The 288,358-nt window shown below is 33.9% G+C and overlaps 3 protein-coding genes and 1 long non-coding RNA gene across 6 annotated transcripts; 2 read left to right on the top strand and 2 right to left on the bottom strand.

Moving 5' to 3' along the window:
• Nucleotides 1-110,814: 110,814 nt before the first annotated feature.
• Nucleotides 110,815-192,727, bottom strand: LOC129803483 (uncharacterized). 2 transcript variants are annotated; one of them, XR_008751864.1, is made up of 3 exons: nt 192,707-192,727; nt 111,532-114,395; nt 110,815-111,456 (listed from the first exon to the last, which is right to left on the bottom strand). It is a non-coding gene; the product is annotated as an uncharacterized LOC129803483 (long non-coding RNA). The 2 variants fall into 2 exon arrangements; XR_008751865.1 differs by having other exon boundaries at nt 111,545-114,395.
• Nucleotides 130,082-134,897, top strand: LOC129803482 (hexokinase-2-like). The gene is made up of 3 exons (XM_055850076.1): nt 130,082-130,301; nt 130,448-130,601; nt 133,535-134,897. Exons 1-3 carry the CDS (start codon nt 130,239-130,241, stop codon nt 134,716-134,718), a joined length of 1,401 nt encoding a protein of 466 aa, XP_055706051.1. The 5' UTR covers nt 130,082-130,238; the 3' UTR covers nt 134,719-134,897.
• On the bottom strand, nt 152,417-158,003 carry LOC129803480 (uncharacterized). The gene is made up of 2 exons (XM_055850073.1): nt 157,485-158,003; nt 152,417-155,102 (listed from the first exon to the last, which is right to left on the bottom strand). The coding sequence occupies exons 1-2, from the start codon at nt 157,957-157,959 to the stop codon at nt 152,626-152,628; spliced, it is 2,952 nt and encodes a 983-aa protein (XP_055706048.1). The 5' UTR covers nt 157,960-158,003; the 3' UTR covers nt 152,417-152,625.
• LOC129803481 (leucine-rich repeat and immunoglobulin-like domain containing-NOGO receptor-interacting protein 4) lies at nt 170,573-256,427 on the top strand. Of its 2 annotated transcripts, XM_055850075.1 has the most exons (3): nt 170,573-170,919; nt 171,013-171,453; nt 253,718-256,427. In XM_055850075.1, coding segments are annotated over exons 2-3 (1,599 nt in total). In that variant the 5' UTR covers nt 170,573-170,919; nt 171,013-171,451; the 3' UTR covers nt 255,315-256,427. The 2 variants fall into 2 exon arrangements, with proteins under 2 accessions (XP_055706050.1, XP_055706049.1); XM_055850074.1 differs by having other exon boundaries at nt 170,573-171,453.
• The last annotated feature ends 31,931 nt before the right edge of the window (nt 256,428-288,358 follow it).

Below are 288,358 nucleotides of genomic sequence, written 5' to 3'. Positions count from 1 at the left end.
ATTTAAATGCAATATAGGTTTCCAAAATAGGTTTAAATTTTTGAAGACACGATTTTCGGACAAACTTTAATCGAAACCTAATAAAAATCTGTGTGCCATAGATCTAATCTTAGATGTGCTCATAGCCCGAGTTTGATTTTCTAAAAGTTTAGTCGAGATTTTCCACCTGATAGCGAAATAGAGCCCGGCTGATGGATTCCCTTCCCTGTTCACGGGAAATTCATATTTTCCGCCTCTCGCTTCAAGCAAAGCCTTTTACTGGTGGTATAGTTCTGTTGCCCGCCGTGTGGGGGACACTGTCAGTCAGTGGGTAACATGGGCTGGAAGTGTTCGGATTGGGGCACAGAGCTGGGTCGCTGCGGGACAATTGGCCGCGATAAAGCCTTGCTTTCTCTGTGGAATCTTTCAGGGGAAAAGCCCGACAACAAAAATGTCTCGGTTAAAAGGCAAACACTAGCTTTCTATTTGCACAAAATATTGTTGATGTTCGAAAAAATCGAACAAAATTTCCGATTTTTATATTAAAACTTCGCAAAAGCATAGGAGAATTATTAAATTAGAGAATTATAAAATACCACAAGAAGCAACTCTTAAAGTGATTACTCAGTGATTATGAAAGAATTTATTTATCAAATAAAATATTATGAAGCCTTTCTGGTTTAATTTACTCTACACAAAATAGAGATTTATACATTTTGTAGAGCGTTTCCCCATTTTCCCTCTAAGTTTGTATTTTTCTATTTAGGTCAGCCCCATCTGGGCTTACAATTTTGACAATCAATACTTCGAAATTCTAACAGAACGTACTACAGCCACTATGCGACCGTAACAAGAATTAAAATTTCCGAAATTTCCTTGTCTTTGCGCTTTGGAAACCGATCGTCAATTGTCTTTTCCCTTGGGAAAACTTCGGCTTATTCGCATTTGGAATCCGTTCATTAATTCATTGAGACCCCTATCAAAAATTGTATAGTGATCAAAATTGTGATTTGTTCCATTTTCATTTCATTTAATTTCAAATTTTTAATATAACTGTTAGCTTGGTGGAATATTCAGGCTTGGATTTTGCCATTTCTATCTCTCATATTCTTATCAGTGTACTTATGCTTCATTTGAAAGTATAACTGCAGCAGATTATAAGGGGGATAAGGGCTAATATGAATGTATATTTGGAGATTGGTTTATGGTGCTTTATTAGATTAGTGTTACTATGTTATTAGGTTGCATTAGTGCTCTCGAATGTAAATCAGTAATGAAAGCTAATTGAAGAGAACTTTTGCTTACAAATATTGTACTGATGTACATCTTTGCTATACTTTGTAAACAATATACGATAGACAAATGCTTCGAGGGTGAAAAAATACTCTTTTCTCTGAACTTTTCTCTGGAAGAGTTGTTAATTTCATCTAGTTACTTCACTGCAGAAAATATTTTATTCATTGTGAAAATAGTACCATATAACATTGATTAAAATTATCTTGTTAAAATTAATTTATACAAAAACAAGTTTCTGTAAGTTCATTATGAAAACTTATTGTCGCTTGTAGTACTAATTAAAATTGAAAGGAGGTTTTCGCTTAATAGGGTTGTTGCTGTGGGACACATAATATCAAGCAAAATTCTAAGAAGAGGATGGTGTTTGTTTAAATTTCAGACTTAATATATTATTCTCCCTACTTTATTCAACTTGTTTCATTTTCTTTAATTTTTTAAGTGCGCTATACAAGGGGCTTTCACAACTATTTCCATAAACTCAAAAGATTTTACTTTAGTGATTGGACTGAAATTTACACCACGATAATCAATAAAAAAAGGAATTTAAAGTTTTTTTCGAGTAAAAAATAATTTTAAAAAAATTGTAAACTGAATAATGTTATTGATATTAGTTAGATATAGATATAGAACCAATATGCACTGTAAAACTTTAAACAACTATCAAAAGCCTTATGAAGCGGCACATAATTGCCTAAGAGTTAGCTTATATTACGAAAAAACATAAAATTACAACAAAACAAATGGCACTTGGGCAAATTCAGCAAGCTAAATGATTTTACTATTTAAAATTTAAATGATTTTATTACAAAATGATTTTTTTTTGTAGCAGAAAAAACAGAAATTTTAGTTGAGTAAATTTTAGATTTTCAACAGAAAAACAAACAACTTTGCTCTTCACTTAAATACCTATTTTAAATATTGATTTTTTGAATTTGGTTTAAATAGAATTTGAATATTGATTGATTGAATAAAAAAGCGGATTTTACATAGGAAAACAATTTTTCCTATGATTTTTTAAAAATTTTTTTCGACTTTTGGCACAACTTTTCAGCCACTTTTTAACATGTTTTGTACTATAAAATCTATCAAAATCAATATTTCTAAAATAATAATAATAATAATATAATAATGCTGGCATAACACTCCATGAAGGAACAATGCCTTCCCGCAAGGGGATTTCTAGACATGCATTATTATTTTTCTTGTACGGGATGAGGTTGTCAGTCCCATGCCCGTGTAATCAAGTACAGTGAAGCTCACTGGATGCAATCCAAACACCTTTAACGCCAGAAAAATTCCTGGTGGCCTAAAGGGGATTCGAACCCGGGACACTTGCATCATAGAACGAGTGCTCTACCACTTGACCCATTGAGTGCCCATATTTCTAAAACCCTCATGGTAGGCACGAGCCAACTATGTATAGAAGAACAATGCAAAGTTTCAGAAAAATCGGTTCAGGCGTTTTCGAAATATCTTGACAGCCGATTTTGAAAATGATGTTTTGAGAAAACGCGTTTAAAGTTTTACAACAATATGTGCGCGTGGGCGGAATGCATAACTAAAACTGCTCTACCTCCGAGAGTTTTACTCCGATTGACGTGTGTTTTTCAGAAAATGTTCTTTACTTATTTTCCTATTTAACCCATTCCTTACCATGGTATTATACATCATACGCAAATTGAGTGATTTTAGATGATTTATTTCTGGAAAATTTTTAACCGGATTGCTGTCGGGAATGGATTTCTAGTAACTTCAGTTCTTCAATTATTTGGGAAAAATAGTCCGACAGAGATGAAAATGCATTTTGTTGTTCTTTTCTCGTTTCGCGGAAGGTCATGCAAAATTTTAGCTCAAAATGGTGAACGGAAAATACGACATCCCGTCGAATTTGTTGAAATTGGTCTCTTTCCTCTTTCCTCTTTCCTGATTTGAATTCTAGTTGCCAATTTTTTTTCTTGGATCGTTACTCTATCTAAATCAATAGAGATTGTAAATAATTAATGTACAGAATTTAAATTCAGTGACCGTTTAGACGTGTGTTTCACAGGGGCTCCTCGTGCTCCCATAATAAGTAATTTTTTTTTCTTTTCAAAAAATTCATCTATTAATCTGCAGGAAACTAATCCCAAAATATGAACAATCTATCTCAAGTATTTCTGGTACATTGACTGAATGGGTTAATAAGCAAATAAAAAATAGATTTTTGAAGCCTTCAAACCCGCTTACCCTCTTAAGGAAAAGAACAGTATAATCCCTGGACTTTTTCATTCCCAACATGTTCTGAATGTTCCCATGTTTATGTTCCCATGTTCTCAACATATCACGACGTTTTAGACAATTTCTGAGAAATTACGTCACGCTGTTTGTCCGATTGGTCATCCGTCTGTCTGTCCTTATATATTATCACACCTACATACTAAACGGTTAGAAATGGAGACATATGACCTTTGAATACCCCCCTCCCCTATAAGGCCAAGAAAGCTTTAGAGAACGTATCTCTCATTCGAATCGGTTCATGTTAGAAAGATCTTAGAATTTCTGACAAGCCTGAACCCAATCGGTTAAAACCGGCTATAATGCTCTAAATCGATAAGCAATTTTTATCACAATATCAATTGTATTCCTTTGCGAATTCCGAATTTTCGAATGATTTATTAATTGGACCAAATCGGTTGTGAATCGGTAAATGATGAAGTTCTTTTGAGATAGCATAGAAGTCACCAGTTGGAGCATATTCTGTAAACCCTAGAACGCTTTACCACCCCTTCTCTAAACGTATTTCAACTGTCGATCCTGTGTTTTTTGTGTAATTTATGAAATGTGATTAGGAAAGAAAGGGTTGAAAATTTTAATTTAATGAAATTTTGTCTATCTAAAAAATATAGTAAATACATTACCATCTAAATTATATTTGGAAGTAATATTAACAACTCTATACTTTCAGAATTTAATTCCACGGGGCACGGGATTAACAATCCCATGCCGAACTCCCCATACGGAAAGGTCTATCTATCGAGAGGACCTATCTATCTAGGTCCTCTATCGAATTTTGTGCAGCATCCAAATATCAGACAATTATTTCACTCTTTTTAAAATTTGAATTTGAATATTTGGTCAGTACTGTATCTATGAAAGAAATATTTATAAATGAATATGTGACTTTACATCCGATATTGCAACATACTACAATGATATAACATGAATCACAGAGACTACAAGCACTGGTTCCCTAACCACTTGGCGCGGAAATTTAAATTTGTCGACACTGAAGACAGGGAGAGTTCTATGTGGACAAGTGACCCACTTTTGGGGCTATATGGAGTGAATGAAAAAAACATGTAGCAAAGGCTGAGGGTGGTTTGTTATTTTCACAAAACTATAAATTAGCTGGTGAGAAATCCCCGAGGAAATTGAGTTGGAAAATTTATAGACTTGTCTACCATGGAGGCCACCGTTGAGGGAGCTTTGTTTGAGTTTTAGTTTATAAATATAAATTGGTTGTATGCGTTGGATAATTGAGAAGATGCCAGCTGCGTGCCGATGCGTCGATCAGGAGCGATCAACTGCACTCATGGATATTGCCTCATTGATCGTAATTTACATGCAGAAACACGTGTTAACTGTCACCGGTAAGATTATTGCCTCACAAATTATCTCACCTACATTCCTGCTCTTCTTCTATCTCTCCCTAAGATTCCCAGTGAAAGTGATGCTGCTGAATGATCGCTATGAATCTAAATGTGACACTCTGCTCCCTCTGCTCCATACAGAAGATCTTTTGTGAGCTTCATTGCACCATATTACCTAATTTCTTTCAGCGGAAACATCTGCCTCATAAACCCCCAAATTTTCGCGAAAATTTCCCTTCACAATGGCCAATCATGGGTTTCCAGGTGCACTTCTTTTTCGTATTGGAGAGACAGTTTCGAAATCATGGAGCCGCGTGTTTGTCTCGGCAATTTGGCGGAGAATTCCATCCGGCAGGGTATCGAGGAGGAAACAGCTCGCCACGCAATGTTATTTTTACACAAGATACTCCGCGGGCAAAGATTTACGTGCCATTTTCATTGCCTGACATTGGCGGGCAGGTGCTGTTGTCGCTGGTAAATTTCTTATGTTCGCCCAACAAGAACAATCAACGTGAATGGCGAGCAAAAGGTCGTGTCGCTTCACTGAGCTACCATCGGAAGGGTAAAATTTTAAACATGAAAAAAAAACATTTTTCAATAGATGTGCTTTCTTATTGATTTTATCAAATTCATAAGAGCCCTAGTCAAACCGAAAATAAAAATACATATAGGCTCGAAGAAATACCTATTTGGCAGGAAAGACGTATTAGCAATTTCGTCAAAATATTGAAATTTATTAAATGTATCTAATAGAATACAAGTATATTTTTTGATTAATCTACATTTTTCTATAAATGAAAATATTCAAAAGACAAATCGTAAATCCCGGAGGGTGGCAATAGGTCATGATTTCAGTTCTTAAAGTCCCAATAAGAATTCCTTCCATCCTATAAACAGAGCAAACAGAGCGTATTTCGGACATCTCGAAATATTGTCTGATTACAATGACGCCGGGTATTACAGTAATAAATTCTTTAAAAATATGGAATTGTTTTCGAATATTGATTGAACAGAGCTTTCTTCTATTTTATTTAGAATACCGTAGATAAGGATGGCTTTATCATCTGGGAGTGATTTTGCCCCCATTCTATTCATAAACTTTTGCTATAATTCTAGCACTTTGGTGGTCTTCTCCGATAAGGCAAGATAAATAGGGTCGATATTACTTACCATCCTTATTTTTCTCTGTTACTCATACTATTTTCGTATAAAATCTCATATGCTAAATTTACACAATGAACTAAATTTAGAAAAACAAGTCTTGTGTCAAATTGGGTATTTAACTTTTCGAAAACAATGTAGGGGACAATACTCTCCATTAGAATGTTCATGCCTTCGACTAATGTCAATTTTCTTTTATTCTTTATTTTTGATAAAATTATAATTATTGCACTGAGAGAAATCCGAAAAAGTTAAAATAACATTCCGGAAATGTTAATTTTACCCTGCAGTATTGATCCGAAATCGGTGTAAATATTATGCTTTTTAGGTGTATTTGGGGTTAAAGTTACCCTTCTTACATGTTGATTTTACCCTTAAAATGTGTAAAATTAACATTAAAAAATGTTGATATATTTTTATACCTAAAAAGTGTTAAATTTATGAGGAAAAAAGTTAATTGCACCCCCTTTTTTTCCTCAGTGTGATAATTATGTGTTAGTCTATAAGGAAAAATCAAAGAATGTCACAATTTCCGAAGGAAGAGTACTTTCCCCTATAGACTTCGATGCATCTTATTACTTTTTCAAAATTGTTTAACGTCTAATTTTAACATTACAGCTAATTACTGATCATATTTTGCTCAATAGCAAAAGATGAATCCGGAGTTTTTTAATTACTCAATTATACTTTACCTACACTGAAAAGTTAAAATAACATTCATGAAATGTTAATTTTACCCTGCAGTATTGATCCGAAATCGGTGTAAATATTATGCTTTTTAGGTGTATTAGGGGTTAAAGTCACCCTTTTTCATGTTATTTTTGTCCTTAAAAAGGTGTAAAATTAACATTAAAAAATGTTGTATATTTTTACACCTAAAAAGTGTTAAAGTTATGAGGAAAAAATGTTAATCGCACCCCTGTTTTTTTCTCAGTATAGGATATTGAATTGATTTAGTTCATAATGGAGTTAACCGCTAAGATTCACGAATATTTAAAAAAAAAATTATTTCTCTGGTTTTTTCCAAATATTCATACATTAGATGTAGAGCTTTATTTAGAGTTTAAATACGTTTGAAATTGATACTCTCGATCATCCATAGCAGATGGCAAAAATTTCCAAAGGCTCTTCTATCTTTTGGAGTTTTATTTCACATAAATACAACAAAAAAACTACTTTTCAAAATTTAAAAACCGTGTAACTTCATAATTAGACAAAAAATCAGTTGCGCTATTTTTCACCAAGAATGTATTAAATTTTGGTGACGTTTCTATATGAATTACATTTGTTTCATTATGCCGCTGGCACACCTTTTCAATTGAGTGAAATTCAATCGATTGAAATTTTACCTCTCACTCTTTCAAACTGAAATCAGATATAGTTGTCTCTTTCTGCCAAATGAAATTTAAAATTGAAATTGAAATTTCAATTTCCATTTGAAAAAAAAGAGACAGCTATATCTGATTTCAGTTTGAAAGAGTAAGAGGTAAAATTTCAATCGATTGAATTTCATTAAATTGAAAAGGTGTGCCAGCGCCATTAGAATTTTTTTTTGAAATAGGGGAAAGTGGGGCACCTTTGAATTGACGAGACTTTGAAATTGGGTTTTTCTCTTATTTTTAAATGAAACTGGGCCTTATCATAATATAATTTAGCTCCACAAACCAATTTGCGAAGTTAAATTACATTATGGTTAGACTCAGTTTTATTTAAACAAACATGGGAGAAAAATCCAAATTCAATACTGCCCCAATTCAAAGATCCCCCACCTCCTGCTAGGCAATTTCAAAAGCATAAAAATTAAAAATTTTCATATTTTGGTTTTAAATTTAATACCTTCCGACAGTTTATAGTGCAGACGTCTGCTGGAAGAAACTTTCATTACAGTGCACTCATTTTATCTGTTCTGCTGCTTCCCAATCTCTTCGGTGCCACACCGTCCAATGTTTTGGGCTTCATTAAAATTTGTGCTGATGATTTTAAAGGTAGTGAAGAAGAACCTAAACAATTTGTGTTTACAGCACAATATTTGTTGTATTTTGAGAGACGATATCTTACGCTTTTTGGATTTTCTGGGGCTGCACAGGAGGGACCTTGGTCACCCTCCTTCCCACCAACCATGAGACGCAGTCTTTATTATTCAGCTCAGGACGTGCATATGAAGCGTGGCCGTCGAATTCTCACCGAAAATTACCAAGCAATAGAGTGAAATGGGGAGAAAAAAGATGGGCAAAGAGAAGGTGAATGTGAAACAATTTATTTTGTTCACCTGATATTGAACGATAAATTACGTGAAAAAAAATGTGTGTGTTATATGCTGAGGAAGAACGAATAATATCGGCCTGTGCATGTTCTCCTACGAGTTGGGATTTCATCTATGATGGAGGCACCGAAGAGAGCAATAATTTATATAATCCATAAAACTGGATCTTCCTCTGCATATTCACAGAAAAAAAGCATTATTATTTATTGTGTCGTGTAATACCAATAAATAATAATGAGGCTCGGTTCTTTTTCCTTTTAAAACCATCCACCTTCAATCGTGAGCACCCTTTTGGCGCTTTTTCCCGCGCTCGAAAATGCAATAAAAGTGACTTTCTTTTGCTCAAAAAAAAAAAAAAACAAAAAAATACAAAACTCCTCCATGTCGATTTTTATTGTTGATGGGTGAAAAAGAGATGGTAAAATATTAATGGAATTTTTCGTAGATGTCTAATTGTGGGGTTTCCATTGAGAAAATATCCACCTGTATAACGTAAGTCTTTATTCATATCTCTCTCCATTTCATCTTGCTTCTTCCTTCTTTTGGGATAAAAATGCAAGATTGAAGGGGATTTCATGAGAAGCCCCTCATTATATTGAGATCGACGAAATGATCTCTTGGCCTTCGATAGATCACAAAAATCGACATTAAGAAAAAATTCACCTGCTCCTTCGCCCATAATTACAACCGTCTCGAGAGGTTCTCTTTCACGGCGGGTATTTTCTTTTTTTTTTGTACCTCTTCTCTCCTCGATCATCAAGCTCTCTTCAGAAATTGGACTTCTCGAAATAACATTCCCTCGAAAACAATTAAATTCCACACACCAACACTATCATTTTGATATTAGACGATCACTCTAAGTTGAGGATCACTCTTCAGACTGCAGATTCATTTCTACACTCATATAAATTTTCCCACAAAGATCAAATATTTAAATCATAATCTTACTGACTTAGTTGTGAGAAAGAATCTCTACAACCGTTAGAACCAATCTTGGAAATTAGACAGAAAACGGAATGACTTTTATTCAAAATTTTGCAAATTTGATCAGGAATTTGGTAGTAAAAATAATTTTCTACACTAAAACATTGACAATAAGCATTTTTAACGAAATTTTAAATTATTTCAACAGATATTTAAGGAATCAGTTAAATCTAACTAATGTATGTTTTTAATTTGGTTCTAAACCAAAGTTGTTAATTTATATTAGATATAGAGTTTAGATTCAGTTGTTGAAGTTATTGTAGTTCTCAAGAATCAAGAATAAGCAATTGCAGTGATTTTCCCGATTTTCCAAAACGTGGCATGATCAATTATCTTTAATATACCTATACTATCCTAAGTAAAAATGTTCATAAAAATATCAACTTATTCGTGACTTTACATTACCGATCATAACGTTTAAACTAAAAAAGAAACAAAAGGACAATGGGCAAAACGATACAACCTTTCGCCACGAATGAGACCTATACCATTGAATAGGTATTGGCAAAGGTAACAACTTTTGTTCCGGGACCAACCACAAAAGTATGTAGAAAAAGCACTAAAGCATAAAACATATGTATAAGAATTGTAATGATTTTTTTTGCAAAACTCCTTTTTTATAATAATCAGACTAGAGGTTTAGCCCAGTTCCCAAGGGTCTCAAAACCTTAAACAGCAACCGATTTTACTGATTTTTCAAAATTTAATAGGTCATTTGCCCTTAATAACCCAACCCTAAGTCAACATTTTCCAAAAGATTTTGACTAATAAGATATTAGAGAAGTTAAGCCATATGGCTAAGCCTTAGGTCTGAAGTCCGTATAACAGTTAATCTTATATGGATCGTTTCTCAAAATAATTTGTAATGAAGGACTCAAAGAAAATTGTCCTAGAACAAACTATATCTTTATCTCTTCATTTTCCTTGAAATTTTCGAGATCTTCCTTACAAATCTTTTACCACATTTCAAATTCATAAAAAAAGGATTGCATCTAGGGAAATGTTTCTTCAGTAATATTCTTCTTGAAAAAAGAGTGAAAAGCTCTAAAGATCGCAAGGTCCTAAAAGATACCGTTATTTAAATAATATGAGTAATAAATTCAGAGAAAAAATGTTTTAATTAAATATACTCAGAACCTTTTGTTAAAGTTATTTAGTAACGGCATCTTTTACAACCCTATGAACTTCAGCAATCCTAGCTCCTTTTTAAGTAGAACATTTCTCTAAAGACGACAAAAGGATCCAATCAAGACAATACTTTTAACGGAATTATAGAATATTCGAAGAATATTTTAGGAAAATCTGGATAGATTTTCCATAACCATAACCATATCCAAATGGATATGATTTCTTTCAGAAAAATGTGTCTTTAGTTCAGTTCTCCATTAGGAAACGTTCTTTGGCGCCAACAACTTACGATATGCCGGTATTTAAAAAAAACCAAGTTTCATAAAAATAGTTCTACCCATTTCTAAAAATATCTGAAAAAGTTGACGTGATGGACCATAAGTTTCTTCGGGTGATATGTTCAAGATACACCAAGGACTCCGAAAAAACCGGTGATTTGCCATTAAACGAAAAAAGTTTTCGTTTTGTTGCCCTGTAATATGCGATGGCTTTAAAACAAGATTAGCTTGTATAGGAACTACTAGATGGAGTAATCAGAGAGAAAATCTGAAAATATTTATTTAAAGCTTAAGTCATTTATCGGCTTAAGGTCGGTAAACCGTTTTCGAGTAATAAATTGTCAAAGTTGCGAATTGTCAGAAGGATATCGTTAATTTCTCAAGGAAGTACAGTCCTTTTTGACTCGGGTCCCGGTAATTTTTAAGTCATACAGCAATACCTAAAAAATGAGCCTAGTCCGATCTCTGGCGAAGGGTTGGACCAGCTCCAGCTCCCATACATTTCTGCCCATTGTCCTTTAATCAAAGAATTATCAACATTCAAAAGGATTTCTGCTTTTTAGTTTTATTTCCTATTCTAAAAAAATAAGCTTATTGGGAAAAACTTAAACTTAACTAGCGGAATCAACAGGAAACATATCATGAGTTAGACCAGCAATTGTTGTAACTTCCTCATCGCCTTATTAGCATTTTTTCTAACAATATTGAACTACACGTTATACAAGAACTGCTGAAGTTACGACAATTGATGATCCAACTGACGCTATACGAGCGCGATAAACTAGAAATCAAATCTAAGAATGAAAAATTCATAAAATCCAAGAGAAGCTCGGAGAACCTACGATACCTCGAGATTCCAAGAGCAACACTGCGAATCTATGGATTTTTGATCTAATCTATGGATCTATGTTCTAATTTACAAGATCAAAAGGTATTAAGATTTTCAACATAGGTGATTTCAGCAAACGATAATATTGGAAATTTAGTATCAATTTGCAAATTCAATTGTACTCAATTTTCTGATGACTAAGAAATGATTTACATTTCGTTTTTAAACGGGTTAAACCGGTAACCCCAAAATAACCGAGCTTCATCATCCAAAATTAACATAATGTGATCATTATGATTCCGATCTTAAATCATCTTTATCGATAATTTTTTATGCTAAATTTACGAGAAATTAATCAACTTTATGAGGAGATTCCAAAAAATTTAGAAAATCTTCTTATAAAAACCATAGGAATTAATGAATACGTTAAGATTAGACATGTCATGTGTAATATCTATCATTTTAATTTAAAAACACTTATAATAATCCTAAAAATTATATTTTTAGGTTTGAGAGTGATATTTCTATAAAAAGAAAAACTCCAGAAGAATTTTCCTGAGTGTATCTTGAAGATGACTTCCAAAGTGGAGGATCACTTTAAATGATCGTGCTTTTGTGAATGTAAATACAAAATAAAGTCCCATGTGACGTCAATTCGCGTGATCATGACTCAGAATGTTTCAATGGAAACAATACACGGTCGAGTCTTTTTCTCATAAAAATTCTTAAACAAACTTTTGTACATAATTTACAAGATTTCATCAATAAAATCAACGCTTTGTACCTTCACAATCCGTTGGAGGTTTTGTCTCTTTTGTCGCTTGACGATGATTTTTGTCTTTTTGATCAGAGACATGAAATAAAATTAAAAATTATGAGAAAAGAATCGTATATCTTGATCGTAAAAATTAAATTGGACGCCAATGAGAGATCCCAGGAATCAAATTTATTAATTAATTAATTGTTCGATCGTGATCATGAGAGATTTCTGCTGAGATCTCCAAGACAGAGTGCTCTCGTGTGGATACCTCAACTCCACGAATTATATCTGTTTCTTTAAGAATTTTATGATACTCTTGTAATTGATGCTCTCATAGTTTCACTCCTCTTGGCCACCAAACTATTTTCTGTAGAATCATTCCACGATATAGCTATGATGGAGGCATCACCTGCTGAATTATGACAACACTAATAATAATTCTTTTTTTTTCTTCTACCTCTTCGTCTTTTACCTCACCTTCAAAGAATATTATTTTTGTCCAGTCACAGCTAGAGATGAAATGCATTGAGACAGAACGACAAAAGTCCATGTTGCTTTGAAGTCAATTTCCTCCTTGTCTTTTCGTTAAGTTGAAACATACTCCATGGAAAAAAAAGAACTATCGAGAATGGTGTATCATGAAATTCTTCATCAAAGTGGAATAGAATATTTTATTTTTTCTTTTCCACTTCACTCTCTCTGAATATTCCCTCTCTCATTTTATTTGAATTTATGTTTCTATTATCTACGGAGATTCCCCTCCTTCATACTCCCTGAGTCGGTTAAATTTGCCGAGGAAGAGTCCAAAGTTATGAAACATTGTATAGGGTTCTTATTCCCCGCTAAACTTTAATGGCTAAATTAAACTAATTAGAGTTTAACATGGTATAAGATACAAAAGCCACTACAATTTTCTACCATGAGAAGCTCATTGACGGAGATTCCTATAACAGAAATGATTGAGAGACAAAGGAAGTTTCAAGAAGAAAGGTAGGGAAATCAAGGTACAATTTGCCAAAGACAGTAGCGGTTTGCTTTTAAGAGAACGCATTGTATAGAAATGTTACAGCACATTGGTTGTAGAGATTGAAAACTCTAAAAAAGGTTTGGAATTTTTAATTGAACTAAGCTGTTTTACATACGAATCAAGTTTTCAATTTCAAATTACTGATATATAACATACTTTTCATTAAACCAAAACCAAGTCTGCAAATCTGCAAATTATATATTGATTGTAAATATTAATCCATATCTCTTTTTGCTCTCTAATTATTCACTACTGTTATTATATTTATTCTCAAATTGACTAAATTGAATATCTTCTGAACTGCGATTTTGTTTAGAATAATATATAGTAAGGCCATGTAACTCCGACGATTGCAAAACTCGGATGCCGCGACCGATTTAACTCGGATACATCCACTTAAAATATAATTTATATTTTTATTTCTGTAATTAATTACTGAAGTATCATAATATAACTATTCTACTTTAAGAAAAACCAAAAATTATATTTTTATCGGTTTAATAAGTGGGTAAGAGAAATATCTTTTAAGCTCGGGTCAGCTGGGTTGTGTACTAAAAATTTAATTTCTGAGAAAATTTGGCTGTTGACAGCTCGTCGCTGGAAAAAGTTTAGTGTTTTTTCTATATAATAAAACATTATTTGCAATCAAAATTATCAATAAAAGTTAGTGTAGTTATTGATCTACAAGGTGAGTAAGAGTTTATTGATAATATATTAATAATTCATACAGAAATAAGTGATTTTTGTGAATGTTTACATTTCGATGCATGTCGGACGCGGTGAAAGTCAATGTTTTGGTTCAGAATTTGCATTGTTCAGGACTCTTTTTCTGTTTCAGATGCCAAAGGGAACAAAAGAAAAGACCTATAAGGACAAGCCCGACTCTAAGGAAGGTATTAGGAATGCCTTGCAGTGTGTACGAGATGGTTCTACCATAGCATATGCATCCAAAACATTTAATGTCCCAAGAACAACACTGCACAACAAATTGACTGGCAGATACCCGGAAGAGTGCCCCAATGGCAGGACAAACGACGCTTACAAAAGAACAAGAAGAAGAGCTTGTCAAATGGATCCTGGGATGTGCGGATAGCTGGCATCCCATCGGGAAGGAACAAGTTCTGGACAGCGTTAAACTCATCTGTGAGGTCTACAGAATTCCAAACCATTTTACAGCTGGAAGACCCGGAGACGTTTAGTTCAGGAATTTTCTTAAGCGTCATCCAGAGCTCAGCATGCGCAAGCCAAAATCCTTCTCATTGGAAAGAGCTACTGTTACTGCTGAAGACCTCACGGAATGGTTTCAGAATTGTCTTGGATATTTCACAGAACACAACCTTCTGAGCATTTCACCAGACCGTGTTTTTAATTGCGACGAAAGTGCCTTCTTTTTGACACCGGAAGATGGAAATGTCCTGTCCAGGAGAGGTTCACGTGTAGTTCCATCTCTTAAAAATTCAGGACCGAAGCAATGTATCACAGTACTCTTCATGGTGTCAGCTACTGGCGAACTTGCTCCTCCAATGGCTGTTCATAAAACTGACATTACTCCAAAAATTGCCATTCACAACGCAGAAGGATGGAAAATGGGAACGTCACCACAGAGTAGCTGGATGGATGGGCCACTTTTCTATGCTGGTCTTTATTTCCCGAAAATTGTTTTCCAACATTCAGAGGAGTCCATTATCAATAACCAGCACGATCAGGCCACCGACAATAATCCTTCAAATGATCCAGTCATCCCTGGAAACCAACTCTCTGCAACTTCTGAGACTCAACCGATCTTCGACACACTAAAACAATGCTATTTCTGGCCAGGAGAAATTCCAAAACGTCGTCAGAAGAAGAGGGTCAAAGCCAGCAATGTCAAACACCAGTATATTGTATCTTCCGAGGAAATTATCGCGGAACAGGAGGAAAAATTGAGGCAGGATTTACAAAAAAAGAAAGAAATTGCTGAACGGAAGTTGACCAGAGAGAGGAACAAAAAAATAAGGGCAGAAGAAAAGGAGATAAAACTAAAGGAGAAAAACATGGTAAAGGAAAAGGCTCAAATGCCAATTGAAGCTGAAAAGAAAAAACGTGGGAGGAAGTCAGCCAAGAAAACCGAGGAAAAATCAAAGAATTGAGTGCAATCTTAAAATAAATAAAAATATATATAATTAAATAATAAATTAATGAAATGAATTGATGGAATAAAACTCTAAAAAAATGTTTTTGAAATAATATCTTCTCATTTTTATGCATTAAACTTTTCCTTAAAATGAGCATCCGAGTTTGATCGAATTCAACGGAGTTACATAAAAGCGTCGCAGTAACATTCTTGCGCATATATTAATATTATCTTAATTTTATTAATTTTCATCAATATTATTGCTAAAATTCTATTTCTATTATGATTCTAAATTAAACAAAGAATAATTCTATTGATTTGGAATGGCGAAAAAAATATTTCATCAGTCCAAAAACAAGCATTAAAGTCGCATTCTATGAAAAGTATCCGGATTACCTCTCTTTACTATAGGGTCGGAGGAACGTCTGTTTGACAGGGAACCCCTATTGACACTTTTGTCAAAATGTTGAAAAATATTTAATGTATCTATTAAAATATAAGTAATAAAACTTTTTTTCTGTAATATACCTTTTACTATAAACAGAGATGTTCAAATTTCATATCCCAAATGGTACATAGTAGAGTGTCAATAGGTGCTGACACGAGTTCTTAAAGTGTCAATAGACGTTCCTTTCACCCTAATTCAGTTAATTAAAAACCTATACAAAATTAACGTGATTAATTAACTAATGGAGCACTAGAACACACAATTCGTATTTTTTACTGCTCGAACTCAAAGAGAGAGCAGTTATATAACCGATTTTTTTTTCAACTTGTCACCGTCCTAGAGCTTAAACGGTAAGAGAAATCAACTTCCGGTCTTTGGTGACCCCCAATAAAAAAAACGATATCTCTAGACACTTTTTTTCTTTTCCCCCCACCCCCCTCTAGCCCTCCAAAACCATATTTTTTTGGTTTTTCTCGAAATCAATTCCTCCGATGTCTTTTATTTTCAGATATGTTTTAGAGGTGGTCCAAACGGACATTTCGTTCAAACATACCTATGACCTAAAAAAATCGCCATCTTGAATTTTTGAAGGAAAAAGTTCTTCTCACTTTGATGGTCTATTGTTCAACTGTTTTCCTTAAATTTGGATTTTTTGAAAATGTCTTGAAATTTCCAACCTCACTACACCGGTCGCAAACGGTAATAAATCGGTTAAGTACCTGTAAATGACCAATTTTTTTTAATTATACTTTTACTATCCGTAAACTTTTTACCCATCTAGATGCGAAATGGTAAGAGATACGAACTACGGATCTTCGGAGGACCCCCCTGTAAGTCGACCCAGGGAACATTATTATGATTTTTATGTCCCCCTACCTCCTACAATTCAATACAAACAGGCGAACATTTCGTCCAAACATACCTATGACCTAAAATAATCGCATCTTGAATTTTCGAAAATCAAAGTTTAACTGGTCTTGAAATCAGTATAATAAATCGGTTAAATATCCATGAGTGCCTTATCTTTCTCTTGGTTACATGTTTTTATTTTTACCATATCATTTACCAAGCAAAGATTTTACATGCTCAGCATAGGATTTTTAAGATTTGAAACCCCTATATCTTTGGGATTAATTAACTTTCCAGTATAATATTTACAGGGAAGGTAGAATATGTCAAGAAGTACCCGAAAAGCAAAAAAAAATCGACTTATTCGACTTATATTCTGACAAGTCGATATTCTTGTAACTCATGCTAGAACATATTAAAATCATCATTTATTTACCAATTTTTGTTTTGAATTGTGATTTATGAAACAATTTGATCTCTAGTCGATCAGAAAGCACCAAAATATCATGCGAAAACTATTTCACGGAGAGCTCCATCGCATGAGTTCGAGCATTCTGCAAAGCTTCGACGCTTTGGCATCTCTTTTATTCTTAAACAAAAATAAGTAAATCGAAATGAAGAAAAAAATTGGCAAAATAGGTGTTCATTTCACCTGCAACTATCTTAGATATTAATTATATAAATTAAGTCTAATTTTATTAAGATTTAGGTTGTTTTACTAGCTGCATCATAATATTTACTGAACAAATTAAATTTTTTATTGATCTATCCTAATTTTTTCTGATCGTTTGTATTTTTTAACAAATCTTCTATAAAAAACGTAGAATTGCAAATATTACGATTTAAAAAAAATGTTTTAAAGAAATATTGTCTTCACTTGCTCATTACAGAATTTATAGGTATAACCTACTAAATAGGTATGTTTCGAAATGATTGTGCCGAAAATAAAAATTCACTTCAATAAAATAAGTTCCACGTTTTTTTAGAATGACTGAAATGTGGCCGTTTTAAATCAGAAACAAATTAAAAGAAGGATGTTTAACTATCGCAAGGTTAGTAAGCTTCACTTAGTAGCTTAGAATAATCTCATACCTACAAAATTTACTTTTAACATTATTATAAACAGTTATTCTTAATTTATTCTTAAGCTTTTCATATCGTTTTTGTATATTTATTTAAACAATTGCAGTTTTTACATTTTTTGCAGTTTCTGGTTTATTAAAAAATTGCAATAGTAATAGGGGAAAGTACTCTCCCTTCCAACGTTCATGCCTTCGAATAATGTGAATTTTCCTTTAGTTTTTCTAAGAGACTTACACATTTGTATTAAATATTAGTTCGCTTTTCATCAATTGTTGATAATTCCGTGATAATTTAGTGTAAATCTCTTACGAAAAACAAAAGAATTTCACATTATTCCAAGCATTCAAAAGCATGAACGTTCGAAGGGAGAGCATATTCCCCTACATCATTTACATAAAAGATGTCACATTTTTCTAAAATTTATAATTTTTATTAAAGGTAATTCATTGAAGTACAAATTGAAGTAGAATATTCAACATAAGTTAGGAATAAACTCCAATCGAACGTTTAATTAAAGTATCTTACTTTACAGTTTTGAAACCCTATAATTTTCTTTTATCACTTTTTTGTAGGGTAAATTTTATTATTTTCAAGTCACTTCTACAAAAAATCTAAAGAAACATATGTCCATGCAAAACTTTACAATAAATATAGTGAATTTTATAAAAACCTTTAAAATCATTATCCATAAATGTGATCTCAACTATCAACTTAACGACAAGTCATTGTTTTACAATGAAATATATACCAAAAAGTCAATGAAAAATTTTAAACAGAATATTTGCGTTCACGAATTCAAATTAGTTTAATCATTTACACTTCAACACACTTGATATACGGTTTAAATACGAAAATTTGCAAAATGCATAACCTTTTCGACTAACAAGAAGAACTTTGGCGACTATAAAAAAAACCATATGGAAATTACTTTCTGATGCAAAACGAGGAAAATTCTCTTTCAGCTGCATTAAAATGTAAGTTGCAGAGGAAAATTACATTGAAAGTATACCATCGACAACATTATGTATTACAAAGTTAAACTGAGGGGGAGAATATAAATTTTATACGACTCTTTGCTACAAAGTACCATAAAGACACGAATGCGCATTTTTTTCCTCTATATACCAACCAAAAGTTCAATAAGGGGAAAGGGGTTCACTTTCACGCAGAGTCAGCTGCAAATGTCTCTGATAATCAAAAATACCATAAAAATTTATTTGTTGCTCCTCCAGAACGATGGTGAAGAGTGATCTGGAATTTCTGGGTGTCCCCTCCTGTCAAAAAAGAACTTCAGTCCCTGGTGCGTTCTCCCTCGAAAGATATTTCATAAATTTTATTTTTATTGAAAGCGAGACTTCTTTTGTGCCTGTAAAAAATATCATTCTAATTAGTTACTTTGCATAATTTATGAGTAATTTATTCTCTGAATCCATTTTCTTCTCACTCGTTTCTACTATTCATTCTATTTTTTGACAATGTATTAACACCACAAAACACCAAAAGAAAAGTGTCTCGTAATGTTTCCTCGAAATCATCGATTTAGCATTTTCGCTTCTTGTGCTTCCAGCAAAATTGGATACAAAATCACGAAAAGGTGAAATTTGTTCAGGAAATACCAATAAACTGTGTGAACACTCCATTTCATTATTGATCTTGTGGTCAAGAGACCTCACCCAGAAATATCTCAAAGAAATCGAGGATCTTTGTTCCATCGAAGATGAGTCAATACATCTTGTTGTTTGCAGAGAAATCGCGGAAATATTTCTACTGTTGCATATTGCAGTATGTATGTCTATAAGAACAAGGGAATATACTTAAATACACAATTAAACGCATTTATCTGACTACTCTAAGTATAATATTCTTAGTTAAATCCAGTAAAACTTTATTTACAATATTATGTATTTAAACCCTAGAGAATAAAGTTAATAAAATGTTTTTTAAAGAAAGATTCATTTTTAAAACTCTTTTTTTATTTATTTAACAAAATGTATTACAAGTATTTAAAAGATATTAATTTAAATTTAAGAAATGCAATTATATTTCGTTAAGTGTTCGTTAGTCAGACGGAAGTAAAACGAATTAGCTCATTTTCCAATTCCGAAACAGACTCAATTAAAATATAACATATGTTTCTACTGAGGGTAGGCAGGTGTACTACTTACGGTTCACCCTTCTGCAGATCAACAGATCGCAACCGATCACTGATTGATCGGCGCCGAGCAGCCAATTTGCCACTGAAGATTCACGTAATTTTCTTAAAAATCTGACTCAATGAGAATACGAAAAGTAATTAGGGGAAAGGCTCATAATTTTGTCCAGTTTCTTATTTTGGACACTTTGAGGATAAAATTGGACACTAAAAACAAATTGATTTAAATGCTGAATTTTTATTCCAATATTTGATGAATAATGAATTTTATCTAAATATTTGTTCTTTTTACAAGATTTTAACACTAAATACGTTAAATTTTGAATATGATTTAAGTTGAAATTGCTTTGTTGAAAATTCAGTGTGAGCAATTGCTTACGAGAAAAAAAATGTTTCTTCGCTTCTTTTGAGTGATAATATTGAATATTCATCGAATATTGTGTTGATTCACGTTAGTAGTGATTTGTACATTTGACCTGAAGTGAGATTTGCCTTGTGAATTAGATTTTTCGTGTGAAAAATGGTAAATTTTTTAAAACATTAACACAGTGAGGTGATACTCCTTATTTTGGACAGATGTTTTTCTCACGAAATTTCGTGAAGTTTTAGCTTTTATTATGACTAGGTTGGACAAATGCCTGGAGAAACAAATGAGAATCATCTCTACGAATGAGATGGAGCGAGAAATGCCTTGAAATACCCCCGAAAAGGCCAGGGAATGAGCGAATTCGTACGTACTTGAAGTACCGAAATCAACTCACTTTAATGAATGATATGGAAAGTTTCCGGGCCTCTTGTGACATTCCACATTTCCCTTACATGAACAGGAAGAGGGCTTGGTAAGATTGGTTCATGAAATGAAGTACAATGGGCTTCCTGTTGAGGCGGATTAGTTGTCCAAATTTACAGCCAAGTTGTCCAAATTAATAACCAAGTTGTCCAAAATAAGAGTCAAATTTACCTCTATATATCAATTCATTTTTAAACGTAATAAAACTAATTTTAGTAAAAATAAGATGATAAATAGCTTGCCAAGTTTCTAAACAACGTTTCTGAGAAGAGAGTAACAAAAAAAGTAAATTAGTATTGAAAATATCGCACTTCAAACTTGGAACATCGATGCTTATAAGCAGACTGTCCCAAATTATAAGCCCTTACCCTATTACATTCATATATATTTTGAAATGCGATTTAAATTAGTGTTAAACATAAAATGAAGACTTAGTTATAATTTATAATTGATAAGCAGAGGTCAAAAGATTCCAAGTCATCAGAATTTTTTTGAAAATTTTTGTTCATCAAAGCTATTTCTTCTTTAGTAACGTAGGAATAAAAAAAATAGAGTGTAATGCTCTTCGATGTAACATATCAAACAGGATGAATCCTGTTTAGAAATGATCACATGTTGGAACAGATAATTTTATAGGTTTTATTAATTGAAAATGTTTATATAAACTACTCTGGTAGTATAAGTTAATTTAAAACAAGCCTAGAGGAAACTGGGGCAATAGTAAACGTGAGGTAGCGAGCCTCAGTGGATCAGTTGGTAGACTAGTGTCTCTATAACTGTGAGGTCTCGGGTTCCAAACTCGGCAGCTGCAGATTTTTCAACAGCCGTATCGAATTAGTCCAGTGAATGCTTGAAAACTTAATGCCTAACTAATAATGTCCGGCATAAAGAGATCTGTCGATACAAATACACATTCACTGCAATTGATCCAACCAAGGCTGCTCTACCATAATATAGAAACGGCACTGTGTGTGTACCTCTGGCACACAGATGCCGAGATATAAACCTGGCGGACCGCCTTGGGGGTTAAGATAGAATGGAGTAATGGGGAGTGCATAATTGACCCAAATAAGTGACCTTGATGCAACGGAACCAATAAAGGTTTAATCCGACCTAAAGAAACATCTTAATCTTAAACATGAGGTAGTTATAATTGATTCTGATTTTTAGGATTACATGGACCTTTGACCATTGTTTCTTTAGTGGACACATTTTTAAGGGTAAAATTAACATGGAAAAGGGTAACTTTAACCCCTAATACATCTCAAAAGCATAATATTTACACCGATTTCGGATTAATACTGCAGGGTAAAATAAACATTTCAGGGATGTTATTTTAACTTTTACGGATATCTCTCAGGGAGACCGGAACAGAATCAACCAGAATTTGTTTGTGTAAAATTAATGAATTTTTCAATCAATAGGAAAAGGGTGTAGATGATCGCTCTCAATAAATAGTGGTTCGCTCAATTTTCCTTCTAAGAAAGACTTATAACACACCACAGTATAATTCTCTTAAATAAATTCTGCCTCGATCACCAAAACAAATAATTACAAAATAAAAAAAAAAAACAAAAAAAAAATGAAATCATTTATGTGCTACAACACTCCAACCGTTAGTTATTTACCAAAGACAAAAAACTAATAAAATTATATTACATGAAAATTCAGCACCTGGAAATTTCATGCGCATAATTACAATTTCAATATCATTTTCTCTACATTTGCTTTTCCGTAACATATGACTAAGTAATACTGATTTTTAATTCAAATTTTAAAATGCACCATAATGTGTTAAATTTTTTATTGCGAAAATAGATTATCTAAATAAAATAATATAAAATATTTTTAAAAAAAATAGTTGACTTTTAGTTATTTAAATCTGTATAATCCTATCTTATGTCAATAAATCGGAATCATTGAGCAATCAGATCAGAATTTTTATAAGAAATCCAAAAAGAACAAAATTTATAAGTTAGGTATTCAAACTGATAAAAATTGATATAGGTCAAAATTTGGAATTGCGGACGACATGAAATTTTGTAAAAAAAGCAATTTAAAGCTCTGACAAGCTTCAAATTTTAAAAGTTTTATTTTAAATTAAACAAAATCGATCAGAATTTCCTCAAATTAAAAATTAAATCATATGTACTTACTTTATTTTAGATAGCTCATAATTTCCTAAATCTCTTTTATCAAGAACTTTAAAGATCTAAAAATTTATTATTTGCCTTCCAACTATTGACTTACCAAATTTTTATTTTTTTTTTGTCTGGTAATATCTTTTAGATCAGGAAAATTTCATGGAATCTAAATTCTCGTTCGTTTCTTTCCCAAAGTTTTACATATATAATAATCCACTCTCTCGCTTTCAACTGATTTTTTGGACATCATAATTCGATTTAGTTCAATTCAGTTTTAGTGCTAAAGAGTGGAATAGACTTATGGAAAACGTATGAGAAAGAAAGGAATGTGAATTTTGATTTCATGAAATTTTCCTAATCCAAAAAGTGTGTCGAGTGCAATATGTTTTCCAAGTTTCACGAAAATTTCATGTAATATTTCACAGACATTATGAAAATGTTAAAATCTGAAGAAGAGGTACATTATTCGCATTGTCGATGATCAATCTAGCCAAAGCTGAGTCACGATTTTTCCTACAAGCACCGGCAGCTTCTTGTTGCATCCTCTCCTGTGGCTCTGAAGGAGGAAAAAAAGCTAATTCCGAGCCACCGTGAATAATTCGCAATTCAAGATTCCCTCTTCGTTCCATTTCAATGGGTCCTCGTTGTATCTTCTTCCACCAACGACCATCCACTGTTTCGGTATATCCGCAAGGTGCGCCGGTTGGTGTTGTGGTTCTTGGAGGTGGGATGGGAGCCAGAGTGTCCCAGAGGTGCACGATTCAAGAGAGAGGGTGAATGTACACTAGTCATGTCACCTCTGGAGGACCTCGAGCACTTGCATTTCATTACAATGTGGATGCACTTTGCGCGAGAAAATGCATTTATGCATTCTGGCTCATTTGTAATCAGGTGTGACCTCCGGGAGTTGCGATGGTGGCCACCGATGGATCTCTTTCTTCTGCCACTTTTATCTCTTCTCGCGAATCTGCACATAGAGAATATGCTTCTCCCCCAAACACAGCATATTCTAATAGCTTGTCGTCGACCGTGTTTCTTGGTATTTCTTTCGCGAAAAAAAAAGACAAAACTCACCATCCAACTCCATTGCCCTTCCGCGCTTTTTCGCTTACATTCTGAATCTGTGAGACTCATGCTTCTTTTTTCCACCAAATGCATTTTTCCCTCAACACTCTCTGCACATATTGCGGGCAAAAAGAGTCAAGAAGAGAGATTGTGTGAAAAAAAACCCACCTTGGGAAGCTCAAGCAGCAAAAGAACATCTCTGAGCCAGCGGATTCCTATTCTATCATCTAACTTGTCGAATAATCCAATGAAGCTCTTAAGATCCCATCAATTGATATGGCGAGTGAGACAGTAAAATTCCTCCCAAAAGCATTTAACTCCTTGGTGGATTTCGAGATCTTATGGACAGTCAAAGACACATGAAATGGGTGAGAATGGAGATTTTCAATTAAATATACAAATACAATTAGCTCGAATGGGTCTTTTCGATCAATCAATCAACAGTGACATCGGTCATCGTTTTATTGGTGGCTCTGGAAGTGCCTTTCGATTCATTGGACACTTGTTTAGTTCTTTGCTGGATCAATCACTGGATTCTTAACTCTTTTTATTAACGAGGAATTTATTAAAATTTTCATTTTACTTCAATGTTCTACCTGAAATTTTCAAACATTTTAAATAACGTCTGATTTTTACAGAATTTATAAATATTCGGTTGAACTAGAAACATAGGGGAAACTGGGGCACCACCAAACACAGGGTAGCTCCAAACACTAATTTTTATTTCTTAACTACTTGGACTATCTCAACCATTTCTTCCGTAGATAAGCATCCCTAGTGCCTATAAATTCCTATAGGTCTTGTCCTTAGAAGTCGAATATCTGATTAAAAAATCGGAGTGTTTGGTGCTACCGCATGTTTGGTGATGCCCCAGTTTCCTCTAAGTAAGATTTTTTTTTACATATACTTAGAAGAATTACGAAATTCATCATTTAATTTTCTTTATCATTTAATATTCATTAAAATAAGGGAAGAGCACCAGCGATCGGCAGTATTCCTCGGATCGTCAGGTTAATTCCGTATCGTTGCTCCAAATAAAATTAATCTTTAAAAATTATTAGCAACTTTGTACCATTTAACTCTCCCTAAGAATGCACTGCATTAACTCAAATTAATTTTAAAATACCAACTTTCAGTGAGTCAAAGACACTCGCACTTACGGTTCCAATAAGTAGTGTAGGGGAAACTGGGGCACCACCAAGCACGGGGTACCACCAAACACTAATTTTTATTTCCAAACTACTTGGACTATCTCGACCATCTCGACTATTCCTTCAGTGGACAAGCATTCCTATAGTGCCTATAAATTCCTATTCGTCTTATCCTCTGATATCCAATATCTGATTAAAAATTTGCAGTGTTTGGTGGTACCCCGTGTTTGGTGTTGCCCCTTTTTTCCCCTACTAAAACAAAAAAAAATCTGAAGACAAAAATTTAAAAATTTCTTTATCTGTGTGATTATTACTAAAAGTCAAGATTTTATAAAATTAAGATTGAGATATAAGAGATTTTTTTATTTGGTTAGTTAGGGTGGTGTCACCACTTCTCGCCAGTGATCCACTCCTCGCCACCTATAGTTAAATTGAAGAAAAATCATATAATACGAGTAATAAAAAGGACATCAAGAAGAAAAAGCAACGCTGAATATTTTTTTAATAATATTTTCCAAAATAATTGAGTTTGGGCCTTTTCAAGTAGGTGGCGAGAAGTGGTTATTTTTGAATTTTTAATAAAAATATATTTTTAAGTAATCCACCGTTAAATTGAGGGACTATTAGTCTGATATATCTATAGACAACATATCTAAGTGACTTTGTGTCAAATTTAAGTTACTTTGTAACAAGGGTTTAAAAATTATAATTAAATTAATTTCGGTTTTTCCTAAAAGTGGCGATAAGTGGTTACTCCACCCTAGACATGTTTTATTTAGTTTTATAATGGTTTAAGAATTAAAGCAACTATATAAATCTTTCACTCGAAAATTTCATATTTCGTCTCCTTTTATTTGGTACAACACATTTTTAATTAGAGTTTTCTGCATTTCTGAAAAAATCTATGAAATTAATGATTCTCAAAAGATAGACGTAACATAAAGAAACATTTGCGAAAATACTGTGGATGATTAAGTAAATAAGTTCTTCAAATCTTTAGTTATCTAATTTGTTTTTTTAAGCTTTCAGAGATGCTTTTCATCTTTCATTTTCAATTACTTTTGCAAAAAAATTATCGTAACTCGTAACTACTCATTTTCTGAGCATTACAACCTCAGATTTTGTGGTCTGAGGTGAAATTCGATCCCATCAACTAAACTTTGCATGGGGATATCTCCGATGATTCCCAGTGATAAGGTAGTCAAGTCACCTTAAGGTGAAAAGCCTTTTTCTGATTTTGCGCAGAGCTTTCGATTCTGATGAGGATCTACTTCAGTGGCTGGAAGGGCATTAAAGTTATTTAATCGGAAGGAATTATTTTCAAATTACTTTCAATAACCTTAATGCACTCCAGATCCCCATCAATATCGAAAGCTCTGGGCAACACCGAAAAGGTGTTTTTATCTGTAAATCACTGAAGATATAGCTCTAAGATGAATTGCGCCAGTTCATAATTGTGAGAAGTTTTGTACGTATCGATTTGCTTCTAATAGATTACAAATATGATAATCGTTAAAAATCGAATTTTCCGTCCATTCAGCCGTCATATCGGCCATTTTTAGGTAGTACAATTTTTCATTGCTCAAACTCGTGTTCATACAACACAAAAATTTTGAACTTATTACCGGGCTAGAGGATAAACGTTAAGAAACATCGACTTTCGGTTTTCGGTAACCTTCATAAATCGGTACTTCCTTGAGACATGTTTATTTGCTTTTATTCCCACTCCCCCTCCTATATCATCAAAATCATATTTTTGGGTTTTTTGATTTTCGAAACTTGTCCATACATATTTCGAGTCGAAATTCAAATCATTTTAGTAGATGGTTTAATTTTTTGATCAGATTTGGTGAAATTTGAATTTATTTATTTATTTTGATAATGAATCGATGTAATTTTTTATATTCAAATATTTCCTTTTATTTATTTAATCGTATATGTATTGGTCGGGGGCTGGTAATCCAGTATTCGGTGAACTTTAAATACGATCTTTCTTAATTATTCATCATGACAAGTGACTAATTGACTAATATTATTTCACAAGCAAAATATTTAATGGTTTTAATGCGACTTTGAGGTAAAAGTTCAAAGTATTCGAAAATGCACACTTCCTTACTAACTTTACTACCTTCCAATTTTTGGAATGGGTTTTTTTTGTAATTTATGTAGGACATGAAACTTGAAGTAACCTGTTATGAAAACGAAAGAAGTGAAAAGATAATTCACATAGAACATGATCTCGTCTATTCAAGCATTCCAAAAAACCCAAGACTATTTGCTATTACAGGCTTGCTTCAGCGGGGACTGCCTCACGCTTTCGGGATCGCTTATTCTATTGGGTGGATTTAGACGACCGTGCGATACCCTGAGTACTTATGTGCCTAGATTATGGATTCTGCAATTCATAGCTTTTGGATTCAATTGTCCCAGATTAACTAATTAGCTTTTTTGTGTTTTTCCTATTTCTTTCACATAATTTTAACTTGTAATAAAAGTGTGTAATTTCTATGACTTCTACACATAGGCTCATGTCCGTTTAGCATAGAGCTCATTTGAGCAAGTCATCCTACTCACGCAATGCTTGGATGCGCGGAAATCTGGAGAGCAGCAGTGGACTGTTTCGCTTTTTATTTTAAAATAGTTAAAGTATGTAATTTTGTAACGAATGTCTAAGCATAAAAAAGCAAATTTTCTGCAACGGCTTATATAACCTGTGAAGGAGGATTTCCACCGTTTGTCTCATGGAGGTTGATCACCAACGCTAAGACGGCGGTGGACACAATAGAAGGAAAATAATTCACTGTTTGTGTAATGTTGTTTCGCTTTTAAAGCATTTATCGATGAATTAATATCTATATATCTATCTATAATTTTTTATGATTTCTGGTACTAAATGCGATCTTGGGACGTACAATATTGTATGGATCCTTATGAAAATTATTTAGTTTTATACGTAATTGAAGTTACAGGGGCACAACTCGACTCACTATTTTAATTTTTTTCGGTTGTTTCTTTTACTATGCTTTTACTTATTTTTTCTGTTACTGGATGTTATTCTTACATCATCACACCTATTACTTTTTTGCATGAAAAGTAAACTATAAACTTATATTGGGAATTACAATGCTGTTGCTAAAACAGCTCAATGAGAAAGTACTTCGCCATATAAACAATATCAGGTTACCAGATTTTTGTGAACATAAGAACCCGTGCATGAAAAATTGATAGAAATCTTTATTTAATCCTCGCGGCTAATCCTCAGATTTGTACAGGTGCTAATATAATGGTGCGGTACGAAATGTATTATGTTTGAATTTTAAAGCTGAAATAAAAGAAATTACCTAACATAATCTGTGGAATCTACGTTTTAGAGGGGCCATTGATGGCTGGGTCTTTGTGCTTCTAATCCTCATCGAGTGAGAATTCCAGTTGCCGTCTGAACTGAGTGTCCCAGCAAAACATTTAAATTTTTATCGACTGGGACACTATCGCGTCAATCGATTTTTGATGGTTCCTTCTTAATGAATGATTGTCATCTGCGACATGTTTTCGATATTAAATTGTTTCTCGCATTGGAAAATAGACGACTGTCTATTAACATCCACTTTTAGAAGCCTCTTGGCTTCAACAATTTCTTGTTCTTTGTTTTTCTTGCTTCTTTTTTTGGATACTTTTTCAGATGGACTAGAGGCACAGTACGAGAGAAAAATGAGCAGATTCCGAAGAGTCGTATCAATTTTCACGTTGTCTTGTACAATAATTCTCTGGGTTCATTCCAAACATGACCATTGAAATTTCTCTGAATGTAGCAACATGAGGAGAAAATATTCTAATGCTGTGTAACTCTTTCGATGAGTGCAAGTCCCTGGGCAGTATCTCTTGCACTTCCGTCTCGTAGGGAGTCTTGGATGGCGCCGCCAGCAGTCATCTTCTGCACTTGCCACAATTAAGAAAATTATTGACAACGGCAGATGGTTGCATCGAAAGTCTTTCAACTCCGTACGAGTGCAAAAGTTGCACAACCACATGGGCAATTGAGATTCCATCATCGACTCAAGTGATTCCCTCCCCATCTCAGCGTCCTAATCACTTCTCGAGAGCCACATTAAAATCCATCGACACTCTTATACTAACTTTAAGGCAAATTAACCGCGCAAGAGTATCTTCCCCATATCCTCCTCTTCTTGCCACTTTTTCTCTTTCTTTGCGGCTGGCCTTTGCCGATGGGACATAGATTAAAAGTCGAAGAAAGGAATCCCTCCTCAATTGCCCGATAAAGTAGCTCATTGACATTTTTTTTGTCCAAGTGGAAAGTGTCCCATTCATTTTCATTATCATGGACCATAGAGACGAAGAAGAGAAAATTATCTCAATTGGTGAGCCCCAAATTTTGCCGCCAAAAGACAGCCACATTCAATTATCACCCTTTATTTATTGCAATTATTTCCGCCACAAGTGATTTTTGCAGAATATCTCTCTTAAGCTGTCCAGATGACTTTGGATGATTGCAAATAAAGTAGGTCGATGGAGATTGGTGCAGAAATTAAAATTCTCAATTAGGTAATTGTTTTGCTTTTAATTATGCAACATTAAATGGGTTTTAAAAATTCTGATTGAACGCTAGTAGAGTGTACTGTACACTGTATACTCTGAAACAGTGAATGAAGTACGCACAATCAGTTTTTTATTCACTTTTGTAAATGTTTTATTAAGCAGAAGGTTGTTCTATCTATTTTTAAACTATTCAATTTAAAATTTTTTATTCAAGTCACAATAGGAGAACAATATCAAATTTCGGCCGGCTTGCAATTTCGGTCACTTCTATTCTTCCTTAAATTTCCTTGTAATTTTAGTTTTTGCATGCTGTAAAGATTATACAATGTAAAAAAAAACAAAAAAAATGTTGTTTAGATGAACGAAATCAAACGGAAGGGAAGAACAAGAAGCTATGAGAATCAAAGTGGCCGAAATATTACCCAAAGCTATGTCTATAGTTTTATTCATTTTAAAATTTATTAAAAATGATTTTAAAGCAAACAAAGATGATAAATTATCTACCAGGTTCCAAACTTCTGAAGAAGAAATAACAAAAACTCAATTTATCGTCAAAAATTTCCGTACAGCCGCTTCAATCTTTTGTACCGGTCGGGACTCGAACTCGCAACTGTGACAGTTGAGTCAGGAATCGCACAGCCCTAGCATGAGCCAACAGTCGAGTAAATGTTACGTCAACTTTCATTTAGCATATCTAATCTATACAAAATTTTATTTGGATCTTACAAGAATTTTGAATTTCGTAATGTAAAATAACGTAAAGTTACATTACTGTAGGGGGAAGTTGGGAAGTGGGGTATCTTTGAAATTGGAATTTTTCATCTATTTTTAAATAAAATTGAGCCTTATCGTGATGTAATTTAGCTGCACAAACATATTGAGAAGCCAAATTATATCACGATAAAGCTCAATTTTATTTAAAAATAGGTGAAAAATCTCAATTTCAAAAGTGCCCCACCTTCAAAGGTGCCCCATCTTCAAAGGTGCCCCGCTTCCCCCTATCGGTCTCAATCTGTAATAAATCGGTAAAGAACTAGCAATTAACTTTTAATTCTGAACAAAATTTGTAAAATGTTTAAGGAAAAATTTAGATCCCTCCGAACAAAGAAATTAAGGCTCGGACAAACCTAACAATTAAATTAAATAGTATTGACATGTGCTAGAATTGCATAATACCCAAATTTTTGCCAGATTATCTAAGTCCATACTTCTAAATAGATTTGTCCAGAACTTTCTGTTATCCGGAATTCCAGATTTTACCCTATTCGATATTGAGAGTGTTTTTTTTAAATAATATTTGTGTAAACTACCAATCCGGATTCTTAGGTTGGAAGGATTAATAGGGAATGAGCCAGAATGAGCTTTCTTAAGCAACTAGCCGCCACACCTTCTAGCATCCACCCAGACTTCCCCGAGAGACCCAAACCCACACGTATTTCTTCCCTGACTTTTCTATGCCGGACTGACTCTCTCAGCTCTCCAAATTATAGGTACAGTGTACAGTGATAAAGACCCTGACCGTGGTGTCACATATAAGATCAATATTAATATTAAGAAAAGCCGAAGAGAGAGGTATATAGTATTCAAAATTTCAAATAGAATATCACGTATGTTAGAAAGAGTATACTCTAGTGGAGTAATACGATAAGTAAGATCATTGGCTTTGGAACTAAATAGTCCGGTAAAGACTCAGTTTTTTTTATTGTATCCTTTATGGAGCTGCGATCGCTTTTACTGCAGGCACATTCTTTACCCCTTCCATTAAACGATATTTACGAATGCAAATTAAAGTGAGTTGCTTCGGCAAACGAAGTGTCAGGAAGGGGTAAAAAAATGTGTCTGCAGAAAAAGCGATCGCAGCGCCATAAAGGATACAATAAAGAAAACCGAGTCTTTACGGGACTATTTAGAACCAAAGACAATGGTAAGATATTACTGTTCGTATTAATTACTTTCTTAATCGTATTACAGGCCATTTGAGCAATTTTCCATATTAATCTTCTTATACGCGACATGATCATGAAGGAAACGACACCGCAACGGCTTAGAAACGGTTCAGGAACAGATTTAAATAGTTTATAATAGCCAGGATTTTTTTAAACGTATACAATTCTTTTGGAATTAGGTTTAGGGGAAAGCGCGCTACCTTCGGACGATTTATGCTTCGCACAAATCATTTTTTTTTCAATGTGTTGTAAATGAATTTGGCCTATTGTAATATTATATTTTAATAGCTAATCCAATGCGTTAAATTTTCAAAAAAGAGCAATGGGTGAAATCGATAAGGAACATAGAGAAAAAATTTAATTGTCCGAAGCTTGAGTCGTCCGAAGGTAGCACGCTTTCCCCTACATTTGAATCAATGTACTTCAGAAGAATTAGTTATTTTGAGCCGAATCGTTTTTTTTCTATTTTAAATATTCAAAACTGTTTTTAGTAAATTTCTTAACTTACAAAAAATTTCAAAAATTACCCATACTTATTAAAATACCCAGCGAGCACAATTAGCTAAAAAAGGCTCAGCATTTTTTTGCTGAAAACGCTGCATTTTTTAGCTAACTGTGCTCGCTGTGTAGGTCTACTTATTTTGAAATTTATTAGAAACTGATCACTTTTTTAAAAAGAAAAGTTCCTGAAGAAGTCAAAACTTGGTGTTATGTTTTTTTATACAAAGATTTGGACAATAGGATAAAAGATGACGAGAAATACCTCCCATTGATTGAGTCATTGTTCCCGAAGATTGTTATAGTGATCGCCAAAGGGATGGTCAAGATGAATTGAGAAATAAATTCCCACCACTAACTGCCATTGTACAAGAACCTATAAAAGATAATATTTCTAACTATTTCTGATGTGGAAAAAATGGTTTTATGACATTAAAACCATAGGGGAAAAGAGAGAGATTCCTATCTCAATCCACAAATCGGCAGCTGCACACCTTTTTTTTTCCTCAACTGATCATCCCAGAACAAGAAATATTTATCTAAAGTCCAAAATCACTGGTATCTTCCTCATGTTCCCTGGGTTAAAATTAAGAGAGGTTGTTGCTGGAGACAAGTTGTGTTGTGACAAATTCCTCAAGTTCCAATTTAATCCCTCGCTTCATGAAATTCCATGACTGAACATAGTCGAGAGAGTATAAATCCGACACAAATCGACAAATCCATTCCATTGTGGTTTGTAATTGGAACGCAATTGTAAATGGGAATTCATTGGAAATGGATTTGACACCTTTAGCAGACGTCTTCTTTTGCTTCTTATACGGTGCAAAATACCCAGCATAAGACTTTGCCTCAAGATCATCCGCTTCGTTTGACTTGCTAAATACTATAACCACTTCCATGGAATTGGTATCTCACTAACTCACCCCGCTATTATAATCCAATTAACTTATTTACTGGAAAAAAAGTCTTTGGCATGATGGCGGTGCCTAGAATTGAGACCCGCATTGTGGTCCAATTGGATGAAAGTGGGAGACGTGGAAATAAAATGGTAGTATATTTTCATCAGTGTGTCATGTCAGAGGAGTCACAGATTGTCCAAGTATGTTCTAATCACCATGAAGTACCATTTCTTTTCGATATATCCATGGCTGGCGGCTTCTTCCCTTCGCGTTTAGTTTGAAGTCGTATATCCCAAGCAAAATAATATTTGTGATTGTACAGAAGATAGTATCGTGCCCGTTACGCACTGGCAAACCTCAACATCTCGACTAATTGCCCTCATCCATTCATTCATTCCAAGGCGCAAGAACCACTCAGCGTCTTGCAGCCACGAGGTCATCAACATTGCCCCAACAATGTACCAGAAGAAATGCCTCAAGATCTTGCGGACAGAGCTAGGGATAGCACATTTTCTAGATAATCCTTTTCTTTTAAATCATAACCTTAACTTTATTTAGTTTTACATAGGCAAACTTAATTTATTTTTAACAAATGAACGCCTAAAATCGTAAAATTTGGTATAAACCTTAATTATTTTAAGAACAATCTCAAATACTTAAAGTTTTATTACGCATTTTTTCAATAATATTTTCTTGTATATTCTATTGAAACGTGTTCGTAAATTCAACAGATAACAATAATTATATTGTTATCTTAAATTACTTTTGCAGTATATATAACTTAATTTTTTTTTCGAGCTAACAAAAAATTATTCAATTTAAACTATTAAACTTATAAAAAGACAATATAATCGACAATATTTAAATTATAATATATTTTCAGAAATTTTCATATACAAATTAAAAAAAAATCAACCATTATTGGAATTTTTGGAAGTTTGAGAATTGATATTTCTGGAAATCTAATTTTTAATAAAGCTTGCTTTTCGGTAGACAAAATTACTCAGAGTAGATAAGATAAATCTAGAAAAAACTAAATATTTCTTATAGGCTGATGAGTTAAATTGGTCTTGAACGAAGAATTTTACATTTCATTATGAACAAAATTAATTCAAAAAGAGAAACGAGAAGTCATCTCGCTCACTCTCACAGACTATTCCAAAAACATGTTTACAATACAAAAGTTATTGTGTGTTTGTCATAATATCCTGTAAAAATCTAAATTTAATTTTTTTTTAAATCCTTCGTTCAAGTATTAGTACTAAAAGTACTAGTACTAACTTTTAGTACTAGTTCAAGTACTTTTTTTCAGAAAGGTCTCTGAAAATCAGGTCATAACGGCTTACTTACTTACTTAACCTGCGCTACTTGCAATTGCTGGTCTTGGCCTGACTCAGGACCCGTAGTCACTCAATCCTGTTACGCGCTACTGTTCTCCAGTTGCGCACCCCTACTGACCTGACGTCCTGGTCCACGCCGTTGGTCCATCGCAGGCTGGGTCAGCCTCGTTTCTTCGAAGCAGAATCCGCCCCTAAAGACTTTCCTCATAATCGTTATAACGGTCATAACCGCTGAATTTTTAAAATTTTTGACCGAGTAGTTTGGTACATTTCAGAACGGGTTTTAGCATATTCAACCTATAAAGACAATATTTACTTCCCAAATTATTTTTCTCTTTGTTATTAATATTTACCTCCCTTATTTTATCCAGAATAACATTTTTACCGAAAATTATTAAAAAAAGCATATTATTCTACATAAAATAGCAAAGAATATAAAGAAGTTAAAATGATACGATGTGGGTATTTCGGAACAAGGCGTATTCGTACACACCCAATCCAACACTTCGACGGTTCCATTGCATACTTTTCTAATTCAGAATGACAACTTTTTAGGAGAATCACTTTAAGTTGGCGATTTCGAATGCTGCCCGTATATTTTTTTCGAAAAAGTTGAATATCTCTTTGCCCGAACGTCGAATGACCACCAAATTTTCAGCAGTTGTAGATCTTGGTTCCAGGAACAACATATTCATAGGAGTGGAGGCAACCAAAATCCCGAACGCCACAATCTCGAAAGGGCCAAAATCCCGAAAGCCAAAATCCCGAATGTTTAAAATCCTGAAAGGAATGAAATTATATGGAGGATAATGTGTAGAATAATATTTCAAGACACAGAAAATTTACCTTTGTGCAATCGTGGGAGTAGCTATGATTCTTTTAAGAATTCGGACTTTCGGCTTTCGAGATTTTGCCTTTTAGTATTTTGGCTTTCGGGATTTTCGCTTACGGGATTTTGGCTTTCGGAATTTTAATCGGGTCCCCTCGGAGTAATATAATTCTAAAGCCATTTCGAGTTCTATATAATTCTAATTATAATATATAATTCTAAAGCCATGTTGGAGAATCCAATACAGCATATTTTACTGGATACTTGCCACGTGGTTTGGTGAAAATCCTATTATTTTACACATTGAATTCTATTACTGCTTCTCTCAAAAAATTCCAGCCCGGAGTACTTCCAGATCCAGAGCTTTCTTAAAATAATCCAGAGAGTATGGTTTGCCTTTTAAAGGCTTTCTTGACATCGAAATTTTAAGAAAAACAAAAAATAATGTAAAGATCTTTTGTATTCCAAAACCCACTCTATTCTTTATTTTTGTAAATATGTGTTTTTGAATGAAAAGCAAACAAATTTCATTGAAACTGATTACTGACCTTCAAATACAAGGTCTAACCTTCACTCTTTTATCAGAAACATTTCAATTTTTTGTTAATCTGGTTTATTAAGAACTATATAAGTCACAAAATTTTTAAAATAAATAGAAAACAAATATTTATATGATTTTAAGCGACATATTTATAATGCGTTCTGAAATAACCCACATTAGATTCTGAAATGAAAGACTCTTTCCGAAATGTACCGCACTACCCTATAGTTTAAGTTTCGTACTTTTGTATGCTTAAAGAGCTTGAATTAAAGAATTAAAGAATTAAAGAATTTTCTCTCTCTCTCTCTCTCTATCTATCTATCTAATTAAAGAATTTATGTATTATTTCAATGAAAAATCTCTATTCGTTTTCGTAACCAATGTATAAATCCCTTAACTTGTAGGTAACGTCAGTGAAAACAGTATCATAATTTTTCACTAAACTAGGCTCGACCAAGGATTAACCTGGTGGGCTCTGGTGGCAAAACTAAAACTCATAATTGTGATAATCAAATCAGGGGTTCGAGTGAGTACTAAGTATTATCCTGAACTTTAGCAAAATATCGACGGTGTAAGAAAATAATTTTATAATTTCACTTGGAATTTTACTTGGTTAAGGACAAATTTATTATTGTAAGTTTTTTCACGATTTCAACCAATGATTTTAATAAGATAGTATGCTACACAATCAAGCCCTTTGTTACTCACCCTCGATATATTAATCATAAATGTAGACTCCTGATATAATCTCCGATCTATAGAGATTCCCAACTCTGATCGCGAAGACACTGGGGAAAAAATCAGCCCGGAGAATCTCCCTCGGACGAAACTTTTCCACCAGTCATCGTCCCAAATAGAAATCTCGTTTCCAAATGACGCATATCCGACGATGTCTAAATTGAATCATAACAGAAAAATAATAATATTTTCATTGAGAGTCACTAAAATCCCTTCAGTAAATTCACCCTGGCCTTTGTTGGTAGTTTCTTCTGGGATGAAATAGAACAGTGTACAAAGAGCCATCTACCTGGGGACGAGATTTTGTATTTTAATCTCTTTGTTGTGTGAGATGCCTATTTATTGGATGACTTCGTGGAATTCATGGTTTGGCACAGTGAAAGGCCAAAAATTGCCGAATAGGATAGGAATGAAGGAAGAAGGGAAGGCCTGATTGAAGAAAACCCCTAAATCACCAACAATGAGGTTCTGAGGACAAAAAGTTTGAATCCATGGAATGGTTTATTTTCTAATCAGCTTGTGGCGAATTATTTACGGGTAAAAAAAGTCGACAAGGAAGGGTTTATTTCACTGTAAATTGAAGCTCGGCATTAAATCAAATTGCCATCGGAAGCTACTCTTCAGCAAAAAGGCCAGGCGGTGACATTTTGCCCAGGTCCTAGAATGTCTCACAATCTTTGCTTTGGCAGCCTCTGTACCTTTCCATTTACCATTGAAGGTATGCCTCGACGATGTTTGGTGAAAGACTGAAAAAACCCTTTGGTGTCTTGTTGGAAAAAAAATACCATGCATTTTTCGGGCCAGACCAACCAAAGTGAAAGAACCATTGGACTAAAAGAAGAATATAACGAGCTGCGCGCGCGGTTCAACATCAAATAAATTTCTCTGAGCCATTGTACAAATTCCCCAAAACGAAAATAATGATTTGTTTTTCGTGTTGAATTAATGCTTCTGGTGGAGTTATTGTGTGAAGTTGAGAATGGAGTTTCTCCTCCTTTTTGGCGACTGACAGACACGCTGTTGGACTTCTCTTGAATTTATTAAAATGTGTTGATTTTGGATGTATTTCTGGTCACTTTTAATAAACACTCTTTCAGTAGTCTTTCTTAGGTTAAGTATGTTAAAACTAGCCTAGATTATAATTTAGATAAACCACAAATTCTAATATATCAAAAATATTTAAATAAACTCGAACAGACAAACAGAATGATCGTTAAAGTCACAGCAAACCATATTAAAGTACGATGGCATTGAATAAATGAGCAGTAAAAAGTTAAAATTGATCAGTAACAAAAAAATTTGAAACAGTGATATTATCGTCCAAATTTTGGCAAAGGGAAAATAAAGGGCTTTTCACTCTATATGGAACTATTTTAAATGTTTAATATATAAATTAGACCCATTCTTGTAAAGATTTAAGTTTTTTATTGACCATAATTAGATATTTTACTGCTCTTTTTTAATTTTTTACTGCCCATTTAGAATTTTTTACTGCTCGTTTGTTTTTTGCCAAGTACGATTATGGATAATCTTATTTAAGGCGTCATATGTATGTCCAATTCTTTTTTGATCATATTTGACCATTTATGATATAGGAAGTTTAGTATTCTTACTCCAAATATAGTGACTCTTATTATATTGACGATTTCAGAGATTTCTTTTACAAACTTGAAAAGAGCAAACAAATATACACTTTACCTTAAATCACTTTATGCTACATTATATCCGGTCGCTTTTAAAAAGTTAGCAAGTACGATTCCTATGAATAAAAAGTAATATACAGTGGCGACAAGATAAATAGCACAGTTTCGGACACTGTAATGTATGGCTTATTTTTCGAAAAATTGTGCTTTTAAATTATGAAACTAATAATAATAATAAATGAACTTGTAAATAATTACATTTTGAATATGAAGAAAAAACCTGAAAGTTCTATCAAAAAATTTAGTACGATCAAAAAATTCTTGAAATGGCACAAGAGGACAATATAAATAGTACACTCTCTAAGAAGTGATAGTTTTCGGCTTCTACAGCCGAACCATTATTTTTTTTATTTTATAAAATTTTATAAAATAATAAAAACTTACGAATTCTATTTGAAAATTAAATTTGGATTCATTAGTACTTAGTTAAGTAACTTTTGGAAAAAATGAGCACTTGACAACGAAGGATCATTAAAGAAATCAGGATTTGACATTATTCTAATGTATAATTATATTTCATATAGTGTGGATTTGTCTTGTGGTGAATCTTTTAATTTAAATTCAACAAGACTGAGGGTCTTAGACCGTCCTGACCATTCCAGAAGGTCAATTTTGTTCAAACTAAACCACTTTTAAAAACTCTTGGCAGTGTGTTTGGGATCATTAGCTTAGTTAAAACTTAAAAACCAAAAGCAAATTGTTTTCGATGTTGAAGTACATATCTTGCCCAAAGATATTCTTGTAAACAAATTAGTTTATATTGCCTGATATTTCATATACAGACCATAACACCACTTCGCAAAATGTAACCCCATATTATAAAATTACCACCGCTAAGTTTTACGTTCTTAGTCATCAAGGACAAAATTCTTGACTTTTGGGGCATCTAATATTTTGTTAAGTCATATCCAGTGATATAATTCAGGAATACATCTATTCAAAGAATATTATTCCAGAATTACAGGTCTCTAAGCATATACTTTTTAACAAAAATCAAACATCAGGTATGGTTTCGTTTGAACACTAACTCTTTACGTCTGGCAACACTTCTAAACCGGGTATTTTTAGATAATTGGCTTTCAGTAATGCTCACATCAGCTACTTTATCAAATTTTGTTCAATTTGTTCCTTTATTTTCGGCACGGCGGAAAATAAATTCATTTTTAATATAAAAACAATGAATGGCAAAATCATCTCTAAAAATCGTAATTCTTTCTCGAAATTTTGGAGTTTTTACGTGATTTGTAAGTTTGAGCATAAAAAATTATAAAATTGATGGTTATCTTCCTTGAACAATATAATTTACAAAAAAATTCTTAGTTATCCTAAACTCTTTTACGTAAAGCCTGGAGATCTGTACCAAAGGCTTTGGTTACATGATTTTTCAGTTCTCATAACTTTATTTTACGAAAATTTTTGGCATTATGCCTATAAATGATCAACAATACAGAAATATAATGAATTTTAAAATATAAGTAAATTTCAGGTAATATTTTCAGAGAAAATGAAAGTGTGCTATTTAAATTGGCCGCACGAATTATACCTATACTCATTAAATAACAAAAACAGATGGTTTTAACACATAATATTAAAGAATTATCATTTTTATTTATAAAGGGCATTATATTTTCTAAAAAAAAATAAAGCATTATTAGGTATAAAGATTGATATTGTATCATAAAACATAAAAATACGGATAATCGCTCAAGTGTGCTATTTATCTTGTCGCCACTGTAGGAACTTACTAAGGCAAATATTCCAGATGAAACCATTGAACAACTAATTAATGATACCCCCGCCCTTGAATGAAAAAACTTACGCACACTTATTTGGTTTTCTAAAAAAAAACTCCATTCTGACTACCCGAAAATCAACCACAAAGTTGGGGCATCATAAATAAATCATGATAGGAAAAACACCTCGGTGATTCTCCCCCATGATGTCCCTTTTTTGCTTTACCTAAATCTCCTTTCTCCATGTAATGTATTCAAGAAGGTTTGGGTGCCTTCACAAAGCCCCAATGTATCCTCTCAAAATCATTTGACTTAGATCAAGGTTTTTAGGGGGTATGATTGACATAGAATCAATCTCAAGACCGTGTTTCGCTTGTTTGCCTTTGACCATTAATTTATTTTGGGTGATTTTTCAAAGTCTTCTCCCATCATTGTAAAGTCCAAGGACTACCATCATCAAACCCCTGCCACCTGGCCCTAATGGGGATTTAGTGGAATATCAAATAGAGATGATTGTGAATAATTCAGTGTTTTTTCTTTGCTGAATTTTAATGCGACAACTGTTTGGAATTTTATCATATTTCATGAATTATCAATCTATTACCATCGGCTTTAGGGAGGTGGCTTTTATAAAGTTTTTAATGGAACAAAGAACCTGATCTGAATATAGAATCCAATGGTATTTTGAGATATCCTATTTCATCAGCATCAAGTAAATTAGGAATGACCTAAAATCTAAATTGGGTTTCAAAGCTTCGCTTTAAACAATAGATTTTTCACTTAATCGTTTGAAATATTTTTACAAATAAATCTGTCTTATAATAAATATCTGGTATTTATATATGATTTTGATAAAAATTGGTAGTAAAATCGAGATTTTTTAGATGAATTTTACGCATTATTATGCATATATTCAACAAAAAAAATTTGACGTCAAATATGCAATAAAAATACTTTTTCATGGAGCATAGTTTCATGGTGATTAAATTTTGCAATTATACTAAAACTAAAAATTCATTGCACAAAAAATGTACCATTTTTGCACAACGGGAAATAATTTCGAAAGTAATTTCCCTGATTTTTAATTAACTTTTACCAAAACTCTTACATTAATTTTGCTATAACTTCAAATAGATTGCAGTGACATCCATATCGCAAAAAGATTATTGCACTCAGTTATACTCAAAAAAATTGGAATGAGACTTTTAAACTTGTATTCTGACTATTTAGTTTAATTAATTAAGGAATGAAAAAAAAATTTCGCTCGTTGGCATATCACAGAAAGAATTACTACAGCGGATGTAAATGTATACTTATTAGAGGGAGAGACATTTTATGAAAAAATGCCTTCATTATCTAATAATGTCTTTTTTTCATTTTTTAGGGATAGATAAGTCAAATTTTCATAAATATTTTTTTCTCAAAGTTCTCATGATTTTTCTTTTGTTACAAAAAAAAACCCCAAGATTAATAAAATTATCACAGAAAAAAATAACAATAAAAATCAATAAAATACGTAACAAAATAAAATAAAATTTTCAGGTCAATTTTGTTTTATGAGATTTTTTATTATTCTTACGGGATTAGATATTTTATGAGGTTTGCAAGTTTTATGATCTATTCAGAAGAAAATTATATCAATTCAAATATTTGTATTTAACTAAGATTGGACAAAAAAATTCTTTACAATTACCTTTTACTATCTGGACATCTCGAGTATATTTTTTTTAAACCTATTAGCTCTTTGGACAGGAATTTATTCAGTCATTATAAATTTTCAAGTTTTCAGTATTATTTCAGATTTTTAACAAATCGTATCTTTCATGTCATTCACATAATTAGAATATACATACAATAATTTTTTCCAAAAACTCCAAAATTTCACAGTTTTAGGATATATTTTAAAAACACATTATAATCATTATGAATTTTTATTTAAAATTGAAAAAGAAACAAAGCTTTTCCCTAAAATTGTGCTTTACAAGATTTTTTTCAATCTCCTAAAATTTTTTTCATTCACTTTTATTTTGCAAAATATATTTCAAATTGGCAAATACAAGTGTTATGGTACAATGAGATTTAATATTGTTTCCAAAGGTTTCCAACTTCTGAACAGCAAGCAGAAGATAAATAATTTGAAAATTACTTGCCATTCGGTACTATCCAAATCCGAGTGAGATTTTTGTTAAGGATATTCTTTTTCTCGAGATGTATTATGATCAACCATTTGCCCTTGCGATATACTTTTATCTCACAAGACAGAACACTTCACGGATTTGCCTTTGCCACTTTTCCACGATGCGTAGGATTTAGGATGCGTAGTGTATTGGTTTATTACCGAAAAGAGCAAAGGAAAGTTCATCAAATCTTTGAAAAAGTAATGAGAGAATATTAATAATAAAAGGAGAGCAAGGATGGAACCTCCACGCGTATTTAGGGCTTTTTCGGAACTAAATCGGTGCTCCTGGACAGTCCCCGGGGACTGACTGATCCTTCCACCACTAGTCTTAAATTGAGTGTCGAAAAACACGCAAATACCTCAACCACAAAGCCTCGACACGATTAATAATAATAATAGTAAAAGAATAAAATAATATTAATAATACTTCTAATTATTCATAGTCATTAATACACTAATGGGGTTGTAAATAAAATAGTGTCGTACGTGACTTTGACATATTAGACTTGAAATAGTCCTGCCGTAGAAGGAATATTGAAGAAACCACTACTTATTTGAAGAAAACACATCCCTTTCTATTAATTGAAAAATTTATCAGCCTGTACAAACATTTTTCTTGCAAATTATACGTAATGAAAAATTTCATTTGCTGGCTTATTGTGCTCCGATCTCAACTACCGTTTTGTTATGAGTTAAGGGTCATACGGGCTTCAGACTTAAGGCTTTAGCTATAAGGTTTAAATTTACTTTAAGATTAAATTATTAAGGATTAATAATCTGTTAGTTTCTGAAAAACCAATAAAAATTGTTGCTATTTAGAATTTTGAGGCTTTGGACTGGGCTGAACCTCTAGTCTGAATGCTGCTTTATTTTACCCCTTCTTAAGTGCTTGAATTAAAGAAAAGCTTACGAATAGTGTAAGGGATAAAGACACCCACATCACGTTAAGTTGAATAATTTGGTGGAAACAAAAGAATTTCGCGAGAGAACAAAATGAGAATGAATTTTGCGCTACACTGACAAAAAATGTAGTAAAATAGTTTGTAAATGTTTGTGAATTCCTGTACGGAACTTATTAAATGCGCGTAAATCGTTTAACCTATAAAAAAGTTTCTAAAAGTCTGTTCTTTTTCATCTTTTTCATACACATAAGCACTTACCGAGCATGTTTTGTTCTTTTACAAATATTTGTTCGCGCGTTTTTGTTTGACAAACAAATGACAAAATATTACGAACATTTTTTGTGTGTTTCTGAACACTTACGAACAAATGTTTGTAAAAGAGCAAAAAATGCCCGTCAAGTGCTCATGTTACGAAGAAAGTTTATGAAAACGTACAAACATTTACAATTTATTTAGTGGATTACACGATTTATGAACCGTTTGTAAGTCCCCAGTAAGAATTTATAAACATTTCCGAACAATTTGATAAAATATTTTATCTGTGTACTTGAATTTACAATAAGTTTGAATGTTCTACTGTGTAATTTTGTATTTGCTTTGATGTGGAGACATATAATTTGTTTATTAGTTTAATATTTTATTTTTACCAAATCGACGGTTAACCCTTCAAGGACGAGTGGGACACTGGTGTCCTAAAAACAAAAATAATTTTTTTTTTGATTATTTGAAGGAGAAGGTAACGTTTGATAGTCAAAAAATTTCTTTCGTTTTTGGGATACCAGTGTACCGCTCGCCCTTAAAAGGTTAATTGTATCGATTGTATCTCACTAGTGCTTTATCATATGGTTCTTCTTCCATATAACATATAAAAAAAAAGGTTTGTTAAAGTAAGATTTTACATGCCTTGAGCAAATTTTTAAAAGAACCAGTTGGTAGTTTTACAAATCTTTTCTTTTAAAGCGCTTTTCGAATGAGTGTAAAAGGAACAAAGTTAAAAGGTATGGTTCTAAAAGAATCACTAGGGGAAAGTGCTCTCCCTTCGAACGTTCATGCCTTCGAATAATGTGAATTTCTTTTTTTTTTCGTAAAAAATTTACACTAAATTATCACGGAATTATCAACAATTGATGATATGCCAATTAATATTGAATAGAAATGTGTAAGTCTCTTAGAAAAACTAAAAAAAATACACATTATTCGAAGGCATGAACGTTCGAAGGGATAGTACTCTCCCCTACTAAAAATATTTCTTAATTTAAAAGACTTATGAAGGGGTAACCCAAAACTTGGTATGTCTTTCCGCTTGGCCTTTATGGCAGTTATTGATAGAAGGAAATTGAACAAACAGCAGGTCATAAAAAAACTTCAAATTCTAGCATTTCAAAATTTTGCCAAAATCAGATCTCTTGGGTGAAATCGATATGTATTATTACACACATTATTTCGCTTTTCCCTTAAGTTTGATCAGGATTTTGATTTTCTTCTACAATACTCTAATTCGAATTACATATCGTGCCTTTTGAATCAGAAAATGTCTTATCTGCTGCGTATTTTCATAGAATTTTATAATATTTGCTGATAAATATGACAAATATATCAATTTCACATAACTGTGAATATTTTCCACAATCCGCCAAGATTCAGGCATTGTTAGAGAATCAATCTGCGAGATGGATGAAATTGTAAAGCACCAAGGAAGCATGCGAGATGCTGTGAAAATAAGCGAGAAATCAAATATTATGCATGCAATTGGGACCTTACATATATGCAGCATGATGGAATGCTGCAGCACGAAGAATTAATATAGGGCGTGATAGGATGCAATGTTGAGCAGAAACAACCCTCCGACAGCGTGTTTGTTACACCAGAGTGCACCTCAATGCAAGAACTTTCCTCGGCATCCAACACAAAATTGTTCATTGTCGATTATGGGGCTTTTTGCACAAGAACTTCTCCTCTAACATAAAATCACCAATAACTTTGTATGTCTGTGTAAGGATTATGGGCGATGCTGAGATGCACTGAAGCGAATTAATTTTTATTTTGTATTTATTACCATGGGATTTGGATTTGAAAGTGCATGTGGTGAGGCACAAATCCTCTTTGCAAGCATAAGAGTATATACTCTTGAGACAAAAAAAAGGTCCTAGAGAGTTTTTATCGTATTTGGACCAAGGAGTACCGAGAAAGACAGAGAGAGCGAGTTTGTCGGAATAGGGCGCCTTATGATGACCTCCAATGGGAATGAAAATCTCAAGTGCTTTCGTCTCGACAATTCCAAAGATTGAAATTGCACAATCTTGACGAATTGATCTGGAAAGTGCGAGAATAATACCCCAGCGAATGTAAACAGATGAAGATATCTTGGTTCTCTTATCCTTTTGTGCTGCCACTTTGGGAAAATGGAAAAGATGGGCGAGGTTTTTTTTTCTGTTGTTGGGAGGAAGAGGATGGCTTCTTGGAGCAAGACTATTCAAAGGCTTCCGCCTCTATTGTGACTCACTGAAATGGAAATTTATGGGAAAATCTTCTGTGGTTTTTAATAAGATTCCCATTGATATGGACCCATCTTCAAAATCCTTCACACTGAGTCTGTCTTTTCTCAAATCTCACCTCTGGAAATGGTATATCTTCTTGTCCCACAAGAACAAATAAGTACAATTGTGTGTGTCTCTCGGCAGAAAAAAAAGAAGAGTTTTGTGGCCAATCTTTTGTTGATCCACAAGGCAGAACAATGTCCATTTGTTTGGGTCCGAATTTGCAACAATATACCTTTTTTCGCAGTGCCACTAGACAACAAATGTTACCGAAGCATGGAATTCGTTTGCAATTAGTTGACCATTTTCTGACCAGTAGTGCGGTAGTGAAAAAAATATATAAGAAAGGCTCATAGGGTGAGAGGAGGCTCTTGAGGATATTTTTCGCATCTGTCTCACCAGTGCAATTTATTATTCTCCGTTGTTAGGGACACCTTTTTCTTTGTCTTCTGCCACCACGGAGGCGACCTTACTGGGCTTTTCCTCAAAATTCTGTCGCATCTTTTGCTGGGATTTTTTCCACCCTAAGAAGCCACTCAAAAACAACAGGATCAAGAGAATTCCTAGCTGGAGGCCTCTTAAACTAGAAGGAAGATTCTTCCTTTTTACTATAGCCCACACCCTCGACCATGGCAAATGACCCAAGCCTGTGTAATTACCGGTTCAAGAACGCCCAAATTGCATCTTTTACGAGAATTCATATAGCCCAGGTCACAACAAATAAAATGTTAGAGCAAAAAGGAGAAAGTTGTCCTTGTCATCTTCCTCGTAGGTAAATAAGAAACAGCTAGGAAAACAAGAATATATTTCCTTCATATAACTATTTTATAGATCATCCTGAGAATTTTTATATCTCTCATTTATTTCTACTTGGACAACTTCGTCACTCCTCTTGGCCAGGGACAATAGAAGTACTCTTGGTAAGAAAAGGGATGCCTTTCATGTAAGAACTTCAACAATAAATCCCAATATTTGACCATTGAAGGACTCCAATGTGGAATTGAACAGTGGGGACTGCAATAGAAAGGAAATAATTGTTGAATTGAGATTAAATTAATAGGAAAGAAGAAGCTCTTTTGCCCATTCAATTCAATTGTTGAATTTATATTGGGTATAATATGATTTATCAGACAACTTCTCAATGCATTTCTCTGGCAGTTTGTTGGCCAAAAGGGCTCTTTTGTCAAATTCTCCAACAATCCAATAAAGGAGAAATTTATGGCGATTTTTCTCTTGAGTTCTCCAATAAAGCATACTTCAGAAAGATATTCAAAAACATCCCAAAAGTTAGGATTATCTATCTTTGGATCAGACGTTGTAATATAATTTAATTGAAAACTAAAGTTTTTGAAAAGCGAAAAACAAATGAGGACAAAAAAACTTAAATTTGACCTGTAAAATACTAAATTTTGGTCAGTAAAAACCTAAAAACCTTAACAAATAAATGGGTTAAATTTATTTAATTAGGATCTAAGATTGTCGAAGATGTCGAATAATTTCCTAAATAAAAACCGTCTCAATTGGTAATTTGAAAGTGATGATATTTATCAATCCCGCACAAAATAATGATCCTCATAAAGTACAAAAACATAGTTTAGTCGACCACTCAAGAAGGTCCATATCCAGGACCTAAAGTTCTGGACAAGATTGAAAAAATGTTTTTCTTTGTGAGGAAACTTGAATTCCACTGGTCATTGTCGGGGAGTCCACTATACTTTCCATACCGCAGAATTAAACTTAAGTCAAATTATGTAGTGCAAAATTTTTTATAAAATTAAGAATTTTAGTTTACTTCATAAACATTGGCATCAATTCTGAGACCAAGATCAAGATCAAAATTTCAAGATGTCAAGTATTCCCAAGATCAAGATTTCATATTCTGCCACGAATAATATATGGAACTTAAATTGTATTAGCTAAGAACCAAGATTTTAAGATTTTCTACACTTAACGAAACGTCACTTCAGACAAATTTGCCGAATTTTTTGAAATTTCGCCATATAAATTAGAAAAATTAATTGTAAGTTGTATTAAATAATATAGGACCGAGAGGTTCTTGGAATTATTTCAAGAAAATAAGAAATTTAACGTCTTGAAATCTTTAAATTATTGGTTTCAGAATTGCAAATCTTGATATCCACACGGTTTGGGTCTTAGATTAAATGATTCCAAGACATTTGACAGATTAAACATCTTGTTCTTGATTTTTTTGATTTCAGAATAGCAAAATCTTGAAATTTTCTTGATCTTGAATTTGGTCTCAGAATTGAGGCCATTATTAGGATTGTTACCGTGCTATCACACAAGGATTTTCAATTTGAAAATTCAATTTAATTTTCAGATGAATTTTTCCTATGCGTTATTTTGCATTAAAAATCATTTTAATGGATAGATTTTCGCTTATTTATTGATATAAACTAATAATTGGCCCGCTAAAATATATTTGAACATGCTAAAATAGCATAAATGTGGTTGCTCAATTAAATTTGAATTCAGCAAATTAAAATGTTAAAATTGCTCATTGATTTCAATTTTATTGCAGTTAAACAAGTAGCTTTTTTAATCAAATTATTCTGTGGCCAAAAAAATAAAAAAAGTACAGTTAATAGTGATAAACTTGTGAGCAAGTGAAGCTACAGTATCGGGAGTAATTTGTTTAGTTCCTCCAAAGCAACTCGAAGGAAATTGTTGTGTCAAGAAATCGCAGTTGGGATGATTTCATACAGATTTTCAACAAGACTGTATGAGAGTCTCTTCATGAGCGCCATTGTCTACAACCCTTTCTTCTGGCTTTGGGGATCCTTCTGCATAACAGATAAGTGACTTATAAGACATTTTAAGTACTAACACTTTTTTTCCGGAGTCATTCACAATCAAAAATATCGCGGCACTATTTAAAATTGAGCAAATTTCTTGCAAAATGTGTCCCGGCTGTGAGAATTTTTAAGTAAATTCTAGAAATTTTATAATGCTCAATTGCCTCAATTGAATATAAAACTAAATTGAGAAAATCCTAGTGTGATAGCACCGTTAAAGGATTAAATATTACTATATGGCATTTTACTTTCTGTGCAAATTTTTATTGAAAAATCGCATGTGTAGAATAATTTAATTTGTGATTTTAAAAATTGATGAGTTTTTAATAAAGTGTAACATAATGCCTTTGGCGTCTACACATTAGTAGATTTTTTTTTAAAAATGCCTTTTTAAAGAAAATTTCTCCTATCCTTGTAGGCAGATACGTCCGAATTTAAAAAAAAGGCATTTTTTAAAAAAATTTCTACTAGTGTGTAGACGCCATTAGTTTCAAAATAGTTTTAATTCTTTTTCTTTTTCCCAGGTTTTGTAGAAATATTTTTTTATCGTTTAAAAGTTGTGTAATAACCAATTTTCTTCTCAGTGATATTAATAAAGTAGAGTAGACTGAGCCGAGGATGGCACAACGTCTCGATAAATATCAATTTCTAAGAAGGCAAGGGGTCACTGAAAACCGACAGTCAATATTTCCTACCGTTTTGCCTCAATGCCGATAATAGACCAGACGAAAAATGGTTATTGCTGTATCTTTGAGTTTAAGCAAGGAAACACATTGAGGTTTTAAATACTAAAGATAATATCAAATATCTAATATTATAATATTATATTATTATAATATTTATTTTAAGACAAAATAGTATTGTATGAGGAAGTGGGGCATATCTGAATTAGAGTAACCTTTGAAATCGGACTTTTTCCCTTATTGTTAAAATGATTTAAGACTTATTATAATGTCATGTAGCTTCACAATTGATTTGTCGAACTAAATTATATCACGATAAGGTCCAGTTCCATTTAAAATAAGAGAAAAAACCCAATATTAAACTTGCCTCAATTCAAAGATGCCCCACTTCACCGTGATATTATCTTGCAAAGGAAAAAGTACTCTCCTTTTGAACGTTCAGGCCTTTGAGTAATGTGAATTTTCTTTTATTTTCCCTAAGTGACTTACACATTTGTATTAAATATTACTATATTGAAAACTAAAGTAAATTCACATTATTCGAAGGCATGAACATTCGAAGGGAGAGTACTATCCCCTATATATCTTAATAATTAAATAAAAAGTATTATGAAAATATCTTGGTTGTGAAGTAATATGCAAAATAAGAACACAATCAAATAACAGTAATTTTGTAAATAATCTTTAAACTGAATTTCTACTTGAAATCTAATGTTAAAAAAAAATAAATATTTGAAAAATAAAAATGTTTCAGTTCAATTTCAACTTGAAAAACAAAATGTTGAGTTACGCTTTTTAGGTTCTATCAAAATGCTGTAAATACCGACCCCCGCAACCCTTAATTTGAATAAATTGAATCCAACTAAAAATTGGCCTTTTGCCCACTCCAAAGTTTGACGATCGAAAACAAATTACCACCTGCAGATGGAATCCACTTGGTGTGATCGTTTCCAAGCAAAAATTGCTTTGGGAATTTGGAGCAGAATCCTCCAGGGTATCCATGACGAAGAACGTCACCAAATGTAATTCATATATCCTGCCAATTGGGATGATTCCACATCTATTTCATATCAGAAATTTTGCGAAGTGACGAAACGGCAGCAAAAGGTGGGAAAAACACGATAATTGAATGCTCAGTTGAGTTGTGGAGTTTCAGATGAATTCATCTAGCCCATGTCATGGCCAAAGAAGTGATGGAGGGGTCTGTTAGCGACATTTTCCAGACTTTTAGACGCTAAAAAAATAGGTGAGCAATGAACTCCAACAAAGAGTGGCTTGGAGAGGAGTCTTCTACTGCAGTTTTACTCTGCTGTCTGCAGTCAGAAGGAAAAGTGTCCTAAGGAGGTGAAATTTGCGGAAAATAATGTGTGTCAGTGACAAGTTGTTTGTGCCTTGCAACAAGACTCTCTGAGAGTGGAAATATGTCCAAGTGAACGTGACCTGGTGATTTTGCAAAGTATATACCAACAATTTCAGCCAAATAGTTCTTGGAGGGTTGAAAACAACCCCCCCAAAGGCATGTCACATTTGTTCCTTTTGTTTCGTCAAACACGGAAAGCATTTTAGTGAATTTTTCAATTTGCATTGGAAAGCCCCAAGAACATATACCACAACAAATGTGACATGGAACAAACGATACACCCTCCCCAAAACTGCGTCCCATAAACCTAATGTACATAAGAGGAAAACCACCCTTCGGAGCAAAAATGCTAAAATCTACATGTTTGGTAGAAATTTCACTCTATCACCTCTGGCAATTTTCTCTTTTATGGCTGTAAAACAGAAAATCAACAGTGTGAGATTCAATAAAAGTGAAACCCATCAATTTCATGAAGGGAAAACGAAAGAAAACTGATAAATTTTGCCCTAGTATTCACCTTTCGGCAAAAAATAGTTCTTGACTTTTCTAGCTGTTCTCTTAGTGCTACCGGATACAGAGATAACATCTATCAAGAGAACAGTCATAAAAATCAAGTAAGTTCAATAACATTCAGGCCAAGTATCGGACAATTTTCTTAGAAGTCTTGTTCTCGAATCTGAAAAATGTAAAGCAGTATAAGGGAAGTATTTTTTATGACTTAAAATACACTGAGTTTCCGGTTTCCTATCTTAAACATTCGATTAATTTGTTATTGCGAGTTTTGCAAATTTTCACTCAGTGTTTTCTACTCGAATTTCTATATAGGGTGAAAGGTACACCTATTGACACTTTAACCCTTTAACGACGAGACAGTTTTCGCTGACCGAAAATCAACTATAAAAATGAAACCGATAAACAAAACTTGTAAACCGTCTTACATCTAACCTTCGAAAAGCCAACAGAATCTGATTTGGTGTATTTTTTGTCTCTATGAACAATAGGAACAAAACTAGCTAAAAAATTTAAGTAATTTTTCTGACGATACCAATGATAGACAATGTTCACTCTAAAGAGAAATATTATGTTTGAGTATTGTAGTTTTTTGTTCTAAAACGGTTTTGATTAAAAACAATTGGAAGTATAAAAAATAATTAAAATCAATTTTCAATATGAGAATTTAAAAATTCGCCACTTTTTAGCTTGAAAATTTACTATATAGCAAATAGTTGGAGACTTGCAAAAAATATCCTAGATTCCTTCAACCTTCTACTTTGCTATTACGTACAAACTTAAAAAAAATAACTTCAGGTTTTCAAGAAAAATTATTTTCTTAATGGGACACCGGTGTTCCTATCGTCCTTAAAGGGTTAAGAACTCGTGTCAGGACTTATTGACACCCTACTCTGTACCATTTGGAATACAAAATTCGAACACTGATCCTTATCGAAAAACGCAGATTAATGGAAAAACGTTATATTATAGTTACATTTTATTGGATGGATTAAATAAATTTCAAAATTTTGACAAAAGTGTCAATATAGGTTCCCTGTCGAAGAAATGTTCCTTCGACTGCTATAACTGCTCCATTATACAGCACAGAAAATTGAAAAATGTTTTAGATAAAACAGTGTAATTAAGTTATCGTCCATCAGCGTCTAAGTGTTTTGCTTATTCCAGATTAATTTTTTCTTGCTGTTCACATACCAACTCATTTAGGATAAAATTTCTTTTAATTACAAGTTAATTATTGGAATATGATTCGTTTATCCGTTTCTAATTATAATTATTATTAATTGAATTTTTTCCAAGCACTATAAGGTACGGATCGTTTTTAGCAAGTCATCGATCTAATCGTATTACGGTTTGGTACGACTTTGGAGAGAATTTCTGTTTTTCCTTACTAAATTGGTAACCCTCTATCAGGTAAGACCGTCTCAAGATGGTTTTTACAAAAATCACATTTACTGCGATTACAACATTTTTAATTATTTAAAAGTGCTATAGTGTCCTCAATAATAGTCTTACTAACATCTTTTGAAAGTTTGAACTCATTTTGATTCCTCGTTTAGTTGCTATCCCAGTTTTGTGTAACACTTCAAAGAAAGAGCAACAAAAAAAAGATTTGTGCAAAAAAATCATTTCCAATTTCAAAAAAAATACCGATTCGAAGTTATATGACCAAAATAAATTTATTTTTACTGAGAGATAATATCGATCTACTTTGTGTATTTTATTTAGAAAATTTGAATAAAGTAAAAACGTGAATTTTGGAAGCAAAAAGAGTTCCAAAAAATTTTTAAGTTTTTTTCATCTAGCACCTAAACTTAAAAAAATAAAGAAGAATTGATAGTTTTCTCGAATTTATTGGATCATAACTATCCCAGATAACATTTTCTTACAACTTTTTTTCGCATGTTAGAAAATACTGTTAGAGGGTTATTATTTAACTATAAAGCTTTTTTGGCTTTTTAGAGCCACATAATACTTAATCCGAAATATCTGCATAGATATGCTACATACATATAGTAGACTCTCTCTCAATCGGGAATATGGGGCAAAATGTCATCCAAATTATCGATAGATTTAGGCGTCAAAGTCATTGTAAAATCCACAAAAAGCGCTCGATTATAAAAAAAAATCATGATAAAATAAGAGGGACTAGGGTAAAGTGGTACAAGTTGGACAGTGGTACAAGTTGGACAATTGGTAAAATTTGGACAAGGCTTCTTGTCTTGATAAATTTAGTGCTTCATTTTTATTTGTATATTTTTAATGATTTAGTTTTATAATTTGGTTCCTTGTGCTTAAAAACAAATTTTGTACTGTATTTATCAAGAAATAAGACATGTCTAACTTGTACCGGCGAATTGTCCAACTTGTAACACTAATTCCAAATTATATCACTTTACCCTAGAGCGAATTTGAACAAATTTGCTTCATAATTAAATGTAAAAATTGTCAACAAAATTTTTCGCCCGATTGAAAAAGAGTCTATTGGGGGAGAGTCTACTGTACTTCCTAGGCAAAACTATCAGATGAATGTTGAAAATTCACTGATTTCCCATAGACGACAAATCTGTTCCTTTATCGGCTTATTTCTCTACATCAAACAGTGATTGAGAATTTTAATTACCTTATCCTATCAAATTGACAATCATTTGTTTCAAGAAAATCACGTCAAATATTTCTGAGATTGCTCTTCGATACGATGATAAAAAGTCTTGTGGCGGAAAAGTGCTGAAAAAATGTCAAAGACGGGAAAATACCGAATACCACACAAGCAATATTTGATTTGATTGCTGAATTCCTGTCTTTTTGTCCAGAATGTCGAATCCATCTGTGATCATGCCGATGGAAGAATATTCCTACGGATGCAAAGCGGAAATTCCTGGGAATCACCTTGAAATTCCTTAGTATTGTCAATCAGGGGAGTGACTTTTTTTGGGGGGAGAGTGATCACTTCAATCTGTCCTAATTTGCTGACAAGTCAACAAATATTTGTTGTGGAAGTGAAGGGGATCCCATCAAATTCACCCTGTCCAATAAATTGCACCCTGAAAAATAATCCAGGGCTAATTGCATGTTGAAGGCAAATTCCATCAGATTCCAATCAATTTTGCCATCGACTTCTTGTCCATCTGTCCTGGTGGAGACAATTGAAAATCGCGTCACAGCAGATGACTATCGCTTCATGTGTCGAATGGCGCAATGAAAAGAAGTCAAGAATGATCGGCAAATCGCTCTTTAATGTTTAACGATTGTAATACTCCATCCATGACGTTGTTTTATATATCTTATACACAAAGAACACCATCATCCAGATCACGAAATATCGATATTGTAATCGATGTGGATGAGGGGCATGGATTGAAGAAAAATACCCAAGAAACATTTTCTTCACTCTTAGAAAAAATTAGTTCGTACAAGCTCATATGCAGTTATTAGAACTATAAAATATAGTAAATATAGACCCAACTATATATTTAGTTTGGGTAACTAAATGATATAGTTGACCACAGTTAGTTAAAGTATTCTTTTCATTTAGTTATCACAACTAAATCAAAATAGTAATGGGTACTATAACATATTAGTTCCAATTACTAAATAAATGAGGTTGATACCCATCTTATTGGCTGTAATAACTATATCATATTAGGTGTGGTTACTATATAGCATTCATTGTGATGCATATTTCTTATTAGTTGCTTAAAATTCGAAAGAGCTTCAACGCATTACTAAAATAAATAAAAACCACTCTTTACCATTAGAAAAGTAGGGCATTGAATAAATGAGCAGTAAAAAGTTAAAATTGATCAGTAACAAAAAAATTTGAAACAGTGAAATTATCGTCCAAATTTTGGCAAAGGAAAAATAAAGGGCTTTTCATTCTATCTGCAACAATTTTAAATGTTAAATATATAAATTAGGCCCATTTTTGTAAAGATTTAAGTTTTTTACTGACCATAATCAGATATTTTACTGCTCATTTTTAATTTTTTACTGCCCATTTAGAATTTTTTACTGCTCGTTTGTTTTTTGCCGAAAAGTAGTCATAACTTTATGAAAATATAGGCCCATCTATTTACATTGGTTGTGAGAACTAAAAGGAATTAGTGACCAATATTAGTTGGGATAATGATTTCATTTAATTAACACAAGCAAATATAATTGTATGAAAGCATTATGAAATAATTGCCGCAACTTATCCACGTAAATATTGTCTTATATTCTCACTACTAATAAATTTATTATGAGTATAATGTTTTAAGAATATAAGAACTATTTTAAATAGATTTGATAATAATCGCCCGAACAACTAATTTTCATTAGTAATCACGTCTAAACTTTTCTAAGAGTGTTCTTTCGATTAAATCGTTCACTTTGACGCTTATCTCAAGTTTTTAAGTCAAATATAAATGTCTGATTCATTTGCTCTGAAAGAGATCTTTAATTTTAAACTAGGTGGAAATGTATCAAACTTCACAATAACAAACCTTATAAGTTTACGTGTGTTTAAAATTTTCTTTAATTTTATAGCTGGATAGAAAAATCTTCTAAACCTACAAAAATTATTTTTAAAAAAACTTTATTAGGTAATATCAAAATTTATTAAAGACTATTAGACTTTAATTCAGTAAAGGAAATATGATGCCCTAGTCATACTCACTACTAAATCCGAGAGAAGGCTAACGTAATTATATTCAAAATATTGATTGAACTAAATTGAAATCAGTGTCCCACTGAATAAACCGATTCTCGGCTTATATTAATATAATTACATTAAGCCGTCCCTCAGTTTCAGTCGTAAGTACTTCTTATGCATTATATTTCAACTTTAACATGAATCTTTAGGCATTACTTAACTCAGATTTGAGGTGTACTTAACTTGTACTTAAAGGGTGTTGCCACTTACAAAGAATTCAGAGACTTCTATAGGGGAAAACTCGCTACCTCCGAACGATTCAAGCTTCGAACAATCCATTTTTTTTTCAATATATTTTTAATAAATATTACCTATTTTAATATTGTATTTTAATAAATAGTCCCATGCCTCAAATTTAATGAAAAAGAGCTATGATAAATCAATTACAAATAGAAAAAAACGAGTTTCCCGAAGTTTGGATCGTCCGAAAGTAGTGCCATTTCCCCTATGCATTTCTGACAAAAACTGGCGACCTTATAAATTTGACAGATTTTTAATTTGGCCTCTCTTACAGAAAAATTAAAGGTTCTACAAATTTTTCGAAAACATATTCCATTGTCTCAAAGAATCTGTATTTTGCGAGCCATTTGGTATAAGGTAATTGTAACATTTTTGTCTCTGGAATAAAAATATTATCAAGTAAATTATTATATATTTTAATTAAAAATTGTTTTAATATATAAATATAATATATTTTAATGAGAAATGAGATAAATCTTTTACCAGAAGCTCTTTTTGGTATGAAAAGTCATCGCTTTGGTCACTGGTCATTGATTTAGAAGAGACTGAAAAGGCAAACTGGGGACAAAGCATACATAAGTAGAGCAACTGCCACTTTCCAATGCAAATTTCCACACAGAAAAAAATATTTAGTAAAAATGTTCGTAAACGTTTGTGAATTCCTATGCGGGAGTTACAAAATGCTCGTAAATCGTATAACCCACAAACAAGTTCGTAAAATTTTGTTCTTTTTCACAAACATTGTTCGTAACATGATCATTTGACGAGCATTTTTTGTACTTTTACAAACATTTGTTCGTAAATGTTCGTAAACACACAAACAATTTTCGTAAAATTTTGTCATTTGTTTGTAAATGCTTGTTTTCCTGTCGAACATTTACGAACAAATGACAAAAATTTACGAACATTTTTTGTGTGTTTACGAACATTTACGAACAAATGTTTGTAAAAGTACAAAAAATGTTCGTCAAATGAGCATGTTACGAACAATGTTTGTGAAAAAGTACAAACTTTTACGAACTTGTTTGTGGGTTATACGATTCACGAGCATTTCGTAACTCCCCCATAGGAATTCACAAACATTTACGAACATTTTTACAAAATATTTTTTTTCTGTGCATGGTAAACATTTTTAATATCAGCCTATTTTATATTTTATCGATGAACATAGTCACTAACTGCCACCATCATTAAGACGACGGCGGTGGATGCAAATTGGTCCTTAATTTAATCTATAAAATTCGTTTGCTATTTAATTACATTAAAATTATTTTCAGATTTTCCAAAAATACCGTTAGAAGTTCATTTGTCTTTTCTCATCTAATACGACAGATTTTTCATCTCTTGTGCTTCTTGGGTGGGAAGATATTTCTCGGCGAGTCAGAGAGAAATACCGCAGATTGATAGATTTTTTTGGTCCATCATATTGATTGTTTTGCCATCCAATTAAGCCTGGAAAGAAGTTAAACTTTTCGATGCAGAAAAATCTCCTATCACCTTGACCATCGGCTCCCCAGAAGCACAAATCACCTCCCAAAATTGCCTCCTCGTAATTTGACAGTGATTCATTGATGTATGGACAAAAGACACTCAAAAAAATTAATATCACTTTAATTGCATGTATACACGAGAAAACAAACAATATATTGGAATCCCAAAGAATGGCATTTAGGGGTCAAAATGTCAGAATTTCACCTCCAAAGTGAATCACGAAGTGGCATCTATTCACCTACAAATAATATTGAATTCTCTTTGGTGTGCGCCTCGCTTGTTTCCCATCGACATGAATTCAAAACTGACCGAATATTGATTGGGGAATCAGCAAAATTTCTGTTGAGTAACTTTCAACGGATATTTTAGACACAGATATATGATTAAAAAAAATCTAACACATTCTAACTCTCAATTTTGACGTTCTGAGCATTTTTTAGGCATTTTCTAGCTATATGGTCGCTTTGAATAGTTGTGAGGGAAAATTTGTGAGGGAAAAAATCTGAAATGTCATGCTTCTCATTCGGACGTCAATTTCGTGCTTTATTCTTGTGGGATCAGAAAGTACGAATCTCTCTATTGGTCACTGGGCAATTGAAGTGTATCACATTCTATAGCGATATTTATTAATCCATCAATCGGACAGATGTGTACTTGAACGTCACTGCCGCTTGCACAATAAAGTAATTCTTACAGTCAGAGGAATTAAAGAATTGTTCTTTCACAAAATATACAGTATGATGCAAAAATTGTAGCAAACGTTGGATAAGAATAATTAAAACATAATCAAAAATTATAAACTTTTCACTAATGAAATGATGATTTATATTGGATAATGGAGTAATTTCACAAAAATATTTTGGACTGAACTTTGCTGCTATTGCGGAGCAGGCGACCTATTCGACACTTGTTAATCCAGTCTAAGATCAACCTTATGTATCCTCAAGCTTTATTTAATCACTTCCGATAAAAATCATAACTCATAACCCAAAATAATGCTTTTCAAGAGTGCAATTGTATGCAAATGATCTTTTTTTTCTAAATTTAGTCCTGTAAGGACGAGTATGATATCGGTGTCCCAAAAACCAAAACCATTCTTTTGGCTATAGAAAGATTTTTATTTTTGGGACAGCAGTGTCTCATTCGTCCTTAACTCTTTCGCGTCACACTTTTATTCAGCAGATGAATTCATGTAAAATTGAGTTTTTCCTAATGCTTTATGATCATATATAATAGTTCAGAGAGGAAAAAAATTTCCATTGCGTGAAAACTCGGAAAAACCCCGGGTCATATTTGACCCTATTGCCCTCAAGGGAAGTGTACATACCATTTTCAAAATCTATATCACGGGCTTTTTAGGAGTTTTTTTGCTTGAAGTTATTAATTTGGCCAAAACCATGGCAAACTGGATTGTTTTGATGAACACTGTACTCCTGGTGTTCAAGGAATCTTCCTGGTAAACCCTTGAACAGTCACTATCACAATATTTTGAGTTGTATTTGGCAAAAATAAACTTATCCACATATTTATTCACACACAATACAATTGCACAATATGAGACGCTTGCAGAATACTCTAAAATATTGCAAAATATGTTATAATTCATCAGATATAAGATGAAATGTCCAGGAGCAAGATGTCCCACCTGCATTTCATAAAGAAAAACAATGTCCCAACTACATTTCGCTATAGGTTTGGGACGAAAACACTGTTACCCTTGCCGACAATAGGGTCACATATGACCCGGAAAATTCTACACACTTTTCTGGAAAATTGAGAGTAGTTTATTATATCAAAATATGCAATATACAATCTTTGGATAATCTATTTTGTGTTTCTAAAGAAATTTTTGCTGAAAAAAATAAATTAATATAAAAAATTTTGAAAAAGAAAAGTCATTTCACAAAGTTCGAAATTAGTGAAATTTTATCTCAAATATTTTCTTTTTTTCTTCTATTATGATGTCGTGCACAAACCGGTAGATTTCAATTAATGTAAATAGTCAAAAAAAATTGTTTTTCCCCGGGTCATATATGACCCTAATGACGCGAAAGAGTTGAAAGGTTAAACGTTAAAGCGTTACGCGTGGGTAACGAAGACCAAAAAAAAATAGCCTATTTTCTTTATATTTTTTCAACATAATAAATATTTTGTTTTAATTCAAGCTTTTAAGCTCATTAAAGTACAAAATTTAAATAATTAATGGTTAAAGATACACTGCAGTGATTCACCAAATATAAGGTTCGATATGCGGATACTTTGAAAATTTTAACAACTCAATTCCTTTGCAAAAGTCAACATTTAAGCCATTACTTCAGAAGAGAAAACCCTAAAAAGATTAACTAGAAACCTCTCTAAAGATCGAAAATATTTACGTTCAAGATACTATAGGGTAAGTGTGCCAAATTTCGGCATAGTTGCATGCAAGCGCCAAAGTCTCAAGTTTGAAATGTAATATATTTAATGGAAATTGATTTTTTTCATTACTTGTTTTTAAGGAGTGTTGCTTAGAACCTTGTTGACAGTTTATCGTCTTTATTTACTCCAAAATCATTCTTAATACATTTTAAAATGAATAAAAATGTTGACATAGCTTTGGTGCCCCATTTCGGCCACCTTCATTCTCATAGTTCCTTGCCCTTCAGGAATTCTTCCAATGCCTTTTCACGTCATCTCGTTTGTTGAAGCTACATTTTTTGTTATTTTTTGCATTGTATAATCTCTAGAGTATGTAAATACTAGAAATTCATGGAAATTTGAGGAACACAAAAGGTGGCCGGAATTGCAGACTGACCGGATTTGGCACACTTACCCTATCATCGGTAGGAATGGAACTAATTTCGTGGGCCACAATTGTGCAGTCAATATCGGTACAGTAAGGTTCGGAATATAGTGGCATAGATTGGAGAGGCTATATGACCTATCGTGACAAATGCCCCTACCTCAGATATAATATACTAAAATTTCAACGATAACGGTTAATTAAAACCGAAAATATAGTCCAATCAAGTTATTTTCATTTTTAGCTCGGAACAGGATGGAGAGATAGGAAAATGCGACTCGTCGTTAGAAAGATCTGGACTTCAGCTAGAACATACTCAAATTTCAAAAAAGTTAAATGAATGTTTCGACATATTCGACACCGAATTTTCGAAAATCAATTTTTCAGTTGTGATTATGAGAAATTATGAAATTATGTTAAAATTGAATTGCCATACTGCTGATTAGATTAGCTTAACAATATTGCACTCACTTTTTAACTGGCCTAGACCCAATGAATTGTAAAACATATTGTAAAACTGAAACATACAACCAATGAAAGGACATTTCCACCGTTTAGTCCTGGAGGTTGGAATCAACGCTAAGACGGCAGTGGACGCTTGGGGGGGAGGGCTGGGAAAGGTCAGGAATCAGATGAAATAAATTCAAATTCAATTTTTCTATTTCAGTACCCCTATGATGGTTTTATAAAATTGGTATGTTTGAAAGAGTTTCAGCTTTTCATAAGGCCATTCCAAATTACCATTCAGAATAAATTTCGGACATTTATAACCGAAGCTAGAGCCATTTTAAGATTCATTTTTTATTTGAATATTCAATACCGAAAACAGAAAAACTTGGAATTTTTCTTTTTTTTTACTAGATTTAATTGATTTTCAGCGCAATATCACCGTTTTTTGGCCGACGTCATTGGGGTTAACAAATTATCTTTCAATAATAATTAAACATTTTTGCATGAAAGTGTAAAGTGTAATGCGGTATATGTGGGCTACAGTCGTGGAATGAGTTGTGTGTGGTCTGACATAGAATTTTGGTCAATTTACTCAGTCTTTATCTTGTACTATGGGAACAAAGTGAAAGATTTCACCCAAAAGGGATTCTTGTCTGGTGTAATCTCTAAGCTAGGGCAACATAGAAGAGATGAGAAATAAAATTCACCCTTAGAGACCGTATTCTCCGATATAATCCGACAATGTCAGAATGATCGACAAAAGGATCTTGTAGTTGTTATTCACAATAAATCATTTTCACAATTCTTCGTCTTTCGGGAAGTCATTCCAGTATCACAATTGACTGGTCGCAGATTGTTTGAGCTCATCTATACCCTTTTGCCATATACTTTCCTCCCCAGATGGTCCATCCCAAATGTCTGCTGGAGAATGGTATATGGTTGTGGGAATGAGGGTGGATATGACAACATGAAGAAGTGTAGTTGATGGTCACGACGGACAAGAGCCAAGGCAATCCCAAAAATGAAAATGATAAGGAGGAAAGACTGACAAGGATTTCCAGCTATGTACGAGAAAACGATGATGAGGCACTAATTTTATTGAATTTCCCTTTTGGCATCAAACCACCAAAAATGTCTGATACACATTCCGGAGCAGAAAATCTTACATCTGCCCATCATTGACTCCTTTTCATCCACCTTCGTCTGCTCCTCATGGTGTACGGGCTACAAAGCCATTCGGACTTGACACATCGTCAGATCTCTCGGTCTTTTCTTTCCTGGACTCCACATCACGATATAGTCTCGATGATGAATTCACCAAAAAGGCAGAACAATAGAATCTCTTCAATCTCACTCATCATTCTTTTAGGTTCTTTTCACTCTTCTCGCTCTCTATGGATAAATTTGTAATCTTTTCCACGCTCAATTGTAACAATTCCGTGGTTGTTTTCTTTTGCTTTGAAAGAGCCTACGGAACAGATTTTTCAGAGGTAGACAAATGAGTTATTTAAATGTATCAATAATGCAATATATTTGCATGTGCATTAACGGTTAAATAAAAAAAGTTAATCACGTAGTTTCCAACTCTTACTGTACAGCTAGTCCTAGATGGCGCCTCGACAAATGATCGTCAGGCATTACATATTCAACTTCAAGTGTTTGAACTTGGTTAGTCAGTCCCCCTTTTTTTGGAGATTCCTCTTGGCCAAAATGAGCTTGATGATGGAAGTGGCGTGACGAACAATAAAACCTCAAACTATACGTGTATGAATTCTTGTTGCCGAAAATGTCTTGTTTTCAACGTGATGAAAAAGAGAGGAGAATCTATGAACGCAACTCGTTAGGAGCCATCAACACGGGTCCATTGGAATTAACATGTTACTCTTTAACGTCTTTATGGGGCGCGCAGATTTCATTAAACCAGAATAATGATTTCCATCGCAGCCAATTTAGATACAATTATTGATTAATCGATGTCCAATCAATACAAATACCACGAGAGTCATTAAATAAAATCACTTTTGTACATTGGAGCATTTTTTATCGACCTCCCCATACCTTCCCATGGCATTTCTCCCATCTTGTCTTTCATCTTACACCGATTAATTGCTCACCATGTGTTGTCTCGACTGTTGGATAAGAATTCTTCAAGATTTTTCACCGTCCAATTTGTTGATCGTATAAGAAATTGTCTCACGAATTGCGTCTGAATTTTAAATCAACGCTTCGTAAGAATTTCCACTAGATTTTAAATATATTACAAATGGATGGCAAATGAGAGCAATTTGTCAGATTTACAAGGTGAATAAATTCACGTGAAATTTCCCATTTTTGACCACTATGTGGTAATCCGACCACCGACAAATATATTTTCCTGCGGGGGTATGCAAATGCATGGAGAAAGTCATATTAAGGTTTGATTTATCGAGAAATGATATTCCAATAAATATTTTCATTCTCAAACAGAGTTGATATTTTTTTTGACAATAGAATATGGCATTGGAATAGAACTTTCTCGGCTTCAAACCTTCCTTAAGTCTAGATTTAATCGGATATATAGATACGTAACTAAATGAGGTAGAATTTATGTATCAATGGACATAAATTTCTCTAGTGTGTAGAGGCCATTACTGACCATTTTTTACTGCTAGAATTCACAGAGTAGCAGTTATTATAATTCGCTCCTTTTCAATTTGTCATCGTCCTGGAGTCAAAATGGTAAAAGATATCAATTTCCGGTGTTAGGTAACTCCTAATAAAAAACTATATCTCCGGACCTTTGCTTTCTTTTCCCCCAACCCCCTACAAAACCATTTTTCGATTCATTTTGAAAACGGTTCCTCTGAATTCTTTTATTTTTGTATATTTTGTGGAAATCGTCCAGGTGAAAATTTTATCCGAACATATCAATAACCTAAAAAAAAATCACCATCTTGGATTTCTGATGATCAAAGTTTAACTAGTCCAGAGGGCCTACATTTTAACAGAATTTTCTAAATTTAGATTTTTTGGAAAGGTCTTGAAATTAGTAATAAATAGGTTAAATATCCGACAATGACTTATCATTCTCGTGTTTACATTTTTTATTTGTCAGTATATGCTTGTAACTCATGTCAGAATATCCTAGAACGATTATTTCTTTACCAATTTTGATTTCGGAATGCTTTTGTGATATATGAATCAATTTAATCGCTAGTAGGGCTAGTAGACCAGTAAGTAGAAGAAGACCATGCGAAAAATTAATTCACTGAGAGCTCTATCTAGTAAGTTCGAACATTCCACAAAGCTGGGACGCTTTGCCATCTTTTCATTAACTTTTTTGACCATTCGACCAATGTGCTCTTACTTCTTTTGTACAATTGTACCAGTTTGTCATTTGGAAGGCCTCTGGAACTAAGTTAGATAGTCTATTAAATGCCATTCCCTATATGATTCCACCCTTATAAAATTATATAATTTTTAAATATTTTGTACTTTAATTTTGCAAAATCAAAGTATTTGATTAGTCTTTTATAATTTACTTCTAAAATATTGAAATACTCAAAGAAGAGAATATTACAGTGGGACCTCGATAGAGTCACTCTCCAATAGAGTCAACAGCTATATTTTTACTCTACAGACTCCAATAGAGTCAACTTGGACCCAAATTGACTCCGATAGAGTCAACTTTTCCATTTTTATTGAACTAATAATATTGTATGACTTTTTTGAAATTAAAATCAGTGTTTTGACTATCAATGTAACGTTTTTAACACAAGAAAAACAATAATATGATAAGTTTCGTATTTACCATGTAATCAATTATCGACAAAGTAATTTTCTTTTCGTGATTTTAAGCGTTTTGACCGATTGGAAATTCTCTTACCTTTTCTCCCTTGTCTTAAGATTTTTTGATTAAACCCTATGACGTATGACGTGTTTTCCTGTAATCACAAAAATCACAAAAAAGAACAATTTTGGTGATGAAAAGCAGGGGAAAGGGAGGAAATGCGGGTCATAATAATAATCTCCAGGTTGACTTATTAGAGGGTCATCTGAAGACTCCAAGTAGATATCGTCGGATGCGTCTACCTCTATCGTATCTGCATTTCTTTTGTGTAAACATTTCACGCAAGAGGGGACGTCTGTATTGTAGCTTGCACCAAATACAGATATAAAACAAATGCAGATACGACAGAGGTAGCCGCAACCGACGATATCTCTAACCATTTAGCGCCCATTTTTCAGAACAAGAAGAAAAATGACAAAAATTGGTTTTACTGTTCTTTTTGTGAAGTTTAGAGCCACAGTTATGTCATAACGAAAAGAACAACTAACAATTTCTTCTTTCATAGAATAAAAGTTTAAAATAAATTCCTATTAATAATGTTAATTGCATCAGAATTTTCAACAATTAAATATCTACCGGAGATCTTCTAAAAAAAAGTGAAAAAAGAAATTTCCAAGACATCATTTCCTTATTTTAATATCGTGAATGAATCTCAATATTATCACATGGATAGTAATTTTCACTTAAGATACTTACTAGTAATAAAAACATTCTGTAAAATCATTCCTTAATATCCAAGTATTGCCCAAACATGCGACTTTTTGGAAACAGAGTGTGCAGAATTTATGACTTAATTAAATAAAATATTCTACTATCGTGTTACATTTATCAATTATCTAGGACAAACATAAAATAATACCCCTTTCTATCAAAATTTCACATTTTAATTGATTTTTTTCGGACTCAGATAGAGTCACCGAATCAAATGAAGTCAACAGTCCTGAAGAAAATTTGTTAACTCTATCGAGGTCTCACTGTACTTTATTAAGGGTGGCATCAAATGGGGCTTGGCATTAAATGGGTAATCTACTCTATAGATGTAATAGAACTAACAGATTCGAATTAAAAACCTTGAATTCGAAGAAAAATCTGAGGACCTAAAGAAAAGTCCAAAATACGTCTTTTAGAGTGTGATCATTTTACCATTAATTTAACTCATTGAACGGTCATTTCGCACGTAGGGCAGACCGGGACAGAATTAGTCACCAAATGAAGTTTTTCATTGCATATAATTTGTATAAGAAAAATGTTTGTAACAGGCTGATAAATATTTCAATGAATAGGAGGGTATGTGTTTTCTTCGAATAAGTAGTAGTTTCTTCAATATTCCTTCGACGGCAGGGTATAACATTCCTATGCTTAATACTATGCGTGGCTAATTCTGCCCTGGCCTCCCCTATTGGCATAAGAGTGATGTTAAGATTTTGTAGAGTACTCCTTAAAAAATAGACTCTAATGAATAATTATAATTTTTGACTCACAAAATTCAAGTTTAGCTAAACATTTTTTTTTTTCATAATGGCTTATGGCACACCTTTTAGATCAGGAAAATTTCATAAAGTCAAAATTCACATCCCTTACTTTCTTTAAAGCTTTGCAAATATCTATCCTACTCTTTCGCACTGTTCTTCATCCTTTGAATGTCACACAAAATTAAATTTAGTTCAGTCGAATTTTGAGATTCAAAGATTGGGTTAGGCTTATGCAAATCTTTTAAGAGGGAAAGGAATGCGAATTTTGGTTTTATCAAATTATACCGAGCTAGAAGGTGTGCCAAATGCATAATAAATTTTAATTATTTACTACTAACTAGTCCTGAATTTTAACAGAGAATTTCTGAATCTAACTTTAGAGATTAGGATGAAAAGCTTAGTACAACTTTGAGTTATCAGAAGTTCAAAAATCACTTTCTTGATTTCTGAAAATTATCAACTCTGTTTTATCCTTGCAGAAGCAATATCGCTGCATAACTATTGAGATAAAATTTATGTAGCACATTTTGATATAATTCCAAAGACTGGGCGACGCTATTTCGTCAAATATTGAGGAAGAAATTCCCCTAGTTTGTCGATAAACCCACCAAATATCGCCGCAAGGTGAACTTCATCGGATGGAAAATGATTCTACCATGAAGATATACAGTATTTTCACACACCCCTCAATTTTCCATCCATGATCGAACACTGAATTTTTTCTCATCTTTTTTGGTAAAAATTTCCCGAAGTGGAGGTTTGTAATACCAGAATGAATTTATCACCCAATTCTGAAGTTTCTACGAGAAATTTTCGAAGATGTGGGATTGAGGGAAAAACCACCGAGTGCAATCTATATGCAGAATTTATTCTCCACCAAATATGTAGTTGGGAAAAGTGATGGAAGAACATAATCTTATATTTTTGGAGTCGGATGGCAACTCTAACAGTTTTCCATTGGAATCGATGCATAAATTTTCCACGCTTGTGGTATCGCGATAAATTTTGGTTTCTCAGCCACAACATTTCGATAGAGAGGGCGAGAATGCTTCCGGCAGAACAAGGGGGTGGTAACTGGCATTTGAGACTTCATCTATATGCACTCTGCGCTTTTCCATCCCACTTCGAGGGTTTGAAAGGAGGGAAAAATGAGGCTGAGGGCCCTCAAATAAATCGCAATGTCGCTACAACACATAAAGTAGCAATTTTCAATTTATTCCTCATAAATTTATGCATGTTCCCTTCTTTCACTTCAATTTCTGATATTGTTTGTATTTTAAGATGCAAGGAGTGGACTGCATGCAAAATGATGGCATGTCTACAACAACCCTTACTGGAAGAATCACGCAATTCTATTAGGAAAAGGGGTGTTAAAGAGTCCAAACTTTGCAGAATGCTCGAACTTGTATAACTATACATAAAACTCAGTATCGCTGTATTTAGTGAAATTAATTACGTTGCAGTACAATTTTGAAAAAGTTTACTGGCTCACAATTAATTTACCCCAATTTATAAATCACTTAAATGATTGCCCAAAGTAGCTATGATAGTAATACAATTGAACTTTGTGAACAAATTAATTATCGATACATAACCGGTTAATTACCGTTTCATTGATCACTTAACTACGTTCAGTCTGAGTAGATAGAATGGGTTCTGTGTTTATCCTCTGCATGGTAATGTATTCTGAGATCTAGTTGTGCGATCCTATCCCAGTGGAAGTTAAGTCTAAAGCGGTATTCAGATCAGAGACTTAGCTAAAGTTACCGAAGATATCAAAAATCTAAACAAAAACCAATTTTATTGGTTTTTAGAACGCAAAAAGTCCTTTGTCTTTATTGTGGGAAAAAACCAACGTGAAGTTGCAATCAACAATAGGGAAATCCGAAAGTCGTCGGGAAGACACAATTTTGATGTGTTTCCCTGATTTACAAGACTTGAGTGAATTGTTATAGGTTTGTAATTTATTTAAAGATTTGAATAAAAACGGCTCTTTCTTTCCTGGTCCAGCCACTAATGAAGGCTTGGAGACCGAGCCGAAAGCTCTGGATATAGTTTATGTGTTTCCCTAAGTGATTGTTTCTTCCTGACAACTTCCAAATCCTAATCCGGATTTCGTAAGTCCAATCCTAAATCAAAATTTTCTGAAAAATCTTAACTGTTAAAAAAATAGAGAAGCTAAGCCATTTGACTAAACCATAGATCTGAAACCCGTATATCAATAACAATATATAATAGCTTAAATGTAACTTTTTCAAATACCTGATGAAAACAGCAATTGATTCCCGAAACGTTACTAAAAAAATAAAACAAACAAAGAGGTTTGAATCTGTATCATCATTTAGACTTACAAGGGAAGGTCTCGGACCTTCGGACGAATTTCTTTATGAAACTTTGCATATTACCTAATTTGGGCACGACAAATACGATGGTGATAGTAAGAAACCTTGCAATTTGTTGTGTCACCCGTTACAGGGGGGGTGTTTGGGGGACAAAATTCACATTTTTGGCTGTAGGAGCCAGAGGGTTGAAGATAGCGACTTGGGGTCTTCGGGTGACCCCCCCATAAGTTGACCTGAGGAATCTAAATATAACCTTCGTTTTTCCCCCACCCCTCCCCTTTCCCTAAAAACACGTTTTTCTGTAATATCTCGAAAACTACTCTTCAGATAATTTTCATTGGCTGATATGTTTTAGACCTTGTCCAGACGGATATTTCGTCCATACATGCCAATGACCTTGAAAAATTCCTTCATGGTGTTTTTCAAGGTCAAATGTACTACGCTCAAAAAACTCACTTTTTTCTGACAATTTTATTAAAGCATAATTTTTTAAGAACCCTAATCGATTGCTTAATCAATATAAGCCAATTTAAGCCACTTTAATTCCATTGACACGCTTTTGACATTTATATATATTTCAAACCCAATTGTCATTTTAAAAATATTTTATTTGATTTGACACCTAATATTTGATTTTGACTGATTTCCTGAAGTAAGACATCATGGTAATGCAATTTTCATTAAAGTTGTGAAATTTATGAAATTTACAAGGAAATTTATGAAATTTTATGAAACTTATGAAAATTTACTTGATAATGTTTTAACGACTGCTGGTTAATCATTTTCAATTTATAGCATGGATTATCATTTGTAAATGAAACGAAATAAGCCATATTAGGAGAAAACCAAAATCTATTACGACAATAATATATTGAATTTCAAGTGTATAAAAAGATTTATATGTAATCAAGAACAAAAAATGCTAGTTTCTGGAAGGCATAATTTTCAAAACTGAATATTTTAAAATCACACTAAACATTTTTAAAAACTACGCAGAACCATCACAAAACGGTAAAAAGTATATTTAAAACAAGTGTAGTTCAAGTATAAAACGACTAACCCTGTCCTACAAATAGCTCAAGTATAAAATGGTTAAAGAAAACGCTACAAATACGCACAACTCAATCATAAAACGGTTCACTTTGTATCTAAAAACACGCACACCTTTATCATAAAACGGTTAAGATCGTTCTTAAAAACTAGCACAGCTTGAAACATAGACTGGTTAAGATTGTGCTTAAAAATCCGAAAAACTGAATCATAAAATGCTCAAGATTGCGCTCAAAACTACGCACAGCTCAATTATAAAACGGTAAGTGCGCTTAAAATCGCGCACATCTCAATCATAAAACGATAAATGCGCCTAAAATCACGCAAATTTCGATCGTGAAACGACAAATACGCTTAAAATCACACACTGCTCAATCATAAAATGGCAAATGCGTATGAAATCACACATTACTCAATCAAAAAACGGCAAATTCGCTTAAAATTACACAGTAAAAAAATAATTACTGCGATTATCGCGTGTAATGGGAGAGCATCGATAATTGTAGTAAATTTGCAACGATTATCGTAGTAAGCAAAGTTGAAAAGCAAACAAGTTGAATTTTCGAAGTTGAAAAGCAAAGTAAGTTGAATTTACGTTCAACAATTGTACTGGAATTACACAAAATATAAAAAGAACCCGTGTCTCCTGGGTAAGGAGGCCTGTGCATCAGGTTTGCACCCTGTTGTCACAGTAACCTGTCAGCAAAAAAACACAACAAAGAGCCTCGGATGTCGGACGGATTGCACCGGAAACGACCTACGCGAGACAATGGACAAGCTGTTACTTCAACCGCTGGTCCCGGGGTCGGAGGGCACCAGAGTAACGGAAGAGGCTCTGGAGTGACATCAGGTTTGACAAGCCTACCACGACGACAACGGCACTTCAGAATGGCTACATGGGCAAGCCATTGTGAGGAGACCTCGGCCTCGAGGCAGACCTAGGACAAGGTGGCTGAATCAAATTCAGAATCTTGCCTTGGAACGCCTCGGGATCGAACCCGAACATCTTCCTGAAGTGGCGGAGGACCGACAGGCGTGGGCTGCTAGATTGGATGTCATGGGCCCGCGACCCCAATAGGGATAAGCGGTTGAAAATGAATGAATGAATAAAAAGAAGAAGAATGAGTTCAAACGAAGTTAGTTGAAAGTTGAACTTTTTGCTGCGATAATCGATTGAAAAATTACTACGAAAATCGAATTGATTCTATTACACGCGATAATCGTAGCAATATTCAATCAGACGTTGAATGAAGTTTATGCCATTTTGTTGCTTCATTTTATTACTATTATAGTAATTATTACTATTATTTATTGCATTTGGGCCATTATCGAGGGTTGAATTTTACTAGTTCTGCAATTTAATTGATTCCTTTTCAATTGAAAGTTGATTTTTTCAATGGTTGTTATTCGAAATTTCAACCAGTTCAATTCAACTAATAGAATTCAACTAGCCAATTTCATCTCTTTTTTACTGTGCACGCATAACTCAATCATAAAACGGAAAATGTGCTTAAAATTATGCACAACTCAATCATAAAACATCTTAATCATAATACGATAAATGCGCCTAAAATCACGCAAATTTCGATCGTGAAACGGCAAATGCGCTTAAAATCACGCACAGGTCAATCATAAAACGGTAAATGCGCTCAAAATCACGCACATCCAAATCATAAAACGGTAAAAGTGTCTAAAATTAGGCACAGCTTAATCTTAAAATCGCAAATGCGCAAAAGCTCAAAAATAAAATGCTAAAGATTACGCTCAAAATCACGCACTGCTCAATCATAAAACTGTTAAACTTACGTTCAAAATCACGCACAGATTATTTAATAAACGGTCAAGATTGCGCTAACAATCACACACACATGAATCATGAAACGGTTAAGAATGCGCCTTATACTGCGCAATCTTTTATGATTAAGCTGTACGTGATTTTAAGCGCATTTACCGTTTTATGATTGACCTGCGCGTGATTTTAAGATTTACCGTTTTATGATTGAGCGGTGCGTAATTTTAAGCACATTTACCGTTTTATGATTGAGGTGTGCGTAATTTTAAGCACATTTACCGTTTCATTTTTGAGCTGTGCGTAATTTTAAGCGAAATCTTAACCGGTTTATAATTGAGCTGTGCGTGATTTTGAGCGCATTTACCGTTTTATGATTGAACTGTGTATGATTTTAAGCGCATTTGTCGTTTCACGATCGAACTTTGCGTGATTTTAGGCGCATTTATCGTTTTATGATTGAGATGTAGGGGAAACTGGGGTACCACCAAACACTTTTGAAAGATGCGATTTTGATTGAATTTCCTAAGAAAACTGTGAATTTTAGAAAAATGTTGCTTACCTCATGTTATAGTCTCAGGTATAGGCTGCATATTAATGTATGCAAGGATGATGTGAAGCACTTCAATTTTCCGTAAAAAGGAAAATTGTATCACCATGCATTTTTCGCTTTTTTCCAACCACCCGGGGTACCAATAAACACTTTCTGGGGCACCAAAAAATACCTCTTTTTCTCACCCATTGAAGTTATTTTGGGCATTCACCACAACTCTTAATTATAAAGAAGGTATTGAAAATGTAAATAATTTTCAAAAAAGCACTGCAAAATTTGGAATGAGTGACCAAAATAGCAAAAAACTAAAGCACTGCACACCGAACATATTTTTCTTTTCAATGGATTTTTCATTATTTTGACAACATTCGACTTCTGACTGGAAAGCAGCGCCACTAAATTCGTGGCAAACACTATACCTAAAGTTCAAATGTTGCGCGCTCTTCTGATTATTTGTAATGAAATCGAGAAATTATTCGTCAATCCTTGATTAAAATCATTTAAGAATCATTAAAATCATTTAATTCAAAATTGGGTTCTTGAAACTATATTTCTCCTGAGTTTTGAATGAAAATCCCATGAATGGATATAAATTTCAGAAATAGAACAAAGAGGGAGATGAAGAGTAAGAAAGATAAGAGGAAAAATTTTGCCATTCAAGCTACGCTCGCGACATCTGTAATTGTGAGAAATTTTCCTGTTTGTTGATGCCCCAAACTCTGTTTTGTGATGGATTTTATATTCTTTTAAAAAAATGTGAACATTAATTTCTTTAGTAGATACATGAATATTATCCCAAAACATGTAGGAAAGTACTGGTGTAGTGAAATTTGATGTAACTTATTTCAGTTTTATTTTCCAGGTAGATATATAAATGACTAAAATTATCAAAATCTCACAATTTTGCGAAAAAAGATTCTTATTTCTAAACTACTTGAATTATGTGGATCATTCTTTCTCTGGACAAGCATCCCTATAGTATCTATGATTTCACGTAAGTCTCATTCTCTGAAATCTTATACCAATTTAAAAAATCGCAGTGTTTGGTGGTACCCCTGTTTGATGGTGCCCCAGTTTCCCCTACGCAATTTTAAGCGCACTTACCGTTTTATAATTGAGCTGTGCGTAATTTTGAGCGCAATCTTGAGCATTTTATGATTCAGTTTTTCGGATTTTTAAGCACAATCTTAACCGGTCTATGTTTCAAGCTGTGCTAGTTTTTAAGAACGATCTTAACCGTTTTATGATAAAGGTGTGCGTGTTTTTAGATGCAAAGTGAACCGTTTTATGATTGAGTTGTGCGTATTTGTAGCGTTTTCTTTAACCATTTTATACTTGAGCTATTTGTAGGACAGGGTTAGTCGTTTTATACTTGAACTACACTTGTTTTAAATATACTTTTTACCGTTTTGTGATGGTTCTGCGTAGTTTTTAAAAATGTTTAGTGTGATTTTAAAATATTCAGTTTTGAAAATTATGCCTTCCAGAAACTAGCATTTTTTGTTCATGATTACATATAAATCTTTTTATACACTTGAAATTCAATATATTATTGTCGTAATAGATTTTGGTTTTCTCCTAATATGGCTTATTTCGTTTCATTTACAAATGATAATCCATGCTATAAATTGAAAATGATTAACCAGCAGTCGTTAAAACATTATCAAGTAAATTTTCATAAGTTTCATAAAATTTCATAAATTTCCTTGTAAATTTCATAAATTTCACAACTTTAATGAAAATTGCATTACCATGATGTCTTACTTCAGGAAATCAGTCAAAATCAAATATTAGGTGTCAAATCAAATAAAATATTTTTAAAATGACAATTGGGTTTGAAATATATATAAATGTCAAAAGCGTGTCAATGGAATTAAAGTGGCTTAAATTGGCTTATATTGATTAAGCAATCGATTAGGGTTCTTAAAAAATTATGCTTTAATAAAATTGTCAGAAAAAAGTGAGTTTTTTGAGCGTAGTACATTTGACCTTGAAAAACACCATGAAGGAATTTTTCAAGGTCATTGGCATGTATGGACGAAATATCCGTCTGGACAAGGTCTAAAACATATCAGCCAATGAAAATTATCTGAAGAGTAGTTTTCGAGATATTACAGAAAAACGTGTTTTTAGGGAAAGGGGAGGGGTGGGGGAAAAACGAAGGTTATATTTAGATTCCTCAGGTCAACTTATGGGGGGGTCACCCGAAGACCCCAAGTCGCTATCTTCAACCCTCTGGCTCCTACAGCCAAAAATGTGAATTTTGTCCCCCAAACACCCCCCCTGTAACGGGTGACACAACAAATTGCAAGGTTTCTTACTATCACCATCGTATTTGTCGTGCCCAAATTAGGTAATATGCAAAGTTTCATAAAGAAATTCGTCCGAAGGTCCGAGACCTTCCCTTGTTAGAGTTGAAATTCGATTAAAAGTGACTAGGGGTCCGAGATCCATCAAATGAGGCCAAACTTATCCCAATTTGTTTATAAATACACCATCTAATGCTCTGATAAAGCTATGATCGTTAGAACTGTAATTAGAGGATGAGGAAGTTCTAAATATCAAAGTAGGGTATTGTTAATTGTGTTTGAGTCAACTTACAGAGGAGGTCTTTCGAAAACTGCAAGACACTATCTCTAATCGTTTGGACTCTGGCTCTGGGGTAAAAGTGAACGAAGAGATAGATCAACAATACAACAAAACTTTAACTTTCAAAAGATTCTAAATATGCAGCATTAATAGTATAATGATAAATATCATTCCAAATTAGAAGATCCTTCATAAAAAATTGAATAATTTTTATTTTCATTTTTTTTAAATATTCATAATAATAATATTGTTTCAATTCTAGAAAAGAAATTTATGCAAAATTTCAATCTGATGTGACACAGGATAAAGGGAATGAAACAATAGACGAATAAACCTTCCTAGATTTTTATGTAAAAATTCTTTTTTTTTAATAAATTAATGTTATCTTTCATTTTAAACTAAATTACGAGGGCACGTAGACCTATTAAAAATGTATTTGCCAACTATATCTTAAATACAAGAATTACGGGGGTCCCGGGATAATTCATATCGGGATTATCCATATAATGGACTTATGCATCCGTATCTCATTGCGACCAACTAATTTGTGAAATCATCTTTTAAATGCCCCTGAATGTATACATTTTTTAGGCGGTAAACCTGAAATATGAACAGTTGGCCCTGACAATAGCCCGAGAAATTGGCGTCAACTAGTTTTTGCATATATTGTGGCGTTTCTGTAAGTTTTTCGAGAAAAAAAATCTCCTACGGGTATGCAAATTTTCTGTATACATAAAGCAATTTCACGCGGTTTTTCTCGTCCTGAAAATATGCATGAACCCGGGACCTCCTGTTTCAATATGTATGATACTGTTGTACTTTTTATATAACCCCTAATGACACATAAACACACTCTAAAGAAAATAATATGGTTTTTCGACAGAAAATAACTTTACACAGCATAAAATATAAAATCCGTTGACCAGATTCAAAAAACGTAAATGTCATTTTGTCCCCCCTTCGGTCGGATAACGAAGAGTTGAGTGTATGGCAATTCCATTTATCCAATCAAAGTTCGTGATATATGCAAGCGTTTTAGTCTCTTTTCAAGAAGGAAAATTTTAGGTATAAAGTTTATTTTTCAATAATTAATATCTAAATAAATAGTAGGTGAGATTGTTAAGAATCTCACCTAATATAAAGTGTTCAAAGGCAGAGTATGTGCGAATAGCTTGAAAGCTTTACCCTACATATTTCCAATTAAAGAAACCAGTAATGTTAGAAAAACTATTTCTAAATACAAATTATTATATTAATAAAAATTTCCTCTACAATACCAAATGACGAAAAAATCAATAAAGAGATTAAAATTAAAGTTTAAACCAATAAAGTGATACCAAACCAAATAAAAATGACAACATTTATATTTGAATGTAAGTTAAATTCATGAATGTGCAAAAATTTTGGCTATTTAATTAGATTATAGCTGAAAATAGGGATGTTTGCTCAATTTTCCGGGATAGTAAATTAAAATTCGAGAGCTAACAAAGCTGACTTATGAAAAAGGCAATTTCTCGGTATAAAATCATTATGAATAAATTTCCAATTTCACAAGTTTTGAGTTGTTTGATATTGCCAATTTTATTGATATGACCTTTCAGCGCAAATATCATGTTCACTGTGAGATATTTTGGAAGTCCAACACAACTGTAATACCATTAAATTTCATTGAAACTCTATCCAAAAACTTATGATTGAATTGATTAAAATCTGTATCCGTCAGTTTGGTAGTATTTAAAAAAAATAAAAAAATAAATTTCCCCGTTCTTTGAGCAAAACAGGGCAATACACTAATTGATAATGTCGTCGATTAAATCGGCAGCTGTCGCATTTGCATTTGGACAATTTTTCAAAAAATATCATTTACTTTAAGGGCAGAATCACATTGACAGTAAAATGCTCACCGTCACCGTCAAAACCCTCACCGTATTTTGTTGATTTACGCATTTTCATTGTAATTTTTACGCAAGTTCTCAATTACCGTGTTACATTATCTCATACTCGGTGGCATTAGGCGAAAATAATATAAGAAAATTGAAGAAATAACACGAAAATGCGATAAACGGTGAGCAAAAAAACTGTACGAAAAACTGTAGCAAAAAATCCTGCAGTTTTTTGTTTTGCTTACCGTTTATCGCATTTTCGCTTTATTTATACAATTTTCTTATACTATTTTTACCTAGTGCCACAGAGTATGAGACAAGGTACTATTGTAATGGAAAATTTGCGTAAGAATTGCAATGAAAATGCGTAAATCAACGAAATACGGTGAGGGCTTTGACGGTGACGGTGAGCATTTTACTGTCAATGTGATTCTGCGCTAAGTCAATAATTTTGTGCACAAATGTTAAGCACTAATTCAATTATGATTATTAATTAGATTTTACGTTAGTAGACATCATAGAAACATATTTCTTTTATTAATTTTTAAAAAATTGTTGTCAATTAATTCTCTAGGGCAAGTGTGCCAAATTTCGGCCAGCTTAATATTTCGGCCACTTTGAGTGTATTTTCGGCCAAGCAATTAAATGAATTACAATTATGGATTTAATCTTCGAATGCTCAATGAGTTCATTTTGCTTTTAAATATTTATTCATTTTAGGATGTATTAACACAAAAATTGGTAAATTTTAGATATATTTTGAATTTAAATTGTGTTGTAGAAACTCAGTGTGGAAAGAGCCTTACAAAAAATGTGACAGATCGATTGTGTTTCCAGCAGTCTTGAGATTTGTGGAGAAGTACAGAGGGTTTTCCTTCCGATGTTTTGTATTAAAATTGATTAGTTTTCATTAATGACTATTTCTGTTTAAGTTAATAGTGAATCATTCTTTAAATTTCGGGTAAAATTTCCCAGCTAGATCCTGTACTTTGCGTGAAAAAGTAGATACTTTGTGAGCGTCTCTCCGGTAAGGTAATGTTGCCTATTCCGGCAACATCTTTTGCTTTCCTAAATTTTTTATTTATTTTTCTCAATTTCTGAGTTCTACAATGCCCATAGAAAAAAGGCATCGCCTCTATGAAAAAGATGAAGTGGAATAGGCCTTGGAAGAGTTCAGGACGGGCAAACTGCTACGGGAATCTGCGTGTAAATTTGGGATGCCAAGGTAAACTCTTCAGGTCTACAGGGCAAATTACACGGAAGATCTCAGGGCTTGTCGGTCATATAAACGTATTAAAGTAAATATTTTTAAACTCGTTCCGTATGACGTTTTGAAATTTTCTATCTGTTGCGTTACAAAGTGGCCGGAATACTAACCAAAGCAATGTCAATATTTTATTAATTTTTCAATTTTAGGAACTGATTTAAAGAAAATAAAAATTATGAACTAGTTTTCAAGGTTCCATACAACCCTCTTGAAAAGGAAGTAACAAGAAATATCAATATGTATTAAAAATATTGCATTCCAAACTTAGGACTTCGGCGCTTATTTGCAACTATGCCGAAATTTGGCACACTTACCCTATGTTTTAGGGATTATCCAGGCGAACATATACGCCCATTACATTTCGTCCATATACGAAAATACCGTTGAATCATTCCTAATAACGCTTTTTCAAGGTAAAAGGTTAAAAAGACACTAGATGTCTTTTTAACATGTCTTTTTTGTCATGTTTGGGGTCGTTGGAAAGGTCTTGGAATTTCCGACAAAACTAAATCAGTTCCAATTGGTTTTGAATCGGTAATGAACCGGTTCATAACCGATAAATAATTTTTATCTGAAAATCAATTCTAATACTTTTAAAACTATTTTGGAGGATATTTTGAGAGATTTATAAATCTGTTCAAATCGATTGAGAACCGGTAAACGGTAAATGATGTGAAAGTACTTTTGCGGTATAGCATCTAAGTCACGAATTTGAGCATTTCGCAAAGCCTGGAACGCTTTTCCACCCCTTTATTTTGAATATTTTAAATTCATGGGGCGTGGTTTATTTTATTGACTATCCTCCACTAACTTTATTTGATCATAGCTTCTGCAGGAAGTCTGACCAAGTTATCAATAGGTGGGGATTTCTTATACTGATATCAAATGTATTCAAAGCTTAATAACTTATTTCAGTTTTGCATACGTCCGTAGCGGCTACCACCATATCAACGTTGATGACCAGCTTCCGGAGCCAAACAAAGGAAATGCTTCTTAACTGTATCTGTTCTTAACTGTGCATTGTATATAACTATACCATTGTATACAATGTATATTATAACAAATATAAGATATTTACCTCACATAGATTAACAAAACATAATACATTATGCATAAAAATATGCTATCTATGTAGAGTGTTCAAGCAATAAAATTCGCAAAACGGAACGCAAAGGCACAGGGGTTAAAATCCGAAATCAAATTTTTATACCAAATCAACAAAATCATTGATCTCGATTACTCTACATCTAGATTTTTTTTTATTTTATTTTTTTATCGCCATCCCTTTCGAAACTTTTGTGTGACAAATATTCAGCGGAAGACCGTGATTAAATGCAATTTGAAGAATATCTCTTGCTCATTGAGATTTTTATGTATGTCTTACTTGACAATAAATCGATTATAGATATATGGGGTACCATATAAGTCTCCGTCACGCCTCAAGGGATGTACAAAAAGTGGTGCAAGAGAGATGGTAGAGTTCCGATTCATCCTCAAATCGATTTTTCTGTCGATTCACTGTCCCTGGCGGCACAAGATAAGATGACTTTTTTGTGGCGAATTAATTTGGTGAGGAGAATTGATTTGTTCCGGACCGGTGTGCCTCTGTGCAATGGTATTTGCCTGGGCCCCTTTTGCTCTGTCTCTCTCTTCTCCTGATTTCAGTGATCAAAATATTGAATTTCACATTTCGACCAGGGACAATGTATCACCTCGGGCCAGTGGCTCATGGAGATGCAAAAGGGAATTGGGTGGGTTAAAAGAGACGATATTTTCTCTTGTGGTACTTGTACAAACTTCCGCAAATTGCTTGTAATTGAACATGAGTAGTTCATATACCACTGATACTTTTCCACCCCCTCACACACAAAACTCCCTCTTAAGGCATGGCAAACAACAAAGTTTGTCCAATGGGTAAGTGATATAGAATTTATCTCCATACCATTTATTACATTTTAGACCGAAGAGAACTGATTATCCATTGAAAAGTTTCATCTGTGCTGCTTCCTCTTCCATCCCTGGTGTAGCACATACATTGATCTGGCTCTGGGAAAGTTTGGTTTAGGATGGCTAAGAACACAGTTTCATCGTTTAATAACTCTAAATTGGTAACATTGTCCCTCCACAATTTCTCATTGAGGGCAAATTGAGTGTATTTTGGGCTAAAACTCGCACACGACACATTCAACCATTTTCTTAAGGTAATCGAGAAACGAAAGACATCCCCAAACTTGAGCACTTACCGTCCTCGCATTTACGTGGGAGCAATGGTATAAATTCTCATAAAACGTAAATTAAACATCACCATTTCACTTGCAGCTGTTTCTTCAACCCTAGCAAAACCCCTCCCATTCTCATGATAGGCATGTTTTAACTTATGGTAGGTGAGATTCCTGATGTTAGCAACGATATACGTGAGGTTTAAGTTATATATAATACTTTTAGGAATAAAATATAAATTAAATAAAGCTTTTTGAAGATCGTAATAGTCTGAAAGCCGTCGATTTAGTTGATGAAGAAGAACTTTAGTCTTAGCCGATCTGTTCCAACTTCATTGGGAAACATTTGACAGTCATAAGTCTCGAATATGCTACCCTATTCTTAGATGATAGGTCCCTTCAACCCGTTGCTCCTACATAAAGAACAAATACAGCAAGATAAGTCTAAAGTGATAAAATCAGGGGTGACGATAACTTCTTTTCGATAGTACCGACTGTAGATTCTGAAAAGTTTAAACGATAACTGTAATTTTTGTAGTTAATACAAATATTTATAAACAGTCACATTCTATTAAGAATGTCACAATAAGTGGCCTGACAATGCAATAAAAGTCATCATTCACTTAATCTAACAGATACAGATTTTTCGATACTATCGATTCGATAGTATAGAAAAGTTATCATTTCTCCACAGTTAATGCCCTGCGCACAATAACTTTTGTTTGTAAACATGTTTTCTAAATTTTCTATGAGAGTGAGCGAGATGACTAGATCGAGATTTCATTCACTCTCATTGAAATGTCAAAAACATGTTTACAAAACAAAAATTATTGTGCGTTGGGCATAACCCTTTCATTGTAGTACAAGTATCATCCGTATCATCAGTCCAGAAAATATGGTCTACTATACATATTGTATTTCAGTCCTTTCCTCACAAACAATATTACGAATTTAAAAAAAGAGAATTCCACTATATTTTATAAAAGTTAATATGGGATCTCACTTTATCAGAAGAAAGTCCTTTAAGTGGTCAAAAATGGGATTTAAGACTAGATTTTAACATGCATCTTGTTCGTCTCCAACCAGAAATTTCCCCTGAACTGCACAAGTGTCACACGTCTTTTTTGGTCGGTGATTAATGGGAGACTAATTGGTTTCTCGTCCTCTTCTTTGTTTTAACCCTCTCTCCTAAGTAGTAATCCTTAATGTCCTTTGGCAAGTCTGAGGTTTACAACATTGATCCCGTATTTAAACACCATGTTGATGAAAGCCTATTTCCGGATCGTAATTTAGGTATACTGATATGGGCATGGGTCTGACAATCTCATCCTGTACAAGAAAAAATGATACTGCATGTCTAAAAATCCCCTTGAGGGAAGGCCTTGTTCCTTCATGGAATGTTGTGCCAGCATTATTATTATTATTATTATTATTATTAATTTAGGTATACTGATATGGGCTCTACCAAGATATCGCCAAAGAAATATCCTTCAATAGAAATTCGATGAGCTGGACATCTGATTCGCAAGGAAGGACAACAGAACCTGAAAAATTCTTAAGGAAAGGCTCCGTGCTTCGAGTAACCGAAACCGACTCAGAGTTCGATAAAACGGACGACGTAGACCGGAACGCTAGCTTACTACATATGCAAGGCTGAAGAACAGTGAAATTTAACAAGTTGAAAGAGTTCAAATGGTGATGTATCCTAAAGTTCTGAATTTGGTCAAGATCACCAAATTGGATATATAGCCGGGTGAACAAGATATACTTGACTAGAGATATAGTTCTATCAACTTCTGAACTTTGAGTACTGAAAGAAAACTGCAACACAGTATTGAAAAAAATATCTGTTACGATATATTTTTCAATTAATAACTTAATTTATTAGGAGTTTATTGTTAAAAAATAAGGAAATAGATTTGGTTTTGGACAAAAAAAAATATTACTTCTACTGTGAACAAATCTGTAACTGTCGTTTCAGCGCTGATAATTTGACTACAATTGAAACTATTCAATTTGATGAGGTACGGTCCAATGTGGTGACCACTTGTGAAACTATTCAATTTCCGTACGTGAAAACGATCGTATATATCTGTTCAAATAAAATAAAACCTATTCCAAAGAAATCTTACAAATAAACCTTCAGAAGATCTGTAGATCTAAGAGATGAAAAACAATAAGAGTAAAATTTATGTGTTTTCAGAATAATTTTATATCACGATTTTTGGATAACACAGTTACTTTTTGGACCAAAATCAACAAGTTGATGTATTACCGTTTTCTTCTTAACAGTTGTCCTTCCTTAATGAAATGGTCACCCGACTTTTTTATGCTCGAACCGCCACGTTGTTTGTCCGTCCGACTGTTCGGCCGTTACCTAGAGTCCAAACAGTTAGAGATAGTACAGTGAGACTTTGAATATGTTATAGAGATTGTCCAGGCGGACATTTCGTCCATATATGAAAACATCTTTGAATCATTCCTAAATAACATGGTTTTTCAAAGTTATAGGTATAAAAAGGCTCTTAGAGATCATATTTCTCAACCGAATGTTACCATGTTTGAGCTTGTTGGAAAGGTCTTGGAATTCCTGATAAATCTGAATCGATCCCAATCGGTTATAGCCGGTAATGAACCAGTTATGAACAGATAAACAATTTTTGCGCGAAAATCAACTCCATTAACCGTAAGCCATTTTAGAGTATTTTTGAGTAATTCATTAATGATTTCAAATCGTTTAAGAACCGGTAAATGATGTGAAGTATTTTTAAGGTGTAATATCTAAATTATTGGTTCTAATGGAAAGTATGATGCCTTGCAATCTCTTTTATAATTATTTAGTTTTGTAATCTATAACAGCTTTTCGTGCTACTCTTTCATTCCAATGTCCTTCCGAAGATTTCCAATTTTGAGAAGAATGCAATAGATGAGATGTAACACTCAAGGAAATCCACCCGCATATTGTCATAAAAAACCCAGTCAAGTGCTTTTCTTCATCTTACCAACCAAGCATCACCATCCTCATACCCAGATAAGATGCACTAAGGGTGAAAACTTGCGCAAAAGTTTATTTATTATTCATTTCGTCCTCGAAAATATGAGTTTCCGGACAAATGGTGTCGATTCTAGCGAAAAAGCAAATGCACTCTCTCCTCAAGAGCTGAGTATACGTGATGTCCGAGTTATTCGACAAATCATTCTCCAATTCAATATGCTTTTGATGAGAATAGGGGAGATTGGGGAGGTATGGGACTGGGGTAGTATGGGACGAGGCGATTTTTTCATTAATTATTGAAATAAATGGGATTTAATCACTAGGGGAGACCGGGGTAGAATTAGCCACCAAATGAAATTTTTCATTGCGTATAATTTGTACAAAAAATGTTTGTATGAAGCTAACAAATATTTCAATGAGTAGGAAGGGAAGTATATATTTAGAATAAAGAGTGGTTTTCTCAATATTCCTTCGCAGGCAAACTATAAGATACCACTATCTAATACTATACGTGGCTAATTTTGCCCCGGTCCTCCCTACTCAATCGTAGGCAACAATAAAATGTACATTGAGTAAAAGAATGGATATCCTCCGTTCTATTGCTTAAATTCTTTGAATATTTTTTTTCAAATTGATGAAAATTGTACATTTTGGCGTCTAAGTTTTTCTTCTTTGTATTTTATATCAGCTATATATAATCAAAACTTTAATATCTCAGTAGAAAGCAGTGTAATCTGGGAACATATTTTTCTAAAAGTTTCCGTGATCATACACTCTTGTTTTTTACATAAAGGTTTTTAATACCGAAACGACATGCGGGGATGTTTGGGACACCTGAAAGGGAATGAATGGGACGTTGATTTTTGACAAGATTGTAAATGGTGCACAAATCGTTACTGTCAAAATTAAGAGTAGTTCCCAATTTCTACTGGAAATCTCCCTCTTGTGCAAACTTTAGCAGTTCAGCAGTTGCCTACAGAGACAAGTAATCCATCAATGTCTCTGGAATCAACATTTTTTTCTCCTGATGATATCCGACCTTTGTCCAATCCCGTTTAAAACTATTTTCTCGAAAATTTCTCGCGCAGTATCCTCTACAACTCTCACTAATTCCTCAGAAAGGGCAAGGCGAGAGCTCATCTAAATAAACAAGGAAAAACAGTTACCATGCAGTTGTCGTAAAAACAAACAGGAATCCCCCAATGAGTTCAAAACTAAAAGTGTCAAAAGAATCTACTCGCCTGAGGAATTTGATGATGATAATTTCAATATTCAGAATTAAAAAAGCAAAGAAAGCTAGGACAGTAAATAAGAAGAGAATACATTAAATAAGTGAATGACAAAAATGACTCTACTGTACAAATAAGATTGATATTAATTTTTAAGTGTGAATTAAATGATTAAACATTTTTATTTCTGTTAGAAATATTTTTATTCTAATATTTAAGATTAATTAACATGCTCCAATAATACAAATTATGCGAGAAAAAATGCGTCCCAAACATCCCCTTTTGCGTTCCATACTGCCCCATATCGGGGAGGTTTGGGACAAAGCGTCAAGTTAAATGTTTTATCTTCTATCGAGTCTTCTATCTTACTATTTTCTTATACTTACTATCTTCTATCTATCTATTTAAGTTCTATCGAGTACTTTTTATACAGTCAATACCCGTAAGTATCCTATAGACCGCATGAAATTGTAGTACATTATCGTGATTTTTTGGAATACTTGTCTCAAAGTCAAAACATGAAAAAGTGTCCCAAACCTCCCCAGTCTCCCCTACTCTCTCCTTACAACATTTGTACCCTAAAGATACTTCAATTCAAACTTCATGTTTTCCAGCGAACTTGCAAGATTGATTCTCATCAAAGAGATTTTATGGATAGCTCTTGCAAGTTTGCAAACTTACCAAGAATTTATATAATGAAAGAAAATAGTAAAAGACTGAAATTCACTTTTAAGCTGAATGTAAGAAAGTGTATACGAGGGAAGATTGGAAAAAAATACGTCAATTGCTCTAAGTACATGACCAAAAAATTTGTATTCAATAGATAGTACCTTATCCATTTCGTAAATTATCGCGAAAAGATTGGGTTTTAAATTTTTAAAGATCGGATAAGGTAAGTGAAAGATGTACCAACACTGAAGAAGTTTACCATTAGCAACTAATTTAATAATCATTATTACTTTGTATGCAATATAGGACACTAAGTTTATCGAATTTTATTGGTCTCTCACAACTCTTCCAAACCTTTCTGAAAGCATTTTGTTTGTAGGGTAACGCTTCTTCCATGGAATTGTACAATCTCTAGTAAATATTTACGGAATTTTAAGAAAGATACCAAGTGTCCCATATTTGGATGCTGCATTGGATTTGGCAGAGTTTTCCTATGCCATCAAGCTTATTGAAATTGGTTCAATTACTCCAATAAGAACGATTTATATGTTCCGTATGAGGGAACTTCGATCTCAATTTGAAGGATATTTTATATTTTCATTAGCACTATCCTAAATTAATTGAGTGGTATTTTTTTTTCAAAGTGGTCAGAAAATATTAAATTTTGTAAGTGGATAAATTTCAACTAAAATTGTAAAACTTTTATGAATAAAAGTAGTAAAATATTTTTGGCAAGGGTAAAAATTATAGGTCATAAAACATTTTCACACAGCAGGCAAAAATTTAAAGTGGTTTCTGGTCAATTTTACATAACCAAAAATTGACCATTTCGAATATTTTACTGGCCTAGAATGTTTATTTAAATTATTTACTTGAATTCTAATTATAATTGTCTCATGTTTCGAGTTGACCCACATTAGAAATTACCCCTACCATTAACTAAAACAAGCCTTTTTGTACTTTCAACTCTCTGTGAATTGCTGAACCACAATCAAATATAAATGGTTTGTATTGATTAGTGTGAGTTCTGTATTTAGGAATTGTTCAATTTAGTATTGTATGCATCTCTAAATAATCAGGGTAATTAGGTAAATGAAGCTCTCTCTCTGGTGTATAAATCAGTGGATTATGTTTGTATGTTCCTGAAAATTCTGATATTTGATTTTGAAACACAGCCTCATTGGACTTAATTTAATTGGCACCTAGGGGGTACAATGGTATATCAAAATAAATACAAAAATCCCATTTGAATCTCTATGCGGCATTTATTATTTAGTTGAGCACAGTTGGTGTATATTCTATTCTAGATAAATATGACAGAAAATAGTTACCCCATAAAGGGTGGGGTAACCACTTATCGCCATGTTTACGAAAAAGAGGAATTAATTTTATTATAAATTTTGAACTTTTATTGCAAGATAACTCAAATTTGACACAAAGTTACTTAGATGTATTGGCTCTAGATTCGTAAAAACAATAGTCCTAGAATTTAACGCTGGACTATTTGAAACCTGATTTTTATTAATAATGCAAAAATAACCACTTCGTCGCCACTTTTCACCACTTTTCGCCAGATTTGTAACCACTTCTCGCCATCCACCCACTTGAAAAGCTCCAAAATCGATTATTTTAGGCAATGTTATAAAACAAATATATTCAGCATTTTTTTTTACTTCATGACCACTTTAAACGATTTTCCTTCATTTTTATTTAAAAATTAAATTATAGATCTATTGTAGATAGTAAACAATGCAGATTTGACAACTGAGAATCTTCGAAGTGAAGTCAGCGTCGCCTATTAAAAATAGATGGCGACAGATGGTAAAATCAATTCCAGAATACAACCACTTTTCGCCATGACTCATTTTTATATAAAAATAATATAAAATGAAATATTAATTAACTAAATACAAATTTTATGTATTTCACAAGTGTAATTAAATATTAAATAGACAAATTATTTATCCAAGAAGATATTTTTTGCTTGATGAAAATTTGGTGACACTTAGTATATTTGGTAAAAAATATTGAATTCGATGCACTTGCTTCAAATATTACTCTAAAAAATGTTCAAAATCGTGAATCCAAAAAGAATAATTATTATTTTTTGACTCTATACGTAGCAGCAGTAAAAATACAAAGAACTTTGCGGTTCATTTATTTCACAAATCGCGAAAAATAGCGATTTCAATATGAGTGGTGAAAATTGGGGCAGTGGCGAGAAGTGGTGATTCCACCCTATTAACCTAAGTAGTGAGTTAGATATTTAACTTTTTTTTGGCATACCAAACCCCGCACTAATTAATACAGAGACCGAAAAAAAAATTGGGGAATGAGATCCAAGGGATTAATTCTAATTTATTTCGAGTGTCGATATAGGAATGTAGGGGTGGCCTTTTTTTGCACACCATGAGGGCATAAGAGATATCCAACAAAATTAATTTAAGTTCTTTTTCACCAGACAAAAATCCCTTAATGAGACACTCAAGAGGATGGCAAAACGACAGATGATGCTGGTGGAGCAATTCCCAACGAGAATGCTTAAAGAAGTTCCCTAAGAGTTTCCTTCTCTTCCACCTTATTAAACCACTATTAACACTTCAAGTTGTTTTCTTCCGTATTTATTTTTGCCTCCACGCCTTCCTTTCTCACCCATTTTTGTGGTAAATTATGCAACCCCTTAAGAACTCAATTAGTTATTCGAAACCCGTAAAAGACTCGCGCCTCTTTTGTTGTTTCTTCCCATTCATGGACTTTTTTCCGTTTTTCTACACCATCGCAGCTTCTTTACTGCTTAGTGCGTTTAATGAATAAAAATTTGTTCCGGAAATCAATTTACTATGCTTAGAATTCTCTTCTATTGCTGCTCCATCCTTGTTCCTTAACTCATTAGCAAGCCCTGATGAAGAGGTTCTCCTGAGTGAAGGAGTCTGAAAAAGAGCCATTACCTATTCCGATTCCATCGTCCATCTTTCATATCAAAATTGCCCTTGATTTTGAAATATGGTTAAAAAACGAACTTTAGTGAGAGCAATTGGATTTTAAAATACATAGATACATTTAAAATCAACCATTTGAAGGAATGAAAAAAAGGTTGTTATCAGGAAATAAATTATTCGAACTAACATCCATTACTAACTTATTTATTATTCTATATGCAATATGATGCCTTTGTAAACAATAAAATCAATTTATTTTTAATGCAAATAATCAATTCAGGGGATATTCAATTTCAAAATAATTCACTGGTTATTCAATTATATGTCACAATATGTTATGGTATTGAATCATAATAAAAATGCGTAAAAAGAATTGAGATGAAACAACTTTTTATTTTTATCTTTATTTGAATTGGTATGGGGGAAGGCTTTCAAGCTTCGCACACAATCTGGCTTTGAACACTTTATATATTTTTCCCATATTCCTTTAATGAATCAACCTATGGCAATATATTTTAACAGCTATAAGCAATACATTTCCTGAAAAAAAATCAAGTTTGATTCATTAAAGGAATACGAGTATGTGAAAAATATGCAGTGTTCGGAGCCAGAATACGTGCGAAGCCTTAAGTCTGTTCACTGTTCCTATTTTTCTTAATGGTTGATTTCAATTATTTATGATAATGCTTAAAATTTTGATATCAATTTACTTTTAAGCCCAGTAGAAGCCCTTTAGAACGTTCTTAAGAGGTTAATACTAGATGATTATTTTCAAAAGTAAAAATTTTTTGTCCTATCTTAAATATTCTACCAAAGTACAGTCTCAAATATGTTCAAAAACATTTGAAAATAGGTTTTTTTGCAATCCTTACCGAAAATTTTGAACAAACCAAAATTTGAATTTTTTTTACTTCATTCCAAGAACGAAACCACACATTTCCGGGTGACTTTGTCCCTCTGCTATTTGTAAACTTAATGGGTCTTTATCGATCGGACATGGTAGATTGACTCGGTGAAGATCATCCTCAAATGCAAGAATAAAATAAAAAACTTATTAAAAGCTTTGGGCAAGTTTACTATTTAAGGACAAAGTCACTCGCGTCTACGGTACATTTTTATTCTTAGTTGATTCTTTAAAGACGATGGTATCACCGGTAACCTAAAAAAATCTGACAGCCAGCTAAAGATGTTTTACTCTAAAAAATACAGATATTTTTCGGAATCTGAATTTTTTAAATGTTAAAAATGAAGTTTTTGTATCTTGATTTGCGGCTTATAATTTAGAAGTATGATATTACATTTTAGAAATGTCACTAAGGCTCATCTAATGCTTTATCAGCATATTGACAAAAATGTTAATTAGTTTGTCAGCAATCCAGATTGATGCATGTTTATTGTCTAAGTTTCGGCATCATAATAACCATTAATTAAGGGGTTACATGGGTCTCTCAGGTCAAAAAATAGGCCTTTTTTCTGATAATAATTTATTGTGTCGAAAATATTTCAGAAATTTCAAATTTTTGGAATATGAAAGAGTAACTTTAGAACACAATTTAAAAAAGAATTGAAAATTCGAGCGTTGGTAATTTATTTTCGGAACCATTCCTCAAAAAACAGACCTTGCGGTAGGCAGGATTTCTCCCAGTAGATTCATTTGAAATTAAAAAAGCCTAAATATACTCTGTTAGAGGATTAGTTGAACTCCTGGATGAACGAAGCATTTAAAAAAAAACAAAATCTAGATTTTTGGCAAAAGTATTTGTGGAAAAGTATCACTTTTACCCTATTTTTCAACACATTTTGTATTGTAAAAACGGTTCTGATTAAAGGAAGTGCAAATCCTTCGTTCAAACACTAGATAATACTTCTCAAAATATGTAAGCAAAATTTCAGAAAGATCGGTTCAGTAGACTCTGAGTAATCTTGACTACCGCATTGTAAAACGGTGTTTTGAGAAAAACGCGTTTAAAGTTTTACAACAATATGCGCGCGGGGGCGGAATGCATAACGTGCATAACTAAAACTGCTCTACCTCCGAGAGTTTTACTCCGATTGACTTAAATTGACTTGACGATAAAATTAAAAAAAAATGATTTTTTGACGTGAAAGACCCATGTAACCCCTTAAGGCCGGCTCAGACCTAAGGTTTAGCCCAGTTCCCGATGGTCCAGAAATTCTAAATAGCAACCAATTTTATTGGTGTTTTATTTTTTTAATTTAAAGGATCACTTGCCCATGTTGTTCAATCTTAAGTGATAATTTTCCAAAAAATCTTGATTGGTAAGTAATTAGAAAAGTTAAGCCTCATGGCTAAGCCTTAGGTCTGAAGCCCGTATAAAACGTGCTTTACAACATCAAAATGAAAAAAAAATACCTATTTGGCTCAACAAAAACGATAGTCACGGAAAAGGTTTTCAGTTTTAGGATAAAGTCTAACATCGTATTTCTTCTTTTCAAACGTATCACTTTCAAAGACCTTACACTTATGACAACGTCAATACATTAGAGATTAGAGTTAAATAAAATTTACTTCGTAAAGACCGTGAGGAATATAGTTTTTGTGACTTAGGATGTTACTGCTGCGAATAAATTGAGCCCCTAATACCCCTAAAATAATTTAAAATTTAAATTTAAATTATTTTTTAATTTTTTTAAACTTTTTTCACATATTTTACTTAATATCCTTGAATAATAATAATAATAATAATGCTGGCACGACATTCCATGAAGGAACAAGGCCTTCCCGCAAGGGGATTTCTAGACATGCATTATTATTTTTTCTTGTACGGGATGAGGTTGTCAGTCCCATGCCCGTGGAATCAAGTGCAGTGAAGCACACTGGATGCAATCCGAACACCTTTAACGCCAGAAAAATTCCTGGTAACCTAAAGGGGATTCGAACCCGGGACACTTGCATCATAGAGCGAGTGCTCTACCACTTGACCCATTGAGTGTCCAATATCCTTGAATGGCATCCTCCAATTTCAGACCTATATATATTACATAATCGAATATAGAAGGACATTTCAAGTTATTAGCTGATATTAAAATCTTACTTCGAGTAAACTGGGGTTAAATGATAACTTATTTTTGATAGTATGGACTGTGAATTCTGAAAAACGTAAACGATAGGTACACTTTTTGTAGCTTATATAGAGATTTATCAGCAGTCACATTCTTTTAAGTTTGTCCCAATAAATGGCCCAACAATGCGTAAAAAGTCAAAATTCACTTAATCTAACAGATATTGTTTTATAGATATTATCGATTCGATAGTATCAGAAAGTATCACTCCACCCCTGATATAGATGAGTTAATTTATTTTTACCGATTTTAATTTATTAGTATATTTTTCAGATTAAGTAGTGAAATTTTTAATTTTTTTGTTCAGATTTTTCATTCAAATCACGGTTATTTAATATAAAGCGAGTCGTCTATTACCTAACCCATTTATTAGATGAACAGTGCTTCACATGCCTCTAGTATTTAAAATCTTCAAGTTGGGAAATTTTAAATAACCTCACAGACATATTTATGTTTTTGTTTAATTTTAGCATGAGTTTTTTTTATATGTGAAAAAGGAAATTTTGCTTGTGAAGAACTTCCTTTGAAAGAAACCTCCGCATTTATATTTTCCAGCAAGAATGGAACTTGAGCTGAAAATTTCAGCTGGAAATTGTTGAGGAGTCTTTTTATGGCAACCGACAGTCTGTGTGTGTTGCCTCTCTTAGAGTTCTGTCGTTATTCAATTAAATTCACATATACTGTAAGGGTTAGTTAAAAAAAGGGGTAGTTTTTATGCTGCACAAGTGGGTGCTTCAATTCTCTTCTGCGTTCTCTGTATGAACTTCTTGCACGAAAGATCATGGAGAAAACGTACAGAAAATTCACTCTTGAGAAATGTTCATCAAAAGTATGTTTGATAATAAACGTTAGAGGGTTGATTTTGCCATTTTCACAATCCCAATAGAATTTTGTTATGTCAAAATATATTGCCTCTTCCTGCAGATCTTTTCTTTCAATTTGAAAAACATCCCAGAGGAATTTCACAAAAAGGAATTTTGCTGAGATATGCTTGTTATTCTCATTCTCATGTGTCTCAAAAGGAAATGCTAATTAATGTTCTAACGTTAGCCTTTTCAGTGATTTTTAATTAAACGTTGTTTTGTAGAAATATGGTGTTTATGAAAACAAAATAATTTATAAATTATTGAAATTTATGTTCAATTATTTTTTTCCACCCGCATTCCTTGACGCGATTTCTTCCGCTTCTATACCACAGACAAAAAATATGATTCTTCCCCATTTTAGTCTCCAAACGAGTGAAATCCCCAAAGAGCCAATTTATATGCAAATGAATTGGGATCGATTTTTTGTCATTGTCGTCGCACAATTTTCCACCCTGTATTTCCCGTTGGGAAAGTCAGAAGAATGGGTTCTCCATGCTTCTCAGGAGTGAGCTCCACATTTTTTTCCCATGGTTCATTCTCATCGTACTTTATTTCTCTGGTGTCACCCCAATTGTTGAGACTTTTCCCCTTCGACCATTCACACCAAGGGGGTAATAATTGGCGCAATTTGTACAAATAATGTCACTGCAGTTACTGCATTTCCCCGTTGAATTCATCAAAAAGTACAGGAATTTTTTCAATCACAATTAATCGTAATATTTTCATAGCAAAATTTTTATTTGAAATATTGGAATGTTTTTATCTTCTAAATTCCTACAAGAAAAATGGGAGACGAAGTAACGAACACTTTGTGAAACGCTCGGATTGATGATGATATCAATACTCAAAAAAAATTAAAATTAAATTGTATCAAAACTTGGTTTCCTAAAGGTCGAGAGACAAAAAACCACATTAAAAGTTGAACAAGAATTGCAGTAGAGTTCAGGTTTATTTTCTGCGATTTTTTTTATTACTTACTTTCATTTAGAACTGTGGGTATATCCCACTTCTGATTTTATATGAGGATCTAACAACGGCAAACTTGGTATTATCAGAACTGCTCAATTTTTTTGCGATTGCGATTCAAATTAATTGTCATGATTTGTATCTGTGAATCACTTAATACTTAAAATCGGATTTATTTATTGATAAGAATGTCGACTTAGGGGGAGGTGGGGCTACATTGAGCTGTGGCGCTACATTGTTATACGATTTTTTCTCATATTTCTAATGACAACTGAGTATTAAGATGAAATAATTTGGATACACAAAATAATTGTGGATCTAAATAAAATAATTGTAAGGCCCAGCTTCATTTAGAAGTAGGCGAAAAAGTCGTATAACAATCTAGCCCCACAGCTCAAAGTAGCCCCACCTCCCCCTATCCCGCAAAAATTGATTTAAATTTAAATTGTTTTTTAATGATAATAAAAAAATGCGATTCATTCATTTTTAGTTGTGAAAATCGTTATGCTTTGAATTAAATTGTACCTTTCTTTTGTAAGCCAAGTCTACTTTTTACTGCTCGAACTCAAAGAGAGAGCAGTTATATAATCGACTTTTTTTCAACTTCTCACTGTTCTGGAGCTTAAACGGTAAGAGATATCGACTTCCGATCTTCGATGACCCCTCCTCAAATGACATTATCTCGTATTCAACCTCTTTACTTTTCCCCCGTCCCCTTTCGTACGTTCCCTAACCCTCAAAAATAGGTCAAAAATGAGGTTTTTACAATTTTGCAAAAAATTGGCCCAAGCTTTTTCAATGATTTTTGGATATGTTTTAGAGCTGGTCCTGGCGAACATTTCGCCCAACATACCTATGACCGAAAAATTCGACATTTTGAATTATTATTGAAGGTCAAAGGTCAACCACTTTGGAAGGCTCATTTTTCAACCGATTTGGTTAAATTTGGATTTTTTGGAAAGGTACTGCAATGTCGAACTCGGCTGCATCGGTCTTCATCGGTAATGAACCGGTTAAATAGCGATTTTTGTATAATTTTATATCCCTAATAATTGATATTCCCTAAAAGTAAAGTTTTTTCGATTTTTATCAAAAATGGCCTAAGCTTTGTCAATGATTTTTGTATATGTTGTAGAGCTGGTCCAGGCGAATATTTCGCCCAAACATACCTATGACCGGAAAATTCGCCATTTTGAATTATTGAAGGTCGAAAGTCAAATACTTTGGAAGGCTCAATTTTCGATTTGGTTAAATTTGGATTTTTTAGAAAAGTATTGCAAATTAGAACCCGGCTGCATCGGTCTTCATCGGCAATGAATCGGTTAAGTACCGATTTTTTTTTATTTTGAAATGCTTTTGTGATTTATGAATCATTTTGATTTCTAGTAGATCAGTTATTCTAAAAGATTATGCAAAAAGCTAATTCACGGTGAGCTCTATCTCGTGAGTTCGAGCATTCCGCAAAGCTGGGACACTTTGCCATCTCTTTTTATCAATAAATAGAACAAATTTTAGATATGAAGTGTTCAGGTCAAAGACACAAATCACATTTTTTACTGTGAATCTAAGTGAAAATTTATTGTGTAATAGTGATACTAGGATTAAATAATCTTCGGATCGAATTACATCGATTAAGTTAAATTAGTACATAGTGAATGAATTTCTGTGTTTGACTTCGTATGTGTATTCTTTGTGATAATTCTTCTGGTGACACGTTCTAAAAGTGTTGGTCACCATTCTAGTAACCTAGTGCTATTCTCGAAAATTCGAATTTTCTCAGTAGGGGAAAGTGACCATGCTTGATACTGTAAAATGATGTCCAAGGTTTGTGATTATTTTCTGATTAACACACAAACCGAAGCGATTCTTCCACTATGACAAAAAATGTCTTACTTATTAGGCTCATAATCCAACCTCAAATAGTTCCTGGAAACCCTTAGATTTTCCTCAAGAAGAAAATGGAAATTCAGTGGCGATTTTTATACAAGTTGGGTCCGGGGCCTTCCTGTATAATAATTGATTCGACAATTCGGAGGCCCATTTTCACTGCAAAAAATTCACCGGATACAAAAAATTGCACATCAATATTTAGACGGAACTCTAATCTATCTGCTTAAATCGTTTATATGACTAGTTATTAGTTTTAAAATCACTTTTATGTAATTTTTCTAAGCCATGTTTTTATGACATTAGGGCGCTATTGAAAACCATTTTTTCACTTTGAGTCCATGAAAATGTCATTCTGCAACCTTAAAATTCAGGCAACAGGGTTGAAGATTATGTCAATTGTCGATAAAATTGGCGGATTGCAATATGTGTAATTATGAAAGAATCACATCTAATGATATAGTTGCCACATTAAAATTATCATTCATGGACCCTTCTTAGAATATAGGATGGACACAAGTAGAATTTATGAATTTGTTACCACCCACAAAAACAGTGTCCACCAAGTACAAATATTTTTACATAAATATTAGTACTGATGAACCCTCTATGTGCCTATGATACTAGTTTTCCTGTACAGCGACATTAATTAAGAAATACTTATGAAATATCATGTATCGAAATTACAGTTTTGGGCCTATTTTTGATTTTTGCTTCCTGAAACTAGGAAAAAAGAGCTAGGATCCTAATTTTTTTAGAAAATGTGAGGCTCAGCACCAGCTATTGAAATATATTGCGATGAGTCATAACTATTGATTAACATAGGAAAAAATTGTTATTATGAAGCTTGGATCGTATCAAGCATGGTTACTTTCCCCTACTTAAATGAAATATATATAAAAAAGGAAATTAATCTATGTACCTCGAACTGTACAGTGCTCTATAGGAAAATGTGGTACAATTCAAGAAAATGGTAGAGTCAACTCTTGTTTATCTTATAAAAGTGATATTATAGTAACCTTTTGAAGATTCCAAATTTAAAATTGCAATAGTTTTCCAGTAATTTCTAAGATTTAAGATCCACGATGGTTCTCACATTTCTAATTCCAGATCATTTAAATTTTTAAACCAAAATTATTTAACATTTAAGAGTGTGAAATAATTATTTTTCCCCAAAATGTTGTAAATATTTTAGAAACGAAACTTCTTTAATGAAAATTTAAAACAAAAAAGTTTCAGAGCGCATATTGATCGTAAATATAATTCCAATATTTTAACAATAATTTTTCAAATTTATTTCTGCCAAAAGATATATACTCCTTTACTGTCTTGAGGATTTTTGATTTTGGAATAAGTTTTCTTGAAGTTTTGTGGGAAATTTCGGCACTTTCAGAAAGAAGGTTAAATCTTGAGTCTGAAAATTGTCTAATGGATTATTTACGTAACGGAAATAAACCGGACTATATTCTACATCAGCGAACTTATGTTCGAATCTCCAAAGCAGTTTTGAAGGACTTTTACAGCCTCCAGGCCTTAACTTTAGGCGTATACTGGCTTAACTTTTCTAATTTCATATCTTGCAAGATTAAAAAAAAATTAACTTGGCGTGGGTGTTTAAAATTGGGTGATATGGTCCATAAGATTATGAAAATTATTAAAATTTCTTCTCATTAAGAATTTAGAGACTTTCGGAACCTCGTTTAAATCTTCAGTCTTAAACCCGTCTGAAACGCTCTTTTTCTCTTATTTATATACCAAACCTTTTCCAATTTTTCTACATTTAGCAAATTGATCCATTTGGGACTGACTCGTTAACTCAAAGACAAAAGTTACCCAAATGATTACTTTTCCACCCTCGAAGGACCAAAAGAGTGACAGAGATACTGAGAATAGAGGAGAAAAAATCTTCATGCTTGATTTATTATATCTCTCGTAAGGGGTTGGTTTCTTTGGGGAAAACCTCCCTCTGAGAAGTGTGTGAATTTTCCGTTTTCAATGGTATCAATTGCTATGCAGAATTCACCTCAAAGTTCATAAGATGAATATTAAAAACCCTGCAGGAAATAATTGTGCACCTGATTTCGGGTCTATAGAACAATCTTCTTTTGCAGTCTTTTGTCTTATGTAGAGTAAGAAAGGCAATGGAAGGTGCTAAAGAAGAAACATATGAGTGGGATTAATAGGGGATCTTAGTAGGATGATTTTTATTGTCACAGTCAGACACTTCGACCCTCCTAGGCATTTCATAACACACTCTCCACGTGCTGACATCCTGGCGTGTGCATCAATTGACGTCGTAAGGTGACCTCGATGGTACTTGTAGTCCACCCATCCATTAGTGAAGGTTCGTGCAAACAGGAGAAAATTGCCAGAGCATCCCATTTTGCCTTATGGAAAAATATTATTTATTTGTACCAATTTACTAGCCAAGCAGCAAATATACTCTCTGGAAAATGTGTGGAAATTATTTTTCTCACTTACCCCCATTTACGATTCTTTTTGCTCTATGGGAGGCTGTGAGTGGGTGTATATGGTATAATTCACTGTTCACTCAAGTACATGGCAAAGGATCATTATCGACCCATAAAGACAATTCCAACCCCTTTTAAAAACACATTACATCCATCGAGGGTGTCTCAGTCACTTTCAATGGTGAAAGCCATTCTTTTTTCACCCAATCCCCAGTGTTTTTTCCCATTTTCACCTCACCGCCCTTGTCTCACTGTTAAACACGAAGAAATATCGTTCCTTTTCTCACTTTTCTATTTATTTTTCAAACAATTCTTTCACCTTTGAACTACAACGGAGACATGATGGGAAAATGCTCTAATTCTCTTTCAAATGAATTAAGCTGTAAATAAGCTTTACACAAAGTTTTCCCAAGTAGCATTTTCAAATTATCATTTCCCATGATTACTTTCGTTTTTTAAAAAGGGTTTTTCTGTTTCTCAGAACGTTGGATTACGTAGTATGAAGAATAATATGCTAATAAGAAATATTACGAAATTAAATTTGCGCTAAAATTACTCTGAAATTACTCACATCTGGCTCAGGTTAACATGTCAAAATAAGTAATAATGTTACAGTACAATAGACTTGCAGTGAAACAAAACTAATTTCGTTAACATAAAGTTACAATGTTAAATGAATGAAAAATAAAATGCTATATAGCAGATTGGACAGTATGTTAAAAAAATGGTCAGTAAAAATACAGTGAATATAGTGATAAAAAATTAACAAAGGGAAAATTAAGAAACTAAAGACTATTTTAATTTTTTACCGGCCATTACTAATCATTTAGTGACCAAACTGAATGTTTTATTTACCACATTTGCTAATTTACTGACCAAAAATGGGTTTCAAAATTATGCGTCCTTTTAAATTGTTGTGAAACAACTTATTAATAAGATAAAGTGCCCTAGAGTCGACCGGTTCCTCTTCTCGACCGGTAGTCAATATTTGAATGTTTTATTGGTGAATTTCTGTAAAATTGTCATTGATTCGTATTTATTTATGAAATAATTGACCTATTTTAAAATAATAATTAACCTAAATTTAAATAAATTGTATAAATAACTCTACCGGTCGAATTGCGAAACCGGTCGACTTGAGGGCACTTTACCTTACTCCTGCTCTTGCTTCTAGGATATTTTAAGTTAGTTATTTTATTGGCATGGTACGGTCAGTTAGTTGTACTTGATGATGATTTAAAACACGGATTATGACCTATGTTTGGATTGTATGAAGTAAAAAGTGAATAAATCCAAACATAGGTCATAATCCGTGTTTTAAGTCATCATTTAGTTATTTTAGTTATTAAAGTCCTTAAGAACTTTTGCGCAAGGTTCTCCTGGTCATGTTAATGGCATTGAATAAATCTTTCTATTTTTTTACAATTTTATAAGTTCAAAAGCTAAATATGCCCTATAGAGAAAGTACTTCTTACTTAGCGAAATGTTACTGGTTAAGTTTCATTAGAAAGGTCTTAGAGCCCTTAAAAAAAACTTTAAATGCTTTCAAGTCAATTTATACTTGGAAATCACTTCCAAATGCTTATAATCATTTTAAAAAGTTGGTTACAACCTCTTCAAATATTTTAGTATTCATTAAATCAATGTTTATGCACATTGTTTTTACTGAAATATGCTAATTGTTTAGCCTTGTGCTAATTATGTTTAACCTTGTATGGTAGAAGAACATAGAACAAAACCTACAGCACTACAACGTGCCTTCTCAATAGTCATAATGGTAATATCTGAAATTTGTCTGGAGATCCGTGGTGCAATTGGTTAGAGCATTCGATTCTTGGGTGGTAAGACCCCCGGTTCGACTGTCACAGTTGTAAGTTCGAGTCCAACCTGGTGCAAATGATTAACGTGTCTGAAAGGACATAGGGGAAAGGACTCTCCTTTCGAACGTTCATGTCTTCGAATAATGTGAATTTTCTTTTAGTTTTCCTAAGATACTTACACATTTCTATCAAATATTTGTTGGCTTATCATCTATTGTTGATAATTCCGTAATAATTTAGTGTAAATCTCTTTCCAAAAACCAAACAAATTCACATTATTCGAAAGCATAAACATTCGAAAGGAGAGCACTTTCCCTTACTTCTCATACACAATGTAAACCGAATAATTTATTCTAAAGTGTGCAAACTGAATAATGTACAAAAATGGCAATAAAGTCCAGTACATCAAACAAAATAAAGTTTATCTCTTTCAATTCCTCTGCTCCTAATAACGATACACTCACTGTGGCAACTTTAAATTTTATTTCCCTTAACATCAAATTAGGGAATTTTCTCATTAACTCGGCGATAAAGAGTGTAAAGAACATATTCTATCAGTCGCATTCAGAGAAATCCCATTCGATTTTAAAATATTGATAGGGGAAAGGCTCATCATTTTGTCCAGTTTCTTATTTTGGACACTTTGAGGATAAAATTGGACACTAATAATAAATTGATTAAAATGATGGATTTTTATTCCAATATTTCATGAATAATGAATTCTATCTAAATATTTGTTCTTTTTGGAAGATTTAAACACTAAATACGTTAAATTTTGAATATGATTTGAGTTAAAATTGCTTTGTTGAAAATTCAGTGTAAGCAATTACTTACGAAAAATATGACAGATCTTCGTGTTTACTTCAATCTTATTTAGCTGTGGTGAAATACTAACATTGTTTCTTCGCTTTTTTCAAGTAATATTATTGAATATTCATTGAATATTGTGTTGTTTCAGGTTAGTAGTGATTTGTACATTTGACCTGAAGTGAAATTTGCCTTGTGAATTAGATTTTTCGTGTGAAAAATGGGAAATTTTTTAAGACATTTACCAGTGAGGTAATAGTTCTTATTTTGGACAGGTGTTTTTCTCACGAAATTTCGTGAAGTTTTAGCTTTTGTGATGACTAGGTTGGGCAAATGCCTGGAGAAACAAAGGAGCATCATCTCTACGAACAAGATGTAGCGAGAAATGCCTTGAAAGGCTCCCAGAAAGGCCAGGGAATGAGCGAATCCTCACGTACTTGGAGTACAAAAGTCAACTCACTTTAATGAATGATATAGAAAGTTTCCGAGCTTCTTGTGATATTCTACGTTTCCCTTACATAAACAGAAAGAGGACTTGGTAAGATTGGTTCATGAAATAAAGAACAATGGGCATCCTGTTGAGGCGGATTAGCTGTCCAAATTTACAGTCAAATTGTCCAAATTAATAACCAAGTTGTCCAAAATAAGAGCCAAATTCACCTCTACATATCAATTCATTTTTAAATGTATTAAAAAATAATTTTAGTAAAACCAAAGACAATAAACAGCTTTCCAAGTTTCTGAACAACCCTTGTGAAAAGTGAGTAACAAAAAAAGTCAATTAGTATTGAAAATATCGCACTGCAAACTTGGAACATCGATGCTTATAAGCAGACTGGACTAAATTATGAGCCTTTACCTTATACTCTTAATAAACAAATAATAAACTTTCAGACCTAAGGGATACTGGGGCACCACCGAACACGGGATAGCACCAAACACTGCGATTTTTTAACCAGATATTAGACTTTAGAGGACAGGACCTATAAGAATTTATAGGCACTACAGGGATGCTTGTCCACTGAAAGAATGATCAAGATTGTCCAAGTAGTTTAGAAATAAAAATTAGTGATCGGTGCTATGTTCAGTTGTACCCCAGTTTCGCCTACTTTCTAAAATTCTACTAGTTTTGTTTACCGTGCTATTTTTTTGTCTATTCAAATCTGGTTATTTTATCTCCTAAAAAAATTTAATATGATTTGTACTTCTGCAAACACAAATGAGTTATATTAACTAACTAATTCTTAAGCTTTGACGTCTAGTTTTGATCAAAATGCCTCAAGTTGACTAAAAAAGGAACTTTTTTCAAAATATCGCTTCATTTAAATTTTAAGTAAAAATTCTGAAACCTTTTTAAATATATACACTTTATCCTATTTCAATATTTTACATACCAAATAAAATGTGGTGCACTACTACACATTTTCCTTGTCGCTGACTTTAAAAGGTTGCAGCATTTAGCAGAAAAACTCCCACATCAGGAAAAAGCGAATGAAAAATGTCAAGAGATTTTTTTACAGTATTCGTCCAAGTTGCAGTTGGTATTTGAATATTTTATTGATCTCCATTCGATCGATGTGCAAAAGCATAAATTTCTCTGTATAGCAAATGAAGGGGATTGGAGTATCGTGGTTCAGGAGTAGAGTCCAGTGGCCCATTTCCGAGAATACCATAGAGTGAGCCCCGAGATTGGTCAAAGGCAAACCATGTGAGGAGAACAGTAAAAAGTAGTGAACTTCTTTTATTTATTGCACAACATGCCATTGAGAGATTTACGAAACGATAGAAAATGCTATTTCGTTCGACGGCCAATTTTTAATTTGGTATGCAAATGTCCTTCCGGAACGGATTTTCCATGCATCCAAACATCAAAGTTTCATTGAACAGAAAACTCTTGTGTTATTCACTCTGGGGCAAAATGGGTGGTATGTTCTGTCAGCTCAGCTTGGATGAGAGTTTGGAATATGCACAAAGTCTTGCATTTAGATTGGAAATTATACTCCCAACTCAATGGTCCATTCTTATAGATTTTTCCTTCTCTTTTGCAATTAACTGATTTTTCATTAGAGACGCAATATCTTTGACTGAAATTCTCACACCAATGTACTTCCACAGCTATGCACCACGAGCACGAGACAATTAGCAGGAGCATCCTAATGAGATGTAAACTCTGACTGTCTTATACCTCATCCATGCCTTCCACCTGAAGATAATTATCTTCAGCGGACTCCATATATTTTTGTTTGTTCCTCAACACTCCAATCTTCGTGTTTATTGGGCAGATAACACAAAAGTCTCAAGAGAATTTTAAAATGCAAACCATGTTCCCTGGGACATTTTTTCACCTCAATGTCTCAAGCTGGAAAATACCATGAGAGACATACCGGCATTACCTGAATAAATAAATGAGAAGCGTTTCTAAAGATTGTTTAAAAAAAAATTTGAAAAAAGTTAATTAAAAAAATAGTAATTAAAAGTTTCTGAAATCTTCTAACTATTAGTACTGTCCATTAAATTCCTAATTAAACCATAAAACTTAGACACTTAGAAATGCTTAAAACTTTTCATATATAGTTTTGAAAACAAATACATAATTTGAAAAATTTCAAATTTTAAAATAATTGCTAAACGATATTTAGTCAAATATAACATACATAATTTTAGGTGACACTCCTTTTACGAACTAACACAAAAGTTGACTATCTTAGTTTAACACTCAATACATATTAAGTATAGGAAATCAACTTATTGGAGCACATCGCCTAAAACCATCTACAAACATTGACAGAGCCATAAAATTTGAAATGTTGTTTAATGCTGACCATTTGGGCAACACTCAAACAGACAAAAACAATACGATTTTAGCACAATATAAAAGGCTTCCGATTAAAAGATTTCTCATTCTAGTGAAGATAGTGGAATATAGTGGAAACTTCTCCTGTTCAACATTCACCATGTTTGAAGTCTTCAGATTTCTTCAAGTTTTCGCCTTTGGACTTCTAATAATGCAGTCACTTGGACATCCCTTTGAGATGGTACAACAACATTGTGGAAAATCTAATTTTAGAAAACTCTGCATGGACCTAATTGGTCAACAAGTTTGTTGCGCACAACTTCAAAATATTTGCTGTGACACCACTAACCCAACGATGTTTGCACAATGTGCATATGATGGACAATGGTGCATCATTTAACAACTGGGCTTCTCAACGGGGTACAAAGTATAAAGAAGTCGGTAAGGACTTCAACTAAAATTGTCAAGTAAGTGAAAAAAGATCAAATAAAAACTGTGAAAATTAAAATAAAGGCTGATAATTGAATATAAAACAGTCTTTACTTCAAAGCCATTTAACTCAAAACAAGGTGCACATAATATTCTTGGAAGTGGTTTGTAGATATTGAAAATTATTCTTATAAATTCTGGATAAGACGGCGAAGTATCATGCGAAAAATGTGTACAAATAATTCCCGTATTATCTCGCCCTAGTTTAAAATTTGATACTTCACCTATGTTATCTTCAAACTCGTGATTCACAGCATTTTTTTTACTAAACTGACCTAGTTGATACTTGAGTATGACTAAAAAACCTTTTACAATGTAAATTTACATTTTGAGCTTAGATGTTGACAGCATTGAAATTTTCTGAGTAAAATTTTCCCAAGGTTTTACCAAGTGTTATCTAAATTTTTTAGAACTAATTAGTATTTCTTTAGAAGACGAATTTATAAAAGAATGAAGAAAATTCTTAAAAATTAAATTTTCCAAAGTTCAATTCTTCAAAAATATCTCTGCTAAAAGGTAAGTAGAACTCTAATTACAATTACACAACATATGGGTGAGGAAACTCAATCAGAATTTTAAATTTCCATACTGAGAAGTTGCGCAAGGTTATGAAAATTTATCGACTGCCACAACAAAATGCTGTCAAATAAGTCATTCACTGATTATGAAAGAATTTAGTAATCGAACAACAGTATCATGATCCTCTTTGCTTTGATTTTCGCCATGAAAAATTAAAACTTCACTCATATTGATACTCGAAACACTTCGAAATTCTAACAAGAAATACTTTCACTACCCAGACAAAACCGCGATGACTGTAAAATCAATTTTTAGCAAATTATCATATTTGTGAAATGAATGTCAAAATGCGTATCTAGAGTAATGGCCTAATCTGACGAGATAGAATTTCACCATGAACCATCGAAACCGAGATTATAAAGAACTTGATAAAGAATCTCATTTAAAACAATTTCTAAGACTCAGGCAGGGGCCCATCAAACCTAATAAAAAGTGAAGCTATTTTTCAATTCTCCTTGTAAAAATTTTGCATCTATTGCACTGCAATTAAAACAAATTTATTCGTAGTTCTTGTATAATTTTGGCGAACATTATGAAATATGTATTTTTAGATAGCGTTTAATGTACGATTTCGAAATAATATATTAGACTGATAAGTCAATTCTCTTTAGGAAAAAAACATGCCAATAGTCTTCAGTGCATCTACGTAAAAACGTATGGGAAAATGAAATGTCGAGAGGCCCCTGACTAAGGACTATGACTAGTAACACTTTAGCCGTACAATTAAATTGTCGCTGACCTTATATAAATTACTAGGTACTCAATTAATTTCTTAGGCATCAGATATAAGTGATGCTAACGACAAATATAGATTAATCAATTGTCAACAATAACCAATCCCAGTACAACTGGATATTGCAACTAAAAAAAATAGCATTTTATAAATTAGCAGTAAAACGTTAAAATTGAGCAGTAATAAAAAAATTGATACTTGACAATATCGTCTAGAAAAAAATAAGTGGATTTTCATTCTATCTGCAAATATTTTAGATGTTAATAAATTAGACCCATTTTATAAAAGATTTAAGTTTTATTGACCAAAATTAGATATTTCACTGCTCATTTAATTTTTGCAAAACAAAAAAACTAACAACTAAGATTTTGAGTTTTGTGCTAAATGAAACAGTATTTGCGAGGAATGGTACTTATACAGATTAACTTGAATAAAAAATAAAATACAGCATGTCATTATACAGCGAGCATCCACCACCGAGAACCATCTTAGAATATTATTTTAAACGCTACGGAAACGGTGAATTTAACGCAGAGGACAAAAAGACCAAAAACAATTGATGGTGCCGATCTGATAGCGTTACTGGATGAAAATCATAAGTATAGCTTCAGGGAGCATTAAATATGATTCACCAAAGTGTTTTCAAACATTTACATGCCATGAGGAAAATCCAATTTGAGGAAAATTGCAGCAGCTTCATGGTTTGACTGAAAGACAAATAAAAATTCAAAAATCGTCGGCTTTGCTTTTTCAATATGAAAGAAGAAGTTCCCAGGATCGAATTGATACATACTATTCAAAAGGGATATGACACAGGTATTTCAAATATGGTAGCTTTCCCCTATCGAAGCATCAAAATCGATAGTATGACCAAATATCTTTGGAAGGAGACCATACTGAGTGTTTTGTAGGAGCGACGAAGAAACATGTAATACAAGTTACTTAAACCAAGCGATACTATGAATAGGCATTACTATTGATCACTTTCGATCATGTATTGATCAAAGACCGGTCAAAATCTGTCAAAAGCTAAATTAAGATGTGCTATTAACCCACTATATTCTTCAGATTTAACTTCTTCCGATCACCAGTTGTTCTGGTTGATTTCACATGGCGTGCCTAAGCAGCGCTTTGGCAATTTTGAAAATGTGAAAAATTGGGTGCTTGAATAGTTTTGGTCCTAGGACATCTCGTTTTATCGTAGTTTCAATTGGTGGGTTTTTTCTCACTTGACTCATAAACCTTCCCTTGAAGTTCAATGAGGTTTTAGGATATTTCATCCAAGGAAGGCGGCACTAAAAATCTCGGGATATCTATGCATTGCCAGAGAAATAGTTAAAATTTTGGCCAAGTTTGAGCTCGATCGGACGATATGAAATTTTGTTAGGATTATAGTAGGTGAGATTATTAAGAATCTCACCTAATATGTATCTAGCATAGACCGATACTTAAAATAAACTAGTTTTTGTACTTCTATAGAAATTTTCCATGCTTCATTGACCAAAACCATCTAAAATATTAGTTGACTTGTGGCTTCTTGAGATTTAAAGTTCAACTAAATGTACAGTACAAATAAGCAGAAGAAATTAAACTTGGTTAATAAAAAATCAAATTTGTGAAATATTAAATTTAATATTTTAAAAGCAATAAAGCAGTGAGTGGTGTTTAAGAATGGTTTATATAGGCAATTCTCAAGCGACCGTAGGCGAGGACGAAGCGGCCCCGATGGTAGTCAAGCCAAGATTAACCGCTAGAAATGTTTCATTAGATCATATGCATTGTGATATCATCATAAGGGAATCATATAAACTGTTTTAATTCAACAAAACACTACATTTTGAGTAGTACATCGAACGTAAACGGTTAACCATAATTAGCTCCCGAAGGACAAAGACATGGCATACATACTAGGATGCAAATTAGGCAAAGGAGTGATTGAAAAATAGATTGCCTAACACAAGCCACAGAAAATCATACCTCAGATGTCATCCTTAACATTTAATTCAATTAAAAAGAATCAAAAAATTAAGGAACATAAAACATGAGAAGGGACAGTTTCTTCTAATTAAAAAAAAGGGGTGGAAAAGTGGGTGGAGTTCGCGGCTTTGCAAGCTGCTCGAACTCCCGAAAAGGAGCTCTGCCTTATATTCTATTTTCTCTTTTTCGCAAATTTTTCTGTGGCATATAAAATTATTGTCGATTAAATTTATCTATAAATCACCACAAAAACATCTTGAACTTGAAAATTTTTCAAGAAGAGAGTTTTAAAAAATAATTAACCTTTTAATTAATTAATTGAACAAATGTTTTTGTTAAAATGAAATTTAAAAAATAACTTAATTTGTTCATATTTATTTGAACAAATCGGGTGAAAATTAAGCTTTGACCTTGAATAATTCAAGATGGTGATTTTTCCGGTGATAGGTGTCTTAGGACAAAATGTTCAGCTAGCCTACCTCCAAGGCATATCCAAAAATGAAGGAAATCGTCAGGGCCAATTTTTTGCAAAGTTTGAAAAACCTCATTTTTGACCTATTTTTGGGGGATAGGGAATGCATGAAGGGGGAGGCGGAAAAACTAAAGAGGTTAGGTTCGAGATAACGTCATTTGAGGAGGGGTCATCGAAGACCGGAAGTTGATATCTCTTACCGTTTAGCAGCCAGGACGGAGAGATATTGAAAAAAAACTCGATTGTGAAAACTGCTCTCTCTTGGAGTTCGAGCAGTTAAAAGGCATTTAAATTAAAAAATTATCCAGATTTTAAGCAATAAATTCAAATATAAGAAAATTAACTCGTGTTTCATATTTTAAAATTAAATTTTATTAGTGTTGTTAAACTTTCCCATTTTTTAAAGAAAATAAACTCAAGAGTCACGAAGGAAAAGAAAAGGATGTATTTTGAGGAGAATTATTTGGTGGCTAAATATTGACAACATGCACGAGAATTTCCTGCAGGTTCACCTTTTGTGGCTTGAGGAGGAAGGTCAGGTAGGTTACGAAAAAAAATCTCCTCAGCTCTTTTGCAGCTGAAAAGAGGAATTACCAAGAGATGGTTATTTACATGTGTATCCATCGTCTTGTCCGTGACGGCGCCCGTGAGAAAGCACCTGCTCTTTTCATGCACACCTCAAGATGCATCTTCTCTATCCAATTATTCAGATCATAAGTGATACGGGCGAACCACACACACCTTCAAGACGCCTCAAGATGAGACACCAAATCCAGAATTATGGTTAGTGACCTGAAACTCTCAACCATCTTGAATATCAATGATTTAACCCAGCAAATGAGAATTTCTTGTCAATTTGTATTGGGATATTGGTGTATGCTGTTTGTGAAAAATTATTCTTTCATTTCTTCCATTTGCTAACCAGAAGAATATTTCATTTTAGTATCTTATCGCCTTAGACTTGAGCATAATTAATTGATCGTCTCAATTCACCAAATTGCCACTTTGTGTCCACCAGAATTTACAGCAGGAAAAAACGGAGAGACTTAACTACAAGAAACAGAGCACAGAACGAAGAATAAGTCCAAAAGCGAAAAAAGAATTTTTTGTCACTCTTCTCACGAATCTAATGACTTTTGGTGTCCGATTAATTGACGATTATTCTATTGAGAAGGCAAACGAATTAAGAAAAAAAATATCCCAGCAAAAAGTCATCCAAGAACACGAACAAGTGGAAGAAAATGATGAGAAAACGACGCTCTTTCATCTGGAGCCTCGCGATTGAGAACTAATTTGGGTAACAAACGATTAGTGGTGAAGATAAGAAAGAGACTCTAGTTAATAGAGACAATTAAAAAGCCATTAAAATGGTTCAGTTTGTGCTCAAGTTCTCAACGCAACGTCAGACAAATTCGTTTGCCTTTCCCTCCTTCAATTAATAATTACAGCACTGAGCACAACAACGGGTTAAGTAAATTCCTCAAATCCTTCAGTATTGTCTTTCGCCTGAAATTGGAGACCCAAGGTAAATTCTTCATGCTCCCTTGATTGGCATTTTACGCCATATCCGTTGCCGTGTTATTTTTTTTTCGGGAACTCTGAAAAGGGTCTGTTTGCTTGTTTAATACACTCCTAGAATTTCATTTAATATTGCAGAGTGTCATGTTCAATTGATGCTTGTGTAGAAAAATATTTATTCTACATTTTTTCCCGTGTCAAATCCACTAACAAAAGGCCCTAAATTTGAACTTCAAGAGCTCAGTGAGTCAATATAAGATGCTACATTAATTTTCTGCCATTGTTTGTTTGTACAACTCCCCGAAAAAAAAACTGAGAGTCCCAATTGATGGTTTTTTTTTCTCACTTGACTCATGAATCTTCCCTTGAAGTTCTATGAGGTTTTAGGATATTTCTTCCAAGGATGAGGGCACTAAAAATGTTGTCGTGTCTGATGTTTGAACAAATATCAAAAATGGCACTTAAGTCAGAAATGTAGTGAACTCACTTTAACACATCAAGTCTAGTAGATTTTTCTTAAGTGTCCCAATATTTCTGCACGAGGAAAAAAAACGTTTCCAGTTCTCGATCAAGGAAACAAAGTTTTAAATAACTATTCATCCTTTTGAGCAAATCCTGTTTTTGTTAAAATGGAATTAAAAAAATAACTTAATTTGTTTATATTATTTGAAAATAATTATTTAAACTTAGTTATTTAAAAAACGATTAATACTCTGACTCAAATCCAGAAAAATTGAAGATATCCAGATTGAATATAAAGTGTCTCTTAAACCTGAGGTTTAGTCGCTAACAAAAAGTAAAAGCAATAATTTAATCATTCGGATTGTTCGAAGTTCGGACCCTTAAGTCCCGGGTTTTGCTTTCGTTTAGATTATAACCTTGGGACGATCTTAAATCTTTATTCTGAAACCTGTCACGGTAAAATCTTTCACAAGTCAAATTCGTAAAAGTTTGATCGTTAAGAAAGATTACAGAAGTATATTTCCCAAAGAAAACCTTGTTACAATTTTACATTTGAAATAATTTGTTTAATTTTATATTTTCCTCTATATCAAAAATATTCGATTAAAATATGATGGCAATAAGGGAAATAAGCTATATGCAATCTACAAGATGATCAAATGGTTGTCTGAAAATTTTACTGAGCACGTGTCATAAACTACGAAAGCTATTTTAACCTTTTAAGGACGATTGGAACACCGGTGTCCCATAAAGAAAATAATTTTTCCTGACAACCTAAAGTTACTTTTTTCTAATGTTTGTACATAATAGTAAAGTAGAAGGTTTAAGGAATCTATAATAATTTTTGCAAGTCTCGCTGCTTGTTATGTTAGTAAATATTTAAGCTCAAAAAATGACAATTTTTCAAATTTTCAAATTCATAATTAATTTTATTTATTTATTTTTTAATTCTTTTAACAAGATCCTTTTGAAAATAAAAACTACAATACTCATTCATACTTAATATTGTTCATTAGAGCAGATATTATTGTTTATTGGTATCGTCAGAAAAATTACATTAATTTTTGGGCTGTTTTGGTCCCTATCGTTCATAGAGACAAAAATACACCGAATCAAACTTTGTTGGATTTTCCAAGGTTAGATATAAGATTTATCATTGGTTATGTTTACCAGTTTCATTTTACTGCTCGAACTTAAAGAGAGAGCAGTTACATAATGGTCTTTCGATATCGACTTCCAGTCTTCGATAACCCCCAATAAAAAAACAATATATCCCGATTTATTATTGATTTTCGATCTATAAAAAGTGTCTCGTCCTCAAAGGGTTGTCATGGCGTCTTAGTTAGAAATTGATTTAATTTTTCAAATACTGTACTTAGAACAAGCGTATACAATATTTTTGTTTGTCCCGTAACTCACTATTAAAATAAATTTTAATTTTTTCTCCTAAAGCGAAAGTACTTTTTCTTAGAAAGTTCATGCCTTCGAATAATGTAAATTTCTTTTATTATGCCTAAGACACAAGTAAGCCTCTTAAGCTAAATAAAAGAAATTCACATTATTCGAAAGCATGAACGTTCGAAGGGACCGTACTTTACCCTATTAAACAGAGACAGCAAAAAGTTCAAATATTTCCAGTTTCTACTTGGCTAACACATTAACTACTAATCAAGAACTTAATAATTTCTTAACTCAGGGACTTTATTTTGAAGAGTTGTAGAATATCCAACTACTTAACAATATATAGGGTAAAGTGATACAATTTGGGCATAGTGTTACAAGTTGGACAATTCGCCAGTACAAGTTGGACATGGCTTTTTCTTGATAAATACAGTACAAAATTTGTTTTTAAGCACAAGGAACCAAATTATAAACTAAAGCATTAAAAATATACAAATAAAAATGAAGTACTAAATTTATCAAGATAAAAGCCTTGTCCAAATTGTACCATTGTCCAACTTGTACCATTATTGTCCAACTTGTACCACTTTACCCTATATGATGAGACAAGCGTCTGCGCTTTGTGGCGAATAACGAGACTGAAATGTTATGACTTAGCCGTTATGCTAAGCACTTAATTAAGTTATTTGTAAAAGTCCTAAAATAATAGTTTATTAAGTGCATGAAAAGTATTTTCTCGCAATTAAATCAAAGAATTGAACTCCCTCTAATTACGTCAGCCACTGATGTGCCTTGAGCATAGATTGCACCCCCTGATACACCCAGATCGGACAAAGTACATCTCCTTGACTTGCCTGTGCTATTGCTACCGTCAGTATTCCACCAAAGAAAAGTATTTTCACTAAACTAAGCACTTTTTAATAATATCTACCGTAATTCCCACAAAACATATTTTTAATTCCTGATATTTTTTTTTATTTCTAGAAGCAAAACTAAAAAATTACACTTTTGCTTAATTGGCAAAATGACTACGTGGCTACCAACTCTGTTAGGTTGTCTCTTTTCGACTACTACTGGACGGAACTGTTGTTGTCCTCAAATCCGTTAAAAGAAGTTATTATTAATCATATCGGAATACTTTATAAGAATGTAACCATTAACCAAATTATAGTGGAAATTTTCGGAGAGAAGCTCCGTCCGGACGCGGCAACACAAGCTGTGGAGTCTTCAACCCAAAAGATCAAAAAACTCACTCTTCTCCAGAGCTTTCGACACGCTCCGTGTCTTCCACAGTGGTCGAGTGATGTCAAAGAGCACTGGGTTTCGTTATTTGGGGTCCTACAAACTTGGCGGGAGGGTTCCAGGGTGCTCATACAAATATCTCAGAGACACAGCACCAAACACTCTTCAATCATCAGGAGACAACTCATTCTTTAACAGCAAATCATATTGCTGTTGCTTTCCATGTTGGAAGAATGTGCTGAGTCTAAGTCTATTATAGACCGTCTAGATGCGCCTTCCCTCCGATGTGCATGTTTCTTCCGTGCCCCTGGAGTATTTTTTGGGCAGAAGCGGTGCATTTTATTACGCTTTATCACATTAAAAATGCATTTTCCTAAAGCGGTCTTCAGACTTGAGGTTTAGCCCAGTTCCCGAAGGACACAAAATCATAACTTTGCGAGTCGAGTCAGAGATCTCTTACGCCCAAGTCCTAATGGTCTTATCTATTGCGCCACTGAAATCCAAATGCATCTGGAACAAAAGATCGATAGGACGATCGGTTAAAAACACATAATATCAAAAATTTTGTAAAATATACGTATTTACAGTCGCAACTCACAGCCGAATTATCAAGTGTATGGAGTTGCAAGCACCCCGTGTTGAACGCATTACAAGGTCACCTGTAAAGAATCTCAGCTACTATAAGCTTCTCTGGGTTTATCACTGATTTATTTAAAGGCAATATTGTGGTTTATTTTTTTGCATATTACTTTTTTCAATTTGGATTCTTTTTCTTTGCTTTATTTCTGCTAACTTACAAGATTTTGTTACTTTCCACATCTATTTTAGAATTCGAAACGATATTATGAACGTATATTTAATAAAAATATGTTTATAAATAAATTTATACTGATATATATGAATAAAGTTTGGGTTAAATATAAGCTGCAGTAAATTGTGCAGTATTTTGAAAGTAATGGCTCCGCCACACCTTTTTAGTTCAGGAAAATTTCATGAAGTCGAAATTGGACTCCTTGTCTTTCTCACATGCTTTGTATATGTCTATCTTATTCTCTCGCGCCCGAAATTTGATTGAGCTAAGTTGAATTTAGAGTGATGTTTAAAAGAAGAAGAAGAGTGCGAAAGAATAAGATAAACATATGAAAAGCGTGTGAGAAAGACAGGGATTGGAATTTCGACTTTATAAAATTTTCTTGATCTAAAAGGTGTGCTGGAGCCATAATAAGTAAAAATTTAATTCGGTCAGTACATGAAGAAAACGTAAATCGTAAAAATTACAAATGCATAAAGTTAGTAAAATATTCTTGGAAAAGTTAAGTTTGATGTATAAAAGACCAGCTTGGAATTGTCGATTTAGTTTAAAAGTATTCCTGATCATTTTCTACCTTTTCAATGACTAAATTGCTAATCTACTGTTCAAAAGTATTGATCCGCGGGTTATGAAAGGCAGCGTAAGAGTTTCTAACCTTTCTAACAATTTTTTTGTATAAGACAAAAAACGAAAAAATCACTATTTAGTGAACACTAGTCCATGATCTTTATTATTTTCGTGATAGGAATCAACTTTTATGGCTGTCCAAGAATACCACATCTCGACCAGAATTTCCCCCTCAATCGCAGTCTTAGTTCAATATTTTATTTATTTGATGAATGAGGGAGAGTTTTTTTTTGTACATTTGATTGTGTTCCCAAAAAAGTGCTGAAAAGTGCTGACGCTGACTCTTCTGTTTCATGGTGGTTTGTTTGACGATGCCAGAAAACAGTGGATGTCGGTGATGAAGGAAGGGTGACCAAATGTGGGCTGATTTGAGGCAAAATATCTAACGCTTTTCTGCCGACAAAATACCAAAATCTCCCAGGGGAAATTCATGTCGCGTCGGTTTTTCAGGGAAAATGTAACGAACTGCAAACGAGCTGATGTTTGTTGTTTTATGTGCCATCAACCGTCAACGGAAGACGAAATGGAGGAGCCCGCTCCAAAAATCACTGGAAACCACATCCAATCCCAAGTGCATCCTGAATCAGGAATTGTGTTGACAGGCACATCAAGGCAAAGGACTTGCTGAATTACTCTGGTACATTTGCATCGGTAAATCATCCAGTTCACTGAGCCGACTGTTTTCAGGTCCTTGAAACGTGTGATTACTTCCTTTTCGCATTTTCAATTTGTGTCCATACACACTCTGTCTCAAGCATCCCTGGAGGACACTCTTCATCACGATGAAATTTTTATCCAAGACATGTTCCACATCATGATGTACCGAGATTTATCAAGTGCTTTAAGTCGCAGAGGAGAGATATTTAATTTGCATGCAAATTTACTCACATTCATATGCGACAGCTGATGCGCATTTGCGTCTTCCACAAAACCGTAAAAATATCGTTAAATTTATATGTATAAATGGTATTTCTTCAAGGTTAAGAAAATTTTTATACGAGTCCATTGAGTCCAATAAAAAGTTTAACACGAGTCACGATTATCTACGTTAAGTTAAACCGCACACCTTTTCCATTTGCTCCAAGCTAAGAGCCTTTTAATAATTCTCTAAGCATTTTCACTTCAAGAATATCTCAAAGTAATTGTGAATTCCACACAATCAGCACCAAAAATTTGAGGTACATACTTTTATAACGTGGGGTAAGAGCGAAGAGCAGCCCCAAGAGTTAGTGGTAAAGATTTATGAGAGAAGCTAATTTCTATGCACCAACTATTCATAACGTACTCCAAAACCAGCGAGCCCGAAATGTAGCACGAGCAAGAAAACCGAGAAATTTCTTCCCACTAAAAGTCCGCCCACAGGGCAACGAAAGCATCTAATTCAAGTTAAAAGGGTTGAAATCTTTACACCCACAAACAACATTTTTTTTCTTCCACAACCACGCAGAATGTACACCAACATTCAATATAAAATGATTTTCTAAGAGAAACGATATATCGATTGACCTGTTTTTGCTTTTTAAAAATGCCATATTCATAATTCAAAGAAGCACTTTTATTATTAAAAACCGTCCTAAGCAATACGTTCAACTAAATTTCCGTGAGAAGGTTTACCAATTAAACATAATTTAATGAATCTTAAATTAATATGCATGACTGAAAAATATACATGCATATTATATATCTTATAAGGATAATACAAATTCTATATTAATCAAAACTATTATGGTACTTCAATATTTTTTTCTAATTATCTTCAAATTAAATTATTCTTTAAATTTTCAATAAATTTAATATGAGAAAACTGCGATACTTCCAAGAACAATCAATCAACAATTTGAATAATTGGCAGATACTAAAGGGGTATCTTTTTATTTTATAAATAAGTTAAACCTCTAGGTGTACAGAACACTCTTTTTAAAACAAATAAATCATAGAGTAAAGCAAAAAAGGGGTGGCAAAGCATTCCAGGCTTTGCGAAATGCTCGAACTCGTGACTTAGATGCTATACCTCAAAAAAATACGTATCATTTACCGTTTACAGGTACTCAACCGATTTGAATAGATTCATAAATCACTCAATAGATTTCACAAAGTAGTTTAAAGAGTAATAAAAATTATATTCAAACAAAAATTACTTATCGGTAAATAACCGGTTCATTACCGGTTCACAACCGATTAGAACCGACTTATAAATCACTCAACATATTTCCCAAAATACACCTCAGGAGTAATTTAATTGCATTTCGTATAAAAATTACTGATCAGTTATGAACCGGTTCATTACCGATTCAAAACCATTTGGAACCGGTTCAGTTTTGTAGAAAATTCCAAGACCTTTCCAACGACTCCAAACATGACCGCATTCGCTTGATAAATGCGCTCTCTAGTGTCTTTTTAATCTTTGACATTGAAAAGCCGTTATTATGATTGATTTAACGGGACTTTCGTATATGGACGAAATGTCCGCCTGGGTAATCTCTAAAACCCAAAAATGAAAAAAATCGCAAGACGCGTTTTTGAGTTATCCCAAAAAAACGGTTTTGGAGGGTAGGGAAGGGGTGGGGGGAAATAATCAGGGGCATGTTAACGATCCTTGTGGCGACTTATGGGGGGCCCCCCTTAGGTCCAAAGTCGCTATCTCTAACCGTTTGGCATCTAGAGCTGACGACATCCGGACGGACAGACAGACAAACAGCGTGACTCAAAAAACTCGAAACTTTAGATTTACAAAATTCTACCAAAATACCGACTCCTTGGGGGGTAAGGAGTCGAAATATATAACTCAAAATAGAGGGATTATTATATACTACTCTCTCCGTGGAGTTCGAGCAGTAAAATCTAAAACATGGAAAGAAATATCAGGATTGCAAGCCTCAGTTTAATATTTGTACACTCTCACCTTCCTTAGTCCGAAGTTAAAGCTGGCCTTATTAATCAAATGTAAACCTTACAATAGAATACAAGCCTTACTCCAGGAACGGTTTATTTTTAATAACACAACACGATTCGTGATGTAACATATTACCCAAGTACGAATTTAACTTTTCTGCTATTAATATTGGTTTTTTTGATTTTAGATGAACTGTCTCGGTGTAATCTTGTTCACTTCAAAAATACTTACAATACGACGATCAAACCTCTGAGTCGAATCCCAATGTCTCCCAGTAGTATTTTTAGACCATAACTTTTGAAGATTTTATGTATTATCCTGTTCTGCTTTTTAAAAAAATAAAGAACTGAAGTTGTAGATTCATTCCGGCAGTATCCGGCGCTACAACCAATTGCTGGTCTTGGCCTGTCTCAGAACCAGTCGCCACTCGAGCCAGTTATGCGCCACTATTCTCTAATTCCGTAACCGTTGATCCATCAAAAGCTGGGTCGGCCTCATTTCCTCCAACCATAGAGTCCGCCCTTTAAAACTGTCCAAGCTGGGTCGTCCTCATCTTTGCGAAATAGATGACCGGCCCAACAGAACCTATTATGGTGTATTCGCTTAATGACAGTTAGGTACTTCTTGGTAGCCCTTATACACCTCATGGTTGTTTTTAGAAGGATGTCTCCGGTGATTTCCAGTGAAAATGTAATGCCTAACGCACAATAACTTTTGTTTAGTAAACATGTTTTTGACATTTCAATGAGAGTGAATGAGATCTAGATCTAGTCATCTCGCTCATTCTCATGGGAAATTTTGAAAACATGTTTACAAATAAAAGTTATTGTGCGCTAGTCATAAGTCACCCTAAACATGAAAACATGAAAACATGAAAACACTTTTTGGTTTTGCCAAGAGCTTTCGATCCTGAGGGATCTTCTTTAGTGGTCAACTAAATTGTGTTTCCGGAGTCTTTCTTAGGGATCGTGTGGTTCATGGGGTTCCAAATCATCACCAGAAGGATGTCAGTGTAGGGCGACTTTCCTTCTGGAGAACTCTTCTCAACTATTTTTCAACTTTTTGGTGGTCTTTCTCTCTTTGTCTCTAACTGATCGTTGAGAGAATTACCTCATGGTTGTTTAGGCTTCGGAGTCATCCCTCCTCACAAACGGGGCCAAAAATCCGTAGTAAAATCTTCCTCTCAAACGCTGCTAAGAATTCGCAATTCTGTTTACGGAAGCCACCCGTTTATACGTATACGTGAATACTGGTAGGTTCATAGTCCTATTCTGAACGATTAACCATTTTTAACTTCTTGTAACTTGCCAAATTAAAAATTAACAATAAAAATACATTATTTCTTTATTATGTAGGGGGAAGTGGTGCACCTTTGGAATTGGGATTTTTTACCTATTTTTAAATAAAATTGAACCTTATCGTGATATAATTTAGCTGCACACACAGAACGAGAAGCTAAATTACAATATAAAATGGCTCAGGTCCACTTAAACATAGGTGAAAAATCCCAATTTCAAAGGTGCCCCACTTTCAAAAGCGCCCCACTTCCCCTATCGTAGCTTAAAATGCATATATCGCCCATTGAAAAATTTATAAATGTGAAAATCCACCAATTTCCTTTTAAATGAAATAACTTTAAAGGATTACAAGAAGTTACTTGCACGTATTTGACCGTTTTGAGTTACTTTTTTAAATGTGTCAAAAAACTTATGGCTGGTGAAAATAATCAAGATTGGATAAAAATTATTTTTCATATGAAGTAATTTTTCTTTTTTTGGATATAACATCTTTGAATTACAGACAACTTATTTGCAAGACAAAAATAAAAAAATCCTATAATTTCTTCCACCTTATTTATTGAACATATTTAAGTAGCTTTGTCAACAAACTTTTGACCCAATAGAATAAAGTTTCTACAGCAAGTAGGAATCGTTAAAATTAATATTTGTATCACACATTCCCTGTAATAACATGAAATTTGAGAAAGCTTTTTGGTATTTCGACTAATACAGTAGATAATTAATGGTGAAAACATGTATCATCGCAAAGTGGCAAAATTTTCACAAATTGGTTCTGCCTGCATTTCCCATCAACTCTATAACAGCTAAAGAGTGTTGAAAGCTCTTCGGAAAATGATCCATTTAGAAACAGAATCTGAGTGGGAGGGGTAGTAAAAGAGATTTATGGTGTTACTATGAAACATTAAAAGCCAAATTAAATCTCAATGCAGTGGTATTGATGAATTATTCGTTGAAAGCTCTTGTACCGTTCACATTTTCAATGCTGGATGTGGGTGAAAAAAGGAACCACTCATACCGTTGTTCAAATTTCTCTGTATTTGGAGAAAGGCAATAAACAGTGAAATGGAAAATTAATGGATGTGCGGTGTATTTGTGGATTGAAAAGCTCATTCAATTTTGTTCTCTGATGTTAGCTTTTAAATACCATTTGATGGTTTGCCCGAAATTGACTTCATTCCATCATTTGTCATCACAAATTTCTTCCTACCCATCTTTCTTTTTTTCTTCATTCAATTTTCAAATAGCGAATTTTAAATATTTCCTAGGAAATTGCATAACCCAAAGTATGAGCTTCGTATTTTTATTGAAGGAAATTTAGTAAATTACTGCATCAGATTAAACAGTACTGCGGTAAAAATTGTCAGTAAAAATCAAATATTGCAAATAATAAGATAGATAGAGTATATAGTCAAATATTCTTGGCAAAGAGAAAATTAAGAAGTTATATAAACCATCTTGGCAACTTAAATAGATTAAAGTGATTTCTTAATATTTTACGTTTTATTGACTAAAATAAATTTTTTTACTGACCACAGATATTTTCTCTGACACGAAATATTTATTTTATTCTTTTAAATATTTGTCTGCTGAAATATTTTTAAAACTATCAAAAAATTTCAAACGATGTATTTTCTCCATAGGGGGAAGTGCGGCACTTTGAAAGTGAGGCACCTTTGAAATTGGGATTTTTCACCCATTTTTAAGTGGAGTTGAGCCATATTATAATGTAATTTAGCTTCTCAATCTGTTTGAGCTAAATTATATCACGATAAGGCCCACTTTTATTTAAAAATTGACGAAAAATCCCACTTTCAAAGATGGGATTTTTCCCTTATCACTCAGAAATTTCCACATATTCTTATTTTATTTTATACTCTTCTATATACAGTGGGACCTCGATAGAGTCAACTAATTATTTCCAGGCCTGTTGACTCCATTGGATTCGGTGACTCTAGCGGAGTCCGAAAAAAATCAATTAAAATGATTAAAATGTAAAATTTTGATATAAAGGGGTTTATAATTTATAAATTTAACACGATAGTAGAATTTTTCATTTACTTAACCCATAAATTCTACACCCTCTGGTCCAAAAAGGTCATATGTTTGGGCAAAAGTTGAAGATTAAGGAATGTTTTTATTATTAGTAAGTATCTTAAGTGAAAATTATCATCCATGTCATAATAATGAAGTACATCCACGATGTTAAGACAAGGAAATGGTGTCTTAAAGATTTCTTTTTTCACTTTTTTTTTAGAAGAGCTCCGGTGCATATTTAATTGCTGAAAATTTTGATGTAATTAACGTTAATAATTAGAATTTATTTTAAACTTTTATTGTATGAAAGAAGAGATTGATAATTGTTCTTTTCGTTATGACATAACTATAGCTCTAAACTTCACGAAAAGAGCAATAAAACCAATTTTTCCCATTTTCTTCCTGTTCTGAAAATGGGCGCTAAATGATTAGAGATATCTACTTGGAGTCTTCAGATGACCCCTAATAAGTCAACCTGGGGATTATTATTATTATAACCCTCATTTCCTCCCTACCCCTCTCGTTTCAGCACCAAAATCTTTTTTTTTGTGATTACAGGAAAACACGTCATACGGGATCATAGGGCTTAATCAAAAAAATCTTAAGACAAGAGAGAGCAGATAAGAGAACTTTCAATCGGTCAAAACGCTTAAAATCACGAAAAAACATTATTTTGTCGAATTTTGATTACATGGTTAATATACGAATTTTATCATAATATTGCTTTTTCTTGTGTTAAAAACGTTACATTAATACACCAAAACACTGATTTTAATTTCGAAAAAGTCATTCAATATTATTAGTTCAATAATAATGGAAAATTTGACTTTATCGGAGTCAATTTTGGTCCAAGTTGACTCTATCGGAGTCTGTAGAGTAAAAAAATAGCTGTTGACTCTATTGGAGATTGACTCTATCGAGGTCCCACTGTATTGACATATTCGTTTTTCTAATGAAATGATTATTCCAAAACAGTATAATAACTGTCTGTAATTTCATGTCCAAGTGACAAAAAAATACATAACCGTTTAAGGACGATGGGAAAACTGCTGTCCTAAAAAAGTTTTTTTCTATACGGCCTTTTAAATTTATGTTTTCCTCTAACAAATAATAAAAGTGATTTTTCTGATTACCAATTTTGACCCTCTTGTCCTTAAAGGGTAATGCAATTTTATGAAACTTATTTACCAAGTATTTATGAAATTGAACAAACTTGACAAACTTTGTAACCATTCCTTTCAATTTTATTGATGAATATATATTTAACTGAAACTTATTTAAACTTAAATTTTAAACATAATTAGTTTTTGAATTTAAATCATTCAAATTTATATCATATCAATTATTTTAAATCATTTTATAAATATTTTCTCATGTAAATTTACAATTTATTACTACTAAATTCTTTATTTTTATTCGAAAGCATCGTATTTTGAACTGATTTTTAAGAATTTTTTTTCTCCTCAAAACTTGTCAAAAGCAAGTTACGACATATGCTGATTTAACTGACGATATCATTTTCCTAGCATCCTAGAAAGAACCTTTAAATATGTTAAATATAAACATTTCAAAGTAACTTAAGCGAAATTCTAGAAATACGTCGGGATATGGCTTAAACGGCTTAAAATTTGTTTCCAGTGCAATTCACTTAGAAATTCATTTAGTAACTCAACTCATCAAATTTTCTAAATTTTGAACAGGGTGCGATGATTTTTTTACTTTATAAACCTTTAGTTTTTACCATGAATATTGAAAAATTTCACTTCTGACATGAAATTCATAGGGTAAGTGTGCCAAATTCCGACCAGCTTGCAATTCTGGCCACCTTTTTTGTTCCTCGAATTTCCATGAATTTTTAGTTTTTACATACTCTAGAGATTATACAATGCAAAAGAATAACAAAAAATGTAGCTTCGACAAACGAGATGACGTGAAAAAAGCATTGGATGAATTCCCGAAGGGCAATTAACTATTAGAATAAAGGTGGCCGAAATAGGGCATCAAAGCTACGTCTACATTTTTATTCATTTTAAAATGTATTAAGAATTGTTTTAAAGTAAATAAAGACGATAAACTGTCTATGAGGTTCTAGCACTGACTGAGAGAAATCCGAAAAAGTTAAAATAACATTCCGAAAATGTTAATTTTACCCTACATTATTGATCCAAAATCGGTGTAAATATTACCGTTTTTAGGTGAATTAGGGGTTAAAATAACCCTTTTTCATGTTAGTTTTACCCTTAAAAAGGTGTAAAATTAACATTAAAAATTGTTGATATATTTTTACACCTAAAAAGTGTTAAAGTTACGAGGAAAAAAAGTTAATCGCACCCTCTTTTTTTTCTCAGTGAAGGAACACTCCTTAACTAGAAGGAATGAAAAAAATCAATTTCTATTAAATATATTACATTTCAAACTTGAGACTTTAGCGCTTGCATGCAACTATGTCGAAATTTGGCACACTTACCCTATATAACTAATTTAAATATCGAGCATTTCTAAATCTCAGAATAGAGAAAAAGCTATATTTTATGTAAATCATTTGTTAGAAACAATTACAGTTCAGTCGGAACATACTGTGCATAATAAAATAGTTTGGGCGTGAACCTAAATGAAAATTGGTGTGGTATTGAACACTATTGAGGTGAAAATTGATTAAAAAGCTCCTTCCAGTTTTCCTTGTGGAAAATTCAATGACTTGGAATTATTATTGGTGTGTCGCTAGCGAAGAATACGAGGTACTGGGTGGAAAATGACGAATAGTCAATTTTCCAGTGTATATCGATATGTGGATTTGCCAGGTTCCAATAAAGAGAAAATTCCCATTGCGCTTTCTTTGGCTGAAAATTTATGAGCTCTTAGTGCATGACTCTCAGTACGATAAATCAACCATCCAGAAAGTGCAATGGGGAGAAGAATTCTTTCCCTCATACCCCATCAGCAAGGATTCCGTGGTAGATCTATATATTAAATAAATAGTTTGGAGACAGAATTGAGGAGGGGAATGGATGAAAATTCCATAGATAGAATCCTCATATTCACCCAGTGGAAAAGCTAAGTGGATGCTCCTCTTCTTCTGTAAACTGTGGAATTTTAGCATAAATGCAAATCAAGCAGATGATCTTTTCACACAGGCAAATTGCCCAAGTTTTGGAGTCACAAGAGAGCACAATTTGTTTTTGATACAACAATCAGCTAAGGCAGGAACGGCTTATGTGGGAAGAAATGCATCACTTTGTGCCACATTGTCTTGCAAATATCTGTCTCCAGACTATTCAAATTCCACCCACAACTTTGTGGTGGTACAAAAGACAGCCCAAAAGTTTGTCCCAAAAAGAGGGTTGAAAAACACCCCATGGGATTGTGCATATCAGTCACGCACATGGAGAATGGGGATGTTTGTCACCCACGGCGGAAAATTGCCATTTGTCCCCGTGAGGATCCCTGCAAAAACTGCCTTCACACTTTTCCCTTTCGACATGATAAGGCAATGTGACAAAAAGTCATGTGGGGAGCTCTCAATGGAGCTCCCAATTTTTTTTGCTTCACGCTTATTTTTATTTTTGCAGCTTGTAAACCAACCCCCTACTTTATGGGATACGATGGAAGTCGCTTGTCGATTGGTATTAACCTTCTCTGGTATTCTTTTTTTTTCGTTTTTTTGCACAACATCCCCCAGCTTTCGTCTTCCGGGAATAAAAGGGAGGCTTGATGGAAAATAGAGGCAGACAGCGAGCTTTTCAAGATATCCTCAACGACTTTTAGCTCAGAAATGTGGTGAAATTTTTAGGGGGAGATACAGTTTCCTTAAGTTGAGCTGAAAGTTTTATTGAACAGCTATATATGATAGGTCATTGACTTCTAGACTCTTTCAGTGGAGGTGGGTCTAGCCCTAAAAGTTACCAGAACACAGCCGATGACGATTGAATAACTTTCTCTAGAACCACTCACTGTCTCGCAAAGTTTTTCCATTTTGTCTTAAAAATTTCAACCTGCACCATTGAGTAGTTATAATGAAGAGTATAAGATCAAAGAGCACCTGTGCTAAAATACAGAATTATACAATGCAAATTTAATTTTATGTGCAGTATGCAATTTGTATAAAGAAAAAATAATGTTTCGCCGTATGTTTTTAGGTGTGATTCTTTCACTGAGAGAAATCCGAAAAAGTTAAAATAACATTCCGGAAATGTTTATTTTACCCTGCAGTATTGATCCAAAATCGGTGGAAATATTATGCTTTTTAGGTGTATTAGGGGTTAAAGTTACCCTTTTTCTTGTTAATAATACCCTTAAAGAGGTGTAAAATTAACATTTAAAAATGTTGATATATTTTTACACCTAAAAAGTGTTAAAGTTATGAGGAAGAAAAGTTAATCGCACAAACTTTTCTTTCTCAGTGTTCACTGAGAGAAATCCGAAAAAGTTAAAATAATATTCCGGAAATATTTATTTTACCCTGCAGTATTGATCCAAAATCGGTGTAAATATTATGCTTTTTATGTGTGTTAGGGGTTAAAGTAACCCTTTTTCATGTTAATTTTACCCTTAAAAAGGTGTAAAATTAACATTAAAAAATGTTGATATATTTTTACACCTAAAAGTGTTAAAGTCATGAGTAAAAAAAGTTAATCGCACCTCCGTTTTTTTCTCAGTGTTCTAATCACACCTATTTTATTTTTCCATACACCCGGGTTTATTTCTCGTGGAGGCTAAACAGTAGGAGATAGCGCCTTTATTCTTCCAGATATTGCATCATAAGTTAGGTGCTGGTTGTGAAATCATATTGTAGTGTATCTCAAATGTTTTGTTTAACTTTAATAAATTGAATTTTAATGCAACGAACATTACGAGAATGAATAATGCATACCGTAAATTAAAGTGATTTTGTCCTTCCGTGACATTACCGCCCTGTTCTTTGTATGTTTATTCTTTAATTATTATACTTAATGGTTATTACCAATCCGTCATATTAGATCGGATCAATGAAGATCATCTTCAAGTGCTAAAATTAAAGAAAATATGTGAAAAAGGGGGGATCAAAATCAATAGCATCTACTGTAATGCCCTAGACAGACTTACGGCTTAAGTTGAGAGATGACTTAGTGGGAAACTGATGGGAATGTAGTTAAATTATTATCGGCTTGAGTCGTATAGGTGTGTCCATGACATAGCTAATTAAGCTATAGCTTAATTAGCTATGTCTTAAATAGCTTAATTAGACACAACTACGACTTTTATTTATAAATATAAAGGGACAGATAATCCTAACCGGCTTATGTAGGTGAGATTCTTAACGTGAGCTAACTCGGAGTGCATGCAAATTCGATTTAGAGCTGAAATTGTGAGTCGCCATTCAGTTATCTTGAATCAAATTCGTGAAATTATACAAATTTTGTATTTAAACCAAAATATCAAGGATTTGGATGAACTGACAGAAAAGTGTTATATGGGTGAAATGTAGACCAGAATGTTCTCTATAATTTTGCCATAGAACATGATCTCATCGATTACTCAGAAGCCAAGATAAGCGAGGTTTTTTGTTTCTTAACTCGTTTTTTCATCCAGAGTGCCCCAAGTAAGTCATTTGTTGAACTTCAACTATATCAAAGAATTGTTGTATTTTGCGGGACTTTCCATTTAAACCCCTATTTTAAGTGTCTTGGTGGAGTAGAGGCAGTCAAATTGGCATCTGAGTGATTTCAAAGCGTTATTATGGGAAAAATCAATTTTTTCACACTTAAACGGCAAAATCGGAGTGATAGCGTAGTCTGAGCGGAAAATGATGTATGTACGAAATGTAGAGACAAATGTCCCCTACAATTATGTTGAAGTAATCATCAAAATCGGTTCAGCGACAGTCGAGATAATTGAGGTTATGTGATATTGAAATTGGTTTTTCGACTGTGGCGCCCCTGGTGTTGGTCCCACGAAGTTAAAATATTCTAGAAAGTTGTAGCATTTGGTGAGATCTTTCGTTTAAGCCCTCATTCATCAAAATCGGTCACATAGAACCGGAGATATGATTTTTTGAATTTCGTGAACTTTGACCTTTCATATCTCCGGTTCTATTGAAACCACAGCACGCATACGCACCATTTTGGAAACGTCCTAGACTGGACTACAACATACTAAAATTTCATTAACTTGCACAATGCCGTTTTTGAGAAAAGTGACTTTGAATTTCGATGAATTTTGACGCTATCACAGCGCCACCTGTGGTGACTTTTTGAACTTCCATCTGAAAGTTCTCATCGAGACGAAACCAAAAAGGTAAAATTTAGGTCGCTATGTTAATTAGAACCGGAGATAGAGGCCGGTCAATGTTCGAACTTTGACCCCTTATAGCTCGGGTCAGGGGTTATGGATCGACTTAAGGTTTTTTTTGTTTGATAGGTATAATCAACGGCTACAACATACTAAATTTTCAGCCCGATGCACAATGGAATTTTTGAGTTATTTAACTTTAAAAATTTAAAAATTTTCTTCTTAAAAAAAGCGCCCCTAGCGGTGGTTTTATGAACTTGCGATGTTAGAAGGGGAAGTGGCATTTCACGAGAGTTTTCAAAAAAGCCCTCACTTTTTAAATTCTGACAATTAGAACCGGAGTTATGGCCATTTTAAGAAATTTTTTTTGGACCCTTATAGCTCGGGTCAGGGGGGTCGGGGGACCTTAAGTTTGGTATTGATGGAAAGCTCTAAGGCCCAGCTATAACATACTAAAATTTGAGTCCGCTGAATGCCATAGGGGCGGAGCTATTGAGAAAACAAAAAAAGGGGGGTCTTCAAAATGGCGGAAGGAGGGGTGGGGGTGGGGGGTCTATGCACCAAGTTGCAATTTTCACCCGATATATAACCTTTGCCGAAAACCGCAAGTCGATATCTTTTTTAGTTTAGGAGCTATTAAGCTCCAAAGAGCGGCCGGCCGGCCGGCCGGCCGGGAACGTAACTTAGCCACATATCTATTCGGAATCAGGAAGTGGCGAAACACATTTTGGCCAAATTTGAGGTCGATCGGACGACATGAAATTTTGTTAGGATTATAGTAGGTGAGATTGTTAAGAATCTCACCTAATAATAGGTTTTTTTAGAATAACTATCAAGTCGACTAATTTAATGGTATGAAAACCGGATAGATATAAAAAAAGGGACAGATAATCCTAACCGGCTTATGTAGGTGAGATTCTTAACGTGAGCTAACTCGGAGTGCATGCAAATTCGATTTAGAGCTCAAATTGTGAGTCGCCATTCAGTTATCTTGAATCAAATTCGTGAAATTATACAAATTTTGTATTTAAACCAAAATATCAAGGATTTGGATGAACTGGCACAAAAGTGTTATATGGGTGAAATGTAGACCAGAATGTTCTCTATAATTTTCCCATAGAACATGATCTCATCGATTACTCAGAAGCCAAGATAATCGAGGTTTTTTGTTTCTTAACTTGTTTTTTCATCCAGAGTTCCCCAAGTAGTCATTTGTTGAACTTCAACTATATCAAAGAATTGTTGTATTTTGCGGGACTTTCCATTTAAACCCATATTTTAAGTGTCTTGGTGGAGTAGAGGCAGTCAAATTGGCATCTGAGTGATTTCAAAGCGTTATTATTGGAAAAATCAATTTTTTCACACTTAAATGGCAAAATCGGAGTGATAGCGTAGTCTGAGCGGAAAATGATGTATGGACGAAATGTAGAGACAAATGTCCTCTACAATTATGTCGAAGTAATCATCAAAATCGGTTCAGCTACAGTCGAGATAATTGAGGTTATGTGATATTGAAATTGGTTTTTCGACTGTGGCGCCCCTGGTGTTGGTCCCACGAAGTTCAAATATTCTAGAAAGTTGTAGCATTTGGTGAGATCTTTCGTTTAAGCCCTCATTCATCAAAATCGGTCACATAGAACCGGAGATATGATTTTTTGAATTTTGTGAACTTTGACCCCTCATATCTCCGGTTCTATTGAAACCACAGCGCACATACGCACCATTTTGGAAACGTCCTAGACTGGACTACAACATACTAAAATTTCATTAACTTGCACAATGCCGTTTTTGAGAAAAGTGACTTTGAATTTCGATGAATTTTTACACTATCACAGCGCCACCTGTGGTGACTTTTTGAACTTCCATCTGAAAGTGCTCATCGAGTCGAAACCAAAAAGGTATAATTTAGGTCGCTATGTTAATTAGAACCGGAGATAGAGGCCGGTCAATGTTCGAACTTTGACCCCTTATAGCTCGGGTCAGGGGTTATGGATCGACTTAAGATTTTTTTTGTTTGGTAGGTATAATCAACGGCTACAACATACTAAATTTTCAGCCCGATGCACAATGGAATTTTTGAGTTATTTAACTTTTAAGATTTAAAAATTTTCTTTTTAATAATAGCACCCCTAGCGGTGGTTTTATGAACTTGCGATGTTAGAAGGGGGAGTGGCATTTTACGAGAGCTTTCCAAAAAGCTCTCACTTTTTAAATTCTGACAATTAGAACCGGAGTTATGGCCATTTTAAGAAATTTTTTTTGGACCCTTATAGCTCGGGTCAGGGGGGTCGGGGGACCTTAAGTTTGGTATTGATGGAAAGCCCTAAGGCCCAGCTATAACATACTAAAAGTTGAGCCCGCTCGATGCCATAGGGGCTGAGCTATTGAGAAAACAAAAAAAGGGGGGTCTTCAAAATGGCGGAAGGAGGGGTGGGGGGTAGGGGGTCAATGCACCAAGTTGCAATTTTCACCCGATATATAACCTTTGCCGAAAACCGCAAGTCGATATCTTTTTTAGTTTAGGAGCTATTAAGCTTCAAAGAGCGGCCAGCCGGCCGGCCGGCCGGCCAGCCGGCCGGCCGGCCGGGAACGTAAAATAGCCACATATATATTCGTGATCAGGAAGTGCTGAAACACATTTTGGCCAAGTTTGAGGTCGATCGGACGACATGAAATTTTGTTAGGATTATAGTAGGTGAGATTGTTAAGAATCTCACCTAAATGTAGAGATCGGACCACTCTGAGGCAGGTTCGGAGGCCGAATCTAAACCTTTGGGAAAAATCGTCTATTTCTGAGCTAGCCCATGTATTGTAGGGTAAAGTGGTACTAGTTGGACAGTGCAGTGGCACAAATTGAACAATGCAATGGTACAATTTAGAAAGAACTTTTTGTCTTGATAAATTTAGTACTTCATTTTTATTTGTATATTTTTAATGCTTTAGTTTTATAATTTGGTTCCTTGTGCTTAAAAACAAATTTTGTACTGTATTTATCAAGAAAAAAACCATGTCCAATTTGTACCGGCGAATTGTCCAACTTGTAACACTAATTCCAAATTATATCACTTTACCCTATTGTATTGTATTGTATTTATTTGCCTTCATGTGTCTTGATAATAACCCCCCGTACCATGCGTCCGCCGCTGTCTCAGCGTTGGCGACCAGCCTCTAAAGTCAAACGGCGGAAATGCTTCTTCTCAGTCTGTATAATTTTTTGTCGTCTTAGATGATCTTTTGTGGTAAATGGCTTTCACTGGACATTGGAAGGAAGGAAACCACCACATAAGACACATTGAAGATACGAAAACAAGGCTAAAAGTTAGCCCGTGTTGTTGCCGTAGTGATAAAAAAAAATGTTTTCAACCCTCTCCGGTTCTCACAATATCGAATCCATCTCGACTTCAACAAAAAAAAGTCAGATTTGAATAAAACTTGCCAATGATAATTCTCTTAAACCGCTAAGGACGATTGGGTCACCGGTGATCCAAAAAACAAATTCCTACGACTATCTAAAGTTATGTTATGCTGTAAAAAGTCAGAAAAAAATGTCTAAGCCCTAATTTTGAACTTCTCGTCCTTTAAGGGTTAATAGAATAATACCCTACTGATATTTTTTAGTAGTGGTTCTTTATAATAACCTTACGTATAGTAATGCTGAAGTCCAGTTATTTCCGACGAATTCTAGAAAATTGAGAAAATTAGAAAAACATGAGATCAGATGGATTTATTTGCTATCAACTTTAACTTTATGACCTTATAAAACGCACGATTGAAAAAAAAGCGCGCGTTCAAATGAAAAACTTCAGACAAAAACTCACCTTTTTACCAACTCAAAGTCTCCTAAATGGATTTTTTCGATATTTTACGTTTTTACAATCTCAAGTTCATTTTTGACGTAAACATTGAAAAATTTTCACGAAGAATATTTTTGGATCTCAGAAGGAAAAAATAGATTCAACTGATCGAGGGTATTTTATTGGTGGATAACTCGGTTGGAACTGACACAATTTGCAACAGAGAAGCATTACATTCATATAAGATAGTACTAGTGAGACCTAAAGATTAGAAATTGTATAATAAACAAGCGACAGCATCATAGAAATAGCGAAATACTTCCCTAACAATATAATTGCAATTCTTCACCAATTGAAGCTCATCTCTTATATCCCCAAGATCATCACAAAATTTCAAAACAATTTACTCTTCTCACTGAATTTCAGTCTATTTGCTACGTTGAAGCATTCCAGAAACATCAGATTGGTCTTGGAACTACACAAAGCTCAATTTTGAAACTCTAATATGTACATCACTCAATTCTTTACCAATTAATTAAAATTCATTGATAAAAACAACTAAAATTGCCTTAATTTTATTTAAGAATTGTATAAGGTAACGTACCCTCTAGTCGGCCGGTATCTCAACTCGGCCAGTTGAATTATTTAACCAATTTTTTAACGTTTTATAGTCAACTCCTATGAAATTTTCACTGATTTACGTTATATGTAATATAATACACCTTATAATGTTAAATCGGTAAGACCATATTATAACAAATCTAAGTAAATTGAATAAATAGTCGCACTGGCCGAGTTGATAAACCGGCCGACTACAGGGTACTTTATCTTACCTAATTTTTATAAAAAAGTGGGAATTACCGATAACTCAAAGGAAAACAAAACATGTTTATTGATATTATAAATCAAGTGAAAATTTTCTTTAGCGAAAATTCCGAATTTATGGAAATTTTTTCAAGAAAATTTTCTTAATGTATGAAAGGATAATATCTTCACAAAAAATCTGTAAGCTTTAAAAATATACTTCATTCATTCTACTGAATATGTTTTAAGGATTCGCATAAAACTTTCCATTAATTTTTTTAATACAATTTCAATAATTTTGGATGATTTGAGTACTGAAAAAATCGCTAAACCGTCCCAAGTAAAAAACAATAAGTAACCAGTTATATAAACTTCTTTTAAAGTTGTGGCCTTTGAAAGGTAAAGGCTGACATAACACGGTTAAAAAATTAAACGTTTTTAAATATGTTGTATTCAACTTTGTCTTAACCTTTATCAAGTTTGTTCACAAACCGAATTAACAATTTAAGAATCTCATCTCCCATGAACTCTAACAAGCTTATCACTAGCACTTGATGATTCTGTCGCTTGTTTATTATACAATTCCTAATCTTTAGATCTCACTAGCACTATCTCATAAGAACACGATGCTTCTCTGTTGCAAATTGTGTCAGTTCCAATCGAGTTATCCACCAAGAAAATACTCAGTGGATCAGCTAAATCCCGTTTTCCGAAAACCCAAAAGGTTCTTAATCAAAATTTCTCACTATTCCACGTGAAAAATGAATTTCAATCTTCATAATATCGAACAAATCCGTTTAGAAGATTCTGAATTGGCAGAAAAGGTAAGTTTTGTCTCTCTTATTTCTTTTTTTTTATTTAAGCGCGACCACTTTTCCCATCGTGCCTTTTAACAAGGTCACAAAGTCAAAGTTGATAGCAAAATCCATCTGATATTGCAATTTTCTCATTTTTTTTTTGTCTTCCAAAGATCAACTATGAATTGCAACAACTCATCCTAAAACCAGAACAGCTTCAAGAAGTTGCTAGGATTTTTGAAGAGGAAATGGATTTAGCTCTTGCGGAAAAACCTTCATCTCTGCAGATGGAGAATACCTATGTACCAGAATTGCCAAATGGACGAGGTTAGTAAATAAATTTTCACACTTAAACGATTATATCTGGAATTACATTAGTCTGACAGAAAAATGTTAAATGGGTGGAGTCAAGGGCATGACATTTCCCATATTTTCCATTTATTTGTGATCGTTCCATGAAACTCTTGAGTTCAAGGACCGCTATTTGTTATTGCAGGGTAAATTAGTAATAATTAGAAATACTAAATTAAAGACAAGTTATAATATTCATGAGCTTTCCAAAAGCCCTAATTTGTCTACTAAAGGGCTTTTATAGATATCACATGAAATGCATATTAACGGAGAAAAGATATGGCAAAGTGTTCCAGCTTTGCGGAATAATCGAACTCACGAAATAGAACTATCCGTGGATATTATTTTTACGTTTTTTGTGTAATGGCCTCTACACACTGGAGAAATTTAGGTCCATATTTAAGAGTTTTGCCTAGACAAGCGTAAGGAATTTGCTTTAATATGGACATAAATTTCTCTATAGTGTATAGAGGCTATAGGGTAAGTGTGCCAAATTTCGGCACAGTTGCATGTAAGCGTCAAAGTCCCAAGTTTGAAATGTAATAATTTTTTAATTCAAATTTATTTTTTTATTCCTTCTTCTGAAAGAGTGTTGCTTGACACCTTGTAAACAGTTCCCGTGTAAACATTTTACGTTTTCCCGTAAAATGTAGTGTAGACATAGCTTTGGTGCCCTATTTCGGCCACCTTCATTCTCATAGTTCCTTGTCCTTCGGGAATTCTTCCAATATCTTTTTCACGTCATCTCGTTTGTCGAAGCTACATTTTTTGTTATTCTTTTGCATTGTATAATCTCTAGAGTACGTAAAATCTAAAAGTTCAAGGAAATTTGAGGAACAAAAAAGGTGGCCGAAATTGCAAGCTGGCCGGAATTTGGCACACTTACCCTAAATCAGTTTATTAACGATTAAAGTCATTCACAAATCCGAAAAAAATCTGAAATTAGAGAATTAGCTAAGAAGTATACATTTTAGAATGTTCTTGTAATTAGTAAAATACCTACGCTCGAATAAGAAGGATTATTGGAAAAAAATAAATAAATTACGGTTAGGGGAAAGCACACTACCTTCGAACGATTTATGCTTCGCACAAATCATTTTTTTTTTCAATGTGTTATAAATGAATTTGGCCCATTATTATATAATATTTCAATACTTAGTGCAATTCCTCAAATATTCAGAAATGAGATATAGGTAAAATCCACAAGGAATATAGAGAAAAATTGAATTGTCCGAATGTAGCGCGCTTTCCCCTACTTGACAAATTCATTAACGATTGCGACTGATATAGGCGGTTTAGAAATGTCAAGACCTTTCCAAAAAATCCAGATTTTACCAAGTTGGTTAAAAGATTTAGCACTCCAAAGTCATTGATCTTTGACCTTCAATAATTCAAAATGGCGATTTTTCTGGTGAGGTTTAGACGAAATGTTCGCCTAAGCTGCTTCTAAGATAGGTCCGAGATAATGTCAACTCAGGTAAGGTTATCAAAGATCGGAAGATAATATCTCTTACTGTTTGACCTTTAGCTCGGGAACAAACTTACGGTCAAGTAAAATAATAATTCCCGAAAAAGTTGATTAAATATCGTTACTTAACCAATTTATTACCGATGAAGACCAATGCAACTGGATTCGAAATTTCAGTACCTTTCCAAAAAATGCAAATTCAACCAAATCGGTTAAAAGAGCTCTCCAAAGTGATTGACTTTTGACCATCAATAATTAAAAATAGCGATTTTCCAGTCATAGATATGTTTGGACGAAACGTTGGCCTACGATACCTCAAAAGAATATCCGTAAAAGAAATCTATAGTGCCGTTTTCGAAATTAACCAAAATATATGGTTTTAGTGAGGTTAAGGAGGTTAAGGGGAGCACAGAAGACTGGAAGATGATATCTTCTACCGTTTAACCCATTCCTTGCCATTGTATTATACGTCATACGCAAATTGAATGACTAGATGATTTATTCCTGGGAAATATTTATCCGAATAGATGTCGGGAATGGATTTTTAGTAACTTTAGTTCTTTAATTACTTGGGAAAAATAGTCCGACAGAGATGAAAATACATTTTGTTATTGTTTTCTTGCTTTGCGGAAGGTCATGCAAAATTTTTGCTCAAAACGGCGGACGGAAAAAACTACATCCCGTCGAATTTGTTGAAATTGGTCCCTTTCCTTTTTCCTGATTTGAATTCTAGTTCGAATTCTAGCTCTAGTTGGAATGGAGTCATTGGTTACGAAATAGGCTCTCTAAAGTTTTCTTAACCTTTGACCTTGAAAACTGTCCTTGACCTTGAAAAAGGGAATAACAGAAGTACTTTACACTGTTTTATCACAATTTTTAAGATTTCAAAAGACAGCTTTACCGTATTTTGCTCAAAACGGCGGACGGAAAAAACGACATCCCGTCGAATTTGTTAAAATTAGTCCCTTTCCTTTTTCCTGATTTAAATTCTAGTTCGAATTCTAGCTCTAGTTGGAATGGAGTCATCGGTTACAAAATAGACTCTCTAAAGTCTTCTTAACCTTCGACCTTGAAAACCGTCCTTGACCTTGAAAAAGGGAATAAAAGCAGTACTTTACACGGTTTTTTTTTCACAATTTTTAAGATTTCAAAAGACAGCTTTACCGTATTTTGCTCAAAACGGCGGACAGAAAAAACGACATCCCGTCGAATTTGTTAAAATTAGTCCCTTTCCTTTTTCCTGATTTAAATTGTAGTTCGATTTCTAGCTCTAGTTGGAATGGAGTCATTGGTTACGAAATAAGCTGTCTAAAGTCTTCTTAACCTTTGACCTTGAAAACTGTCCTTGACCTTGAAAAAGGGAATAAAAGCAGTACTTTACACGGTTTTTTTCACAATTTTTAAGATTTCAAAAGACAGCTTTACCGTATTTTTATTTCAGAAACTGGAAAGTACCTAGCGTTGGATCTGGGTGGAACAAACTTCCGGGTATTGCTGTTGGAGCTGGTAGATGGCGTTGGGGTACGCGAGGAGGTAGAACATTTTGTGATATCAGATGAAATTCGCCTTGGTGAGGGCGTAGCACTATTTGATCGATTAGCTGAATGCTTAGAAAGCTTTATAATGAGGTTAGGATTGACAGATGAACGTCTAGCTCTTGGATTTACCTTTTCATTTCCTATGAAGCATCATGGAATAGCATCGGGGACATTGGTGACGTGGACAAAAAGTTTCAATTGTGCCAATGTCGAGGGAAAATGCGCTGTAAAGTTACTCAGAGAAGCCATTGCACGGCGGCAGAAATGTCAAATGGTTGACGTTGTGGCCATTGTGAACGATACGACGGGAACACTGATGCAGGGAGCATTGGTGGAATCGAGGACGAGAATTGGAATGATTTTGGGTACAGGATCGAATGCTTGCTTTATGGAAGCTGCCTCGAGAGTGCAGCATTGGGAAACGACGCATGCAGACATTCAAAATGTCGCCGTTGACATTGAGTGGGGAGCTTTCGGTGACAATGGCCGCATTGATTTCATCAAGACGCCATTTGACATAGCCGTAGATGCAGAATCTCTTCTAAAGGGCTCATTTACCTTCGAAAAGTACATTGGGGGCAAGTATCTTGGTGAAGTGTTTCGTGTTATTTGTCATCATCTGATCCAGCAGAAGTCGCTGCTGTCAAATGCAAATCCTGATAAATTTCCCAAAACTTGGCAATTCCCAACGACAAATATTTCCCAAATCGAGCTGGACAACCTTGAAGGTTCTTCCCACCGTACTTGTGGTATCCTCCGGGATGCTGGATTCTTTGAATCTGAGTGCACAGCTGCTGATATTGCGATTTTGCAACATGTGGCAGCAGTTGTGAGCTCCAGGGCTAGTCAACTAGTAGCTGTATGCCTTGGGGTGCTGTTGAAGCGCATCAATGAGTCCCAGGAGACAGTTATAGCAGTCGATGGATCTCTCTACAAGCACCATCCACGCCTTCGTGGATGGATTGAGGGGCATCTGAGGCAGATGTGCCCCCAACATCCCTTCAGACTTCATCTGGCACTAGATGGCAGTGGCAAGGGAGCAGCTCTAGTAGCAGCCATTGCTGATAGACTAGCCAAAAGACAGTAAAACAGGGATGAGCTTGAAACTAAAAACCAAAGTTAATTTAAGGATAGGGTGAAATAATCACTTGTAGCCACTTCTAGGAAAATGTGAAAATATTTTAATTATAACTGGTGAACCCTCGTATAAAAATAATTCAAATGTGACCCAAAGTTTCTTAAATAAATTGGCACTAGACATGTCAACAATTGGTCCTGCAATTTAATGTTGGACTACTTAAAAAACTGATTTAAATTATCAATGCAAAAATAAGCACTTCGTCGCCACTTTTTACCACTCTTCGCCACATTTTATAACCACTTCTCGCCACTTACTTGAAATAATCCAAACTCGATTACTTTGGGCAATAAATGAATACATTCAGCATTGTTTTTTCCTGATTATCAACCTTTTCTTACTCACTTTAAATGATTTTTCTCACCTTTATTTGACAAATAAATTTATTAGACTATTGCAGAAAATGGACAATGAAATTTTGACAACTAATCTACGTACACTGAGAGAAATCCGAAAAAGTTAAAATAACATTCCGGAAATGTTAATTTTACCCTGCAGTATTGATCCAAAATTGGTGTAAATATTACCCTTTTTAGGTGTATTAGGGGTTAAAGTTACCCTTTTTCATGTTAATTTTACCATTAAAAAGGTATAAAATTAACATTAAAAAATGTTGATATATTTTTACACATAAAAAGTGTTAAAGTTATAAGGGAAACAAGTTAATCGCACCCTCTTTTTTCTCAGTTGTAGTGAAGTGTAGCCTATTGCAAAGTAATAGTAAAATCAATGGTGGTAAAATCAATTTCAAAACATGACCGACCACTTTCGTCAATGCCTAATTTTTACATAAAAATAATTTAAAATGAAATATGACTAAGTTAATAAAAATTTTATTTGTTCTACGAGTGTATAGTTAAATATTTATCAAGGTATTTCACCAAAATCCTAAATTTCGTTCTATGAAAATTTTATGACATCATTATTTGGTAAAAAGAAATTGAATTCAATGCACTTGATTAAAATATTACTCTCACAAAAAAATCATAATCTTTATTACAAAACAAATAATGTTTTCTCGACTCTTTACGTAGCAGCAGCACAAATACAAATAATTTTGCAGCTCATTTATTTCATAACTAATAAAAAATAGTGATTTCAATATAATTGGCGAAAGTTGGTTTAATTTAATTAGTGCTTTACTAATCCGTTTAATTTCAATATTTTCCAAGATCTTACTTATCTTGACAAAGATCTTGATAAATGCAAAGTTTGCTATAAAAAAAACATCTATAAAATTGAAGTCTTATTTTCGATAATTTAAGAATCTTTCCTGCTTAAATGTTTATTCTTTTCTTTATTCACTTTTTTAATTCAAACGAAAAAAATTTATTCTGTTAAATTAATAAACTAAAGTCTAATGGCGCTGGCACACCCTTTCAATTGAGTAAAATTCAATCCATTGAAATTTCACCTCTTTTTACTCTTTGAAACTTAAATCAGATATAGCAGTCTCTTTCTGTCAATGAAAATTTGAAATTGAAATTGAAAATTAAATTAATATTTCCATTTCCAATTGACAGAAAGAGGTAAATATATCTTATTTTAGTTTAAAAGAGTAAGAGGTAAAATTTCAATCGATTGAATTTTACTAAATTGAAAAGATGTGTCAGCGTCATAAAGAAAAAAACAATTTTTAAAATTTCTTTGCTTTCTTAACCAAGTATACATACGACAAATAAAAGGATACAGTTTTAAGATTTTGATATAGCAGAGTTTAGCAATAATATAATAACTTTCTACCAATTTCTGACTAAGGAGTGTTAAAGGCGAATGCCTAATTTCCAAAGTCAAAAAAAAAATTATAGCATTTAAGCAATCTAAGAATGCATCACAGAAATGTCGAAGACAATTCGAAATATTTTCGAAGATACAGACAAGAATTATGAGCTGCACATTTCTCGCCAATTAAGGACTGCTGTGATGAAATATAAGACACTCCAGCGAACTACTTATTAATCTACCATTTCCCAATAATTTTTTCCAAAAAACAAAACAAATATTTAAACACCATAAATACATATAAAAGCTATAAAAGTATAGGGGAAAGCTTTGATCGTACGCACATACGGTACCTTCGAACACTTCGTATTTCTTCAGCATTCACTTATGAATCTTATATATGGCTATATATTTCAATAGCTAGTCTTAAATACCATCTTTCCTGAAAAAATTGGGAGTCTAATCCTTTTTCCTAGTTTCAGGAAGCAAAAATTAAAAACAGGGCCAAAATTGTAATTTTGATGTTTAATACTTCATACGATTTCGCACAATTAATATCACTTTTCTTAAAAACGACTATCACAGGAGGTAGAGGGGTTATTAGGGTTTATATTTATGTAAAATCCTTTTGGGCTGAAGAAGGCCGCTTTTGTGGGTAGAAGAAATTTCACAAACTTGACTCACATTCATCGATCGCACATAGAAGGCACTGCTTCTTCGCACATTTTCTAGGAAACTTCATTTAAGATTCGATCTATAAAACTATTTTTCAAGCTTGCACAAACTGAATGTACAATGAAAGAATCACATCTACAATAAGCTCACACAGTTTACAAGTGGTTTTTGACAATCTTTGACATAACCTCACTTTTGTGTTCTGTTTCACGTTAAAGAAGAATAATATTGTCCGGAAGAGACTGTTTTGTGAACATTTTGGCCTGTTGATCTTCTGAAGCTCAATCTCTGTGCTAAATCCCGATTCCTGTAGCTGTAGGGACACAGAAATCTTCAATGAAGCGCATTGAAACGTTTTGAGTATATCCGGCTCTGAAGAGGAATGGTGGAATTTTCTGCGGTCTTCTCGCTTGTCGAGTTTTGACAATTTTTAGCTTTAAAAACTTATTGATTAGTGTAAATTTCGTGATATTCGGACTTTTCAAGAAAGCATTCACCAGATTTAGCGTTTCCAAAATGAAATTCCCATGGAATCAAGCAAAAAAGTGGTTTTTAGTGTCATGAAAACATCTCTCAGAAAAGTTCCAAAAAAAGTGATATTAAAGCGTTTTATTCCTTATAAAAACGGTTTAATCAAGTAGAATAGAGTTCCCTTCAAACAATGATATGCAACTTTTAGTGTCCGGTGCAAAATTTAAAATAAAAAAATAGGGTGTTCAATGATGACATGAATCGTGTGCGAAGATGGAAACTTGATTGAACTTTCGCACAAATCGCCATTAAATTTTCATTTTCCTTTAGAGGAAAATCTGAAGATTTCCTGGGATTATCTGAGGTGGGATTATGAGCCCTATAAGTAAGAGATTTTTTTGTATAGTTGGAGAATGGATACGGTTTGCGTGGTAGTCAGAAAAAATCACTGAACTTGAACATCATTTTTGTGTGCGAAAATTCAAAGCCTCCCCCTAGCAACAATATTTCATGTACCTTGGTTATCTCCTTCTTTTCCAAGAAAATGGCCACAAAGCCTAATTTTGGATGTCCTGATTCAGACTCCCCCCTTAAGTAACTCGTAACTAAACAGAAATTTCAAGTAAACCCTAAAAAAAATTTAATATGCTAATGAGAATTATTTAAAATTTTGTACGTTATATTAAAATGTATTTTTAATTTGAAAAAAGCCTATTAGAAGAAATATCTGTAGGATTGAATAGTTTCTGCTAATTCGGATAATTCTTTATCAGTTTGTCTTGTTAGTCATTTTCGTAAAGACTCAATATCTCCGGTATTAAAGATTAAAGAGATGAGCAATTGATCGCCCCTTGTCAAGAAGTCACCCCCTTATATAGAAACATCAGCGTAAAAGTCGCTGTCAGGAGGTCTTTTGGCGTAGCCTGGTATTTTGTGCGAAAGAAGAAAAGGGCTAATGGTATTTGGGGGATGTTCATGGGGATTGAGGAAAAAATTTCCCAACACAAGAATCTACCAACACATTCACCCCGAATAGGATTATCGAGCACATATAGTGCGACAGTTACCCCAGGTTGATGATTCCATGAGATAAGAAGGATGATGTCTTGTGGAAGGATGACTTTTTCTCAATAACTTGTCTTCTAATTCCATAATCTGTTTTCTCCCACACTTCCTTCGGACCCTTCCTTTACTTCCACAAAAGCTAAAGGGGGTGTACAAGATGATGAGGAAGAAAACACATTAGTACGCTTGAGCTTTTTGTTCGTTGCACCAAATGTGAAAAAGTCGAGTAAATTTCAAAAGCTCTATCCGGGCACAACATAGTAGCATTCATCAGACATCGTGGAAATGTTCAGAGCCAGAAAAATGCTGAGTGGTTGAAAAAGAAGGTAATTACCATCAATCAAATTTGCTTTTTCGCAAAACTTTTCGACTCAAAACGAAATATTCCCAAAAGCGTAGTGTTGTCGGAAAAAGTCATAAAAGTGTATTCAAGCGTCAAAATACTATAATAGCAAGTTGAAAAGTTCTATACCCAAAAGCATTTTGTCCGTTTTATTGCATTGCATGAGACATTAATAAAATTTTCTAACTATTGTTAATTGGAGAGTGTGCCGTGTGGACTCTATGCCCATGACTTTTCTGCTGACATCAACAATAAATTTCATGGAGGAAACTTTCCACACACAATTGAGCTTTTTAATGCTTCTGACTCGGTTTCATCCTCCCCAAATGGCCATCGTAGAGTTGGTAGGAAATTGGGACGCTTTCCATCTAGATAATCTATTGATGTGACTTTGCGAAATCGTAAAAATGTCCAAAAGAGGAAGAATTTTAAGGAGAAATTGTTCCAGTAGGATTTTAAGTCAACCTCTTTGAAGACTATTCCAAGATAAAAGGTTAAGAAAACTTATTACCAGTCTTACTTCAGAAGATTAATGATTCACTGATATGAAAATAATTGCAATTTACTTCATTAAAATTTATAAGTTGTGTCAGTGAATTTATAACAAAATAGCATAAACAAATAAAATTTTTACAGGTTGCTGTTCAAAAGATGCGAAAGTGTCACGAATTTAGTAAAAAATGTTATATTGCATGAGATATTTGGTAGGGGAAAACGCGCTGCCTTCGGACGATTTATGTTTCGCACAAATCATTTTTCTCAATGTGCTATAAATGAATTTGGCCCATTATAATATTATATTTTAATAGCTAGTCCAATGTCTCAAATTTTCAGAAAAGAATTGTGGGTGAAATCCATAAGGAACATAGAGAAAAAATTGAATTGTCTGAAGCTTGAGTCGTCCGAAGGTAGCACGCTTTCCCCTATTGTCCTTTTGTTAATTCTTTTTCATTTTCAACCCCTTATCCCTATTGGAGTCGCGGGACATTTGTTAATTTTTGTTAATTAATTAATTTTTGTTAATTCTTTTCTAAAGAAATATCGTTTAATTAATCTTTTTTTAAATTAATTTAGTGAATTTGACGCATTTGATTTCTCTCATGAAAATAGCTCGTTGAACAGGTTAGTATTTTTTTTTAATTTGCATTAAGCTAATCGTCTTTATTGTGCTAAACTGTCTTTGGAATATTTTCAAGGTTTGCTACAGGAATAAGTATAAATCATCTTAAAAACCTATAGGGGGTGGTGGGGCGAACTTGAGCTGTGGGGCTACATTGTTATACGTTTTTTCGCATATTTCTAATGAAAACTGGGTTTTAACATGATGCAATTTAGATATACAAAATCTATTTGGATCTAAATAAAATAATTGTAAAGCCCAGCTTCATTTAGATATAGGCGAAAAAGTCGTATAACAATCGAGATCTACACCTCAAAGTAGCCCCGCCTCCCCCTAATCTTGTAATTCATTATTTATGACAGAAAGACAGAAATTAAACAAGAAAAATTCTTTAAAAACTTAATGACTAAACAAATGGAAAAAATTAAAGAATATTAAACTAAATTAAATTAAAGAAACTTAACACTAAATTTTATATGCAAAACTAATTTATACGTTTTTGGCAAAAAGGGGTGGCAAAGTGTCCCAGGCTTTGCGAAACGCTCGAACTCGTGACTTTTAGATGCTATTCCTCAAAAGCACTTTAGCATCATTTACCAGTTATCGGTTCTCAACCGATTTAAACCGATTTGTAAATTACTCGAAAGATCCCACAAAATGATTCTAAGAGTAATAAAATTGATTTTCTGACAAAAATTACTTATCGGCTCATAGCCAGTTCATTACCGATTCACAACCGATTTGAACCGATTTATAAACCACTCAAAGCATTGCCCAAAATAACTTAGGACTAATATAATATTAATTGAATTTCGGATAAACAATAGTTATCGGTTCAAAACCGATTGAAACCCGTACAGTTTTGTCGGAAATTCCAATACCTTTCCAACGAGCCCTAACATGACCTAACAGGAGCCCATTCGCCTGATAAATTCGCTCTCTAAAGACTTTTTTTTTAATTTTTGACTTTGAAAAACTTTTATTAGGAATGATTCAACGGAATTTTCACAAATTGTCAAATATATTCCTGGGTAATCTCTAAAACCGCTGGCACCCTAAATCCCGAAAGACAAAATCCCGAACGCCAAAATCGCGAAAAGGCCAAAATCCCGAAAGCCAAGATCCCGAATGTTGAAAATCCTAAAAGGAATGAAATTGCCGGTGGCAGCCAAATTCCCGAAAACCAAAATCCCGAAAGCTAAAATGCCGAACGCCGAAATTCCGAAAACGCCAAAGTCCCCTAAAGCCAAAGTCCCGAAAGCCAAAATCCTGAAAGGGATGAAATCAAGGATGAAATTATATGGGGGAAAATGTTTAGAATAATTTCCCAAGACACAGAAGATTTCTCTTTGCCTCCAGCCAGCTCGGATGCAATCGTGAGAGTAGCTATGACACTTTTAATAATTCCGGATTTTGACTTTCGAGATTTTGGCTTATTCGGAATTTTGGCTTTCGGGATTTTGGCTTTCGGGATTTTGACTTTCGGGATTTTGGCTTTCGGGATTTTGGCTTTAGGGATTTTGACCGGGACCCCTCTAAAACAGAAACAAAAATAAAAAAAATCGCACGACGCGTGAAAATGAGGGACATATTAATATCCTTAGGTCGACAGATTAGGGGAGGCCCGTAGGTCCCAAGTCGCTATCTCAAACCGTTTGGCCTCTAGATCTGGCGGAAACCAGACGGACAGATGAACAGGCAAACAACCAGCGCAGCGACAAAAGTGATCTCCGAGGGTGGAAAGTGGAAATTTGAAACAGTAAAATTAAATATTCAGCCACAGCCCTAATGAAGAAATCACATTAAATTATTATTGTGTCACGTATATAATTCAGGAAGTCAAATAAGATATTCTCACAAAAAAAAGTAAAAAAAAAAACAATATTATAAAAATAATATGGCAACTCCATTATGAGCACCTTCTTATTGTGAGTAATAAATATTATAATAGACTTAAAAGTTTAGCGAAAAGAACCCTAGGCATCACGACCCAAAAGAGTGAACCCGCAGAAACAGCTCGAACGCAATGAAATTATTATTTTCAAGAAATGCCAAGATATTGCTCTATTTGAATTCCAAATCCGGAGCCTTAACTGACAAATACCAGCAAATACATTATGTATTCGCTCTCTAAAATTCGTGAGAAAGATCACCAACAAAACTGGTGCCAAATGTGTTAACAGAAATGCCAGTCAATCTTCTATCTAGGATGTTCCGGACCTCGCATCGGGAAAGCTTTTGGCTGAAAGAATGAAACTGACGGAGAAGACTTTGGTCTGAAATCTCGGTTATATGTGTGGAAATCCGCTTAAGCAACTGTTTTTCTGGTGGACTGATTCCAATTTAGCATTCGCCTCGGGGCTGCTCCCCCACCTATGGTCTTTGTTTCGCTATCTACGGCACCCACCCGCGCAATCAACGCCAAAAGTATGGTACCAGGAGGAGATGGCAAAAAAAGCGTGTTTTGTTGCTCCTGGGTGAGAAAGAGCGGCAGCCAGAAGCGGCCGCATTAGTGCTAATATCCCAGATAATCTGACCACTAAGCTGTAATTACATGAGGCGACAGAACCGACAGAGCCATCACCATTATTATCCGGCGCACGGAGGATCGGCCTCCAATTGAAATTAATCTCAGAATTTTCCCTCCACGCCCGAAAATCCCAAACGATGAGATCCCCCAATTCTGGTGCTCAACTTCGACATACCGAGTTTATTTTGTAATCCACCATTTTCCACCCTCGCAACACCCAGTTCTGCCGTGCCATCCCCAATGAACAGAGATGATGGGGCACCAACAAAAAAAAATTGTGAAATATAAGCTCACGAAAAGTCATAAACCATAAATTTCCCACCACTTTGTGTCAATTCCAAACAATGTGACTTTTCACACGCTTTCATTAAACAGAAATCATCATAAACAAGCTTTTAGATTATTGCGCTCTGAATGGCGGTAGTTACTTTTCGCAAAAAAAAAGAGGAATTCAGCTGTGTTTTCCTCGTTCAGGGTCTGAAAAAGGAAGAGTTCCATTTAGCATTCACGATGAGTCATTAAAAAATATATATTGAGAACATTTCTTGTTCTTCTCCACACCCACATACCAACTCACCCCCTGCGAAGACGCCCTAAAAAGATGGAACTTTCTTAACAAAGTCACAAAAATAGAAACCATTCTTTTCATTCGCTGAATATATGGAAAAAGCTAATCAATATTGTTTGTCAGGAGGGATTTCTCCAAAAAAGGGGTTAATCGCCCTTAAAATTTAAGGCATGGAAAAAACCTAAAGTAGGGGTTTAGTAAAGAAATCCCGCGCTTTTAGTTATTTTGGCACAGAGACAACCAATTCAGGGGTGTTCAAGTAACCTCATACGGAGCATTTGCAACCTCTATGAACAATGGGGTGCACTGCAAATAATTAATTTTATTTCGCTCCTTGGAAATTACAAGGGGTGAGCTCACTTTTTTTCATTCAGCTCATTTTGAGATTCTAATGCACTTAGAAAGACAATTTAATAAATTTTCAGATGATATAAGTCATTAAATTTTGTTATTAGAAAAGTTTTTTCAAAATTTTAATATTTTTGATTACTTGCATAATTTTGTTTAAAGGGGAACAAAATATAATCACCGTTCAAGTTTTTGTGAAACAGGGGACTAACTCAAGCAATTTGATCCCTTGTCATTCTAATTTCAGCAAAATTTGCACATCATTTAAAACGACAAGGAGCTAACTCAATAAAAAACATATTTTGAAAGGTAAAAATATTAAAGTTTCGATGTTTATATTAGTGCCCATACAAATAGAAAAGAAATAAATTGTTCTTGTTCAGTCATTAAATTGAGATACTTATTTACACAAAGTTGAATCTTTCATGCTGTCTCCTGAAAAATGGCCGAAAATTAGTTGGCCCCTTGTAATTTCTAAGGAGCGATTTGTTAACGTTTTTGACACTTTTCGAGAGAAAATGAGAAACTAAGGCTCCCACCTTATTTCAACTTCCTGAAAGTGAACTGTCCACGGCGACTGATTGTCCATTTAATTAGTGCTGTTAATTTCCCTGAGCAACAACAGCACCATATATAACAGCCTTCAGCACCCGCCTGATTATCGTAGGAGTTGGGCGTGTGAAGAAAAAATGATTGTGATTGGTATAGGATCCGACGACTGGGTTGACATATGTCAAATAGGCCGTACGCACTACATTATATACAATGTCGGCCAAAATAATAGAATCAGCTCTGCAAAGATCACTGTTTTACCTTTAGAATAGATAAATAGTAAAATTTGGTTTGAACAAAACCATAGGACCACTTTTATTTAAATTAAAGAATGTGGTCTGTAAATCGAATAAGTTTAAATAAAGCCTAGAAACCAATTTCCAATTCTTTTGGACGAACTGAATTTCACTATTGACGTATTCTGTGTAAAATAGAGACCTCTAGCTGCCAAAACAACCCTTATTTTGTGATTCTGGAGAATTAGTGGCGCAATAAGCAAGACCGTTGGTTCTTTGGCGGATCGATTCCCTGGCTCGACTCACTGTTGTGAGTTTGAGTCCCGCCCGGTGCAGAGATCTGAGATTTAGACAATTTTCACATGTACAATAACGTAATATAATGCACCGCCTCGCCCAACAAGTCCGGGAGCATAGAAAAAGCATTCACCACACTACGGCAAGGCGCTCCTGGGCAGTCTACAATGGACTTAACAGATTCTTCCAACACGGAGTGTGACATTGTAAAAATTATTACCTTGTAATACAACTTGTAATACAATCTCGATACGATTAATAATTTACGATTCTAAGAATTTGAAGATTTCTACTTCAGAATTATATCAACAAATTTTGGAAAAAATACATATAAGTTTGAAAAAGTGTTTAATAATTTAAAAAAAAATACAAGTTTGCTATATTATAACATGCTTTTGACTTATGAGCGATACAAAATATTTTTTTTTTACTTTGTAAACTTTTATTAAACTAGAGTCATGAACTGGACACACTTACGACTTAAAGTAATTATAATCAAAATCATGATTAGATAACATTTCCCTCAGTTTCTAATAGATCTGTCTCTCGGTTTTAGCCGAGAAATGACTTAGTTAGTGGGAAACTAATAGGAAGTTAGTCATAGTCAAATCATTTTAACTGCTCGAACTCCAAGATGGATTCCATTCTGGATCTCCATTCTGGATGCCAAACGGTAAGAGATATTGACTTCCGGTCTTCGGTGACCCCCCACAAGTCACATGTTTTTTTTTGACTTTGCAAAAAATTGGCCCTGGCGATTTCGTTCATTTTTGGAAATGTTTGGAAGGTAGTCCAACAATAAATTCGGTCAAAAAATTTTTTGTCGAGATTTTGCAAATTCCGCTATGGAAATCAATTAGTAGGACCATTTCAAGTATTTTTTCTGAATTTCACCCAGAAATATTAAGAATTACGGTTTTTAGGGCTGATTTTCGATTCTTGAAAAAACTGTAATATCGATTTTTTTGGTCAAAAAAATTTGTCGAGATTTTGCAAATTCCGCTATGGAAATCAATTAGGAGGACCATTTCAAGTATTTTTTCTGAATTTCACCCAGAAATATTAAGAATTACGGTTTTTAGGGCCGATTTTCGATTCTTGAAAAAACTGTAATATCGATTTTTTTGGTCAAAAAAATTTGTCGAGATTTTGCAAATTCCGCTATGGAAATCAATTAGTAGGACCATTTCAAGTATTCGTTGTGAATTTCATCCAGAAATATTGAGAATTACGGTTTTTAGGGCCGATTTTCGATTCTTGAAAAAACTGTAAGGAGTTAACCTATCGATATTTTTGTCAAAAATTTTTTTGTCGAGATTTTGCAAATTCCGCTATGGAAATCAATTAGTAGGACCATTTCAAGTATTTTTTCTGAATTTCACCCAGAAATATTAAGAATTACGGTTTTTAGGGCCGATTTTCGATTCTTGAAAAAACTGTAATATCGATTTTTTTGGTCAAAAAAATTTGTCGAGATTTTGCAAATTCCGCTATGGAAATCAATTAGTAGGACCATTTCAAGTATTCGTTGTGAATTTCATCCAGAAATATTGAGAATTACGGTTTTTAGGGCCGATTTTCGATTCTTGAAAAAACTGTAAGGAGTTAACCTATCGATATTTTTGTCAAAAATTTTTTTGTCGAGATTTTGCAAATTCCGCTATGGAAATCAATTAGTAGGACCATTTCAAGTATTTTTTCTGAATTTCACCCAGAAATATTAAGAATTACGGTTTTTAGGGCCGATTTTCGATTCTTGAAAAAACTGTAATATCGATTTTTTTGGTCAAAAAATTTTTGTCGAGATTTTGCAAATTCCGCTATGAAAATCAATTAGTAGGACCATTTCAAATATTCTTTCTGAATTTCACCCAGAAATATTAAGAATCACGGTTTTTAGGGCCGATTTTCGATTTTCGATGAACATTTTGTCCTTTGACACCTATCACCGGAAAAATCGCGATCTTGAATCATTAAAGATCAAATGCCTAATTTTCATCCAATTAATAATTTAATTTTTTAAAAGTTAATAATTTTTTGAAACCCTGTTTTTAAACAATTTTCAACTTCAAGACAATTTTGTGGTGATTTACAGACAATTAAATTTGACAATAATTTTATATGCACCAGAAAAGATTGCGAAAAGTTATATAAGGCAGAGCTCTTTCTCGGGAGTTCGAGCAGCTCGCAAAGTCTCGGATGCTTTGCCACCCCATTTTATTATAATTACATTAATCCGCCTCTCAGCTTAAGTCGTAAGTGTGTCCAGCCGTCCAGCGTGTCCAGCATACTGTATAAGTCAAATATTTAATTACCTATCCATAAACATCTAGTTATTTTGCTTAAGGGAACGCAAAGTTTCAAAAAATTTAACTAATGTCACCTATTGTGCATAGGCTATTATAGTTCAAACAAAACAAAAAATTTTTTTTTGCTTTCATAATGCCCAACGCACAATAACTTTTGTTTTGTAAACATATTTTCGAAATTGCCTGTGAGAGTGAGCGAGATGACTAGATTTAGATCTCTTTCACTCTCACTGAAAGGTCAAAAATATGTTTACTAAACAATAGTTATTGTGCGTTGTTAATAATGCCCAGCGCACAATAACTTTTGTTTGTAAATATGTTTTCAATATTTCCTATGAGAGTAAGCGAGATGACTAGATATCCATTTCACTCACTCTCATTGAAATGTCAAAAACTTGTTTACAAAACAAAAATTATTGTGCGCTGGGCATAAGGAAAGCATACAATATTTTTCTGATGATATATGAGTAGTCCATTTGCTGCAGAATTATCAAACATTGAAAAAAAAACAAAAGTTAAGTATTTAACCGCCCCTTGATGAAAACCGAATCGAAAACGTGAAAATGCTAAATAAGAGACCAAAAGGGAATACACATGAGAATGAAACACATGAGCCTCATACCCAAGGGAGAACCTTGCGTGCCACGTAGTTCGACCCCGAGGGTGACTTTCCCCTGGCCAAATGCAATTCTCTCCCTGGATCTGTAATGCTTTCTGTGTTTGTCCCCATCGCAAATGAGGGGCTCACCAGAACGATCCTACGAGCAACATGACATTTTCCCGGAGAGGATATTCTGTGAGGAAAATGCTAAACTATATGAATGTAATGTTTTCCTTTCCAACCCCAATGCCTGTTGTTGTGCCTATGTACGACTTTGAGGCGCGTTTGAAAGAAAAACAGAGAATTCTTTTTTTTCCTTCAAGATGATGTGGGAGCTTTCTTTTCCCATCTCAAATTGTCGTCTATTCACATCCGGGGATGTTTTTTTCCTCTCTCTCTCTATCCTGCTTTTCTTCTATTATTTGTTTGTATCTTTCGAAAAAATTGTGACAATGGAGTTAAGGGGTGAGATGTTGAGAAGGATTTTCAAGGGTGATAGGCTCAATATATGGGTTAAAAAATTGAAACGTTGGTCGTAGAAGAATGGAGTCTCGTGTCTTTTAAGCAGTGAATAAAGGATACCGAATAAGTATGTGGCAGACACCACCCCCTACGACGGAATGAAATACAAATGTCTAAATATTTGCTGGTCGCATGTTACGAAATAATTGCTCAAATGACACAAGAAGGGTTGTAACACAAGTCGACTCAATTGGATACGGAAAATGTTAATCTAAACCTCTTCGAACAAAAAATGTATAAGAGGGAAATTGTAATGAATGGAAAATGAAGTACAGTCAAAGAGGGAAGTACAATTATTCTGCAAAGCAATTGATCGAGCACCAACTTGCCTCTCTGACCGTATCTGGAAGAGTTTTGAAAAAAGTCTCCGGAAAAACGTGCGCCCGTCCTATGAAAAACGTGCGTGACCCTTTTGATGATATGAATACATCGGTCTCAATTCCAAATGTAGCATGAAGTTGCACAAGAAGGGTGCGTTAGCCTGCCATTCTCATTTCCACCCCCTCGCAAGTCTCCTTGTCGACCCTACGTACGCAGAGTGGGTGAAAAACACTCTAATGGGAAATGAAGGGATCACGAACACCATAATACTAAATTGCATAGTGTAGGAGAAAGTACATATAGCAAGAGAATTCATTCCATTAGGTTTACTGGAAAAAAAAATTGAAATTCATAATTAAGTTGCCTCAAAAGTTAGACACACCCTAAAATATTTAAGTTCATTTATTATTTAAATTGCATATCAATACTAATCCCTATATTTGATTCCCAAATTGTTTTCGTAAAAGGTCTGCCAAAGCGTGCCAGTTTTTTAGATTGCTCGAACTCGTGACTTTGATGTAAAAGCTTCATCAATAAATGATTTGGTGCGAGCAAAAACGGTCTATCCTATTTACATTTCCTTTTGAAAAAAAACCTGTTTTTGCTTTTAGTGTACTAAAAACAGATCGATCTTTTAACCCATTAAGGTCTACCGTAAAATATCCTTAGAAGCGAAACAGATATTTTTGTAGACATCTTGTTTTCATCCTTTTCCGAATTCAATAGATCAGTAATACAGTAAAGAATTATAGAACTAGATATTGTAGATTCAATTAAAAAATATCAAAGAGACTGATAAACCTTTTATATAGTCAGGCTATGTAAGTGTGACGATTGCAAAACTGGGATGCAGCGACCTATTCAACTCCGATAAATTCACTTAAAATATAATTTATATTCTTATTTCGATTATTAATCACTGCAGTAACATAATAAAACTATTCTATTTAATATAACTATTCTATTCTTTTTAAGAAAAACCAAAAACTATAATTTTATCGGTTTAATAAGTGATGATCACGGTAGCCCCTACGCCAGGTAAGTATGGTTTAATAAGTGAGCGAATCAAATATTTTTCAAACCCGTATCAGCTGGATTGTGTACTAAAAATTTCTTTTTCGAGAAAATTTTGCTGTTGACAGCTCGTCGCTGGAAAACGTTTAGTGGTTTTTCTTTATTATGAAATATTATTTTCAATCAAAATCATTAATAAAAGTGAAGTTTTGTTATTGATCTACAAGGTGAGTAAGAGTGTATTAATGATATAATTAATAATTCATACAGAAATTAGTGAATTTGTGAATGTTTACATTGCGATCGTAGTCGGATGCTGTGAATATCAATGTTTTGGTTCAGAAATTGCATTGTTCAGGACTCTTTTTCTGTTTCAAATGCCGAAGGGAACAAAAGAAAAGACCCATAAGGACAAGCCCTACTCTAAAGAAGGTCTTAGGAATGCCTTGCAGTATGTACGAAATGGTACTACCAGAGCATATTCATCCAAAACATTTAATGTCCCAAGAACAACACTGCACAACAAATTTACCGGCAAATACCCGAAGGAGTGCTCCAATGGCAAGTCAACAACTTTATCAAAAGAATAGGAAAAAGAACTTGTCAAATGGATCCTGAGATGTGCGGATGGCTGGCATCCCATCGGGAAGGAACAAGTTCAGGACAGCGTCGAACTCATCTGTGAGATCTACAAAATTCCAAACCATTTTACAGATGGAAGACCTGAAGACGCTTGGTTCAGGAATATTCTTCAGCGTAAGTAAGTAAGTCATCCAGAGTTCAGCAAGCGCAAACCAAAACCCTTCTCATTGGAAAGAGCTATTGTTACTGCTACAGACCTTACGGAATGGTTTGAGGTCTTGGATATTTCACAGAACACAATTGCATTAAACTTTCCCTTAAAATGAACATCCGAATTTGATCGAATTCAACGGAGTTAGAAAAAAGCATCGCAGTAAGGTTCTTGCGCATATATTAATATTATCGTAATTTTATTAATTTTTTTCAATATTATTGCTAAAATTCTTTTTCTATCATGATTCTAAATGAATCAAAGAATAATTCTATTGATTTGGAATGGGGAAAAAATATTTCATCAATCCAAAAACAAGCGTTAAAGTCGCACTCTATGAAAAGCATCTGAATTACCTCTCTTTAATATACGTATTTAATTTTTATCTGATTTTATCAGGGAACCTCTTAATACAGAACCAGACTACATTCATTCCTACTTACCTCTTTAACCCTTTAAAGTTGATTGGGTCACGGGTAAGTTAACATTTGTTTTTCCTACTGCCTTTTAAAGTTAAGTTTCTCTCTATAAAGTCAGGAAAAATACTTATTTTAACCCCTATTAATTTTCGATCATCTCGTTCTCAAAGAGTTAACTGGCTCTATAACTAGTTGCTGATCTTGGCCTAGCCAAAATTCATCAATAATGCGCACCTGTTACCTGTCTCTGTTTTCACACCTTCTCAAAGTAACGAGTCTATCCTCAAAAACTTTCCAGACTAGGTCATCCTCATAGTTGTAAACCAGATGATCAACCTCTATGGGAGCCCACTATGGGTAACTTGGACAGTAGTAAACATAGAGTAGTTCTAAACTTAAACACCAATTATTGTGACTACACTATTTGAATTTATGTCGGCCATTTCTTTAGTGCACAAGTTTCCCTAAAATATCAGTGAATTCATACAGGTCCCGTCCTCTGAAGTCCAATATCTAATTAAAAAATTGCAGTGTTTACAACTGTCCCGTATCTATTATTGCCCCTTATCACGTCGATAACGTGGATCTATGGCTACACGAAAGTACCCCTAACCATCCCAAGAGGCAACGTTGAATTAAACAGCTTATAGCCTCCGTGTTTTGTCAATGAATAGACACTGACATAACTTCTTTTCTGAATTTAAGCTTTTTTACCGTTCCTAAAAAAGGAGTATTGATTAGAAAAACCTTTATTTTCTGTGGCGGCTACTAGAAAAAAGAAGGAACTAACATAAATGGTTAAAGAGCCTAGCCTATAAGCTTTGATCCTATGCTGAATTTCAACTTTCTACCTCTTCTCAAAAAGTAATTATAATGAAAAAAGTCCCCACAGGGACCACTGATAAAAATAAAAGGGTCACCGATGATCCTTTGAAAGGATCACTGTTTTGACACCTATTTAACTCCACAATAAACGAATAACAACAATAAAAAAGTCATCTATCTGTAGTGTTCGCTCAGATGAGAGAAATATTTATAAGAGTAATTAATTTACGAGAAAACATAATCTATCATGATAAATGTCCATGTGCATATAAAATTTCAAAAGATTCCAGTGAACCTTTCAAAGGATCAAATATGATCCATTTTTGTTGAAAAGGGTCAATTTGACCCTTATATGAATGGACTATACTTATATGAATGGATTACTAAAAGGTTAAATCAAATATTATCCCAATACCGAATGTCATTAGGATATCTTCAGGCATTCTTGCATAATTCGTTGTGAAAATAGTGATTTCTCAAAAGAACAAAAGCTATTTTGAAAAGGATCCCAGCGTTTTCCTTGATACGGCATTTTTTAATCTTATATCAAGATCAACAAAAGACACACCTTTCCTGTTCACGCAAAATTACCTGGCAATAGATTTAGACAACTTGGTTATGATAATATCCACAAGAATATCTCCCCCTTGACCTCCAGAATATTCCAATTACCTATAAAATTGTACAGACTCTTTAGTAAATGATTCCTACTGAATCTCTCCCCCTTGTCTCTTCTAGAATGTTCCAATACCTGTGGAAGATAAAGAAAAGCCTTTTATCCGGGTCGGATGGACCCAAAATGTTCGGATTTTCTTGTTCTGCGGCGGCTCCAATTCCTCCACGATCTCCTCACTTGACACCTGACACTTTCCCTGATCTCACAAGACACTTTTCTTACTAAATGAAAGACTTATTCTTCACTTTTAAAGACTTTTTTATTTAACAAATTTTGGCACTGTGGCTGATGGCTTGGGTGATTGCGTAAGACTCATTTTTCAATTTGCACAAAGAAAGGGGAGAGTGAGAGAGTGAGGATCGAACGGGATATTTGGGAGAGGATGAGAAGTGGGAGATATGAGAGGCGGGAAGAGTGCATGTGGTGAATATTTTCCCGCCGATATTTCGCTACTCAGTGGCGGCGTGTACATCCTCCCCCAGGATGGACGTAGGCCCAGACTGCTCCTTGACTGGCAAGAATGCCACCTTGGTGATTGGCCTCTTGAAGACTCCTTTGGATGTGCGTATAGTAACTACACGCACGTGTCCGTCGGCACCAGAGTGCACTGTTGCAATCCTTCCAAGGATCCATTTCCCCGTGACATCCTCCAGGGTTAGGACCACGTCTCCCACGTCGACATTCGGGTGAGGATTCTTCCACTTCATCCTTTGTTGCAGAGTATTTAAGTACTCTCTCTTCCAGCGATAAGCAAAGTGCTGGCTTCTCTCCTGGCAATATTGCCAACGCCCAAGATGGTTAGTGTTGATATGGGAAAGGTCTGGATTGGGCAATGCATTCAATGGGGCACCCACAAGGAAATGTCCTGGCGTCAAATAATCTGTTTCAGATGGATCCTCAGACGCGAGACACAGTGGACGACTATTTAGAATAGCCTCAATCTGGTAGAGAATAGTGACAATTTCCTCGTAAGTGTTGAGCGTTTGACCAAGAGTACGATTCAGGTGGAACTTAACGCTCTTAACTCCTGCCTCCCAGAGCCCTCCCTGATGTGGAGCCCCAGGCGGGTTAAAATGCCAGACGATTCCAATTTCAGAGGTAGCATCAGCAATATCGTCGTGATTCGAGTGGAGTTTGCATAGCTCCCGACTTGCACCCACAAAATTCGTCCCGCAATCTGAATACATGTGTCTTGGGGCGGAACGTCGGGACACAAATCGTCGGAAAGCTGCCAAGAACGCTTCTGTCGTCAGATCCGTCACCAACTCCAAGTGGATTGCCTTCACTGACAGGCAGACGAAAAGACAAATGTAGGCTTTAGCTGTCTTAGATTTCTTCACATTGCTGAGCTTGTAGGTCAGTGGCCCAGCATAGTCTACGGCCGTGGCATAAAAGGGGCGCTCATAGGTCACTCTGTGAGCAGGTAGGTCTCCCATAATCTGCTCCAAAGGCTTAGGACGAGCCCTCACGCAAGTGATACAGGATCGTACAATTTTCCGAGCCAAGTTTCTTCCCGAAATTGGCCAATAATTTTGACGAAGAGACGCCAAGAGTAATGACGGAGCGGCATGTAATTGCCGGAGATGTTCCTTTTGCGCGATGAGCTCCTGTAGCGTTGACTTGGGCAACAATATGGGATGTTTAGTCTCAAATGCTTCGTGGGATTTCTCCAGTCTACCACCCACACGAACAAGTCCTTCAAGATCCAAGTATGGAGACAACGACTGAAGAAACTTCCACGGAGCCATGATGCCACGTCCAATTTGAAGCTGACGAATAACTTGAGGAAAGCACTCATGTTGATCGAGATAAATCAATTTTCGTAGAGCACGCTCTAATTCCTCGACCGAGAACTTTCCAGTGCGCTTTGACTCCGGATGGAGACAATTGTGGATAAAGCGCAAGACAAATGCCATGCGAAACTGAAGTCGCTTTAGAGATGATACTTCTTCCATCCAAGTAGAGAAGAAATTTACGGAAGCCTTGGCATCATTAGGAACATGGCGAATACAATTGGGTGGAATTTGTGGCCATTCAGATTCATCACACTTCAGCCAAGGCGGTCCATGCCACCACAAAGTAGAGGCGGAAAGCTGACTGGGACTAGCTCCCCTTGAAATAAGGTCAGCTGGGTTATCCAGTGTAGGAACATGCTTCCACTGAAGAGCCGAAGTGATTTTCAAGATATTCCCGATTCGGTTGGCCACAAATTTCTTGTAAGAGTCAGGAGGGGAATTTAACCACGATAGGACGATCGTAGAATCCGTCCATAAATAGATAGCAGCGGGGGCAAAGATCTCCTTGATCTTCTCCATGAGATTCGAAAGCAAGAGTGCGCCACAAAGTTCAAGGCGCGGAATGGTTTGGGGATTCTTCTGTGGAGCTACCCTCGATTTGGAAGTGAGTAGAGATGAACATCGATTCCCGAGCTCATCACAAAATCCATGCAATTCTAGACAAGATGGAGTTGGAAATTGTGAGATCCAGCGGGGAATGCTAATGGCCTGAAGATCTTGAATGGAGCCAACAAATGACTGCCATTGATCCAAGCAATCCCCAGAAACTTCATCTTCCCAATCGACTTCCAATTTATGAAGCTCCTGAAGAATAATTTTCGCCACGGCAATTACAGGTCCAATGAGACCGAGAGGGTCGAATATTTTTGCGATGGCGGATGCCACAGATCGTTTCGTGACTCTCTCAACATCGGTTGAAATTGGCGAAATGAAATGGAAAGTGTCAAACTCAGCATTCCATCTGAGTCCGAGAGCCTTGGTGGAGTCTTGAATAATTGCCGTATTTGTTTTAGATGCCCCATTTGGCTGGATTTCCGGATGATTGGAGACCCATTTGGCTAATACGAATCCTCCCCCTGCCATGACTTCCATGAGTTGAGATTGCGTTTCCTTCGCCTTGATGAGAGACTCTGAAGAAAAGATACAATCATCAACGTAAAACGAGTTGAGAATGATCTCTGAGGCTAGGGGATGGGAATGTTTGTGTTCATGCGCTAATTCTACTAGGGCTCTAGTGGCAAGGAAAGGAGAAGAGGTGACTCCAAAGCAGACCCGAGTAATTCTGTAATCACGGACAGGTTCGGACGGGTCTTCTCTCCAGACAAGTCTTTGGAAATCAGTATGATCGGGATGTAAGACTAGCTGGAGATACATTTTTGTTATGTCAGCCATAACTGCATACTGATGGTGATGGAAGCGCAGCAGAACGGTGAAGAGGTCAGGATGGACCGTTGGACCGACCAGAAGAATGTCGTTCAGACTCAATCCATTAGAAGTCCTCGAACTTGCGTTGTAGACTACTCTTAAGCGGGTGGAGGTAGACTCCTTAAGCACGCCATGATGTGGCATATAGTAAGAGTAGTTTCTTAATTCCTTCTCTGGTACTGGCTCCAGCCATCCTTGGGTAAGATAGTCGCGCATCACGTCGATATAGCGCAATTTCAGGAGTGGATTCCTCTCGAAGCGGCGCTCCAAAGCAAAAAGTTGACGGACTGAAGTGCTTCGAGAGTGGCCAAGAGCAAGAGTTTGACCTTCAGAATCCTTACGAAAGGGCAGCTTCACAAGAAAGCGTCCTTCTGGTGTCCGAGAGTGAGTGGTTTTAAAGTGAGTTTCGGCTTCACGATGCTGATCACTAGCAGGTGATTCATTAGGGATGTCTTCAACTTCCCAGAATCGTTTCAAGGTCTGATCCAGATTTTCCAGGACAGATACGTGGCAAAGTGCATCGGAAGGCGCTTGTTTCCCAACAAGAACATGTCCAAAGGTAGTAGGTTTCAATTTGGGCATCCCATCGCCCAAATCGATGGATCCATCCAGTACTATATCCCAGTAGGATTCTCCACCGATAAGCAAGTCTACCGGACGTTGTTCATACCACTCCGGATCGGCTAAGGTGATTCCAGATGGAATCGGAAAAGAGTCTCGGTTCACCGGCCAATTGGGAATGTCCCCAGTAATCTTGGGAACAACCAAACATTGCAGATTGTAGAAACTGCTGGATACTCTCGACTTTACGGTGGCTACGGCCATTTCAGAAGTTGAGGATCGATGAGCACCAACACCCACAATAAAGACATTTGCAGATTCTTTCGGGAGTTTTAATTTCTGCATGAAATTTGCAGACATCAGATTGGTTTGAGCGCCACTATCAAGAAGAGCACGACATTGAATTTTCCTCCCATTTCGGTCAAGTACATCTACCACAGCCGTTGCGAGAAAAATTCTAGGAGATTGACGGGCCGCATTGACAGGCTGGGAGATGTTTACAATAGCTGGCAGAGCTTGAGAATTGGTGGGAGTTGTCGTGGGAACAGGGTTGCGTTGAAAAAGTCCGGGACTACTGGAATTCGTTTGCTGGTTACTATTGGAGGTCGAATTTCCAGGAAAAGAGGTGAACCTTTCATGCAACAATACATTGTGGCGTGAGTTGCACTTCCGACAGGTCCGGAAGGTGCATTGCGAAGTAAGGTGTTTGGAGGTTATGCAATTTCGACACAGATTTAACTGCACAACTGTCTGATAGCGCTCATCAGGCGACATAGCAATGAATTTCGGACATCTAAAGAGTGCATGAGGCGATTCATTGCAACATTTGCAAGGTTCTAAATTGGTAGCCACGAGTGCCGAGGCTGTCTTTTTGTGAGAATTTGCCTTAGTAGGATTGGGAGTAGTGGGAAGCCTAAATATTCCACAAGATTCTACATCATCACGCCTTTTGAAAAGGAATGCGCTGAATTTATCCCAAGTCGGTATTTCATCCCTACACTCTTGTCTCCAAAGGAGCTTGGTTTCGTTGTCCAGTTTTTGGAGGACATGGAAAATCAACCACAAATCGAATTGTTCGACTCCCATTGCCTTAACACCCATAACGGACGCCGAAGTTTTTGCACAGAGTTGAGAGAATGATTGCAAATTGAAAGTGGTGACTGATGGGACATTGAAAAAGGTGCTTATGTGGTCCATGATGATGTTGTACTTCTTGTTGTACCGTTCCTCAAGAATTCTCCATGCGACATCGAAATTAGCCGCCGTGGAAGGCAGATTCTTGATAAGTGAAAAGGCTTCACCCGATAGGGCAGATCGCAAATATTGTAGCTTTTGCACGGGATATAGGTCAGGGTGGTTAATAATTGAGGAGGTAAATTGATCTTTAAATGGCATCCATTCGGACAGTTTACCCGAGAAAGGAGGGAGATTCATTTCAGGCAAATTTAAGTGGGGATCTTTTTTATAGGTATGAGGGGTTACATTTAACTTTTCAGCAAGTAAATTTACAAGTTTTGATAACTCACTATTACTTTCATTGGAGAATTCCTGCTTTGGCGGGCCATCTTGAGCTTGAGCAGAGAGAGAGGCAATTTTCTGACTCATTTTATTTATTTCTTGCAAATGCCTTCTCTCTTGCTCCTTCAGCTGGGCTTCCATCCGCTCCTGCATCCACGTCTTCATCTCGTCCATGGAAGTGTCCAAGGGATTCTCCGGAATTTGGTCGATCAAATCCCTAATGCGAGTCTCCAAGGCATCGCATCGTTCAAGTACGCTTGAGAGAGCTTCTTCCTCACGTTGTCTGTGGCTCTCCAATTCTTGCTGAGCGATCACCTGTTCCTGAACCTCCATGTATTTGGCCCTTGTAGACGCCAAAGTGTTCAGAGAAGACTCGAGAGCTGACCTGGTTGTTGCCACAAACTGCTGCTCGCTGCATGCTTGGATGAAAGTCTCGAGCTTTGTAATAGCCCCCAAGTAACCACCTCTTTGTTTGAGAACCATGATTATCCCGCGATGGGTCCAAGTTTCCGAGAAGGACCAAAATGTTCACGCAAAATTACCTGGCAATAGATTTAGACAACTTGGTTATGATAATATCCACAAGAATATCTCCCCCTTGACCTCCAGAATATTCCAATTACCTATAAAATTGTACAGACTCTTTAGTAAATGATTCCTACTGAATCTCTCCCCCTTGTCTCTTCTAGAATGTTCCAATACCTGTGGAAGATAAAGAAAAGCCTTTTATCCGGGTCGGATGGACCCAAAATGTTCACGCAAAATTACCTGGCAATAGATTTAGACAACTTGGTTATGATAATATCCACAAGAATATCTCCCCCTTGACCTCCAGAATATTCCAATTACCTATAAAATTGTACAGACTCTTTAGTAAATGATTCCTACTGAATCTCTCCCCCTTGTCTCTTCTAGAATGTTCCAATACCTGTGGAAGATAAAGAAAAGCCTTTTATCCGGGTCGGATGGACCCAAAATGTTCGGATTTTCTTGTTCTGCGGCGGCTCCAATTCCTCCACGATCTCCTCACTTGACACCTGACACTTTCCCTGATCTCACAAGACACTTTTCTTACTAAATGAAAGACTTATTCTTCACTTTTAAAGACTTTTTTATTTAACAAATTTTGGCACTGTGGCTGATGGCTTGGGTGATTGCGTAAGACTCATTTTTCAATTTGCACAAAGAAAGGGGAGAGTGAGAGAGTGAGGATCGAACGGGATATTTGGGAGAGGATGAGAAGTGGGAGATATGAGAGGCGGGAAGAGTGCATGTGGTGAATATTTTCCCGCCGATATTTCGCTACTCAGTGGCGGCGTGTACATTTCCATTTTTGCCAAACGATGGACCAGCTCCCATATAGCTTTAAACATTTTCTTGTAAAACCCATTAAATTTCCTTAGAAATCTAAAGGTTTTTGATCTCTAAATGAAATTTACAGAATCGCCTTTATGAACTTTATATAAAACCTTATCCTGAAGTTGTTTGGTATACATACTTTTCAGAGAGGATAAGAAAGATGAAAAATCCTTAAAGTTTCTATATCAAATTGCAAGAAACGTATATTGAAAATTAAAATCTAATTTCATAAAATAAAATTTTCTTATATCATTCATTTCAAACTTTTTTATCCACCCAGTAAGCAACATCTAATCCTAATCTTAGCATTAACTCTCACACCTAGTTTGCAAAATTTGTTTACAAAACATAAATTCTGCTGACACTGCTGACTCCAGAAGAATCGGACCTTTGCTGAGCTTGTTTAGGTTTATTGAAAGCATTTAGATTTTGCAGATAGATGAATTGGTGAAAATGCTTGTAGTGCTTATGGAGGGAAAAAGCGGAGGGAAAATACAACTTCCGCTTTAATTGTGCACATGAGCGTTATTTGAGAGAAATTCACTAATTTTCCTCCCTGTCTCACCACTTTGTTCTCGTTGGCACAGAAATTCGTCACACTTGAGCAGTTTTGGACGATGATGTTGGGACGCCTTGGCGTGCGTCTAGGGATTGCGATAAGGGTGAAGAATAATGGAGTGAAATGGCTGCCAGTGCATTGATAAGGTCAGAAATAAATCATTATTGTGCAATGAGTCACTCAAATGGGGTGGAATGCTGGATGAATTTCTCTGCACACTGCTGAAGAGGAAGTAGCTGGGAGTGCAAAAACGGAAATAATGCAATTCTGAGAGGGTGATTTTCGTCTTGATGCTCACCACTATGGGTGCAGACTTTTCCACAGAGCCAAGAAGAAGTCTCTGTGTTGAGAGAGAAAATACTATAAGGAGGACAATGGCACGAGGGTTGCACCCTCCTTAGAGAACTGAGCCTTACTGTGGGGTGTGTTTTTCTTTCCGACACTTGAACTGCACAAAAGTACCATATGTGAAGTGTATCTCGTGAATTTTTCTCGCCCTTGTCCAAACTGCTACCACCAGATGAAAATAATTTTCCACCATACGTGTCTACGGAATACAGGAGCACCACCAGAACCATTGTAGACACTCCTTTTGGCGCCATAAACTAATTCAACCCGCTGTGGCTCTATTAGTGGTGAAAGATTGCAATTCAGTGCAAGGCGTTTCGTCCCAATAATTCGATAAATTTTGTCACACGCTTCACGTAAATTTAATTTTTCACACCAGACCCCTCACCAAATAACACAGGAGAATTTTTCTGCTTCTTGGAAAAACATCTTCAATCGTCTCGAGTTTTTCCTGAGGGGAGGATCACACCTTTCCATAGGGTAGTTTTCTTATATCTCACCGTGTCACACTTTTGAGGGAATTCTTCAAGCCAATTCTTCCATCCCGAAATATTTTTTGCTTCTTTATTTAATTTTCAATAGCACTGTAGAATTCTTATGAAAAATTTTCAAAACCTGCCTTGAAGCAAAAGTGATATCGAAGAAAAAAATTTAACGTATTTTAAGGAATAATATATGAAACAGAGAGGTAATTTTATTTACTCCAATTCTCAGAAGGACAACGCTGAACCGACATCCTACCAAAGAAATACTTAACTAGTAAAAATAAATATTGATAAATAAATGTGGCAAGTGCAAAATTCTATAACTCAGCATTTATCTTAAAAGTCAGGAATTCTTAGGAATTAACGCAATGTATATAGAATATTACAATATTGAAATCTTGCAATCTCTTATTTTTCAAAATTTAATTTATTAAAAATGATCATTTAGAGTAAAATGTATAAAAAGATACGCAATAGGGTAACGTGTGGTATTTCGGGACACTTTTTAGCACTTTGCAATTTCAAACAGCCTAATGACTTATCAAATTATTTTTTTCTTTGTTGATACAAATATTTATGTTCCTTATGTTATCCAGAATTAGATTCTTACCGAAAAATGTTGAAAAATGCATAATTTTTTATTCAAAATAGCAAAAAATGTAAAGAAGTAAGAATGGTGTATTTCGGGACAATTGGGTATTTCAGGACAGACAAAAGTCGCTATTATGCAAATAAATTTCACTGAGCCTGACTATTTTCTTTTAAGTAGAAGGTCTAAACTTCACTCTTTTATAAAAATATTGTTTAAATTTCACTTGTAAAGTGGCTTAAATCGAAAAAAACTAAGCACTGTTTGTGTTGACATCTGCAAAATTGACCACACTGAAGGTTATGTAAAAAGTGGAATGTGATACTCATAATTCACGCCTATTTCACGCTTTAAATTAAATAAAATTTCAGAAGTTTTATGTTTATCTGATACGTAAAGAGCTTAAAATTTCATATAGAACTTAAAAATAATAAGAAAACAAATATTTATAAGATTTTTGATGTGTTCAGAAATACCCATATTGGCTCCGTTTAGTAATAACCATTCGAAGAGACAAAGCCACTCCAAAGCCAAGCCAAACCTGTTCGAAAATCCACCGGAAGCGTAAAGTGCAAGTTCATATACCCGCCGCTTTAGCGCTGATTGTTCTGCCATTTCTAATTTCGATATTCTCTTGACACTTCAATCGTCAACAATGTCAGCAACAGTGTGCAAACTTTTGCTGCAAAAAGCGAATATATATGTAGTTTTGTGGAATTTAAGAATGGTAGAACGTCTTAATTTCAATTACATTCAAAGAAATGTCCTTTTGATGCACTTGCTCACTTTTGTGTAACTCGTTGGTTTAAACGTTCGAATTTCCAACGGGTTTTTAGGTAAGTTCTCTCTGACATACCTTCGAAACGGTAAAGAAAAAACCTCAACCGGAGAGAGCTCTCAAAACGGGAAGGTTATTACTGAACAAGAGGATTATATCCAGAAATACCACACGTTACCCTATTTGTACATTTTCTAAAGCAGAGAAAAGGCTGTTGTCATCGCCAATAGCTTTATGAATTAATAATAAAATCGTTAGTAATTTAAGCAAGATAGCTAATTCGAAAACTCCACTCAGAATGCTCGAATTTGTTGCAGGTTCATCACATCTGATTACAGATTACAAGTTCATATCTGCTCAAAACTAATTTGGATCTGTTAGAATTCTAAGTCTATTCAGACTGTGGAACTCGATCGAGAAATTCGATCGACCCCAAATGTTGACCATTCGTTCTTAAGATACTGATGCCGAATTTCTCAAGATCGTTGGTTTAATGAACGAAATGTCCACCTAGGAACCTCCAAAAAAGAGTACATAAAATTTTAAAGCATAAATGTACGAGGGATTTTTAAGATATCATATAAACAGAATAGTATTTCTTAAGTAGAGTTTGAGGGTTGTCGGGAAATTGAAGGTCTTGATAGTAATTCCGGAGTCCATATAACCATGAAATAAGTAAGCGCTATCAAGCCCAAGCAACCCCACTGTATGCTCCGGTGGGCTAGGCATTTGATTCGCAAGACCGAATGTCCTGAAGTGGAATTCTGTAACAGTATGAAAATGTCATATGACAAATTTTCGTGGTAAAATTCGAAACAAGGACAATAGTAAAGCCCTCATCGTAAGATTATTAGAAAGTACTCTATGAAGCTTCTAGTAATTAATATGAATTGGATATTGGATTAGATCTCCATAATTCTCTACATAAAAAAATTTTAGATTGGTCATACGGCATTGTCATACTGTTACAGAATATCCTTATTGGTCTGTAAAGTCTACAAAGGTAGACTATAGCGGTCTTCAGTCTAGAGGTTTAGCCCAGTTCCCGAATATCCCAAAATCTTAAATAGCTGGCAATTTTATAGGTTTTTGAGAACCTAATAGGTCATTTATCTTTAATAATCTAATCCTAATTTAAATTTTCCATAAAATCGTAATTGACAAGAAATTAGAGCAATTAAGCCATATGGCTAAGCTTTAGGTCTAAAACCCGTATATCGGATTATGGCCCTTTCGTACATTCGTCACTCGGGATTTTGACTACTACATTTCTATATACACATAATTACTATAATTTTTCATATAGCAATGTCATACTGCTACAGACTTCCCCTACTGGTCTAGAAAGTCTACAAAGGTAGACTATCGGATTATGGCCTTTTTGGGTATTCGGGATTTTGGCGTTCAGGATTTTGGCCAGTTGACATTAGCTCTGAAAAATGCGACCAGTTTTAGTGTAATTTTTTCCCTGTTTTCTTACACATTTCACGAGATATCTCCAAAACTACGTAGATTGCCAATTTAGAGTTTTCGGTTGCCTCTTCGTTAATAAATTGGCTTTCATTTTCTATTAGTACTTTTTACTAATTCATTCTACAACGGCAGAAAACAGCGAACAAACTCAAAAAAAATTTCGGCTCGCTAGAAACATATGGGAAACATAGGAAATGTCATGCCCATGATTTTGGCTTTCAGAAATTTAGTTTTCAGGATTTTGACAGGTAATCGGACTAACATTGTGCGATCCAGGTTTAACATGAGTTTATCATTAAAAAAAAATCGTAAATATTTGTCTAATAATATGATTACGAAAATATGTATTGAAAAATTACGAAGTTTAGACAAAATTTAAGGATTTAGTAATAACATTATGTCTGTTATTCTCTCGGAAGACCTCGAGCAAAAATTAAATTTTTGTATATTAAAGGAGTGCATCAAAGTACCAAGGTTTATAGAAAATTTAAATAATTGTATGAGCAGAAGTAGAAGTAATAGTAGCAAAAAATGCCGCAAGGAAAAAAGACAGTTTGTTTTTCCAAATTATGTTCTCATTCAAGAAACATTTAGAATGGTTTTGATAGAATCCATGCGCTAGACCCCAATTAAAATTCACAACGTCACTCCGGGAGAAAAATCCTCAAATCAAGCTTATTGAACGAGGGCAGGAGGGAAATCTTGGTGGCTTCTTGGCCGGAAGAGGAATTTGCAAAATTGCGTGAAATACTTCCCGGGGCGATGATGCCCCCCTTCCTCCCCCTGAAATCATCACGGTGAGAAGAATGCTAAAAGCTTGGAGGGTTGTAAATTTCGGTGTGATATTCAGAGCGTGTTTTGTGAATGAGAGTGGGTGGATCTCAAGAGACTGACTTCCCAAGATAATATACGAATGTGGTGTAAAATTACCAATTCTCCGCTGAAGGAGAAACATGGAATTTTTCACAGGCCGAAGAAGCACGAAAACATCAGGGATATATTCAACTCTAGGGTATAGTGGAAAATCTTTCTCATTGTGAAATCCATCCTGGGTGAATCGATCCGAAATATGGTGAAGATAAGGATCTAGAAGAAAATTGGAACTTTGTCGAATAACGACATTTTGCATCAAGTTCCGCACTATTGAGGAAAACTTTCTTAAACTAAAAGCGAATGCACTTTAATTCCCAGCCCTTTCTTGTGACAAAATATTAAGGGTTAGTTCCAGAGAGAAAGTGCTTTCCAACCCTTTCGAGTATAGTTTTGCAACTGAAGTTTGTCTTTGGAATTTCATTGGATGTCTGATCGCCTGACAAATTCCAAATGAAGTTTACTCAAAATCTTATGTGACTTTCTTATGAAATCACAAAATTCATGTCAATATTTCTCACCATACTCCCTTACAAACTGTGAACTGCTATCGGATGGATTCTTGATGAGTTTTCTCTAGCCAACGATAAGTAAAAGTGCTTGCAATTGCTAAAAACAACTCTTGCCAATCAAACTGGAAATTACTTCGAAATTTCTCATATGAATTCTCAAACTAGAAATTTAAAGAAATTGTAACTGCCAAAAGCACTTACAAAACTCAAACTTAAAGTACAAAGCCATAGAGTAAATTAACATGACAAGTATTTCAATACGTTCTAAGTTATATGATATACCTCATCATTTGCCTCACCCAGACATATCGTACAAACTATAAGACTTCTGTTCGTAGTCCGTACTTATAATAACTGACGATATTGATTGATTAACAAGTTTGACAACATACAAGTCAGATCAATAAATTACTAACTTTTGATCAGAAATAGCCTAAATGTCTATAAAAATCTATCCAACCAAAATTTTAATAATTTTAGCATTCTTCTAAATCGAGTATTAATCAAATTTGACTTTAACCCTTTAAGGACGATTGGAACACCGGTGTCCCATAAAGAAAATAATTTTTCCCGACTACCTAAAGTTATTTTTTCTTATGTCTGTACATAATTGTAAAGTAGAAGGTTTAAGGAATCTAGAATATTTTTTGCAAGTCTCTAGCTATTTGCTATGTAGTAAATATTTAAGCTCAAAAATGGCGAATTTTTAAATTCTCAAATTCATAAATGATTTTATTTATTTTTTATACTTCCAATTTTTTTAAGCTAAACCCATTTGGCAATAAAAACTACAATACTCATACGTAATATTTTTTCTTTAGAACGATAATTATTATTCCTTGGTATTGTCGGAAAAATTACTTAAATTTTTGGGCTATTTTTGTCCTTATCGTTCATAGAAGTATAAAATACACCGAATCAGACTCTGTTGGACTTTCCAAGGTTAGATGTAAGACTTATCATTGATTATGTTTTTCCAGTTTAATTTCTATTGTTGATTTTCAGTCCATATGAAGTGTCTCGTCGTTAAAAGGGTAAACCGTTATCGTAAAAATATTTATGAGGAGAAAACGAAAAAAGATATCGACAAGCGGTTTTCGGCAAAGATTTAATATACGGGCGATAAATAAAACTGGGATGTCAGATCGATCTCTCCAAACCCTTTCTGACCGTGGTGTCCCATATAAGATTAATATTAATATTAAGAAAAGCCGGAAAGATAAGTATTAGTATGCAAAATTTCAAATAGAAAATCAAGTATGTTAGAAAGAGTACACTCTAGTAGTGGAGTAATACGATGAGTAAGATATTACTGTTCGTATTAATTGTTTTCTGAATCATATTACAAGCAATTCGAGCAATTTTCCATGCGTGCCAACTATGATTCGGTCAGTTTTCGAGCGATTGTATTGCAGCCAACTTCGTACGCAGAGGGGATATACGAGAGAGAGAAGCAAGACAACACAATTGCTATCTCTTTTTGCTATTCTCGCAGTTCAGAAAGTATAAATCTTAATATTAATCTTATATGTCAATTCGGATACAATTCGGAATACTACCAGATATTGTTTTCTCAATCTTTCAGGATCAATATGGATCGGTATCAAATTTTAGTATGTTATAGTTATAGACATAAGATCTGTCAATAAAAAAAACTGACTTTCTTAAGCCCCCTCCGATCTTAACTATAAGTAATCAAAAAAAAAACTTAGAAGGATCACAGCTCCGTTTCTTATTGTTAGAATTTGATTCTAGATGGTGAATTCGAAAGGTTTCTTTAAATACTAAAACTTTTCAAATTATCCTACTTTCACACGATTACTCCTAATGACTATATCAAAAAATCGATTTTAGAAAAGTCAATGTAAAATATTTCGAAATCCTAACTTTGCATTTCTTTGAAATTTTACCTCTATATGTACTACGATGACTTGAACCACTGAAGATAGTGCCTAGACGCCTAGAGCATCAAAAGCTCTGGGAAGGGGAAGGGTAGTATTAGGTGAGATTATTAATAATCTCAACTACTATTTATATTCTGGGTTGAACTTTTTCTGGTCCTACGCTATCGGACTATCATTTTGAAATTTTAGTATGTTGGTTTTGGTTTTGAATTGTGTTTTTTTTTCAATAACAAGAGTCCGAGACTTTTCCCTCAAGGGGTCGAACTTGCCTATCAATAAATTGATTTCGAGAAAATAGTGTGTTTTGTATATGAAGCAAGGAGGGGGATCTCCGTCCTCCTCCAATATCAAAACCAAGACCCTTACTAAACCATACTTGACCAGACTCTATCTCATGCGTTCATTAACCGATTCCTATGAACTATTCTTTTGTTTGTCTTCTGTAAACAAAATTACTTATAACCGAAATTGACCAGTGATAAACTTGTATATGCTTATGGTAGCTGAGACTCTTCACAAGCTAACTCGACATGCTTGAAAATTGCAATGGGCTCAATTTTGAGGTAATGACTCCAGAACACCTTTGAGATCAGGAAAATTTCATAAAATTAATTTTAATTGATCCGTATTCCAATAATCAATTTTACAATATAAATAAATGTTAAAGTAGTTCATAAATGGGTTCAAAAGATTTTTAAACTAATATCATTACACTGGATTCTCGCTAATTCGGTTTTTTTTAACCCTTTAAGGACGATTGGGTCACCGGTGATCCAAAACCATAATTTTTACTACGACCTTCTAAAGTTATAATTCGCTCTATAAAGTCAGAAAAAGTGATTTTTTCTGACCCCCAATTTTTGACCCTCTCGTCCTTAAATGGTTAAATAGCAGAGGTGAGCAAGAACCGTTTGAAACCGAACAAACGTCAAATGAAAATTGTACGGCAGTGTTCAAAAAGCTATCTGACCAAACTTATTTTCACGTATATTCGGTTTCAGACGGTTCTTGCACCCAGCGAGCGCAGTTAGCTAAAATAGGCACCGTTTTCAGCAAAAATATGCTGAAAACACTGCCTTTTTTACATAACTGTGCTCGCTGGGATGCACACGCCTGTTTTAGAGCAACATTTTAAATTAGGCGTCGTTACACTGAAAGTTTTACACGTTCGGTAGAGTTTGTCTTAAATTTATTTTTTTTTTCTTAATTATGTTGTTGTTTTCATTATTGAGGATTCTTCGTGGAATTTCCAATGATCATGAGTATAAAATTTAATATGATCAGTATATGCGGATGAATTTTGATTAAGTTTTAGGTCTGATGGGATGTAGCAGATAGTGGACAGAGGTTTATTTTTCCGTCCACTATCTGCTATATGCGGATAAACAAAAAATCACTCGATTTCAAACAGTTTTACACCTGATTTTCCCAATAATTCGGATATCTGAATTTAAGAGAGTTTACTGTAAAAGATTTTTGATTATTGCTAATTTGTAATATAGTTCTATTGCTTTAGAGCAGCAAAAGGCATTTGACTCATAACCCTTTTTTGTTCTTTGGGATGCAGATAATTCTTACTCTTATCAGTTGATGTACTAGTTTTAAATGACTCAAACCATAAAGGCAACATAGGGGAATTGTGCCAAATTTCGGCCACTTTGAGTATAATTTCGGCCATGGAAATAAATTAATTAAAATTAAGTATGTTATCTTCGAAAAGCCAATGAATTCACTTTGCTTTTAAATATTTATTCATTTTAGGATGTATTAACACAAAGACCGGTAAATTTTAGATATAATTTGAATTTAAATTGGGCTGTAAAAACTCAGTGTGGAAAGAGTCTTACAAAAAATGTGACAGATCGATTGTAATTCTAGCAGTCTTACGATTTGTGGTGAAGTGCAAAAGGTTTTAGTTTGGTGTTTTTCATGAAAATTGATTAGTTTTCATTAAATATTGTTTCTGTTTAAGTTAATAGTGAATCAATCTTTAAATTTCGGGTGAAATTTCCCAGCTGGATCCTGCATTTCGCGTAAAAAAGTATATACTTTGTAGGCGTCTCTCCGGTGAAGTAGCGTTGCCTATTCCGGCAACATCTATTGCTTTCCTAAATTTCTTATTCATTTTATGTTTTTTTTTTCTTTCAATTTATGAGTTCTACAATGTCCAGAGAAAAAACCATCGCTTCTATGAAAAAGATGATGTGAGCGTGGAAAAGGCCTTGGAAGAGTTCAGGAAGCGCAAATTGCTACGGGAATCTGCGAGTAAATTTGAGATGCTACTCTTCAGGTCTTCAGGACAAATTACACGGAAGATCTCTGGGCTTGTGGGTCATATAACCGTATTAAACTAAATATTAAACTCGTTCCGTTTGACGTTTTGAAATTTTCTATCCGTTGCATCACAAAAGGTAGTCAAAAAAAGGTGGCCGGTATTTCACTCAAAGTGGCCGGAATACTACCCAAAGCAATGCCCATATTATTATTAATTTTTCAATATTTTAGGAAGTGGTTTAACTATTTCGCGTCCCACTTTTATTCAGCAGATGAATTCATGTAAAATTGAGTTTTTGCTAATGCTTTATGATCAAATATAATAGTTCAGAGAGGAAAAAAATTGTCCATTGCGTGAAAACTCGGAAAAACCCCGGGGCATATATGACCCTGTTGTCCTCAAGGGAAGTGTACATACCATTAACAAAATCTATATCACGAGCTTTCTAAGAGGTTTTTTTGCTTGAAGTTATTAATTTGGCCAAAACCATGGCAAACTGTATTGTCTTGATGAACACTGTACTCCTGGTGTTCAAGGAATCTTCCTGGTAATCCCTTGAACAGTCACTGTCACAATATTTTGAGTGGTAATTGGCAAAAATAAACTTATCCACATATTTATTGACACACAATATAATTGCACGATATGAGACGCTTGCAGAATACTCTAAAATATTGCAAAATATGTTATAATTCATCAGATATAAGATGAAATGTCCAGGAGCAAGACGTCCCACCTACATTTCACAAAGAAAAACAATGTCCCAACTACATTTCGCTACAGGTTTGGGACGAAAACACTGTTACCCTTGGGGACCATAGGGTCATATATGACCCGGAAAATTCTACACGCTTTTCTGGAAAATTGAGAGTAGTTTATTATATCAAAATATGCAATATACAATCTTTGGATATTCTATTTTGTGTTTCTAAAGAACTTTTTGCTGAAAAATATAAATTAATATAAAAAATTTTGAAAAAGAAAAGTCATTTCACAAAGTTCGAAATTAGTGATTTTTGATCTCAAATATTTTCTTTTCCTGAATATTTGGAGTCTTGAGAAAATTAGCCAAGAATCTTACATCCTTCTATTATGATGTCGTGCACAAACCGATAGATTTCAATTAATGTAAATAGTAAAAAAAAATTGTTTTTTCCACGGGTCATATATGACCCTAATGACGCGAAAGAGCTAAAGAAAACAAAGACGATAAACTAGTCTTCAAGGTTCCACACAACTCTCCCGAAAAGGAAGTAACAAAAAATATCAATATGAATTAAAAATATTGCATTTCAAACTTAGGTCTTCGGTGCTTATATGCAACAATGCCGAAATTTGGCACACTTACCCTACAAACTTTTCCCCCCATTTCCTTTGTAATCCTTTGCACAAATCTTATCCATAAGGTCTAACGGGGATCGATGTCCCTGTATACAAGGCTTAATGAAATCTTGAAAATCTGTGATAAAATTTAAAGTAATTAAAAGACAGTGAGCAAGAAAGGGCGTGCAAGTTACAAGATACTTTTAATTTTTGGTGTCAATTGTCATTAATACACCTACTTAAGCTTTAAGCTCACTTCATTGACTCGTGCAAAAACCGGCACTCACACCAAACACTTTCAGCGCACGAGAAAAATCGGTTTCTTGGCAAATACTCTGATTCCGCAGTTGCCGCTTTTCCCCGTGTTTCTCTCAGATTCTCTCGTGAATTTTCCTCTCATTTTGGTGGAATTAGTGAGAGATTCTCTGAGCAAGTTCCCTCCAATACTCTCACAATCATTTCCAGTGTTTTATAGTGAGTTATGCTATGCCCATGAGTGGAAGTGGAGCGGTAGTAAAAAAGTGTACGGGAAAGTGCGAGATAGCCGGTAGTATATCGACAACGGCAGATGTTCTCTCGCACACAAATGCTGCTTGGGTCTGCATTTGCCAGCACTTTCGATTCACCACGATTGTCAGTAGAGAACTCACTTCGGTTGTGTTTGGTCGCACTTTGGGAAACGGTCTCCGTGTCGGCTCCTACCTCAAGTGGTACGACTTGTCGAGTGAAGTGATAATCTGTGACCAAGTGATTTGCACTGAGAATAAATCTATTGTCACTGAATCCCTAAAAGGGCAATTTGTCTAACTTGGTGAAATTGTAGTGCAAGTGAAGATATAGCATCACATTAATATCCAGTTTAAATTTTAAACGCTATTTCCTTTCCAATTTCTCCTTTTGGCTGAGCGGGATCAGTTTTTTTGTTGTATTTCGTCTCCTTCATTTCTGGGTCTTGCTGAAAATAAAAGGTTTACGAATAGGAAACATAATCATATCGTATACAAATCTCATGGAATTAATGCTGAATTCGTGACGTTATTGTGATTTCTGTGCTATTTCAGCCATTTGATCTCTGAGCTCAAGAGTGAAAGACAAGTTTGGAACAAAAATAAGATCTCATCCGATGGACTCTCACCAACGATCGATTTGATCATGACTCAACGAAATTGATTTGATACTTTAGCTTTGGTGTTCTTTCACAGTGATTGTTGGTGCTTCACACGAAATTAGTGACTTTTGTTCAACAATAAGAATCCAACAGTAAATAAATCACGAAGGGTCCATCTCATGATATCTCGAGAGATTTTTACCCAAGCAATCCCTACTTTAAAGCTAATCACCTCGAGAAAGTAACTTATACGGAAAGTGATTTTAAGAAGAAAAAAAAATAAGTGAAGAGAGACATCTTGTGAAGCAGAATAGCATCAAATCCGGTGCTCAATTAGCAATTCAACTATACTTTTTTTGGGAATACACTGATGAAAGATTGCCTGTAAAAAAATGTGAGTAACTTTTGTGTAAACAAGTGTTTAATGTCTCATGCGATGGAGTGTTGTTCTTCATTTTGCACAATACCCCCGTGGAAAAGTACATAAGATATTGCAACATGAGCAATTTACCTTATGTGATGTCATCGCAATGCACTGCGAAAAATTCCATCTCAATTGTCTTCAGACTCAAGAAACTTCCGTGTGTTTTTTTTTTCTTTCAAATTCTCATTAGAATCATTTGAAGTTGATTTCAAGGATGAGGCATTTGTCTTCAAGTGTATTTTGTAAATGGGATAAGAATTCGGAAATAACTCGGAATCATGTGGTTTTGATTGAAATCTTGTATCACTAAGTTTCACTTCAATTAGAATAATCAGCTTTAGGCAAAATCCCTCAAAATCATGACACTATTAATTCTAAGTTGGAATTCCAAGAGAGCCTGAAAAGCCCTCACTCTAAAGTTTAGAGTGTAACTTGTAGGAATGCTTTGAATCTTGTGGGAAAACAAGCCAAATAGAAATGTCTGGTTACCAACTATATCCTTCAGCTCTGGGTGACATTTCCTTCCAAAATACTGTCTAAAACAGATATCTGGTACTAGATTTTCTTAATACCTAATCCCAGAAAATCAAACATCTTCCACTCAGACTCTTTAAATCCGAAAAGCTCCGGAGAAGTGTTGCAAAGCAAGAGACCGATGTCATTTATAGGTCATTGGATTTACCCCTTAAAGATTAAATGTCATTCCTCTCACATTGCTTTCTACCTCATAGAAATTACATGGTTGAAGCCTTAACAATGCCACAAGTTCCAGAATATTTTGCTCTAGATTCAACTGTTATCAATCTATGAGTTTTAGGGTCAAACTCAACTTTGTGATCATATTGGAAAATGTTGCAAGATTGATAAATTAAAACAGTGCAACGATTATCTATAAAATTTTAAATATCCGGATCAGACTAGTGATTGGAAATTTGCGGCATAGTTTACCCTAGAATTAGAAAGTGCTAAATTTGACTTCATATACAGAGTACAACTCCAAAAGTGTCAATTCGTCAAAATTTCATACATTTGTTAAAAAAAAATAGGGAGAGGTAGGGTTGCATTGAGCTGGAGCTGCATCGAAAAAGCAATTTTTCGAATCTTTCTAAAGGAAGCTGAATTTTAACATATACTGTAATTTAGATAGACAAAACAATTGTAGATCTAAATTAATTTATAATTAGGCCCATCTTCTTTTAGAAAAATGCGAAAAAATTGCGATTTCAATGTAGCCGCAACTCAATATAGTCCTAGCTCAATATAGTCCCATCTCCTCCAAAAATTCCAAAGTAATTATCTAAATTTTAAACTATATATGTTTACAAAAAATTTGAGACAACTTCTAGCGAATGATCTTAATTGCAGGACATGTCCAATCTGTCCAACTCGTCGTTTCCGTAATCAAAATTTCAAAAACAAAAATATTAGGTGAGATTCTTAACAATCTCACCTTTTATTTTAATATTCTATTTTTCAAAGCTGAAAAATCTCTAAGCATAGGATCAAGAACATCCATCCTTGATATATTTGGTAGTTTCCTTTCAAATAGCAAAATGTCGAAAGGAAAATCGTCTTATTATAATAAAATTTTAAAATTTAAAAATCCTAAAATATAGGGGAAACTGGGGCAGTAGTAAACACGGGGTAGTTCTGAACACTGATTTCTTATAACGACTATTTATTCAGGGAACAAGGATCCCTATACTATCTATAAATTCGTATAGGTCTTGTCCTCTTAAATCTGTTATCTAACTAAAAACATCGCAGTGTTTAGAACTACCCCTTGTTTACTACTGCCCCAGTTTCCTTTAATTGAAACAACTACTAGAACAAGGAACCTCTCGACATTCATTTTTGAAGACGTTTTTGCATAGAGGCACTGAAATCTAATGGCAAGTTTTTTTCTAAAGAGAATTGACTTGTCAGTCTGATTTAATTGGAAATTCTGCATTAAAAGCTATCTAAAAATACATATTTCATAATGTTCGCCGAAATAATATAAAAACTACGAGCAAATTTATTTAAGTCGCCATGCAATATCCACAATATTTCCACAAGGAAAAGTGAAAAATAGCTTCACTTTTTATTAGGCTTGATGGGCCCATGACTAGAACTAATAACCATTGCAATAATTAAAAGTTGTTTTCTCAAATAATAAAATAAACACTAAGGTCGAAGGAACACCTCTTCGACAGGGAACCCCTATTGACACTTATGTCAAAATGTTAAAATTTATTTAATGTATCTAATAAAATGTAAGTAATATGGCGTTTTTAACTAATCTACTAATCTATGTTTTTCTATAAGGATAAGTGTACAAATTTCGTATTCCAAATGGTACAGTGCAGGGTGTGAATAGGTCCTGACACGAGTTCTTAAAGTATTAATAGGTGTTCTTTTCACTCTATGCTTTTTCTCTTTAATCATTGTTTGCGTGTTCCATTAAATTGTAGTGGCAAGTTTTTAAAACATTTAGAATTAAGTTTAACACTAAACCTACCAAGGCCCGATCAAATAGACCGGTTGAAAATTAACACATATTTAAATAGTATAATGCCTCTATCAAACTTTATGAATTTCTTAAAAAATGCATGTAATATATTTTTCAATGTTTAAATTTTATTTTTTTTGCTCTTTTCCAAGAAAAATTTGTTGAGTATCCTACCCTACCGCGGTTTGTCATTTGACCGAAAAATGACCAAAAACGGTCGGTAGGTTTAATGTTAAAGATATAAGCATAGAGTGAAAACGTCAGCCAACACACATTTTGAGGTATAGTCTTTAAAAAACTTTGATGAACTTAGATAAAAAAGATCCATATGCAAATTTGCTAAATTTTTCGCTTAATTTATCATAAGAGAAGTAGGGGAAAGTGCGCTATCTTCGGACGACTCAAGCTTCGGACAATTCAATTTTTTCTCTATGTTTCTTATGGATTTCACCGATAGCTCTTTTCTGAATATTTAAGGTACTGAACTACCTATATTAATATGTTATATTATAATGGGCCAAATTCATTTATAACACATTGAAAAGAAATGATTTGTGCGAAGCATAAAATGTCCGCAGGTAGCACGCTTCCCTTATCAATAACTACAGTCCTGGAAAAAAACTATTTGATCAAGCATTTTTGGACCAAAGACTAGAACGCTGTTGGATTAAAAAAACAATGATGAATTAACCAGGATTAAAAGATCTCTCAAAGGAATTCATGCTTATTGAAGCCCGATATAAAACTAGCTCTGCACAGAGAAAGACAAATCAAAATTATATTTAAGATTTCGGACAACACGAAAATTTACAAGTTCGAATTTCGGTAATAAGTTAGAACTTTCAAGGGTGTTGTCCCAACTCCTAAGTTGATTTGTTCGAAGATATAAATTGTATTACATCTGCTTTGAAAATCACCTTGACTTCTTGGTAATCCTGCTCGAATTTCGAAATGGCCGAGAAGTCAACATTAGAGTATTCGTTAAAAAATCAAATTCTATCTCAGTTATTGATCAAATACTTTAACTTATTAAATAGTATTTCGTAATTTCGAATATTCGAAAATTGATTTGAATTTTCTAACAATAAAGATATTCAAATTCAAACTAAATAAGTAGCATTTTACATTTTGCCTAGACACTTTTACTTGAGCAAGATATATCTGTTAACTAGGGGAATACCGGTTATTGACGTATAAGGATGAACTGCCCGTCTTAATAATCTTTAAAATAAATTCAAAAATTTGTTGGACCAGGGGCCCATCAAGCCTAATACAAAGTGAAGCTATTTTTCACTTTTCCTTGTAAAAATTTTACATCTATTGCACCGCAACCTAAACAAATTTGCTCGTAGTTCTTGTATAATTTTGGCGAACATTATGAAATATGTATTTTTAGATAGTGTTTATTGTACGATTTCGAAATATATCAGACTGATAAGTCAATTCTCTTTAGGAAAAAACTTGCCAATAGTCTTCAGTGCCTCTATGCAAAAACGTATGGAAAAATGAAATGTCGAGAGGCCCCTGAATAGACAAAATAAGGCTTAGTCTTTAATTTTTTTTATCATCTAATTCAGCTTCGATCATCTGCTAAAAAAAAATAAATATACTTAACCTTTTTAAAGTATCATCTGCCAACTATACAATGATTGAATGGAACGTTAAGTGCTTCTGTATTTTTCCTTCCAAAAAAAAAAGACTGACTCTCTCGTAAACTATTTTCAAGGTGATACCAGTCGTTTTCAAATTGTTTGTTGTTTTTTTCGGTTCAGTCTCTCAAGCACGCATTTTCCAGCAAATTCTCGCTATTTTGTTGCTCTGTATGGTTGTTTTTTCTCACTTCTTCTCGCCTAACCAATAAATCTTACATACATATGAGATTTTCTCTACGGCCGTGTGACTCAATAGCACAAGTTTACTCAAAGAAGTGTTGTGAAGTAATCGATGATATTGAGTAAAAATTGAACATTAGAGACACGAGTTGACCTAAAAAGATGAGAAATATCAAGTTAAAGTGCTGGTATTGATAGTAAATTTTTTTTCTCTCCACAAAAGTTAGTCTGAGAGAGGCGACTAATTAATTGAGAAAAATACACCACAATACAATTAAGTTAATGAGATAATGGGCAATATTACAATAGATTAGATGTTATTTAGCATTTACCCACATTCCTCCTCTCTTCATCTCCTCGTGTATTAATAATCATGGGTATATGGAGGACAATGGCATAACATTAATTTCAATATACCTATGCCTAGGGAAAAGAAATGAGGAAAATTTAATGCTCTCGCGAATGCGGTGGACAGATATTCACTGAGGAAAGACACCTTCGAAAAAAAAATGACACACAAGAGAAGGGTATGGAGGTGAGGTAGAAAGCAAAAAGCAGCGGCACTAATTAGAAAGTGTCCAAAGCTGAAATGGAGAAGATTTATATTCTACGGGATGGAACAAGAGGGACAGAGATGGGAAATATGTAGCCGAAACGACCACGATAATTCTTCAGCAGTGGAATTTGTGTGATTATTTTTTGCTATTCTTCTTTTCCTATATAACCATGGATTTGAGGTTTTTCTCCGGCTCCAACAGATCACCCAGAGATCCAATGATCAGCTCTAAAGGAGGCAAAGAAGTGCCAAGAGAAATGGATAAAAAATCACTTCAATCACTGAATGTACCCAGAATCTTTTTCATTGAATTTCCATTGTCTGGTGGATTTCTCGAGGCCCCAATTGAACATCATCTTTTTCTCACACCTCTAATTTTCACTTCACCTTTTTTGGTTAAGCCCATCAAAGAGCAATCCCAATTAACAATCATAGAAATGAACGTTTTGTAACATCTAATAACTCATTGGTTCTGCCTCTATTCATCTTGCAATTGGTTTGATTTAGTTTTGACGCTCTAGGAGCAACTTAGTCAATTCTCTGTACCTTTACTTTAGAAAGTTCTATCAAGCCACAATTAGGTCATGTTCATCGTAATTTGGACTGTGACTGTGGTTAAAATTCCTATTTTTCTGAAAACTTTGTCAATTAAAAAGAGGTCCATAACTTAGAATTGCAGCTAAAAATTAAAAGCAAAGAATAGACCTCAGCCTGGGTAGAGTTTCATGAAAGAGGCACTTAAAAAGTTGCTCATTAAATAACTTAAAAGCTTTTTATTTAAAATAATATAGAGTGAAAAGAACGTCTATTGACACTTTAAGAACTCGTGTCAGCACCTATTGACACCCTACTCTGTACCATTTGGGATACGAAATTTGAACATTTCTGTTTATAGTAAAAGGTATATTACAGAAAAAACGCTATATTACTTATATTTTACTAGATACAATAAATAATTTTCAACATTTTGACAAAAGTATCAATAGGGGTTCCCTGTCGAACAGACATTCCTCCGACCCTACAAAATATTAATAAAATTATTTCCAGATAAAAATTACTTATTGGTGCATAAAAAGTTCATTACCGCTTCATAACTGATTGGAATCAGTTCAGACTTGTCAAAAGTTCCAAGATCTTTACGATGAGTTCAATTATGAATCCTTTTTCGTGAGAAATTCTCTCTTAAGTGATTTCGGCCTTTGATCTGTAAAAACGGTAAGAACCGTTTTTAGGAATAATTCAATGGTATTATCGCGCGATCGGTATTATCGTTTGAAAACGAACGAAACGTTTTCAAACAACCCCAAACTGACATGGTTTCAGAAGGAAGGGAAATGCGAAAAAACTACGCCAATTTTTTAAGAAAATGAAAGGAAAAGCTCCATAGACCTGTTTATAAAAAGAAAAGAAAAAAAAAGAAACAAAAAACAAAAACCAAAAAAATATTTCGCAACTTTTGAATAGAAAAAAAAAACTCTCTTAACCCTTTAAGGACGAGACACGTTGTACGGACCAAAAATCAACAATAAAAATTAAACCAATAAAATTTGTGAAATATCTCACATCTAACCTTGGAAAGTCCAATAGAGTCTGATTTGTGTCTATGAACGATAGGGACAAAGAGCACAAAGATTTATATATTTTTTTCTGGCAATACCAATGAATGATAAATTTCGTTCTTATAAAAATATTATGTATAGTTATCGTAGTTTCTAGTGTCAAGAGAGCTGTACTTAAAAAATTTGAAAATATAAAAAAAATTATAAAATAAATCAATGCGGTAGTTTCAGAATTCGTTCTCTAATTGGCTCGAGGTTGGAAGCACAAAAAATTTGAATCAATCACAAATGTGGCTTAATTAAATTATTTTATGGAATAAAAACCAAAAAAAAAAACATTTCAGAAAACATTTTCTAAATTCACGTATTCACATTAAGATTCCCTTAAATTTTCCGTTGATCTCTAAATTTCAATATTTGTCTATACGAACATGTATAAAAATTTTTGGCCAGAAAAACTTTTCTTCACTTCTATTTTAATCAGGAAATTGTTTAAAATCGATCCAAAAAACACTTTGAACTGATTTAGTCTGAGCACATAGTAATTTTTTTTTAATAAAAATGGAGCATCTCGATGCAGTTTGTGTCAAAATGCTCCATTTCCACGAAAATTTCTAATTACAAAGCCTTTAAACTTAAATCTTCAATGTAAACATTGTTATAACTACTTTTAATTTCCAATTTTCTAAAAATATTTTTCTATAATTAAAATAAAATTTTATTAAAACTATTTCATTCGAAATACTTACTGATATAATTTTTAATAAAATACTGAACAACCAAAAAAATTGAAATGTGCTTGAATAGTGTTTTATTTTTCAGGCAATATTATGAAATAACGTTTAATGGAAAATTATTACAATTCTTAAATAAAAAAAACAACTTCAATATTTAAGTTAAATACTTATTGTTAAAAAGAAATATTTTTTAAAATTTTTCTTATATCAAACTGCGTATTATTATAAGTTTAGCGGAAAGTGCCCATGCTTGATACCATTGGAAGCTTCGTAATAATTAAATTTTTCCTATGTTTCTCAATAAACATTACTCCGCAATATATTTTAAAAAACTGACCACTTTCCCATAGTTTTTAAAATATAGTTGCGATGAGTCATATATATTGTGAAACATAGAAAATTTAGTCTTTACGAAGCTTTCAATGGTATCAAGCATGAGCACTTTCTCCTAGCTTAAAATTTTCATAATTTTTAATTTAAATATCCTTGTGAACATCTGTAAAATCAAAAATAACTCAAAAAAGTTTAAAATTTCCATTTCAATTGAAATATACTTAAAGTCATTTTGCTTTTCTAAATTGAAGTCCTTTATTACAGTGTACTAATCTACCCTATAAGAACCAATTTAAGGATTAAAAGCTTAAACATTTATCTTAGGACTGAAGGAGAGATCACGAATGCTGAATTCGTATATTTCAGAACTTCAGGATCCAACTTCAGGGTCATTTTTCCTATCGCACCTCACAATCCAAGTCAATCTTATTAGTTGTGATTGTGTTCTGTATCACCTGGATTACATGTTGGGTTGGTAGATTCTCCAGGATTGGAGTGTCTTGTGAAAGTTCACACACAGACACACATCACCTAATCACTTTTTCAATTACGAAAATTATCCCTGCCAAGTTTCTGGCAGAATAGCAGAGTAATTTGACGGAGTTGTGTGGCCCCTTATCAAGAATTCTGGGCATGTTTCTCATCCTTCTCGGGGGCAAATGGTGGATAGCAAAAATCTCCAAAGTGAGAAGAAAAAGTGTCGAAATTCGTGTCAATAATCGATAGAAAAGTCAAGTAATTTTCCCTTAAGAACGCCTATGTGATACATCCAAGTGGCTTTACTACCATTGACTTCATGGAAAATTCAGAGGTGCTAAGAGAATGTTTTCGCGGGTGAAAGCCACCACTTGGCACCTTATTGTTTGGCACAAAATCACAATGAAGTGAGAAAATTGCACGAGGAGCCCCCCCTCAAACAGCATGGGGGATATTGAGCAATTTTCCCAAGCAATACCATGAACAATATATCATTTTATGACATATTTTACAATTTTTTAATTCATACTATAAATTTACTCCCTCTCAAAGAATATCTCAAAATTATACCACTTTTTTTTGGGTACGATGGGCGATGGAAAATGTGGGTGAAATTCCTTTAGATGTTTTGGGTGAATGACAAAAATTCTTGTTTGGTATGGAATGTCCAGGGAGATGAGAAAATACCCCCCAAAGAAAAAGTCTTCATAAGACATCGTGTCGCCATCGAGGCGTGCAATAAATCTTTCCTCCGTAATTTTCAAACGCACATTAAATATGAGCTGCACTCAGGGAAAACGCAGAAGAAAATTTATGCTTACCTAGAAGATGGGAGGAATACATAATTCGTTTATTAAATTTAAATAAAATCAAGTCTATTATAGCACACGTGCTATAAAATTTATAGTATGAAACAAGAGCAATAAAGCGAATAAGAGATATTTTATTTATGCTGCTTATTTCCTCAGAATGGATACTATTCGAACGGGTATTATGTAATCAAAATTAGAAGTGTGCTATAAAGTTATAGCACTCTTGCTGATAGTGGAATATCATAATTTTAAAACCAAATCTAGTACATGATTGTTATCAAAAACTTTGATAAGTTGAGTCTCTAAAATTTCAGAAATATTGAAAAAGGTTTGCTATAAATTAAACGACTATTAGCTAAGGTAAAGTGCCTTATGTCGAGCACTTAAGGCTTAAGGATAGATTTTATGAAAAAACAGTTATAATTTCTATTTTTTTTATAGGGTTTTTACATAAAACTATATAAATATTATTAAATAAATAAATTGAATAAATATTTCCACCGGTCGACTTAAGGAACCCAGGATGCTCGAGTTAAAAGCTCCGATATATAGTCTAACATGATTTGACATTTACAACGTATTAATAGAAGATTTACTATAAAATAATCGACTGTTTCCTATGCAGTTTTTATAGTTAAAGCTCCTGGCATCTTTGAAATATTAAACAAAATTTACTCTTAATCGATCAACTAATTACCACACAGATTTTATAATTGAAAGTTACATCATAGACTTGCTATAAAACAATTATCTCTTTCTTATTTTTTTTCTTTTTTCACTTCTTGTTTTTTTTTCTTTTTAACTTTATTTTCCTTTTAATTTTTTTCTCTTTATCACAATTGTAAGAAGGATGTAAACTAGTTTGTGATTAAATAAATATTCTATTCTATTCTAGTCTTTAGAGTTTTTACAGTTAAGAGCTCCTACATTTATGAAATATCCAAGAAGCTTTGCTATAAATATGCTATAAAAGCTTAGTCTTTTGAAAAAACTCTTAATAATATACTTTTCACTTCTCTAAGACTAGATTAGTAGCTTTGCACGTCGAAAGCCGTATTTCAAAACATTCAGCCATAATTGTACTAAAACACTATAAAGAAACTTAAAATATATGGTTCAATTAAAAAAATAAATTACATTTTCTCTGAGTACATTAATTCCCTGAAAAGATATCGTGTCTTTTGAAATCTGACCAAAAGAAAAATTCCCACAATTACTCCTCTTCCAATATGACTGCTGTCGCTGGAAAAATTTCATCTTCCACTTTGCTTCCTTCCGTGCAAAAATTTCTTTAATATGGGAAGAGAGATATTACGTGAGTCTCCATGGTTTGTTTTCTCTCTGGGGAAAAGTGGAGGAGAGATATTAATAAAAGCGACGAGTGAATGATTGATTGGATTGTATCTCTCAGTGACTGAGATCAGAGGTCATGGCTGAAGAATTAATTTTGCCGCGGCGTTCTCAATTTTCTCTATACCATGGACTTGGGCTTTTTTTTTGTGTGCCATCTTTCTAATCTTATAGGCATTATTGTGGGACTTTTTGCCGCGGGATTGTGTGCTGAAAAAGAAATTTCCGTGTGCCAGAAAAGTGAGTGCAAATGTATAAAAGAATTTGTCCATCTTTCATTTTCATACACACAAACAACTTCAATCAATTGAAATTAATAATGGAAATTATTCATTTTTAATGTCTTTTCTGTGTCACTTTTATTTCACAGTCTGAGCATAAGTGGTAGTCTTTTGAGAAGTCGCACCAACTGTTCCTTGTTTGCAGGCCCTTCTGTTCAACAGAAAATGAGTCCTGATGCTTTAATAATAAAAAAAATGACTCAATCTCCCCTCGATGATTTCTCCGTAATTGTTCAATTCAGAACAGGAAAAAATTGAATAGAGATGGCAAATGTTCAAGAGAGGGTAGTTTAGGAATGGGATTCCGGGGAGTGAAAAACGACAGCTAATGGTTGTATCTACTTAAACCCCAACAAGAGATGAAGCGATTTTTCTCTTTACTTGGGAACAAAACATCACTCCACCATTAGCATATGCAAATTTTATCTCCACCATAAGAGTACACCACCCCTTTCTCCCACCCTTTCATACGAGAATTCTACCATGCATCCATGCAAGTGGTTGCAAGACACGCTGGTTTTCTGAAACACGCCAGAATATTCACACTGCAGCTTCCTAATAGTCTCTAGAAATATCTACAGTGTTAGAAATGTATACAGATGCTCTGCAAATAAGTGAAGCATAATTTTATGGTTTTACCATATTGAAAACATGTTAAATGTTAAATATAATTTGGCGTCTAGCTTCGCATTTTCATATTATCATTACTGTGATTTTCAATATTTGGCGTTTCATTAAAAGAGTTCTAAAACTCTCGTAATATTTTAAAAATTTAAATTTAGTACAAGTCCGACTAAGAATGGGTATGTAGAATCGATACGCTTCACATATAATACTACTAATCTGAGTTTAATTATTTTCCACTATCTGTCTCAATTGTGCTAAAAACAGCCAAAACTATTCCAATTTTTAGTACAAATTTAGTACTTTCTTTTCTAAATTACAATATTGAATGACATTGCTTTGAAATATTTTGAATTGAATACTATTAATGTGACTTTAAAAATTTTGAACTTATTTTATTTTTGCTAAGGGGTCCCAATATTTTTAAAAGAGTGCTAGAAATTTAGTACTGAACTTATGTACGTTTATTTCCATGGTAATTAGTGCCGTCGCTTCGTCGGCTTGACGAACATTTTATAAAAAATTAAGGTAATAGTGTAAAGTGGTACAAGTTGGACAGTGGTACAAGTTGGACAATAATGGTACAATTTGGACAGGACTTTTTGTCTTGATAAATTTAGTACTTCATTTTTATTTGTATATTTTTAATGCTTTAGTTTTATAATTTGGTTCCTTGTGCTTCAAAACAAATTTTGTACTGTATTTATCAAGAAAAAAGCCATGTCCAACTTGTACCGGCGAATTGTCCAACTTGTAACACTAATTCCAAATTATATCACTTTACCCTAATTATTTTTTTATACATGGTTTCAATTATACTCAAAACTTCTCTAATATTTTTGAAATTGCGTTCAAAATTTAGTACAGACCTGGAGCGAAATTCTGTAACGATATGACAATGTCATATCACAAATTTTCGTACTAAAATTCGGGAGCAGGGCAACATTAAAGCCGGTTAGCATCGAATAGCCACTGCAGGGAGCTTTATGAAGCTTTTGAATGTGATTTTCAATAATTTTTTTCCGAATTAACCACATAAAAATTTTTATATTTGTCATATGACATTGTCATACTGTTACAGAATTTTCCTACTGATCTACTTTACTTTATACAATCATTAGTAACATAGTAATAAGAGTTTCACAAATCAAAACATTTAAGTTATTTTAAACATTTTTCACTTTCTTTCTAAAAAACATTTTTTTAGTCTTTTAAATATATTAGATATTTAGTACATATTTGAGGTAGGCATTTTCACTTTATTGCATCATACTGAAAAAACTAGCAAAATACTTAGCACTAGTTCTATTCAGACTTTATTTTTTAATTTTTATTCGCAAAAATTTCAAAGATCTGATATAATTTATTTTAGTACATGTCTGTACTAAATGTTCAGCTTAAGCTTTATGTTTGTGTTTCTTTTTTTACAATCGAAAACACTTTTTTTAATTGTTCCAATTTTATACATTTGACAAATAATAACAATTAATGGGACACGAAGGGAAATGAAATTTATAAAATTATTTTATTTTTTAAAAATAAAATTTTTAACATTTAATATTTTCAACATCATTTTTGACATTAGAATGTCATGAATAACTAAGTGCTATACTCTTTCATTATAATGCTTACTACATATTACTCGTGAATAATTAACCAATCAATAACATTCTCTATTAGGAGTGTTACTATACTAATTAAAACAACTGTATGTCAAATGTACTTGCAAAATGTAAAGGCTTATATGTCTGTGGCACATTGAATTTTGTGTATCTCTGAAGTTCTAAAACACTATATTTACGAGACTGAAAATTTTCCCACCCACTCTTCTTTAATTACATGAATGTAGAGACTCCTGTTCCAAAGCAAGAATCTCAAATTTGTCCTATATAACCCAGATATTTCCAAGAATTCAAGGTTCAGTTAATGGTACGTTGGCGCCTTGAAAATCCGATACATTGAGAAATTCTGACGAAGAGTTTTCTTAAGATAGGAATGGGGTGTTTTATGTAAAATTATCCATGACGATAAATAGAAAAGTTCCAACAGTTTCTTAATGTAAAATATTCTTCCGAAATATTCATCGAATTAGCAAGAACATTGAATTTCACTTAAAAAGTAAAAATAACAAAATCAAGACCTTATTTTTCTGTAGGAAAAAAGCTTATTATTTACTTTAGAATATATATACTTAAGGAAAACTTTTCTATCTCAGACTCTTGCTGAATTTCATTCAGAATTGAGGTTTACTTTTGATATATAGACATATATTGTCAATACTTTTTAGGTACTGTAAGATTTTTTGAAACTTTCGCAGGAGAAATTATTTGTCTCAAATGAAAAATAAATTCGGGTAAATTGCTGTGGAAGTAAAATTCGTCAAAATTGATGTAAAAATAATTGGGAAATTGCAATGGAATTCGAGTGGAAAATCTTTTCTTTTTCGCAACTGCACCATTCTATAGTGCTTTTTCTTCACAATAATCTCAAGTAAATTTTACATGGAAAACACGTCGCGTTTTTATTGCCATCCTTCCTTCTTTTTGTCCTCTACAACGTTGCGTTTTTCCTCATTTTAACGACCATCCACTTGGGATTCTTTTTCTCACCTGCCTCCACCTCTACATCCTTTTGCATCATCCTATCCCATTTATACCTGGAGAATTGAGACCACGGGGGAGAAGCTCATAAAATGTGTTCTACGACGATGAAAGTGAGTGAAAGAAGTGGAAGTACAAATGGAGTGTACAACGACTCACAATCACCCCATTTGCACCCATCAGACTCTTTCAAACTATATTATAAATTTTTTTTTACCCAATGCCAAGTGGTTCTACAGAATGCATTTTCTACTTTTTTTATGGCCATTGTGGAATTTTTAATGCATTTTTTTTTAATATCGACTAAATACACGCAAAAGAAGATCGTTGTAAGGAAAACAGAAATGGTAAAATGTTCAATCGATAAGTCTTCCAGGTCTTCCAACACCTTCCACCACGCACAATATACCTTGCCGGTTGAAGTGCATGAAAAAAGGTTGATTGGAGAATCATTTCTGTTGATGCATGAAACTAAACCGTATAAAATGATGCACTTCCTGTGTCTCAAAACCCTCAAAGAACAAATCAATGAGGAGTTATTTAAATCATCCAAGTCATTAACTTCTTTTACTCACTTTTTGAGCGTAAAATGGAATGTTCTTAATGCAATTTTGTGGTTTCTGGAGTTGCTGCAGCGGAAGAAACGTTCTAGATGAAGAGTGACTTAAGAATGCTATGAAAAAGCTATTAAAATGCAATAAAATTGTTATAAAAACTGCCTGAGGCTTGCAGATCAATTTACACTAACAATTTATAATCCGTTGCAATGGTTAGATTTTGAATTTAATTAAATATTCTAAAACATTTTTGGAAGAACTGCAAAGGTATTTAAATATTCCCAAAACAGTCAGAACTTGCTTAATAATTTTACTTTTTTGAGATTCTTAAAATAGGGAGAGGTGGGGCTATTTTGAGGTCTGGCACTACATTTTGATATAGGGTGTGCCAAATTCCGGACAGCTTGCAATTTCGGCCACCTTTTTTGATCCTCGAATTTCCATGAACTTTTAGATTTTACATACTCTAGAGATTATACAATGCAAAAGAATAACAAAAAAAGTATCTTCGACAAACGAGATGACGTGAAAAAGATATTGGAAGAATTCCCGAAGGGCAAAGAACTATGAGAATGAAGGTGGCCGAAATAGGGCACCAAAGCTATGTCTATATTTTTATTTATTTTAAAATGTATTAAGAATGATTTTAGAGTAAATAAAGATGGTAAACTCTTTACAAGGTTCCCAACAACATTCTTTCAGAAAAAAGAATTAAAAAAATCAACTTGTATTTAAAATATTACATTTCAAACTTGAGACTTTGACACTTGCATGCAACTATGCCGAAATTTGGCACACTTACCCTACGGTTTTTTTTTGCATATAACTGAAGCTGGACTTTATAAATATTTTATTTACTTCCATAATTGTTTGGACTAAAAAAACAAAATTTGCAAAAAAAAATCTAATATCAATGTATAGCTCAAATAGCCCCACTTCCCCCTATTCTGATTATCATTGTACGTGAACCTTTTTTTAGAAAACAATATTTCTCTTCAGAAAAAAAACGGGCTTTATTTCACAGATAAGATAGAGCCATAATGTTGAATTTGTAGCAGAGCTGACAAACTCTTTACCCTCAAAATTATAACAAAGAGTTTTCCTGACTCTCTGTACTATTGATATAGTATGACCTAAAATTGATATGACTTTCACGCCAGATAATTGATCAGACTTTCCGACTATTGATCGAGTCACTTCCTGGGTTCATTCTTAGAACTTCTTGGGAATATGTTGAGAATAAGGAATACTGATAAATTCTCGTAGGATTAATAATGAAGGAAATTCAGGGAATTTTCAGGCAATATTTTACCAATTTCCCCCAAGAACTGAACAATGAGATTCAAACCGCATCAAATCGATTTTATCGTTTGAAAAGAATAGGAGAGGGGAATGCAATTTACCATCAAAGTCATTGATATGAAAATGTGGTAGTGAGTATGCAATTAACATAATGTTTGTTGGGAGTGCAATTGATGTTGGAGAGGCATTTGCTAAGATGGATTGTTGAAGCACAATATTCAATATTAATACCCTCAGATTGCACGGCACATTGACTATGAGACATATCTCCTATAGTGCTGAGAGTGTCTTCATGTACATCAGAAGAATAAAACCGATGCCTCTTATTGCTTCCCCACAAGATCTCCCCTCCGGGAAATGCTTATACACACTCACGAACAAGGTTTGAAAATGGAAGGGAATATACATATATGTATGCGAAGTAATTCAAGATAAGACGCTATAATTTCAATATTTATACACCAAATATTTGCACGAGGATGGGATTTAAGTGTTGTGTGTCTAAATGGAATATATTGTACATCATTTTCTATCTTATCTCAGGCACAAGTTAAATTTGTATCTCCACCGCAATAGGTACCACAGTAATGTTTGAGAAAGAAGTCACCACGATAGGGTTAGCCTAAGTAATGCGTTAAAAGAAAGTTTTGGAAGTTTCATACATCAAACTTAAGTCTAAATGTATGATCACATATAAAGCCAAATGCATAATGTTGAAATGTACAAGCACATGTACAGTTGAAGTATTCGAAAACGTAATTTAAATCAGTAGTGTGTTAAGTAAAGATTTTACCTTTGTATCGCTAATTCTAATATTTTTTGTCGTTTATGATGATTTCTAATGCCATGCACACAGCAAAAAAATTTTAATGTCTTCTTTGAAACTTTATTTCTAGATTTCAAATTGAATTTTCTATTAGGGGAAGTGTGCCAAATTTCGGCCAGCTTCTAATTTCGGCCACTTTGAGTGTAATTTTGGCCATGCAAATAAATTAATTAAATTATGCATGTTATCTTCGAATAGTCAATGAATTTATTTTGCTTTTAAATATTTATTCATTTTAGGATGTATTAACACAAAGACCGTTAAATTTTAGGCATAATTTGAAATTAAATTGCGTTATAAAAACTCAGTGTGGAAAGAATCTTACAAAAAATGTGACAGATCGATTGTATTTCTAGCACTCTTACGATTTGTGGTGAAGTGCAGAAGGTTTCCTTCGGTGTTTTTTTCATGAAAATTGATTAGTTTTCTTTAAAGATTATTTCTGTTTATGTTAATAGTGAATCAATCTTTAAATTTCTGGTGAAATTTCCCTGCTGGATCCTGTATTTCGCGTAAAAAAGTATAAACTTTGTGAGCGTCTCTCCGGTGAGGTAGTGTTGCCTATTCCGGCAACATCTTTTGCTTTCCTAAATTTCTTATTTATTTTTATGTTTTTTTTTCAATTTCTGAGTTCTACAATCTCCTGAGAAAAAAGCCATCGCTTCTGTGAAAAAGATGATGTTGAAAAGACCTTAGAAGAGTTCAGAAAGGGCAAATTCCTACGGGAATCTGCGCGTAAATTTGAGATGTTACTCTTCAGATCTTCGGGACAAATTACACGGAAGATATCAGGGCTTGGGGGTCATATAAACGTATTAAACTGAATATTAAACTCGTTCCGTTTGACGTTTTGAAATTTTCTATCCGTTGCGTCACAAAAGGTGGTCACAAACACGGTGGCCGGTATTTCACTCAAAGTGGACGGAATACTACCCAAAGCAATGTCCATATTTTTATTATATTTTCAATATTTTAGGAAGTGATTTAAAGAAAACAAAGATGATAAACTAGTCTTTAAGGTTCCACACAACCCTCCCGAAAAAGAAAGTAACAAGAAATATCAATATGAATTAAAAATATTGCATTTCAAATTTAAGACTTCGGTGCTTATATGCAACTATGCCGAAATTTGGCACACTTACCCTAAGCGGCTAGTAAAATTTACTGTCCAGATAATAAAATTTATCATTTGGCTATTATAATCTAATATTCAGGCACGAAGATTTACCATCCAGTTGTCAGAATCTAATATCCGGATAATAAAATTTATTATCCAAGTTGTTAATCCTTCTTGATTTTCACAATTGTTCTCTACGTACAATTTTTTCATCAATTTTCTGCTATATTCCATCAGACCAAGATTCTTCTATCTACCTAGTAAATTTTACTATCCGGCTATTAGTATCTGATGTCCTCTTGTAAAATTTACTATACAACTTTGGAAATCTAATATCCGGCTATTAAAATTAATATGCGGCTTTTAAAACTTACTATCCGGATAGTTAATAATCTGGCTAATAAAATTTAATATACATAAGACAGTAGATTCTAAAATCGGGCTGTAATATTCTATAACGCCTAACTGATCAATCTAAATTACCCTCTATTTAGAGATTTTTTGTATGGGGGGTGATAAATTTTACAATCTTAGTTTTATCAGTGTAAACATCGTTATTAGACAGTAGTTAAGGGAAAGCGCGCTACCCTCGGACGACTCAAACTTCTGACAATTCAATTTTTTCTCTACGTTCCTTATGACTTTCACCCATAACTCTTTTCTGAAAATTTGAAACATTCAATTTCATTTATAACACATAAAAAATGATTTGTGCAAAACATAAATCGTCCGAAAATAGCGCGCTTTCCCCTACATTCAAAAAAATATTTTAAATAAAGCATATTTAAAAAAGTAGTATTTAACAGAAAGTACTTTTTTAATATCAAACAACAAATCGACGGAAACATGGTCAGAATTTTATTAAATTCGATCAAGAAAAATCGAGTTTGAAATTTTATGGAAACTTAAAAGTCAATAAAATCACCATTGAATTTTTACAAATGAATAAAAAAAGAGAATTTAATTAAATCTTTGAATATTACAAATTCATCATTGCATACTTTGAACTTATTCATTTCAACTTGCATAGCATATATTTATTTGAAGTTAAAAATTTGAAGCTAAAATTGAAGTTTACTTTATGAAATGGTGAAGGCATCAAAGCCTTTAACTTGAAGTGATGTCAAGTTGAGTGTTTAATCGATAATTTATTGAATTTAAATTACATTGCAAATGCTTTCTGTAAAACACATTGAATAGTTGAGCTAACACACTTTTAGGTACTTACAATCAGTATAGAACAATTGAGTGATCAACTGTGAAACACATTTGCCAGTTTGGAGAAATTCAAGTGTACTATTGTATTAAAATTGTATTAGAATGAGGGATTAATGAGAAGAGGGATGTGTGCAATTTCAAACTAAAATCGCTATTGTTGTGAATATTCATTTAACAATGTTTATTGCATTATGGGCTCATTTCGCCTTTCCTATAGTGCATGTTCCCTTGCCCAAAATTATGCCATTGAAAATACTCCCTGTAGAAAATGTTAATGGAAGAATTTCCTTTGTTATTTTGGCCGAACTGCTCATTATTGTAATGTATTGAAATGGAAATAGTATAGTCAATATAAGTTTAAAACGCGAAACGTTTAAATATCTCCTACAGTTGAATAATATTTAAAATTTGATGAAAAGAATTGATTTTGAAATTGTAATCAATTTTCAAATTCGTTTATTCGTAACACAAAACATAATTCAAAAAGCATCCGTTTCATATTCTTTTTGTATTGCAAAACGGCAAAAGTTTTTATTGTGATGTTCTCAATGGAGTAATACTTTTTGGAGAATCATGTTCCATGAATTATACACAGCTCTTGTTGACTATTTTAGAGTTATGAATAAAATTGCAAATTTTATCCAGTTATATTTCATGTGGTTCACTATTTTAGTATTTAGGTGAAAAAACAAACCTCAATTTTGTCATGCTATTCGTATGACCTATTCAATTGGTCCAACTGATAGGACATCTCCTATGCACTAGAACACTCTGTCAAATGCATTTTGGCAGGAAACAAAGGCATCCAATGAAGATGAGCATGGAATAATAGAAAATCGTCAGGCAATATTGTTTTGGGATGCCCGCCAGGGAGATAGTCACACTCGAGTATCATCAAATCCCCTTGTATTGGCCCCTTTGTGAGAGGGTGGAAGCATTTGAATTATTCAGAGCAAAGTGATTCCCCATATAAAATACTCTCGTACACCAAAAACAACGCCAGTTGCAGCCCATTCAATGTTACCATTGGCGAAATGCATTTCCTCCTTCCAACCATCTCAGTCCCACTATATATAAATGCCTGAATACTGCAAACAGAGAATATTGGAGATACTATATACACATGGGGTGTGATTTATTCAAAACAACCGTCATCCATCCATCCATTCAGTCAATGTCGGACTGTCTGATAACAGTGATAGTTTATACGGCATTTGACGGAAGTAGTGCATTCACCATGTCACACCCTGATTGATTGCCACTGACTTAGCTTATCAACAAAATTCTAATTTAGCCCACATTCAAAGGTACTCTCACGAGTTTGACCCTATTGCCGAACTATATTTTTATTTTCTACGGCACTTAATTGCAGGCTAGGACCGCTAGGAATATTTTTAAAACTATTGAACTAAACTTCAAAATGCATCGCAAGGGAGACCGGGGCAGATTCAACCAACAAAATAATTTTTTCTAAGTAGATAAGAGCTTCTAATCTAATAATTAAGTAGTAGTGGGTTATGATACTATTCCAATGAAAAATAAAATGGGGAAATCTCTCACCTGAACGTTTTTTTAGCTCATGACTGTTCTAAAGTGTTTCTGCATTATCGATTCTTCTTTGTGTTGCTTCCTGTTTCGACTGTTTTTCCCATCCTAGTCGTCTTTTAAAATCACCAAACAGCCGTGACAGAAACTAACACAAAGAAAAGTCGATTATGCAGATGCACTTGAGAACAGACGTGTACTAAAAAAATTATCAAGATTAACATTTCTAACATCCTATTCAAATGTGCGAAAATTTCCAGCATCTAAAAATTATCCGAATTGCTCGACAAAAATTTTGGAATTTAAAAGCAGAGAAGAGTTCCCAGTAGGGTCAAAAGAACACCACTTCGACAGGGAACCGCTATTGACACTTTTCAAAATCTTGAAATTTATTTAAAGTATCTAATAAAATGTAAATAATATCACGTTTTTTCCTTGGTTTTCGTTTTCTAATAAAAGGATAAGTGTTCAAATTTCGTATTCCAAATGGTACAGAGTAGGGTGTCAATAAGTCCTGACATGACTTCTTAAAGTGTCAATAGGTGTTCCTTTCACCCTACATCTATCGAAAGAAAAAAGTACCAACAAGCAAAAAAAAGCTGCTACATTCATCTAATTAAAACTATAAACTCATTAAGCCCACATTTTTTTTAGATTATTTTAAGAGAGAAATATGCTAGTTAAAATTTAGTTTTTCATGGAAACATATAATAAAGCTCATAATTAGATCATTATGGTGACATTTTTATGACACTTTACTTTAAGAAAAAAAGAATATGTTAGGGTGCAAAGAACACCTATTGACACTTTAAGAAGTCGTGTTCGATCCTACTCTATACCATTTGAAATACAAAATTTGAACATCTATCCTTATCAGAAAACGTAGACCAAATAAAAAAATCATATTATTTACATTTTATTAGATACTTTAAATAAATTTCAAGATTTTGACAAAAGTGTCAATAAGGGTGCCCTGTCGAAGAGGTGTTCCTTTGACCCTACATACAGTAGACTCTCACTCAATCGGCTCTTTTTCAATCGGGCGAAAAATTTTGCTGACAATTTTCACGTTTAATTATAAAGCTAATTCGATCAAATTTGTTGTAGTTCTTCCTATTTTATCGTGATTCTTTATAATTGAGCGCTTTTTGTGGAATTTACAAAGGCTTTGACGTCCAAATCTATCGCTAAACCGGATGACATTTTGCCCCAAATGCCCAATTGAGAGAGAGTCTACTGTATCGTTAGTTGGATCGGTAACTGGGCTATATGCTCTGTATCTGTATTTATTGCAAATAACGTATCACTGCGTAACGTTTGCAACAAATACTGATAGACCGGTGATCCAATTGACGTTGTATTGTATTTTTTTTTATCTAAATGGGGAGATATCGATTATCTTTCATCAATTTCAAAGAAATCCTATATTTTCCCAGGCATAGTTAATCTTCTGTCGTTTTCCCTCTAGTCATGAGTTGATAAACAGATCAAGCGATCGGGGAACGCAACTTAAGATCTTTAAAGGACCCCTACATTTGTCTGCATTTCCTTTATTCGTCTCCATCTTGCAGAAAAACTGTTTTGGTGGTAAAAACTTTAATGTTTCAATGTTTTATAAATAATATAATTGAGTATTATTAAGATTAAGTAAGTCTCGTTAGTACCTCTGAATAAGATTTTCTCAAGACTAAAAGTTATAAAGGTTCTTAGGGAGCATTTTTCCCATCCTATTGGAGTAAATAAAGACTAAACTAAACGGTCTTAGAAACTCGAACAAGCCTAAACAACTTTTAACCAGAAATAACTGACAAAATTAACACGTTATACTGAGAGAAATCCGAAAAAGGTAAAATAACATTCCGAAAATGTTCATTTTACTCTGCAGCACTGATCCAAAATCGACGTAAATATTACCCTTTTTATGTGTATTGGGGGTTAAAGTTACCCTTTTTCATGTTAATTTTACCCTTAAAAAGGTGTAAAATTAACATTAAAAAATGTTGATATATTTTTACACCTAAAAAGTGTTAAAGTTATGAGGAAAAAGTTAATCGCACCTTCTTTTTTCTCAGCGTATGAACCAATTATAATTTTTTTTTATAAAATTCAAAGGAACTTTAAACTATCTTTTTTATTTTTTGAGGGATTTACAAATCGGTTGTGAATCATTAAATTTAAAAAAAAATACATGCAGTGATTAAGTACTTCGCGAAATGTTCAAATTCATCAAAATTTACACAAATTTTCATATAAGAAATATAAAAAAAAAGACTTCTAAAAATGCTTGTATTTAAATGTGACGACGATGCTTTTTTTCAATAAAAAATATAGTTCTGTATTACTTAAAATCAGAATTCTAATTAATAGTACTTGATTTTTTTTTGGAATATACTACGGTTCAGACAGTATCAAGCGTTGCCCAGATTTTCCATGAAATATACATTTGCATTTCCTGGGGTAGAAAATGAGAAATGTTTGCAGAGGATGTGTGATTTTACAAGGTAGCTAAAAAGCACACAGCTAATGTGTTTTGTTAGTTTGGTAAATTTTCCCGGAGAAACTAATTAATAAAGATACACACACTATACCCAGATAAAACCAACTTCACTGTTATATTTAATTGGTGAAAATGGTTGAAAGCTCAACATGATGCACCATAGAAGCAATTTTCTACATCTTTTGCCATTGGATGTTCCAGGTGAAAATGTTGTGCAGTGGAAAAGAATGCAATTGTTTATCTTTTTTTTACCACAGTGTCGCTTATGTAGAAGTTGCGCAAAAATTTTAATTATGCACCGTACTGGAGAACAGTGTATAAAACATTTGATGTAGACGTAGACAGTTTACGGGTATGAGTTTAATATTCTTGCGGGAATTTTCAACAAATTAAACATTGATGGGGTTTCTCAGTTTCTCAACTTTGAGGAATTTCATGTGTTAATCCAGATTGAGCGATAAGAAGTTTTTTTTTTAAGTAAATAGAACGTGAAAATATTAATAAGAACTTGCCTGAGAAGTATAAAATGTTTAAAGCTTCACAGAATTTGTGGGAGTTTCGTGATGAGTTACTTCTTAGAAATTCCATTCAGCTCTACGAGATATCACTGCTAATTCTTCATTATTTTATCTTTTAGAAGAAAAAAAAAAGTTTATAACATCTCAAAATCTCCTTGAGATTGAAACATTGAGATACGACGTGATAATTAAAATTGCATGAAGATTTTCAACACTGTGCTGTTGATGATCTCGGGCTTCGGGTAACTTTCCTGGCAGAAAAGTTTAATTGACGCTGAAGCGAGAACATTCTTTGCAGCAATATGAGCTCAAGGCTTTTTTTGCATAACTTTAAATACTAATTAAGAGGAGTTTTATTCACAAATTAACCCAATGGATTATTTTCCATCCACACGCCTTTGTTGGGCAATTTTCTGCAATCTCTCAAGAAGATGATGGCGCGAGCGTCAATTATTTCCAAATGAAGTGCACATCAGCCAGAAGTGCAAGTGGTCTGATGCAAGAAAAATCGAGGAAGTATGGGCATAAGACGAAGGGCAGAAGAACATGAGAAATCTCGTCTGGGTCGATATCACATTCAACATTCCGGGCATTTGAATGAGGAATTTCCCGTGGAGTCAGTGATCTTCGTGGCGTTCAATTATCAATTCCCATTCATGATAGTGGAGAGTGTCTTCTTCCGTTTGGATCATCTTGCGCGTGGACACAACTTGTTTTTCTTCGTTTTAAACGATACAAAATGCGGGATGTGACATATATGGTCTTGGACAACACACAACAGTTTTGTCGTCTTCCCCTTGTTTTATGAAAGTGAAGCGATTTTTTGTCTGACGATGATTCTTGCTCTCTTAAGGCAATCTCTTTCACCAAGAGTGGCAGAGTTACTGTATGATGCGGATGAGTTTCGAATACTAATGCAAATACAATCAATCTGTTGAGAATATGCGAATTGGACTTTCAAATCCATTACATTCATTTCAAAAAGTTCACGGAACTTTAGTTCAAATTCTACTGTGAACATAAACACTAGGACCAGAGGATCTGGGTTTGATCATTAATTGAATCACATTCATGAAATATTTAAGCTTACATAGGTGCAAAACAGATCAAATTTCATTACTTAAATATTCTGGGGATTTCTACTACCGTTCAACACGTAAAGAACGAACCTAGAACAAAATGCAAACCGCCAACGCGGAGCTATTTTCTAAAGACGTCCGCAGTCTATGATGATCCAATGGAAAAAGAGCGATCTTGCTTACTTCTCTACTCATTATATCCGATACGATCCTCGTCTATCACCCGCAATAATGATCAGTCAATCTTCTACTATCCATGAGAGACTAAGTGGTATCATTTGAAGAGTAGACGTTCTCTTAACAAATATTCTCTCCGATTCTGATACCCGAAACACTCCTTAGTAAAAACTGTTCAAGGAAAAATCGTTGTCAATAAAAGGTGAAGTCATCAACATCATTCGCGTGTAATGAGCGCCTTAAAGCCCTAATAGATTCAGGCTGATCCTTATGAGTAAGTATTTTTTAACCCTATAAAATTTGGCAGTAAAGATTTATCCAAATACACTAAGAACTTAGGAGCATCGATTCGAGATCCTTTGCATTAACTTCCTTTACCTAAGCCTTTATTGCCAGATTTTACAAGTGTAATATTCTCGAGGATCAGACTGATCTTACTTAGGCCCTACGCTAGGAATTTTCCCAGAACTCTTAACGTTCCTTCTAATGGATTTAACCTCTACGACCTCTACACACTGGTAAAAATAAAAGGGTCAAATTGATCCAACTGGTAAAAATGAAAGGATCACCGAGGATCCTTTGAAAGTGTCCCTGTTTTGACTCTTATTTACCTCCGGAATGAACGAATAAAAACAGTGATAAAGTCATCTTTGGTGTTCGCTAAGATGAGAGATATACGGTATCATTAATAAGTTCGGAATAAAACATAATCTAACGTGATAAATTTGCATACAAAATTTCAAGAGACACTAGTGATCTTTTCAAAGGTTCAAATATGATCCAACCTTTTGAAAAGGATGGAATATAATCAAATTTGATCCTTTCATTTCCACCAGTGTACCGCCATCCAGCATAAACTACCTAAAATCACTCTAAGACACCCCTCAGTTACGGTTTTCATTAGAACGTTTTTAGAAGGAATCGGTATGGATGCAAGAGACATCTATGATGTCTATACGAATACCAACAGGGAGTTTAATCTTTGCGAAGAAGCTAGTGCTATCAGTAGGATGAACAACAAGTAGTCGATGGATTGTTGACCGTTTTTGCGACCCTGCAACCTGTTAATTGCAGTACAGGTAAACAGATGAGTAAAAACGAAAGGTTTCGACCATACCACCATGCGACTTCCCAGTGATCCGGTGCCCCAAGAATGGGCAAGTGATGCCGCGAGGTGGAAGAAAATGTAACAAACGACGTGTCGGAATGTGACATTTAAATTCGTGTTTTCCTCCGCATGAGTGACAAAGAGAAATAAAAATGAATGGTGCACAAGCAACACGGCATGATCATCGATGATCATGGGGGAAGTCAAAATGGTATTCATGAGTATCGCGCTTATACACCAATTTGACTAATTGCCCAATGGGTGTGTGTGTATTCTGGGCGAGATTGATTGTGCACCACACTGAGGACACCACAAGATCACACACCAGACTCACTTCCAAATGAAGATCATCTTGTAATCTCTAATGGATGGACCCGGAGTGTGTGTCTCGGTGTGATTGCTAGTGGGAGATCGGGATCTTTGCCCAGAAAGAATGAGCCAAATGATCGAGAGCGACCAATTACGGAGATCGCTGAACTTGCGATCTGTCCACGGTTGGCGCAGTTCATAGTGGAAAAAAAAAATGTGGTACATTAGAAAATGCTACATTAAATTATTAAATATGCTAAGTAAATTCATTCATCTCTGCACTGTCAGCTTGAAGTCTATTCATTTCGTGAAATTTTCCAGTAATTTACAAAAATGTTTTTAAGATTCAACTTGCAAAGTTTCAGAAATTTTGGAAATTATTGCCATCAGATACCATGGGCGAAAAGAAAAACATGAAACGACTTCCAGCAGTGCTGAATGTCTGGTTCACTTCTTGATGTTATTTATCGTATCGCACAGCCATCCCCCCAATTGAGCATTTGCATATTATTTATTGCCCATTGTCCATTTTCATTTCCCCCCGTGATGATTTCTAATCAAGCCGCCCATTATTGTGATTTGATTTACACTTGAGTGATTTACGATCCCATGATTTTCGATTCTCAGTCTCTACACAACACCAGAAAGGTCCCCCCCCTAACAATTACCTTTTGGACTCGAGAATGGGCATTTTTTATCACGTGGCGAAGAGGGTGTATCCCCAACTAAGACCGTGGAGAACCTCTAATTGTTGAAGATGAATAAACATTTCTCGGGCAGCTTTACCACAAACGACAATATGGAAATTTCTCTCACCGCATCTGCACCAAGGGGAGCATGTTGGTAAGGTGTGGTGTACGTTATGTTTATTGTACAGACATTGCGTTTTTCTTGCCTCAGACCTGCTTTAAAAACAAACAGTGATGGTATTTGATTGCTTTCTCAATCAAACGTTAAAACTTTCTTTTATTAAGATTATTCTGAACTTGAAATTTTATTTGTGAAAATAGAGAAATAATATTTACGAAAATCATGTTAAAATCTGTAAATATATTCTATATTCATTCCATTTCAGAGGGGAATTCTATAACAATGCGACAATGTCATATGACAGATTTGAATAATAAATTCGAGAATAGGACAAAAATAAAATAAGTAATCATCGAATAGCCATTGTAAGTTGCTCTATGACGGTTTTAGTAACTTATATCAGACAGATTATTTATTCGTTCTTCCGAATTTATCCCATAAAATATTTTAAATTTGTCATATGACATTGTCATACTGTTACAGTTCCCCTACTGGACAGAACTCGAACCAACGACTCCGTATATATTCAATATTTCCTGCATTACCTAACAACTGCAAAGTTCTAGTCAAGGATCTCACTGACAAAGAGCTGACTGGTGCTCTTACGCACTACTTTACGAGATCTCAAGAAGTTATATTATATCAGTGCAGAAAAATATGTACAAGAACCTTATGACCTATTGAACTTTATAACCTATTGCAGAAAAATGCTTTTACTGAAGTAAAAACAACTGCTAAAAAATTTTCAATACGCCAAATATTTATAGAAAATTTTCATATTGTGCAGAGGTCATAAGTCGATAATTCATCGACTGTCGATTCTAAAAAAAATTAAATAATATCTGCGCTTCCTGTAATTAATATAAATAGTTATCAACAGCCACTTTTTTTAAGATGACAACTTTTCAGGAGAGCCAATTGATGGCTATTGATAGCCGATTTCCTATGCTATCCGTATAATTTTTTTTAAAAAGTGGAATATCTCGATACCCGGACGTCGGATGACCACCAAATTTTCACTACAGTAGACTCTCTCTCAAGTGGGCATTTGGGGCAAACCCAAGAAGCAAAATAGCTGCCTTATAGAACAAAGTATTAGACAAGTTTTTTAGTGCACTTTTAAAAGACTTAGTCACAATTTTCTGTTGCAAATCCTATAGAAGCTCTTAAGATCCTTCAGACTGCGGCACTTCATTTTTAGTATTCTCAATGATAGAACTAAGAGCGTTATAAGCAAATAAAAAGATTTTTGGTTCTATAGTGCATTACTTAGGGAATTCTACAATACTATGTTAAGAAAAAATTGTTTCTTGGGAAATATCATACGGTTTATCGATAGATTTGGGCGTCAAAGCCTCTGTAAATTCTACAAAAAACAGTCAATTATAAAGAATCACGATAAAATAGGAAGAACTACAGCGAATTTGAGCAAATTAGCTTCATAATTAAACGTGAAAATTGTCAATAAAATCTTGAGCCCGATTGAAAAAGAGCCGATTGAGCGAGAGTCCACTGTAGTTATAGATCCCGGTCCCAGAAATAGCATATCTCTCGGAGTAGTAAAAGGCTAAGTCGACTTAGCATAGTATGGAATGGAGCCGTCGAAATGGACTATAATTTTTAAAAATCCGTCATTCACTAAATATAGCAGATATAGATTTATCGATGCTATCGATTCAATAATAATAATTGATTGAGATAATTATGCTTTGAGGATTTAAAAGAATTTAAGGAGTCTGTGTACATCTCTTTCTATGAGTGGATTTCCCTTGACAACAGCCTTCGTAAGGCATAAACGGCATAAAAGATGATTTTCAGTGACAAAGTGAGGAAATTGTACGACCCACTGTGATTGATGATGCAAGTATTTCAGCCTCACATTGCATGAACTTTTACCTCTTTCAACTCCTTTCTCCCCAGAACAAAAGTTCTCCACAGAATGCACCCAAACATGCGTTGATGGTAGCAAAAAAAAAGTAGGATAACGAACAAAGGGGAGAAAGGTAGGTAGCATAAAAAAGAGCCAACACGTGTTCCGGTGTTGTTTATTGCCGGCGAAATAGGTAGAAGGATGAATGTACGTAGATCAAGGGGGTGGCATCCGCCCATTCGAGGTGGATGCATGTGATATGGAAAAAAAGGGGCGCACGACAGCTGAGAAATGAGTAAAAACAAAACAAGAAGGTAGCAGGTTCATTTCATATTTAATCGACTGGATACTCTAGGTAATTTACAGAAAAAGGAGAACAGCGTCAACTAAAGCACAGCATAATATTCAATGGTAGAAGACACAAGAAAGAATGACGTGTGGGGATATGAAATAGCATGGAGAAAATTAAAAAGTAAAGAAAAAAAAACCACACGACCTGAGAATCCACATTCCATTATTCATTACACAATTATAATTTTATATGAACTTGAATTGTTGGTGTGTCGAGAGACACATTTAATGGCATTTATGTATTTTTAATCAGAATTAATGACATGCCTTTTTGCTCATCAAATGTCTTCCTTTTCAAGATCACTTTTGCATTCCACAGAGAATGAAAGGGAAGTGAAAATTAACGAAGACAGTATTTCACTGCACCAATCACCCATAGACTTTCCCGCCCTTTTTTCCTTACATTATCCATTTTTCAAGCAAAACGACAGTCTCTGCAACACCAGACACGCAATTGACTGAAACGCTGTATAAATATCATTATTATTTCAAAGAGCTCGCATTGAAGCAAATCTAACTGATAGAAAATCAATGATTGATGTTACTTTTGAATTATTTGTGAATCAGCTCCAATGTAGCGATTAATGGACATGAAACATGGAAGTACTTAACAAAACATGAAGAACTTATCAAAATTGCTTGGTATTTTACTTTTTTTCAGAGAACAGATACTAAATTTATCAATAAATAAAAACGGACTGATAATAAATTTGTAATGGGTTAGAGAACAATGATGATATTACCTCGTTATGCATGCTTTTCACTATTATCCATAAATTTAATAAAATTTAGATGCGTTATATTTTGAAAGGGCTAAAGGTAGTGAACATATTGACCGTGATAGCAAAATAATAGGTAACCAAGATATATACCAGAAAATTTGTGACTGTAATACGGGCTTCAGACTAAAAGCTTAGCCATACGGCTTAATTTCTCTAATTTCTTGCCAGGAATTAGAGCAATTAATTGAGCTCTGGCAATGCCATATGACAAATTGGGTTTGAGTCTCAGGAGAGCTTTTTCGAAAATGCGATTCTGTACCTGTGACATTGCCAATTCAGCTCACGTGCCATTGCCAGAAGTCACATTTTTGAGATTTCTGGCAATTAAAATGACAATAAATGTTGTTAAAAAAATCAACCAAGACAGACTGTATTTGCATTTACTTAGCATTTCATTAATAAATCAATGAATTGCATTTTCGAACTCATATGATATGAAAAAGCAAAGCTCGATTGGCATTGTCAGGTTTCGAACTCACGCGTGACAATGCCACGAAAATTACAGAATTCCCCTACAGGAGGAGAATTCTTTGAGGTTTGAGTCTCAGGAGAGCTTTTTCGAAAATGCGATTCTGTAGCTGTGGCATTGCCATTTCAGCTAACGTGACATTGCCAGAAGTCACATATTTGAGATTTCTGGCAATTAAAATGACAATGAATGTTGTTAAAAAAATCAACCAAGACAGACTGTATTTGCATCACTAAGTAAAGGCATTTCATTAAAAAATTAGTGAATTGCATTTTCGAACTCATATGATATGACAAAACAAAGCTCGATTGGCATTGTCAGGTTTCGAACTCACGCGTGACAATGCCACGAAAATTACAGAATTCCCTTACAGGCATGATTTTTAGGGAATTATTGTTTATGATTGGATATTAAAGGGAAATGCTCCGTTAGATTTTGAAAAATCAATGAGATTGCTTGTTATTTAGATTTGTGAGACCTTTGGGACTAAGCTAAACCTCCAGTCTGAAGCCGGTATAACAATTCAAACGTGAGTTCGTTCTGTTTTTCTGTCATGTGACATACAACGACTTGCTTTTTCAAAGTTTCACATGGAGCTTTCAATTTTAGGTTAATTCCGAATATTGGAATAATACCGATATAGAACCTCTTGTCGATTCTTGATCTTCTCTCCATTTTCGTCTTTTGCCCCTGTTTAAAGAAAATTTTATGTTTCAATATTTAATATAAAGCCTGAAAAATAAAAATTGAAAAAAAGAACTTTGGTAAATGAACTTAAAGTCTTCTGACTTTTGACTTTGTAATAAAAGAAAAGTATACTTTTATCCATCCACAGTTACAGTTTGGTTTTTTCGAAAGTGTCTCGGCTATAATGTAACGGCTTTATATTTTGACAAAACGTTCTCAATGTTTGAAAATTCAAAGTCAATTTTCATGCAATTTTTCTTCTTAAAATAATTCCTCAATTGAGAATTATAATCAGATAATTTCGAAATGCGAATTCCCGAATTTCCTTGGAAATACTAAGGCTGCGATCTACCAGCTTTTGACATAATGAGCCTAATCACAAGTAGATTTTGATTCTCCAATAGTGTCTTGGATGAAAGGTACATGGAACTCTATTTGCACAAAAAGTCGTTGAAGTTCGAAGAATTCAAATTCAATTTCGATTTTTCATACTAAATTTTCGAACAAGGTGGGGAAAATTTATCAAATATCACACTAAAAAGCTGGCAAAAGGGTTACTCAGTGATTATGGAGTTATTAAATAATGGGACAAGAACAGCAAGCGTCGTTGTTCTGCTTTTTTCCTCACAACAATGTGAAGACCGTCACATTTTGACACTTGAGCACTTCGAAATTCGAACAGGATGTCACTTAGGCCACCTTATTGCGAAAGTATTAAGAAGTAAGAAAGTCTCTTTTTTGGATCTTCAAATAGATTTTCGAATTTTTCAAGATCTACTTCTGTACGGAAAGAATATATCGTACGTTCGAAAAGCAAGCACTACTAATCCTGAAGAAGTTGATAAGCGAATCTACGTTTCGAATGACTTCTCAATTCCGAAAAGTATCTTTTCAAAAAATATTGCAAGATTTTCAGTCTGTAAAGTTTGGATTGATTGCAAAGTCCAAAAAATCAAACTTAAAATCAAACCTTCACTTCCAATACCGAGTATGAAATTTATCGCTTCTTGGGTATATTTAGCTAATGTTGGAATTCGAAACACTTGTAAGAACTTTTTCAATTTTGCCAGATTCTCATTTTGTCCACTTATCCCATTCTTTCGGACGTCTTTTGGGGAAAAATGGCAAGCACCACTCAATTGTCGTGTAGAATCAATTTCAACTGATGCAGCACTATACAAAAGGATTATGTCTGAAATTCCAGTGAAAACCTTTGTAAGAAAAAAAACTGAGAATCAAAGTGACGAAAGTTGGAGACAAAAGAAGCATCATAAGATCAAGAAGGATTCTTCCAGATGCAATGACAATGTAACAAATGGCATAACTCAGCACTTTTCCACCAAAGAGACAAACATGTAATTTTCTTGTTGATACATCTCTCTTCTGTCTGACTTGAGCACATTTGGATCCGGTGGAATGGTGTCGAAAATAGATGTGGAGGTTGTTTAGAGGAGGTAAAAAAAGGGGTGCAGCTGTCGTTTGGGAGTAGATTTGAAAATTTGTGGTATTTAATCAATAGAATTGATGATGCTTCTTATGGCGGTTGAGGATGAATCTTTTTTTGTTATTGTGTTCCTGGTTCTCCTGCATTTTTCAACTCTGCAGCACACTCGCCTCGCCTTGGGGGAACGTGTTGAGAAATTTTGATGAAAAGACCGATGCGCGCGAAGAAAGGAATAGGCATGCGATAAAAATATCGAAATAACATCGAGAAACCAATAAAATGTAAAGAATAATGATGACCGGGTGACCTTGTAATCGTGAATTTGGTCAATTAATTTTTTCCTCAGCTCGAGTGACATCATGAAAAAAATACTTCCCTCACCCAGAAATGACAGAAATGTCGAGACGAAGGAGGAACATTTTTGTTCCAAAGAGCCAAGCACGCCTCATTTATTTGTATATTTATTTTATTTGTTATTTTATTTGTTCTGGTGGACTCCAAATGAGGTTCTCTTTTTTTTCTGCACACACTGCCTCTTCTGACAACCTCTCCTTGGTTGACTGTCCGGGCTGGATGCCCAGCGAGATAATCAATTTGACCACCTGCCATCCGTTGCGCAGAAAACTTGAAAATTACCATTAATTTGCAATGCGACCAACAACATATTGTTGGAATGGTAACGCGACTACTGGCCAACTCTCCTCCATATCTCTCCTCCTATCGATGGACGGGATAATTTAAATTCAGAACACCAGAGTCTCGTCCCTCGTTTTGCCTTTTCCACGTACATTGAATGTTTACATAATTTACACAGGAGGAGACACATCCATCCTCCCCCAGTGTCCTCCGTGACCACCCTCTGTGTTTCTCCAATTTGCCCAGACGAGAAATTTATGTTGCCGGCAAATTATCAGATACAAAAATCTCCACCAAACAGGGTTGAAGATGTATTTAAACAGATGGGGACAATGAAGAAGCACTCGAGATAGTCAAGAGAGCTTTTCGATGGAGAATGTTCTACCCTCAATCCAGTGCTTCTTTATCGCAACCTTCCCTGCCCCCCTCCTCTCCCATGAACTCATGCAAAGACTTCTTCACCCTTTTTACCAGGAAATGTCGCCAATTTTTTGAGAAAGTTTTATCTCCAAATTCTTGGAATAAAATTCATGAAATAAACTAGATGTTGAGTAAAATCCTTGAATGCTAAATAACATTACTGTCCTTTGAATCAAATTTGCAAAAACATCATTTTGAAGAAATTCTCGGATCGTTGAAAGGATTACAGGAATTATAGTTTAGAAAGTAAAGCTACAATTCGGTTTGCGATACAGGGGTTCTGGGTTCGAATCTCACTTAAATCAATACACTGAGAAAAAAAGAGGGTGCGATTAACATTTTTTCCTCATAAATTTAACACTTTTTAAGTGTAAAAATATATCAACATTTTTAATGTTAATTTTACACCCTATTAAGGGTAAAATTAACATGAAAAAGGGTACATTTAACCCCTAATACACCTAAAAAGGGTAATATTTACCCCGATTTATTTTAACTTTTTCGGATTCCCCTCAGTGTATGCATTAAGTGAAAATTTTAGTCGCATAGTCTATGATAATATACAAAATATTGATAACTCATTGTTTCTCTGCTATAAGTATGGTTATTAAAACTATAAAGACACATACAAACAAGGATTTTTTTAAGTTGTAGGGGAGACCGGGGTAGAATTAGCCACGTATAGTATTAGATAGTGGTATCCTAAAGTTTGTCTTCGAGGGAATATTGAGGAAACCACTCTTTATTCTAAATATATAGTTCCCTTACTATTCATTGAAATATTTATCATCCCACCAACATTTTTTGTACAACCAACATTTTGTTACCAACATTTTTTGTACAAATTATACGCAATGAAAAATTTCATTTGGTGGCTAATTCTACCCCGGTCTCCCCTAATTTCAGAAAATAAATCCTCCATTAAGCTTTATCCCAACTGATTTCGATTTACCTTTTAGCGAATAAAATAACCTCTGAAAAAATATGTGTTCGATTTTATTTAATGTAGGGGAAACTACTCTCCCTTCGAACGTTCATGTCTTCGAATAATGTGAATTTTCTTTTATTTTTCCTTTCTAGTAAATAAATAAACATTTCTAATAAATAGCAGTTAGCTTAATCAATTATTTATAATTACATAATAAATATGTGTAAGTCTCATAGGAAAACTAAAAGAAAATTCACATTATTCGAAGGTATGAACGGTCGAAAGGAGAGTAATTTCCCCTATATTTTGTGCCTTTCAGATGAAATAAATCTAAGCGAAAAGCTCAAAAATAAACCTAGGGTATTTTCTTAAATCAGACACAATTTCCACCCTAACTAGCAAATTACAATATCACTTTTCTAAATTAATTTCTATAAATAAAATACTCTTTCCTAAAACTTCTCAACGTTTTAAAATCAAATAGAAAATCTTTTTGATTGTCTTATTTTTAGCCAAGACACATTTGAGATGTTTTTTCTCAGTTGTGAACCATTAGAAAAGATTTCCTGAGACTCACATGTGCATAACACAGTTGGATGCATTTCGAAACATATTTCAATAACTTCTGAGTTAGGGGAGACTGGGGCAACATTTGTCAAAAAGAAAATTTCCATATTCACTAATTTCTAAAATAAAAGAGACTGAGGCTTGAAATTTTTATTATAGATAGCCTTCATGAACCTTCTTAAACTTACAAAGTTTCAAAAGGATTCGAGGAAGGATTATGTAAAATAAAAAAATAATGAAATTTTTAGCCCTATTTTTGGAATATTTGGAAATATCAATACTGATTAACTCAACTTAAGCACATTTCTCGTTAAGATGGAAAAAAATTATCTTCGACAAAATTGTACAGGAATAAATTTCCTATAAAAATATGTCTATTTGATATTTTTAACATTTGCGAGAGTAAAACGTCACAAATTATCCGAAGACTGACAAAATTTGCCCCAGCAATTTTGAGAATCTCCACAAAATCGACTTTTATGGCTCGGGCACACCTTTTAGATCAAGAAAATTTCATGAAGTCGAATTTCGTATCCATTTCTTTCTCACATGCTTTGCATACGTCTATCTCATTCTCTCGCACTCTTCTTCTTCTCTTAAACATCACTCCAAATTCAATTCAGCTCAATCAAATTTGGTGCGAAAGAATGAGATAGACATATGCAGAACATGTGAGAAAGAAAAGATTCCGAATTTCTACTTCATGAAATTTTCCTGATCCAAAAGGTGTGCCGGAGCCATTAGAAAATGATTCGAAAATCACATTTCTTTCGAGATAGAGGAAAATAGTCTTCTGCAATGTTGTAGAGCAGTAAATTTCCTATAAGAATATGCTCATTATAAAATGTTTAAGTTTTCTCAGAGCTCGTGAAAGAATTAAATATGCGTTTTGACAAGTTTTGCCCAGTCTCCCCTATATGCACTAATGTTTTAGCAACATTTTAAATTTAAAAGAAGCTATTAAACTTTAGTAATAAAAACTTAAAAAAAGAAAACATTGAATATTCCTTCTCTATATCAAATTTACTTTACAATGGGACCTTATGTGAGTATTTTCAAAAGTTGGATAGTTTGATTGGTTTGAATAAATAATTTATTTATTTTAACTATCACTCAAATAAATAAAACTTTGATTTTAGCTTTTGAGGCTTAAGGAATTAAAAATATTTATTTTGAAAGCTTTATTAAAATCCTCAAATGAATTTTTATATATTCCTTTTTTATGGAAATTCAAAACGCAAGCTAGACTATTGGGACATGTTTACATTATTGAAAATATTTCATGTGCAGAGCTTTGACAAGAGCTTTTCACTACCAAGGAACAGGCAAAATTTAAAAATATTGATAAAACTATATTTAATATAACTGATAAAAAGCGTGGTAAAACTTTTCGGTTTGTTTTATTTTTCGAAGAAGAAATTTCGAATGAAAATCGGTCCTAATGGGACAGAATGTTGTTTTTACACAAGTGGGACAAAATTTTGATTTTGAACAATCTTGCAGCATCATACCAGGGGCTTCTCGACATTTCATTTTTCCATACGTTTTTGCATAGGGGCACTGAAGACTATTGGCAAGTTCTTTTCTAAAGAGAATTGATTTATCAGTCTGATATGTTTCGAAATTGTGCATTAACCCTTTAAGAACGAGAAGGTTTAAAATTGGGGATCAAAAAAATCATTTTTTCCACCTTTTTAGAGCGAAGTATGACTTCACATGGCCGTAGGAAAAAATTAATTTTCGTGTCACCGGTGACCCAATCGTCCTTAAAGGGTTAAAAGCAATCAAAAAATACATATTTCAAAATGGTCGCCGAAATAAAACAAGAACTACGAGGAAATTTGTTTATTTTGCGGTGCAATATCTGAAAAATTTTTACAAGGAAAAGTGAAAAATATCTTCACTTTTTATTAGGCTTGATGGGCCCCTGATCATACAGAATAGATGGCATTTGAATTCTATAAATAACACAATTTTATTTTTAAATAAAATATCTTAAAGATAAAAGATTTAAAATTTGTCGAAGAATCATAACCCCAAAGTTAAAAGAATAATTAATTTTATCACAACTTGATAAATCACTTGAGGTAATTTTAGTAACAACAATACACCATCCTGTTTTAAATATTCAATTTATTTATAAGTAACTTTGCAGATAAATTATCTCAAAAGCTAATTTAAATCTTTCTTTTCTTTTCAGGTAAGTTCCAATAGCAACCACGTAGAGAGAGGTGGTAAGTGTAAAAACCATACCAGATTCCTCTCGGATTGCAATTGCTGTAATTTTACTTTTTATTGCACGTAACTTATCATGGAAAAGTGTCACATTTCCGTAGAAGGAGTTTGTTCTGTTGGATGGTTGTTTCTCAATGAATCTCTCTGTCTTGGTATTCACCATCCTGCAGTTAAAGCATAAAGGAGAAAAGTGTGTTTATGTTAGGTATGCAAGTCATGATACCCCAAGAAAAAGATGACTGACTGTAGCTCTTCGTAAACTCATTCCATTTGGCGTTTCAGGTTCCACCATCAACCCTTGCTATTCTTCGGCAAGATGACTGTGTTGATGGAAAATGGGCAATGGGATGATATCCACCCAGTATGTGTTTCAGATGTGATAAAATGCTATAAAATACTCAAAATTTTCTCTAAAGTATTCCGTCTGTGTGACTAGAATAATTTTCTTAAAAGGAAGTGCTTGGAAGAATGTGAAGTCGTGATGTTTTCTCCATTGCTTTATCCGAATATGTACAAATTTTCATTTCTTTGCTCTGTGACATACGGAAGAAGTAAAATTTATTTTGCGACATTACAAACATTTATTCACAAAATTTAATTAATGCAATGCAATTTCCAACAGAGCATTTTCTCTTCAAAGTGCACTGCAACGGCATAATGCGAAAAATACTTTGAGGATTTTTTTAAATAAATTCAAATGACCCCTGTTAGTAATTATAAGGAAGATCATGAGAAAGTAATTAATTGTATTCAGTGATGTGTAATTAATTATTCATTTATTGGTTACTAAACATTTCCCAATGTTCGTCATTTGTGGCACTTTATCATCGACTTACCCCCCAAAATTGATTTTCCATCAATAACTTTCCACGTTACTGTGGCATAGATGTTCGATGATGCGGCAATGTGGATATGAATGTGTGGTTGATTATTGTAAATTTCGCAATGGTTGAGGCTATCCCATGTGCGAGATTTTGTACGATTTGTACGATTATTAAGGGGTATTAAGCAGATATATGAGTATTGTACACAAAATCTCACCCCCCATTATGTATACCCCTTACACGTATGATTGATTGGCGATTAAATGGGCCTATTGGCTAACCCCATTTCAGGATAATTATTTAATTGGTGTTAAAATTCATGTAACATCAACCATAATTAAAAAACAACAATTTAAAGACATAAAAAATTAAGAAAGCGTAAGAAATAAGTAATTAATTCCCAAGTAATTTATTGGTTATTCAAAAACTTCAGGGATTTTATGTAATCCATCATGGATTAGGTTAAAAAAACATTTATTTTGACCAAATATTCATTTTCTATTCGAAAAAAAGACATATTGCAGGCAATGTACAAATAAAGTAAAGTATCCTCGAATCGACCGCCTCTCGACTCGACCACCCTGGGTTCCTTAAATCGACCGGTGGAAATATTTATTCAATTTATTGACATTTACAATAATATTTAGCGAATGATTTAACATCATAGGGTCAATTATTTCATAATTAATTGAAATCAGTGAAAATATCATAGAAATTGACAATAAAACACTGAAAAAATCATAAAATGACAGAGCGTTAAAGTATTTTTTAAATACAAATTCGCAATTTTTCATCAAATTACGGCATACTTCGAAAAATACGACCAGTTTTAGTGTAATTTTTTTCCTGTTTTCATACACATTTCACGAGATAGCTCCAAAAATACGTAGGTTGCCAATTTGGGGTTTTCGGTTGCCTTTTCGTTATTAAATTTTCTTTTATTTTGTACTAGTATTATTTGCTAATTCATTCTACAGTGACAGAAAACAGCTGATAAACTCAAAAGTTTTTTCGGCACGATAGAAACATATGGGAAACATAGGAAACGTCATGCCCCTGATTTCAATTATTACCCTTACAGATTACTTGAGAATTCAAATTTTGAGTCTAATCGCAAGTTGAGGACTTTATTACTCTACAAAAATTTTAGTACCATGACTAAGTTAAAAATTAATTTTATATATTAAAATTGAAAGTGCATTTCAAATAAATTGTTCCTCAATTCGACCGGTCGACGAATCATAGCAAGTGAAGCTTTTTTCACATGAATGTTGTTCTACTTCTGAATGAATTCATAAAAGTGAGTTTCCCTATTTATTTTAATTATTAACTAAATTTTATGTGCTATTCATGATGTTTTGAACAAGTCAAAGTTAAGTCCGTGACTTTATATTTTTGTGGTTCGCTTAATTTTAAGAAAAAAATGGGTAGTCGAGTAGAGGAATCCCAGACGGTCGAGTAGAAGAACATTAATATTGAATTGGTCGAGTAGAGGAACACTTCGCATTTTTGAAACCTTTTAATTTTTTTTCTAATTCAAAATTATATTATGACTAAATAAAGTTCACAATTAGATAGATAAGTATCTATTCTAAAGTTTTTGATAAAAACACTATCAAAAAACACAATATTGTAGAGCTTAAATTTCCCGCCTTATAGCAATAAATGCTCTGCTGAGGCAACCCTAAATATTCGAGACACAATGTCTCCCTTCTAGGCCAGCGCCTCTGGTGATGGTGGAGACGACTGTAATAGTTTAGTCGATCGTACGATCTCAGTGAGTACGGACGTGAGTTCGTTTCGAGTCGTACAAGTGATAGGACATAGTGCGGAGAGCTCGCGACAGTCTGGAGCCCACACCAGTCGATTGCATAAGCAGGTCACCTTCTAAGTATATTAGATTTAAGAGTAGATATTGCTTGCCCCCTATATCTTTTTTTATCCGAGTGGTCTAAGGCGCTGCGTTCAGGTCGCAGTCCACTTCTGTGGGCGTGGGTTCGAATCCCACTTCTGAAAAAGATATAGGGGGCAAGCAATATCTACTCTTAAATCTAATATACTTAGAAGGTGACCTGCTTATGCAATCGACTGGTGTGGGCTCCAGACTGTCGCGAGCTCTCCGCACTATGTCCTATCACTTGTACGACTCGAAACGAACTCACGTCCGTACTCACTGAGATCGTACGATCGACTAAACTATTACAGTCGTCTCCACCATCACCAGAGGCGCTGGCCTAGAAGGGAGACATTGTGTCTCGAATATTTAGGGTTGCCTCAGCAGAGCATTTATTGCTATAAGGCGGGAAATTTAAGCTCTACAATATATAACGCTTTTTTAATAAGTTTTCCACAAAATCTATCCTTAAGTTGTCGACATAGGGTATTTTACCTTAAACAGTTAAAATTAAAATTTAATTTAAAACTTTCAAAGCTACGCAAGACGTTTGTATAAGAAAGGAATGTGAATTTTGATTTCATGAAATTTTCCTAATCTTAAAGATTATGGCGGAGGTCTTAGAGATCAAATGTAATTTTTTTTATTGGCGAATTTTAGTTTCATACCGCTTACATAATTTTTGCCTATATTTAATAAGTTTTTCATGTTTTTTAATGTTTTATATTTTTTTTAAAATTCAAAAAAAATCAAAGAAAAAATTCAAGTAGTTTTTTGTCAATTAAATATCCACGAAAAATAATTGAATTTAATATTGTTTTATAGTAATAAAACAGCGATAATTAGAAAACTAACACAGAAAATGAAAAATTAATATTAAAAGCAATTTGAAAAAAATTTCTTGCTAATTGAGGAAATTGTGGTATTTTTTTATTAAGAACACAAATCATTCAGTAATTCATTGCAAATAAAAATTTGAAAAAAAAATTAATTGAAAATAGAGTTTAAAATAAAATAAATATCTCGTCGTTAATTAAAAAATTATATAAAACAGAAAAATAAAGTTAATAGTGTCCAAACATTTATGTGACTTTTTGTTAATTAATTTATTTATGTATTTACACGACTATGCGAAAACATCGTTTGAAATTCCCAGCATTTATGTTGATAATTATTTGCGGAAAAACTTTGATTGAGTTTCATGTTAATTTGTTTACATCCACATTTGTGAAGTTTTGAAAAGTTCTTCACACCAGAAACTGATAAGGAAATTGATATGAAAATCAGCAATAAATTTCTCAATTCATTTGACAAATATTATTTGACTATAGGAATATTTATCATGGTGAAACTTTGTGAAATATATTTTCCCCAAAAAAATGTGTGAATGAATATAATTTCCTCGATTTCCCAAGAAAAGTCATTCAGACGACCTTTTCTTTGTCCGCAAATATGTATTTTTATCGACAATTACTATTATTGGAACACCACGTGGTGTTTAATTAATATTCCTCGGGGCAGAAATGATAAGGAAAAGTCTAAGAAAAGTTTCCCTCAGTAGAAATTTATCTCAAATATGAGCTCGTGTGGGGAAGATGGTTTGGGAAAAAATGAAAGTTGTCTCCCCATATTTGTTGACTTTCTTTGCTCATCGTTTTGCTTTTTTTTTTGTCAATTCCGACCAAAGTTCTTGGCATGGGTGAGAAGTATTTGGAAGCTGGAATGACTTGGACAGGGTGTGGTTTATTTGGTGAAATTGCACCCTCCCCTAAAACATAGCCAAGAGGAAAGTAGTTTGAGCAGAAAATTCAATCTTTCCACTTCAATTAGTCCAACTAAATTTCTTTCTCATAATTGTTCTTTCATGCCAAGCATTTGAGGGTGAGATGAGACACTTTTTCTTGGAAATATCGTACAGAAGAAAATTATTATCGAAGACATCAAAGCCAAAAGGAAAATTGCAGTCCTTTCTTGTTCAGAAAGCGTCAATTGGGTGAAAAGGGTAAGAAATGGTCCCTTAAAATAACCACACCTTAGTTAGATGGTCTTTTATTGCAGACCAGAACGGTCTCTTGATTTTTCACCACTTTGAATTTCCGTACCCTACCCATATCGTTTAATATTCGTTCATACTTTTGCGAACAATTTACATCACCTTCAATATGTTTACTTTTTCGTCCGTTCTTTTATCAAACAAAAATAATAAGCTACATGCTACAGACCAAATGGTTGGAAATAGTGTCTTGGAATCTTCAGTTGACCAACCTCTTCAAAAATTGATCCTTGCGTTTATGTGAATGGTTTTATTTTCTACCATCTCTCTTTATCTCCTGCAAAATCCAGGAAATCATATTTTCAATGTAAGTCAATGCCCTTGAAATATTCATTTAAAGGTTTTCTCAATGTCAAAAATTAAATACCCTGCAGACAACGTATTCCTCAACTCATTACGGCAAATTTTAATTTATTTGAAGGGTTTTGAGCCTCACGTGAGTCTAAAGCGTTTTCAAATGGTTGTCAATTGCTAATAAACCGATAATGATCCGAAAATTGATATTTATAGCCAATGTTGAAAAATTAACGAATTGGTTCAAAACGATTTAGAACCGTTAAACTTATGTCAAAAATTAATTTTTAAAGCATAGGGGAGACTGGAGCAAAAAGTCACAAAACGAATATTTTATTTTTTTACAAGCTACCCGAGCGCTCCAGAAATTTCTAATTACTTACTTACTTATCCGGCGCTACAACCAATTACTGGTCTTGGCCTGACTCAGGACCCGTCGCCACTCGAGCCTGTTACGCGCCACTGTTCTCCAATTCCGCACCCCTAATGAGTTGGCGTCCTGGTCCACGCCGTCGGTCCATCTGAGGCTGGGTCGACCTCGTCTCCTCGTAGCATAAAGTTCGCCCCTAAAGACTTTCCAGGCTGGGTCGTCCTCATCCTTGCGAACCAGATGACCAGCCCACCGGAGCCTATTGAGGCGTATTTGCTTGACGACAGTTACCTCTCGGTAGCGCTCATACACCTCATAGTTGTATAGGTTCCGGAATCGTCCCTCCTCACATATGGGGCCAAAAATCCGTCGTAGGATCCTTCTCTCAAACGCGGCTAAGAGTTCGCAATTCTGTTTGCTGAGGACCCACGTCTCAGACGAATACGTGAGGACTGGCAGGATCATAGTCCTATACAGCAGTAGCTTAGTCTTTATGCTTAAGTTTCTGGACCGAAACACTCTTGATAGACTGAAATAGGCTTTGTTGGCTTTCAGCAGCCGTGCGCGGACTTCTGTTGAGATGTTGTTGTCGGCTGTGATTGTTGACCCAAGGTACACGAAGGAGTTGACAACTTCAAAGTTGTAGTCCCCCATCGGGAGCCCTGTTTGACCGATGCTCTCCGTAGATGTTGCCGGAGTCGCTGCTGACGAGGCCACCATGTACTTCGTTTTGCCTTCATTTATCTGCAGCCCCAGATTTCGTGCCGCATGCTCAATCTGGATGAAGGCCTCCTGTACAGCTCTGGGATTGCGCCCCATAATGTCAATGTCGTCAGCATAGGCTAGGAGCTGCGTGGACTTATTGAGTATGACCCCCCTCATGAAATTTCTAATTAGTGCAGTTTAATAGGAAATTTACCGCTCTACAACTTTCTGAAAGTCATTTTTCTCTATTTTGTAAGAACTTACATTTATCGACCCGTTTACTAAAAGGTAATTTTGTGACCATTCTCAAAAATGCTGGGGCAAATAGTACCAGGCATGGGATATTATCACATTTTGATTTGCTTTATTACGGGCTTTCGTAAATTTAAATAAAATACCTAGATTACATATTTTCATAGAAAATTTATTCCTCTACACTTTTCTAAAACACAGTTTTCTCTATCTGAACGAGAAAACTGCTAATCGTTTGACCAACGCAAACAAAAAGCGGCGAGACGCGGAAATGACGTTTCTTATCGCCGTGAGATACCAGAAATTGCTTTGGTCTTTTTGCTCCATACCTTTTGTTACTTTTTACCCCAAGTGGTCATTTTTAATTAAATGATTTCTGTAGAAAAGAATCTTTGTAAAATTCTAAAATAGATAGTGGTTTTGTATTAAAAGAATCCAAATCATTTAGAAAATATATACCAGTGCATCAATTTTGGAAAATAAGTAGGTCAAAATTGAGATCAGTTGTAAGGAAAACATTTCAAAAATAGGGCGAAAAAATTCAATTTTTTTTCTGAATTCCTTGTTCGAATTCTAAGAAACTTACGACTTTGAAGAAGGTCTATGGAGGCCATCTATGAAAAAAAAATTTTAGCCGCTATCTCTTTTATTTTGGAAGATATTGAATTTTGAAATTTTCAATTTGTGACTTTTTGCCCAAGTATCCCCTATCAAAAAATTTGCGAGTACTTCACCAAGTATTTAACCGCCCCTTTTTCTCAAGTTAGTGTTACTGTGTCGTGTATTTTCTCGCCAATAGAACTAAAGATGTTGATCAAAGCTGAATATATTTTTTTTCAAAGAAGCTGCAGAAGAGGAAGAAATGGCCAACAATTGTTTTATGCCATTTTCGATAGGGAGACAAAAGGTGAAATTATCGAATTCCTGTGAAGTCGCCCTCGCTGATTCGTCCCCAGCACAAGGGGGGGGGGGGAATATTTGGAATGGAAATTGCCTCGAAAGTCGTGTGTCCCGATCAATTTGATTGCAAGTCTGTGTGCATTGAGAGATGGTCAATGTGTGGCTTTTTTGCTGAATTGAAATCCAAAAGAGGGAATTACAGGGGAGAGACGGGGGTTTAAGGGCGATTTTATGGTGCGATATGATACACCGTGCAGTTGGTATAACATATTCTCTTTTGCATTTTGCAATCACGACTCACTTTGACTTTTCTTTTGCTTCTTCGCGAAATCACCGTGGCTTCATCTTCAACTTTGCGACCGGTGGTTGGAGGTGAGATGGGAAAAGTCGTCACGATTCTGAGCCACCCCTTCTGGCCTCCCGCGCGACTTCTCAGTCATTCTATTTGGCCGACAAAACGATGACTATGGCCAGATAAGCACCAAGAGTATCATATAAACTCTTGCTGGCTTTCCTCCTCAAACTGGAGGTAACAGCCGATGCGGGTACAAACGGTTGCACGACGCATTTCATACAATTCGTACACATAATGTGCCAATCACATATCCAGCTATGCATACAAAATTGCCCCTATTTAAATTAAAAAGGACACTGTATAGTATACAGTCAAGTGTGTTAATCCGGGCGCTTCGCTATCTGGATCGTTTATGACTAATCCACTTAAAAAATATTTTTTATTTTTATTTCCGTGATATAGTCACTATAGTAACATAATATAACTATTCAAGTTTGAGAAAAAGCAAAAATAATAGTCAGGACCCCAATCTAAAATTGAGTCTGATCCTCAGACCACAAGCATAATTTAACAAGAATCAGTTTCTTCGAACTGACCTTGGATGTGGGAGTAAGTGAAATTTTTTCTGATTAAACGATTAACTAAAAGGGCTGAAAGGTAGATGATTCGTTCAATTTTGCAAGTTTTTCGGGACCAAATCCCCTTAAGGTTAAAAAAGAGTATTTTGACATTAATACTGTCAGAATCATGTTCAATTTTAATTCCATATGACATAGGACTGATAATCAAGAGTAATGAATGATAATATTGCATGCACAAAATTACGTTTCCGAGAAAGCCTAGTGTTACACAGAAAGAGGCTTGAGTTAGAACAAGAGTACAGCAACCAGTTCCATTGCCTCATAACACTAAAAATATTTCGAGAACTGCCTTATCCATCAAAGAAAGGTTAAATATAATTGAAGATCTTACATAAACGTTAAGGGTCCAATGACGTTGAGTAAAACAACTCCTTAGAAACGCTTTTTCTTTTGTGCCATCACAATGTCATTAGATATAACATATAAACTTGCAAAATAAAGGACAGGTCAAAGTTGGTTCACTACAAGAATCACATTTGTTAAGACCAGGGGCAAGACATTTCCTATGTTTCCCATATGTTTCTAGCGCGCCGAAAAAACTTTTGAGTTTAGTAGCTATTTTCTGTCATTGTAGAATGAATTAGCAAAAAATACTAATACAAAATAAGAGCCAATTTAATAACAAAGAGGCAACCGAAAACCCCAAATTGGCAATCTACGTAGTTTTGAAGATATCTCGTGAATTGTGTACGAAAACAGGAAAAAATTTACACTAAAACTGGTTGCATTTTTCAGAGCTAATGTCACCCCCTGGTTAAGATTATTAATTGTAGCTTTTGCGATCTGCTTTTGAGGATGTGGGTGCATCCCACTTCTGAACTTGTAAGCCTGGCATAACAGCTTTAATAGCAAAAATATGAACAGCCGTACACATCCACTGGTAAAAATAAAAGGATCAAATTGATCCAAATTTGATCCTTTTGCAAAAGGTGAATCAAATTAACATTTTCTATTATGATAAATGTGCATTCAAAGTTTGAAATTTGATCCATCTTTTGCAAAAGGATCAAGTTTGGATCAATTTGATCCTTTTATTTTTACCAACGTCCGGAATGAGGACGGAAATAAAGGATTGGTATGATCGACCGTCGACTGGATTAACAATTGTTACATAAATCGTACTCTTTTCATAATCACTATTACGTTAATCACGGGCACTCAATGGGTCAAGTGATAAAGCACTCGCTCTATGATGCAAGTATCCCGGGTTCGAATCCCCTTTAGGTCACCAGGAATTTTTCTGGCGTTAAAAGTATTCGGATTGCATCCAGTGAGCTTCAGTGCACTTGATTCCACGGGCATGGGACTGACAATCCCATCCCTGTATAAGAAAAAATAATAATGGATATCCCGAACTCCCCTTGTGGGAAGGCCTAGTTCCTCTATGGAATGTTCTGCCACCATTATTATTATTATTATTAAATTGGACACGAGTTTCCAAAGGATCAATATTCCATTTGCGTCCACTAGAACTGCCACATTGACTCACAGCTCAGTGCCTTGGAGTCAGACTGTAGAAGTGAGAGTAAAATTCTCCATGGCATTTAACTTTTCGTCTTCGAAGACACAAACTCCCTGGAGAATGAAGATGATATATCGAGGATATGGTGCCGGGTTTTAGGGTAGTTTACCCACCCAGTTGATTTTGAGTGTTTCAGAAAAAGAATTCTCTCATAGAACATTTCTCACTGATGGAAAAAAACAACGGGTGCTGATGCTTGAAAAAAAAGGAGAGAAATGTGGCAGAGGCATGAACAAGAGCAGAAAAAAAATAACAGTCGGAAATTAAATTATGCACTCACATGATATGTAAATTGATTGCGTTTGAATTTCAAATGTTTTGTCGTGCAACTGAATATGCAAAATGCTGCTGCAACAGACAGCAAAATTGAGAGTAGAAAAATGTTTGGAGAAATTCTTCAAAAATTCAATTTTTTGCTGTTGCTACCCCGGCCCTTCTGTACAAACAGAATTTTTGGGTAAGAGATGGCTAGTTTGTGCGCATGAAATTGCATATTGCAACATTTATGGTGCTGTATCCTTTTGAGATAAATGATAGGCAATTTTTTTTATGTGAAAGTTCTTTCTGTTTTTTTTTAAATGAAATATTTTGCTTGAGGGAATTTTTCCAGTATATAGATGTACCATTACTTAAGAGTCAGTTTGAAATCTGTCTAGTAAAAAATTATTATGTCACAAAATGGGGTTTAAAAGTGATTTTCTTGGTTATTCAGAAAAGAAGTAAACATCCATTATGTTGCACAGAAAAATTGCATGCAACCCTCTTGGCAGCTTCTTCAAGTAGAGAATAAACCTCCACAAGAGACACTTTGGACTACCATAAGACTACGAAAAAAAGAGGAGTCCTCTATTGTGATCGTTTTATTATTCAATTTTTCTGTCTCACACAAGGTAGATTTTCCACTATAAACTTCTCTTTCCACACAAAATGTTTTTCTGTGCCCAAAGCCCAGCACATATACTTTCCATGTGCTATATATTTATTCACGAAAATGTATAAAAAGCTGAGAGACAAAAGCACTAAAGAGGTTGAGACTTGAGCAAAAAGAGAAAAAAAAATAAGAAAGGTGGAAGGAGTCCAAATACAATTCTATTCGAATAAATAAAAGATGCCCCAGCTAAGCGACGTTTTTCCTCCAATTCTTTCACTTTCCACCCCAACAGCTCTTCCTCCTCCATTTGCCTGTTTGCCAGAGCACATTTTTACGTCCCTCTGACTTGATAAACTGACAATTGTTCAGGAGTTTCTTCACCATGGAAAACCTTCATACCCCAGCTCCAGCTACTTCTCAAAAACTTTTACACGGCTTGCGACAACGTTAAGGAATAGAACTATCTTGGATATCAACGTAATATTCTTCACTAAATTATTGACTTCCCCTTTTTGCTTTTCAGACCAATTGTATAACTAATTTTTTTCTTCGTGGTCTTTGAACTTCAGTGTCTTCTTCTTTCACGCCAATGTCGTGTCACGCAAACGTCATAACTTCTGAGATAATGAGTTCTTGTTTGTGGGGGGAATGAACAAAAACACCCCATTCCATTAGCCACCAGCAATTCAAAAGCATAGAGATAATTGTGTTTTATTCTGTGATAGAATGGGAGTTAAATTTAAATTTCAACCCTCATCGTCAAGTTGAGAAATTCATGAGGTGAATCATTACAAAATGAGAAAGTTACTTTCATGGAGGATTTAAGTTACAATTGAATTTATAGATTTCAACAAACTGGAGTTATTTAGCCCTAATAAACCTTTCAATCTATACTTACTTATATTACTTATAAAACCTTTAAATCAACTCTGGAATATACAAATATTAAAAAAATAATATACCGTAGGTACGGGTGACTTTGACAACCCCCTGTTCGTAAGCTTTTTTTTTATTTCCTAAACTTAAGAATGGTCTATACCGATCAGACATGGTAGATCGGATCGGTAAAGACCATCCTTAAGTTCTAGAAATAAAGAAAATATTACGAACACGGGGGAGGGGTGTCAAAGTCATCCGCACTTTCGGTAACTCAAATTTTGGTTATATATTGCTCAATCCGGAATTATCTTACTTCTCTGTAGAAGAAGATTGGTGAAAGTTTACATTACTAAAGTCAACTTTCCTATACTTCTTAGATTAAATCAGATCAAGTTGGGGTGCCAGAAGATGTTGTATTTCCAAAAATTGCAGGAGCTTTCCAAAACACTCATATTTTTCCAAAAAATTAGAAACGGAGATAAGGCCATTTGAAAATAAATTTTTGACCCCTTATAACTCAAGTTAGGGAGATTCAGGGGGCTTAATTGTTTTTTTTTTAATTGAAAGCTTTTAGACCCAGCTGTACTATACTAAAGTTTGAGATTGATCGATGTCATACGGGCTGAATTATTGTGGAATTAAAATTTTTTGGTATTCCAAAATGGTGGAAGGAGGGGTGCGGGGTGGATCTACTTCTAGCGGCCCTCGCAGTTTAACCTTTGCCGAAAACCGATTATCGATATCTCACTCCGTTCCTTCTGTAAAAGTGGTTATAAAACGGACGGGACAGACTGCACACGAAAATTAATTTTTAGCGAAAATGATATTCATGGTCTATCGGAGTTATCACACTAGAAAATTTCACATTAAAGTTAAAGTGAAAAGTTGCTCATTAAAACTTCTAGAACCACTCGAAATCGCTGATTTAATCAGGACAATAAATAATAGGTATTAGCTGGTATTAGCACTACCTTTTATCACAATTTAATCACGAATAAATTAGTGAGAAAATTGTGGCGCAGAAACTACCCGAATGACTGCAATAAAGTAGTACCTGATGAAAATTTAATGAGCAAATTTTGCTCATAAATTTGCTCACTTCTCATTAATTTGCTCATTAATTATCAATCGTATTTATGCTATTTTAATCTATTTAAACCAATTTTTGTGACTCGAATCCACTTTTTTATCACTAAATGAATTGATTTCTAAAAGCTCTTTACGAAAATTGCACATTAGGAGACATATCAGCAACAATTAATGTGAATTACATTAAAATTTTAATGTGAAATCCTCCAGTGTGATACCACGGTATGAGTGTCAAAACGTTCCACAGCATTTGGGCCCGATCTGAAGAGGTCGGATTTCACCTCGGCCCACAAAAGCTGAGACTATAGATCAATTTAAACAATGTTATTTAAAATAGATAGATATATAAATTTATCCATAAAAAATGCTTTCGAAGTACAGTTTCGTTTTAATGAGATCCCGTGTAGTTTTCAGCATAAACCGCCGTCTTAGCGTTGGAGATTAACCTCGAAAGCAAAACGGTGAAAAAGCTCTTGACATCCCTTGATATTGACATCCCTTTTGAAAAACAAAAACCCTCTAGTACTTAACTCTTTAAGGATGAGTGGAACACCAGAGTCCCAAAAACAAAACCTATTTTCCTAACTATTTAGAGGACATGATAACTTTCTATAGCAAAAAAAAGTTTTTATTTTTCAGACACCGGTGTCTCACTTATTCTTAAATGGTTAACCCCAGTTAAATTTTGCGTACCTTTTGGGACACCAAGTTTTTTCTGAAAAGATTTTTGTTTAAAATATTTTCAAAAATCTGTTTTCTATAGAATCAGCTAAAACCGGAAAATCAAAACTCAGTTGCGAAAAATCACAAGCAATCTTCTTGTATCCTTCAGTCATATTCCGGTTATATTTCAGTTATATACCAGAGAGTTTACATAGAATTCAGTTCTTTCCTTAATGCAATGCCTTTTTGGTAGAAAAATCCTCCAATTTCTCTGTAGAGCTAATTCCCATTCAAAAAAGTATTATACCAGTAAATTTAGTGTTATTTTTCACTATTTCTGCCTTCAATGGGGTTTTTTTTCCTTTAGCCCTTTTTCTGCAATTGCATGTTGTGCTTGTGTCTCTCTCCCTTCACTCTATGTATGATTCTCAATTCAAATGGCACTATGTGGCTTATAGCTGGGGTCGAAAGCCAGCCCCCAATATTCTAGAAAAGGGGTGAAAATGTACAGAAGCCAGAGTTGAATGGCTCCCGAGAAGCAGTAAGAGATATTCTGGTTTATTTTTTTTCTTCTTTTTGGGAGAAAGGGTGGATGTTTTCAAATAGTGCTGGAATTTGTGGCTGCAATAACTGTAAATCACCCAGCTTTCCTGACTTCGGTTTCAGCCCCATCACCCCCTAGCACAATCTCAAACCCCTTGAAGTAAGCTTTTTTTCCCGCTTCAATGCCACCACCTTTAGTCGACATTTTATTAGAATTTCTATAAAGTGTGACATTTACTTGTGTATTTTCGATGCAAGAGGCACATTGTCGATTGGAAGCAACATGCTCTGTCTCGATAAACTCCCAAGGATTCATAAAAATCCCGAAGCTTTGGAAGAGCTTTCTGGGCGAATTGGAAAGTGAAATGGGGAGTTCGCTGGAGAGATTCTCTGCCTTTGTGATAAAATTTATTGTACGAAAATGATTCTGGCGAAAGCTTCAGAAGATTCTGAGAGAAGTAAGAAATTTATGTACAAGTGAGAATGTATTCATATGGGAAAGTAGGGCACTAGTGAATCATAGCATTTGGAAAATATTGCGATAGTGCAACAGGAAAATTATCAATATTTCACTGAATAATGTACCCCATAGTTACTTCTCTCACAGAAGCTTTACACTGGAGGATTAATAACGTAATTTATGCAAGTTTTCAAAACTTAAAATACTTATTTACTTTTTTTATGCTTTGTTTGTGTGAAAAGATAAAATTCAAACATTTGTGCTTCACTATTTCTAAAAGCTCACGAGAAAGTTCACTTTTAAATTAAATACAACATTAAACTAATATGAAACTATATTTAGAGAGAAGTGTTTCAGAATGAATGTTAAGCCGGCTTCAGACCTAAGGTTTAGATAAATGGCTTGACTTCTCTAATTTCTTCCAAGATTGAATTGTTCAGAAAATTTTTACTTAAGATTGAATATTAAGGGCAAATGATACATTAGATTTTGAAAAACTATTAAAATTGTTTGTTCTTTAGGACTTCGGGACCTTCAAGAACTGGGCTAAGCCTCTAGTCTGAAACTCATATTATGAAATTCCAGAAAATCCCTTCTTGTGGTTCATTGCTGAGATAAAATCTCACAGTAGTCTGTTATAATCACCTTCAAGTGTGTTTTAGATATAATAGAAAATTTTAGCAGACATACATTTAAAATTTAAAAAGATACCGTTAAATAAACCATGATGAGATTGACAGAAATAAGATTTTTGGGCTAAGATCGTCTTATTAATAATGTCTGTTTTGGTTCTGAAAGTATCCCAAATAGCAATTTGGAGTAAGATTACCGTTGGATGTATGTATTCTGGATTCCAAAAACGGGTCCTATGAAGGTCGTCAGAGATTCGAATGACGGAAAGTGGGGAATAATATGACGGTAATTACGGAAGTCATTTGGCGTCATAATAACTCTGAGATTACCCGCCTACGACTAAAATATGACGCCGACTTCCAGTGTACTAATAAAAATTCTTCTCCTCACTGGATATATCTGAGGGGAAATTTCACTTGTCAAATGGCAAATAGAACTATTCAGAGCTGTGAGTTCGCAAAGTAATTGATATTTTCGCGTGTTTTCTCAACAATATAATAGTATACATTGGGAGGAAGAGCTCCTTCAGTAGAAATGTGTTTTGTGATTCGAAAAAGTGCAGTCCCTACAGAAGTTAAGTGAAAATTAGGCAATTTTTTGTATGATAAACACACAAACATTTTTTTGCAAAATGATATTTTGTGATTTAGGAGCTTGCTCCAGTCTTTGGAGTATCCTGTGATTAAAATTTTGTGTCGAAAAGACCTATTTAGTGAAAATTTTAAAAGATTTTTTTTGTGTTATTGCCATCCAATGGGAAAATTTTCGACATGTCGGATGGCTCATTCAGTGTGTATGTCAATTTCGTACCTATGCGCTAGAGAAGGACACCAAATGCATTGTTTTTGGCGCGTCATATTTTGTACGGAAAAATACCGTCATTTGGAGTCGCTTTTGTTTCTGCATGGTAGAGTAAATTTTAGAACCGTAAAATAACTATTATATTGCTAATTCAATCTTGAGTAATGCTGTGACCAAAATTCGACGCGAATACGACTAATTTTTAAGATTCCAATTAGGAGTAATTTTTTTGACCATTTATTAACCGGTCATTTTTGAGTCAGAGTATTTTTTTGCGGATTGGGATAGGTTGTTGAAAATATTTTTTACAAGACATTATGCGCCGAAATGTAGGCAATAATAAACATAAAGGACCGTTTGAGCTTTTTATTTCGCAAAATATATTATGAATTGAAATAGTCTCGGTTTAATAAGTCTTAGGCCGGCTTCAGACCTAAGGTTTAGCCCAGTTCCCAATGGTCTCAAAATTCAAAATAGCAACCAATTTTATTGGTTTTTCAAAATTTATTGGATCACTTGCCCATGTTGACCAAAAGTGATAATTTTCCAAAAAATCTTGATTAAGAAGAAATTACAGAAGTTAAGCCATATGGCTAAGCCTTAGGTCTGAACCCCGTATTGCGTTATTAACTCTCAGATGCTAGAAGATCCTTACCCGAACTTGATATTTAATATCCATCAAAATATCATAAAAGGCTGTAATTTAGGAGCAAGAAAAAATCATAGTTATATTATGGTTATTTTTAAGTTATTTTAACTTTGCTAACTATAGAATACAAAATCAAAAAATAAATTGTATTCTTTATCAACTCTGAAGACTTTTCAGCTATTCAAACGAAAGATTAATGAAATAATAAAACTTTTGCTGAAGTAGCATGTCAATAACATTTAAGAAATTGCCTCGTAAGCCCCCCTGTAAGTGATGAAAATTTTAGAAAATTCGTCAACATATAAGCTTATTTCAGTGTTTTTCATCCACCAGAATTACTAATTCAATGAAAGACACTTCCTGCACACTGTGCAAAATTCCTAATGGTGTCACATCGTAAAAGACGGGAAAGCGTGCGAGTTTTGTGTGAAAAATCACACAAAAGCGTGTTGAGAGAGAATTGCGAGTGATTTTCACAGTGAAATATCCATCCATGTATGAAGGATCGTATGAAAAATCCTTTTAAGAGAAGTTACCCCATAAAAGGGGAAAAGAAGGAGATGGTGGTTGCACAGCTGAGGAAATATGAAGTTGTACACAACAAAATGGGCTTCCAGCAAATTTTTATCGTACAAGGGGGTGGCTCTCCGTTTGGATTTTACTGCCCTCATGCCTCTAAGGCGTCAATGGAAAATTCAGCATGGGTGGAGATGCGAAGGCCCAAGAAGAAATACCATGAGGAAGGAAGTGGATTCCGGAGTCAATCCCCATGAGGGTTGCAGGGTGTGTGTAGAATAAGGAGCAAAGATTGATCGTTTTGACTATTTTCGTCAGACATCGAGACTCAATTTCATTTAATAAATGGCTACTCAATGGCTAAGAAGATGGACTTCTTGGATTTACCATCTTTGGGCGTCAATACATCAAAAAATCGGATCACGCACGCTTCAGTGAATGGTGGCAGCGTTCAATAATTGACTGACCTTTGGTTGTCCTCATTGGATTCACTTCTATATATACCTCCAACCACAGGCCCATCATGGAAAATCATATATACCCTCCGAAGAAGAGGGCCCAACCCACGTGCTTATGGACCCTCTTCACATCTCCTCCCCCCCCGGCCACGGCCACCATTTATCAACATCCGCCGCAGAGAAAATGGAAATTGTACAAAATAGGCTTTTAGAGAGATGATGTTGGTGCGTGTACCACAAGAGGCAATCTTATCAGCCTCACGACGCACCTTCTCTCCCAAGTCAAAGTTCTCATAAGAAATTCATGCCGAAGAAAAAGTATCGGACAATTAAAACGGCACTTTTCATCTTCAAACACCTGAAACCACTCTCTCAGAAAAATTGAAAAATTACCCACACGTAAACCACAAATTCACAAACTAAGTCAAAAGGTTAAATTTTCCACACGAAATACGAAAAATAAAATCTCCAATTATCAATTAATGGTAACTGGGAAAGCAATCAACATATAAAGGATTAGGAGGATTGAATAACATCATCAAAAGGCTTCAACACCATATTTAATTAAATTCAAATAAATTTCGCGTGATTTTTATTGGATTTTTTTCTGAAGTGACATATCAAAAAAAAAGGTCTCCATGGTAACACATGATGTGAAATCCATAAGTTCAGGTGCAGGGATATTTAATCGAATTTAATATCTCATATTAGATTCTTGGGAGATACTTTAAGGATTCACGACAGCTTGGAGTGTTTCAATAATCTCTCTAAAATTCATTTTGACGCTGAGGCACTTGAAAGTGGTTTCTGTGGCATAACTCGTGCTGTTCATAGTTGAAATGGGAGTTGAAGTGGCAAAAGATGGCCCAGAAGGTGACCTAGCAAGTCAAACTAAATCAACCATTTCCTAATCCCCGAAATAGGGTGAATAAATTACGAATGCATTTGATTAACCACCATTCAGTTGGAAAGTGTTGAACAGTTTCATGCACTGGGCTTAAATATTGAATTTGCAAGAAGATTTTCGAAAATCAAATAAACCATAATCGCTTGATACCGGCATTGAACTGGAATATTATCGCTCAAACTCCATAGAAAGAACGATATACAATTCTTCGATTTTATTTACTCTTTGAATTTCGATTGTTCTTTATGGCTCGGGCACACCTTTTAGATCAAGAAAATTTCATGAAGACGAATTTCGGATCCCTTTCTTTCTCACATGTTTTGCATATGTCTATCTCATTCTCTCGCACTCTTCTTCTTTTCTTAAAAGTCTCTCCAAATTCAATTTAGCTCAATCGAATTTGGTATGCTAAAGAATGAGATAGTCATATGCAAAACATGTGAGAAAGAAAGGGTTTCGAATTTCGACTTCATGAAATTTTCCTGATCAAAAAGGTGTGCCGGAGCCATTACAACGGTTTTTCAAAGTCAGAGGATATAAAGGAAGGCTTCAGGCTTCACACACATTCTGGCTTCGAACTCTTTATATACCCATTATTATTATAATCCCATATTTCTTCAATGAATCTGGAGGGGAATTCTGTAACGCTCTGACAATGCCGTACGACAAATTGGGTTCGAATCTTAGGAGGGCTTTTTCGAAAATGCGATTCTGTAACCGTGACATTGCCATTTCAGCTCACGTGGCATTGTCAGAAGTCACAGATTTGAGATTTCTAGCAATTCAAATGACAATGAATTTTGTTAAACAAATCAACCAAGACGTACTTTATTTTCAAAAAATCATCAAGTAAAGGGACTTCATTAAAAAATCAAATGAATTTCATTTTCGAACTCATATGATATGACAAAGCTCGATTGGCATTGTCAGGTTTCGAACTCACGCGTGACAATGCCACGAAAATTACAAAGTTCCCCTACTGTCCTATCTATTGCACTATATTTCAATAGCTAGTCCTAATTCACACATTTCCTTAAAAATATTTGATCATATTCATAAAAGAAATATTGAAAAAATTATGTGTTAGAAGCGAGAGTTTGTGCGAAGCCCGAAAACCTTCCCCTACAACTCCAGAGCGCATATTTATCAACCAATTAAGATACATAAATATATTTTTTTAAATAACTTTAAAAAGGCTGAATCGTTCTTAATTGGATATGAACAGATAATTAACTTTTATCCAAAATGCAATTGCATAACTTATATTAGTTTTAAACGACACTCTATACATACAGAAAACTTTATCAAAACTTACAACACATATAAAATCTAACTATAGACTTTGAACTTTCACTTCTTAATACCCTACACATGAACAATCTCGAAAAGAACCTCTCACAGAGGGAAAAGTTTGATAATAAGGTAGAGCGAAGAACACACTGAAAGTTATTTTAAATTTGAACTTTAAAACTAATTTTAAAAACACGATAAATGCAAATAATCATTTTTTACAATGTGCTCTTATAATGAATACTGGTACTTAGTTTGTAGTTGTTGTATTTTTCTACAAAAGGAAAAGTCTGATACTTATATCTCAGTTTCCAAAGTTGGATGGATGGATAGATAGTCAGCCATATTCCAAGCCCTAACCAAGACTCGATAAGTTTGTGGAACTTTGATTATATTGCGTACACCGCCGTCTTACTGTTTACTCCTTCATAACTTTTAAAAAGACCTACTCTTTAACCGAAAATACTGAAATATTATAAGACATTCAGTATGACTTTATCATTAAAAACATTCATAATAGAAAGTGAGATATACACTGCATCCTAAAATTTGGAAATTATTATAATTTTTTTAATATTAAATATATTGATGTGGATAAGCGACGATTCAAGCGACAGAGAGACTTGCATAATTACAAATAAATTTTAAGAAACAAACATTTGTGGTCCGTTCATTTTCAGTTAAGACATTAAAAAAATTAATAGCAAATAAAATATTCAATTTTATTCAGTAAATAACATTAAGTTTATCAGGAAGTATTTTAAACTTATATTTATATGGCTCATAACTTCTTAATTTTCACTTATAGTCAAGAATATTTCATTTTTTGGTCAGTGAGAAGCATAACGTTGAGCAGAATTTACTTTAACCCTTTAAGGACGATTGGAACACCGGTGTACCACAAAGATAATTATTTTTCCTGGCTACCTAAAGTTATTTTTTTCCTTATGCTTGTATGTAATTGCAAAAATAGTAGGTTGAAGGAATATAGGATTTTTTTGGAAGTCTACAGCTATCTGCTGTATAGTAAATTTTTAAGCTCAAAAATGACGAATTTTTAAATTCTCATAATGAAAATTAATTTTAAATATTTTTTATACTTCCAGTTTTTTTAAGTAAAAAAGATTTTGAGAAAGGAAACTACAATACTTAAACATTATATTTTTCATTAGTATTGTCAGAAGAATTACTTAAATTTTTGGGCTATTTTTGTCCCTATCGGTTATAGACACAAAAAATACACCAAATCAGACTCTGTTGGCTTTTCGAAGGCCAGATATAAGACCTTTTACTGGTTTTGTTCATTGGTTTTATTTTTATTGCTGATTTTCGGTCCACGAAAACTGTCTCGTCGTTAAAGGGTTAAATTGTATTAGGGTCAAAGGAACACTTTTTCGACAGGGAACCCCTATTGACACTTTTGTCAAAATCTTGAAATTTATTTAGAGTATCTAATAAAATGTAAATAATATTTCGTTTTTTTCCTTAGTTTACGTTTTCTAATAAAAGGATAAGTGTTCAAATTTCAGATTCCAAATGGTACAGAGTAGGGTGCCAATAAGTCCTGACACGACCTCTTAAAGGGTCAATAGGTGTTTCTTTCCGGTGGCAGCCAAAATCCTGAAAGCCAAAATACCGAAAGCCAAAATCCCGAACTCCAAAATCCCGAAAAGGCCAAAATCCCGAAAGCCAAAATTCCGAAAGCCAAAATCCCGAACGCCATAATCCCGAAAGCCAAAATCCCGGGATTTTTGACCGGGACCCGTTCCTTTCACCCTACATATCCAGATGGTTCTTGATTCTTTAATTTACGCTTTGCCAACAATATCTCATTACTTTCATATACTGTAAAAGCATTTCTCAAGATTGATACATTAATATTTTACTGAAAATTTTTACCAAAGTTACTGCACAATCCATTGGATGATAAATTTAATAAAAAAAAGAATGGAAATACTTGAACTCTTAATAGAGAAAAGGAATATTTATTAACACTTTAAGAACTTGTTAACTTTAGTATCATTTAGGACTTGAAATTTGAACACCTTTTGTAGAAATAGGTAGATTAAAGAAAGCCCTATAGTCCCTATACGGAAAGGATGGAATGATTACGACTAGGAGCACGCGTTGGCATTTTTTGTCAAAATATTTCAATTTATTTAAAATATAATTAAAATCAGATATAATAACATGTTTTATTTAATCCATCTTTCTTCTATTTGGATGTTCAAATTTCATATCCTGAATTGGTATACAAAGCGTCAATAACTGCATATTTCATGTCCTTTTACCTTCCATCAAAATATTCACGTGTCACATGAAATTCCATGAGGTAATATATAATACAATAATAGTATATTTCTGAGAATTACTGATATATGTTGGAAAGTATATATTAGGTATTTTTTCCAATATGTAACAGACATAATGTAAATATTTTCCATTTGCCAGAAGAACCAAAATTACCAAAAAAAAAAACCGAAAGCGAGTATAAATTTAATCAATATGAACCTTCCAAGAAATCTTTATTCAATTTAATGCTAACTTGAATAACTGCCTCAATGTGTCTAGCCCCCTTCTAGGTCGCCCCTTTGGCTTTCATCTCTAGCTCCTTCGAGCACGTTGGCTTTCATCTTGTAAATTTTTTAGCACATGATTTACTTGCACCGGTTGCATGAAATTACTCTCAATCCCCGTGAGTATATCAGTAAAATAAGACACATATTACACAAATTCTCTGGGGATTTTCTCAAGAAAGGACCTTGACGTAGAGCTACGGAGCTCTAGCTATGCCCGTGTACTGACCTTTTCTAGGGTTCTCCAGAATTTATCCCTCACTGCTCAATCTGTCGTTGAAGTTGGGGGTGAAAGTTTTTCTTCTTTTTCTCCTGTTTTTCTTTTTTTTACAGTATTTTGTATATAGCGACAAGGCAAATCCTTTGTTTCGTCTCTTTTTTTTGTGTTTTTTTTTTCATCTTTTTTCTCAGCCTCAGTCCACGAATCCTTGGCAATTTATCATGCAATAGAAGTTGGGTGATGGGTGGTGAAAAGTTTGAGAGCTTTCGTCTTGGACTAGGCGTCTCCATCGCAACATTTAATTTATCATTTTCGAGTTTTATTACACATTTCACTGATGTAAGTGTCATTTATATTCTCAATCTAGCTCCGCCTTCAAACCCTTTTCGAATGGTATTCGGACAATAAAATGAATTTTCCCAGGATGACAATCATAAAAGTGATCATAAATCAAAAATTACTGTTGCATACATCATTTTGTCAGTTCTCAAATGCACTTTTCCTCCATATGAAAATTTATACAGCACATAAAGCACAGATGGATTGAAATTTTGCTCTATCACTAACTATCAAAGTTACATGATTTTCTTATATGGAAAATTTTCATCGATTTGTTTTTAGAGGGTGGATATGAGAGAAATTTATTCTGGTTTTCCATCATCTGACCGTATTTCAGATTGAGAAAAGGTTAAATGTCTGATAAACTAGGAAAAAGCTTGCCACTCGCAAAGAGGATCATATAGAAGAACAGTTTAGAATTTGTTGGTATAAAGCATTACTGAAGTGCAATGTTGAGAAATATTGCAGATTATGGCTTAATGTTCTCTGGAACATCTGTAATCTGTTACATCATCAACGTTTTGCTTCAGCTGAAAATAATTGGAACACTGATTCATGAAAACATGAAAAATTCTTATAATAAAGTTTAAAAAGTTATAGAATTTTGTAATTTTCGGTTTTCGACGATTTTCAACATGTTGCCCTATATTTTCAACAACCTCAATATCGTACTGTGGCTCGTAAATCAATCAACTTGACCATTCTATTATATAGGAAGAAAAGGAGTAAGTACAATTGTCCTCTCCACTTTGCATTTTTTTTTTCAAATACCTTTGTGAACTTCAGCAATTTCATAATTTTAATCCTGGAAAATACGAAAATTCAAAAGTTCAATGTAAAAACAATATTAACTTTAAGGGCAGAATCACATTGACCGTAAAATGCTCACCGTCACCGTCAAAACCCTCACCGTATTTCGTTAATTTACGCATTTTAATTGCAATTCTTACGCAAATTCTCAATTATAGTGTTACATTATCTCATACTCGGTGGCATTAGGTGAAAATAATATAAGAAAATTGAAGAAATAACACGAAAATGCGATAAACGGTGAGCAAAAAATCTGTACGAAAAACTGTAGCAAAAAATCCTGCAGTTTTTTGTTTTGCTTACCGTTTATCGCATTTTCGCTTTATTTATATAATTTTCTTATACTATTTTTACCTAGTGCCACCGAGTATGAGACAAGGTACTATTGTAATGTAAAATTTGCGTAAGAATTGCAATGAAAATGCGTAAATCAACGAAATACGGTGAGGGCTTTGACGGTGACGGTGAGCATTTTACTGTCAATGTGATTCTGCCCTAATTCTGTTTTCAGCAACCAAGTAAATCCTTAATGCAAAAATCTATGTAAATTGTTTCGAACTTTATACAAAAATATTATCAAATGGATGCATGTTTTTGGGTATTTCACGCTAAATCCCAGTAAAATGAAGCACATTTTTTTTTTAACACAAGTCACATTCATGATTTTTTATTATTAACACCATGAGATTATACGATTTTGGTGTTGCCGTGGCAGGTGAATGAAAGAGCGTTATTTAAAACGCCGTTTAAAATTACATTTCAACAGCTTTTCAATTCAATGTCCACCGGGAGTAAAATTTATTATATCTTCCCAAGTCGGTGTTCTATTACAGTTCTTTTTTTCTCTTGTCTCTCGTGTTGTTGTTTTGAATTGTCTGGTACAGAAAACAGAGATGTTTGTTCAGAAAATCCCTCAAGTTTTATAAATCTTCAATGAATACTGGGGAGGGAACGACGAAAGGATGAGATACTTCCCAGCAAAAATTTGTTGTCACCTTTTTAGACATTCCTCGTGAATTAATTAAAAGTTCCTCCGATATACAACGTGGAAGAATGACAAGACAAGGGGAGAAGTTTAGCAGATGATGGTGTACCAGATTTTCTGCTGAATATCTTCTCAGTGAATAACAAATACCCTTAAATTGCAAACAATATTTGCAAATTATATTTGTTAAAAGTTCATCAAAAAGATATTCTTACTGTGTTATCAGACTTGCACATTAAAATTTTAATATGATTCACATTAATTGTCGCTGGTGAGAGTCCAAATGTGTAATTTGTGTGTTTGAATTACTTTATATTCAAAATTTGATCTGTTTGATATAAATTGATTTATAGCATTAATGCGAAAAATTAATGCGATTTTCTCTTTAATTTTTTAATGTGAAAAATATTTATGCTTTAGGTAAATTTAAACTTACTTTTGCAGGCCAAATCCACTTCTTTATCAATAAATAGAAAAGCCCCAAATATTAAGTGACTCAAAGGCACAAATAACATATTTGGATGCTCACAAGCGACAATTAATGTGAATCACATTAAAATTTTAATGTGCAAGTGTGATAACGCCGTTGCACTTATTTGACGTAACTCTTTTATAATTCAAAGAAAAGTTTCAAAGAAATATTACATTGCAATGATTTGCTAAAAGTATACCATTTCATATAAAAAAATTAGATTTTTGCTTTATTTTGTCCATTTTACAAACTTTTACCAAATATTTGCATACAAATAGAAAATTCCTAATCTTTCAAATAATGTTTAAGAAAACATTTTGACAATCTTTGTCGATGTTGTGAGTCAGAGCCAAGTTGTCTTAGAGCGGCTTTTAATCTCCCAAAGTGTAAAAATTGTCGACAAAACTTTGACAAAATTTGACAAAAAAATTTATCAAAGGTTTGCTAATTTTGAATATGCCTGTTGATAGTTATGATCGTTATGATAGTTTATTAACATTTTTCCCTTTTGTAAAAAAAAATATTTTGTAAAATTGTTCGTAAATGTTTGTGATTTTTTTATTGGGGACTTACGAAATGCTCGTAAATCGTATAACCCACAAACAAGTTCGTGAAAGTTTGTACTTTTTCACAAATATTGCTCTTAACATGATTGACGAGCATTTTTTGTACTTTTACAAACATTTGTTCGTAAATGTTCGTTAAAATACAAAACAAATTCGTCAAATTTTCCAATTTACGAACAAATGACAAAATTTTACGAGCAATTTTGGTGTGTTTAAGAAAATTAACGAACAAAGGTTTGTAAAAGTACAAAAAATGTTCATCAAATAATCATCTTACAAAGAATGTTTGTAATAAACATACAAACTTTTACGAACCTGTTTGAAGGTTATAAGATTTACAAATATTTCGTAACTTCCAAAGAGGAATTCACAAACATTTACGAAGTTTACGAAGAATTTTACCAAATATTTTTTCTGTATTGATTAAGTAATAGGATGTTTGCTCTATGATGCAAGGATCTCAGGTTCGAATCGACTCTTGATCACATGAATGTTTCAAGGATTACTGAAATTTTGATTGTTTCCAATTAGATTTCATGCACTTTGATTCAATAGGAAATGATATTGACAAACCCCATTCTACTATTTATAAATACAGTAGAGCCTCGCTATAGGCCATATTTGGTTCCAGATTTGACACTTGGATCGCACTATAGTCCATGTCATTTTTTAAAATTATCAACGACTTTTAGTATTGAAATTGCTCGACGGCTTCCACTTTCTTTGCGATTGTGGTACTTATCCTCGCTCTCTTCATTATGGATCACAAATATCACAAATACTTAATAAAGTTTGCCAAAAATATTAAAATAATTATGACAACATTTCATGTCGCGTACTAAAAAACATAACCTAACTTAAAATCAGTGTTTTGAAATCAACGGTCGATAAAGTGTGGACTATAGAGCGAAGGCCTATAGCGGGGTTCTACTGTATACATATAAACACATGTTAATAAAAATCTCGCACGCAAGAAGACATAATTAATAAGAGAAGTAAGGCCTCGATATTATTATTACATTAGGAAAGGCACTAGATGTTTCAAGCCAAATATTCCTATTCCAAAATTGAATACCAATTTATTTTAAGCTCTTCTAATGACCATGATTGCAAAGAAACCCATTCCTTTAAAAATGATAAGCTCATTGTGATGTTGAATTTTCTGACATTGTGAGGTATTCCGAGTCTATACAAGAAATGCGATTAAAATATTTAAATTGCTCGGCAACGAGCAGAAAAATGTGCATAGTTTGCAGAATAGAGAGAAACTTGCAAAAGAGCTAAAAGGAATTGCAGAAGGAATTCAATGAATTGTATTTTCCCACAATTACATGTTAGACGGAAGAGGAGGAACATGGTGAACACACCCAAATTTGACCCAGAATTTCTGCTGTGAGGAATAAAAGAGGTTTTGCACTCCAACCTAATGGCAGAACATGGAGTTTTCTTTGCTTCCCCCAAAAGTCTCAAGAAAATCCCCAAAATGTTGAATATAGTTTTCCCATGGAAATCAATCAATGGGCATTTACTGTGATTTTTTTTTACGTGAAACATAACAAGAAAGGAATAAGGCAACATGAAATGCAAAGAGATACTCTCAAGAGGATGGTTACACAGTGAATCTCATGGGTTTTGTGTCGTTCAAGCTTGATTGATTGAGTGCAATTGCACTGGGGAACAATTTATTGTATAGGGTTGCACATTGGGAATTGCATACAGAATGCAATTTGGCTCCAATGTTGAATGGGTGAGAAGATCAAATGTGACACATTGCGAAAAGTATGGCCCGCTAAAGCCTCACCAACCACTGGGAGCTCTTGCCAAGAAGGTCTGTACTGGGAAGATAAGAGACTGACACTGACAGACACTTTTCCCTTTTATTATTTAAAACTCAACTCCGGAGACGGTTTTCTTTCCATTCAAAACACATAATGTGGCCGAACAAAGAATGACGAAGGCGAGGTGTTAGAGGCTTACAAGTACTCTTTATGAAAAATTACACTGTTTATTTTTAAATCATTTTATTAAAATGATTACTTATACTATACACATGGCTATTTTAATATTACGTGATATTCTTAATTTTTTAAGAGTAATGAAATTGATTCTCGGATAAAAAATAGTCATCAGCTCATAATCGATAGAAGCGATTATAAACTGTTCAGACTTATAAGGAATTCCAAGACCTTTCCAACGAGCCTCAACATGAACCCCTTCGGATGAGAAAAGTGCTTTCTAGAGCCTTTTAAACCTTTGACCTTGAAAAACCGAGGAATAATTCAACAATTAGTGTTAAGGAAATTCAGAGATCGAATTGAAAAGCCAAAAAGAGACATTCTTACTTCTCAATAATTCCACAAGGTGGCTGAAGTATACCCTATTCGAACTTCGAAAGTGTTCGAGTGTCAACAAGTGTCGGTCTTCACTTAGTTATGAGGAAAAAAAAAACAAGTAATGGCGCGTATTCCTGTCCTGTTATTAAATTCATTAAATCACTTCATAATCACCGAGTAACTATTTTTCGAGCTTTTTAGTGTGATATTTCATAAATTTTATCGACCATGCGCGAAAATTTTGGTAAAAAAAATTGAAATTGTGTATAAATCTTCGAACATTGACGATATTTTGTGCAAGTAAACTTCCATTTACCTTTTAATTTAATAAAACCAAAAGATTTCTAGTCGAAAAGTTGAAGAATCAAACACCACTTGCACTTGTATGTACACTATTCACCTATATTCATCTCGTTCAGTAATAGCCTTCCCGATTTGAGAGCTCTCTCCGGTTAAGGTTTTTCCTTTACCGATTCGAAGGTATATCAGAAAGAACTTACCTAGAAATCCGTTGGAAGTTCGAACATTTAAACCAACGAGTTACACAAAAGTGAGCAAGTTCATGAAAAGGACATTTATCTTAATAAAATCGCAATTCAAACGTTCTGTCCTGAAATTCCACAAAATTACACAAAAAATCACTTTTTGCAGCAAACGTTTGCACACTGTTGCTGACATTGTAGACGATTGAAATGTCAAGAATATCGAAATTCGAAATGGCAAAACAATCAGCGCTAAAACGGCGGGTATATAAACTTGCCTTTTAGGCTTCCTGTAGATTTTCGAATAGAACTTGGCTTTGGAGTGGCTTTGTCTCTTCGAAAAGTTATTACTGAACGCAGCCATTGTGTTGCTCAGAGCAAGAGTGTTCTATTTCAATAAGGCAATGCAGGCCGTTTTTACTCTGAACGTCTCAATTGAGCATTAAGCGAAGCAAATGGATACTTTCAAGCTCAAGCCAATCAAAGAACGAGGGAGCATGTATTTTATTATTATTATTATGGGATTTATAAACATTAAATTTAAGAGCATGTAGATAATTCTTTCACCAATTGATAGCCTCTTTATCGAGGTGAGACTTTTGGCGTGAAACAAGTGAATTTAGCACTTCTTATGCAATTCTTGCCTTTTTTGTATGGATCAATGTGCGCCTTCAAGTGCATATTTGCATATAACATGGTATCCATTTATAATTAATGGGAAATCATTGATGTGCTGTGAGTGGTGAATGTTGGTCGATTTGCCGTCTCTTCCAGAGACTGGCATGGCAATAAATTAATAAATTATTGCTGGGTGAGATATAAGTCAGGATTTGCCTGCCCTTCTCGACAGTCTATTGCGAACATCTCAAGGAGGAAAATCGTGTGTTTATTCCAAAGAGATTATTCATACGGAGAAAAAAAAAGAAAGAAGATTATTTAAAAGTATATATGTATGTAGTATAAACAAGGAGAAGAAATCATAGAAAATCCAACCACGAATGCATGGTATCTCATTGAACTTCTTTGGGGGATTTTATTGATGGCGTTTGCAAGTTATTACACAAGCAAACACCCAACTTCTTGTGTGAGCCACACACGGCACAAAGATTATCTCTCCAACTTCTTCAAGAAAGACATTGGAAAGTCCCAGTGTATTGAGGAGGGACAGAAAATCGAGTAAAGACAAATATTTATACAATTCTCCATACACTCTGATATTGTCTTTTTAATTATTTTACTATTTCACGGCTATTTGTACAGAGTCTTTCATCGGGGCGGGAAATCGTGAGCATTCTTCGTATTTATACGATCTTTTTCTTCACAAGAATCAAGCAAAAGAGGTAAACACATCATCTCTGGACTAAGACCTAATCTCCATCATTTGCATATTGAATCACAAACTCTCGGAGAAACGGTGTTTTTTAAGTGCTTTTGGCTTCTGGCGCCTTCTTGCGGTGGTTCTCAAAGATTATAGTTCCAAGCTTTATTTCTTTACTATAATTTATAATAAAAATGAGATAGATGTCCTTAAAACTATTGTTACCTAAGTTTCTGCAAATTTCTATTTCCTGAAATCGAAAATGATCATTCAAAATTCTGATCGAAATTTCAAATGATATCTACTAGACTTGATCAACTGAGAGCTATCTAATACATTGAGAACCCGTGCTAAATTATACCAGAATTGCAAAACAGAAATTTTTTTCTTTTAGGAAAACAAATTTATTTTTGTAATATCGAAATATAATAGGTATTTTTAAAAAGATAAAACTTTTGGAATTTGTTTCATTTTGTCTTATTTTTAAAAGATTGAACAAATACGTAAATAAACTGGAATTAAAAATCTCGAATGATTCGAACTCCTTAATTGGCGAAAATCTCCAAAAAAAAAAACTAAAATCCCGAAAAGTTAAAATCCCAAAACTCAAAATCCCGAACGAAAAAATCCCGATTAGTTAAAATCCTGAAACGAACAAAACTATACAATTTCCCAAAACACAGAAAATTCCCCTTTTCCTCCAACAAGCGCGTATGAAATCGTTTTGTGATTTTTGGATTTTGGCTTTCGGAACTTTAGTTCTTTCAAGATTTTGGGGTTTGGGAATTTGGCTTTTAGGATTTTGGCTTTCGGAACTTTGGTTCTTTCAAGATTTTGGGGTTTGGGATTTTGGCTTTCGAAATTTTGGTTTCAAGATTTTGGGGTTTGGAATTTTGGTTTTCGACATTTTGTCTTTCAGGATTTTGGCTTTCGGGAACTTTGGTTCTTTCAAGATTTTGGAGTTTTGGATTTTGGCTTTCGGAACTTTAGTTCTTTCAAGATTTTGGGGTTTGGGATTTTGGCTTTCGGAATTTTGGCTTTCAAGATTTTGGCTTTCGGAACTTAGTTCTTTCAAGATTTTGGGGTTTGGGATTTTGGCTTTCGGAATTTTGGCTTTCGGAATTTTGACTTTAAGATTTCGGCTTTCGGAAATTTGACCAGAATCTCCTAACTTTGATTGAGTACTTGTGAATCCAATGATTCCTGACTTAATTCAGGGGTGGAATGATAACTTTTCGATACAATCGAATCGATAGTATCAATAAATTTGTATCTGGTAGCTTGAATGAATAAGAGATTTTCACATATTTCTGGACCATTTATTGCAACATTTTTAAAAGAATTTGATTATTGATAAAGATTTGTATCACACATAAAAAGAGAAACTATCTCTTAAAATTTTCAGAATCGACAGTCGATACTATCGAAAAGAAGTTATCATGTGACCCCACACAGTAAAAAATTTTTGGCTGCTTTACCATGATATTCATTGTAAATTTTACATTAAACATGTAATCGTGTGTACTGATACACATTTGTGTAATTTGTACACATTTTGTTTGAAAACTGTGTAATTTGTACACCTTTTATTTGAAAACTGTGTAATTTTACACGAAATATGTAAGAAAATATACACAACTGTGTAATCATTCCCAGTTGATTACACGGTTTAAGATTACATAAAATTTAAATTACACATTTTCAGATTACACGTTTTGCTGAAATACATAATTTGTGTAACTTTACAAGAATAATCGTGGTGAAAAAGCAAACCAATGATTATCCTTGTAAATTTTTTTACCGTGCAGGCTTCCCTAGAAAAACTCTACTGAGAAACATAGTTTAAAATTGCTTTCAACAGTTAATATGCAGACGATTGAGATGAAAGGAATCAATGGAATTCTTAGGCTTTTTTCAGTGGTTTCTCCGCAAAAAAAAACGCCAGTGACATTCTAACCAGCAATGACCAATAAAGTTTATTTATCTTTCCCGACATATTTCAGCTTCCACCATCAACTTCTTGACTATGTTTATTCGCAGAAAAATTGAACATAAAACCCATCAAGCATTTCTGCGAGTGTCTTGCTGATGTTCAAGCATAGAATGTTCCTTGTACCATCCTCTTTTCATTGTTATTGACTCTAATAACATTTTATTTGCACTTTTTGTGGTGGGTATGCATCATAAAATTGAATTATATCTGTCATGTGAATTTCCCTCGAGACTTCTTTTATTTAATTAAAGATGAAATAAAAACACAGTTGAAGAGGGTACAAATTCACCAAGTCCTGAGTGGCTTTTGTGTATCTTTAAAATATTTCTCTCTCCGCATGGCTATACTGAAAAATCCGAGCTCCTGAAGAGAAAATGATAAATAGGTTGTATGTTTTTTTCACTGAGGAAATTTTTCTTTTTTTTTGACTTTATGAGAAAGAGAAATAGGCAAAATTATTTACAAGAAACCAAAATCGCTGACTTTTCTCTTCGTCTTCCTCATCTGTTGAGGAAAACTTTTAAGCACTTTCTTCGCATTCCCCATGGGAAACAGGAGGTGGTTGGTAGAATAAAAAATACCAAGGGCTTTCACTATGATTTAGAGTTAGAAATCTCCCTGTAACTCATGAGATGGACGGTGGAGCATTAAAAATACCAAACAACACCAATAAAATATGATAAAAGCACCCACTCTTCTCTACCACGGGGGAAAAGACGATTCTGGACAGCGAAAACGTTGCAGAAAATCGCGAGAGAAACTTTCTACTTTGAGGCCATAAAGCTGCACAAGAGTTGAGGTGGTGGATCGTAAAATTTCACCAAAAAAGGGATGGTTTTCTCATTTGAAAACTCCACCATGAAAACAGAGCTTCAATGCATTCCAAATCTCTCAGCGCTAAAAGAACTCATCAGAGATTTTATTCATTTGAAAGACTTCAACCTCACCTTGAGAAAATTTTATAATTCTTACCAGAATCTTTTCATTAAATTTCACTCATTCTACTCAAATCACACGTAGGTAAATATTTCCACCCACATTTCTGGGCTTTCCAAAAATACCCAGAAGCTTTATACTCAATTTTCGAGAAATTGAAGAAAGTTTGATGAACAATTGTAGGATGGATTTAATCTGTTTTTCGAGGTGAACTTTTATCGATTAGTCACATTTTGTGTATAATACCAGCAACTTCCTTGGTGTTGAAAGGCATCTTGGACAAGACTGAAACCCTAACTGCCCTTGGTAATTTTCCGGTAAATTTGAAACTTATCGAAATGGACGATAGATTAAAATTTAAATTGGCCAACTTTCATCAATCATCCACCGCTTTGAACCATTAAGTTGTTGTTGGGGTGGAAAATATTATTTCAAAACAATTTATACATAATCTTCAACAGATTTCATGATTTTCAGGGAATTCTGAAACTTAACGAAATTCAGTCATTGTACAGAGACTGTAGTAGCTGTGTTCGTGTAAACGGATCCAAATCGGAAGGTTTTCAAGTGGGTGTTGGACTGCGTCAAGGGTGTGTTCTATCACCATTGTTGTTCATAATATACATGGACAAGATTATGGAACGCAGTCGGGGGCGGAATGCGATTTGTATTGGGGATTTCAGGGTGAGCCATCTCCTCTATGCAGATGATTTGGTTCTTTTTGGATCTTCCGAAGAAGAGCTTCAACGCACACTTGACCGATTTGTAAATGTTTGTGCTGAAACAGGTATGAATGTGAACGACAAAAAGTCGGAGGTAATGGTGATTTCCCGAGAATCTGTGGGATGCACTCTACATGTTAGTGGAGCCTCATTGACACAGGTGAAGAAGTTCAAGTATCTCGGGGTGTTATTCACGAGTGATGGTAGGATGGAGGCAGAACTCTCGTCGCGAATCGGTCAGGCTTCTGCAGTAATGAGGGAGCTTGGCAGAAGCGTGTTGAGGAAGGTCGAGCTTAGTCGATCGGCTAAATTATCGGTTTTCAAAGCTGTGTTCATTCCTATTCTCACCTATGGTCATGAGATTTGGGTAATGACCGAAAGGGTAAGATCGCGAGTACAAGCTGCCGAGATGAGGTACCTTCGAGCGGTAAAGGGAATCACTCGTAGAGATCGAGTGAGGAATGTGGCCGTTCGTGAGGAACTAAGAGTCGAGGAGCTGCTTCTTCGGGTTGAGAGATCACAACTTCGATGGTATGGACATGTTCAACGCATGAATGAAGAAAGATTCCCCAGAAAAGCTATGCAAGCCATTGTGAGGAGACCTCGGCCTCGAGGCAGACCTAGGACAAGGTGGCTGAATCAAATTCAGAATCTTGCCTTGGAACGCCTCGGGATCGAACTCGAACATCTTCCTGAAGTGGCGGAGGACCGACAGGCGTGGGCTGCTAGATTGGATGTCATGGGCCCGCGACCCCAATAGGGATAAGCGGTTGAAAATGAATGAATGAATGAACGAAATAATCTGTGAACTCAATTCTGAGTATTCGAAACTCTAGGTCATGGATCACAAATATTAACCATTTTTCTTAAGAAATACTTTTGAGTTGAATGATTTCATAAAAAATAATACAGTGCCCGCTCTCTAATCCGGATCGGCGTAATCCAGACGAGTTTTCGACGGTTACATGTAAAATAAATTTGAGGTTATGTATGCATGTCTGTTCATATTGAAAATAAATTCAAGAGTTTCATTTTTCTTTGCTTTGCATTAGTAGTACGACAAGGTATTATCTTGCGAAGTTTTTGTTTAACAAATGAAGTATAATGGCATAGAATTCACTAATTATATGTTTTCAATCTTCTTTGAAACTCTTATACTAATTCTACAAAAAAAAAATCTTGTATTATATTTTCGAGACGTTGAACAAATTCAAAAAATTCATCCGTATAACGAAGTGGACATCTGTCATATTGTCTCCCAATCATCCGGATTACAAAGCGGGCACTATATGTTCTACGATAGCTTTAGAACTTGACGAAAAATATTTAACGAAACAGACTGTAAGCTTAACTTTAAAAAGCTTCTTTGAGGAAAATTTCCGTTGATTCCACCTAAAGCTTAAAATATTTTATTTGTTCTCTCGTCTAAAACGAAAAGTATTCAAACAAATTTTGATACATCCCATGATTCGTCTTTTTATTTAATTCTACATAAGTTATTTTTCCATCCCGCGGGATTTTCTCAAAATTGAAAATTTTAATAACAAAGTACCTACAATGAGGGTATTTGGTAGTGAAGAGATAAAGAGATATTTTTTCCAGCAGAAAAAATTCTGTTTTATTGTTTATTCCTCTGTTTCTTTCTTTGCATTCACAGCTTCTGCAATTCAAAGTCAAACTGAATCTTATCAATCGACTAACATTTTTTTTAGCGAATTGCATAGGGTAAAGTGATACAAGTTGGACATAGTGTTACAAGTTGGACAATTCGCCGGTAAAAAATGGACAGGGATTTTTTCTTGATAAGAACAGTACTAAATTTTTTAAGCACAAGGAACAAAATTATAAAACTAAAGCATTAAAAATATACAAATAAAAAGGAAGTAATAAATTTATCAAGAAAAAAAGCCCTGTCCAACTTGTACCATGGTCCAAACTATACCACTTTACCCTACGGCTTTCAAATTTAAACAGTTTGTAATAAGTTCGTGACATAGGGAGAGGCAAGGCTATACAGAGAAAAAATATTTTGTAAAAATGTTCGTAAATGTTTGTCAATTCCTATGGGGGAGTTACAAAATGCTCGTGAATCGTATAACCCATAAACAAGTTGGCAAAAATTTGTACTTTTTTCACAAACATTGTTCGTAACATGATCATTTGACGAACATTTTTTGTACTTTTACAAACATTTGTTCGTAAATGTTCGTAAACACACAAAAAATGTTCGTAAAATTTTGTCATTTGTTCGTAAATTTTTGTTTTCCTGTCGAACATTTTACGAACATTTACGAACAAATGAAAATAATGAGCGAATCCACGATTATTTGGATTACCGAAATCAACTCACTTTAGTGAATGATATAGCAAATTTCTGGGCTTCTTGTGACATTCTACAGTTCTCTTACATGAACAAGAAGAGGACTTGGTAAGATTGGTTCTTGAAATGGAGAACAATGGACATCCTATTGAGTCGAATTTGCTGTCCAAATATACAACCAAGTTGTCCAAAATAAGAGTCAAATTCACCTCTACATATCAATTCATTTTTAAATATATTAAAACTAATTTTAGTAAAAAAGAAGACGATTAATAGATTACCAAGTTTCTAAACAACCCTTCTGAAAAGAGAGTAACAAAAAGATCAATTAGTATTGAAAATATCGCACCTCAAACTTGGAACATCTATGCTTATAAGCAGACTGTTCAAAATTATGAGCCCATACCCTAATCACGAGAACTTACATACCCTTCACTATTTAGATGAATGGAAAGAGCCTCAGAGACATGCAAATTGGTATGTTGTATGAGTTGGTATTATCCGCTGCTACTTTTTTTTGGTAATAACCAGGCAATAGCTGAATGGAATAGACAGTGGCTAGTAGGGTAAAATTTGTAATTCCGAACAAACCAATTTAGAGTTTTGCTAAATTTCTTGATAAAAATCAATAAAAAAAATAAAAATTTGCATGATTAACAAATTATTACTGGAGTATCAAAGTCCGAAGTTTCAAATTGGTTTGTCCGAAATTACAAACTTTCCCTGCTACTCTTTGATTACAGTCGTCCTATTTTAAAATCCTGACAAATTTGGTTTTCGTAATAATTCAGTCAGTATCATTGTCTCCGAAGCAACTTACTTTAACAAGCGCCTGGCAAGTTAGCCTTTTTATATGGATCTATTTGAAGCCAATTCCTAAATTGATCTCGGACTCAGCTCACAGTGCTCCAAGAAAAAAAATTATTTAAACAAAAATGTAGCATATTTATTCCTTCATATGGAAAGGTGTCTTATAATACGGAAAAACTTCTCACTTTTTAAATATTTAGCATAACGATCACGAGTGCAGAAAAATTCCCATACGCATTTGTATGTGAAAGTAAGAAATTGGCTTCAACCTTGAAGGCCACTCGCCGGGGACTAGTACTTTAATTTTCATTCGGAAATATCGTTTAAGGGAAGGGGTAAAAAAATGTGCCTGCAGAAAAAGCGATCGCAGCGCCATAAAGGATACAATAAAGAAAACCGAGTCTTTACGGGACTATTTAGATCCAAAGACAATGGTCAGTATTCAAATTTCAGTATGTTGCAGATTAAAATTAGACCTTTCCATTGATACATTAAAGATCTTCGTTGAGAATCCTTATCCCCAATTATCAGGGATTTTATGTAAAAAAAAAATGTTTTCTTTTGAACATGCTATAGACGCAGTAGAGAATCACTCCTATCACAACATTATCAGATCTTAGATTGGGTAATATTGTCAGAAACAAGAGCTTTGGATAATTGGTTGACGGTGAGGTAGGTCTGGAATTACTTCAAGAGAAGCATTTTATTTCAGTACCAAAATTTACTTTGAGCTTCCTCTCGTTTTTTTTTTTTGTCCTCTTCAATTGCCAACACCACCAATTTTGGCAAAATTGTGGTTTGTACGAAGGACTCCCATGTAGAGAGGGAAAAAAAGGCATTTTCCACCGAGGGTGATTTTCCCACAAAGACTCATGACATTTTTGATGATGGCCTCAGAGATCATAAAATAAATCGCACGACAGTCTTAATTTGAATATTTCCATCAAGGGTGACAAGGAGAGAAGAGGGTATTTTTCTGGCGGGGTGCTGAATGAAACTTTTATAGTTTACGGCTATGGCAACGACACGTTGATTACTCTTCACGGTGGATGGGATATTTTCTTCCAAAAAATTGAGGTTGAGACACCCTTGGTGGCAAAATTCATCCGAGTGTGTAAATCATGATGGTGGAGGCAATGTAAAAAAATGTCCTGGTGTTTTTGGGGGATGGGGTGATTCTCCCTCGTGTGAAATATGGAAAATGTTGTGCGAAATATTTTTTAACACGATGGCACCAGCCGTGGTAAAACATAAATAAAGCCACTGTAGAGATAAATCATTAAATTTGCATGGAGAAAAAATTAAAAATTTCTCTCTTTTATACAATATTTCACTACAATTGCCCCACTTTGCAGTTTCTTTCACCTTTTTTTTTGTTTATTTGGTACCCAACACCCCATCAACCATCGCTATTGTATTTTCCAACATGAATTTTCCTAATGAGGGAGAAAATTGCTAATCCATCCCTCTACCCATTGTCTCCTCAAAAAACACCCCACCAAAATGTTTATTTCTTCTCAGCCATAAACCTCATTCACAAACAATTTTCCACAATTTCAATTATTCACAGAATGGAGAGAGAGAGAGACTCTTTTAAGCAATTTATGAGGATTTTAGCTCATTCGGGTGATTTACTTAATGTTTTGGCTGCCATTGTGATGGATATTTGTGCTGAAATAACCAAAATGCCATATATTTCGAATGAATTAATAAACACACTCATCACTTTCAACACTTAAATTATACAACGCAAAAGTGTGCTGGAAAAGGTCAAGGAAGTGCCTCCGTTTAGCTTTTGGGAAAACAAACCAAAATACCCTGGGAAATATTACACCTGGTGAAGTTATATCCGGAAAATGAAAGTTTCTCTTCGTTTACTCAATAATGTTTCATTAAATGTCGTTAAACTTTATAGTTCTTTCTTAAAAGTTTATAGCAAGTTTATAGAAAGTATAATTTTTTTTTATTTCATTTTTATTGTATTTTTTATATTAAGCTTTCATTTTTATCGTAAGTCTTTAATTATTGTACTAAATGAACTTGTTATAAAAGTTTTCTGGTGGTATCCTTAAAAAAAAATATTACGTTATTTCAGTACGTTTTATTTTCAGCATTACTTGCTCGAATCTTCCAAAACTTTTAACATTTTAAGAGATTCACAGAAGTATTTATAGCCCGTGAAATTCAGATATGCTCACTTCTTTTCGAAATTTACTTCGTGAAGTGATCATACCTGAATTTCGCAGGATATAGGGAAAGGTTTCTAGGCTTCGCACGCACTCTCGCTTCAGACACTTTATATTTTTTCCCATATTCCGTCAATTAATCTTACCTAATTGTAATATACAGTAGACTCTCTCAAATTCGGGCATTTGGGACCAAAATGTCACCCGAATTAGAGAGAAATTCGGGCGACAATTTTTTTGAAATGCAACGATTTTTTATTCATCTGCATACACATATCGAGTTTACATACTCATATTTATGGTAAATTTCATTGAAAACTCCTTAATAATACAAAAACACATCAGAACTAAGACAAAGCATGGAAAATTTGAGCATATTTGCTTCATTTGATAATCATAATCAAACTTGAAAAATGTAATCAAGCTTTTTTTGAATTTAACTGCCACCCGAATTAAAAAATAGCCCAATCTTAAAAGACCCGAATTAGCAAGAGTCTACTGTATTTTGAAAGCTAGTGTCATACATTTCCTAAAAAGAATAGGTCACATTCATTAAAGGAACATGAGAAAGATATTAATTGTTTGAGGCCAGATTCCTCTCGCTCAGTAATAACCTTCCCGATTTAAGAACTCTCTCCGGTTGATGTTTTTCCTCTACCGATTCGAAGGTATATCAGGAGGGGAATTCTGTAACGCTCTGACAATGCCGTACGACAAATTGGGTTCGAATCTTAGGAGGGCTTTTTCGAAAATGCGATTCTGTAGCCGTGATATTGCCATTTCAGCTCGCGTGGCATTATCAGAAGTCACATATTTGAGATTTCTGGCAATTCAAATGACAATGAATTTTGTTAAACAAATCAACCAAGACGTACTAAATTGTCATAAAATTATCAAGTAAAGGGATTTCATTAAAAATTCAATGAATTGCATTTTCGAACTCATACGATATGACAAAAAAAGCTCGAATAGCATTGTCAGGTTTCGAACTCACGCGTGACAATGACACGAAAATTACAGTATTCCCCTACTGAAAGAACTTACCTAAGAACCCGTTGGAAGTTCGAACGTTTAAACCGACGAGTTACACAAAAGTGAGCAAGTTCATGAAAAGAACATTTATTTAAATGAAATTGCATTTCAAACGTTCTGCCATCCTGAAATTCCACAAGACTACACAAAAAAAAACACTTTTTGCAGCAAACGTTTGCACACTTTTGTGACATTATTGACGATTGAAGTGTCAAGAATATCGAAATTCGAAATGATAGAATAATCAGCGCTAAAGCGTCAAGTGCATGAACTTGCACAGGATTCCGGTAGACTGGCTTTGGAATGACTTTGTCTCTTCGAAAGGTTATTACTAAACGAAGCCATTGTGTGCGAAGCCTGAAAACCTTCCCTTATATCACGTAAATTTGATGTCTCGTTCATTTTGCCCAGGAATATCTAATTTTAAAACTTGCAACTTGTCCACATTTTCCCTAAAATTCCCTTAGGGGAAAGCGTGCTATATGGGCTTCAGACCTAAGGCTTAGCCATACGGCTTAATTGCCCTAATGAAGCCGTATTAACTTGCTTGCTATTTAGGATTTTGAGACCTTACTGAACTAGGCTAAACCTTTACTCTGAAGACCGCTCTATCTTCTCACGACTCAAGCTTTAGACAACTCAATTTTTTCTATGTTCGTAATGAATTTTACCCATGGATCTTTTCTGAAAATTTATCTCAATAATCATGTTTCAATTGATAGGTTTTTAAATATTCAAATTTAATCATAAACTATGTGCATTTTCTACTATCTACATGAAATTTATAATGTATTATAATAATATCTATTATCTGTATCTAAAATTGTAAAATAATATTGAATAAATCACATATGACTGGTAATTAATTAACACACTGTAAAATTGAAATGCCAGTATTTCAACTGAAATGGTTTAATCTCATCCGTAGAAATGCCTAAGGACAAAATGCAAATGAGAAATGACTACTGAAGCATCTGCAGAGGATGATATTTTAATCTTCACGTTCTCTGGTCACATAATCTGGGTGTGTTACACACTAAATGTGTGATTACTCTGTCATTAATAATCCCCATGTCCAGGGGTCCCTTTTCCACCAAAAAACCCAGGAGTACCCGGAGTATACCTCTTTTCAAAAGGCCCCTTTTTCGAAAAATATTGTGCTTCTGTCGCATATAGCACATTTTGGTGACCCACTAAACAAGGACTCATTTATCTCCTAGTGCAATTCACAAAATTCCACTCATTGTGCTTAACTAAAAGTTTCTCTTGGTGCGGGAAACAATCGATGGAGCAACTTTTCAATTAAGTCTATGGGTTTTTTGGGGAGAATTTGGGTGAAATACTTTTGCCACTTTCATCACTTTATGCTAAAGCTAAGCCTAAACAATTTTTGAGGCAGCTGGGAATGGGGATAATGGATATGCTCTAACTCTATAGTCTGGATCTCATTCTGTCCTCCCCATAAATTCATGTCTGTGCCTCCTGATTGGAAGAGAACTGTTGGAAATTCAGGTCAGCGATGTCCATCACAGAACTTTAGTCCAAACAATGCAATTCATTCTCATCCCTAAGAATCACTGGAATATATTCTAATTTAACCTCCTGTTTGTCAATAACTGAAACTTCAGAATCTGAATTGAAATTAATTATTCAAGCAGTATGGCACTAAGAAGCTTTCTTAAATGTACATGTCCCAAAAGGACCATTTTTCTATATAAAAAAGGAAGATTATGCCAAGCGAAAAACACTTCGTGCAATGCTCGAACTCATAATTTCGTAAATATGTTTTGAAAATTGATTTTTGAGTATGAATTAATAAAGTCGTTTAGTGATATAATATTAATTAGGATTTGTTGGTCATGAATTCGAGGATTTAGTAACATTTGATACATCCATCATTCTTCATGTTCTACAAGAATTTTGAAGTGATTGAAAAATTACGTGAAAACCTAATCGAGTTTTGGAAGAAGCTCAATTACACTAAGTCCCTGGATTAAGCATATTTTCGGGACCGAGAAAACGCACGAAATAGCATTATGTATCGAGAAAATTTGCATAACCGCAGGGGATTTCTTTTGAATAAATCGTCCGTAGAACGAATTCCGTGCGGAGTAAAAGTAGCCAGAAGAAAAAGATTCAACTGTTTAAAAGAAATGCATAAACAAAAAGTACTTCTTGGCTAGAGTACTTTAATAAATTGATAGAATATTCAAAAGAAATTAAAGTTTGATTCCGAAAAATAAGCATAGTGACTTCAAATTTCTCGCGTCACAAAATAGTATACATGCACGCGTATTTCAAAAATAATGACTCCCAATTGTAGGCAAATTTGCATAATCCCGAAGTGCATAATCCCGGGACTGAATGTACCGGGTCTAACTTGTCCGAGTTAAAAAAAAAAATCAAGGATTTTAAGCTTGTCCGAATCGGTTGAGAGTATCTTCCCATAAGAGCTTTACAATTTCAGACTTCTATGGGAAATAAATCAATAGCATATCACTTATTAAAAAAATTTTGGTACACAAACAGTATGTCTAATAATAATTCTTATTATTATAAATCATAAAAGTGCTTCGAAATATTTCTTATTTATTAAATTCACAAAATATATTACCTGTTGCACTTTTTGTAAAACAAAGAATTGACTTTTGGTGTGATTCCAATAAAAAATGAACATGTTTTTTTAACTTTACTATTCTCAAGTGCTTCTGTATTATCGACTTTTCTTTGTGTTGTTTCCTGTCTTGACTGCTTTCCCCAGTTCTTGTCGTGTTCTAAAACCACTAAATAGTCATGACGGGAACCAGCACAAAAAAGTCGATAATACAGAAAACCTCGAGAACAATAAAGTGCTAAAAAACATGTTCATTTTTTATAGATACCATTAAACGATTTCATTTCTTGCTATTTTTATTCCTAAAATCATGTCTATAATTTGAAAATACAAGAGTATAATTTTATTCTTACGCTCTATGAAATATACTTTATATTTTTAATAATAGTACTCAGATAAATAAAAAGAAAATTAAGACTAAAACAATTATTCACAGCGAACTGAATCCCGTGCTATCTTCTGAAAAAAAAATACTCAAAGACGTCTTCTATACGGGGGGATTTCGAAATGCACCCCACTGTGCTATGCACCGGTGAGTCTCGGGAAATCTCCCCTAGTGGTTCATGCCTAAGATAAGTTTTCTCCAACCTCTGTTATAAATTCTCCAAGTGTGCTCTAACTAAAATAGATACCTAGTCTCGAAGACTTTCTATTTTATTTCGAAACGTTTCAAACGTCAATCACACAGTGTTTTACAATCAAAAATTTATTAAAGAGTAGTAAAGTTAATATTCATGCCTAGTGACGAACACTTCATAAAGAAGAGGAGATGAGGCACCCATCCTCTATATCAAAACCGTCTTTCCGCAGGATTTTATGCCAACATGGTTGCTAAATTAAGAAAATATCCTAAGTTTTTATTTTTCTATAAATCAACTTTATTCTATTTAACTATTTCTTTATTTCTATTTAATTATGTCTAGTTAACAATTAGACCATATTAAGAAGATTAAACGATGTATTCAGAAGAGAGATCGATACCGTGTCCCTATTTCACCTGCTTTTCGACTTGATAATTTGAAAATAGATCACGAGGAAAATATCTCTTGAAAAAAAATGGTTTGAAATCGCCTAAAATGTCAAAATATTTGAACATAAACAAATGGAGCTTTCGAAGAGGGAGATTTTAAGCGCCAAAATGGCGATTTTGAAATAAAATCCCCCCGTTTAGATGCTCCCAAAAGTTCCCTTGTAATTTCGAATTATAGGCCAAAATGTCCACTTCAAAAATCTCCGAAAATCGTCGAAATCATTTTCGAAATTTCCCAAGAAATATAGTTTTGTGTAGAAGAAGAGGATTAATTTCATAATTTCATAATAATCTGGGAGCCGACTTAAGGGATTTGATCTCTGAAAACCCCAAGTCGCTATCTCTAACCGTTTGATTTCAAGATTTAGGAACAGTTGTATTCACAAACATCACAAAAGACTGGATTCAAGATTTTTCAATAGCGGAATATAGAGGGATTATACTCACATCTTGCATCCTCTCTTTGAAGTTCGAGCAACAAAAAGAACCAAGATTCAAAATGCACGTTTCTCTAGTGTGAAAGTCACTCCTTGCTGGAATTGCTCAAAAATTTATGTCACTGTTTTCACATTTTCTTCCCTTTTAGACAGACTGGCAACATTGGGACGAGTGATGTGAAATATTGGTTAAACATTGCTTCAGATTTTGTGTTTCCGCGAGAAGACTCCTCTTTTCCGGAACTGAAAAAAAGGAAGAGTGGGACAAAAAAGTTAGCTGGTATTCACCAATTCATTTTTGGTGGCACCATAGCAGGAAATTTGTGGAAAATTGCAAATGACAATTTAACCATTTTCCGCTATTTTCACATAAAATTCTGCATTATTCTACAGCGCTTCGTTTGTTGGTTTTCTGTTCACCCCATCTCCTGCCAAAAAAAAAGCAGGAGATTGAAAAATTTGTCATGTGTAAAAAAAATAGCTACGAGTTTATAGTCTATATGAGTTTATATTAAAAATATTTCACATTTCAATTCCCTTCACTGGAGAGCTATTATGATTTTTAATTTAAAAGGATGGTTTTGAAAACCATTGTAAAAATACATTTAAATTAATATGGTTTTGGTTATTTATACGGAAAGTATAGTAGGCGGGGTGACCTAAATTATTTAAATTTATACTTTTTTAAATCGTACTCTATTTGAACATGCGTTGAATTCAAGCCCTGTTTAATACCTTTTCGTTTATTAAACACAGACAAAATGATTAATTTATGTGACACATATTTAAAAATAAAATCAATGAATAGGACTAGAGTAAATTTAAGATTTTTAAACTCACTAACAACACTTTAAAAATTGAGAAATAAGACATTACTTCTAAAGTTGACGTTCAGTGAAAAGACTTCTTCTAACAATAAGTAGAAGTCCAATATCATACAAAGTAGGAAAAATATATTCGCCTGAAGTATATTCTCTGTTGAAAAACAAATTTTATTTTCTTTTTAATGGAATATTGATCGTTTCTTCTAGCTCTCTGACAATTTTTATTTACTTATTTATTTATTCACTCTCCAAAAATATCTACAATATACATTATTGCGTCCACCGCCGTCTTAGCGTTGGTGACCAACCTCCAGAGGCAAACGGTGGAAATCCTCTTTCACAGGTTGTATATGCTATTGCAGAAAGATCTTCCATCTGAAAATTTATGGACCTCTCATGATAAAAACCCCATCATTACAAATGATTGAAGGTTTTTTTCTAATCAATTTCATTTTGAACTGTACATTGAGAACAGTGGAGGGGAGTTTAGAGACTCAGACGAAGTTCGAAAAGAACACGTTTTGTCTGGGTCTAGAACACCTTTCGATCTAACTCTAAAACAAGACCTACATCCTACTTAAAATAAAACTAAAATTTTCTTTTTTCTTTGTTTCAGGTGGCGGCCATTGATCGCGATGCTGGTCGCTGTCGCAATCGCGATCATATCAGCGATAGTTGAACCAACAGATGCACTCGCCAACTGCCCAACAGCATGTGACTGTGATGACGATACACTGGTGGTGACATGTGGTGAAGGCCACCTGGATGTACTGCCCATCGCCCTCAATCCCTCAATCAAACGACTGGTGATCAAGAACAACAAAATCAAAATGATCGACTCATCACTGCAATTCTACGCTGAGCTTCTATTTCTGGATCTCAGCTACAACCATTTATTCAACATTCCAGTAAAGACCTTCGGATACCAGAAGAAACTCCAAGAGCTTCATCTGAATCACAATAAAATCGGTTCGATCAACAATCGAACGTTTGTCGGACTGGAATCGCTAACTGTACTTAACCTCCGGGGCAATTTCATCGACGAACTGGACAGGAATGTCTTCAGTGCTTTGGTGAAGCTCGAAGAGCTCAATTTGGGTCAGAATAGGATTGCAAGGATCGCAACTGGAGCGTTTGACGGACTGACCAGTCTTCGAGTGCTCTATATCGATGACAACACTCTCACCAGTGTACCAAGCAATGCTTTTCCGCCATTAAAAGCCATTGCTGAGCTATTCCTAGGTCTCAACTCTTTTACAACTCTACCTCCTGGTTCCTTTGAAGCCCTAACTGCCCTATCTAAGCTGGATCTTCGCGGTGCAGCTCTTGCAAATATCTCAACTGATTCCTTCAAGGGACTTGAACAACTCCGAAGCCTAGATCTCTCCGACAATCGACTTCACAGGATACCAACACGAGAATTGAGTACTCTGGGACGATTAGAAGAATTATCTCTGGGTCAGAATGACTTTGAGGTTATCCCTGAGGGAGCGTTTGCAGGGTTGATGAATCTTCGACGTTTGGATATTACTGGATCTCTCAAACTGCGGAAAGTTGAATCAGGTGCATTCGCTACCAATACCAACCTCGAATCCTTAACTTTGGCATCCAACAAGGCTCTGGTTGAGGTGCAAGAGGGTGCATTGAGTGGCCTACCACACTTGCGTCATGTGATTTTGAGAGACAATGCTCTGGTCACTCTAGCTGAGGGCCTATTCCCATGGTCTGAACTTCACACACTAGATCTTGCGGAAAACCCACTGGTTTGTGATTGTCGTCTGCTATGGCTGAGACAGCTGCTGGTCGGCCGGTCAAATGGCAGCCAACCACCTGGTGGTGTGATATGTGCGGCTCCGGAACGACTGAGAGAGGAACCTTTGAGAGCAATATCACCAGAACTTCTGGGCTGCATGCATGCTGATCCTCGGAGACAGGCCATAATCGGTGCCCTAGTTGTTGGAGCTGCTGCTACCATCACTGCCCTCGCCCTTATTCTCTACCGGTGCCGCCGACGCATACGTGAAGTACTGAAAGGCGGTTGGGGTAATTCGGCTCTGGGCCGAAAAGAACGCGAGTACCAGAAAACTTTTTCTGCTGAGGAAGACTACATGTCACGCCACTCTCATCCCTGTAGCTTAGCTGTGCATCCAACGCTCAGTGGCTACAGTCACCATCACCCAGGACTCCGGCCAATTCCAGTAACTGAGCTATAGCTAGAGGCGCCGCCGCCGCCACCAAGACGCGGCGCCCCGCAGCCACCAGGCGCGGCGGCCTTCCTGCAACTGAGCCAAGACCACCTGATGCCGAAACACCCCAATGGTACCATCAGTAACTACACACCTCCAATACCCCCAGATGGATTTCACACGCTCACAGGACCAGCCCTGCCAATGCGCAATGGCAATCTGACAGCTGGCCGACGCACCATCTCAGGACGTCACTATCACTGATCCACAGATCACGAGCTCCGTGATGAGCCAGTGTGAAGTGACATGGCGCCAAAACTGCCAAGGGGATGCAGAGCAAAGACTTGACACCTTTCGAAGTGTGAATTTATAGATGTAGGATATCTAGGAGCGGAAGATGGTCTGAGACAGAAAGTCTGTAATATGGAATGAAAATTTGTGAATATATTTGTACTTTAGGTTATGTACATAAAAGAAACAATACAAAAAAAAACAAGTAATTATTAGAAAATGCCCAATGGCATAACACAAGACAGAGTTACATGTAGTAGGTGAACATACTAAATTTTACTCATAATGGAGTCATAGTGAAATTTCAGTCGTTTATCTTTGACAGAAATATTACTTATCAAATTCTACAGTGGAAGTCATTGGAGGCATAAATTATTCTGGCAGTACCTGTCCAACGATATTAGTTGAATATAAAATTTGCTAAAATGAGCTTTTGTTAAGAAGTCAAACATTGTGAACTAATTTTATTGGACAGGTACTGTTTATTTAAACCTATGTAAATACATCTTAGACATAATTCCTCGTAAGACACTAAAATTATTAAAAGAATTTTCTCAGCGTGAAGAGATAAATTAAATCTATGAATGTAATTATAGGAGTATATACTTGAAGAAGAAAAAAATAAGACAAAAGGTATATTAATGTAAATTTATGGTAAATACCGTTGCCATTCTCGCATTATGCCATCATTCCCTTTATTCACAAGTAACCTTTCCAATTTGAGAGCTTCTAATCTGATAGAATACTTTTGTTGACCGGCTCGAAGGTAATTCCGAGAGAATTGTCTTTTGAGCCATTCATTGTCGAAAGAATCAAGATGGCCACATTAATTTAAGAAGAAAAAACAAAGCAATAGCTGACAATCTATTAATTTTTGACATTTTTGTCAAAAATATCGGATAAACTGAACAGCCAAGTGCCATGAAGCGCAATGCACTCAAGCGGCGAGTACACGAACTTACGATTGTTCGAAAAAGAATTTTAAAATACAGTAGAGTCTTCTAAATTCGAACGCTCGGGGGGTATTTTTGACATTTCTCACCTCCGAAATTCGAACGATTTTTTCAAAACTAACAAAATGTATGTCAGATTACATTGTACTTTGAATCAAATTCCCGTACTTTCTCCAAAGTCTTAGTAGTAACATACTTCCTTTCCGTGTGTAAATATTCAGGAAACCGCACAGAAATATGATTTTCAATCATTCACAATATGAATTTTTTAACATAACCTCACAATTGACATTTTGAATCCAAACGTCGTTCGAATTTGAGAGATTCAGATTTGAGAGACTCTACTGTAACTCTGTAACTTCGAAAGATTACTTGTGAATGCAAAAAAATTGAGTAGCCCGGATATGTCTAGGGTTCACACAATAGTTAGACATATCATCGAGATTCGCCTGTAAGTGATGACAAAAAAAAATACTTGACTTTTCTGGTCGAAAATCTCCACCAGGAGAGTCTCAGAAAAGAGAAAAGGGACACATTCGGGCTACTTCAAGCGATCTTGGCAACAGAGAAATTATTCTTGAGACGCGGAAGAGTGGTGACTTCAGAGAGAGGGATTGGCCGATATATTCCACATGGAATTGCATAGTGAAAGAGGTCGTTGGGGCTCAATGCGTGAACCAGGACGGCTGGGAGGGTGTTTCGGTGGCGGTAAATTGAACAGAGAATTTAATTGAAAGAGTCACGCCACAGAATACATGCCAGTGCCAATTAAAGACACTTGCTCCAGAGACGCAAAGAAACTTCTTCCAATAGAGAAAAGTCTGGGGAAAAAAATGGGGGTCAGTTCTAAGGCACAGCAGAAGGAATTCCTGGGCAAAAAACATCCATTTTCGCACATGGAATAAATCACCGCAAGTGTTGCAAGTCAATTGCAAAACCTGTTTATCCACCATATTTTTTTTTTCTACTTCTTAACACTCCGCGTATTTTTGCGAGTTGCGCGCGCAGTTCTTGTGCGTCAAGTGATTGGAAGAGCGTGACTGGTGATTGCAAATAATTGCTCTGGCTTAATTTTTCTTTGGTTCTTTTCTTTCTTTTTTAAATTTCAATTGAGGAATTTTTCAGCCCTCTTGTGATTGCATCTTGCACATATATGCACCTTCTGCTATCCCCTCGGCAAAGTCAAATTAATTCTTCCCTCTGCTTGAGGATTTTTTTCGCCGCACTTTTGCCCACATCCATCATAGAAATCCACACTGTGAATGCTATTTTTAATACGTCTGTCTGTTTTTCCACCACGTTCCATCTTTCTGCACTGGGCGTGTGAGCCGAAGAAAGGTTCTAGCGGCTGAAAGCGGAGAGCGGTTGATTTTCTTTAAAAAGAAAACACTTACCGATTAGCTTATTCACTTTGTGAGCTTTTCATAATTTTATTTTGTGAATTAAAAATTGAGAACAGTTGCCTGCGCTACATGCGGAAATCGTCATTTTCAAAGAATTTCCAGCAATTTGTTTGTGCTTCTCATCTTTAATATTTAAAGATCGAAAAAGATAAATACAGAACAGTTTCCAAATTCGAACGATTGGGGGGTATAAATGTCAACGATATTTTCAAAAAATAACGGAATTTATGTGATATTCAATTGTACTTTAAATTAAAAGCCTGTACTTTCTCACAATCATTGTGACTTATTCGCTTACAGTAGAGCCCCGCTATAGGCTATCGCTCTATAGTCCATAATTTATCGACCGTTGATTTCAAAACATTGATTTTAAGTTAGGTTATGTTTTTTAGTGCGCGACATGAAATGTCATAATTATTTTAATATTTTCGGCAAACTTTATTGAGTAGTTGTGATAATTGTAATCCATAATGAGAGAGCGAGGATAAGTACCACAATCGCAAAGAAAGTGGAAGCCGTCGAGCAATTTCAATGCTAAAAGTCGTTGATAATTTAAAAAAAAAATGACATGGACTATATAGTGCGACCCAAGTGTCAAATCTGGAACCAAATACACTAGATCCCGGCATTATGCACAGAAAATTTGCATACCCGCAGGGGCTTTCTTTTGAATAAATCGACCGTAGAACGAATTTCGCGCGGAGTAAAAGTAGTTCAAACAAAAAAATTCAACTGTTTAATAGAAATGCATTAACAAACAGTACATTTTGTCTAGAATTCTTCAATAAATGGTTAGAATATTAAAAAAATTTGCCTTAATTTCCCGCATCACTATATTCATTCAAGCGTATTTCAAAAATGATTTCATAAATTGACTCCCAAGGGTAGGCAAACTTGAATAATTGTATGTCCATAATTCCGTCAGGTGCATAATCCCGAAGGACTTAATGCCGGGACTGAGTGTATGGACTTTAGCGAGACTCTACTGTATTATTTTATATAATTTGCAAATTGCAGAGAAATGTGATTCTCAATTACCCACAACACTAATTTTTGACATAAACGCGCATTTGACATTTTGAATTCAATTGTCGTTCGGATTTAAGAGATACTTATTAAAGGAATTCCACTGTATACTTAAAGATATCATTATTCCAATGCCATTATTTATGATTCTATGATTCCGGAAACGAATTTTAAAAATTTACTATCTAAAAAACTAAGAGAAATAACTAAAACTAAGAGAATGTACCAATTCTTATGAGAAAAAAATAACACGGATTTGACCTAGATCCTTCTCCTCCTTTATTACTCGGACAACGTTTCGGAGCTTGTTGGTCCGAGTAATAAAGGAGGAGAAGGATCTAGGTCAAATCCGTGTTTCTTATCATTCAAAAATTAATCTACTGACCGATCATCTAATAAGAAAAAAAAATTTGGGAACAAAAGTTTACGATAAAATCTCAAAAACTAATTTTTTGGAAATGGTTTACTTTAGAGCAATCTTGTTGCAAGTTTGCTCTTGCGAAATGCAAATGCGCTGCGATGTGTTGAGGCTTGAGGCACGGAGCAGGGATCATCCTGGATCTGACAATGTTTGGCGATCGTTTAATAGCCGTCCAAACTGTGGACCGCGATACATTCAGGCCAAGTTCGGCCTTAATTGCATTGCAACTTTTAGCAGCGTTTCATACTAGGCGCGATGTGTTCCTTTCAGTGCGTTGAGAAATGAGTTTTTTCTTCCATGATGACGTTGCTTATCATAGCCGTCAGGATCGTTCAAAAAATGGCGGATTGTACCTTCATCCCAGTTGAATCGCTCGCAATTTCTCGATTTGAATGTTACGCCTCCTTGTAGACAAATTATTTGTCCAATTTCAAAATCATTCAATATTTTTCCACGCGGCATTGTCACTAAACTCTTCACTGACATGTATTACTAAAGAAACAATGACATTTGACCGGAAGTAGAGCTGCCAGATGCGAAAAAACGGGGTGCGGATATAGTTTTGAACAGGGCAAAATCGTTGAAATTTTTCATATTTGAAATATATTACTAAGAAGTGCGACCAAAAATTCTGCTTTTGACCGTAATTAGTTTGTAATAAGTTACTCTAAAGACAAATGACAGACAATTAAATCTATAATTGCAATATTGTGTCAGAACAAGAAATTCTGAGGTGCGGATATAGTTTTACACAGCACTTTATTATTCGTTTTCTTCTGAATCTTTTACTTTTTTGCAAATCATACGTCATTTCATGTCTTAATTTTGGACAAGAAACTCCATTCCCTAACCTAAATATATGTAACCCAACCTGTGTGACTTGTGTCTCGTCTTATTCCCATGCCAAACTGTGCAACATGTGTTTAGTGTTATCTATATGTATTCCTAAACCTAACCCATTGTGTCGTCTACCATTCAACCTATCCTGTTCCTAAGAGAAATTGTCCACCGCCGCATTTTATGTTATAAAATGAAGAACCGCCATATGTAGCCGCTTCGGCTCACATCCATTCAGTCTGCACCGAAAAAGCATAGAATTCCATATATATTTTATTGCACGCCCAAGATCACGAACTTCCACTTATATTTCTCTGGGCTGGAGGAACTCTTTCTGCCTCTTCTATTTCTCCCCTCGTGGATATCTGGCTGGTGGCTTCCTGGGCAGAAAATGGAAATATCCATGCAAAAAAAAGAGGTCTAGCAAAAAAAAAAAGGAAGAATGTTCACGGTGGAGTGGATGATGGTGCAAATAAAAAAAAATCATGGTAGAATTTATAATAATTCACCCGGAGGCATTTTATGAATCTCCGTTTGACTCTTGCCATGTAATTTCGTGCAATTAAATTCACATCTAATTATACTTCCTCAGTCAGTGGAATGTAGAAAAGATCGGGAAAAAGGGTGATAACTTTTTATCCTATTATTTTTTTTCTGGCACGAACAAAATCAAAGGACAATAGAGAAGTTAAAAGAGAGATGTACAGCAAACCAGCTATAAGTTACATTTGGGGCATCATCAATATCCCAAGACATTCACCCTGTCTTCCCAATAAAAAAAAAGGGCGCGACCTCTGACATGGCGAAAATATTGAGCCCAAATGGAAGGTTTCGTATGGCGTCTCGTTCTTTGGCAAAGACAAATTGTGGCAAATATCGAAATTGAGATTTGTTTTCCGCACACAAGCTCTTTTGCCAAAAATCATCCACCCCCTCTGAAGCACTGTAATCTCTGTAGATTCAAAAAAAAAAGAAAAAAGAAAATCCGAGTATTTGTCGTCTTTGAGAAGATCTTAAAATATCCACAACTTTTTATGCATACTAAGCACATTGATGAGAGCAAGATGAGCGATAAAGAGAAGCAAATTGTGAGAATTTTTTTCAAAGTTAAAAAATAAATTTTGTAATTGTAATTAATTTAATAAAAATTATTGAAAAAAAATCTACTTATAAGATTGACTAGTCAGATGAGAAAAGAAAATTTAAAAAAAAAAATGAAATTAAACAGGAAAATAACCGTGTTAAGAATTAGAGAATAAAATATAATCATACGAAACCACATCAAATTGTCCATCACCATTTCCCTGAAGAAAAGAAGAAAAAAAACATATTTTCTTGCCGTATCTGTTCTAATCACATCGATAAACACACGAAAAAAAGATGTATTGAATGTTGAAATCTACCAGTGTATCCTACATTGTAATCCACCAAATAAATGAATTTTTGTGTAAACTGGATCAAATAGGGACTAAACATCCTCCTTAAATGTAAAAGACATAATGAGACACTCTCAGACATTAAATATGAATAAAACAGAAGCATTTTCCTTCGTGGATCGAAATAAAAAAAAATTGTTTTATTTCATTCTATTGATTTTTAAAAAGTACAAAGAATTCCGGGAAAAATCTGCAATGGAATGTCCACTTGAGTTCTCAATAATTTTGCTCAACAAAAAGGTAAGAATTAAGGTTCAAACATATGCATTGTCAAAGAAAACGGTAAGTCGAGACACATACCCAACAACTATATAAACAAAGTGTCATAGTTTTGCGAAATGCTCGAATTCAAGAGATGAAATCCTCCGCGAATTATCCTTTCTCGTGGTATTCGTGTACACGTACAGTGTAGGGTAGATACCCCGAATGATGCCACTACCCCATTTGATGCCACCTTGCAGAAAGCGGTATTTTTTTCAAATAATACGGTGTTTAAGAATTAGGAAATATATACAATTGTGAGTGCTAATATCAAAGGAAGCTTCTGATTTGGTTTATTTGGATATTCTCTCTATTTATTGTATATTTTGAACATAATTTTTATATGATGTGAGCAATGATTGAAAATTGTACGTAAACGTAAAGAATTGTATTAAGATGTCGAACTCTTTTAATTACTTTATTTCACATGTTTATCCAAGATTTTTTATTATACTTATCAGTAGTTGTAATTGTGGATAACTAAGCTTGTCTCAGATGCCAATATTTTGTATTTTAGAGTTTTATTTTATTAAAATATTAGGGTGGCATTATATGTGGAATTTTTTAATGTATGGCTACAATTCATGCCACCACCTTTTAATAAGTGGTGCCCTCATGCGGAATTCAGCAAATTCGCACTTGACAATTGGCATTGGTATTTTCGAGTTGTGTATTTTGTGTTTAAATAATTCTAAAATAGCCTATAATATCAGAGTAAGTACAGGAGAAATATTAAATATTAATTGAAATATAGTTTTAGAATGATTGTGTAGAAAAAGTTTAAAGAATAAATGAAAAAAATATGAGAAGAGGGTTTGAAAAAAAGTGAGGTTATCCGGAAGTTTTTTATTCAAATAATGTTTGCTAGTATTTACTGAATACTTTTCTTTATATCAGATTGAAATTCTTTTTACAGTTTGATATGGTTTCTACACGAAAAAAGGACCACATAACTTACTCTGCTTGACAATTGAATGCAGCCTTCTACGAAATGAATGAATACCAGTGCGCCGCCAGGTTCAGATTCCCGGACAACTTGACATTACAAGGGGAAAATAGCTCATGAAATCAATGAGCATGAAGGAAGGTTGTGCTTTCTGGGTAAAAATAAAAAGAATGGATACTCCCAATACTCCAGTTTGCTAGACGCGGTATTCCAATGAACAAATATGGCATAATTGAATACTTATTGAAACCCCAGAAACGAAAATAGCAAAACTTATTGAAAAAGCATTGTTAAAATTAATAAAAATATTAATAAATAAACATAAAATTGTTTTTAAACAATATAATTTCCTATTTATTCATTTTCTTTGTAAAATTTGTTCTATATGGAACCAAAATACTCGTTTTAAAAAGGTGGCATTGAATGGATCCTCAGGTGGCACTGAATGTAGAAAACTGGCATTAAATGGAGATTTTTGCATATTTTCTTCAATGTTTTCTCTATGTCCTTTAGTGAAAAATACCGAGAAATTTACTATGATATATAGCAAGACAAAGCTTGAAAGTATATTCAGCCAAAATTTTAATTTGTTTGGTTCAAGAATGAGAAAATTATTACCAAACCAATTCTAAAAGTGGCATTGAATGGGGCATCTACCCTACGTACATACCGCGGGATATGGAAACTTCGTATTTTATATTTCGTATTTTACGTGTTCGTATTGCACATTTCGTATTGGAGAAACTTCGTATTCTAGTATATTTCGTATCTTACCATTTCGTATTTCACATGCCGTCTTTCATACATTTTGTACAAAAATTGAACAGGCGATACAGATAACTTCCCAAAGCACAGAAAATTTCCCTTAGCCTCAACAGGCGATACAAATGACTTCCCAATGCACAGAAAATTTCCCTTTACCTCAAAAGGCTCTACTGATAACTTTCCAAAGCACAGAAAATTTCCCAGAAATTGTATCGCCTATTGAGGCAAAGGGAAATTTTCTGTGCTTTGGGAAGTCATTTGTATCGCCTGTTGAGGCAAAGGGAAATTTTCTGTGTTTTTAGAAGATATTAGTATCTCCTGTTGTGACAAAGGGAAATTTTCTGTGTTTTTGAAGTTATCAGTAGCGGCTGTTGAGGTTAAGGGAAATTTTCTGTGCTTTGAGAAGTTATCTGTATCGCCTGTTGAGCCAAAGGGAAATTTTCTGTGCTTTGGAAAGTTATCAGTACAGTAGCTCCTGTTCAATTTTTGTACAAAATGTATGAAAGACGAAATGTGAAATACGAAATGGTAAAATACGAAATGTACTAGAATACGAAGTTTCCGCAATACGAAATGTGCAATACGAACATGTAAATTACGAAATGTAAAATACGAAGTTTCCGCAAACCCCATACCGCATTACTACCGATTCTTACCATCCAGAAGTAGATCTTGAAAAATTCGAAAATCTATTTGAAAAGCCAAAAAAGAGACTTTCTTACTTTTTGATAATTCTGCAAAGTAGCTGAGGCACATCCTGTTCGAATTTCGAAGTGCTCAAGTGTCAAAATGTGACGGTCTTCACATTAGTTGTGAGGAAAAAAAACCAAAAAGAAACAGAACAACGACGTCTACTGTTCTTGTCCTACTATTTAATCACTCAATAATCACTGAGTAACTCTTTTGCCAGCTTTCTAGTGTAATATTTGATAAATTTTCCCCACCTTGTTCGAAAATTTAGTATGAAATTTCTAAATTGAATTTGAATTCTTCGAAAATCAGCGACTTTTTGTGCAAATAAAGTTCAATTTACCTTTTATCCAAGACACTATTGTAGAATAAAAATCTACTTGTGTTTGGGCTCAGTAAATTCATTCATAAATTATCAGATAACCATTCCGAAATCCAAAATTGGTTATTATTAGACGAAATATAAATCTAACTGGTCCTTAAAGGTTTACATAAAGTCAAAAACCAAATATTTCCGGGCCAATCCATCTCAAGACGACCATAGGGGTACCCTTCATGGTCTTAGATGTTTCTGAATTTTACACATGTTAACGTACACGATAAAATAATATACCCCTATTTTTTTTTTCGCCCAAAAAAAATTCCTGGCCGGAGAAACATGGCGCCAAAGATGGCGTCTCGCGCTTCATTCGTTAATTGAGATTTTTGGCAAATATTTCAAAATGCTCTATCTCGCGAACGGGTTGAGATTTCTTCTTACTCTTTTTTTTATTTGAAAGATAATTTTATACTCTTTAAAACGATATACTAGTTTTCGTATTATCTGCTCAAGTTTTTTTTTGTAACCGTCTTGTTTTAATTAATTAATTTTTCTCAAAAACCCCATTCTCAAAAATTTTCATTTTTTTACTGTTGATCAGTAACATTGAGTACTACATTCCCTGAAAAGGCGAGCTTCCACTTTTGCGCTTATTTTTTTAAAAAAAATATTCAAATTTTTACAACATTTTCAAAAAAGAAAAAATACCAATTAAACTCAAAATTTTGAGTTCATCTTTTCAGGGAATACAGTACTCCTCATCCACAATACTTATAGACAGTTGAAAAATCAAAATTTTTCGATTTTACATTTTTGAAAAAAAAAATTTTTTTTTTGATTTTCAAATAAAAATGCCTTTTATTGACAAATTTACAACTTTAAGATACATTTAACACACGTGTTAAAATGTTGAATTTTTTTAACCTAGAATTAAAATTTTTTTTTTATTTTTCAAAAAAATCCAAAAATTTTCAAAAAAAAATTTTTTGAGAAACTTAAAGAAAACAAAAAAACATAATTAGTACATTTATTAAATATGATTTAAAGCTTTATTTTTGTCAATAAAAGGCATTTTTATTTGAAAATCAAAAAAAAAAATTTTCAAAAACGGGAGATCGAAAATTTTTGATTTTTTAACTGTTTATAAGTATTGTGGAGTACTGTATTCTCTGAAAATTGAACTCAAAATTTTGAGTTTAACTGGTATTTTTCCTTTTTTGAAAATGTTGTTAAAATTTGAATATTTTTTTAAAAAAAATAAGCGCAAAAGTGGAAGCTCGCCTTTTCAGGGAATGTAGTACTCAATGTTACTGATCAACAGTAAAAAAATGAAAATTTTTGAGAATGGAGTTTTTGAGAAAAATTAATTTTTAAATTTTTTCAAAAAAAATTTAAAAGACGGTTACAAAAAAACTTGAGCAGATAATACGAAAACTAGTATATCGTTTTAAAGAGTATAAAATTATCTTTCAAATAAAAAAAAAGAGTAAGAAGAAATCTCAACCCGTTCGCGAGATAGAGCATTTTGAAATATTTGCCAAAAATCTCAATTAACGAATGAAGCGCGAGACGCCATCTTTGACGCCATGTTTCTCCTGCCAGGAATTTTTTTTGGGCGAAAAAAAATAGAGGTATATTATTTTATCGTGTACTTTAACATATGTAAAATTCAAAAAAATCTAAGACCATGAACCCGCGATTTGCGATTTTCTCGGTCGTCTTAAGATGGATCGGCCCTTCCAGAATTCACATTTAAAAAAAAAAAAACAAAAATTTGTGTTTCTAGAAGAATACAAATTTACTAAAGACCTGAACCATTTGACAGGTCCGAAAAAAACATATTCCAAAAGAATAAACAATATTTAAATAAGAAAAATCATTTACCTACACACAGAAAAATTTTGACTCTAAATTTAAGATTATAATAAGACTCAGGGAACTTAAATTTGACGTGAATCCCCGAGGCGTTTAAATTCAGAAGCTATTTGCCAATGAAATGGGCTAGAATCCCTATCTCTTTAACGCTAAGAGATCAGGAGTTTAAGTTCAAGATTAGCTGAAAAATGAAAAATGTCTTGAGACTTGAGATTTGCAAATTACATTCAAAATTCAATGATGAAGGATTTAGGATTCGGGCTTTGGCATTCATTGGATGGGATTTAAAATTAATTTCCTGGGTGTTTCTGTTTAAGAAATTTCCATTTTTCTTTGTGTTACTTTCAAAATTTATTAACGATTGAAACTACCTTATTCAGGTTAGAAATTTCAAAACCCTTAACAAAAATCAAAATATTAGAGAATCGAAAGAAAATTGAGCTCCAGCGGTTGACTTTTGATCTTCGAAAATTCAAAAAATGACCGGAACATTCAAGGATTTTCCGGTTTTAGGTATCTGTGAACGAAATATCCACCTAGGGTACTTTTAAAAACTGTCCAAGGTCAATTGAAAATAAAAACCGTGATCCTAGAGGGATGGAGGGGATAGGGAAAAGATGGGGGTGTTTAACAAAGAGGCAGTTACAATTTTTACATATTTTTGTTATCATTTTGAAAAGAATGGGATAAAACCTTTATGTTTTTAAAGCAGTGCCTACCCAAGTAGCAAAATAGCTGCCTTATAGAACCAAGTATTAGACAAGTCTTTTAGTGCACTTTTAAAAGACTTAAAGTGAGAATTTTCTGTTTTAATTCCAATAGAAGCTCTTAAGATCCTCAAGAATGCGCCACTTTACTTATAGTAATCTCAGTGATGGAACCAAGAGCGTTATAAGCATTTAAAAAGATTTTTGGTTCTATAATGCCTTACTTAGGGAATTCTACATGACTATATTAAGAAAAAATTGCTTCTTGGGTAAGCACTATGGCCACAAAAAATAATAATTTCGCATCGCTTCTCGTTTAAGTTCAATAAATTACTCAATAAGTAAAATTGTTGTGTAAGTTTTGTGTATGAAGCGCAAATTGTCTTAAAAATTTGTTTTAAATCTCAACAATGGCCTTTCGTATATAAATTAAAGACTATCGAAAACTGGCAATAAATCTCTAGTCTAAAGAACATTTTGTTGTGCTTTATTCCTGGCTCTACAACTATTTATTGGACTGTTATGTCCTGTTCAATTCTCAAAACTACTTAACTACTAAACTTTTACCCAGGAAAAGTTAGCGAACGCATACACATCACGTTAAACTAGAAGTACTTTTGAAAGCTAAAATAAAGTATATATTTTTGAATACATATCTTGGAAATGCTCAAAGTTTTTTTTTAAGTTTGAATATAAAATGTTTAGTAAAATTTATTGATGTTCTTGACTAATTTCTAATATTTTATAAAAGATGTAGAAAAAAATAGTACAGCCACTTCGTGAACCTTAATAGAGAGTAAGTTTGCTAGCTTCTGCTCGTAAGTGTCTCTTTAGTTTATATAAACCTAGTTTATTAAATTATTATTATTATTATTATTATTTACAGTACCTTTAGTAACTTTAATACATTTTCGAATTCAATTTGACTAAAAGTATTATATCTATTTGTCGTTATTTCCACCCAATTATTTTGAAGAATTACTTTAATTTGTTGGTAGCTCTAATTCTTATCCGACCTAATTACTTATAAAGAAAAGGTATTAAACCTTTAAACAGTTTAAACCGAAGTGTGTTGCCTTAGACGATAATAGTAGTAATTTTTAGTATGTATTTCTGAAATGATTTTGAGAATTTTTTGTTTTAAGGAATATCTAATTTCGAAGAATCTTTGATTCCAAAACATGTCTTATCTAAATACCCTTTAACAATTTCTTTAAACTTGAAATTTAAATTTAAAATTGAACAGTTAATTTTTAATGATTTTTCCTTTCTGCTTGAAAATAAATCATGAACAAAAACACGTAATTGCTATAAATTGATTTAAAGTTTATTAAAAAAAAAAGTAAAAGAGCATTATACGTGCTAATGCAGTACAAAAATTGCGCGTGAAATGCTTCATCAACAATAAATGTAATTATACTCGAAAAAAAAACATTGGAAATTTATTAAGTTAGTATCAATTGTAAACTTTGTAATAATACACCAGTAATAAGGTAACCCAATTATTGTCTGAATTTAAATGCATTGTTTTTTCATCCTTCATTACCAAAAATAGCCCAAAGTACAATTTTACAAAGAAAGAATTCAACAAATTAATAACATATAAAAATGTATCAAATTGATCAATAACACAAGTATTTCTTTAATTTCTCATATATATATATTATATTAATATAAATTATTTCGGCGAAGAGTAACAAGGGGAAAGTTTTTAAGCTTCGTACACTACACACCCTGGCTTCGAACAATTCATATTTTTCGCATATTCCTTTAACCCTTTAAGGACGATTGGAACACCGGTGTCCCATAAAGAAAATTATTTTTCTTGACTACCTAAACTTAGTTTTTCCTCATGTTTGCACTTAATTGCAAAGTAGAAGGTTGAAGGAATCTAAGATATTTTTTGCAAGTCTCTAGCTATTTGCTATTATAGTAAATTTTTAAGCTCAAAAATGAAGAATTTTTAAATACTCATAATGATAACTAGGGTAGAGTCAGCCCTTTTGGCCATGTAAAGTAAAATCACATTGTAAAACAATTATGAGTTTATTTAGAACAGGAAAATGGGTCTTATTTCGTGACCTCTAATCTAACGAATCAGAAAACCATATTTAATTTTATATCGACTTGATTAATTCTAAGATATTGAAAGGAATTCTCGACAAGGTAAACAATCACTAAAAAAACATGGGATTCTTAAGAAACTTGTTAATGTTAAGAGAAATTGTTTTGCATTATTTCATATTTTTGAAGAAAATATCCTGAATAAGATTTTCTAACAAATTAAATGTAAATCGCATGTGGCTAAAAGAGATTACTTTTTTCGGATGTGTAAGTACTTTTGGCCATTCGTTTCCCCATACATTTTACATGTAACGCACCTCGCGGATTTCAGTCAAAACAATCGAGACTTTTGACTGATTTTTACATCAAATAGAAAATGTGTAAAAAGTCATTTAAAATACTCTAATAATCACATAAAATTGGTGTTAAATAAGAATAGGACTTATGCTGTGTATTTGTGAAAGTTTTCGAGAGCTATTTCCTCTGTTATTTTATTAAAATTCTATTGGAAGCAAGTGCCCAAAAGTGTTTACAAAGTGGCCAAAAGTACTGAAACACGCATAGTTGCATAAAATGAATTTTTCACTAAAATATCCAAAAAAAATTGGGAATTCTCTTGTATTATTAGGAAGAAACGACTTTAAGGTATCTTTGTACAAAATTTCATTTTATTTAAATAAAGATTATAAAAATTACAAGAACATGAAACCTTAAAGTGGCCAAAAGTACTTACTCCATCCTAATTTTAATTATTTTTTATACTTCCAATTTTTTAAGCAAAACCGTTTTGGGAAAAGAAACTACAATACTCAAACATAATATTTTCATTAGAGTGAAAATTATCATTCATTGGTATTCAGAAAAATTTTTAGGCTTTTTTTGTCTATATCGTTCATAGAGGTAAAAAATACACCGAATCAGACTGTTGGATTTTCTAAGGCTAGATGTAAGACTTTTTACTGATTTTGTCTATCGGTTTAATTTTTATTGCGTGTTTTCGGTCCGCAAAAACTGTCTCATCGTTAACTCTTTCGTCTCTTTTGGGACTCTGAGTACCCAAAGCAGCATATGAATGTTTTGTGAAAAACAATGTTTTTTAATTATTCAGAACTGATAAAAATCCGATTCTTGTGGATGATTACATACTATAAGGATGTCCAAATATAAGACATTTTTTGTAGGACCTCAATTAATTCCTGAGCTTAGATATTTTTGATTAAAAAATGGTGAAATTGGCTTGCAGCATATGCTGCGGTCCGGAAAGAGTTAAAGGGTTAATAAATCAGATTCAGGAAATATGTGACTTGAGACTAGTTTTTTCAAGTATACAGTTTTAGATTGGACATATGTATTCATAAAAGGAATATGGGAACAATATGAAATGTTCGAAGACATAGTGGGCGCGAAGCTCGAGATCGAGAACCGTCCCTTACAGCCAAAATGCAAACATAATGGGTTAAGTAGTACAGCTAATTGAGTTTTATACTATTAATATTTTCTATGGATTTATAAGAAATTTCTCATCATCCTGGATAAATGTTTGAACTTTTCTAATTAAATTACCTCAAGAAACTATGTAGAAAAAAACATAAAAAAAGGTTAGCAGAGGATAATCAAAAATGGTAAGCGAGTAAATTGTGCGAATGGTCTGTCGGCTTATAGGTTAGATACCAACACTGAGAGAAATCCGAAAAAGTTAAAATAACATTCCGGAAATGTTAATTTTACACTGCAGTATTGATCCGAAATCGGTGTAAATATTATGCTTTTTAGGTGTATTATGAGTTAAAGTTACCCTTTTTCATGTTAATTTTCCCCTTAAAAAGGTATAAAATTAACATTAAAAAATATTGATATGTTTTTACACCTAAAAAGCGTTAGAGTTACGAGGAAAAAAAGTTAATCTCACCCCCTTTTTTTCTCAGTGAATTAATCAATCTGATCGACTGATCGATATGATCAGCTGATCGACAGTCACATTGAACCATGAATGGCAGAACTTTTTTAATTAATCTCAAATTAAATTTAACACACAATAAAATAATTCCACAGCTAATGGGTTAATAAGAAAGAGTTGTAACGATAGCATGATTTTGAAACACTTCCAAAAGCCACCAGATGTCACCCTCAAACATGGTTTGTGTCTTGAAATAACGCAATTGATCTAAAGAACTGAGATATTCTTGTAATCAAACCGTACTGTACTAGGAAGTTATATTTTATATGCATGCAAGTGAGAAATAAACACTTCCCATATAGATGTCACTATTATGAGAAAAATTATGTTTAAATATTTGTAACTCTGCAACGAATAAGTATAAAAATTAATTGATCAAAATTATTTGAAATTGATCAACAAAGTTTTTAAATTCAATTCATTTGAGAGTAGGGTTTTGTAGCACAAATGTTTTGTGTTTAATATTCTACATCCACACACAATATTCATTATAAAAAAAATAGTTGCATGCAAGTAAGCTGTTAAAGAACTTACTCAATAGATGGCTACACTGTGATAAAATAGAAATATAAATCCTTTCTTATGAAACGACTCAATATTTCAATTAAAAATGTAGTAAAACTGGATGATTCACCTGAAGAGCATTTGAAACCTCCTAAATTCCATTCAATTGGTGTGATGCTCTTGAGAATAGTGGCTGTAAAGTGCATCTCAATAGCTTATCCACTTCACGATTCAATTTTAATACTGCTCTCAGGCTCTTGTGCATGCGAGGTCAATTGATTTAATAAACACCCGCCAAAGTGTCTGGCATGGTGCGATTAATCGAATCAGTGCTGGCCAGTATGCAGCTCAATGTTAAGACTATTTTCCTGGTCATTCACACTTTCGCTCGCTCCCTTTGAAATGCATTTCTCTCAAATTGCTGGCACTTGTCGCGACATATTGTTATTACAAGTTCAGCAAAACATGGCAAAATTCCTGATAGTTGGAAGTTATTGGAGAAGATTAAATGCTTCGGATGGACGATGACACAAGAGCAAGGGCGGAAGGTATACAAAAATAACTTTGTTCTATAGATGGTACGATGCTTCTGAATCCAATTAAACGTGCAATCGATATGGGAAACCGATAAAAGTGGCGGGATACGAACTATTTTCTCCCTCTGCCAGACCCCGGAAAAGTGGCCTCCAGCACGGACCATTTTATAGCAGGTGGTAGCATTTTGTTGATGCTCGACTCCCAGATACTCAGCAATAAACAGTCTCAAGCTCCAGTTCAATCCAATTAATTTGCCTCCCTTTGCTCTCTTTCTCGCGCACATTTCCACTTTGTTCGCCGGTTATACTAATTATAGGCTTTCCCCACAAATTTTCAGCAGAGTAAACACTTATTAGATGAAAGGTTGCACGTTGCAATACAACTGGTCCATGTGATTTTACACCGAACAAGGAGTTATTCTCTTGCGTCAAACATTGGAGAAAATTATTGTTCAAAACAAAACCTGTTGTTACTTGATTGCTAATAACGTTCTCTCACGTAAATCTTTTTTAGAATATACGAAGTTTTAATGAAAATCAAATTTATTTGTTCTTTGATCTCACTCAATGTGTGCGGTTGTTGTTTAGAAAGTGTCCTGGCTGAAAAAGAGATGGTGTGTTGTACTAGATAATTTGCATAGTCCAAGGAATTCACAACTAATTTTGATTAACAGCCAAAGCCGACTGATTAATTGAAGACCAACCAGTTACCAGATTTATCTAACTTTATTCGCTTTATTCTTTGATTTCACGTAAAGATCTTTACAAAATTTCAATAGAGTTGACTACATTTTAAAGTTACCTTGTTATAGGATCGAAGGAACACCTCCTCGACAGGGAACACCTATTGACACTTTTATCAAAATCTTGAAATTTATTTAAAGTAGGGTAAATGTCCTAATTCAAAACCATTTCCAGACGCTTTGACTTTGCCAGAAGATTTAACACATTAAGTTCATATTTTTTCTCAAGAGAATTACATAAATTTGCTCCCTGACTCTTCTAAAATGTTACTGTTTAGTGAAAATTCTTTAGATATAATTTGAAAATTTCTTAAATACAAGAAAAATACGCGAGTGTAAAATGCTTCTATTGAAAACATATTAATCCAAATGGAGACAAGGGAAAGTTTCTAATTGGAGACAAAGAGTGTAAGTGAAACCGCGACGAAAAGCTTCCAAAACCTTGTTGAGTTACTCTTAAGTGCAGGATTTGTTCTTATTCCTGGTCTTTTCTCCTTTCCCATCTAAAACAATAAGAAAATATCTTCAAAAAATCATATTTTCAGGGTTTCCTATTGAAGCATTTGCAGACACTTCAGAAAAACCCCTTTTGTTCATGAAATAGGTAATTATTTCATTTGAAAACTTCACGTACCGTTAACAGTAAAGATTAGCACTTAATTTATCCAAAATTATCCAGAAATATGGCATAAATGTTAAACAAAACGAATAAATAACAATCACCTTATTGTGTTTTTCATTAGAAAACATGGTCGATCGATGAAAAATTCGATGGTGAAAAGGTACACTAACGGCCAAAACATTAAATACACCCTTCGTAAGCTTAAATACACGTGATTTGGACCGGGAAAACGCTGTAATATCCAGTTCTATTGACTGAAATAGTTTCATATATAAACCTAAGAACAGTTTTAAACAATATTTGAGAAAATACATGAGCTACAAAATTTATAATTTGAGGATCAGTCAAAAATTAGCTTTTTGGAAAAAAATGCAAAAGTAGCCCCACATTCTAAAACTGATCTAATCTTTTAATAATCATTTAATATAAGCTAAATACTATTAGTAAATATTATTAAGAGTCAGAAAAACTGAAAATAATACCGAGGGAATATTTTTGGTACGGATTGTGGTCGATTTCCGGTGTGATCTGTTCTGAAAGGGGTTTCTTCTTTGAAAATTGAAATTTTCAGCCCAAATTCTACTTTTTCATATATTTTTTATTATTTTTCAAATTTCTTCTTATTATTGTTGCAATTTCATTTCTTTTACTTCATTATTTTATTTAAATAAGCATGAATAAAATCATCAAATTTAGTTTTCCTCGAAGAATCCTCCTTTAACTTTGATAAGCGCCTCACATATTCGAGGCATCCTGTTGATCAATTTCTACAAAATGTCTGAAGGAACTTTGCCCACACATCCTGAAGTGTTTCTACCAAGATTGGAACTGATGTCGCGCCTAATCTCGAGCCTTGTAGTCGAGAAAATCCAAGAGAATTGCAATGAGGCATACAATCGGGTGACTGGCGTGGCTAATGCATTCGGTTTATTGGGCGTGGGTTTTTTTTTCAAGAGGATAACGATCCCAAGCATTCCTCAAAGCTTTTTAGAGGTTTCCTTCTTGAGAAAGAGAAACGCAGGGTCCTAAACTACATGCATTAGCCACCCCAGTCACCCGATTGTATGCCTCATTGCAATTCTCTTGGATTTTCTCGACCACAAGGTTCGAGATTAGGCGCGACATCAGTTCCAATCTTGGTGGAAAGATTTCAGGATGTGTGGGCAAAGTTCCTTCAGACATTTTGTAGAAATTGATCAACAGGATGCCTCGAATATGTGAGGCGCTTATCAAAGTTAAAGGAGGATTCTTCGAGGAAAACTAAATTTGATGATTTTATTCATGCTTATTTAAATAAAATAATGAAGTAAAAGAAATGAAATTGCAACAATAATAAGAAGAAATTTGAAAAATAATAAAAAATATATGAAAAAGTAGAATTTGGCTGAAAATTTCAATATTCAAAGAAGAAACCCCTTTCAGAACAGATCACACCGGAAACCGACCACAATCCGTACCAAAAATATTCCCTCGGTATTATTTTCAGTTTTTCTGACTCTTAATAATATTTACTAATAGTATTTAGCTTATATTAAATGATTATTAAAAGATTAGATCAGTTTTAGAATGTGGGGCTACTTTTGCATTTTTTTCCAAAAAGCTAATTTTTGACTGATCCTCAAATTATAAATTTTGTAGCTCATGTATTTTCTCAAATATTGTTTAAAACTGTTCTTAGGTTTATATATGAAACTATTTCAGTCAATAGAACTGGATATTACAGCGTTTTCCCGGTCCAAATCACGTGTATTTAAGCTTACGAAGGGTGTATTTAATGTTTTGGCCGTTAGTGTACACTTTTAATTTTTTTGAGAAATTAACAAATTAAAATTTGTGAATGAATGGATTTTCGTTTTATTTGGAGTAAAAGTAACTAAATCATAAAATTGTGTCTTAGAATATATACGAATATAGTGATTTAGTACTGTATTTATCATGAAAACAGTGACGTTCCCATTTGGAATACCGAAAATTTTCCATTTGGAGCAAGTTTTGAATTAGCTTAATTTACCCTATGTAATTTTTTTATTATTACTTCCGTAATATAGTCAATACAGAAACATAATATAACTATTCAACTTTGAGAAAAAGCAAAACTTATATTTTTATTCATTAAGTAAGTGAGTGTAATCGACTCATTTCAAACTTTTGGCAACTGGGTTCTGTACTAAAAACTTTCTTTCAGATATATTTTCGCTAATGCAGCTGGTTGATTGAAAACATTTATTGTTTATTCCTAGTGAAAATAATATTTTAGATCCAAAGGTTTAATTAAAAGTGAAGTGAATATTTTATAAAGATTAAATGTTATATGAAATAATCCAATAAAAATTCTAAAAATGTAATAAAAAATTATTTTCTCGTTTTAATATTCCTGTAAATTGAGTGATCCAATAACAAGACCATTTGAGCCATTTAGCAAACAGGCGATCCTTTCAGTGAATGCTAACTTATTTCAGTATTATCATTATTTTATAAATTTTCTTAAATTTTTTTGATATTTTTTATTTATATTATGCTTCTGAATGAAACAGTGAATAATTCTATGGATTTAGAAGAAGTAAAAAAGAATTTCATCAGTCCAAAAGCGTTTGAGTAGAACTCTACGGAAAATGTTCCGGTTACCGCACCTTACTATAATTGTACATAGATTGATTTTTGTTAAAGTGTTCTAGAATGGGATGAAGCTATTTTAAGAAAATAATGAATTCTGCATACCAAATTTAATTCCTTAGTCTTAATTAAGTTATTATTATTAATCGTAGTGAGATATTTGTGTTGCAAAGGTAATCATTTTTACAATTACAAAGTTATATCCCGTATTGGAAGAATCTACTAAGTACATTGTAGACCATCCAGGAGCACCTTCCCCAGGATATTTATGCTTCTTCCGAGCTCCCTGAGTTTTTGAGTAGAGGCAGTGCATTTTTAATACGTTTTGTTTCATGTGAAAATGTTCTTCTCTAAATATTCTGTTGTTTCCATCGGAAGGGGCTTGAACTCTCAACTATGAGTTAAGCCAGGGATCTATCCACCCAAGTGCCAACGGTCTTGCGTATTGCACCAGTGAAATCCCCTCTAATTCTACTATCCAATTAAATCCGGAGGTTAAGTTAATCAGTCGTTGTTGTCATTAGAAATATCTTGATGTCTATATGCAGTTGTCTTGCCCAAACTTCAGATTCGTACACAGAGAAAAATTTTGAGTTAGAAAAAATTAAGAAACGTGGTTTTGAATCAAGAGTACAAGAATTTCAAACTATTTTCCCCTATAATTGAGATATTTTGCGCTTGAATTTCTCTAAAAGAGTATGATAGTTTAAAAAATAGAATAAATTGTGCTTAATAATAGGAGAACAGTGGGTTTGATTTTAGAGAATCGTAGTTTTGAACACTGATAGAGCATACAGAAGTTTTAAAGTTAGAAGGTCATGGTTTTGATTTTAGGGTATAGAGGTTTCGAGTTAAGACTATTTTGGTTTTGATCTTAGCGAAATCATCGTTTCGAAATAAGAGTATAGTGGTTTTGAATTCTATTATACTATTATGGTCTTGATTTTAGAGTATTGTGGTTTTGACTTTAGAAACTTATGAGTTTGATTTTAGAGTATCGTGGTTTTGATTTTAGAGTATCGTGGTTTCGATTTTAGAGCATTGTGGTTTTGATTTTAGAAACTTATGGTTTTGATTTTAGAAACTTTTGGTTTTGATTTTAGAGCATGATGGTTTTGATTTTAGAGTCTCATGGTTTTGATTTTAGAGTATCAGGGTTTTGATTTTAGAGTCTCATGGTTTTGATTTTAGAGTATCGCGGTTTTGATTTTAGAGCATTGTGGTCTTGATTTTAGAAACTTATGGTTTTGTTTTTAGAATCTTATGGGTTTGATTTTAGAAACTTATGGTTTTGATTTTAGAGTATCATGGTTTTTATTTTAGAGTATCGTGGTTTTGATTTTAGAGCATTGTGGTTTTGATTTTAGAAACTTATGGGTTTGATTTTATAAACTTATGGGTTTGATTTTAGAAACTTATGGGTTTGATTTTAGAGTCTCATGGTTTTGATTTTAGAGTATCAGGGTTTTGATTTTAGAGTCTCATGGTTTTGATTTTAGAGTATCGTGGTTTTGATTTTAGAAACTTATGGTTTTGATTTTAGAAACTTATGGGTTTGATTTTACAAACTTATGGTTTTGATTTTAGAGTATCATGGTTTTTATTTTAGAAACTTATGGTTTTGATTTTAGAAACTTATGGGTTTGATTTTAGAAACTTATGGGTTTGATTTTAGAAACTTATGGGTTTGATTTTAGAGTCTCATGGTTTTGATTTTAGAATATCAGGGTTTTGATTTTAGAGTCTCATGGTTTTGATTTTAGAGTATCGTGGTTTTGATTTTAGAGCATTGTGGTTTTGATTTTAGAAACTTATGGTTTTGTTTTTAGAAACTTATGGGTTTGATTTTAGAAATTTATGGTTTTGATTTTAGAAACTTATGGGTTTGATTTTAGAAACCTATGGGTTTGATTTTAGAAACATGGGTTTGATTTTAGAGTATTACGGTTTTGATTTTAGAGTCTCATGGTTTTGATTTTAGAGTATCGTGGTTTTGATTTTAGAGCATTGTGGTTTTGATTTTAGAAACTTATGGTTTTGTTTTTAGAATCTTATGGGTTTGATTTCAGAAACTTATGGTTTTGATTTTAGAGTATAATGGTTTTGATTTTAGAGTATTGTGGTTTTGATTTTAAAAACTTATGGTTTTGTTTTTAGAAACTTTATGGTTTGATTTTAGAAACTTATGGTTTTGATTTTAGAGTATCATGGTTTTGATTTTAGAGTATCATGGTTTTGATTTTAGAGTCTCATGGTTTTGATTTTAGAGTATCGTGGTTTTGATTTTAGAGCATTGTGGTTTTGATTTTAGAAACTTATGGGTTTGATTTTAGAAACTTATGGGTTTGATTTTAGAAACTTATGGGTTTGATTTTAGAGTATCATGGTTTTGATTTTAGAGTATCAGGGTTTTGATTTTAGAGTCTCATGGTTTTGATTTTAGAGTATCGTGGTTTTGATTTTAGAGCATCGTGGTTTTGATTTTAGAAACTTATGGGTTTGATTTTAGAAACTTATGGGTTTGATTTTAGAAACTTATGGGTTTGATTTTAGAAACTTATGGGTTTGATTTTAGAGTATCAGGGTTTTGATTTTAGAGTCTCATGGTTTTGATTTTAGAGTATCGTGGTTTTGATTTCAGAGCATTGTGGTTTTGATTTTAGAAACTTATGGTTTTGATTTTAGAAACTTATGGGTTTGATTTTAGAAACTTATGGGTTCGATTTTAGAAACTTATGGGTTTGATTTTAGAGTATTACGGTTTTGATTTTAGAGTCTCATGGTTTTGATTTTAGAGTATCGTGGTTTTGATTTTAGAGCATTGTGGTTTTGATTTTAGAAACTTATGGGTTTGTTTTTAGAAACTTATGGGTTTGATTTTAGAGTTTTATGGTTTTGATTTTAGAGTATCGTGGTTTTGATTTTAGAGCATTGTGGTTTTGATTTTAGAAACTTGTGGTTTTGATTTTAGAAACTTATGGGTTTGATTTTAGAAACTTATGGTTTTGATTTTAGAGTCTCATGGTTTTGATTTTAGAGTATTATGGTTTTGATTTTAGAGTATCGTGGTTTTGATTTTAAGAACTTATGCGTTTGATTTTATAAACTTATTGTTTTGATTTTAGAGTATTATAGTTTTGATTTTAGAGTATCAGGGTTTTGATTTTAGAAAAACCATAATACTCTAAAATCAAAACCATAAGTTTCTAAAATCAAAACCTTGATACTCTAAAATCGAAACCATCATACTCTAAAATCAAAACCATAAGTTTCTAAAATCAAAACCATGATACTCTAAAATCAAAACCATAATAGTCTAATATCAAAACCACGTTACTCTAAAATCAAAACCATGATACTCTAAAATCAAAACCACAATACTCTAAAATCAAAACCACAATACTCTAAAATCAAAACCATGATACTCTAAAATCAAAACCACAATACTCTAAAATCAAAACCACAATACTCTAAAATCAAAACCATGATACTCTAAAATCAAAACCATAATACTCTAAAATCAAAACCATGATACTCTAAAATCAAAACCATAATACTCTAAAATCAAAACCACGATACTCTAAAATCAAAACCATAATACTCTAAAATCAAAACCATGAGTTTCTAAAATCAAAACCATGATACTCTAAAATCAAAACCACAATACTCTAAAATCAAAACCACAATACTCTAAAATCAAAACCATGATACTCTAAAATCAAAACCACAATACTCTAAAATCAAAACCACAATACTCTAAAATCAAAACCATGATACTCTAAAATCAAAACCATAATACTCTAAAATCAAAACCATGATACTCTAAAATCAAAACCATAATACTCTAAAATCAAAACCACGATACTCTAAAATCAAAACCATAATACTCTAAAATCAAAACCATGAGTTTCTAAAATCAAAACCATGATACTCTAAAATCAAAACCACAATACTCTAAAATCAAAACCACAATACTCTAAAATCAAAACCATGATACTCTAAAATCAAAACCATAATACTCTAAAATCAAAACCACAATTCTCTAAAATCAAAACCATGATACTCTAAAATCAAAACCATAATACTCTAAAATCAAAACCACAATTCTCTAAAATCAAAACCATAATACTCTAAAATCAAAACCACAATTCTCTAAAATCAAAACCACGATACTCTAAAATCAAAACCATAATACTCTAAAATCAAAACCACAATTCTCTAAAATCAAAACCACGATACTCTAAAATCAAAACCATAATACTCTAAAATCAAAACCATGAGTTTCTAAAATCAAAACCATGATACTCTAAAATCAAAACCACAATACTCTAAAATCAAAACCACAATTCTCTAAAATCAAAACCATAATACTCTAAAATCAAAACCACAATTCTCTAAAATCAAAACCACGATACTCTAAAATCAAAACCATAATACTCTAAAATCAAAACCACAATTCTCTAAAATCAAAACCACGATACTCTAAAATCAAAACCATAATACTCTATAATCAAAACCACAATACTCTAAAATCAAAACCATGATACTCTAAAATCAAAACCATGATACTCTAAAATCAAAACCATAATACTCTAAAATCAAAACCACAATTCTCTAAAATCAAAACCACGATACTCTAAAATCAAAACCATAATACTCTAAAATCAAAACCATGAGTTTCTAAAATCAAAACCATGATACTCTAAAATCAAAACCATGAGTTTCTAAAATCAAAACCACAATTCTCTAAAATCAAAACCATGATACTCTAAAATCAAAACCACAATACTCTAAAATCAAAACCACAATACTCTAAAATCAAAACCATGATACTCTAAAATCAAAACCACAATACTCTAAAATCAAAACCACGATACTCTAAAATCAAAACCATAATACTCTAAAATCAAAACCATGAGTTTCTAAAATCAAAACCATGATACTCTAAAATCAAAACCATAATACTCTAAAATCAAAACCACAATTCTCTAAAATCAAAACCATAATACTCTAAAATCAAAACCATGATACTCTAAAATCAAAACCATAATACTCTAAAATCAAAACCACAATTCTCTAAAATCAAAACCACGATACTCTAAAATCAAAACCATAATACTCTATAATCAAAACCATGAGTTTCTAAAATCAAAACCATGATACTCTAAAATCAAAACCACAATACTCTAAAATCAAAACCACAATACTCTAAAATCAAAACCATGATACTCTAAAATCAAAACCACAATACTCTAAAATCAAAACCACAATACTCTAAAATCAAAACCATGATACTCTAAAATCAAAACCATAATACTCTAAAATCAAAACCATGATACTCTAAAATCAAAACCATAATACTCTAAAATCAAAACCACGATACTCTAAAATCAAAACCATAATACTCTAAAATCAAAACCATGAGTTTCTAAAATCAAAACCATGATACTCTAAAATCAAAACCATAAGTTTCTAAAATCAAAACCACAATACTCTAAATTCAAAACCATGATACTCTAAAATCAAAAACATAAGTTTCTAAAATCAAAACCACAATACTCTAAAATCAAAACCATGAGTTTCTAAAATCAAAACCACAATACTCTAAAATCAAAACCACAATGCTCTAAAATCAAAACTATAATACTCTAAAATCAAAACCACGATACTCTAAAATCAAAACCACAATGCTGTAGAATCATCACCACAATAGTCTAAAATCAAATCCCCAATGCTCCAAAAGAATTCAAAACAACAATAGACCACCATCAAAACCAATGTACTCTAAAAGCAAGACAATAATATTCTAAAATCAAAACCATATTAGTCTTAAATATTTCAGATTAAGCAACATACTTCAGTGGAGATGAATTCCGATTGGAAAAGTTTATATAAAAATATCGAAATAAGACAGACTATGAGAGGTTCTAAGCCTTGATACTCTAAAATCAAAACCATTATACTCTTAAATATTTCAGACTAAGCAACATACTTCAGTGGAGGTAAACTCCGATTGGCAAAGTTCATATAGAAAATTGAAATGAAAGATGCATATGAGAGTTTCATGGAAGTGAATACGCGCGCATCATATGCATCACGTGGAAAAAGGTAAAGAATGAAATATATAACATTCACAAAAAAACCCTCAAATTGCCTTGATTCAAAACCTCAGAATACTCTACTTTCAGAACCAGCAATACTCGACAATCAACACAGAAAACACTCCAAAATCAAAACCATGGTACTCTAAAATCAAAACCATGGTACTCTAAAATCAAAACCATGGTACTCTAAAATCAAAACCATGGTACCCTAAAATCAAAACCATGGTACTCTAAAATCAAAACCATGGTACTCTAAAATCAAAACCATGGTACTCTAAAATCAAAACCATGGTACTCTAAAATCAAAACCATAATACTCTAAAATCAAAACCACAATACTCTAAAATCAAAACCACGATACTCTAAAATCAAAACCATAATACTCTAAAATCAAAACCACAATACTCTAAAATCAAAACCATAAATTTCTAAAATCAAACCCATAAGTTTCTAAAATCAAACCCATAAGTTTCTAAAATCAAAACCACAATTCTCTAAAATCAAAACCATGATACTCTAAAATCAAAACCATGGTACTCTAAAATCAAAACCATAAGTTTCTAAAATCAAAACCACAATACTCTAAAATCAAAACCATAAGTTTCTAAAATCAAACCCATAAGTTTCTAAAATCAAACCCATAAGTTTCTAAAATCAAAACCATAAGTTTCTAAAATCAAACCCATAAGTTTCTAAAATCAAAACCATAAGTTTCTAAAATCAAAACCACAATACTCTAAAATCAAAACCATGATACTCTAAAATCAAAACCATAAGTTTCTAAAATCAAGACCATGATACTCTAAAATCAAACCCATAAATTTCTAAAATCAAAACCACAATGCTCTAAAATCAAAACCACAATGCTCTAAAATCAAAACCACAATACTCTAAAATCAAAACCATGATACTCTAAAATCAAAACCATTTTTGCTACAAATTCAAAACTATTTTTCTCTAAATTTAAGAGTAAAAAAGTCTAAATTCAAAGCTACTGAATTTCAAAACCATCGTACTCTAAAATTTAAGAAAATGCTCTTATAGAAATTTTTTCTTAATTTAAGCGAAATTTAAGAAAAAAATTGCTTGGAGCAAAATCAAACCCTTAGTTAGAGTATTTTTTTCTTGAATTTAGAGGGTAATTTTTCTCTGTGTAAAAATAACAGGTAGTTATGCTGCTGGGAATTGATAAATAATATATTACCGAAATGTTATCCTTATGCCCTAGACACAGTTACGACTTAAGCCGCAAGACAGCTTAGTGGAACATGATTTAAATAAAGTTTAATCTTTATTTTCAATATAATTACGCTAAGGCGTCTCTCGGCTAATCCACAGAGAATTACATTGACAGTAAAATGCTCATCGTATTTCGTTAATTTACGCAATTTCATTGCAATTGTTAAGCAAATTCCATTACCGTATTACCTTATCTGATACTCGGTGGCATTAGGTGAAAATAATATAAGAAAATTGAAGAAATAAAACGAAAATTCGATAAACAGCGGGAAAAAACTGTAAGAGAAATTAATCGTATAGTTTTTTTATTCGCCGTTTATCGCATTTTCGTTTCATTTCTTCAATTTTCTTATATTATTTTCATCTAGTGCCACCGAGTATCAGATAAGGTAATACGCTAATGGAAAATTTGCGTAATAATTGCAATGAAAATACGTAAATTGACGAAATACGGTGAGGCTACGGCGAGCATTTTATTGTCAATGTAATTCTGCTCTTATTCTGAAGAAAATAAGCCCTTATGCGTTTCAATCGGACCATAAGTTTTTTTTTGCTATTTTTCCCGCCAATTCGACAAAATCTTAAAAATGAGAAGTGGAGAAAACGAGCTTTAAAGTTTTGTATGTTCGTCCGGGCGCTTGCAAAAGTGCTACGCGCTCCTTTGCTTTCGGTTCTCTATCTTCGAAACTACTTGGAATAGAGTTCTGAAATTTTGGTGGTGCATTCTTAGATAGTTTATCTATCGATTTGAGCAATAAAAAATATCGATTTTTTACCTTGTATAATTCAGGAAACTCCCTTAATCTACCTTTTCTGTAAGGATAATTGTTCAAATTTCGACCCTACAATAGCTATCCTGAGGGATACGGTAAGTGCGGGTGACTGATACTCCCTGTTCGTAAGCTTTTCTTTACTTTTGGAACTAAGGATGATCTTTACTGATCCGTTCTACCATGTCTGATCGGTAGGAATCGTTCTTAAACATTAGAATTAAAGAAAAGCTTACGAACAAGAGGGTGTCAAAGTCACCCACACTTACGGTACATTTAGTGAGAAGTTAATTTTGAATTTCATTAAATTGTCATGAGGAAGACGATCAACTGCATGGGGCAATTTCATGTAAAACTTCATTTATGCTAGTTTCATTTTAAGTCTTAGAATATCAGAATAGGTGTGTCTATTATTAAGTATTTCGTGATAAGTTACATCATAATAAGTTCTAGTTTCATTTTAAAAGGGGAAGAAAGCTCTATTTTAAAGCTCCCCAATTCAAAAATGCCCCACTTCGATATACAAAAAGTATTTACCTTAAGACTGTCCCCAATTTCATCCTTTTCCTAAAACGTACGTTTTCTTTCGAAACGGAGGGAGTAGTAAATATCAAGGTCGTAAAATTTAGCGATGGACTAACCCAAACATTATACATTGAGAATTCGGGATCATAGAATACGTTTTTTATATATATTTCTTTAACTCGTTGCTTTATTGCCAAATCTTTTTATATTTTTCCAATCTAACCTTGAATCTAGCTTGACATCTTGTTTGGAGGATTTATTTAATTTTAACCTAATAGAGGACAATTAAAAATCTAAGCGGAAAATTTGAGAGAGCTTTTTATTTTTCAATAAATTACACTGGAAATAAGGAAATCGACCCAATTTCTTCCAAGTGAGTAAAAAGTAACGCGTGTCTGTTTATCATCTCACGGGTTTGATTCAGAGAGGAAATTCCAAAATGCTATGTAATAGCAAGTGGAAATGGGAAAATTGGTCATTTGGGATGCGTGTTTGGAACGCATTTTCCTTTCCAAATTTATTTAATCAGATTGTCTGTTCCATATCATCCAACCTTATGGCTTTCGATGACATACACACGACCATCATCATTAATTATGCCGCCTCAAATGGAATGCCTTTGCGAGAATTAATTGTGTCATGTTGGCGATTTACCCATAAAGAATAGGGGGTGGTTGGGCTGAGGATTGACTAGAGCTAGACTAATTGAAATGTAATTAGTTGGATTGCACCACAAAGGGGATTTCGTTTTTCAAGGCTATGTTAATGCGTTAATGGTCTCCTGGAAAATTATTAATAATTGTGGTTTAACTATTTATTTGAAATCTTGTTTTAGTTTTCCAGAAACACAAACACTATAATATTTCACAGTGGAAAATGTTCTTCCGCAAACGTTCAACGTTATTTTTTTGTCGGTTCTATCCAAGAAAAGTTCAGTGTAACTGAAGAAAATCTATTTTAGTCCTCTTCTCCATGTCGCATTTTCTTGCAACTTGTTGAAAGTGTTTGGAAAAGGCAATGATGGAGAAAGAATGTTTGAGAAAGTTTGAATGTGACTGTCTCATTATTCTTCCCATTTCCGCATATAAATTTATGCCCAGCAAGACGAAAAAGATAAAAATAACCATCGCGGAATTTGAGTTTCAATTTCAAGAATGTGGGTGTGGATGAAAGAATATTTCTCAATTTACAATGAAAAAATTCTCAGGAAGAATTTCTTCATCTCTCAAATTGATTTATTTAAATTTATCAGATCACTGCTAGGAAATTGTTGTTGTTGAATTTTGGGGTTCATTGGGAAATGTGACCTTTCATCTCGCATATACTCCAGATGATGGTTGACCTTAGCTTTGGTATTTTGTATAAAAGAAGATTGAGGACACATAAATAGGGTACAAGAAAGCACAAGTGTCACAAATCCAAAATTCAATCAATAAATTGGCGCCGTTTAGTCCAACTCGTTGGCATTATGAATCCTTTAGCAGCAGAGACAATGGGGATGATTCTAGAACAACATGAGTATCATACTCAAAACCGATGCAACTGGGGCAACGTGTGGGGAAATATATTTCAATCAAATAATAGGTCATCTGCCATAGAAACACCTCTATTAAACCATACCAAGTGTGGGTCATCCGCAGAATATATATCTTTTTTTTTTTAATTTCAAATCCAAGGGGTGTAAAAGTGACTCATACGAATAGAGTCGTATGAACGAATGAAGTTGTTCAGCACAAAGGGGACAAAGGGGTAAAAAAATCGTTCTCTACAATTTTTCCACCCTGTTTTATGTTTATCGGTTCACAATCGATTTGAAACCTTGTATAAATCTACTAAAAATACCAAATCAATTGAATTTAAGAATACGAGTGTAGCAGAGCATTCCTATCGTTCCTTAATTTTGCAGATTTCCTGAACTTGAGACCTATTTATCTCAAAAGCTATTAAGCGATTCTATACACGAGATAAAGTATTCTACTTACTAGTATTTCTGCCACTAGATATTATTTACAGGTTCACAAATAATTTTCCCGAGTTACAAATCTCTTGAACAAGTACCAAAAGTAGCATAAAACGCAAAATAGACTCAGGCTGATACTCAAAAATTAGCCAGTTAAAAAAATAGTCAGCGACTGTAAACCTTAAAGGATCAGCCTAAATTATCCTATTGAGAGTTTTAGATCAAAGATTAGAGGTTCTTCGCTTAAATTGCCCTAACCAAATCCTTTGTCGTTACGTTTTACGGGCTTAATATTCTCGAGGACCAGATTGAGTCTATTTCGATTTTAAGGGTAACATTTCGGCAAAAAATTATTTATCAATTCAGAGCAGCATTAAAGCGTGGAATCGAATGAATTTCCCCATGGAAAAATGGCTCTCAAATCTTAGTCGCAATAGATAAAAAAAACTCCCGCACCTTCTTTTTAATTCCCCTCATCAGGTTCTTGATAAGGTCTTCTCCACGGGCTCTGACGACGTTTTCAATTTTTGCTTAAAATCAGACAAACTTTTTGGCTGGTTTAGCCTTTATCCTGAGATCCTCCTTCAAAATTTCCCAATAGTTTTCAATAGGACGCAGTTCCGGTGTGTTGGGCGGATTAAACTCTTTCTGCACATAAATGACTCTATTGTCGTTAAACCACGCAATCGCATCCTTATACGGGCTTCAGACCTAAGGCTGAGCCATCTGGCTTAACTCCTCTAATTCCTTATCAGGCATGATGTTTTAGGAAATTGTTGTTTCGAATTGGATATTAAGGGCAAATGTTCCAATTGATTTTGAAAAATCAATAAAATTGCTTGTTATTTAGATTTTTGAGACCGTCGGGAACTGGGCTAAACCTCCAGTCTGAAGCCGGCATTAGCGTAGTGGCTTTTGATGCTAGATCTGGCCAAAACAATGGTGGAACATCATGGTTTCATTAGAGCGGCAGAAGACGTTTTTTGAGACACTCTTCGATGTAAATCTCTTTATTCATGATCGCGGTCATGAAAAATTCTTGACTTCGAAGACCACACGAGTAAATTGCCATCCAAACCAAGTATTTTTTCGGGAACTTGGTGTAGTTCTTGTATCGATACTTGCTGTGTACACCTGTGCGAGTCTTTGCCGTATAGTATTGTTGTCCAGGCAATTGGTCGAAGTCGGCTTTCACGATGGTTTCGTCGTTCATTAAAACACATCTTTCAAAACCTTTAAGAAGGTGATCATTCAGCTTTCTGGACATTATTTTGGCGGACTGTCGTTGCTTATCTGTACAATGAGGTGTAGGTTGGGCTTTATAAGTCACTAAATCATTCTTCTTCTTAATTTCATGAACTAGGTACTGTGAAATACCCGTCTTTTTGGCCACATCTCGGAAGGATAGAGAAGGGTTCCTCTTAGAGTACCCCAGCACCCTTTTCTCCATGTCCCAGTCTTGAATTCCAGGCTTCCTACCACCAGCTTGCTTTCGGACAATTGT

The sequence above is a fragment of the Phlebotomus papatasi genome, chromosome 2 (genome assembly GCF_024763615.1).
Source record: "Phlebotomus papatasi isolate M1 chromosome 2, Ppap_2.1, whole genome shotgun sequence".
In the NCBI taxonomy this organism is placed as follows: Eukaryota; Metazoa; Arthropoda; class Insecta; order Diptera; family Psychodidae; genus Phlebotomus; species Phlebotomus papatasi.
The sequence above is the reverse complement of the archived record's forward strand: the minus strand, read 5'-3'. Positions and strand labels throughout refer to the sequence as shown.

Excerpts from the sequence above, each read along its gene's own strand:
- LOC129803482 (XM_055850076.1), top strand. The coding sequence starts at position 130,239 with ATGAATTTCAATCTTCATAATATCGAACAAATCCGTTTAGAAGATTCT. Across the intron at positions 130,302-130,447 it reads ATTCTGAATTGGCAGAAAAG|ATCAACTATGAATTGCAACA; the intron begins GTAAGTTTTGTC and ends TGTCTTCCAAAG. Across the intron at positions 130,602-133,534 it reads AGAATTGCCAAATGGACGAG|AAACTGGAAAGTACCTAGCG; the intron begins GTTAGTAAATAA and ends TTTTTATTTCAG.
- LOC129803480 (XM_055850073.1), bottom strand. The coding sequence starts at position 157,959 with ATGGTTCTCAAACAAAGAGGTGGTTACTTGGGGGCTATTACAAAGCTC. Across the intron at positions 155,103-157,484 it reads ATTCTCCAATGAAAGTAATA|AGTCTCTCATCAAGGCGAAG; the intron begins GTGAGTTATCAA and ends TCTTTTCTTCAG.